Below are 288,358 nucleotides of genomic sequence, written 5' to 3' on the forward strand. Positions count from 1 at the left end.
CATTTCTCTCTCTTTCTCTCTTTGTTTCTGTGAGCCACAGACCATTATTTCAGTTTTGTCTGAGTTTAGCGCTAATAAAATTGTTTTGCATCCACATATTGATCTGTTTGATGCAGTGACAGAGTAATCTACAGGCTCATGTTTAACTACCGTCAGTGACGCGTAGAGGTTAGTGTTATCTGCATAGCTCTGGAAAGACACTTTATAACTGCTTAATGGAAGCATGTAAATATTGAACAATAGTGGTTCCAGGACTGACCCCTGGGGAGCCCAACAGGTCATAGCCATTTGGTCTGAGATACAGTAACCAATTTCAACAAAGGACATCCTGTCCTCAAGATAGTACCAGACCATTTTAGAGCAGCAAAAGAGATCCCCACCCAGTGTTCTAACCTTTGTAATAAGATCACATGGTCAACTGTGTCAAAAGCAATGCTCAGGTCCAGCAGAACTAAAACTGAGACTTTGCCTGCATCTTTGGTCAGGCAGATATCATTTGTCACCTGGATCAGAGCTGTCTCAGTTCTGTGGTGGGACATAAATCCTAAAGTATCAAAAGCATTATTAGATGAGAAAGTCAGTAAGCTATTGGTAAACAACTTTTCTAAGACTATGCCTGAGAATGCTAGGTTACATATGGGGATAGTTGCAGAGGTGTGAACTCGAGTCACATGACTTAGACTCAATAATGGGTATCACTCAGGTGGAATTTTCGTACTAAATAGGTACTAACACTTTCCATCCATCCATCCATTTTCTGAGCCGCTTCTCCTCACTAGGGTCGCGGGCGTGCTGGAGCCTATCCCAGCTGTCATCGGGCAGGAGGCGGGGTACACCCTGAACTGGTTGCCAGCCAATCGCAGGGCACATGCAAACAAACAACCATTCACACTCACAGTCACACCTACGGGCAATTTAGAGTCTCCAATTTATGCATGTTTTTGAGATGTGGGAGGAAACCCTTGCAGGCACGGGGAGAACATGCAAACTCCACACAGGCGGGGCCGGGGATCTTAATGGCAAAATGGTCTGTTACATTTGGAATCATTTTGTTCAAAGTTGCTCTCATCATCGGTCGTAAAATCAGTTTAATTGACACGCCGGGCAACACTGATCAACAGCTGGCCCCTCCCTTTATTGATGGCCTTTCAATTGCAGATTAAATTACATATAGAGTATAGCACAGTATTTATTTAATAGAATAGCTATAGAGAGCGAATACAAAAACACATGTTCTGTCATGAACGGAACAGAGGATAGGACCCAAAAATGCACGACTCCAAAACAAATGGACAGTATCAAAAAAGAGAGGTTTAATATACGGGCATAGGTCGGTACACAGGCAGGCAATCCAAACAAGGCAAAAGTATCCAAAAACATGAGGCAAAAAGGCGAGGTTGATAATCGGAACAGGGTCTAGTCTTACTGTGAGTCTGTGACGTGGAAACAAGGAATGCTGGAACGCGACGACAAGGTACAACGAACTGGCGACGAGAGAGAATGAGACACGAGGTTAAATGCAAGGGGTAATTAGGGTGAACGAGGCACAGGTGGTGAAGATGCTCTCAGGAGCAGGTGTGTGTGAAACAGGGGGAAGACAAAAACCGGAACACACACCCATGACAGTACCCCCACCTTAACGGCTGGCCCCAGACGGCCCCAGGGCCCCTGGATGCGCAACGTGGAAGTCCCGAATGAGCGAGTCATCCATGATAAACGCAGACGGCACCCATGAACATTTCTCAGGCCTGTAGCCCTCCCAGTCCACCAGATATTGAAACCCCCTGCCCCTCTGACGAGACGACAATAGCCACTTCACAGAGAAGACAGTACCCCCATCCAAAAACCGGGGTGGGGGGCTGGAGGGCGGGACCAGAGTGGTCTCCCAGGCTGGCTTGAGTAGGCTGACGTGAAAAGGAGGGTGAACCTGCATCGACCTTGGGAGCCTAGGCTTCATGGTGACAGGGTTGATGATCTTTGTGATGGGGAAGGGCCCAACGAACCTGGGAGCGAGCTTCTTGGACTCCACCCGGAGTGGAATATGTTTGGTCGAGAGCCAAACTCACTGACCCACTTTGTAGTTTGGGGCCGGTGTCCTCCGACGGTCAGCAGCGGCTTTGTAGGACCGTCCCTGCCGCAGCAGCATCTCGCAGGCTCGCTCCCAGGTCCTCCTGCAGCGTCTCACCAAGGAAACAGAGATGGTTGGTAACCTTGCACAACGTGAAAAGGCGATAGACCAGTGGATGCAGAGGGGAGGGAATTGTGAGAGAATTCGACCCAAACCAGTTTCTGAGACCAGGATCGCGGCTCCTGAGAAGCGAGGCATCGGAACCCAGTCTCCAGGTCCTGGTTCAGCCACTCGGTTTGGCCGTTGTTTCAGGGTGAAACCCAGATGACGGACTGACGATAGCACCTATGAGATTGCAAAACTCCTTCCAAAATTGCGAAATGAATTAGGGACCCCTATCAGACACCACATTCTTGGGGAAACCATGGAACTTGAATACCTGATTAATCATCAACTCTGCAGTGTCTTGGCTGAGGGGAGATTCGGAAGTGCAATGAAGTGTGCCATCTTAGAGAACCTGTCAACAACTGTGAGAATGGTGGTATTACCTTTAGAGGCCGGTAATCCTGTCACAAAGTCTACGGAAATGTCTGACCAAGGACGTTGTGGTATTGGCAGGGGTCGCAACTCCCCAGAAGGACGTTGACGAAGAGGGCTTGTTAGGCGCATATACCTGGCAAGCATTGACGTAATCTATAACATCCCTCCTAACATTAGGCCACCAAAAGCGCTGTTCGACCACTGATTGCGTTTTGGCGATGCCTGGGTGACATACGGTTCGTGTGAGCCCAGTGGATGACTCTTCCTCTTAAGGTCGGAACCACATAAAGCCTGTTTTCAGGGCAATCTTCAGGGCTAGGAGTGTTTTTCAGAGTCCCTTTAACCGCAGTTTCAATGTCCCAAACAAAAGCGGAAATGAAACATGACTTGGGCAAAATAGTCTTAGCGTCGGACAAAGAATTCTCTTCGGAGAAAATACGTGACAAACCATCTTGCTTACCATTTTTAGAACCAGGTTGGTAGGATAACGTGAAATTAAATCTAGTAAAGAACTGAGCCCGTCTAGCCTGCCTCGCATTTAATCTTTTAGCAGATTTAATATAGTCAAGATTCTTGTGATCTGTCTAAAAACGGAGTCTGTGCCCCCTCGAGCCAGTGCCTCCACTCCATCAAAGGCCACCTTGACTGCCAGCAGTTCACGGTCACCAATGTCATAATTTCTCTCGGCTGGGGTCAGTTTTTTGGAGAGAAAAGCACAAGGATGTAATATATCATCCTTGAGAGATTTCTGGGAGAGCACTGCTCCTATTCTGGCATCAGACAAATCGACTTCTACCACAAACTGCTGTTTGAGATCTAGCAAAGTAAGGATGGGAGCGGAGGTAAAGCTCGATTTAAGTTTTTGAAAAGCTGCCTGACAAAGCGGGTTCCATACAAAAGGTCTGTGTGGCGAGGTAAGATAATGCAAAGGAGAGGCTATAGAACTGAAATTTCTGATGAATTTTCTGTAGAAGTTTGCGAACCCTAAGAACCTTTGTACATCTTTGCGTGACATGGAAGTAGGCCAATTAATAATGGCATCGACTTTGCAAGGGTTCATTTTGATTTCACCTTGAGCCAGGACGAAACCCAGAAAAGAAACGGACGCCTTGTGGAACTCACATTTCTCAGCCTTGACATATAGTTGATTTTGCAGTAACCGCTGCAATACAGAGCGGACATGAATAATGTGAGTCTCCTCATCCGGGCAGAATATCAAAATGTTGTCCAAATAGACAAAAACATAAACATTCAACATGTCACGCAGGACATCATTGACAAGGTTTTGGAAAACAGCTGGAGCGTTAGTAAGTCCAAAAGGCATTACCAAATACTCATAATGTCCTGTTGGTGTGTTGAATGCTGTTTTCCATTCATCCCCCTCCCTTATCCTGACTAGATGATATGCATTTCTTGGCTCCCTCCAGGAACTCAAAGGCGGTGGAGATGAGAGGAAGAGGGTACCTGTTTTTTACAGTTATCTCGTTGAGACCCCGGTAAGTGATACAGGGTCGCAGGGTCTTGTCCTTTTTGTCCACAAAGAAAAATCCTGCTCCCGCAGGGGATGAAGATGGGCGAATGATCCCGGCCGACAGTGATTCTTCCACGTACTCCTTCATGGCCTTGTGTTCCGGCCCTGAAAGAGAGAACAACCTCCCTCGTGGGGGTCTGGTTCCAGGCAGCAAGTCAACAGCACAGTCATAAGGTCTGTGGGGTGGAAGGGATTTGGCCTTGGACTTGGAAAAAACGTCTTTAATATCCTGGTAAGAGGTGGGCGGATTGTCATTAGAAACATAGCCCTGAACATCACATGGCGGCTTGAAACAGTTCCGGGCGCAATTGCTGCCCCATGACATAACCTGCCCAGAGGACCAGTCAATGTGGGAGTTATGTAATTTCAACCATGCGTTCCCTAAAATAAGGTCATGATTCATGACGTCAAAAACATGAAAACTAATGCATTCCGAGTGAGAATCAGGAAATGTCAATGTGAGTGTTTGGGTGCGGTGAGGGATCTTGCCCATAAAACTGCCGTCTGTAGCATAGGTGTTGCGGTGGCGTTTTATTCGAAAGGGGTAATTAGGGTGAACGAGGCACAGGTGGTGAAGATGTTCTCAGGAGCAGGTGTGTGTGAAACAGGGGGAAGACAAAAACCGGAACACACACCCATGACATGTTCCTTTAAAGTAGCTTGTTCGATGAGCGGTTCCCACACCTCACTGGACGGACGGACTAACTTCCATATATTCGCACGGGGGTAATTTCACAAAGCGTGACATATTTTCCAAATAGATTTCAATGGCGTTCACAAGTCTCAAGAATTTTTTTTAAAAACATTAAGGAAAACATTATTGACATATTATGTCATTATTAAATAATTTTCATGGAGGAAGTGTGACCAGAATTTTCATTTCAAACATGCTCCATAATAGCTTGGGAGTTTGTCCCCAGGGGCTGCTCACAACAACTGCATTCATCTTGAAGGCGCTGGTATGGTTGCTGGACAATGCTGATGAACAGCTGGCTCATTCGCTTTATTATTGATGGCCTTCCAAACGGATGAAATTATACTGCCGTGAAAATGTATTGGCCCGCTTCTCAAACTCTTATATTTTTGCATAGTTTCCCCATTTTAATGTTTAAGATCATCAAATGTAAATATCAGAAAAATATAACCAAAGTGAACTTAAAATTCTGTTTTTAAATGGTAATTTCATTTATGAAGGAAAAAACAATATTCAAAGTTACCTGTCCCTGTGTGAAAAAGCAATTACCCCCTTTTTAAATAATGAATTAATTGTGGCTAATCACAATTTTTGGTTAGGTTTGACTGAACACATCCAAGCCTGATTACCTCCAGACCTGTTCAATCAAGAACTCTCTTAAACAGAATTTGTTTCAACAAAATCAAGTCGGACAAAAGATCTAAAAAAGGTGGAACAAAATGACACGATCCAAAGAAATTCCACAAAAGTCAGTCTAGAAAGGGTTACAAAAGCAACTTCTAAAGCTTTAGGATTCCAGCTAACCATAGGGAGAGCAATTATGCTCACATGGAGAAAACATGGGGGGCACAAGCCAGTGCAAACTGTCGGCCGGTTCCAAGCCCGGATAAATGCAGAGGGTTGCGTCAGGAAGGACATCCGGCTTAAAACTTTGCCAAACAAATAATAGCGTTCATCCAAAGAATTCCATACCAGATCGGTCGTGGCCCGGGTTAACAACGTCCGCCACCGGCGCCGTCAACCTGCAGGGCGCCGGTGGAAATTTAGCTACTGAGGGTCGAAGTCGAAGAAGAAGAAGAGGTGGAAAGCAGGTTCTTTGGCAGAAAGAGAATAAGGATGGAGCTGCCAGGCAAGAGAGCTAGAGGAAGACCAAAGAGAAGGTTATGGATGTCGTGAGGGATGACATGAGGGCAGTTGGTGTTCGAGAGGAGGATGCAGGAGCTTGGCTTACATGGAAAAGGATGATGCGCTGTGGCGACCCCTAAAGGGACAAGCCGAAAGGAAAAGAAGAAGGAGAAAACATGGAACAACTGCAGGCCTCCCTTGCCTCAGTTAAGGTCAGTGTTCATGACGGAACAATAAGGAACAGACTGGGCCAAAATGGGATCCATGGCAGAGTTCCAAGGCAAAAAGCAAATTCTGAATGTCTCAAGAAAACAAAATGATTTGATTCAGATTTAAATGCAATGGCATGACCTTCAAAAGGCTTTCCATGCTTGAAAACCCTCCATTTTTGCTGAATTCAAACAATTCTGCAAGGAAGAGTGGGCCAAAATATCCCCACAGAGATGTGAAAGACTCATTGCCAGTTTTAGAAAACAATTGATTCCAGTTGTTGCTGTTGAGGATGGCCAAAGCAGTTATTAGGTTTCGGGGGTCATTACTTTTTCACACATGGCCAGGTAACTGAATAGATTTGTTTACCTTTACACACACGACCCTGAAACAGCACCACGGGAGCTGCAGATGGAACTCATTGATCTCCAATGTGAGAATGTCTTAAAAGAGGAGTTCAACTCTCAAACTGGATGAGTTTTATGCTTCATTCAGCGCAGACAAATTTCCAAAAATCCCGAAAATGGCACAGAGGATACAGGCGATGTTTGGCTCTACATGTGTGTGAACAGACTTTTAGTGTGATGAACACCAACAAAACATTCTACAGATCCCAGGTGAGTGATGAACACCTCAGATGTGCTCTGAGAATTGCCACAACAAACCAACACCAGACTTTGATGCACTGGCAAAAAAAGGTGATCAACAAAACAACACTTCCCATTAAAAGTAAATCTACGTATTAACACTACAATGCCTTTTTTTTTTTCTTAATATATGTAAGTATCTGGTCCTGGCTTGGCCACCTGTCAAATTTTAAAAGTCAATGTGGCCCCTGAGCCAAAACGTTTGCCCACCCCTGTACTTACCAGTCGCAAAATGGGAAAAAGACTTCTCAGTGTCAACTGACACCGATTACTGGGCACAAATCTGTAGAAACACATATTAATGACAAAAATCTGTGATTTACAGCTAATCCAGTTCAAAGTACTCCATAGACCACACATTACGCAATATAGTATGCATAAAATGGGCTATTCAAAATAAAAAATTGTACTGAAAACACTCAGAGACTTATTTGCATGCTCTTTGGCATTGTACACCCGTACAGCACTTCTGGTCACTAGTTACACAGAAACCTTCCTCAGTTTTGAACAGTAGGATTCCGATTTCTCCTAATCTTTGTCTGATGGGTGATTTAAAAGGTATAGATCTTCCAAATAAACATGCTCAACCGATACTTAGCTATCACTAAAAAAAAAATTTAAAAATGGAAAAATAAACAAGCTATCAACATTAACCAATGGCAAAATCTTGTCATATAGTATATGACACTAGAAAATATCTCTGCTAAATGTAATAAGCAAATGGATAACTTTAAGAAAAGATGGTCACCTTTCATTAAAATGGTGAACCTTGAAGCTTGATACTGTTTGCCAGGGAAAGAATGTGTAATGTAAATGCAATATAATGTGACCAAATAATTTCTTGTCATTTTAGACCTCTCTGCACGCCATAGGGTCACTTGCATGCATTTTAACTCCTATCCTTCTGGATTTGCGAGGTTGGCCCCTGGGGATGCTTGGCCTGTTCCCCCCTCCTCCTCTTGGGTATGGTTGTGTCTGCTGCTCTGCCAGTCCTCCAGTTTTAAAGTATCATAAACTCGTCTGTGGGGGGAGGACAGGGTCGGGCCATGTGTCCCGGCACTCAGGCCTGCTCTCTGGCCCGCCATGCCTTTCTCTCGCGGATCTTTAATGCACTACATACATTCGCACATCCTTTGGGGTGGTGGTTGGCCTGGGTGGGGGTGACGGTTGCTGGTCAGTATTGCCCTGTGACCGTTTCGCCTCACCCCCGACAGTTTCTCCAATTTTAATGCACTACGCCCCACAACACACAATCACGGTACAGGGATAATGGATTGCCAGTCGGGGACCTGATAACCATAGCAATAGGGTGGGTGGTGGGTTTTCACATTTCTCTTGGGTTGAATCCTGAGACCTGTGCCCCCCCTTCGGTTGTCGGGCTGCGGAGGGGTGAGGGTCCGGCCCCCTCCACCCCTTTGGGCCCCGCCTTCCTCTCCCCTCTCTAGGCACCCTCGCCCGTTCTTGCTCACGATGGGCGCTTAACCTGGGCTTGCTTTGGCGGGCTATGACCATTTTTGTGTGGCTTCTAGTTCATGCTTTGGGCCCTGTTGGTGAGTGGGTCCCCATGCCTCTCCGGGGGTAGTGGGTACGGTGGCGGCGGGGTGGAGGGCTCGCTTGGGGGGGAGAGTGGGGCGGTTGGCCGTGGTGGACGGTGGTCTGGTGCCCGTGGCCCTCCCCTTGGGACTGGTCGGTGCGCTTCGGTCGGGCTTGGGACCTCCCTGGGTCCGGGTGTCCCCCTGGTTGGATCCCCTGCTGGACGGACGCGCTGGTTCGGCTCACCCTTCCTTGATGTGCTGGCTCAGCAACTCCGTACACCAGTTGACTAACAATAATGTGATATGGTGTTCATTCACAAGTAAGTTCGATAGACACGCTATTGGCTTTAAATACTTGTGCAGGGATCACTAACAACAACATGGGTTATACTAACATATCAACTCGCAGGTTCTTACAGGTGTTTAGACACGAAAAAAGAATCCCACTTGTCAGTAGCACTGCCTTGCTCATTTTCCCACATCCTGTCCTGCCCTTTTCTGTCCTCTCTTATTCTCTTGGTTAGTTATTGCATGTCCTCATGTCCGCCCTCCCTCCCCTCTCCCAATCTACAAATGACTGTTGTAATGTTACATGTTCAAATATATAGACTGTTTCACTATTGTTCTGCTGTGGTTCTCACCCCGAGTCCCCTTGTCCACTCTATCCCTCTGTCTTTCCCCTAAAACCCTTTTCTGTCCGGCTGCATTTTCAATAAGCATCATAATAATAATAAATTGTATTTTTTTTAAATAAGCAGATGGAGTATTTCAAACTCCCCTGTTGCACAGCAAAACCGTTCCAGCACAAAAGCATACAGATCCACCATTCTGCAAGGCCATGCAGCTGAATAGGACAGGTTTAAAAAAAAAAAAAAAAAAAAACGGGAGTTAATGCCTTTTAAAGCTATGAACTTTGTCATCAAACAATATTGTAAACTCATTGCACTTACATGTAGTAAAGTTGATTCTAAGTGAAGTAAAACTGGATGGGTTGTGATTCTGTTTACTGTGGCAAACAGGACAGAAGAGTTGTGATAACAGTTTGTGATGATTTCAGAAAAATAACTCCCTTGTTCTATGCCAAGTGTGGTTGATTTTCTTTGTAAATTTTATAATTACCCTGGAGCTTTTTGACTTGCGGCATTTCCCTTGCAACTTCCTTTCACCTACTGTAAGTCCCCTCAAACGGCGACTTTAGGGGATGGGAGGAAGGAAAGGCATCCTGAAGATGAAGTGACATAAGAGGATCACATCGCAGCTCCTCTCTCAGCTTGAAGCTCTTGAGCACATAAATCACTGTCTTTCCCGTGCATGAATTTGATTGGTCATCAGCTGGTGTACAATCAAGAACTAGTGGGGTTGACTTCTAATTCCTGTGGTGACACATCAGTAATTGCTGTGTCAGAGTCTGTGAAATAGGCCTGGATTAATGTGCATCATTACAGCTCTGGTGTATATAAAAAAAAAAAATATATATATATATAAAGTCCCATTAAAAAAAAAAAAAAAAGGGAAAAAAAAGAACCCAGCGTTCCTGGTGGCAGTTGAATCCAATTTTATGGCAGAGTGAGTCATGTGAAAAACGTCTTCACTACTACTTTAGTTTAAACATTCATTGGAAAATTGTCCATTAAGATTACCGCTCAACTGCATTGGAACTTGGCACTGCGGGATAGAAATTTTAGTCTTTGAGTAAACAAAACAATCTGCGAAACAAAACACTACAGATCATGTTGTATGGCAAGGAAGTGATTATCCTGGATATGCAAATGTTTTGTACTGATAACTCTTAATAAATCATCCATCCATCCATTTTATGTTATATTCATTAGGGTCGCAGGTGAGCTGGAACCTGTCCCGGAGGCGGAGTGGTCGCCAGGCAATTCCAGGACGCATATAGACACCCACTAACACCAATGAAACATTTTGTGTCTTCATTGAATTTAACATTCAGGTTTTTGGAATGTGGAAGTAAGCCAAAAAATCAGGAGAAAAACCTACGCGCGTTCACACTCCACACAGGAAGGCCACAGCCAAAAGTTCATAACTCTGAGGCAGACGTGGTAACCACTCGTTCACAGATCTGCCCTTGTTAATAATTCAAGATTCGTCATTTACTTTTTAATAATTGAAAACATTCTTCAATTATACAGCATAAAGTTGATGGAAAAACTGATCACCTCTATTTCACCCAGAAGTAAATGCTATTGCATTTACTTCTGGGTGAAATAGAGGTATATCTAATATGAGACAGTTAAACTGTGTTTATTGGCCCTCATTGTTCAGTTAAACTGTATTTATTGGCCCTCACTGTTGTAGCGAACATGCACGCCGCAACTTTGAGGCGTCACAAAGACTCGCGACCACCTGAGAACTCCCACTCCTCCACACTGCCCTGCTGTGAGACAATGCCTCATGTACGTCAAGTGGACCTTAACCTAATTAGCAGCTTCCCATCAAATCTTGATTACTGTCTTCAAAAGACCCCTTCCCAGACCAAATGATTGGGGAAGACAATGTGGTTAATATCCACCGATGTGCGTGAGGCTCTCGTTGAGAGGAACTGCAAGCGCAAGAACTTGTGGACGTGCCTCTGTTTGTTAACAGAAGATAAAATGTCAGTTTTTATATCTTGCAAACTGCAGAAATATTTCAAATGTATGGTGTCTGTGTCCCCCTTCTCACTTTCACAGGTCCTCTGCATGATTTTGAAAGCTGATTTGAAATTAAACAGTACAAAATGTTGTATTGAACAATAAGCAACCCATCTGCCATGGCCAAAGTTTAAATAATGATTCTAAGTGTGAGAGTACAAAGTTGGGAGTGTTTGACATTATTATTTTAAAACCTATTTACTCAAATTTGTAGACAAGATTCAGACTGGTGGGCGTGGTCTTCTCCAAGTTGGCACTCCCTCTTCCTACGCCCCGCCCCTGGGCTATTTATCTCTAAACTCACACCTTTCTCAGAGTTGGGTTGAAGCTTATTTTTCCTTCTGTGCTGGTAGCTCGCCAGCTGGGTGGCCTTAGGCCACCCCTCCCCTTTCTTTTGTTCCCTTTTTGTCCTCGGGCACCTCCGGGTGCCACCGCATGCACAAACGCCCGCCGCAACCAAGCTGGCAGCGTATTCGATTGAAGAAGTCGACCATGGCTCCGATCACTTTCCCTAGCCACGATGGGTCGGCGGGGCCTCAACGAGTAGCTGCCGGCATCCCGGACGGTTCCTGCAAGCCTCTGAGGGCCAGAGCTCGGCCCACCACCAGGTCAATCGGCAGGGAAGTTATGAGCGCATCCCAAACAGGACAACAAATTTCCTTTCCGACTTTTTTTTCTTTTTGTGCATCTGGTTTTTCTTCACCCAAACCTGCTTCGTTTCCACCTGAGGTCCGGACGAAGACCACCCCAAAGACCAGCTGATCTGCCTTCATGAGTCGACACTGCAATCCTTACTATGATGTACAACATCAGTACGTAACAATTGTGGGGAAATTACTAGCTTCATACGAAATCACATCTTTGCCTTCTCTCGCTCTGACTCATTTAGTTGAGCCCAGCGACCAAACACGATGTCCTCTTTTCCATTTTGGTACACCTTATTTTCTTTCTTTCGTTTACCCTTAGTGTTATTTGCTTGTTGTAGTTTTTAGTTGTAGTTGTGTGTTTCATTTAGTATACCATAAAATCCCACTCGTGGTCGTATTCTGAATTTAAGTAAACCTCTGTAACCTAGGACTCGAAATGTCGTAGAGTGTAGCAATCTCCAGATTCTGAGACTGATAAAAAAGGTTTGTAGTCATTTCGCTGAAAGTTAAACTTCTTTTCGAGACATTAGTTTGATTTTTAACAATTAAATCAAAATTACGATAAACCGGAAGTAACGCAAACGTCGCTCCCGGCTTATTACTTTATCCTAAATTAATTCCAATTCTTATTTCATTCATAATTGCTACACTGTTCAGACATATATGAATAATTAAAATATTTAAGGAATATCACAACTACTGTGCTTTGGCATAATTACTCCCTGGTACTTGCATCACTAGACTCCTTTATGGCAGAACTCAAGAAACTTTTCGATCACCCCGTTAAGGGTAGGGAAGCCACTCGGCGCCTCTTAGCTCTCACCCAAGGTTCGAGTTCCGTGGCGTCCTACTGTATCTATTTCCAGATAAGGGGAATTTTTTTTTAAGGGCTTATCAGAACAACTCATGGACAAGCTTGCGACGAGGGACGAACCCACCTCCCTCGACAACCTAATTTTGTTAGCCATTAAACTAGACAACTGCCTCCGAGAGAGAGCTTGTGAGCAGGGATCTAAGACACGTAGTTTCGCTTGACCCACAGGGGCTGCACCTCCAACGACTCCGCTGCACACTGAACCCCCTGTCGCCTCATTTTTGCTCAAACAACACAACCCTGCCATAGATTGGACCCACCTGTCTATCACTGGTTGGAGTGACTTCTGTCATTCCCACTGCCTTCTTTCAGCCGTCCCGTCCTCCAGCACACCTTAGCCACCAGTTACACCTACCGATCTCTCCCGGGTCCCAGAAGGTTATCACGATCCACCCCCTGTGTTCAGCAGGGACCTCGCCATCTCTCTTCCCCCCACCGCCCCTATTATTGCGCCATTGACCTCTTGCCCGGAGCCCCTCTTCCCTCCAGCCGCCTCTTTAATCTCTTCCCGTCCCGAAAAAGAGGCTATGGAAAATTGACTCCCTGGCTTCTGGACTCATCCGGCCCTCTTCTTCCCCTGTAGGGGCTGGCTTCTTCTCTGCGGAAAAGAAAAATACCACTCTCCGCCCCTGCATTGCTTTCTGAGACCTCAATGACATCATGGTAAAAAACAAAGCGCAACTGCCCCTTATTGGCCCCTCTTTTGAACCCCTCTGCGACGCCCAGATTTTCACAAAATTGCATCTACGCAATGCATTTCATCTCATCCGCATTAGAGAGGGGGATGAATGGAAAAAGGCTTTCAATACCCCTCTTGGACACTTTGAATACCTGGTCATGCCATTTGGATTAACCAATGCCTCCGCCCTTTTTCAAACCTTCATCAATGACATCCCCCGTGATATGCTGAACCGGTTCTTTTTTCGTCTATTTAGACGACATACTCATCAAAGTGTGGGAAAGCAGAATATAAGTGGAGAAAAACAAAACTCCAAATTGACTATGACCTCTACACACAAAGTCTTTGTAATTTATTAAAAGAGTTAGTCAGGGCTAGACAGCAGCATTTTTCTGAAGTGATCAGTAAGAACTTCAAGGATACTCGCACTCTGTTTGCTGTGGGTGATAAGAAACCAACCCCCCCCCCCCCAATAATTGGTTTTGAAGGTGCAAAAAGATAGCTGAGATAGGCTCCAGCACGCCCACAACCCGAGTGAGGATAAGTGGTAAAATGGATGGATAAACGAATCAGAATCATCTTTATTTGCCAAGTATGTCCTAAAAACACAAGGAATTTGTCTCCGGTAGTTGGAGCCGTTCTCGTACGCCAACAGACAGTCAATTGACAGTGAATACTTTTGAGACATAAAGACAATGACAAAAAACAGTTACTGAGCAATAAAGGGTTGCTAATTATCTGGTAATGCCGGTACATTATTTATTTATTTTTTTGGACAATTGTGCAAAAAGATTATTATACATTATGTTATTATTATACTCTTATTTATTATATTATTATATAATATTGTAGAAATATTATACATATTAACCTATTTTTATTTTGTTGGTAAAACGACTAGAAAGGACTCGAATCTCAAAGTGTCTCCCCATTCTTAGACTCCGACCCTTCCCGCCAGTTTATTGTGGAAGTTGACGCCTCTGACACAGGGCCTTGTGCCTTCTTTTCCCGTCACCTTTCCCCATCTGAAAGGAATTTTGACGTGGAGAATCATGAGCTGCTGGCCATCGTCTGGGCCCTGGAGGAGTGGAGGCACTGGCTGGAAGGGACCGTTTCTCCTTTTGTCATATGGACTGACCACAAGAATCTCGCTTATCTCCGTTCTGCCAAACGTTGGAACCCTCGACAAGCTCATTGGGCCTTATTTCTCAGTCGGTTCAACTTCAGTCTCTCCTTCCGCCCTGGTTCTCGCAATGACAAGTCTGATGCCCTTCCCGCATTTATACCCCCCTCTACAGCCCAGTCGAACCGGAACCCATTCTTGCTTCCTCTTGCTTCATTGGGGCAGCCACTTGGGAGATCGGAGGCTAAAGACACCCAAGAGTTCGTTCTTGCCTGCTCCGTCTGTGCCTGAGGGAAAACTTCGACATCTGTCCCCAGCTGGTTTGCTGGGCCCCTTGCCCATCCCTAGCCGCCCTTGGTCACACATCGACTTGGACTTTGTTACCGGCCGACCCCCCTGTGAAGGTAAACCATCATTCTTACCATCATTGGCCGTTTTTCTAAGTGTGTCCATTACATACCCTTTCCCAAGGTGCCCTCTGCCCTTGAGACCGCTAACCTTCTAGTTCTGCATGTATAAAGCGCCACGGCATCCTCGTTGATATCGTCTTGCACCGAGGTCCTCAGTTCTCCTCCCTGGTGCGGAATGAGTTCTGTAAGGCGGTGGGCACAGCAGCCAGTCTGTCTTCTGGTTACCATCCGCAATCTAACGGCCAGACGGTGCGGGCAAATCAAAGTCTGGAGTCTGCCCTACACTGCGTGGCTGCATGCAACCCCGGCTTTCTCCCGTGGGTGGAATATGCCCACAACTCCCTCACGAGCTCCGCCACAGGTATGTCTCCCTTTATGGCTTGTTATGGCTACCAACCACCCCTCTTTAAGGAACAATAGCACACTGGGGCAGTTCCTTCGGAGAGGGAGCACCTACAACGGATACAATGCATTTGGAAGGACGTCAGGGCTGCCTTGGGTCGGACAGCCAAAAGAAACAAGTGATTGGCGGATCAGCGTCGCTCCCCCGACGCCTGAATACAAGGTGGGTCAGTCGGCTTGGCTCTCCTCCCGCGACCTTCATGTCCAGACTTAATCACGTAAGCTCACGCCACGTTTTATTGGTCCCTTTCCTATCACAAAAATTATCAATACCACATCTGTTAAGTTGACGCGCCATCAATCCCTCAAAATCCACCCAACATTCAATGTGTCTCTGCTCAAGCCTGTCTCCAGCTACTCCACCTCCCCATGCTTCCACTTCCTACACTTTCCATGTTCCAATGGACCACCATCACCCCTCGGATATCCTACCCACTGAGCGATTATTTAATAAACCATTCTCATCTACTTCCTCCGTCTTCGTCTGCTTTTGGGTCCAGTCCAACATCATACGATTACCAATCAGAATAAATTCCATCTTTAAGCCGTACTGGTTGTAAGTATTGAATTTTATTTAGTAACGCAATCATTATAAGAAATGCTGCCCTATGGGGGGCACAAGCCAGTGCAAACTGTAGGCCGGTCCCAAGCCCGGATAAATGCAGAGGGTTGCATCAGGAATGACATCCGGCTTAAAACTTTGCCAAACAAATATGAGCGTTCATCCAAAGAATTCCATATCGGATCGGTCATGGCCGGGTTAACAATGTCCGCCACAGGCGCCGTCAACCAGCAGGGCACCGGTGGAAATTCAGCTACTGTGGGTCAAAGTCGAAGAAGAAGAAGAGGTGGAAAGCTGGTTCTTCGGCAGCAAGAGAAGAGGAAAGCACAGAGCCTAGAACTGAATGTGGGGACTTTGAATGTTGGGACTATGACAGGAAAATCTCGGGAGTTGGTTGAAATGATGATGAGGAGAAAGGTTGATATATTGAGTGTCCAGGAGACCAGGTGGAAAGGCAGTAAGGCTAGAAGTTTAGGGGCAGGGTATAAATTATTTTACCATGGTGTAGATGGGAAGGGAAGAGAAATGGAGTCGGGTTTATTTTAAAAGAAGAGTTGGCTAAGAATGTCTTGGAGGTGAAAAGAGTATCAGATCGAGTGATGAGGCTGAAACTTGAAATTGAGGGTGTTATGTATAATGTGATTAGTTGCTATGCCCCACATGTAGGATATGACCTAGAGGTGAAAGAGAAATTCTGGAAGGAGCTAAACAAAGTTGTTCTGAGCATCCCAGACAGAGAGAGAGTCGTGGTGCAGATTGTAATGGCCATGTTGGTGAAGGAAATAGGGGTGATGAAGAAGTGATGGGTAAGTACGGCATCCAGGAAAGGAACTTGGAGGGACAGATGGTGGTAGACTTTGCAACAAGGATGCAAATGGCTGTAGTGAACACTTTTTTCCAGAAGAGGCAGGAACATAAGGTGACCTACAAGAGCGGAGGTAGATTACATCTTGTGCAGACGATGTAATCTGAAGGAGGTTACTGAATGTAAGGTAGTGGTAGGGGAGAGTGTGGCTAGACAGCATAGGATGGTGTTGTGTAAGAGGACTCTGGTGGTGGGGAGGAAGATTAAGAAGACAAAGGCAGAGCAGAGAACCATGTGGTGGAAGCTGAGACAGGACGAGTGTTGTGCAGCTTTTTGGGAAGAGGTGAGACAGGCTCTCGGTGTCATGTGTGTGTGTGTGTGTGTGTGTGTGCGTGTGTGCCAGGTTTTGTCTTCCTCTCTCGTTTCTCACACACCTGCTCCTGTGAGCATCTTCACCACCTGTGCCTCGTTCACCCTAATTACCTATTGTATTTAACCTCGTGTCTCATTCCCTCTCGTTGCCAGTTCGTTGTACCTTGTCGTCACGTTCCAGCATTCCTTGTCACAGACTCACAGTAAGACTTTGACCCTGTTCCGATTATCGACCTTGCCTCTTTGCCTCATGTTCTTGGATACTGTTGCCCTTCTTGGATTGCCTGCCCGTGTACCGACCTATGCCCGTCTATTAAACCTCTCTTTTTGGAAACTGTCCATTTGTTTTGGAGTCTTGCATTTTTGGGTCCTAGCCTCTGTTCCGTTCATGACAGAACGAACTGGCCATAACATGGACCCAGCAGACTCAGACCCGGTGCGCAAAGCCCTTCAAGCGCAGGGTCAACGCCTCTCGAAGCAGGATGAGCAGCTTGCTGCCCTCCACCTTCATCTAGAGGGACTGTCAAGGCATCAGGACAATATGATGAGACAGGTGGCCTCACAGTTTGAACTTCTTATGAAAATTATCCAAGACAAGGAACCAGTTGGCACCACACCCAATACCGCCACGGTATTTCCATGTGAAACAGTCAACATGCAGCCACCTGCCACCTCCGCTGCTGTCTGCCCACAGCTCTCTCGACCGGAGAGGTTCTCGGGAAATTCTGGGAACATTAAGCCGTTCATCACGCAGTGCGAACTCCACTTTGAGCTCCAGGCAGCTGCCTTCCCCACCGAGCGGGCAAAGATCGCTTTCGTCATTTCCCACCTGACTGGTCGTGCGGAGGCGTGGGCTACTGCTGAATGGAGCCGCAATTCCGCCACGTGTCATTCATGGGCTTTTTTCGTAAAGACTATGGAGCAAATTTTTCAATTTTCCACTCCTGATCGTGAGGCAGCTCGCTCCCTTGTCACCTTACGACAAGGCATGCGCAGGGTGTCAGATTACGCGATTGAGTTTCGCATTCTAGCAGCTGAGAGTCATTGGAATAATCGGGCGCTACTCGATGCCTTTTTTCAAGGACTATCCCCCGCCGTCAAGGATCATTTAGTGCCGCTAGATCTGCCGACCGACTTGGACACTCTCATCGCTCTCGCCGTAAAAATCGACAGGAGGCTTTTGGATCGCGAGCTGGATGGAGATCGGCGGAAGGCTGCGTCACCGCGCACTTTGAGTACAAGCCTCGGTGACCAGCCAAACCAAGGCAGATCCCCTGGTTCCGGTCTCAGCCCACTGGCTAACGTCCCCACGGAGGAACCCATGCAACTGGGCAGGTTCCGTCTCTCCCCTGAGGAACGTCAACGCCGGCTGAGGGAAGGGCGGTGCTTCTACTGCGGTCAGTTGGGTCATTCCGTGAGCAACTGTCACGTCAAAGTTGCCGGTGCCGGTAGCAAGGGCACGGGAGAGGTGAGTCTGAATTTGATGAAGGAAGACCCTACACGGGTTCTTCCTAAAGTGACACTATGCTCTCCTGATCAAGAAATTCATACACCTGTATTAATTGACTCTGGTTCTGACGCAAACTTATTCAACTCCATCCTCGTTAAACGTATGCACCTTAGAACCTTTGAAATAAAACGCCACCGCAACACCTATGCTGCAGACGGCAGTTTTATGGGCAAAATCACTCACCGCACTCAAACACTCACATTGGCATTTCCCGATTCTCACTCGGAACGCATTAGTTTTCATGTTTTTGACGCCATGAATCAGGACCTTATCTTAGGGAACCCATGGTTGAGATTACATAACCCCCACATTGACTGGTCCTCTGGGCAGGTTATGTCATGGGGCAGCAATTGTGCCCGGAACTGTTTCAAGCCGCCATGTGATGTTCAGGGTCATGTTTCTAAGGACACTCCACAGACCCCATCTGGGGATCCTGATTTATCTCAAGTGCCCACCTGTTACCAGGATATTAAAGACGTTTTTTCCAAGTCCAAGGCCAAATCCCTTCCACCCCACAGACCTTATGACTGTGCTATTGACTTGCTGCCTGGAACCACACCCCCACGAGGCAGGTTGTTCTCTCTTTCAGGGCCGGAACACAAGGCCATGAAGGAGTACGTAGAGGAATCACTGGCAGCCGGCCTCATTCGCCCATCTTCATCCCCTGCGGGAGCAGGATTTTTCTTTGTGGACAAGAAAGACAAGACCCTGCGACCCTGTATCGATTACCGGGGTCTCAACGATATCACTGTAAAAAACAGGTACCCTGTTCCTCTCATCTCTACCGCCTTTGAGTTCCTGGAGGGAGCCAAGGTTTTCACCAAACTGGACTTAAGAAATGCATATCATCTAGTCAGAATAAGGGAGGGAGATGAATGGAAAACAGCATTTAACACACCAACAGGACATTATGAATATTTGGTAATGCCTTTTGGGCTTACTAACGCTCCAGCTGTTTTCCAGAACCTCGTCAATGATGTCCCGCGTGACATGCTGAATGTTTATGTTTTTGTTTATTTGGATGACATTTTGATTTTCTCCCCGGATGAGGAGACTCACATTATTCATGTCCGCTCTTTTTTGCAGCAGTTACTGCAGAACCAACTATATGTTAAGGCTGAGAAATGTGAGTTCCACAGGGCGTCAGTTTCTTTTCTGGGTTTTGTCCTGGCTCAAGGTGAAGTCAAAATGGACCCTTGCAAAGTCGATGCAGTAATCAATTGGCCTACTCCCACGTCACGCAAAGATGTACAAAGGTTCTTAGGGTTTGCAAACTTCTACAGAAAATTCATCAGGAATTTCAGTTCTATAGCCTCTCCTTTGCATGATCTTACCTCGCCACACAAACCTTTTGCATGGAACCCGCTTTGTCAGGCAGCGTTTCAAAAACTTAAGTCGAGCTTTACCTCCGCTCCCATCCTTACTTTGCCAGATCTCCAACAGCAGTTTGTGGTAGAAGTCGATGCGTCTGATGACGGAATAGGAGCAGTGCTCTCCCAGAAATCTCTCAAGGATGATAAATTACATCCTTGTGCTTTTCTCTCCAAAAAACTGACCCCAGCTGAGAAAAATTATGACATTGGTGACCGTGAACTGCTGGCAGTCAAGGTGGCCTTGATGGAGTGGAGGCACTGGCTAGAGGGGGCACAGACTCCGTTTTTAGTATGGACAGATCACAAGAACCTTGAGTATATTAAGACTGCTAAAAGATGAAATGCGAGGCAGGCTAGATGGGCTCTGTTCTTTGCTAGATTTAATTTCACGCTATCCTACCGGCCCGGTTCTAAAAATGGTAAGCCAGATGCTTTGTCACGCATTTTCTCCGAAGAGAATTATTTGTCCGACCCAAAGACTATTTTGCCCAAGTCATGTTTTATTTCCGCTTTTGTTTGGGACATTGAAACGGCGGTTAAAGGGGCTCTGAAAGACACTCCTAGCCCTGACGATTGACCTGAAAACAGGCTTTATGTGGTTCCGACCTTAAGGGGAAGAGTCATCCACTGGGATCACACGAACCGCACTGTATGTCACCCAGGCATTGCCAAGACTCAATCAGTGGTCGAACAGCGCTTTTGGTGGCCTAATATTAGGAGGGATGTTATTGATTATGTCAATGCTTGCCAGGTATGTGCTGCCAACAAGCCCTCTCATCAACGTCCTTCTGGGGAGTTGCGACCCCTGCCAATACCACAACGTCCTTGGTCAGACATTTCCGTAGACTTTGTGACAGGATTACCGGCCTCTAAAGGCAATACCACCATTCTTACAGTTGTTGACAGGTTCTCTAAGATGGCACACTTCATTGCACTTCCAAAACTCCCCTCAGCTAAAGACACTGCCGAGCTGATGATTAATCAGCTTTTTAAGTTCCATGGTTTCCCCAAGAATGTGGTGTCTGATAGGGGTCCCCAATTCATTTCGCAATTTTGGAAGGAGTTTTGCAATCTCATAGGTGCTACCGTCAGTCTGTCATCTGGGTTTCATCCTGAAACCAACGGCCAAACCGAGAGGCTGAACCAGGACCTGGAGACGGGGCTCAGATGTCTCGCTTCACAGGATCCGCGATCCTGGTCTCAGAAATTGGTTTGGGTCGAATTCTCCCACAATTCCCTCCCCTCTGCATCCACTGGTCTATCGCCTTTTCACGTTGTGCATGGTTACCAACCATCTCTGTTTCCTGCCATAGCCCCTGAGTCCACAGTTCCAGCGGCATTAACCTTGGTGAGACGCTGCAGGAGGACCTGGGAGCGAGCCCGACAGATGCTGCTGCGCCAGGGACGGTCCTACAAAGCCGCTGCTGACCGTCGGAGGACACCGGCCCCGAACTACAAAGTGGGTCAGCGAGTTTGGCTCTCGACCAAACATATTCCACTCCGGGTGGAGTCCAAGAAGCTCGCTCCCAGGTTCGTTGGGCCCTTCCCCATCACAAAGATCATCAACCCTGTCACCGTGAAGCTGAGGCTCCCAAGGTCGATGCGGGTCCACCCTGCTTTTCATGTCAGCCTACTCAAACCAGCCCGGGAGTCCCCTCTGGTCCCGCCTTCCAGGCCCCCTCCTCCCCCCCGGTTTGTGGATGGGGGCCCTGTCTTCGCTGTGAAGCGGCTGTTGTCGTCTCGTCGGAGGGGGAGGGGGTTTCAATATCTGGTGGACTGGGAGGGCTATGGGCCTGAGGAACGTTCATGGGTACCGTCTGCGTTTATCATGGATGATTCGCTCATTCGGGACTTCCACGTTGCGCATCCAGGGGCCCCAGGGCCGTCTGGGGCCGGCCGTTAAGGGGGGGATACTCTCATGTGTGTGTGTGTGTGTGTGTGTGTGTGTGTGTGTGTGTGCGTGTGTGCCAGGTTTTGTCTTCCTCTCTCGTTTCTCACACACCTGCTCCTGTGAGCATCTTCACCACCTGTGCCTCGTTCACCCTAATTACCTATTGTATTTAACCTCGTGTCTCATTCCCTCTCGTTGCCAGTTCGTTGTACCTTGTCGTCACGTTCCAGCATTCCTTGTCACAGACTCACAGTAAGACTTTGACCCTGTTCCGATTATCGACCTTGCCTCTTTGCCTCATGTTCTTGGATACTGTTGCCCTTCTTGGATTGCCTGCCCGTGTACCGACCTATGCCCATCTATTAAACCTCTCTTTTTGGAAACTGTCCATTTGTTTTGGAGTCTTGCATTTTTGGGTCCTAGCCTCTGTTCCGTTCATGACACTCGGTGGACAGGAGGAACTTCCAGAAGACTGGACCACTGCAGCCAAGGTGATCAGAGAAGCAGGCAGGAGAGTACTTGGTGTATCTTCTGGCAGGAAAGAAGAGAAGGAGACTTGGTGGTGGAACCTCACAGTACAGGAACTCATACAAGGAAAAAGGTGAAAGCAATACATTGAGATGCAACATCGGGAAAAGGTAGAGGTGACAAAGGCCAAACAAGAGGCATATGATGACATGTATGCCAGGTTGGACACTAAAGAAGGAGAAAAGGATCTATACAGGCTGGCCAGACAGAGGGATAGAGATGGGAAGGATGTGCAGCAGGTTAGGGTGATTAAGGATAGAGAAGGAAATGTGTTGACTGGTACCAGTAGTGTGCTAGATAGATGGAAAGAATACTTCACGGAGTTGATGAATGAGGAAAATGAGAGAGAATGGAGAGTAGAAGAGGCAAGTGTGGTGGACCAGGAAGTGGCAATGATTAGTAAGGGGGAAGTTAGAAAGGCATTAAAGAGGATGAAAAATTTATTTGCGAGCAACAGTATGGTTTCATGCCTCGAAAGAGTACCACAGATGCATTATTTGCCTTGAGGATGTTGATGGAAAAGTATGGAGAAGGTCAGAAGGATCTACATTGTGTCTTTGTAGATCTAGAGAAAGCCTATGACAGAGTACCCAGAGAGGAACTGTGGTACTGCATGCGGTAGTCTGGAATGGCAGAGAAGTATGTTATAATAATACAGGACATGTGCGAGGGCAGCAGAACATCGGTGAGGTGTGCTGTAGGTCTGACAGACGAATTTAAGGTGGAGGTGGGACTGCATGAGGGATCAGCCCTGAGCCCCTTCCTGTTTGCAGTGGTGATGGATAGGATGACAGATGAGGTTAGACTGGAATTCCCGTGGACCATTATGTTTGCAGATGACATTGTGATCTGCAGTGAAAGCAGGGAGCAGGTGGAGGAACAGTTAGAAAGATGGAGGCATGCACTGGAAAGCAGAGGAATGAAGATTAGCCGAAGTAAGATAGAATATATGTGCATGAGTGAGAGGGGTGGTGGGGGAAGAGTGAGGCTAGAGGGAGAAGAGTTAGCAAGGGTGGAGGACTTTAAATACTTGGGGTCAACCGTCCAGAGCAATGGTGAGTGTGGTCAGGAAGTGAAGAAACGGGTCCAAGCAGGTTGGAACGGATGGAGGAAGGTTTCAGGTGTGTTATGTGACAGAAGAGTCTCTGCTAGGATGAAGGGCAAAGTTTATAAAAGAGAGGTGAGGCGAGCCATGTTGTACGGATGAGAGACAGTGGTACTGAAGAGACAACAGGAAGCAGAGCTGGAGGTGGCGGAAATTATGTTGAGGTTTGTTCTTGGAGTGACCAGGTTGGATAAAATTAGAAATGAGCTCATCAGAGGCACAGCCAAGGTTCAATGTTTTGGAGACAAAGTTGGAGAGAGCAGATGTCGATGGTTTGGACACGTCCAGAGGAGAAATAGTGAGTATATTGGTAGAAGGATGATGAGGATGGAGCTGCCAGGCAAGAGAGCTCGAAGAATACCAAAGAGAAGGTTAATGGATGTTGTGAGGGAAGACATGAGGGCAGTTGGTGTTCGAGAGGAGGATGCAGGAGATAGGCTTACATGGAAAAGGATGACGCGCTGTGGCAACCCCTAAAGGGACAAGCCCAAAGGAAGAGAAGAAGAATGTAATCATCATAAGATGATTAAGAAATGTGGCAAGTAACCATATAGCCAACAGTACGGAGGAGTCAGTATTGTAGCTAACGTTAGCAATAAAGCTAATGGTATTTACTGTGGCTGTGCACTTCTCATATATTACTAGCATCATGTTACAACATCACCTCTTCCTAGTACAGCACTGACAAAATCATATTCGGGGGCATTAGCTGTCACTCAAAATAAATTGGCCAATGAGGACGCATTTCTCATTAGGCCCACCCACCTGAGAGGTTTGTGTCAAAAGTCAGGAAAAAAACTGTAAAACTGAAACTGTAAACAAAAGAACCTGAAACATAGGCAAAAAAATTCAAACGCAAAAATCATTGCTAGCAAAAGAAATAATTTGGCACGTCGCGTTTGGCCCCAAGCATCCAACTCATGAGGGGCATCTAAACAGGTTTGGGGACGGTTTAATGTCCACCCCGCCCACGCCCTTGACGAATGTATTTCGATCGGGCAAAAAAGCCGCCCCGCATCGATGAATGTATTTGATGAGGAAATATTTCCGCCCCACCAGTGTTGTGTGCCCAGGGCAGCAATACACCTTTGCACGCCACTGGACTAGTCACCAGTCAATTACAGGGCATAGCCAAACAACCATTCACGACACACATAATCTCTCATATGGGCAATTTAGTTTTCAATTAATGTAATTACTGCGTGGAGAAAACCCAAAGCACAGGGTGGAACATACAGTATAATATAGAATTAATGAATAGAACCTTGTACTTGTTTTCATCAATGAAAATATCATCAACCAGGACTGTTGTTACTCTTCCTCGTTGAATAATTAAAAAAAATGCTTCCTTTCAAACTGTTTAAGTAGCCCATTTGTTAGTAGCGTATACGCAGTATCATTCTTTGGAAGTGACTTGTGGTGCACATTAAAAGCTGAACAAATCAGTGTTCTCAGAATCGAGATAATTACCCTATGAGTGCAATTAATAAACCATGACATCACATCACCTCTTAAATAAATACTTTAATTCGTCCATCCCCCATTTAGGACTTTCATGTATATAGGAGTGACCCCCTGTAGTGGTGCTGTTGTTCACATTGACTTCCTGAGGCTTATTTTGCCCAGCAACTTTTACTGGATGACTCACCCAAGGCGCCTGTTACGCATGACAAAAATTGGGAGGGAGAGAAAAAAAAATCAATGGTGAGGTGGAGCAAGCTGATCGCAGGCATCAAATAAAAAGGTGTTTGGGGCGTCATGTAGTCACTATTTGAGACGTCAGGCTACATGATGACGATGTCGTGCACCGGGAGTCGAACCATGCAGAGCTCCAGGCGACTCGGTGGTGCGCTCGTGTGCACGCTGATGCTTCTCATGCTGCTGCACTCCTGTCCTCTCTCTCAAGCCCAATTCCTTGATACCGAATCTGAGGAGGAGCTGAGCCCCAGAGCCCTGCGTGATTTTTACCCAAAAGGTCCAAACCTGACCAGTGAGAAGCAACTGGTAAGCTTTGACTAATCAGCACCAAAATACCAAATGTAGTTAATATTTTTGTTAAATTAAGTGTTTGTGAAATAATTAAGTGGATGTTAGGTCATGTAGAACAACGTGGATTAAAGCAACACCTACCAATATAATTTCAGATTTTTGTCATTTAAAGTTTCACGCAGAAAATACAATTTAGCTGCACATATGTTTCTCTATGTTGCTGTTTGTGTGGCAGCTTGGAGCTCTCCAGGAAGTTCTTGAAAAGCTGCAGGCTAAACGACTGCCATTGTGGGAGAAGAAATTCGGCCAAGTACCGACGGTACAGATTTATAACTACAGTATATCATTTCATAGATTTACAGTTACTATATACACACACATGTTTTACTTTTTAAGCTGAACCTTGCTGTCTGTCGTGTGTCCCTACAGTGTGACATTGGGGAACAGTGCGCGGTTAGGAAAGGAGCTCGGATCGGGAAGATGTGCGACTGTCCCCGGGGAGCTTTCTGCAACTTTTTCCTGCTTAAGTGCTTATGAAGCTGCTCGGCTCTCAATGTAGAATGTACCATCAAACAATTAGAAACTGTCTCTCAATTCCTTTGCAATGTCATATTTTATGAAAAGCTGAGGAGCGGGGGGGGCGGGGGGGGGGTGACAGTTGAAATATGATGTTTTTTTAATTTATTTATTTTATCACAGGCAAATCTATACCAATATGTGGGCCTACTGTATATATAAAATAGAAAGCACAATGGAGTCACAGAAGAGAGATATTGTTACACATACACCGACCTTTATGACCATGTGCAATTAGAGTCAATACAAATTCTGCTGCGTACAACGATAATAATGCTCAGTTTTGATTGAGACTGTCATTACATTACATTGCATACAAGTGGCCATAGTGATGTGGTAGGTTGGTATGCTTATACACCAGTGTGGTTTAACGATCTCTTACATATACTCATGTAGAATTGTTCTGTAAAAAAGTTGTGCAATCTGGTTTCAGATGTTTGTGTATGTATCATGGTAGAAATAAATGGTGAATTGTATTTTGTAAAGCAGTGCCCTTGTCACATAATCTTTTTAAAATAGATCAATCAGTCAACATTCGCAGCGAAGCTCATGTGATGCACAACTGTAAAGGAAGTGCCACATTAACATAATAAAATGACAACAACATTCTGAGGGCACCACACACCATAAATGATTGTATCAGACTTAAAATGTGTGTTTTAACCACACCACAACCATTATGAATTGGAATGAGAGTGAGAGGTTGTCTTTCTCGATACGTGCCCTGCCCTATGATTGCTTAGTAACCAGTCCCAGACATGAGTCAGCCTTTCACCCAAAGTCAGCTGGGGTGAGCTCCAACTCCAGCTGCTCGCAACCCTGAACAGAATAAGCAGTATAGAAAATGGATGGATGGATACCACACATGGATGGTGGATACCACACATGAGATATCTTGGAGATATGCCCAAGGGAAGTGACAATTTGGTGGCAGAAAGTTGTTTTTAACTTATGCCTGCTCAGACCACATTTAACTGCCAGCACAGGCTAAAATGCTAACCTAATTTTAATGTATCTAACCGGGGCACAAGCAGACAGATACTGAGCCCTGCGGGGATATTTAAGGTGCCAGTTATCGCCAGCTCATTCTGTATTTAAAAAGGGTGCCTCCTCACATAGGGTCATATTCTCCCATTGGTGCGTGTAGAAGTCCATAACGTAATAACAGCCCATAACGTAATAGCGGCCCATAACATTAAAAAGCTTCCCTTTTTAAAATGGAAAAGGCGCATAACGTAATAACTGGCCAATAACATAATAAAAGTCCTGAACTTATAACGTAATAATTTTTGGCCAATAACGTAATAACTTATTACCGGGGCACCGGGGGTAATAACTTATTACGTTATTGGCTGATGATTACGTTATTGGCCTGATAAACAAAAAAATCCTTGCAAAAGTAGTAAGTGAGACTGAATGTATTATTACATTACGTTATGGATCTATTATATTTTTAAAAGGGAATATTTTTACCTTATGGACCTACGTTATGGGCTTCTACAGGGGCTTCTACAGGGGAAACCCATAACGTAATAACAGCCCATAACGTAATAACAGCCCATAATGTAATAACGGCCCATAAGGTAATAAATTTGCCCTTTTTAAAAGGTAATAGGTGTCATGAGCTGTGCCCTGCAGTTCCGTTGTTGGAGCTTGGGTGGCGCTTTGTGCCCCTTTTGCCGTCTCGCTCTCGCTCTCTCTCTTCCCAGTAATCAGCACCACCTCGGTCGCGGACCTGTTGTCAATCAGCCTTCATCACCTGCCAGATCCAAGACTCCACTGCCAGAGTATTAACGTTCACCCGTGGTACTCTCTACCTACACGTAAGCTATGCCAGTCCTCGCAATATTTCTGATCTCCATGTTCTTCATTGTCCTCAGTGCTCCTTCCGTGTTCCCTGCCTTGCTGATCTCTTGCACCATACCGTCAAGCCATCCACTTGCACACGCCACCACCTGCCGCACACTCCCTGTCTCGACGACCCGCCAGTACGCCGCAAGGATCCACCTCCCAATCCCTTCTCAATAAACCATTCTGCACAAAACATCTTCAGCCTCCGCCTGCTTCTGGGTCCAGTTAAAATCGTATCGTGACAATACACCCATAATGTAATAACTGGCCAATAGCGTAATAAAAGTCCTGAACCTATAACGTCCACTACAGGTGAAATGAGACATTTACATACAGGTACATGATTTTGAAAGACACATATGCCTTTTTTCTCACTGTCTGACATGAAATTAGACTAAACTTTTCCTGTTTTAGGTCAACCGGGATTACCAAAATTATTTATATTTTCTGGAATCCAGAAAATTGAGAGATTTATTTATTTACACAATTTCTCATTACTTTCTTCAAAGTCAGAGCTTTACATACAGAATCAGAATCATCTTTATTTGCCAAGTTTGTCAAAAATACACGAGGAATTTATCTCCGGTAGTTGGAGCCGCTCTAGTACGACAACAGACAGTCAATTAACAGAGAACACTTTTGAGACATAAGGACAAAAACAGTCACTGAGCAATAAAAGATTACCAGTAATCTGGTAATGCCGGTATAATTTGAATTTTTTTTTTTTTTTTTTGACAATTGTGCAAAAAGAGGGCGGCACGGTGGGCGACTGGTTAGAGCGTCAGCCTCACAGTTCTGAGGACCTGGGTTCAATCCCCGGCCCCGCCTGCGTGGAGTTTGCATGTTCTCCCTGTGCCTGCGTGGGTTTTCTCCGGGCACTCCGGTTTCCTCCCACATCCCAAAAACATGCATTAATTAGAGACTCTAAATTGCCCGTAGGCATGACTGTGTGTGCGAATGGTTGTTTGTTTCTATGTGCCCTGCGATTGGCTGGCAACCAGTTCAGGGTGTACCCCGCCTCCTGCCCAATGACAGCTGAGATAGGCTCCAGCACGCCCGCGACCCTAGTGAGGAGAAGCGGCTCAGAAAATGGATGGATGGATGTGCAAAAAGATGTCCTCTAGCAATTAGAGCAGGTTGAAATGACTAATAGAACAATAGTCCGGTGCAATGACCAGTGTGCAAAGGGCGCAGAGACTTCAAGAAATGTATGCAGTTTAAATTGACTAGTAGTGCGATAATCTAGGACAATGTCGATTGTGCAAATGTTGAAGATGCTACTCAGGCACATGAGTGGCCAGCATTGGTCAACAACAGATATGCAAATGGTACAGCGTGGCTAGACTACTACAATGAGCGCACGAGTAATGTATAATTGGCCCGACAGAAATGTGACAACAAACGCAAGACAAAAAATGGGCAGCATGTTGCGATGGAATTGTAAGTTAGGTGTTTAAGAAGTTGATCGCAAGAGGGAAGAAGCTGTTGGAATGTCTGCTTGTTTTAGTTTGCATTGTTCGGTAGCGCCTACCTGCGGGAAGGAGCTGGAGGAGGTGGTGACCAGAATGTGGAGGCTGGAAGAGGATTTTGCATACTCTTGTCTTAGTTCTGGCAGCGTGCAATATCTCAAGGGTGGGTAGGTGGGTTCCGACAATCTTTTCAGCAGTTTAGATTGTCCGTTGCAGTCGCCGTTTGTCCTTTTTTGTAGCAGCACCAAACCAGACTGTGGTGGAAGAACACAGGACTGATTCAATGACTGCTGCGTATAACTGCCTCAACAGCTAGTGTGGCAGGCTGTGCTTCCTCAGAAGTTGCAAGAAGTACATCCTCTGCTGGGCTCTTTTTGAGGATGGAGTTTATATTGATCTCCCACTTCAGGTCCTGAGAGACTGTAATTCCCAGGAACTTGAAGGTCTCGACGGTTGACACAAGGCAGCTGGACAGCGTGAGGGGCAGCTGTGGCGAAGGATGCCTCCTGAAGTTCACAATCATCTCTACAGTCTTGAGCGTGTCCAGCTCCAGGTGGTGTTGGCTGCACCACAGCTCCAGCCACTCCACTTCCTGTCTATAGACAGACTCGTCGCCGTCTTTGATGAGGTTAATGACTGTAGTGTCCTCTGCAAACTTGAGGAGTTTGACAGCCGGGTGCGTTGAGGTGCAGTCACTCGTGTAGAGAGAGAAGAGCAGCGGAGAGAGGACACAACCTTTGAGTGCCCCGGTGCTGGTGGTGCATGTAGATGAGGTGATGTTCCCCAGCCTCACCTGCAGTGTCCTGCCCCTCAGGAAGCTATAAATCCACTGTGTCCTTTTCAAATCTGCAGTAGAAGGTGTTCAAGTCGTCGGCTAGTCTACTATTGTTCTCAGCTTGGCGGGGATCGCTGCTTGTAATTGGTTGTAATTGGATTCTAATGCATGCCAGACTGATTTATAGTCGTTAGGGCTAAACTGTTTTTCTAACTTTACTGCACAGTTTCTCTTTGCAATGTTAATTCATTTTGTCAGCTGGTTTCTAGCGCGATTATACAGGGCCCTGTCCCCACTTCGATATGCATCCTCTTTAGCCTGGCGAAGTTGCTTAAGTTTGGTAGTGAACCACGTTTTGTTGTTATCGAATGTGCAAAATGACTTTGTTGGTACAGACACCTCTTCACAGAAACTGGATGTGACAGTGTCCGTATATTCATCCAGGCTGCCAGCTGAATTTTCAAAGACACTCCAGTGTGTGCAGTCTAGACAGTTTTGAAGTTCTACTTTGCTTCATTGGTCCACATTTTCACTGTTTTCACTGTAGGCTTCGCACATTTAATTTCTTGCCTGTATGTTGGTGTTAAGTGAATTAAGCAGTGATCAGACAAGCCCAGAGCTGCACGAGGTATGGCATGGTATGCGTTATTTAGCATAGTATAGCAGTGGTCTAAAATGTTATTTCCCCTGGTCGGACAGTCGATGTGCTGCTTGTATTTAGGGAGTTTGTGGTTGAGTTTAGCTTTGTTAAAGTCCCTGAGAATAATGAGAGGTGAGTCTGGGTGTTTTTTTCCCCCCCATTTCGTTTACTTGTTCAGCGAGCATTAGCAGCGTGGCGTTCGTATTAGCTTGAGGCGGAATGTAAACACCGGCGAAAATGAAAGATGCAAATTCATGCGGCGAGTAGAATGGCTTAGAGTTCAAAAACTCTAAATGCGGGCTGCAGTGTGCGCTGAGCTCCGTGATGTCCGTACACCATTTTTCGTTGATATAGAAGCATATCCCGCCGCCTTTTGTTTTCCCCTGTAACTCCATGACACGGTCTGAAAGTGGTGTATTTCACTGTCACCACCACTGATTTAAAACATGAAATATGCAGAGTTGAGGGGACTTTTATTTTGAAATGCCACATCACATTTGGGTGGGACCTCTTTTGTTGGAGACCTGGGGTGGTCTAGTGTCCCCCAGAACTGGACTGGTGTTGCCCTACAGTATCACAATTATTTGTATTCCATGAGTCAAGGGTCTAGCCTTTTACTGCCTTGACCACAATCATGCACAAAAAGGTATGGGATACGACTAGGTTCGGGAAGAAAAATATATGATTTACACCTACCCCAATGCTTCATCCAGTATCATTTAAGTCCTGGGCAATCTGTACACCATCCAGGTAACTACAAGTATAATACAGTACAACAACATCACAGCAAACCCTGCGATGTGACTATTATGCACACATACATCGCAATGACAACGCTCAAACAAAATCGTGGATCCCTATTATACTGTGTACTGTGTAATAAATTGATTACCATTACCTAAGATAGCTAATACAGATCCAGGACCGTCTGAATTCCGAACTGACGAGATCAAGTGTTGTCTTTGTCAGAAGAAAGAGAGTGAAGAGCTCAAGTCACCACGCTTGCAACAAATGCAAGAAAATGACGGCAACACCTTTATTGCGACTAACATTCACCTGTTCCATGCAATTTATGAAATGTCCATTGTTTTAGATCCAGCCAGACTTGATGAACGTTATGACAATGAAGAAACTCTGAGGAGGAACAAGGTGCAATTTCACCAAAGTTGTTGCCTTATGTTCGACAACTTAAAACGGGATAGAGCCCGAAAAAGAAGATCAGAAAGTGGTCAGCCAGTAGAATGCCAGACCAAGCTGCACAGAGCCAGCCTTGAAGGCTAAGTGTGTTTTATATGCGACAAGAAACCCCATCCTCGGAACGCAGACAAGTTATGATGATGAATCTCAATTACAGACTTAATGAATGTGCCCAAACTTTATATGACAGAAAACTTCTCGTAAGACTGAGTGGTGGAGAGGCTATTGCACAGGAGCTCAAATACTATTTTGCATGCTTGACAGACCTGTGCAATAGAGAGAGGATGTACCTCAGAGCCACCATGACACTGGAACAGGAAACATGCAACTAAAGAAGATGCCCACCCACAGGCATTCTTAAAGCTAGTAACATATTTAGTGGGGACCACCAGCTCTGGTGAGGATCCTGCAGCCTTTCGACTTGTAGACATCGTTCACCTATCACCTGTATGCCCAGCACCTCGAACAGCAAGAGTTGGGTTCCTGCACGACTTGTGTTGCGCTCATGCAGAAAAGACTACACAAATGATTTTCTTCCATGGTTGTGTAGTAGTGTGCAGTCATCCAGGTCATGGTAATCTGCAAAATTTAAATCAAGGCAACTTGACTTTTCTTGTGAAAGACATTTCACCTTTAATCCAAAAGGCTTCTTCAATTCTAAAATTTTAGGTCTGGAATCTCCCTAGGCGGCACGGTGGCCGACTGGTTAGAGCGTCAGCCTCACAGTTCTGTGGACCCGGGTTCAATCCCCGGCCCCGCCTGTGTGGAGTTAGCATGTTCTCCCCGTGCCTGCATGGGTTTTCTCCAGGCACACCGGTTTCCTCCCACATCCCAAAAACATGCATTAATTGGAGACTCTAAATTGCCCGTAGGCATGACTGTGAGTGCAAATGGTTGTTTGTTTCTATGTGCCCTGCGATTGGCTGGCAACCAGTTCAGGGTGTACCCCGCCTCCTGGCGGATGACAGTTGGGATAGGCTCCAGCACGCCCGCGACCCTAGTGAGGAGAAGCGGCTCAGAAAATGGATGGATGGATGGAGTCTCCCTATTTATGCCTTGGTGGCTGTGTTCCTTGGGGTGCTCAACAATAGGTTGCTGCAGAGGTGTTCAATGTAATGGAGCGTCCGTATTTTGTTATGTAAATCACTGAAAGCTGACTTGTTCTGCCCGTAACACTGATTGATCCAGACCGACCAGCACGGCACTGCGTTGGGCCACCATGACGCTTTAGACACTGGCTAGTACAAATTTCATAAATTAATTGATTAAATAAACACTTTAATGAAAGGGAAAAAACAGCACATCCACACTGAACAGTCGCCCAACCTCCCTGATTTCCGTTGGGTACAAAGGGGAATGCTTGGTGTACGCTATTTGATTAAGCCACCAAGCTACTGAGGTTCTCTTTGCATCTGGTATCAACGCATTAGTCAATAATCATCGCCTCCATTATAGCAAATAAGCTACACTTCTTACAAAGCAAAGCAAAGCAAATTTATTTAAATAGCCTATTTCATACACAAGGTAACTCAATGTGCTTTAAAAATTGCTTATAAACATTTAAAACAAAGAGAAAATAAAAGTACAATTAAAACAGTGTACGGTCTAAGAAATATCATTTAAAAGTGGAAATGCTCTAAAAAGCATGAGAGAAAAAAGAAGAGTTTTTAACCTGGTCTTAAAAACATTCACATTTGGGGCTGACATCACTTCTGTAGGCAACTTATTCCATTTGTGTGCAGCATAATAGCTAAATTCTGCTTCTCCATGTTTGCTTTGGACTCTGTGCTCCACTATTTGACCTGAATCTGTAGATCTCAGAGCCCTACTGGTTTTATATTCCATTAGCATTTATTTCATGTATTCAAGGCCTAAACCATTTTGTGATTTATAGACCAGTAGCAGAACTTTAAAATCTATTTTAAAGCTGACTGGGAGCCAGTGTAAAGACTTTAGAATTGGAGTAATATGCTCTGACCTCTTTGTTCTGGTCAGAACCCGAGCTGCAGCATTCTGAATGAGCTGCAGCTGTTTAATGCTCTTTTTAGGGAATCCAGTCAGAAGACCTTTGCAATAGTCAAGTGTACTTGAGATAAAAGCATGGATGAGCTTCTCCTGGTCTGCTTGACCCATGCAAGCCTTCACTCTGGATATGTTCTTCAGATGGTAGAAGGCAGTTTTAGTAAATGATTTGATATGACTGTTGAAAGTCAGGTCGGAATCTATCAGAACACCAAGGTTTCGGACTTGGTCTTTGGTTTTTAAAGAGAGTGATTCCAGGTATTTACTAACAGCAATCCTCTTTTCTTTATTGCCAAAATCAATTCTCAGTTTTGTTGTGGTTTAGTTGAAGAAAGTTTTGGCTCATCCAATTATTTATCTGTTTTAGACAGTGACAAAACACCTCAATTGAACTGTAGTCACCTGTAGACTGCTAGATATAACTGTGTTTAGCTATGATAGTCAAAATTGAATTTCCGAAGAATCCATACATCCATTTTCTTCCGCTTATCCGAGGTCGGGTCACGGGGGCAGTAGCTTTAGCAGGGAAGCCCAGACTTCCCTCTCCCCAGCGATTTCATCCAGCTCCCTTTTTAAAAGGACTTCCCTTTTTAAAACGGGGACCGGAGGGTTGTCCCCCGTTTTAAAAGTCTGCCAATCCAGAGGCACTGTCCCCCATGTCTACGCAATGTTGAAGGGGTGTGTCAACCAGGACTGCCCCACAACATCCAGAGGCTTTAGGAACTCCGGGCGAATCTCATCCACCCCCGGGGCCTTGCCACCGAGGAGCTTTTTAACCACCTCGGTGACCTCAACCCCAGAGATAGGAGAGCCCGCCTCAGAGACCCCAGACTCTGTTTCCTCATGGGAAAGCGTGTCAGTGGAATTGAGGTCTTTGAACTATTCTCCCCACCGCCTCACAGCGTCCCGAGTCGAGGTCAGCAGTGCCCCATCCTCACTATACACAGTGTTGATGGTGCACTGCTTCCCCCTCCTGAGATGGCGGATGGTGGACCAGAATTTCCTTGAAGCCGTTCGGAAATCTTTCTCCATGGCCTCACCACACTCCTCCCACGTCCGAGTTTTTCCCTCAGCGACCACCAAAGCTGCATTAAGCTTGGTCAGCCGGTACCCATCAGCTGCCTGAGGAGTCCCACAGGCCAAAAATGCCCAATAGGACTCTTTCTTCAGCTTGACGGCATCCCTCACCGCTGGTGTCCACCAACGGATTCTGCGATTTCCGCCAAGACAGGCACCTTACAGCCACAGCTCCGATCTGCCGCCTCGGCAATGGAGGCACGGAACATGGTCCACTCGGACTCAATGTCCCCCGCCTCTCCTGAGACACGGGTGATGTTCTGCGGGAGTTGGAGTTGAAACTCCTTCTGACAGGGAATCCTGCCAGACGTTCCTAGCAGACCCTCACAATACGTTTGGGCCTGCCAGGTCGGACCGGCATTTCCCGATCATCGGAGCCAACTCACCACTAGGTGCTGATCGGTTGACAGCGCCGCCCCTCTCTTGACCCGAGTGTCAAAAACATGCGGCCGCAAGTCCGATGACACGACCTCAAAGTTGATCATTGAAGTGTGACCTAGGGTGTCCTGGTGCCAAGTGCACATGTGGACACCCTTATGCTTGAACAGGGTGTTTGTTATGGACAATCAATTGTCCTTTCCTCCAAATCACGCCCTTCCCAGGTCTCACTGTCATTGCCCACGTGAGCATTGAAGTCCCCCAGCAGAACGATGGAGTCCCCAGCGCACCCCCTTCAAGGACTCCAAACAGGGTGGGTACTCTGAACTGCTGTTTGGTGCATAGGCACAAACAACAGGCAGGACCCATCCCCCCACCCGAAGGCGGAGGTAGGCTACCCTTTCGTCCACCGGGGTGAACTCCAACGTGCAGGCGCCGAGCCAGGGAGCAATAAGAATACCCACACCTGCTCGGCGCCTCTCACCGTGGGCAACTCCAGAGTGGAAGAGAGTCCAACCCATCTCGAGAGGACTGGTACCAGAACCCAAGCTGTGCGTGGAGGCGAGTCCGACGATATCTAGTCGGAACTTCTCGACCTCACACACCAGCTCGGGCTCCTTCCCTGCCAGAGAGGTGCCATTCCACTTCCCTAGAGCCAGTTTCTGTAGCTGAGGATTGGATCGCCAAGGTCCCCACCTTCGTCCACGGCACAGCTCACACTGCACCCGACCCCTATGGCCCCTCCCACAGGTGGTGAGCTCACGGGAAGGGGGACCCCACGTTACTCTTTCGGGCTTTGCCCGGTCGGGCCCCATGGGTGCAGGCCCGACCACAAGGCGCTCGCCTTTGAGCCTCACCTCCAGGCCTGACTCCAGAGGGGAGCCCTGGCGACCCCCGTCTGGGCAAGGGAACCCTATGTCCAATTATTTTTTTCGTCATAGGTGTTTTTGGAACCATGCTTTGTCTGGTCCCTCACCTAGGACCTGTGTGCCATGGGTGATCCTACCAGGGGTGTGAAGCCCCAGACAATTTAGCTCTGAGGATCATTGAGTCACACAAACCCCGTCCACCATGATAAGGTGACGGCTCAAGGAGGGGGCATTTGACCAATGGGTAGCATATACAGGCTGAACAGGAGAGGTCCAAGAACTGACCCTTGAGGGACCCCATGACCCCATAGGTCATTGCCATTCGATGAGATTGAACATGTCCAGTGGTTACAAAATAACTCCTAAAATAACTCCCAATTTAGAGTGCATGTTTTGGGGATGTGGGAGGAAACCGGAGTGCCCGGAGAAAACCCACGCAGGCACGGGGAGAACATGCAAACTCCACACAGGCGGGGTCGGGGATTGAACCCGGGTCCTCAGAACTGTGAGGCTGATGCTCTAACCAGTCGTCCACCGTGCCGCCCAGTTGGGTCACCTTTTAAAAAAAAAAAAAAAAAGATATTCAAAAGAACTAAACTCCATCCATCCATCCATTTTCTGAGCCGCTTCTCCTCATTGGGGTCGCGGGTGTACTGGAGCCTATCCCAGCTATCATCGTGCAGGCGGCAGGGTACACCCTGAACTGGTTGCCAGCCAATCTCAGGGCACATACAAACAAACAACTATCTGCATTCACATTCACACCTACGGGCAATTTTAGAGTTGTCAATTAACCTACCATGCATGTTTCTGGGATGTGGGAGGAAATCGGAGTGCCCGGAGAAAACCCACACAGGCACAGGAAGAACATGCAAACGCCACACAGGCGGGACCGGGGATTGAAACCCGGTCCTCAGAACTGTGAGGCAGATGCTCTAACCAGTCGTCCACTGTGCCGCAGAGCTAAAATCACCCAGTATAATTTATTTGCACTGAAATAATGACTTTAAAGTAACAGCAATACCACCGCCTTTTTTTTCTTATTCGACACTTGTGCATACTATTAAAATTTGTTGGTGGTGCCTCATTTAAAATGGTATTACTTTCTGTTAACCACGTTTTATTTAGAAGCAAAAAGTCTAGATCATAGGTTGTAATTATGTCATTAATCAACATTGATTTATTACCCAGTTACCTGAAACTGAAAAGAGCTCATCTCGCAGAGATAACTGGAGACAATGATTTGATAGATTCACATTTCATCCTCTCTTAAGTTTGTAGTTCCATTTTTTATGTGTGCTATATTTCTTTGACCAACTTGCTGTCCCTTGTAATTACAGGGGTGGAAAATGCTTGATCTCCACAGGGTGGCATACTTATTCTGGGAAAAACCCCGCACATATCAGTCAGATTTGGAGATAAGATTCTTCATGGAGTCACTGATGGTGTAGTGGTACACTCGCCTGACTTTGGTGCAGGCAGCGTGGGTTCAGTTCCCACTCAGTGACGCTGTGAATGTGAGTGTGAATGGTTGTCTGTGTCTATATGTGCCCTGCGACTGACTGGCGACCAGTTCAGGGTGTAGTCCGCCTTTCGCCTGAAGTCAGCTGGGATAGGCTCCAGCATCCCGCGACCCTAACCAGGATAAGCGGTGTTGAAAATGGATGTATGGATGGATTCTTCATGGGTGGAGGAGGGGCCCTTGGCATCTTAGTGAATGTTGGTTTCAGGCGAGGGGGGATGGCAGGAAGATATTGGGGTGGTGTGTGTTGGATTCCAATCTTGAAAATAGCCTTCATCCTGGCCGTCACACATAACAGGGCATTTAGGCGAGTGGAGAGTGAGTTTTGTGTTGGACTTTGCACCAGGGAGGGGTGTGGGAGATTCCAAGAGCTGCCTAATCTCATTCCTCATTCGTTCAACCGATTGTTTGGGAACAACTGGAGACTCCTCCTGCACTTTTTGTCCTTCAGTATCGTTACGATGAAGGGAGGACGAGGAGTAACAGGGGAAGACAGAAAAGCCATGCTACGTTGGGAGATATAAATATAAAATAATACACAGCCACACAGGAAGCCGTCTGAACCGGAAATTAATTAGTATGTCACTGCACACATTACTTGAGAACAGGGGCATATTGGGTTTATTAAATAAATATTTGTAATTTAGGATAACCTTAATAAGTCCCAAAATGGGGAAATTTGCACTATTTCAGCAGCAGGAAATATATAATATAAAGAGCACACAAGAGAAGACATCTGTATAAGAAGTAAATTGCACAAAATGGAAACCTAAACTGTTGTCCAATCCAGTCTATCAGCGATGTTATTTGTTTGTTTGCAAAATAGAGTGTAGAGTTTTAATTTTTGAGATCTGATTAATCGGATTTTATTGACTTGTTTTTTTTCTTTTTCTTTTTTAACTACGGTTGAAAACAGAACTGGTAAAGGCTATTGAACCCATAGAGACAGATGTTTTTGATGATGGCATGTTGAAATCTGATATACAGGTATTTTGATCCAGGCTGCAACTGTGTGCGCCATTACAAGGTTGATGCAATAAATACAATAAAATAACAACTACAGTGTTCCCTCGTCACTTTGCGCTTCACGTTTTGCAGCTTCAGTGCTTCGCGGGTTTTTCCAAAATACTCATAAAAAAAAAGAAAAGATTCATCAAAAAATAAAAATGAAAAAATACAGCCATATCAGCAGCCATATTGCGGAAAGATGCGTTGTTTCATGTTGATGCACGAGAGAGAAGGTTTCCCTGCATGCCAAACAAAGAGATGAGTTGACTCAGAGGGTTTGTACTGTACCTGTACTGGACTGTGCATGCCACAGGCTCTCATACAAGGCGCGTGATTGGTTCCCGGCGCGACATCGACCAATGAGAGCACGAGTGGATTTATCCCGTGAGCTGATTGGCTGCGCATCATCGCAGCCTCACCCAGCATCTTCCCTTGTTGTGTCTTGCCAGTCTCGTCCACGCTGTTGACTGTCTCGCATACTGTATCTTAGTGTTGTGTTCGTGATAACTTTTTTTGTTTAAGCGATAACTTTTTTGGATTAGTTAAGCCCTTACAATGCCGCCTAAGCGCTGTGCCCCTGCGAAAGCTTCATGCGCCAAAGAAGAAGAAGATGATGACCATCAGCGAAAAAGTGAAACTTTTAGATATGATCAAGGAGGACAGAAGTTATGCATCTGTGGCACGCTATTATGGTGTGAATGAATCTACAATGCGGTACATCAAGAAAGAGGAAGCAAAGAGCCGCAAAACTGCTTCAATAAGGAAGCGAAACGTGTGGTAACTCCGCAAAATAAGAGACGGGGTTATGTCCTTGTAAAGAGGAATTTTAAAGAAAAAGAAAAAACAAAGACAACTACCCATCACCATGTTTTTCTCCAAGGTAAAACCCCAGCTACACCATTAGAGCCTCCAGCAGAAGAGTCTCCGAGTGAATCTAAAGCCTCTACGAGTCAAGTGAGAGCCTTTCCTCCGCCACCAACGCAAGCCTCTTCGCCTCTCTCAGAAGGCAATGTTGATGAATGTTAATTACTGTATAAGGTTTTATTATTAAAGATTTAAGTAAATATGTGTACTGTTGTAATATTTGTCTCAAATATGTATAAATACTGTTTACATATTTTAAACATTCTGGTACCCACATACACGGAAATTCCTGGGGGGGGGGAATCCTACTTTGCGGTTTTTCACCTGTCGCGGGAGGTTCTCGCAAAAAAACGAGGTATTCACTGTATTGAAGCCATAATTTTTCGGTTGGACATCGTTTGAATATGAGCGATTCCGATCCTGATTCCGGTTCTTCATTTTGAATCCGGTCCAAACGATTCTCGATTCCGATTATTTTAGGGGGTTGGGTCAAAAATGTCCGGCATGGTGGACGACTGGTTAGAGCGTCTGCCTCACCGTTCTGAGGACCAGGGTTCAATCCCTGGCGCCGCCTGTGTGGAGTTTGCATGTTCTCCCCGTGCCTGTGTGGGTTTTTTCTGGGTGGGCTCTCCTATCTCTGGGGTTGAGGTTACCGAGGTGGTTAAAAAGCTCCTCGGTGGCAAGGCCCCGGGGGTGGATGAGATTCGCCCGGTGTTCCTCAAGGCTCTGGATGTTGTGGGGCTGTCCTGGGTGACACGCTTCTGCAACATCGCGTGGACATCGGGGACAGTGCCTCTGGATTGGCAGACTGGGGTGGTGGTCCCCCTTTTTAAGAAGGGGGACTGGAGGGTGTGTTCCAACTACAGGGTTTTGTTTTTTCTTTGACTTGGCATTGATCCAGGATACAAGCGGCCGAAATGAGTTTCCTCCGCAGCGTGTCCGGGCTCTCCCTTAGAGATAGGGTGAGAAGCTCGGTCATCCGGGAGGATCTCAGAGAAGAGCCGCTGCTCCTTCACATTGAGAGGAGCCAGATGAGGTGGCTGGGGCATCTGATTCGGATGCCTCCCCGGTGAGGTGTTCCGGGCACGTCCCACCGGGAGGAGACCCCAGGGACGACCCAGGACACGCTGGAGAGACTACGTCCTTCGGCTGGCCTGGGAACGCCTCGGGATCCCCCCAAAAGAGCTGGATGAAATGGCTGGGGAGAGGGAAGTCTGGTCGTCCCTGCTAAAGCTACTGCCCCCGCGATCCGACCTCGGATAAGCGGTAGAAAATGGATGGATGGAAACTGATAAACTTTATTGTTTTTAGCAAATAATCATTAACATACAATTTTATGGCTGCAACATGTTCCAAAAAAGCTGGGACAGGGTCATGTTTACCACTGTGTTACATCACCTTTTCTTTTAACAACATTCAATAAACGTTTGGGAACTGAGGACACTAATTGTTGAAGCTTTGTAGGTGGAATTCTTTCCCATTCTTGCTTGATGTACAGCTTCAGCTGTTCAACAGTCCGGGGTCTCTGTTGTCGTATTTTACGCTTCATAATGCGCCACACATTTTCAATGGGAGACAGGTCTGGACTGCAGGCAGGCCAGTCTAGTACCCGCACTATTTTACTACGGAGCCACATCATGGTTGTAGCACGTGCAGAATACGGTTTGGCATTGCTGAAATAAGCAGGGGCGTCTATGAAAAAAATGTTTGCTTGGATGGCAGCATTTGTTTCTCCAAAACCTGTATGTACCTTTTAGCATTAATGGTGCCTTCACAAATGTGTAAGTTACCCATTCCATTGGCACTAACACAGCCCCATACCATCACAGATGCTGGCTTTTGAACTTTGCATCCATAACAGTCCGGATGGTTCTTTTCCTCTTTGGCCCGGAAGACACGACGTCCACAATTTCCAAAAACAATTAAAAATGTGGACTCGTCGGACCACAGAACACTTTTCCACTTTGCATGAGTACATCTTAGATGAGCTCGGGCCCAGAGAAGCCGGCGGCGTTTCTGGGTGTTCTTGATAAACGGCTTTTGCTTTGCAGTTTCAAGTTGCACTTACGGATGTAGCGCCGAACTGTATTTACTGACATTGGTTTTCTGTTCCTGAGCCCATGTGGTGATATTTTTTACACATTGATGTCGGTTTTTGATGCAGTGCCGCCTGAGGGATCGGAGGTCACGAGCATTCTATTTTGGTTTTCGGCCTTGCAGCTTACATGCAGTGTTTTCTCCAGATTCTCTGAACCTTTTGATGATATTATGGACCGTAGATGATGAAATCCCTGTTGCAGCCATAAAATTCTAAGTTAATGATTATTTGCTAAAAACAATCCAGTTTTTCAGTTTGAACATTAAATATCTTGTCTTTGTAGTGTATTCAATTAAATACAGGTTGAACATGATTTGCAAATAATTGTATTCTGTTTTTATTTATGTTTAACACAATGTCCCAACTTCATTGGAATTGGGGTTGTACATGACATATTTTTAAGAACAACAAAATAAAAAGACCTCAAATCAATTTAGGTGTATAATCATTAATCAATACCATACTGTATTAAATGGCTGGACTCCTATTTTAATTGGAGGGCTCTGTAATGTCATTAAGTTGACTTTGAAACTTGTTCATTCAGCACATCTCAGAGCATGTCTCTAACCCAACCATCCTCTTTGCAACCTGTCAGCACTCATCAATAATGCAGAGAGACAAGTACAAAATGTTAGTCCTTTTTGCGGGGGTGTTATGTGTCTTACCATTTGGGAAGTCCACATGGAGCGAAAGGAACACTTTCTTTTATGGTGTCAGCTAAACACACATTTTCATTTTACTTTAGGGACTATTTGCATTAATATTTCACAGAAAGCTGGACAAAAAAATAAAATTTGAATGAACTTATTTCCAAGTTCCTGCAAATTGAAAATAATTCATCACAGAACCCGCAATTATCTGTTAGGACCAAAATGTGATATTAAAAGATGTTACACAGAGTCATGTCATGTGGCACTGTACATGTACATTTGTAAAATGTGGCCATTGCCGAGTGAATCAACTCTTAAGCTGTGACTTACAGCCACTGAATGGCAGAAGTCAGTACAAATTAAAAAAAATAAGACTTGAAAAGGTCTTTTAAGATTTTTGTGGAAACTCTACATAATCGATTTAAATAAATCAAATTTCCATCAATCTGATCCTACATTTTCATTCAGACTATATAAACACCAATGTTAATTGGGTTCTGCCTGACCCAAATCCTGTTCGTCTTTGTCCCTGTGCAGCAAGACAGGGAGGATTTGTCACTGATCCCCTGGGGAAATGGCCTCCAATCGTAATGTGACGTTTCGCAATTACAATGGCTTTTTTTCACATGGTTCAAACTGGTGGGCCAGCGGTGCTCATTTGTGTGAAATAATTTGACAGGGACATGCGTAGATGGACTCAAATGAGAAAGAGAGGTAGCGGGTGATTGAGATTGTGATGGACTGAGACACAGGAGACAAATGACAGAGCCTGAAACAAATTTTGCTTACCGACAGGACTGATGTTTGGTGAAAATGTCTCCATCTGTCATTGTCACCAAATTCCTGACGCAGAGATGCTGATTGACATGATGTTAACACTAATATGTGAAGAAAGTCTCCAACTAAACTTTATGTATCTGTAGCAATTTTATCTTTCCTCTCATGAGAAAAATTCAACCATCTTCTACCGATTATCTTGTTCAGGGTCACGGGTAAAATCTATCAAATAGAAGAACACGTTTTTACTTGAAACTTGGGTTGAACTCAACCTAACCTGATTAAAACAACTATCACTTGGTTGAGGTGTGTCATAGACTAATATGATCCACTTGATGTCACTTTTCAGAAATCAAAGCCAGAAATCATTGATATTTTCACTGTTACTCATGGAAATTTGAAAGGCAAGCATATTATGTCATCATATCATGCTACCTAAGGCCTTACTGAACTTCTATCCATCCATTTTCTAACCACCAATTTAAAATTTACCACCGCATGTCCTCATTAGGGTGAGCTAGAGCCCATCCCAGCTGACTTTGGGTGAGAAGTGGGGTACACCCTAGACTGGGTGCCAGCATACACATGCAGGGTACACATAGACAAACAACTCACATTCATACCAATGGACAAATTAGACTCGTCTTCAATGAACTTAATTATAGGATTTTTTTTAAACAAGGGTGTAATCCGGAGTACCCAGAAAAAAACCCACACAAGCATGGGGAGAACATGCAAACTCAACACAGGAAGGCTGGAGCTGAGTTTCAAACACTGAATCTCAGACATGGTCACTGAGCTACCCTGGATGAATCAATCACATTACTATGTGATATCATGCACTTTTCAGTCTTCCATTCACACTCACCTTCACAACTACAAGAGTCTTCAATCTGAATAATCACCAAGGTCTATACCAAACATTGCATTCTATGGTAAAGGTAATAAAATGAATTTAAGGTCATTAAAACTGATTAGTTGCTTCAGAAAAAAATAAACTGTTTCATTCTGATATCAATTTAACATTAACAACAATCAAATAATAAATCAATCAATTTTAACAACTGTAATTCAGTTCCACTACATATACCATCGATTGCCAGATCAACTAGTACAGAGTTGTGTAGTTTTGTACACTTGTTCTAAAAATGTTTAATATTAAAAGCACATTTTCTCCTTGTATCAAACTACATTTCATAACTCAAAGGTGTGCTGCACCCCACAATGATGAGCTGAAGATATAAAAGTCAGTATTTCCTTGCAACAACAAAATATTTAAAAAGAACAACAATAATTTGGAGCAAACCTGTAAAAGTACCAAAACCTTTGAGCTCTGTATTTAAAAACAAACATACACATTATAACTAACTATTGTATTGGTTCTTCAAATAACGAATAGCTTATTTTAGTTTCATTCTACAGTTATTAAATTCTCGTTATATTTGTATGACAGTAAAAATGTTGACTTAAAATACTGATATTGACGTGAGGGTCAAAAAGTACAACTACTTTACTGTACTTTGGACAAGGAAGCAATGCTCTCCTCTAGTGGACATTTTGGGGAATATCTCCAAATCTCTTTCCCCATTTTGAGAATATACTGTATAACCAACAACTTACAACTTCATTTAGGTAACATATAGTGGTTGTTAGTATAGCAAATTCGGTCAGTGATTCCCAAACATTGATTCCCCCCCCCCCCTCCCTGTCATAACACCGGGCCACCCCTAGGGGGCGCGCCCCCCATTTTTAAAACCACTGGGTCAGAACATGTATTATTATTTATTATTACAACTAACAATGTATGTTCATCTATCTATACCAGCGGTGTATAGTGACTAACAGAACAAATATATGCTCTTGTATGAGATGGCAGAAAGTACATAATTTGACTTGTGTGTCCACTTTTTCTGACTGGTTGGGAATCAATGCATTAGGTGTCAACTGTGACCCCTGTGGAGTTTGTTTAAATAAAAAAAATAAAAAATAAAAAAAAATATATATATATTTTTTTGGTCCTGTTCGGCTGTGGGGTCAAGCAGAAAGGAGGATCGTTAAGATGCCAATGTGGTTTCTTTGTATTCTGATGGATATTTATTGAGAATTACAGTCATTCAGTCGAACAGAACAAAGTTTTTAAAGGGGTGTGACAGAAAAAACACAAAGGAGAGAGTGAAAAGGTAACAAAATAATATAGGAAAAGAAGGCAACAAAAGACAAAGCACTAGCTGTAAACAATATGAGGAAAGTAAAGCATTACATACCAAGTACAATGACACGTTAGAGTAGAGTGTTGTACGGGGCAGAAATGCTACACCCTGTGAGGGAAGGACAGGACAATATAGGACAGGACTGGACAGGACAGGAAGCATGCAGGACAAGGGTCGTGGACCCAGCTGTACAACTGAAGTGTGGTGGGAGTGGCTATGTAAATTATAAACCAGGCAGGACCGGAGTGTAAGTGAGGGGATACCCAAGAAATTCACAGTTATGATATTTGTCGCAATGTTTGAGTGGCCTCACACCCAGCGAATACTCTACAAGTCCCAGGGGTGTGTCTGCAGACACATGCAAGTGAATTGACACCGTTTTGCATGCCAATAACGTTAGAAGTGTCCTGTAATTGCTGTGCCTGCACCATGGGGGCTGACCACCCCAACCCACCCAATCGAGAGGCAGGGTCAGGCCCAGGAGTCCACCGAGAGCGGCCCGGTGGACGGGATACCTCCCACACTGAGTGAACCAGTGGCCCCACCGAGGCACCCCAAAAACTGGCCACCCGGAGGAGGCCCCAGGGACCCAACACCACGCCCCTAGCCCCCCCCCCCCACACACACACAGGTGGGCGGTTAAAAAAAAAAAGTAATTATGTGACAGCGTGGGTTATTGTGGATGGTTTACCTCTTGAGAACCCCGTGTCCTTAGTCAAGGTAATAATTTGCTTTCAAAGAGAGAGATGTGCCAATTTATTATTATTAATTAAACATGAATATGGTGAAAAAAATGTGTAGTATGTAAATAAAAACTTCATTCAGATGAGAGTCAAGTCAGAATTATCTTAAACTAAACGTACAGAAACTCTGTGGCTGCTGACTGAGTCGCATCTGCTTACCACTTAAATTGACTCGAAGATTTAAGTTATTTTTGTCATTTATTTCATGAGGGACCGAGAACAGAAGGCTTGGCAGCATTTATGCATGCTTAGACCACAAATCAGCCTTGGTTGAGTTTGCAACTTTAATTCAAAATGAAAACGAGGAATAAAGCTCTGCTGTAAACTTACAGTAACACAGAACTGCTGTGGTTCAATTTCATTCCAGACTGCACAAACACAAACGTCACACAGCAGAGCATTTAACCTTCACATTCTGACTCAACTAACAATCAAATTGAAACAAGTCTTTGCAGAATTACAATAATGATGAGCAAGCAATACGTATGAGGGTACACCATACAAACAGTGTGTGTGGCGTACTTTCAAGAATCTGAGCAAATTCATATGCTTAAAATAAGTTCAAACCCATGAAATAAAACCATGAGTAGTGTGTGATGCAAATTTTGATGTCAGATATCTAACAGTCAAACTTCAATGCAGACCAACAAGTTACAATTACCTTACAGAAAGGAGGAAAAGGTCCAACTATCGTGATTAGTCATAATCCTTTTTTGAGTCATTTTTAAAGCAAACTTGGCCAGGAAGACATTGTGCTTGGTGTGCTATGAGAAGAAGTCGAAACTGACCAGGTCAACACTTGCATTTCACTGCAGCCTGATGGTTTTTTATATATAAATAAAACATAGATTGGGGGGGGGGCTAGGAATACCATGGACCATACAATTAATTTTATAATTTTCAGAACATAAATATTTGTTAGTTGTAAAGCTGCTACTGTGAGAAAGGCTCCTTATCACAAGAAAGCAAGTTGGTAACTTGAGGAGAGGAGGGCTCTCAACGCGTGATCTGCGCCTGGCTCCAAAAAGTGCATAAAATATTTGTAAAACGTGAACTGGGCTGCTCTTGATGATATAAATTCATTGTAATTGTACAATGAGATCCAAGTTTATGTGAGATATGAAGCTGCACGTGGGTGTGGTCCCCAAACCAATGTGTCTTTCTTCAGTGCGCCATTCACTAAATGCTAATGTTCCATTCCAGCAGGTTCGACATCCCAAAATGGTCCGAGCTACAAAGAAGCATCCCCCGCACACTCGTCCTGAAAAGGGTAGCTGAGCGCGGGGGGGAAGCCCTGACTCCGAGGCTGCTCATCCAGCAACATTAAATCCTCCACATCCCTCCCTTTGTACCGCCGTCTGCCGATCTTTACTGTCACTTTCCTCCCTTGAAACACTTTCAAGGCCTCTTTGGAAGCCATGGCTCTGGCAGCAGCTTCATCACGCCCGTAGCCTGTGCCCATGTAGACAGTCTGACAGCGAATTTCACACACGTGGCCTTCCTTCTGTGTGCGACCTGCAGGGAGGCCGGTGATGTCCTTGAGTGGCACGAAGACGCACGTCAGGGTCCGCTTGCATGACTCCACGCAGCTACCAAGTATTTCGAAATGGTCCAGGTTGGGGCCGAACCCCCCCGCCGACACCAACTTCCAGGCCACGGCCTTGTAGAGGCGGTTGAAGAAAGGCTGGTGCTCTGCTGGAGCCTGCAGAGCCGGCCCCGATTTCTGACTCATCGGTCGAGCGGATGTTTTCCCGGCTGGTCGACTGTCGGGCTCATTAGGAGCGTATCGGTTTCTTTTTCCACAGCTGTCATCGGGAGCTCCTTCACAAGATGAGCAAGAAGAGAGAAACAACATTTAATGAGGCAACACACTGCAACTTCCCTTGTGGGCGTGTAAACAAAGAAATGCTGTGTGAATGCAAAAGATGAACTCCTACATTAGTGTATGTCCCTTTTCAGAGAGGCACAGCAACGGACCTTTGCACCATCTTACTTTTACAAAGGATCTTAGTTAATATGACTGTAGATCAAAGTACCCAAAGTCAACATGTTTTTTGTTAGGTTCTTTACAATGCACACCATCTGTTGTCTTCTTGAATGCAAGTCCAATGCATTGCTATTGAATCATTAAGGAAATAGTAAAATTTATAGCTGCCATAGGATAAAAAGACATGATAAAACTTGATAATTTGACTCACTACATTTTATTAGTATTTGTAACTATTAATTTCTGCAAAGTCATTGTCCTGTGAGAAAAGTCACTAGGGTATACACTAGGGCCCGACTGATTAATTGGCTGGCCGACTTAAATCGGCTGATATTAGTTGGCCCTTTTTCAAATCTGCAAAAGTCAGACGATTTTTGCCCCCCCAATTTATTTATTTTTACACATTCCAACATAAGACAAAGATAATGACATTTAAAGAAGCAGCAATACCACATTTTCAACAAGTTTCAGTTGTTTGCGTGACTGAGGAAATGTTTTGACGGGAAACTTTAAAAATGCATCAGAAAGAGATTGGCTTTTCATTTCAGTTTAACTCGATATCATATACAAGAACATAGTTGAAAATCATGAAAAAGTTCAATTTTTTTGGTCAGTCATTTCAGAAAGTGAACTCTTATATAGAATCATTACACACAGATTGAAAAATGTTCGTAATTTTAGTGACGAGGATGGAGCTGCCAGGCAAGAGAGCTAGAGGAAAACCAAAGAGAAGGTTGATGGATGTCGTGAGGGAAGACATCAGTTGATGTTCGAGAAGAGGATGCAGGAGATAGGCTGACATGGAAAAAGATGGATATGCTAGGGCGACCCCTGACGGGAAAAATTGAAAGGGAAAGAAGTAGTAGTTTTTCGTAATTTTAATTATTATGGCTTGCAGATAATGAAAACCCAAAATTCATTGTCTCAGAAAATTTTAATATTTAGAAAAAGTTCAATATTTTTAACTCATGTTGTCACACTATAATCAGTTAATTAACTCAAAACACCTGCGAAGGTCTCCTGAGCCTTAAACAGTCTCTCAGTCTGGGTCAGTAGGCTACACAATCATGGGGAAGACTGCTGATTTGATAGATGTCCAGGAGTCAGTCATCGACACCCTTCACAAGGAGGGTAAGCCACAAAAGGTCATTCCTAAAGAAGCTAATTGTTCACAGAGCGCTGTATCCAAGCATATTAACAGAAAATTGAGTGGAAGGAAAACATGATCGGTAATGGTGCACCAGCAACTGGCATAACCGCAGCCTTGATTTGATTGTCAGGCAAAATCCATTCAAGAATTTGGAGGAGCTTCACAAGGAACAGAGGCTGGAGTCAGCACATCAAGCACCACCGCACACAAAGACGAGACATAGGCTACAAATGTCGCATTCCTCATGTCAAGCCACTCCTGAACGAGAGACAGCGTCGGAACTGTCTCACATGGGCTAAGAACAAAAAGAAGTACATTTTGCATTTAATTTGGAAATCAAGGTCCCAGCAGGAAGAGTGGAGAGGCACAGAATCCACATTACTTGAAGTTCAGTGATAAGTTTCAGCAGTCAGTAATGATTTGGGGTGCCATGTCATCTGCTGGGGTTGGCCCAACTGTGCTTTCTGAACTCTGCAGTCAAATTCAGGAAATTTTAAAGCACTTCATGCGTTCTTCTGCTGACAGTCTTTAAGAAGAGGCTGATTTCATTTCCCCGCAGGACTTGGAACCTGCCCACACTGTCAAAGGAACTCCTCCACTCCACACCCTCCGGTCCCCCTTCTTAAAAAGGGGGACCACCACCCCAGTCTTCCAATCCAGAGGCACTGTCCCCGATGTTCACGCGATGTTGCAGAGGAGTATCAACCAGGACAGCCCCACAAGATCCAGAGCCTTCAGGGACGCCAGCCAGATCTCATCCACCTATTGGGCCTTGCCACCGAGGAGCTTTTTAACCACCTCGGTGACTTCAACCCCAGAGATAGGAGAGTCCGCCTCAGAGACCCCAGACTCTACGGCTTTTATGAGGTTGCTGGCTCAGAGTGATTATTTGAAGCAACTCAATAATGTTTATTTGTCCCTTCCACTGACATTTCCAATTCCATCACATCAAACTTTATTTTACACTAATGGTGCTCTTCCAAATGTTCCATTGTGAAAATCATTAGAGCTACCCAAAGTGTAAAATAGTCTTTTAAATACAGCGGTCTCCACCACTTTTACAAATGATGCCAGCAGCACTCGTAATCTGTTTGTGAGGGAATGTTCATCACCACTACCGAAATAGTGTAGTGATAATATGGGACATTACTCACTAAGATCAAACCATGGCACTTTCAAGCTCACACCACGCTCGAACATCTGCAAAATATGTTTTTAAATGAAGTCTGTTTTACCTAATTCGGCGCTGCACTTTTCTTTGCGTGTTGTTTTATGAACTGGAGCATCTTGAACAATTATTCCTTCACCCATCTCCTTGATCTTGTCCATCACAGCCTCTGGATAGCTGAGAAAGGGAAAGATATTCAGCCTCAAGTCTGCAGTCCTGTTTCTCAATGTGCTCACTCCAGTGTTGTATGTCCTACCTGCAGCCGAGGAAAACATGGTTAGCCCAGACCATGGAGAGGGACAGCAGCCTGTCCAGACTGCTGTTGGAGACTCCTGGTTGCACTGTAGGGTATGCATCCATGTTTTTCAGGATGAACTCTCTGCGAGCCAACCACTGTTTGTTGTTCTCACAGTAGCCCCTTAACGTGTCGACCCACTGGGCAACCTCTCGGTTCTGGGCCAGGTACTCCTCAACTAAGTTGTCCTCTGTCCTCACCTGCGCCATACCTGCAAAATAAAAATGCATAAAGATGTCACCAACATGGTAAGACTCCTTAAAAGAGCTGTGTGGATAACACTATACGCTCTTCTCATCAAAGCCGACTAACTTGTCTTTTAAAAGTTGAATTCGCGGATGTATTTAAGATAACTACCAGACTCATTTCAACTGATAAGGTTACACGATTATGACGAGCTGAGTACAACGAGCTGCGCCTATAAATAAATACACATTAGCTAGAATTGATACAAATTGCAACCCAGCCACGTCTAATAACCATAAGATGTTGGTAACATGTTTTTTTTTACAACTTGTTATATCGAATTACCAAGCTTTCTCTGTTGCGAGATGTTGCTAGTCGCTACTGCATGGCCGACTAATGATGACGGAGGCATGAAACGTTTCCGTTTTCGGTAAAGAACTACAATTCCCAACGACGCTGTAAACGGCAACAGGTTAACGTAAGTACAGTGAACGTTTGAGTTGTCACAAATTTCTTTTAACTCGACGGAGTGCAACGGAAATCAAACGACAAATGAAATACAGATATGGTTTCAAACTAATAAGTTGCTAACACTTCCCATCATGCTTTTGGGCGTCGACGTCATCACCATGCGAAAGCTCAGGCCGGAGTTTGTTGTCGATTTTTTTTTTATACTTTGTTAACTGGAAGTAAGATGATTCACGAATTGTTGTTGGCATTGAGTGGATACCCGGGGACCATTTTCACATGCAACAAGCGAACAGGTTTACAGGTAAAACGGAACACTGATTCTGTTGACGTATGTTTTTTGAGCTTGTACAATCGGTGTTTGATGCGTGTTCTTGAACGGTGGCCTACATTGGAACAATCAAGATAGTAGACATGCCAATTGCACCTAATCATAACTGTGTTATTTCGTTGAGTTCAATATGTCTGCATAAGTTGTAGTTGAGACCAGCATTTTCATGATGTCCTAAAACAAAATGAGCTATTGAAGCTGTTTTTTCTTTCGGACATAAAAATTGTACCTGCAGGTGTCCCAGGACCTACCCTTCCTTCACCCGAGTGAGATCAGTGTCCTCAATCGTCTTTGTAAACTGGGTTCGGATTACATACGATTTACGGAGTTCATAGAGCAACACACCGGCCATGTCCACCAACAAGTAAGTTCAAGAAGTCCAATTCAACATGTTTAGCCTGTATGTTGAGTTTATCCACCTCCCCCAGATAAATAAATAATTGATTTTTGTGGCTTTCTGTATGGTATGCTTGTATTGTCAATCCCCAATATGTGTGGAACATAAAGAGGGTTGACATTTCTTTCTCAAGGGCCCACAGGGCCAAAATCTTCTCCACACATACATAGTCTTTGTGTTTGAAGCGGTTATAAATCAAAGAGGTCTGAAGTCTGGATCATAGATGTTGCGATCAAATTGTGCATGATGTCACCCACGTTTGCTACAAGGCAAGTTTAAAGTAAACAAGCAAGGGTAGCATCTGTTGGCGAGTAACAAATATAAAGAAAGAATGGCTCCATTCTCCAGTCCCATCTAGATCTGCCTCACTCTCAGAATCGGAATCCTCTTTATTGTCAAGTATATCATAATTAAACAAGGAATTTGATTCTGGTAGTTGGAGCCGCTCTAGTATGACAATAGCCATTTTGACAGTAAATACTTTGAGACATAAAAACACAATACGGATAGTCACTTAGCGTCTAGGAATTTAGTGGCAAGAGGAAAGAAGCTGTTGGATTGTCTGCTGCTTTTAGTTTGCATTGTTTGATACCATCGACCTGAGGGAAGGAGCTGGAAGAGGTGATGACCAGGATGTGGAGGGTCCAAGAGGATTTTGCATGTTCTTGTCTTAGTTCTGGCAGCGTGCAAGGGGAAATAGGGGGGTACTGACAATTTTTCCGGCATTCCTAATTGTCCGTTGCTGTCGGAGTTTGTCCTTTTTTGTGGCAGCACCAAACCGACTGTGATGGATGAACACAGGACCGATTCGATGACCGCTGTGTAAAACTGCCTCAACAGCTCCTGTGGCAGGCCATGCTTCCTTAGAAGCCTCAGGAAGTACATCCTCTGCTGGGCCTATTTGAGGATGGAGTTAATGTTGGTCTCCCACTTCAGGTCCTGAGAGACTAATTCCCTGGAACTTGAAGGCCTCAATGGTTGACACGTTGCACTTGGACAGCCTGAAGGGCAGCTGTGGTGAAGGATGTTTCCTGAAGTCCACGATCATCTCTACAGTGTTGAGCGTGTTCAGCTCCAGGTTGTGTCGGCCGCACCAAAGCTCCAGCCGCTTCAGTTCCTGTCGATACGCAGACTCGTCCCGGTCTTTAATGAGGCCGATAACTGTGGTTTTGTCTGCAAACTTCAGGAGTGTAGCGAGAGAAGAGCAGCGGAGAGTGGACACATCCTTTGGGCGCCCCAGTGCTGATGGTGCGTATGAATGAGGTGGTGTCACCCAGCCTCACCTGCTGTGTCCTGCCCTGTCGGGAAGCTGTAAATCCATTGGCAGATGGCAGGCAAGTCCTTAGCTGGAGGAGAGGAGTTCAGGGATGATGGTTTTGAACGCAGAGCTGAAGTCCACAAACAGGATCCTCCCATAGGTTCCCGCTCCGTCGAGGTGTTCTTGAATGAAGTGGGGTCCCATGTTGACTGCGTCATCCACAGACCTGTTTGCTCGGTAGGCAAATTGCAGGGGGTAGAGCAGGGGTCCTGTGATGCTCTTGAGGTGGTCCAGCATGATGCGTTCAAATGACTTCATGACCACAGATGTCAGGGTGACAGGGATGATGGTGGAGCGTTTAAAACAGGATGGAACTGTAAATGCTTCCAGAGATCTATTGAAGATCTGCGTGAAGACTGGAGCGTGCTGGTCAGCGCAGACTTTGAGATGGGATGTGTACTAAAGATCTGGGCCTGCCGCTTTGTTGATCTTTAGTTTTTTGAAGATGTGTCTCACATCCTGTACATGAATGATCAACGCAGAAGTCAGAGGTCGGTGGTGCAGCTGGGTGGGTGTGGGGATTTAAAGTGTCCTTTTCAAATCTGCAGTAGAAGGTGTTCAAGTTGTCAGCTAGTCATCTTTTGTTCTCTGCTTGGGGGGATGGTCGCTTGTAGTTTGTTAGCGATTTTAATTCTCGCCAGACTGACTTAAGAGTCGTTGGCAGTAAACTATTTTCCAGTTTTTCTACATAATTTCTCTTTGCGATGTTGCATTCTATTGTCAGTTGATTTCTAGCGCGATTGTACAGGACTCCGTCCCCATTTCGATAGGCCTCTTTAGCCTGGCGAAGTTGCTTAAGTTTGGCAGTGATCCACAACTTGTTATTGAAGGTGCGAAATGTCTTTGTTGGTACGCGCACATCTTCACAGAAACTGATATAGGATGTGACAGTGTCCGTATATTCATCCAGGCTGCCAGTTGAAGTTTCAAAGACACTTCAGTCTGTGGAGTCTTAAACAGCATTGAAGTTCTATCATTGCTTCATTGGTCCACTTCGTCACTGTTTTCACCATAGGCTTTGCACATTTAAGTTTTTGTCTGTATGTTGGTATTAAGTGAATTAAGCAGTGAGCTCAGGTGTCAGCTCTTCCTCCTGTCCAGATTTCCTTCGGGCTCCACGTTGCTGACGCTCCAGCTCACCGCCCCTCACCATCCATCCAGTCAGCATCGCAGGCAGTCTAACAGTGCAGACATTTCTGCAGTTGTTACAAAACACTGCCTACCAAGATGCAAAAAAACAAGATGCAGCAACAGTCGAACCATGTTGACGTTCCCCTCACCAGAAATGGTGCTGCAGCAAGCATGTTGCCGAAGGGGCGCAAGTTGCCGTGCAACCATCGAGCACCGACTTTCTCCTTCAATGAATGTTACGCTGCTGCTGTATACAGTCCAAAACAGGTCCACACGAGGGACAATAAACACCAAATGACAAAAAAAAACACTGAAGAGCTTCTGAAGACCGTATGTGAACCCTGGGGAATAAATCTCTGCATAAGTTGTGATCTAAATGTGATCTGATCTTCATCTAAGACATAATATTAGACAAACTGCTTAAACTAATACCATACCTACAATATTTGTTCTTGTTCTTATTGGAAACAGCATGTAAACCCCCATGACACTGACACTGGTCTAGTCAATGTAAGATTTGAGGTGTTGGTTGAAGCTGCCTTTCCCTATAAATAACATGAGTTTGCTATTCTCAAGAAGCATTGTCCTATCTGAACCATGCCATGCACAAAATAACTCTCAAAAGACTTGCAATTAAGAACTGTTTTAACTTTCACGAAGCTGCAAAGGGTTACAAAAGGCCTTGATTCTCATCAAGTGTCCACAGTAATCAGAATCAGAATCATCTTTATTTGCCAAGTATGTCCAAAACACACAAGGAATTTGTCTCCGGTAGTTGGAGCCGCTCTAGTACAACAAACAGTCAATTTACAGAACACTTTGGGGACATAAAGACATTGACAAAAAACAATTGTGCAAGAAGATGCAGAGTCCTCTAGCACTTAGAGCAGTTCGAACGACTAATATTGCAATAGTCCGGTGCAATGACCATTGTGCAAAGGGCGCTGAGACTTCAAGGAGTGTATGCGGTTTAAAGTGACGAGTAGTGCGATCATCTGGGACAATGTCGGTTGTGCAAATGTTACAGATACTCCTCAATCAGTGTGCAAATGGAGCAGATGCTACTCTGGCATGAGTGGCCAGTATATGCAAATAGTGCAGCATGGCGAGACAACTACAGTGAGTGCACAAGTAATAAATAATTGGCCCCACAGAAATGTGACAACGAACTCAAGTCAAAAAATTGCCAGCTTGTTGTAATGGAATTATAGGTTAGGTGTTTAAGAAGTTGATCGCAAGAGGGAAGAAGCTGTTGGAATGTCTACTAGTTCTAGTTTGCGTTGATCGGTAGCGCCTACCTGAGGGAAGGAGCTGGAAGAGCTGGTGACCGGGGTGCAGAGGGTCCGAGAGGATTTTGCACGCCCTTGTCTTAGTTCTGGCAGCGTGCAAGTCCTCAATGGTGGGTGGGGGGGTACCGACAATCCTTTCAGCAGTTTTGATTGTCCGTTGCAGTCGGAGTTTGTCCTTTTTTGTAGCAGCACCAAACCAGACTGTGATGGAAGAACACAGGACCGATTCGATGACCGCTGTGTAGAACTGTCTCAGCAACTCCGGTGGCAGGCCGTGCTTTCTCAGAAGCCGTCCTCTGCTGGGCCTTTTTGAGGACGGAGTTGATGTTGTTCGCCCACTTCAGGTCCTGAGAGATTGTAATTCCCAGGAACTTGAAGGTCTCGACGGTTGACACAAGGAGATATAAATGGCACTCTCCCTAAAGTATTGCGCGTCCATGACTGCAAGAATACAGCTTCGAATGCTCACTGAAATGAAGAAGATCCTAGCATGTCATCTTAAAGACTTACAGAAATCTGTGGCACATGCTAACATCTCTGTTGACAAATATAGGCTATGCAGAACATTAATCAAGATTGGATTTTCATGGAAGGACACCACAGAGGAAGCCATTGCTGTCCCAATAAATAATGCTACAAATTCGAAGTTTGCAAAAGAGCACCTGGATATTTGAAGGTGTTATTGACAAACGTTTTTGTAGACAAATTCAACCTAAGTTGAGTTGTTCGGAAGGACACACAATTCTTTCTGTGGAGAAAAAAAATGTATAGCACACCAAAATCAAAACTTGATCCCAGAGGTGGACTCCGTTACAATTACTCAAGTAGCATTTTGGATGAATTGTACTTGTCAGAGTAGTTTGAATTCAACATACTTTTTACTTTTACTTGAGCATTTATGTGAAGAAGAATCGAGACTTTTACTCCGTTGCAATGATCGACATGCCGCTCGCTACTTTTATGTTAATAATTGCGTGCGCGACCTATTTTTAGACTTTATCTTTGACTTCCACATCCGGCGCCTTTGCGCCAATCCAACGTGAGCGTTACTGTCATTTGACTCCAATTCACCAATCAGATGGCACAAGGCAGTCACATGACTGCAGAAAAACCCTTCGTGGGCCAATCAAAGTGGCTCATTATGGGGAGAAAATAACAGCCGCGCAAGTGTTTACAGACTCAGAAAAAAACTGCTTTGTCATGCAGCATAGTCTTAAATTGTGACCGCCCAAACTTCATATTTCATCCCACTTCTAACTTGAGAAAACACCTTGCGTTAACATTAGCACTGTTTTATGGTCACCTTCTTTGGGGATACGTGCCATGCTCGCACGCACGTGTGCACACACACACACACACACAACTATCAATAAGTCTGGTCAGCAAACAGCTTCATTCAGTCATTTCAGTGAATAAATAATGTTTCTGTAAGGCCCTATGCACATGTTACTGGTTTGGGGCACAGGTGTGTGTGGGTGTGTGTGGACTATTATTCTTACATGCAAATCAGTCGCCTTTTGGCGAAATTTGCCGTTTTGAACTCAAAATAGGCCATTTATGTGAATCGTATAGATCCGATGAGTTTTTCCTGAGGGGGTCGTCATTGTTGTCATCATAGGCTGTTTCGTAGTCCTTGAACGCTGGCAGCGAGATCCATTCCACACATCCACCATCCACACACAGATGTAATTTCTGAATATTACTCCGCGGCAGATTAATATGCGTGCACATTGGCCTGAGGTTCCATCTGTGCGCTCGGGACCTGCTTTGGATAAGTCACAGGGGTTGACGAGACCAGAAAAAATACTTACGCCACTTCTGCTTTTAAGAAGTAACAGTACTTTTACTCCGATACAATGATCTAAATGTCGCTCGCTACTTTTATTTATCAATTATTGCTTATTTATCAACTATTTCCTGCGCGGGACTACGACTTCGACTTCCGCATTGGACGCTGTTTGCGGCAATCTAATTTAAGCGCTAATGACGTTTAAGATTAGTTCACCAATCTAACAACATAAGAAATTCACATGACCTCACACGTTTTCTATTGTGTTCCCCGAGCATAGGTATTAACACGAGATAAGCCAGCCCGGCTGATTGTCGTGCCTACATGGTGGCCATGTTGGGAAGGTCGTGGTTACCATGAAGGCAACGGCGCACTACTCTTGTTTACATTTAGACGAACAAAAAAAACTGCTTTAATGAATTGTAGCATTTGTCTGGCACTGTTTGCCCAAACGTGGATATTTAAGGTCACTTATAAATTTAGAAAACATCGTGCAGTAAATTGCAGATGTGTTGTAGTTTTAAGTGTGTGCACACACATACACACACATCAGAATTTGCACATTCACATTTTATTTTGTAATGTTCTTTTATTGATGTTCATACTGCGGTGAAATTTTTTTGTTAAGTTATTCACTATTTAATCAGTACTTGAGTAAATAGTGTTTCACTGTGTACTTTTTACTCTTAAGTAATTCTTTTTGGAGGACTACTTTTACTTGACTCACATTATTGTCAAGTAACAGTACTCTTACTTGGGTACAATGTTTGGCTACTCTACCTACCTCTGGAGCGGACATTCTCTATTGCTAATCTTAAATTTAAGCAACATTTTTGCTCATCAGATCAGCCAATGTCGTATTTGTTGCACTGGTATTTTCGCGTTGAGGTGCTGCAGGTCGTGGCCCTGGTTGCGGTCCCAGCGGAACCGCGACGCACACTGATCCGCTGGTACAGCTTGTATTAGGAAACACGGCTACAATTATCTAGTTTACGGTTGTTAATGTTAAATGTATTAAGCGACGGAGCAATGTTAGGGATTATGTCACAACACAGAATGGACTAACTTCAAATTCAGAAATGGCCAATAAACAAACAAAAAAATATTGTATTTAATATTTTCCTGGAGGATGCATTTGGGATTAGCCTTTGAAGTTGGTAATAGTGAAAAATTAAGTGAAACAGACAACGATTTGAGTCAATTCTTTTCCAGAATGAGAGTGCTTAAGGAGGATGATGCTATTCATGTGGCACAGCTTGAAGCAGGCATCAGGTGCAGTTGGAGAAGGACCTGGCTCAAGTTGGAGGCCAGAACAAAAAAGCAAAGAAATGAGGCAAATTTAATTTTAATCTTAAATTTGTACATCAGCATGTACTTGAGCGTTGTAAAGTTTTTCTGCGTGAAGAGAATTTTTTATTTTTTTTTTCCTTATTTTACTCTTAAAGTCTTCCAGATTGCTTAATTTATGTTAAGATCCCAAAAATTATTTTGTCACCTTTTTCATGCCTTTGGTGTTTTCATGTCTGATTTTTTTAAATTTTATTTTATTTGACATTCATGCTCTGATTCTTTTGTAACAGTACTCTTACTTGAGTACATTATTTGGCTTCTCTACCCACCTTTGCCTGATCCTAACTGTGAAGTAAATTGTCCCAAATTGAATGTGGTAACAGCATTCCAATGATCAATGTCATTTGTGCAGTTTGTTCCATAAAATCAAAGTCATTGAATACTTTCTTTGTAGGAACATCTCACAATTCAGGCTAGCCAGACGGGACTTCATGGGATATACTTGCGTGCATTCTGTACAGGGCTGGACTCTATTCTGCAGCCATACAGACAGACCCTACTGGACCTTGAACAGGAGGTAAAAAAAATAATTTTTAAATTAAACATTGAACGGTCAAGAGGACAGCGGATTAATTTGTCTTTTTCAGTTCCTCACTGATCCCCACCTTACAATATCCCATGTGAATTATAAGCTTGATCAGGTAGGCATGTAACTCCCTGTGAGTAATGTAAAGAAATATTGACAAAGATAACTCTGAACAGCTGTTACATCTGTACTTTTCCTAAATTAAGTTTCAGTTGCTTTTTCCCTCTGTGATGGTGGTGGTGGAGACTATTAAATCACAAAAGGTAAGAACCGTTTACTTGCCAAAAGAAGGTGCAATACTATGTCAAAAACATGGTAGTATAATGTCAATTGAAACAAAAATTCAGACACAGTGAGTTTAATTGAATGACCATGTTGTTAATTAGATCAACTGCAGACTAACTAACACGCCACTGTAACTCAATAGTTACAGTGGGTACGGAAATGTATTCAGACCCCCTTAAATCTTTCACTCTTTGTTATGTTGCAGTCATTTGCTAAAGTCATTTTTCATTTTTTTCCATCATTAATATACACAGAGCACCCCATATTGACAGAAACAATGGAAATGTTGAAAATTTTGCAGATTTATGAAAAAAGAAAAACTGAAATATCACACAGCCATAAGTATTCAGACCCTTTGCTGTGATACTCATATATTTAACTTGGGTGCTGTCCATTTCTTCTGATCATCCTTGAGATGGTTCTACACCTTCATTGGAGTCCAGCTGTGTTTGATTATACTGATTGGACTTGATTAGGAAACCCACACACCTGTCTATGTAATACCTTACACCTCACAGTGCATGTCAGAGCAAATGAGAATCATGAGGTCAAAGGAACTGCCTGAAGAGCTCAGAGACAGAATTTTAGCAAGGCACAGATCTGGCCAAGGTTACGAAAGATTTCTGCTGCACTTAAGGTTCCTAAGAGCACGGTGGCCTCCATAATCCTGAATTGGAAGACGTTTGGGACGACCAGAACCCTTCCGAGAGCTGGCCGTCCGGCCAAACTGAGCAATCGGGGGAGAAGAGCCTTGGGGTGAGAGGTAAAGAAGAAACCCAAAGATCACTGTGGCTGAGCTGCAGAGATGCAGTCGGGAGATGGGCGAAAGTTCTAGAAAGTCAACCATCACTGCAGCCCTCCACCAGTCGGGGCTTTATGGCAGAGAGGCCCGACGGAAGCCTCTTCTCAGTGCAAGAGACATGAAACCCCGCATGGAGTTTGCTAAAAAACACCCGAAGGACTCCAAGATGGTGAGAAATAAGATTCTCTGACCAAGATAGAACGTTTAGGCCTTAATTCTAAGCGGTATGTGTGGAGAAAACCAGCCACTGCTCATCACCTGTACAATACAGTCCCAACAGTGAAGCATGGTGGTAGCAGCATCATGGTGTGAGGGTGTTTTCCAGCTGCAGGGACATGATGACTGGTTGCAATTGAAGGACAGTATAGGGGTATCCTGGACGAAAACCTTCTCCAGAGTGCTCAGGACCTCGGACTGGGCCGAAGGATCACCTTCCAACAAGACAATGACCCTAAGCACACAGCTAAATAACGAAGGAGTGGCTTCAGAACAACTCCGTGACTGTTCTTGAATGGCATAGCCAGAGCCCTGACTTAAACCCAATTGAGCATCTCTGGAGAGACCTGAAAATGGCTGTCCACAAACTTTCACCATCCAACCTGACAGAACTGGAGAGGCTCTGCAAGGATGAATGGCAGAAGATCCCCAAATCCAGGTGTGAAAAACATTATGCATCATTCCCAAAAAGACTCATGGCTGTATTAACTCAAAAGCTTTTACTAAATACTGAGCAAAGTGTCTGAATAATTATGGCTGTGTGATATTTCTGTTTTTTTTTTTTTTTTTAAATAAATCTGCAAATTTTTTTTTTATTTTTTTCTGTCAATATGGGATGCTGTGGGTACATTAATGAGGGGAAAAATGAATTTAAATGATTTTAGCAAATGGCTGCAATATAACAAAGAGTGAAAAAATTAAGGGGTTCTGAATACTTTCCGTACCCACTGTATGTTTGATGAAATGAGTAGGTATTTCTGGAGTATCTGAGCTAAAAAAAAACATCTGGTCAATGCCTCTTCTGCTTTAGATCCATGGCTGTCGAATCCTGGAAATGGTATACAAGCACAGTTGTGGGGGCCTTCCTCCTGTACGTGTGGCCTTAGAAAAGTAAGTAATACAGTTTGCACAATTACATTTGAAATGAGATGTTTACATGGGCTACATAAAAATACACATACGCTTTTTTCCCTCACTTTCTGACATGAAATCAGACTAAACATTTCCTGTTTTAGGTTAATTAACATTATCAAAATGTTCTCTTTTCTAAGTGCTAGAATAATACGTTTTTTTAAACATAATTTTTCTTTCCTTTTTTTTTTTAAAGTCAGAAGTTAACATTCAATAAGAGTGTAAAACCCAGATGATGATGTCATGTTTATGGAAGCTTCTACTAGGTTTATTGACAACATTTGAGTTAGAGGCACACCTGTGGATGCATTTGAAGGCACACCTGAAGCACACTGTTTCTTTGTGTAACATCATGGGAAAGTTAGAATAGATCAGCCAATATATCAGTAAGAGAATTGTGGACTTTCACAAGTCTGCTTCATCCTTGGGTGCAATTCCCAGATGCCAGAAGGTGCCACGTTTGTCTGTTCAAACAATCATACGCAAGTATAAACACCACCGGAATGTCAAGCCATCATACCGCTCAGGAGGGAGACAGGTTCTGTGTCCCAGAGATCGGAATCTGAATCATCTTCATTTGCCAAGTATGTAAAAAAAAAACTAGATATTTGTTTTCGGGAGTTGGAGCCGCTCTAGTAAGACAACAAATACCTATTTGACAATATATCCTTTTGAGACATAAAAACATAAAATGCAGTTCAGAGAGTTACTGAGCAATGAAGGGTTACCGCTAATGTGGTAATGCTGATGAAAAAATATTTTTTTTGGGGTGGGGGGGGACAATTGTGCAAATGATGCAGAGTCCTCCAGCGGAACTCTCAATAAACATGCTTTGGTCCGAAATGTTATTATGCACATTTCGGACCAACAACAATTAGCAACTGATCAACAGTAGCTTGCCATTGCCAGGATTGAACCCTCTGGAGTCAGTTGTCACACATGGGCGTCCAGATCACATGACCACTTTGTGGTGATGTCGCAGCAAGACGCAGCCTCTTGAGTCTCCGTTTCAACTTGTGTTGAAAGTGCGGACTTTAAACTACATGCTAGTTTTTTTTAATTGTGTTAAGCCAAGTAAAGCCAGAATTCTGATAAATACATTATGGCGTATTCCCCCTCGATTATTATCGCCTTAGGTGGGCGATTCCAAGGAAAGTGCTTGCGAGCAGAAAGTGCTTGCAAGCAAAAAAAAGTAAAAACTGCGATAACCCTTTTCAATTTAATGATGGTGTAAATAGTTGTATATACATTTTTTGTTAGCAAAATTTTTACATAAGATTTTGGAATTTACTAATTACATTTTAAATTCTGTGTTAAATGGTTTGTTCAATGTGTGTGGTTGTCACGTTTAAAAATTTCACTTTTTCCTACTCTGACTTTGTTTACTGTCTGATTTGTAGTCCAAAGTGATATTATTGTCAACAGGTGTCAAACTGGTGGCCCGGGGCCAGATCCGGCCCGCCACATCATTTTATGTGGCTCGTGAAAGCAAATCAAAATTGCTCATTTTGTTCTGGTGTAATACCATTGAGATATTTGCAAGCATTTTTTTGTTACCAATCCCCCTTTGAAAAGAAATATAATCGTTGAAAAACATGTTTTTATAGGCTTCTGATTTCAAAACTGGTTATTCAGCAATGTGTTCTGTATACTGTATGTAATTACAGTATATGAGGTAATCTTTAATTTATATGGGTTCACAGTCATAGCGACCCTCCGAGGGAAGTCATAACTACCATGTGGCCTGTGACAAAAATGAGTTTGACACCGCTGCTATTGTCTGTGAAAATAAAAAAATAAAAAAAACTGTACAGTCACATGTGAGGTTGTGCTGGGAAAAAATGACAACAAACATGGCAAGGTAAACCAATTTTGTAGGTGAAATATAATGGTAAACACAAAAGTACTGTAGTAAAAAACAGCCAATTTGACCCTTGACTCGAGAGAGTTTAGAGAGGATTTGGCAACTGTCCTTACTTAGAGATTGCCATCAGATTGCAAGAGGGATACTGTAGTGGACCCCCCCGCAACCTGAGGTGACACAGTGACTCTCCGCGGCTTGATAAACCACATTCTTCAAAGCCACCCTGCTGTGAGACAACCACTAGAAGACACCTACTGGACCCTAAATTAATTAGCAGGTCACTTCGAAATCTTGGTTTACAGTCATCAAGGAGTCCTTTTCTTCGTTTGAACTCAGAGCAGCCAAAAGGGACGAGTTGACAAATTTGCACACAAGGCGACACCCGCTGGCGTTGAGAGGAACTGCAATGCCGATCCGTGAACCCGTGTTTGATGTTTAACCAAAGGAAAATTTGTGTTTTGTTATTTTACGAACTCTGCCGAATTATTCCAAATGTATGCCTTGATGTCTGTGTCAGTATGTCAACGTTACAAGCGCAGCTGAGAGATTTTGAGAACTGTTTTGATTTGACTCCAAGCAGCATGAAATGTGATTTGAACCATAAGGAGTTGATTTGCCAAGACTAAAGTTTAAACAGTCACTATATACTTGACCTGTGAGTAAAGAGTATAAAGTTGGGGGTATCTTATATTAATATATGTTTTTAAACCCATTTTATGGGTCAGAATTGTTGACAAGATTCAAGGTGATGGGTGTGGTCTTGTCTGGTCCTCTGTCGTCTTCGACACGCTCCCGGGGTACTTAACCCCTGACTCCCTCTCTCTTGCACTCTCTTTTGTTTTCCTCTGTTCGTGTTCTGGCCCCTCCCCTGTCTTTGTTCGGGCACGCGGCTCAGTAACTGCGGGGCTTGGGGATGGGGACTCGGCTACCCAGCCTCTCCGTGGGCCACCGCTAGGCGATCACAGCAGCTGCTACCAAAGTACCAGGTACGCTTCCAGCCAAGCGTGATCGCTCTGAAATTGCTAGCGAGTCCCTAAAAAGGCAGGAAGAGAGACGGTCATATTCTCCCAATGAGGCGTGACGAACAAAATTTTTTTTTCTTCCGCCTCTTTTGTTTTTTTCATTTTTGTGCATCCTTTTCTTGAACCAAACCTACCTCTTTGCATCTTGAGACGCGCGCATAGAAACCAGTTTATCTACGTTCGTGAGTAGACACTGCAAGTGCTTGCCGGACTGTACAATATTAGTGCCTAATAATTTCGGGGAAATTACTAGCTTCACACTAAATCCCAACTTTACTCTCTCTCGTTCTGACTCACCGCATTAAACACTCACATTCACATTTTTAGCCCAGCAACACACAATAATCTGTTTCCCTTTTCGTATGCCTACTTTTCTTCTTTTCACCATTATTAGTGTTATTTTCTTTCTTTAGTTAGACCCCTTTGTGTGTTTCCCTCTAGATCCCTTGTAGATGTCATTAACTATAAAATTCCACTCTTGGTTGTGTTTTGTGTGTGTTCTGAGTTTAAGTAAGCCTCTGTCATCGAGAATTTCATTGATGAAAAGGTTTCTCGTCATTTTCCCTAAATTTTATACAACAAAAAGTGATGTGGTGCCCCTTTCCGAGACATATTAGTTTGATTTTATCTTTAAAGCATACATCGGACTAACCCAGAAGTGAACGCAGGGGTTTACGTTCCTTTGTATCTTTTTCCAAATTAATTACCTTTCATTTCAACCAATATACGCTGCAGATTCAGAGAGACACGAAGAGTCAAGGAAAGGCATGGAAGTGGATGTCCTTGGAAATTTTTATGGCTCAAACACCTGTTGTGAGTTTTTTGCCATTTAGCTACAAAAGTGGTACAAAAAGTACTGAAACATTGAACAGCTGGACCTGTGCATTGATAAGTTTAGAGAAGGTCAATTTACAGTAAGCTAAAGGTCATAGTGCGTTTTCTCTTTTTGAGCATTATGTTGTTTTAGGGCATGTTCTCCCCCGTGCCTGTGTGGGTTTTCTCCGAGTACTCCGGTTTCCTCCCACATCCCAAAAACATGCATGGTAGGTTAATTGAGGACTCTAAATTTCCCGTAGGTGTGAATGTGAGTGCGAATGGTTGTTTGTTTATATGTGCCCTGCGATTGGCTGGTGACCAGTTCAGGGTGTACCCTGCTTCTCGCCCAGCCAGAGATAGCTGGGATAGGCTCCAGCACGCCCTAGTGAGGATAAGCGGAACGGAAAATGAATGAATGAATGTTCTTTTAGATTACACTGTATTTTTTTTCCCGTTGATAATGTTCATGTTTACGAATGTTTCTTTTCCCATGTGCTTTAAAGCTACTTTGACTTGAAGCAAAAGAGCAGCTTTACTAAGATATACAGTATCTATGGATATAAAAGGTCACACACTGGGTTTTTTTTGTTTGTATGTGGTTAAATTCTGTATGTCAATATCTCGTCAAAATTGGCAATGAAGCCACAATTTTGAGGTCTACTGTTATAAACTAGTTTCAAATTTAATTGTTCTATTTTCTATTGCAATAAATAAATAAATCCACTCCATATTCAAAATCAGTCTGTGTGTTTTGCAACGTTCTTTAGGATCCTTGCAGTTTGCCACGGTGTAATGTACAAGCAGCTTGCCGCTTGGATGCTACATGGATTACTGCTGGACCAAAGCGAGGAGTTTTTCGTGAAACAGGGTCCAAGTGCAGGTGGTGCCGTTGCCTACCAGGAGGAGGATGAAGACGATCTTGGGCTGGGAGGCTTAAGTGGGAAACAGCTGCGAGAACTTCAAGACCTGGTGAGAAGCACAGCTGACATTCCACTCTGGACTTTCTGTTTCATTTTGTTTTTTAATTATAATAGTTTCTTTTTTGTTTTTCTTTCTTTCTTTCTTTATTGTTGTTGTTGTTGTTGTTAATAATATAAAAAAATCATATCCTCTGCTAACTAATTCTTATTGGTGTCGTTCTGTGTGGCTTGGCAGAGGCTGGTGGAGGAGGAGAACATGTTGGCTCCGTCTCTTCAGCAGTTCTCCCTGCGAGCAGAGATGTTGCCTTCTTACATTCCAATACGTGTGGCAGAGAAGATACTCTTTGTTGGAGAATCTGTCCAGATGTTTGAAAACCATAACCACAGTCCCTCTAGGGCTGGTACTGTTTTTTGCGGCATGGTCGCATTCATTTTAGGTGACTAAAACATGCGAGATTACAGTATTGCTGTCAGTTTCAGGTTCTATACTCAAGCACCAAGAGGACGCATTTGCTGCTGATTTGCACAGACTAAAACAGCAGCCTCTTTTCAGCCTGGCTGATTTTGAAAATTTAATAGATCGCATCAGAAGCTCGGTGGCGGAGGTAAACTGGTTTAGTACTGCAATATAGACTGCTCACAGAAAGTTAGGGATATTCAGCTTTCACTTGAAATTTCAGGATGAACCTAAAATGTGCTGTAACTTTTAGAGTCGAATGTAATTTGACCTTCTCTAAACTTTCAGTATTTTTTGCTAAACTTGCTGCTTTCTAATTGGAGTTGAACAGTAAAATTAATATTTTAGAGAAGGGCAAATTATTCACCTGTAAACGTTAGTGTATTATGTAGTGTATATGAGGGTTAACTACTTCTTCCTTTCCTTTCGGCTTGTCCCTTTAGGGGTCGCCACAACGCGTCATCCTTTTCCATTTAAGCCTATCTCCTGCATCCTCCTCTCGAACACCAACTGCCCTCATGTCTTCCCTCACGACATCCATCAACTTTCTCTTTGGTCTTCCTCTACCTCTCTTGCTTGGCAGCTCCATCCTCATCATCCTTCTAACAATATACTCACTATTTCTTCTCTGGACGTGTCCAAACCATCGAAGTCTGCTCTCTCTAACTTTGTCTCCAAAACATCGAACCTTGGCTGTCCCTCTGATGAGCTCATTTCTAATATTATCCAACCTGGTCACTCCGAGAGCTAACCTCAACATCTTCATTTCTGCCACCTCCAGCTCTGCTTCCTGTTGTCTCTTCAGTGCCACTGTCTCTAATCCCTACATCATGGCTGGCCTCACCACTGTTTTATAAACTTTGCCCTTCATCCTAGCAAATACTCTTCTGTCACATAACACACCTGACACCTTCCTCGACCCGTTCCAACCTGCTTGGACCCGTTTCTTCACTTCCTGACCACACTCACCATTGCTCTGGACGGTTGACCCCAAGTATCTGAAGTCCTCCACCCTTGCTATCTCTTCTCCCTGTAGCCTCACTCTCCCACCACCACCCCTCTCATTTATTCGTCTGCTTTCCAGACTCATCAACTTTATTCCTCTATAGTTCCCACAGCTCTGCACATCACCCTTGTTCCTAAAAATGGGCACAGCACACTTTTCCTCCATTCCTCAGGCATCTTCTCACGCGCTAGAATTATATTGAACAAGCTGGTCAAAAACTCCACAGCCACTTCTCCGAGATGCTTCCATACCTCCACAGGAATGTCATCAGGACCAACAGCCTTTCCATTTTTCATCCTCTTTAATGCCTTTCTAACTTCCCCCTTACTAATCATTGCCACTTCCAGGTCCACCACTTCTCCTCTCCCTTTTCTCTCATTTTCCTCATTCATCAAGTCCTCGATGTATTCTTTCCATCTATCTATCTAGCACCATCTATCTAGCACACTGCTGGCACCAGTCATATATTTCCTTAATCACCCTAACCCTAACCTCGGGTCTCCGCTTTGAAGTCTATATCCTTCCCATCTCTATCCCTCTGTCTGGCCAACCTGTATAGATCCTTTCCTCCTTATATATATGACCGTCTCTCTTCCCGCCTTGGGTCCGGGGTCCGCTAGCACGTTCGGAAAACTCATGTTTGGCTGGAAGCCTATCTGGGTAGCTCAGCAGCCACTGTTCCGGAGGCTTAGCAGCGGCGACCCATGGAAGCTAAGGAGTCAGATCTCCATCCCCAAGGCCCGCGGTTACCAAGCCGTGTGCCCGAATAAAGAAAGGGGAGTGGGGAGGGGTGGCCGAGGCCAGAACACAAAGAGAGGAAAAACAAAAGCAAAAACACCAAGAGTGCAAAGAAGGTTGGAGTCAGGAAATAAATACCTCGGGGCAAGAGGGACGGAGAAACCTGGAGAAGACCACACCCATCATCCTGAATCTAGTCTACCATTTTGGCCCATGAAATGGGTTTAAAAATCATATATTAATATAAAATAACCCCAACTTTGTACTCTTTAAGCAAGTCAAGCATATTGAGTGACAGTTTAAACTTTAGTGGTGCAAATCTACTGCTTATGGTTCAAATCACATTTCATGCTGCTTGGAGTCAAATCAAGCCAAACAGTTCTCAAAATCTCGCAACTGTGCTTGTAAAGTTGACACACTGACACAGACACCAATGCATACATTTGGAATATTTCTGCTCAGTCCGTGAAATATCAAAACAGACATTTTTCCTTGGTTAAACGTCTGGGGTTCACGGGTTGCGGTGCTCTCAAACGCCAGTGGGTGGCGCCTTGCGTGCACGTTTGGATATTAAGCAAATAGTTTTTTGCTGTATTTGCATCCCATCGTCGATTGGTCCCCTCTTGGGCTGCTGCCAGTTCAAACGAAGAAATTGACTCTTTGATGACTGTAAACCAAGATTTTGCGGGGACCTGCTAATTACTTTAGGGTCCACTAGGTGTCTTCTTGGGGGAGTCTCACAGCAGGACAGCCTGGAAGAATGAAGCCCATCACGTGGGGGGGAGGTTCTGGCAACTGGGTCAGAGTCACGAAAATTATTTATCCTGATATTTCCTCCTAAAGCCAAATATCCCTAACCTTTTGTGAGTAGTGTGTATGTCTTACGTCTAATAATGGTACATTTGTATTTTGGATTGCCTTTCAGCATCTTTGGACACTGATGGTGGAGGAGTCAGAGCTCCTTGAGCAGCTCAAGGTATGATCTCCTATTACACTTCTTTTTATACACCAAATGATGGTAATGATTACGTTGGTCAGTATCAGAATCATCTTTATTTGCCAAGTATGTCAAAAACACACAAGGAATTTGTCTTCGGTAGTTGGAGACGCTCTAGTACGACAACAGTCAATTGATAGAGAATACTTTTGAGACATAAAGACAAAAAAAAAAACCAGTCACTGAGCAATAAAAGGTTGCCAGTAATGTGTTAATGCCGGTAAAATGTATTTATTTAGTTTTGACAATTGTGCAAAAAGTTGTTGAGTCCTCTTGCAATTAGAGGAGTTTGAAATGACTAATAGAACTAATAGAAATAGTCAGGTGCAATGACCATTGTGCAAAGGGCGCAGAGACTTCAAGAAATGTATGCAGTTTAAAGTGACTAGTAGTGCGATAATCTGGGACATTGTCGATTGTGCAAATGTCGCAGATGCTACTCAGGACATGAGTGGCCAGTATTGGTCAGCAACAGACATGCAAATAGTGCAGCGTGGCTTGACTACTACAGTGAGTGCACGAGTAATGTATAGTTGGCCCGACAGAAATGTGACAACAAACTCATGACAAAAAATTGGCAGCATGTTGCAATGGAATTGTAAGTTAACTGTTTAAGAAGTTAATGGCTAGAGAGAAGAACCTGTTGGAATGTCTGCTTGTTTTAGTTTGCATTGTTCGGTAGCGCCTACTTGAGGGAAGGAGCTGGAAGAGCTGGTGACCAGGATGTGGAGGCTCCAAGAAGATTTTGCATTCGCTTGTCTTTGTTCTCGCAGCGTGCAATTCCTCAAGGGTGGGTAAGGGGGTACCGACAATTTTTTCAGCAGTTTTTATTGTCCGTTGCAGTCTGAGTTTTTCCTTTTTTGTAGCAGCACCAAACAAGACTGTGATGGAAGAACACAGGACTGATTCGATGACTGCTGTGTAAAACTGCCTCAACAGCTCCTGTGGCAGGCCGTGCCTCCTCAGAAGCCGCAGGAAGTACATCCTCTGCTGGGCCTTTTTGAGGATGGAGTTGATGTTGAACTCCCACATCAGGTCCTGAGAAACTGTAATTCCCAGGAACTTGAAGAAGGTCTCGACGGTTGACACAGGGCAGTTGGACAACATGAGGGGCAGCTGTGGCGAAGGATGCCTCCTGAAGTCCACGATCATCTCTACAGTCTAGAGTGTGTTCAGTTCCAGGTTGTGTCAGCCGCACCACAGCTCCAGCCGCTCCACTTTCTGTTGATACTTAGACTCGTCACAGTCTTTGATGAGACTGTTGTGTCGTCTGCAAACTTAAGGAGTTTGACAACCGGGTGCGTTGAGGTGGAGTCGTTCGCGTAGAGAGAGAGAAGAGCAGTGGAGAGAGGACACATCCTTGGGGCGCCCCGGTCCTGGTGGTACATGTAGATGAGGTGGTGTCCCCCAGCCTCACCTGCTGTGTCCTGCCCGCCAGGAAGCTGTAAATCCACTGGTAGATGGCAGGTGAGACGCTGAGCTGGAGAAGCTTGAAGGATAGGAGTTCGGGGATTATGGTGTTGAATGCAGAGCTGAAGTCCACGAATCTACGTATCCACGTATCTACGAATATTGACAAAGGAAGGGATTTGTGACATGAGATGAGCAGAATGGGCGTTTAGTGAATGCATATAGCTGAGGACTCCTGGTCTCGTTAATATAAACCCAAATATGCACTAATACGTACTTTTGGTAGACCGCAATGTTGGATTTACGTGTCTGGAACACGTTTCAGGCAGGCGAGTCAGGCTCCTGAGTGTTCGGCCGGCCTGGTCGGCATCGTGAGCAGGTGGATTCGACGGAAGGGAGGGAGGAAAAACAGGCCGACGAGTTCTCATGCAGGACGTCTCTCGGGTGATGTTCGGAGCGGGCGCGTTGCGTACGCCTCCGTTCCCTCAGATTGAGTTCGGGCCCAAGCAGGGTAGCTCGGAGCGCTTGTAGGAAGTTGCAGCCGGGGATTGTCCGATGTGTCCTTGCTACCTCGGGTGAGGTGGGCGTCCTGCCTGGTCGTCGGCGAGTTGGTCGGGGTGACCAAAAAGGCTTCTGCACCAAGACTCCCAAAAACTTCTGAACTTCTCCCAGCTCTGGCCCCTTTTATGGCCAGAGTGGGTCAAAAGGGGGGTTTACCCCCCCCCTCCCCTTTTCTACCACCTTCGCGAACACCGAGGGGCTGGACTCCTTTTTTATGTTATTTTTCCATTCTAGGATTATTTTGTGGTTTAAAACCACTGGAATAAAATATTAATTATTGGGTTTAAGATAACAAGACCATGTTCCGACCCTGCATTGAAAAGATGCAAACTCACGAGGCTAGTAGAATTACTTACAGTTCAAACACAGCGACTCTAAATCCGGGCTACAATGTATGCTGAGCTACATGACGTCAGTACACCATTTTTCATTGATATAGAAGCATTACGGCGCCATCAAGGACAAGTTCACAATGCCAAGTCTCCGTAAAGCACAGGGTGGCGGAACGTCCGAAGTCTTTACTGATCTTTGTCAGAAAACGAAGCTCGTCCATTTTGTTGGGTCGGGAACATAGATTCGCAAGGCGGATTGACTGGAACGCCAATCTGTATCCTCTCTTGCCGAGCTTACCCTGGATGCCGACGCGCTTCCCACTTCGTCGCCAACGTCTCCATGTGCCAAAGACTGCAGCCGCCCCCCGTTAAGTATCTCAGGGGGGAAAAAAATTGGTGTAGAATTGGTGGAAAGTTGGTGAAAGAAAGTCTGTGGTCGACTCCCTAATGTTTCCTAAGTCTTCCCTTGTGTGAGTGAGTTACGTAATGTCTCCAAAGACGAACGAAAAAGACAAAAACATAGACCATACTAGAGAGCACGTAACCGAGGTGTCCACACGGATAAGCGCTATCTTGGATGCTGTTCTTGATTGTATGTTGAAAATACACAAGGATTTCATGAAAAACGTACTGGGGAATGTCCACTGCTTTTTATGTGCAGAGGGAAGGAGCGTCAGCTTATTTTACATGTCTGCTGTTCTTCTACTTTCAGATCATCAAGGACTTCTACTTGCTGGGTCGTGGCGAGCTCTACCAGGTTTTTATTGACCTTGCGCAGCACATGCTGAAGACCCCACCAACGGCTGTCACAGAGCATGGTAAATCACATCAAGCTTTATGCTTCTTTATGGGCCTTTCCTTGCTCTTCAAGGTGAAATTAGACCTACAATGCTGTGTAAATGTATTGCCCCCTTCTGAAATTTTTATATTTTTGTATAGTTCCCCCACTTTAATACTTAAGAAAATCAAACAAATGTAAATATCAGACAAATATAACCCAAGTGAACTTGAAATGCTGTTTTTAAATGATGATTTCATTTATTAAGGAAAAACTAAACTATTCAAAGTTACCTGGCCTTGTGTGAAAAAGTAATGGCCCCCTAAACCTAATAACTGGTTGGGCCATCCTCAGCAGCCACAACTGAAATCAAGCATTTGTAACGGGCAATGAGTCTTTCACATCTCTGTGGAGATATTTTGGCCCACTTTTCTTTGCAGAATTGTTTGAACTCAGCAAAAATAGAGGATTTTCAAGCATGAATGACCTTTTTAAGGTCATGCCACGGATTCAAGTCTGGACTTTGACTAGGCCACTCCAAAACCTTAATTTTGCATTCTTAAGCCATTCAGAAGTTGACTTGCAATTGTGTTTTGGATTGTTATCCTAGAAACTGGATTGTTATCCCAGAAAGAAGTGCGCTTCAGCTTGAGGTCACAAACTGATGGCTGAACATTCTCCTTCAGGATTTGCCGTTAAAAAGCAGAATTCATGATTCCATCAATCACCGCAAGTTGTTCAGGTCCTGAAGGAACAAAACAGCCCAAGATAATCACACTACACTACCACCACCATGTTTGACTGTTGGTATGATATTCTTTTTCTGAAATGCCATGCTACATTTTCATCAGATGTAAAGTAGCACACACCTTCCAAAAGCTAAACTTTCATCTCGTCAGTCCATATAATATTCTTCCAAAAGTTTTGGGAATCCTTCGGATGTTTTTTGCAAAAGTAAGACAAGCCTTTATGTTCTTGTTGGTCAGCAGTGGTTTTCCCCTTGGAACTTGAAGGAACCTGTGTTTTAAAATCCCCTAACTTCCGTGGTTCCAAGCGTGTTCGTTTTCGTGAAAGAACGTCGTTCACAACAATGTATAAAAAGCAACCAATTTATTCCTGACAGAGGAGTCTATACATTTTGCAGAGCTCTGGGTTCGTAACTACCCTAACTTATTCTTAGCAGATACAGTAGTAGAACCAAAGTATCTGACTCTCCCCCAGACTTATACAATGTTTCAAACAGGCCGGTGTGGAATCGCTGTCGTCTGATTGGTCCGTAATCTGACGTCATCGTTGTTCGGCCAAATGATGACTATTTGATCTGGGTCCAGACGTCGCCTGCCGATGTCTCCTGCATTCAATGTTTATAGTGGCTCCCCGCAGTTCCTTTCTTCTTTGTCATCTGTCTCCAAATACCCCCTGATGAGGGCCACATACCCCCCGCTGGGGGCCTTCCTGCAGTATACTCCTATACTCCAATACACATTCTCTTCCAAACTAGTTAGAATTACATATTAGAATATAAAGTATTCTATATTCCCTTCAATCCCCCAAGTTGATCTTCTGATAATCAGAAGATCAACAACCCCTATACCTACTAACTATTTCACTACAATACTCATTATTCTATTCTAAGCACATCAAAACTAAACAATTCAGAGGATATACCGGTATCGTTCAATGGAGCGAGCGATTCCATGGCCACCCTGTCCTCGTCCAGGCACAGCAGCTGATATTGGCCGTAGGGGTCCTTACCCACAAAGGTCTTGAGGACAATTCTGAGAACCAGGTTCCTGAGACAAGGGATAATACAACATCCACAAATAGCAAGCACAGCCATGACAATTATGGTTGTTGTTGCCAACGGCAGTATGAGACCTCTCCATTTACCAAACATCCTATTAAGCAGGCTGTAGAAGGGGTTGTCCTCCACTCCAGACATTGATTTAAGTTTAACAGACATGGCTTGCAAACCTTTCATGGCTCTGGTGATCTTTCCGTTCGGCGCAGTGTTATTGGGGATAATTGTACAGCAATGTCCTTTAATTCGAGAGCAGGCACCCCCTTATTCCGCTAACATACTATCCAGGACCCACCTATTTTGGAATGCCATGAGAGATGTAGCTGATAGTTGCTCATGGATGCCCTCCGCTAGTTGGGAGGTGAAATTCACCAATCTTTGAATTTGGTAATGGTGGTAATTTATGAAATCAACATTTTTATTCGGAGTTACCCATATAAAAAAATACACTCAAGTCCTGCGGAAATTTGGCAGCGAGCTTTATACTCATCCGGGACACCTCTGGGAATTCCAATGGCATCCAGGTAGGTGGGGTCTTCACCTTCTTCCCAAGCATTTCCGCCCACATTAAAGCCACTGACCATACGGCGGAAACGGTTCAAGCTGCCCCACACCAGTCACGCTCCCATGTGAAATCCGCCATTTGAGTGAGTTCCTGCTCAGAGAGGGGCTTAATCACTGTGGGAGCTATCATAGAGACCAACGCACAAGTGCCTGTCCATTCCCCGGGTAGGAAGTCCCACAACAAACCACCTCCACACATCCACCACAAATCAGACCTCATCTTACTTAATCGGGCCGCATCATAATATTCAATGAAAGGCGTGAAATTACAAAACTGTGGATCTAGGTGGCCCATTGATCGGGAAAGTTTGTTATTTGGGCCCAAAGTTACCTTACTCTTATTTTGTGTGATACAGGGAAGGGAAGGGACCATATTGACATCATAGAGGGGAGCACCTTTCACCTTCGTCAGAGGATAAACCTGATCCCAGTGCTGGCACTCACCCTCCAGGTTGTCATTAGTCATCAGCTGGTAGGCACAGGTCAATTTGAACTTAGTTGCAGCAGTATAATTCTCCTGACCACAGGGTTTACAATCCAATTGAGGTTATTCATCGTAGCACAAACAAGACAGTCTTTTTGATAGATTTTGACTGCGTCCCTACCTTCCATAGTAATTTCCTTAAACCAATAATTACCTAGATTAATTCATTATTCAGGTCATATCTCGTAACTTTGGAGGTTCGAAAAACCACTGGATCTGCATTTTTTTTTATACTGGTACTTTCGCAAATGTTCTCATTATCGGACAAGATGAACTTTGTGTCGGACGTAGCCAATTAATAATAATCTGTCCTAGGGGATCGGCCCCCGAGACATCTATACCCAAGGTCAACAGTACGGGATGTCTGTCCCCCGGGGTAACCGAGTGCATACTACCCCTTTCCAATTTGATCCTGTCCTTCCACCGCCAATTTCTATTCTTCGTCGGCTCCCAGTATCCCGGTTTCGAGTGGGTAATCACCTGCTTGCAACTGTAACACAAATCCACCTGCTGGTTCGCTTTGAACCTACGGTTCACCGGATACCGGTCAGCTCCTGCATGTCCTGTACTCAAAGCGCACAAGTAAATATCGTATCCCGCCGGGTCGCCCCAGCGTGCACAATTTACCACCTTACACAATTCAAATTGGTATACCGTCTTTTCCCCCAATGTGTAATTCTAGGGCCCCTGTTGGCTTCACGGCCCTCTTTGTTACTCGTTCTCCTTGTATTGAAGGCATTCCAAAATAGATTCCTGTAACTATAATCAGGGAGATCACCAGAGTCATTATTACAACCTTTGACCAGACATACAGGATGTACATATTTCCCCCTATGTTAAATGACTAATTTAACACCAAAACACAGTATCCACACACAACCCCATACACAAATCAGCAGGTCGTCTCCTTCCGTCGGAGAGGCCCCTGACCAGACCTGCAAACATTAAATTAATCACTACTCTGCAAACGATACCCGTGCCAATTGACTACATAATTCCTGTATACATACTCCAGAGAAGGGACAAGTCGGCAATTGTCACCCAACATTGATATTATTCCCCAACCAATTGTTAATTTGTCTCACAAAAGTGTAAATGTCATTAAACCAAGAATCACATAAAATCAGCGTTAAGTCAGCACACCAACATCCTGCAATACAACAATAACACTATCAAGCTCCATCCTCCTGGGCGTCCTGTAAAATAATGTTATTTCAACAAATCAGTCATTCAACAGTCTGTAGACCGTATTCTCTCGTCAGTCACACGGTCCTTGGTAACTAAAGGTCTATAGTCTCTTTCACGTGATCACATCCTTCACTACTCCTGTCAGCCAGCTCAGTAGTGCTCCATTTCTGCTTTTAATTAAGACGACACAAACACAAAACATAAACAATTAACATGACATGACAAGCGAGACTTCACAGACAATAACATTAACCTGGACCCAGGAGTGAATGTCCTCTCACATACACCACACAGACAAAACTGAACACAGCACACTTATTGGTTGAACCATAACACCTAAACCACTACAGACCAGGCTTCTATCCATATCATTAATTAAACGATCCTATTGTAAATCTCCTTGGCCTTTGCAATACCATAAACTCGTAAAACTCACACACGCCTGTCATAAAGCTGCCCCCATCCCCCAGCTGAGGACGCCTGTGTCCTGTCATAAACCATTTGGTGCACCCTCACTTCAAGTGCTCTTTTAAGCACTCATCCATTTTCTGAGCCGCTTCTCCTCACTAGGGTCGCGGGCGTGCTGGAGCCTATCCCAGCTGTCATCGGGCAGGAGGCGGGGTACACCCTGAACTGGTTGCTAGCCAATAGGGCACCTACAAACAAACAACCATTCGCACTCACATTCACACTTACGTGCAATTTAGAGTCTCCAATTAATCTACCATGCATGTTATTGGGATGTGGGAGGAAACCGGAGAAAAGCCACGCAGGCACTGGGAGAACATGCAAACTCCACACAGGCGGGGCCGCTGATTGAACCTCAGTCCTCAGAACTGTGAGGCTGACCCTCTAACCAGTCGTACACCGTGCCGCCACTCTCTAAGCAATATATCAAATCCCATTCACCAGCACAGATAGCAACTTGGACGTCATTTATTCAAACTCCGAAGCGTTTTCTTACACCAAAACCCTCCCGTACTGTTTTCAGGCTTTTATCCCAGGCACGCAGAGCCGCTCTGGTCCGCTCTGCTGACCCGGGAAAAGAAAGTCACGATGCTACTCTGGCTTGATCCCATCCGCCGGGTACACGCCTGAATTTATCTATTATTTAATTTATCTTCCAGAATATCATATGCATACCTATTTATACATACAATATGTATGCCTTATTTATTTAGTTAATAAATATAATGGGTACCCTTTGAAGCACTTTATAACTTTTTACATATATAGTCATATAATTTCATTTCACACAATTTATAAAACGTATCGCACCGAATATTTATACCATTCACACTTAGTCCACGTTTTTTTTTTTTTTACAATAGAGGCCTGCGCAGGACATGTTTGGGACAAGTAGAATCACTTGTCCGATCTGATGACTAGTGGAAACTCATACGTCGAAATATAATGGTTAACCAGCGCTTTGTCGACAGACGGCACGTTTTCTTTTGCACAAGGATAGCCTTTGGGCCATCCGGAAAAAGTGCCGACAATTATTAGTAAGTACCTTATGCTTTGGACTGGGACCACCATTGTCGGTTCGGTCCATTACCACCACATAAATTCGGGCCTTGGCCCATCTCAGTGTGTCAATTCCCTCTTCGTTGTAGGGCAAACACTGAAATCTTGACATATATCACAAAAAAACACAAAAATCTTTTACCTTACACAGAAGATCAGGGTGCCACCAAAAGCGCAGCTTGTTCAGCATTGACACATAACTTTCCTGTAGGTAACATCAGTCTCCTAGGTTCTCCTTGTCATCATACAAACCACAGCTTCTCCTTGTCATCATACTCAGCACCTGTCTCTTGCCACTTACGCTTGTCTTCCTTTGGCGCCTCCTCCTTCATCATCCTTTCGATAGCCTGCTATTTCTTTCGCCGCCGCATCCGCTGCGCCATTCCCCCGGGCTACCAGAGTGCCCGCTTTCGCCTGTCCTGGACACTTGACCACAGCCACCTCCACCGGCCTATCAATAGCCTCACTCAGTCGTTGAATCAGCTCTGCGTGGGCCACTGGGTCACCAGTGGTCGTAACAAAACCCTGTCGCCTCCATGCAGCCAGATCAACAAACAAACATCCTACCACATACGCCGAATCAGAATAAATTGTAACACACTGACCTTCAGATAACTCTAGTGCCCTGCACATGGCCAGCAGTTCCGCAGCTTGAGCGGAGGGTTTCATAACATCATTTATGGACCAAAGCGTTGGGATTTCAGAATTTGGGTTTCAGTGATATCTTCTATGGCCTCTTGCTTACAAAGATACTACGGCACGTTAACAAAAGCAGTTGGGTTTACCTCGAATGTTACCGGAGTCACGGATGTACACAGACCCCTTGGACCACAGTGAGTCCGGCAGCGAGCTCCACAGCTGTGCGGCGTCCTCATGGTCCGAGAGTTCTCTGCCATGGAATCGGGCTAAAGTCACATGCTCCAACACCCCTCCGTCCACCATGGTACCTTGAATGCAAAAACATTCAGTACTAGGAGAGTACAACACATTGGGTATTTGATCTTGTTGCCAATCATTTGCCAAATGGCATTTTCTCACCATGGGTCCCAGTTCTCTGGCTTTATGACCTAATGCTAGTGGCAAGTGATGTGTGGAAAAGATGTCAAGTTTATCATAAACCCATCACTCTGCTCTGGTGCCAAGGTGGACGCAGCCACCACACCTTGTTTCCCTATGTAAATTCCTGTACTATTGAGCCTCCAATTTTCTTCCTGTATCGACTCAAAAGCTTCCCTATAAACAAAATCGTCATTTTTATCATAAAACCGTGTGAGATGGAGTGGGTTCACTTGGAGGACGATAGGGGGCAAGAGAGTCGATTGAGGGCTTCCACCGCAGGAAGGCCGAGTAAACTCCGCCTCCCTCCTTTGTTTCAGGTTTTAGTCGGGCGCAATATATGTCAGCAGTTGCTTTCGGAAGTTCATGTTGTATCATGTTCCATCCGGAGGACAACTTCTGTCCACAGTTCATCATGGTCCCATCGGGGAACCGTATCGTCAGTCCATCCGGGCTACAAAGGATGGTAGCCCTGGTCTTGATAAAGCAGATCTCTGCCCATCAGGTTCACTGGAGCCCTTTTTTCATGAGGACAAACTGATGTTCATGTGTCTGTCCAGCAATTTCAGTCTTTAATGGTGTCGTAATCGGCAGACTCATGGGCACCCCTGCACAGCTCATTCAGGTGGTTGTCTTCCCTTAACGGGTTCAGAGGCTCCGTCTTTCCTCCGTCCCCTGGCTCCAGGCTCATTGGGCATTCAGACCAGTCCTCATCGCAGTAGTACTGGCGAGATGGCTCTTGTTGCTGTGGAGCCTGCTGCGGACGCTGTTACCGGGCCGCGCCCAACTCTCCCTCGTGAAGCTTTGTAGCCTCCTCTTTGAGGTGTGGCCTCTCCGGGTTCCACTCAATTGAAGCACGCTTGGTCCGTTGGAGGTCGGCAAGGGCTTCCCCTGCCCCCTTTGGTGAATCCCCTGTCACGACTTTCGCCTCGTCTCCTCGTGGACCCCTGCGCCATCCACATCTGTTTCTCTGCTTCCATTTTTCTGTCCTTTTTTTCTTCTTGTTTGTTGTCAGTGGCCAATTTACGGGCTTGGGCTAATTGCAACTTCAAAAGTTGTTCCTGCATATCTTTTACCTCGTCTGATGATTTGTGTTGTCTGTCGACAAAAAGTTTCAAATGGTGTGACACATGACGATTAAAATAACTATCTTCCCCTTCCATAAGGTCAGGATCTTTAATAAGTTCAGTCCTAACTTCCACCGGCAAGGTGTCAAGTAAAGCTATTCAATAAATAACATTTGCCTGCCTTAAACGGGAGGGATGTGACCCGGTCTCATCTGTCCAAATAGTTATACAATTTTCGAAGTGAGAACTGGGATCCATGAGAGGTTTGACGTCCAGAAGCTTCGGCACCGTTGGGGAAGAGGACGGGAACATGTCGCGGATGACTGCAAACACTATAGGAGCAAAAGGGGCAAATAAAATTTCAGGTTCGACATTATTCAGACCCGACCGTGTCAAAATATCATCCGATTGGTGAACCGAAATGCAACAGGCGCGTATCAGTCTCACGATGTCACCACACGCCAGGCTCATGCCGTCCGTCAAACTTTTCAGCCCCTGGATCCAAATTACACCAACAGCAGCCAGTCCGGGAAGCCGCTTCTGTAAAAACTCAACATTTTTTTAAAGTCAATTTGTATATTTACCCACCTCTTTGAATGCGGTGACGTTACTGGGGCCGTTTTCGGAAAGGTCCGTAAATTGTATTTAGCGGGGGAATTTGTCGCTCTTTTTTTTTTTTCTGAACAGCTGTAACAGCTGCCATGGCAGGGCACACCAGACAAATCTCATAAGTTTTCTTCTCAATTTTTCACTCTTCTTTTTTCTTATTCAACCTTCAATTCTCTCTCCACCCTGCAGCATCCAACTTTTCCTTCATCTTTTTCCTTTCAGAATAACCTCTCTGTTACGTGAAACAACTTGCATTCCTTTTTCTTTTCCACACACTTCTTAATCCTGTTGGTTTCTTGTTCTGCCTTTCTCTTTCAATCCACAAATCCGACACATATCACATTCATTACCTCGACACTCGACTGTCCAATTCACAACCCCGAGTTTTGGTGGCACACTCATCTTATTCTAAATCGGTTTTTGGGGGTCCCAAAATCCCCAACGTCTACCGAAACGTTACAATTTGAAACCGCGTCCGATTTCAAGTCAGTCTACGACGGGACAAGTAGGTACCTTGTTACCCTACTTCCAGGATTTTCTCTGATCCTGGTCTGTCAGGTCCCTTGTTACCCTGACATCACGTCGTCCGTTACCCTGACTTTAATTATGCAATTTTAACAACACAACGTCTTATTAACTATAGACAACAAAACAACTGTACCACAAGTCTCCCAAATTTCGTAATTTCCAATGCGCAGAATTCGTGATATACTCAAACAGGCTTCCGCTCACCTTTTTTATTTCGGTGCACCGGGGAGATTTGGAGTCCAACTGAATTCCTGTCCGCTCCTCTGTCTTTTTATCTATTGTTCCTTCAGGATCACGTCGCGGTCACCATTTGAAGGAACCTGTGTTTTAAAATCCCCTAACTTCCGTGGTTCCAAGCGTGTTCGTTTTCGTGAAAGAACGTCGTTCACAACAATGTATAAAAAGCAACCAATTTATTCCTGACAGAGGAGTCTATACATTTTGCAGAGCTCTGGGTTCGTAACTACCCTAACTTATTCTTAGCAGATACAGTAGTAGAACCAAACTATCTGACTCTCCCCCAGACTTATACAATGTTTCAAACAGGCCGGGGTGGAATCGCTGTCGTCTGATTGGTCCGTAATCTGACGTCATCGTTGTTCGGCCAAATGATGACTATTTGATCTGGGTCCAGACGTCGCCTGCCGATGTCTCCTGCATTCAATGTTTATAGTGGCTCCCCGCAGTTCCTTTCTTCTTTGCCATCTGTCTCCAAATACCCCCTGATGAGGGCCACATACCCCCCGCTGGGGGCCTTCCTGCAGTATACTCCTATACTCCAATACACATTCTCTTCCAAACTAGTTAGAATTACATATTAGAATATAAAGTATTCTATATTCCCTTCAAACTCTGCCACAGATGCCATTTTTGGCCAGTCTCTTCCTCGATGTTGTGTCATTAAAACTGACCTTAACTGGGGCAAGGGAGGCCTGCAGTTCTTTAGAAATTGTCCTGGGTTCCTTTGTGGCCTCCTGGATGAGTCATTGCTGTTCTCTTGGGCTAATCTTTGTAGGCCTGCCACTCCTGTGAAGGTTCACCACTGTTCCGTGTTTTCCCCATATGAAGATAATGGCTCTCCCTATGGTTCGCTGGAATCCGAAAGGTTTAGAAATGACTTTTGTAACCCTTTCCAGACTGATAAATGTCAATTACTTTATTTCTCGAATGTCCTCGGATCATGTCATTTTGTTGTAGCTGTTTTAGATCATTTGTCTGACTTGATTTTGTCAGGACAGATTCTGTTGAAGTGATTTCTTGATTGAACAGGTCTGGAGGTAATCAGGCTTTGGTGTGATTAGCGAAAATTAACCAAAAATTGTGATATGCCACAATTAATTCCTGATTTGAACAAGGGGGATAATTACTTTTTAACACGGGGCCAGGTAACTTTGAATAGTTTTTTTTCCTTAATAAATTAAATCACCATTTAAAAACAGCATTTTCAGTTCACTTGGGGTATATTTGTCTGATACTTACATTGTTTGATGATCTTAGGCAGGAAAGTGGGGAAACTATGCAAAAATAGAATAATTTGAGAAGGGGCCAATACTTGTTCATGGCACTGTACATAAAACAAGCCATCTGTCTTGTAATTAATTTCTACTTAGCTAAAATTAAAACCTGGCCAGTGAATGAGGTGGTTAGGTAACTGGAGCAACATGAAAAAAATCAAGACAGTGTGCCTCACTGCAATCTGTCAGATATCAACATGACCGTTAATTACTGTATGCTTGCATGCTCCACTGGGAACACTACGTATTTAGACCCCTTTTTTTATTATTGTTAATTATTATTATTATTATTTTTTTTTTTTAAGCAACGAGAAGCTTAATATACGTGGACCACAAATACGTGATTGCACAAACTTGTGAGTGTACTCGCACTTGGCATTTGGGTGCCTTACTCAGGGGCACCTCAATTCAGGCAGTGTGCTAGCGTCTCCCCATCCACCAGTCGTAATTTCCATCCTGTTGATCCATAGCAGGTGTTGAACAGACTGCCCCAAAGTCCTCAAACCTTGTTCTTCCAGACAGAACTTTTACCACCCACATATTTCACATAATGACTTGATTAAATAATTAATAACTCACTTAGTAATCATGTTATGGTAGGATTATTTAAACACCTCAACTGCACAGAATACTGAGTATGCATACCAACTCGATGTAAAATGTCTGTTTTGGGATTGGCTATGTGTTTTAATGCCTCATGTTTTCTTTTTCCCAGATGTAAATGTAGCCTTCCAGCAAGCAGCTCATAAGGTGTTGCTGGATGATGACAATCTGCTGCCTTTGCTGCACCTCACTGTTGACTACCAGGGGAAAGACAACAAAGGTCAGCTGTGGAAAAAACTTTAAAATATACTGTAGATGACTGATATTTAATAAAAGTGAATACAATGACAGTTTACTTGACTTGCCACGTAGATATCATTGAAGTCACATTTACATGTACTTTTTATTTATTTATTATTATTATTTTTACTTTTTTTTACCCCAGTATAAATGAATTAATTAATGAATTAGTGGTCTTCATTGTCATTATACTCACAGTACAGGAAGCCTGTTTTTTGTTGTTGTTTTTTTGTCCTGTTGGGCTGTTAGGTCAAGCAGAATGGAAAATCTGTATCCCTTTTATGCCGGAATAGTTTTACTGTCACAGTGGAGTTTTTAAGCTTCTGCTGTGGTTTCTTAGTATTATAATTGAGGTTTATTGAGAATCAGACTTGATCACTCGAACAGAACAAAGTTTCTAGAAGGGAGAAAGAAACAAAGACAAAGCACTAATTGTAAACAGGATGAGAGAAGTAAATCATTACATTATCTACAACAATGAAACATTAAATATGAGTGTTGCATGGGGCTGTAGTGCTACACCCTGTGAGGGAAGGAAGACCAGTACAAGGACAGAAGAAGAAGCATGCAGGACCAGGGTCGTAAACCCGGCTGTACGACTGAAGTGTGGTGGGATTAATTATGTAAATTATGAAAGTACAGGAGGCGGCACGGTGGACGACTGGTTAGAGCGTCAGCCTCACAGTTCTGAGGACCCGGGTTCAATCCTCGGCCCCGCCTGTGTGGAGTTTGCATGTTATCCCCGTGCCTGCGTGGGTTTTCTCCAGGCACTCCGGTTTCCTCCCACATCCCCAAAACATGCATGAATTGGAGACTCTAAAATTGCCCGTAGGTGTGAATGTGAATGCAGATAGTTGTTTGTTTGTATGTGCCCTGCGATTGGCTGGCAACCAGTTCAGGGTGTACCCCGCCTCCTGCCCGATGACAGCTGGGATAGGCTCCAGCACGCCCGCGACCCCAGTGAGGAGAAGCGGCTCAGAAAATAGATGGATGGATGAAAGTACAGGACGAGAGTATAAGTGAGGGGATACACAAGCTATTTGCATATTCATGAGTTATTTGTCGCAGTAAGTGCGTGATCCCACACCAAGTGAAAGAGTCCTAGGGGTGTGTGCCTGCGGATACATGCAAGTGAATTGACACCGTTTTACATGCACAAAGACTGACAGAACTGTCCTTTAATTGCTGTGGCTGCACTGACGAGGCTGAGGACCCCACCCAATCAATCTCTCTCATTTTTTTTAAGTGGGAGATCTTGCACAATTGGTGGCTGACTAAGAATTTTTTGCCCCACTGTGTGTGTGTGTGTGTGTATGTGGTTACGGAAAGTATTCAGACCCCCTTAAAATTTTCAGTCTTTGTTATATTGCAGCCATTTGCTAAAATCACTGAAGTTCATTTTTTCCTCAATGTACACACAGCACCCCATATTGACAGAAAAAAAACGGAATTTACATTTTTGCCAATTTATTAAAAAAGAAAAACTGAAATATCACATAGCCATAACTATTCAGACCCTTTGCTGTGACACTCATATATTTAACTCGGGTGCTGTCCGTTTCTTCTGATGATCCTTGAGGTGCTTCTACAACCCCAGCTGTGTTTGATAATACTGATTGGACTTGATTAGGTAAGCCACACACCTGTCTATATAAGACCTTACAGCTCACAGTGCATGTCAGAGCAAATGAGAATCATGAGGTCAAAGGAACTGCCTGAAGAGCTCAAGAGACAGAATTGTGGCGAGGCACAGATCTGGTCAAGGTTACAAAAAAAAAATCTGCTGGATTTAAGGTTCCTAAGAGCACAGTGGCCTCCATAATCCTTAAATGAAAGACGTTTGGGACGACCAGAACCCTTCATAGATCTGGCCATCACGCCAAACTGAGCAATAGGTGGAGAAGAGCCTTAGTGAGAGGTAAAGAAGAACCCAAAGATCACTGTAGCTGAGCTCCAGAGATGCAGTCGGGAGATGGGAGAAAGTTCTAGAAAGTCAACCATCACTGCAGTCCTCCACCAGTCGGGGCTTTATGGCAGAGTGGCCCGACTGAAGCCTCTCCTCGGTGTAAAACACATGAAAGCGCGCATGGAGTTTGCTAAAAAAAAAGAAACCACCTGAAGGACTCCAAGATGGTGAGAAATAAGATTCTCTGGTCTGATGAGACCCAGAATTAACTTTTTGGTCTTAATTCTTAGCGGTATGTGTGGAGAAACCCAGCCACTGCTCATCGCCCGTCCAATACAGTCCCAACAGTGAAGCATGGTGGTGGCGGCATCATGCTCTGGGGTTTTGTTCAGCTGCAGGGACAGGATGACTGGTTGCAATGGAAGGAAAGATGAATGCGGCCAAGTACAGGGATGTACTGGACGAAAACCTTCTCCAGAGTTCTCAGCATCTCAGACTGGCCTGAAGGTTCACCTTCCAACAAGATAATGACCCTAAGCATACAGCTAAAATAACGAAGGAGTGGCTTCAGAACAACTCAGTGACTGTTCTTGAATGGCCCAGCCAGACCCCTAACTTAAACCCAATTGAGCATCTCTGGAGAGACCTGAAAATGGCTGTCCACCAACGTTCACCATCCAACCTGACAGAACTGGAGAGGATCTGCGAGGAGGAATGGCAGAGGATCCCCAAATCCAGATGTGAAATACTTGTTGCATCATTCCCAAAAAACTCATGGCTGTATTAGCTCAAAAGGGTGCTTCTACTAAATACTGAGCAAAGGTTCTGAATACTTATGGATGTGTGATATTTCAGTTTTTTAATAAATTAGCAAAAATTTCAACAATTCAGTTTTTTTCTGTCAATATGGGGTGCTGTGTGTATGTGTGTATTTAATGAGGAAAAATATTAACAAATGATTTCAGCAAATGGCTGCAGTATAACGAGTGAAAAATTTAACGGGGTCTGAATACTTTCCCTCCCCACTGTAACTGTGATGTCGGCAGCGGTGTCAATGAGTGCATCATGTTGTAATTCTTTTTCAAGCGTGGCTGCCAAGTAGAACTTCTCCGACCTGCCATTAACGGTAAGATCACCAAGAATGCCTGACAGGTTGCTGGAGTCATTTGGGGAGTCACATGATGTGACTCCCGAGGCCCATTTGTTGATGTGGGTTTTTGGTTGCGAGGTTTGGTTTTAGCTACAGGTGTTCCCTGGTTATGGCAGGGGTTGGTTGTGTGCCTACCCACCTTCTGTTGGAATGGACCACTGTCATTGTCAAGTGGAGCACCAGGCAAATGAGGGAGGAAGTCAGGGTCCACACGGATTGTCAAAACAGAATGACCAGACCTTGGGAGGTGGTCATTGGGCGGGTGCTCAGGCAGATGCGGGTCCTGCATTGCTTCATTTTGCTAAGCTGCGATTTACTTCAAGAACTGCCTATGCAGTGGCACTTAGTTCCATATCCTCGGCCTCAGACCGTCCTGGAGGTTCTTGCGGGGTCAGGGACGAGGATGAGTTCTATTTAGGTTTGTAGCATTCGGCGAATAGACAGGGAGTGAGTTTTTTTCCAAAGAACTTTAAAAGTCCGAGTTATTGTTGCAATGTCGCCACGTCCGCAGTTTGTCACGGGAACCCTGTTGCTGGTGGTGGTAGTTATTAGTTTGGGACTTGTTAAGTTTTATTACTGTTGCGGTTATACGTGTCATTATACAGCCGCATGGTTGGATTAGAAGTGTGGTAAAAGGCACGTTCGAGTTCCATTGACGATACGTGGTTCAAATTGAGAATTTCGGCATCTGATGTCTTCGTGTTGGTCTTTTTCTGCATAGCGAAGCCTTTAGCGGCCAAGTCACACATTTGTGAGTTGGACAGCATACGGTGGCATACTGCCATACCAAAATGCTGTTTAGTATTCGGGTGCAGGTTTTCAACAAAAAGCGTTTTGAAATTTTTGTCTTCTTCCATGTTCGGTTTGTTCAACAGCCGAAGTATGCCTTGCGCAAGCAGCAGTTGTATGCCTGTGGCATTTCGAGTCTCCTGTTTAACTGTAAGAATGGCCGATAAGCAGGCTACAGCTTCCAGGTTGTCAAATTCACAGAACAATGGTGAACACTGTGCCCGGTAGTCTGTTAGCACATGGGCTGGTTGTCGCTCGATTAAGCTACCTACTTCTCGGCTAGACATTACCTTGATCAAGTAGAGTCTATCATCAGTGGTAGTGCATGGGAACCGTTTCAGGTGAAAGGTAATGTCTTTAAGGTAGACTGCCGTATCGTGGGAGCCATTAGACGTTGGCTCTAACCTTGGAATATTGCGCGCAACTTTGTCTAAGTCTGTCAAGGTCCTGTAAAGGCACCAGGACAAGGGAGAGACATAGGGGAGTCAAAGCTGCGGAAGCGAAGACTGAAATTGATATAATTGGTATTGACCGGGGTCACCAGAATTCTCAGAGCTATAAAGGTCCTGATAATAATGTTGGAACGTATCATTAAGTCCTAGCTGGTGAGTGACAGTCTTACCATTCTGAGTTATCACGCCATTAATAAGTTGTTTGGCTCTGGCACCTTTCAGCTGATTTGCAAGTAACTTCCCTGCACGTTCTCCATGTTCATAAAAATGACTTAGATTTTTAAGAAGCAGATATTCAATTGAATGAGAGGTAAGTATATCATGCTATGCACTAAGCTTCAATCGTTCTTTACTTAAATCTGGGGAAGAAGATTGTGCATTCCTATTGTCTTGATTTGCTTTTCCAGTTCCTTTTACCCTGTGAGTCCCTCTTCTTTCCAGCCTTAAAAGATATCACCTGCACTCTCAAATATGTCTTAAGGGCCTCCCATACAGTCGAGACAGAAACATCTGATGTCATATTGATGTCCAAAAACAATATTTGGCCAGATATGAATTTTAAAAAAAATTCATCTTATAGTAAAAGAGAATTAAACCTCCACAGCTGCCTGGAAGCAATGCCGTCAGGTATCTTAAGTTTCAGTAAAAGTGGCGTAATAATCAATTCGGCTGTACATTAGGTGACTGTATGAAAAGAAACAATATTGCTTGTCCTTGGGGTGAAAAAACCCCCACCAGATATCCAAGATTTTTTTTTTTCGCACATGGGTAGCAGATTTTTAGATATTACATATCCAGGTCTAACAGATGACCTGTGCATCCCAGGGTCCAGACACAGGTTAAGATCCTCTTCCAAAATGAGTAAATTTGAATTCAAACAAGGGAGCAAACTAAAGACGCCTGAGGAAAATCCGAGATCATCGCAGTTCGGGGCATAAATATTCGCCAATATAACATTGAAATTATAAAGCTTCCCGTGACTATAATATATCGGCCATATGGGTCAGCTATAGTTGAGTAAGATGTAAAAGAAACAGATTTGCTTGTTACTATTGCAACACCTCTGGCCTTACTCTGAAAAGTATAATGAAAAAGTTGTCCTACCCATCTACATTTCAACCGGACATTGTCTAAATTTTTTAGATATGTTTTTTGAATAAATGCTATTCCAGCACCTGGATTTTTCAAGTGTGTAAGGGCCTTTTCCCTCTTAACAGGATGGTTCATGGCTTTAACATTCCATGTAACTATATTAAGTGAACTGGCCATTATTATCTCACTAAAGATATATTAAAAATAAATTCTATAAACATTTGGTACATACATACACATAACATTAGGTGTATTGTTAAAGGCTCAATTACTCTGGCTGAATATCAGGAGTAAGACAAAAAAAAAAGTATAACACTTTGGTCCATTAATAATGACAGTGAGAGACACAAAGCCACCCCAGAACCCCCAGGTGACTCTAGCTGCGAGAACAAGCAGCACACCTACCCTGCCTAACTGTAATACTTCAATATCTATTCCTTTCAAAGCATATCACTCTATCCTGCTCAATGAAACAGGGGGAGAAGCCCACCAAATAACGGTGTCCTGAGTGGAGACAAAAAAAGTAAAAATTTAACAAACAAAATGGGGTCCCCATAAACCTAACACACAATAGAACTTACGCTATCGCCACTACTATAAGTGTTAAACCTTAGCGATAAGTACAATGCCTCGTGTAAACTACAATGTGGAAACTGTGAACATTCTTTACTAGTTACACAGCTTCCAGAAGTCAGTACCTGTCACTCAAACGTCCCTTGAGTCCTCGATAAACTTCTCTGCTTCACCACTGTGGTCTTCTTAAATCCTGAATGCGTTGTTTTGGTAGGACAAGTCGTGTCTCTCACCAGCTCTTTGTTTTGGTACCGATGGAAACAGATAATGACAGGCCGAGGCTTATCACCAGTACCCGGCTTCGGAGCTAGGCTGCGGTGCGCTCGATCTAATTCTGGAGGTGATGGGAAGGCATCCAAAAAAATCCTGAAAAAGTTGTGAGAAGAACTTGCTGGACTGTGGACCTTCAATCGCTTCTCATAGACCAATAAGATGGACAGTGGTTTTCGTCTTGGAACTCTGCCATGGATGTATTTTTTGCCCAGTCGCTTCCTTATTGTGTTGTCATGAACACTGACCTTAACTGAGGTAAGGGATGACTTCAGTTCTTTAGAAGTTGTCCTGAATTTCTTTGTGGCCTCCTAGGTGAGTCATTCCTGTTCCTCTTGGGCTAATCTTTGTAGGCTTGCCACTTCTAGGAAGGTTCACCACTGTCCCATGCTGTCTCCATGTGAGGATAATGGCTCTCCCTATGGTCAGCTAGAATCCTAAAGCTTTAGAAATGGCTTTTGCCACCCTTTCCAGACTGATGTGTCAATGACTTTATTTCTCGACTGTTCTGGACTTGCTGTGGGTCGTGACCGAAAGAACAAGATCCCGGATACAAGCGGCCGAAATGAGTTTCCTCCGCAGGGTGTCTGGGCTCTCCCTTAGAGATAGCTCGGTCATCCGAGCTATCTCAGAGGAGGATCTCAGAGTAGAGTCGCTGCTCCTCGAGAACGAGAGGAGCCAGATGAGGTGGCTGGGGCATCTGATTCGGATGCCTCCTTGACGCCTCCCTGGTGAGGTGTTCTGGGCACGTCCCACCGTGAGGAGACCCCAGGGACGACCCAGGACACGCTGGAGAGACTACGTCCTTCGGCTGGGCTGGGAACGCCTCGGGATCCCCCCGGAAGAGCTGGACGAAGTGGCTCGGGAGAGGGAAGTCTGGGCGTCCCTGCTAAAGCTACTGCCCCCGTGACCCGACCCAGATAAGCGGTAGAAAATGGATGGATGTTCTGGATTTTTTTTTCTGGATCGTTTTTGTTGCATTTTGTTGCAGCTTTTTTAGATCTTTTGTCCAACTTGATTTTTGCAGGACAGATTCTGTTGAAGTGTTTTCTTGTTTGAACAGGTCTGGAGTCAATCAGGCTTGGGTGTGGATCAGTGAAATTTAACCAAACAGTAAAAAAAAAAAATAATAATAATTAATTGGCTACAATTAATTCATGATTTAACAAGGGTGGTAATTACTTTTTCACACAGGGCCAGGTAACTGAATATTTTTTTTCCCCTTAATAAATTAAATCACCATTTAAAAACCGCATTTTAAGTCCACTTGGGTTATATGTGTCTGATATTTACATTTGTTGGATGTCCTTAAACAAATTGGGGAAAATATGTAAAAAATATAATAATTTGAGAAGAGGGCCCAATTTTTTTTCACGGCACTCTATGTATGTGTGTGTGTGTGTGTGTGTGTGTGTGTGTGTGTGTATGTGTGTGTATATACGCCCACGGCATGATGCTGCCACCACCATGCTTCACTGTTGGGACTGTATTGGACAGGTGATGAGCAATTCCTGGTTTTCTCCACACATACCGTTTAGAATTAAGGCAAAAAAGTTCTGTCTGGGTCTCATCAGACCAGAAAATCTAATTTCTCACCATCTTAGAGTCCTTCAGGTGATTTTTAGCAAACTCCATGCGCGTTCTGGTCATCCCAAACGTCTTCCATTTAAGGATTATGGAGGCCACTGTGTTCTTAGGAACCTTAAGTGCAGCAGAATTGTTTTTTTGTAACCTTGGCAAGATCTGTGCCTTGCCACAATTCTGTCTCTGAGCTCTTCAGGCAGTTCCTTTGACCTCATGATTCTCATCTGCTCTGACATGCGCTGTGAGCTGTAAGGTCATATAGACAGGTGTGTGGCTTTCCTCCTCCTTCTTCTTTTCCTTTCGGCTTGTCCCGTTAGGGGTCGCCACAGCGCGTCATCCTTTTCCATGTAAGCCTATCTCCTGCATCCTCCTCTCGAACACCAACTTCCATCATGTCTTCCCTCACGACATCCATCAACCTTCTCTTTGGTCTTCCTCTAGCTCTCTTGCCTGGCAGCTCCATCCTCATCATCCTTCCACCAATGTACTCACTATTTCTCCTCTGGACGTGTCCAAACCATTGAAGTCTGCTCTCTCTAACTTTGTCTCCAAAACATCGAACCTTGGCTGTCCCTCTGATGAGCTCATTTCTAATATTATCCAACCTGGTCACTCCGAGAGCTAACCTCAACACCTTCCTTTCTGCCACCTCCAGCTCTGCTTCCTGTTGTCTCTTCAGTGCCACTGTCTCTAATCCCTACATCATGGCTGGCCTCACCACTGTTTTATAAACTTTGCCCTTCATCCGAGCAGAGACTCTTTTGTCACATAACACACCTGACACCTTCCTCCACCCGTTCCAACCTGCTTGGACCCGTTTCTTCACTTCCTGACCACACTCACCATTGCTCTGGACGGTTGACCCCAAGTATTTAAAGTCCTCCACCCTTGCTATCTCTTCTCCCTGTAGCCTTACTATTCCCCCACCACCCTTCTCATTCATGCACATATATTCTGTTTTACTTCGGCTAATCTTCATTCCTCTTCTTTCCAGTGCAACTGGTCCTCCAGCTGCTCCCTTCTTTCACTGCATCACAATGCCATCTGCAAACATCATGGTCCATGGGGATTCCAGTCTACCCTCATCTGTCAGCCTATCCATCACCACTGCAAAAAGGAAGGGGCTCAGGGCTGATCCCTGATGCAGTCCCACGTCCACCTTAAATTCTTCTGTCACACCTACAGAACACCTCACCGCTGTTCTGCAGCCCTCGTACATGTCCTGTATTATTCTAACATACTTCTCTGCCACTCCAGACTTCCGCATGCAGTACCACAGTTCCTCTCTGGTTACTCTGTCATAGGCTTTCTCTAGATCTACAAAGACACAATGTAGCTCCTTCTGACCTTCTCTGTACTTTTCCATCAACATCCTCAAGGCAAATAATGCATCTGTGGTACTCTTTCGAGGCATGAAACCATACTGTTGCTCGCAAATATTCACTTCTGTCCTGAGTCTAGCCTCCATTACTCTTTCCCATAACTTCATTATGTGGCTCATCAACTTTATTCCTCGATAGTTGCCACAGCTCTGCACATCACCTTTGTTCTTAAAAATAGGCACCAGTACGCTTTTCCTTCATTCCTCAGGCATCTTCTCACCTGCTAGAATTCTATTGAACAAGCTGGTCAAAAACTCCACAGCCACCTCTCCTAGATGCTTCCATACCTCCACAGGAATGTCATCAGGACCAACTGCCTTTCCATTTTTCATTCTCTTTAATGCCTTTCTAACTTCCCACATTGCCACTTCCTGGTCCGCCACACTTGCCTCTTCTACTCTCCCTTCTCTGTCATTTTCCTCATTCATCAACTCCTCGAAGTATTCTTTCCATCTAGCTAGCACACTGCTGGCACCAGTCAACATATTTCCATCTCTATCCTTAATCACCCTAACCTGCTGCACATCCTTCCCATCTCTATCCCTCTGTCTGGCCAGCCTGTATAGATCCTTTTCTCCTTCTTTAGTGTCCAACCTGCCATACATGTCATCATATGCCTCTTGTTTTGCCTTTGCCACCTCTACCTTTGCCCTGTGTCGAATCTCAATGTATTCCTTTCGCCTCTCCTCGGTCCTCTCAGTGTCCCACTTCTTCTTAGCTAACCTTTTTCCTTGTATGATTTCCTGTACTGTGAGGTTCCACCACCAAGTCTCCTTCTCTCCTTTCCTGCCAGAAGATACACCAAGTACTCTCCTGCCTGCTTCTCTGACCACCTTGGCTGCAGTGGTCCAGTCTTCTGGAAGCTCCTCCTGTCCACCGAGAGCCTGTATCACCTCTTCCCGAAAAGCTGCACAACACTCGTCCTGTCTCAGCTTCCACCACATGGTTCTCTTCTCTGCCTTTGTCTTCCTAATTTTCCTCCCCACCACCAGAGTCATCTTACACACCACCATCCTATGCTGTCCAGCCACACTCTCCCCTACCACTACCTTACAGTTGGTAACCTCCTTCAGATTACATCGTCTGCACAAGATGTAATCCACCTGTGTGCTTCTACCTCCGCTCTTGTAGGTCACCCTATGTTCGTGCCTCTTCTGGAAAAAAGTGTTCACTACAGCCATTTGCATCCTTGTTGCAAAGTCTACCACCATCTGTCCCTCCAAGTTCCTTTCCTGGATGCCGTACTTACCCATCACTTCTTCATCACCCCTATTACCTTCACCAACATGTCCATTACAATCTACACCAATTACGACTCTCTCTGTCTGGGATGCTAAGAACTACATCATCTAGCTCCTTCCAGAATTTCTCTTTCACCTCTAGGTTACATCCTACCTGTGGGGCATAGCCACTAATCACATTACACATAACACCCTTAATTTCAAATTTCAGCCTCATCACTCGATCTGATACTCTTTTCACCTCCAAGACATTCTTAACCAACTCTTCTTTTAAAATAACCCCGACTCCATTTATCTTCCCATCTACACCATGGTAAAATAATTTAAACCCTGCCCCTAAACTTCTAGCCTTACTGCCTTTCCACCTGGTCTCCTGGACACACAATATATCAACCTTTCTCCTTATCATCATGTCAACCAACTCCCGAGATTTTCCTGTCATAGTCACAACATTCAAAGTCCCCACATTCAGTTCTAGGCTCTGTGTTTTCCTCTTCGCTTTCTGGCGAAGAACCCGCTTTCCACCTCTTCTTCTTCTTTGACTTCGACCCACAGTAGCTGAATTTCCAACGGCGCCCCGCAGGTTGACTGTGCCGGTGGCGGACGTTGTTAACCCGGGCCACGACCGATCCGGTATGGAATTCTTTGGATGAACGCTCATATTTGTTTGGCAAGGTTTTAAGCCGGATGCCCTTCCTGACGCAACCCTCTGCATTTATCCGGGCTTGGGACCGGCCTACAGTTTGCACTGACTTGTGCCCCCCATAAGGCTGCATTGTGTGTGGCTTTCCTAATCAAGTCCAATCAGTATAATCAATCACAGCTGGACTCCAATGAAGGTGTAGAACCACCTCAAGGATCATCAGAAGAAATGGACAGCACCCAAGTTAGTGTCACAGCAAAGGGTCTGAATAGTTATGGCTGTGTGATATTTAAGTTTTTCTTTTTTTAATAAATCTGCAAATATTTTCTACAATTCTGTTTTTTTTTCTGTCAATATGGGGTGCTGTGTGTACATTAATGAGGGAAAAATTAACTTAAATGATTTTAGTCAATGGCTGTAACATAACAAAGAGTGAAAAATGTAAGGGCGTCTGAATACTTTCCGTACCCACTGTATATATATGTATAAACTGTGTGTGTATGTTTGTCTATGAGAAATACGGCAAGATCTGAATCATCATCATCAAAAAAAAACTGCTCATATGTGACTGGTTCTGGTCTCGTGGTTATTTTGTTTTTTCAGAGATGGTGGGTCCCAGAGACGGAACCACTCCTCCACAAGACATCTCCCCTCGTGAGGTGCCTCCCACTGGCTGGGCTGCTCTCGGCCTCATCTACAAGGTTCAGTGGCCACTGCACATCCTCTTTACTCCCGCTGTTTTGGAGAAGTCAGTACCAATCTTTTTATCTTTTTCAGTTTAAAATACAAACCCCAATTCCAATTAAGTTGGGACGTTGTGTAAAACAAATAAAAACAGAATACAGTGATTTGCAAATCCTTTTCAACCTACAGTGGTATGAAAGTATCTGATTTCTGATTTCTTTTTTTTCTGATTTCTTATTTTTTGGCATGTTTGTCACACTTATATGTTTCCCATCATCAAACATATTTAAATAAAAGTCAAAGACAACACAACTCAACACAAAATGCAGTTTTTTTTTATTAAGGGAGAAAAAAAATCCAACAATACATAATTGTGGTCTATCATACCAGAGTTCAATTTCTCTTGCCACACCCAGGCCTGATACTGCCATAATTCCGAGATCTAAAGAATTTCAGGAACAAATGAGAGAGAACGTAATTTAGATCTATCAGTGTGGAAAATGGGACTACAGCAAACCACAGTGAGAGCCATTATCTACAAATTGCAAAAGCATAGAACAGCAGTGAACCTTCCCATGAGTGGGCGGCCAACCAAAATTACCCTAAGAGCGCAGCGACGACTCATCCGAGAGGTCACAAAAGACCCCACTACAACATCCAAAGAACTGCAGGCCTCACTTGCCTCAGTTAAGGTCAGTGTTCATGACTCCACCATAAGAAAGAGACTAGGTAGAAATGGGCTGCATGGGAGAGTTCCAAGACGAAAACCACTGCTGAGAAAAACGAGTATTAAGGTAAAATGAAGACTTTGGAGTGACCTAGTCAAAGTCCTGACCCGAATCCTATAGAGATGCTGTGGCATGACCATTAAAAGGCAGTTCATGCTCAAAAAACCCTCCAATGTGGCTGAATTACAGTTTCCCCTTGCTTTATCACGGTTCACTTATTGTGGATTCAGTGCATTGCAGAATTTTTTTTCATATCCATATTGTGCATAATTCACCATATCAAGGGATTGTGTGAGTATGTTGAAATTCTTTTGTGGTAAAATAAACACATCATCGCCTGGAACATAACTGTAAAAATTCAAAAAGAAAAAGGAAAAATCATAGTGTTTAAAAGGTCTTTAGGAGTATAGAAAGTTTTTATAAGAGTATGGTAGAGGTTCATAGGAGTGTGGGGAAGATTAATAAGAGCCTGCGGAGGTTCATAAAGCTTTAAATTCTGTATAAATAATAATTTTGAAAAATCTGGTCGCTACTTTGCGTGGGTTGGCGGGAACCTCTCCCCCGCGATAAACGAGGGATTACTGTACAACAAATTTGCCAATATCCCAAAATTCCTCCACAGCACTATAAGAGACTCATTGCAAGTTATCGCAAAGGCTCGATTGCAGTTGTTGCTGTAAAGGGTGGCCAAGCCAGTTATTAGGTTTAGGAGGCAATCACTTTTTTGCACAGGTCCCTGTAGGTTTAGACTTTTTTTTTAATCCCTTAATAATAAAAACCTTGATTTAAAAACTGCATTTTGTGTTTACTTGTGTTGTCTTTGACTAATATTCAAATTTGTTTGATAATGGGAAATAGTCAATATATATACAGCGGCTGAAATAAGTATTTAAAGCATCATCATAAACCATACATACAAAGAAAGTAGAAAAAATAAGGTCAGAAATTAAGTTGTGTAATAATGTGAAATGACACAGTGAAAAAGTATTGAACACGCCAATGGGTATTTAATACTTTGTACAAAAGTACAGTGTTTGCAGTGACTGCTTCAAGATGCCTCCTGTATGGAGAAACTCGTCGCATGCATTGCTCTGGTGTGATTTTGGCCCATTCCTCCACACAAGCAGTCTTGAAGGTTCCGTGAGCTTCCTTTATGGATCTTGGGTTTCAGTTCTTTCCATAGATTTTCGATTGGCTTCAAGTCAGGAGATTGGCTGGGCCATTCTAGCAGCTTTATTTTTTTTTTGTTTGAAACCAATTGAGTTTCCTTGGCAGTATGTTTTGGATCATTATCCTGTTGAAATGTCCACCCTCGTTTCATTTTCATCACCCTCGTAGATGGCAGCAGATTCTTGTCAAGAATGTCTCGGTACATTTGCCCATTCATCACTCCCAGTATATAACTGGCTTGTCCAAATGTTGTTCAGCAAACTTTAAACAAGCTTTGACATGCTTTTTTTCCCCAGAAATGGTGTCTTGCGTGGTAAGCATGCATATAGGCCATGGCGGCGGAGTACATTACTCACTGGTTTCCTTGTGACAACAGTACCTGCTAATTCCAGGTCTTTTTAAAGCTCTCCACAGGTGGTCCTTGGCTCTTGGACAATTCTTCTGATTATTCTTTGCACTCCTCCTCTCAGAAATCTTGCGAGGAGCACCTGATCAAGGCAAATTTATGGTGGTATGATTGGCTTTCCACTTACGTATTATGGCCCCAACCGTGCTCACTGGAACGTTCAGAAGCTTCGATATGCGCCTGTAACCAATTTGATCGTAATCTTTTTGCAACAATTAATTTGCAATGGTCTTGAGACAGTTCTTTGCTCTTACACATCATGAGATGTCTTGACTCACACCTTGGCAATGAGACCTTTTTGTACGCTATCAATTAGGACTAAACCAGCTGATATTCATTTGCACTGACAAGAGGCTGAATTGCTGTTTGATTATTGATAGATTTTAGGTGTTGTCTTGGCTTTCCATGCCTTTTTGCACCTCCCTTTCTTTGTGTTCAATACTTTTTCCCTGTGTCATTTCACATTTTTACACAAAACTTAATTTCTGATCTTATTTGTTCTAATTTCTTTGTATGTATAGATTACTTGGGATGTTCCCAACATCTGGTGAAATTTTCAGGTCAATAGCACCTTTGTGAGAAAAATGGTGACTTGTTCAGTATTTCAGCCACGCTATAAATATATCTGTTATATAGCGTTAATTTGGTTTGGATAAAAGCTTAAGTAATTTGAAATAAGAAAATGTCAGGAATTTAGACACCGGCGTCTAATTCCGGAGTGATCCAAAAACTTTAGAAGGTTACAATCCAATTATATTTGTCTCGTAGAGGGCACAACATCTCTTTTTATATTTGGAAATTTTAGGAAAAGTGACGAAAACCTCGATCAATCTCTGTCTTCTAGAAGGCTTGCTACATGGATGAAATAATAGTTCTCGATTACAGCGCTTTACTGTTGCACTCAAACACACAAAGTACACAACAGCAAGTGGAATTTTAGAGAAAATGTAGTTGAATCTACAGGGGAACTAAAGGGGAAACAATGCAGAGGGACTTTACTACAAAAAGGTACCGATAAATTCATAGAGAAGGCTGAACTCGTGACGTAAGGATGAAATGAGTGATGGTGTCGTGTGTGATGCTAGAGCTGGGAAGTTCTCTGACTGTTAATTTAATCCCAATTATGCACCAATTTGTACTTGGTAATCAACAAGTTGTACTCACGTTGCGCAGAACAAAAATAGGCAGGCGGGTCAATCCTTCCGATGTCTGGACAAGGACGTTGACAGATTGATTTGAAGAAATGAGTAGAGTGCCCAAAGCGCCTGGGTGACATTGTTCGCCACATGCTCAGAGAGAACACGCCAATTCTTCCTGCCAGATTCCTCTTGCTGGTGACTCACCATCACACAAAAGTGTAGTTGGGGAGTTTGCAGAACGTGTCTGTGGTCAGCGATTGTCGGACTGGCAAGGAAGATTTGGCCGGGGCGAGCCAAAATGGGCTAGCCCATGGTGAGGAGTGGGCTTTGGCTCAGAGCCAGCGTCTTCGGTGGAGCAAAAAAAACAAGAGCAGAGTGAAGGAACCTTGTATTTTATGATCACCTATTATTCTCGAGGTTCCATGCGTTTTCGTGGAAGAACTACATTTATAACGTGTTAAAAGTCAACCAATTTAATCCTGACAGAGGAGTCTATACATTTTACAGAGCTCTGGGTCAGCAGCTACGCTTATCCGAGCCTCAGCAGAGACAGCGCAGACTGAACAAAGCTATCTGTTCTTGCCCCCGACTTATACAATGTTTGAAAGCGGAAGTATGGAATCGCTGTCATCCATGGTCCATGGTCCCATCTGACGTCATCATTGCTCTGCAGAATGATGGCCATTTGCCGCTGGCTCCAGGCGGCGTCTCCAGACGCCATCCCAAAGTCTTGCATCTCATGTTTACAGTGGCTCCCCGCAGCCATTGTCTTCCTCGACATCTGGCCTCTGCTGGATCAGTATCCACCCTGCTGGGAGCTTTCATGCATCACACCCCCACACCCTTATCTGATTTACATGTTATCTTCCCTGCAACAAACTCCCTTGGTCACCCCCAGACTTTTCACACCCTGAAACTTTATATCACCTTCAATAGCAAAAGGATTCTGTCTTTTGTACCAAGAAAAAGAGGAGTTGCCCAAAAGACCGGGAAGAACAGACCACACCTGATATTGAATTTCACTTTAAGGTTTTCTGGTCTAGATCCAGTGGATCTAAAATAAGAAAATGTATTCCCAGCTTTTGCATTGTCTCACACACCATGGTTAACCTATATAATGAGTGTTTCAACTAGACTTTACACCGATCTGATCGGCCTAATCAGTATTGGCCGATATTTATCATTCTATGCTGATCAGCTGTTCGGCTTTAATGTCATAATTTGCCGATCCAATCAATCCGCAAAAGACATTTACTGCGCATCGCCATCGTGCACATTATATTGGAATCCAAAAGCTAGTTTATTTTTAGCCTTGCCGCGTGTCTTCTGACGTAGTTCTGTAAATATCTGACGGCCAATAAAGTTATTTTAAAAAAAAACATGTCGGTGGGGTGGGACAGGCAACACGTAATGCCCGGATCAGACTACAAGACAAATGTTTTTTTTCACGATTGCACTGTCAGACTACTACAATAAAATCTTGTATTCCGATACCACCTCATCCCGTTTTTTTACGATCATTGGGCTTTATCTTGTCAACTCAAATGCTACCAGATACACTCGTTACCATTGCGACGACAACAAGAGTACATCGCGCCGACTGTATTATAAGAACAAAATGGGGAAAACCGTGTGTTGGTCACCGGTGCTCTGGAGAGGACGTTCGTTTAAGGCTTGTTTGAGGTATGTTCCCGTACTTTTAATAGGATACTGCTTGCAAGCAGGCTACAAAATGTTATGTAGCCTAGCAAGCTAGTGCTAGTACTAACGGTTGTGCGTAAACGTGCTGCCGTTCTGTCGAATCATGCTCTTAAGTTTCGGTGTGGGTGAAGTAATATAATTACAATAAAGTAATATAATTACAGTAAGTTAGCACCCATTATTTGTTGTCATGTTGTAATGTTGGTTTGAACTGACTGATTAGAATACATGATCTGAGTAGAGCAGTGATTTCTAACCTTTAAGGAGCCAAGGAACGTATTTTACAATTGAAAAATCTCACGGCACACCAACAAACAAAGGTGTCACAAACAGTGGATACATTAATTACTCTCTGTACTGCCTGCCATCTAATAGAAGACCATTCAGTTGTTCTGTCTGACACTATGCCTCACTGGCATAAATAGATGAACAAAGATACATTATTTATTGTAAATATATATATATTTTTGTATATACAGTAAATGAACAGGTCATTTAAATAGACACATTGCTCCATCTTGTGATCGGTTATCTGTTTTTTCAACTCTCTGATCGTCCCCAAAAATCCTGATCGTGTAAAGCCTAGTTTCAACCTTATTTGGTGGGTAAGAACACTTAATGTACGTGATGTAACGTTTTCGTGTTGTCTGAGGTAAAACACAATCAACGTATTCAGTTCACAAACAGATTTGACAGCAGAAAAAAAAACGGGCATTAGTGACATTGGTATCATGATATACACTTGGAGCATTCATGCAGGGTTCGTAAAATATCAAAACAAACATTTAAAACTGTGGATTGTAATTTCCATTTTGCAGTGGCTCTTAAACGCATACATGCAAATCAGTCGCCTTTTGGCGAAATTCGATGTAAGATGTAATTGTGAATATTACTCGGCGGCGGACTAATATGCGTGCGCATTGGCCTGAGGTTCCGCCTGTGCTCTCTGGACCTGCTTTGGATAAGTCACAAGAGTTGACGAGACCAGAAAAAACACTTGCGCCGCTTCTGCTGTTAAGAAGTAACGGTACTTTTACTCCGTAACAATGATCTAAATGTTGCTCGCTAATTTGATCAATTATTGCTTATCAACTATTTTGTGCGTGAGACTACGACTTCCGCATTGGGCGCTGTTTGCGCCAATCCAGTTAAAGCGCGAGTGACATTTAAGTCTAGTTCACCAATCAAACGATACAAGAAAGTCACATGACCTCACATAATGTCTTCTGTTGGGCTTCACGGGCATAGATATTGACACTAGATAACCCAGCCAGGCTGATCATCGTGCCGAAGTGGCAACCATTTTGGGAAGGTCGTCGTTACCATTGAAGGCAACGGCGCGCGACGCTTGTTTACATTTAGACGAACAAAAACAACAGCTTTCATGTATTGTAGTATTTGTCTGGCACTGTCTCCCCAAACGTGGATATTTCAGCTCACTTATAACTTTAGAAAACACTGAGCAGTAAATTGCAGATGATGTTGTAGTTTTGACTGCATACGCACACACAGCTACATCAGAATTCACTTTTTATTTTGTAATTTTTTTTTATTGATGTTCATGCTGTGGTTTAAAAAAATCTGAAGTTACTCACTATTTACTTAGTAATTTTTAATTATTTTTTTCACTGTGTACTTTGTACTGTGCACTTTTTACTCAAGTAATTTTTTTGGAGGACTACTTTTTACTTTTATTTGAGTCACATTATTGTCAAGTAATAGTACTCTTACTTGAGTACGTTTGGCTACTCTACCCACCTCTGGAGCGGACATTCCTCTATAGCTACTCTTACATTTATGCAACATCAGCCAGTGTCGTATTTGTTGCACTGGTCTTTTGTATTTTTGAGTTGAGATGCTTCAAGCTGTGACCCTGGTTGTGGTCCCAGCGGAACCGCAAAGCACATGTAACATCGGCGACAAGAGTTGATCCGCTCGTACATCTTGTTAATTAGGAAACGGGGCTACAATTATGTAATTAGTTTTCGGATGCTCATGTTAGATGTATTTTGCGACGGAGCGATGTTAGGGATTATGTCACAACACAGAATGAACTAACTTCAAATTCAATTCAAATTTGCGCAGACAAATGTGCTTCATAGGGCGTATTCGCTACATATACAGTGGGTACGGAAATAATTGAGACCCCCTTAAATTTTTCACTCTTTGTAAAATTGTAGCCATTTGCTAAAATAATTTAAGCTAATTTTTTTTTCATCTATGTAAACACATCACCCCATATTGACAGGATCAATACTTAATTGTTGAAATCTTTGCAGATTTATTAAAAAAATAAATAAATAAATAAATAAAAAACTGAAATATCACATAGCCATAAGTATTCAGACCCTTTGCTGTGACACTTATATATTTAACTCTGGTGCTGTCCATTTCTTCTGATGGAGCTACGCCTTCATTGGAGTCCAGCTGTGTTTGATTGGACTTGATTAGGAAAGCCACACACCTGTCTATAGAAGACCTTACAGCACAAAAAAACGATAAACTTGAGTGTTTTTATATATTTTCTTTAGTATTCACTTGTTTTGAATTTGATGCCTCCAACATATTCCAGAAAAGCTGGGACGGGCATGTTTACCACTATGTTATATTACCTTTCCTTTTTTGCAGCGTCCGAAATTAATGGTGGCCACTACGTCACTGTGTCGGGCCACCACTTACGTATCAAGACTGGCCTGCTCGGGCCAGTACAAATTTCTAAGTCACCGAAGGTTTTCTGCCACCGAAAATGGCCCCAAACTGTATTTTCGGTGTCGGTCTGAAATTCTTTTATCACCGAAACATGATGTCCAAGACGCGTTTTTAGGATTCCCACATAGTTTCTTGGCAAGACACGCCTCACTGCAAAAATGATTGGTTCCTGCATTGCGGGAAGGGAAGGCTACGCAGATGTAATGACATGACCGTTACAAACATGTATCACATTTTTACAAAATTTAAAAAATAAGTTGGTTAGGTTTAGGGTTTGGGTTGGGCCTTAAGGCGGTTTAGGATGGGTTAAAGGTTAAGACTAGGGTGCGTTAGACTTAATGGGAAACATACAGTATTTGACGCTGCCACACTTAAGTCACATCCTTATTTTCCCGTCTGGAAGCAGTTCTACAGGGATACAGCAGCCAAACATATTGCAGCGGCTCGTGTCCTGGAGCCAGTAATATTGGAGCAGGGCGTGTCCTGCCTAGAAATTATGTGGGAATCCTAATAACACGTCCAAGATGGGGTGTAGTGATGAGCCAAGGAAAAACTGCGACCAACGCCGCCTGACTACATGACCGGGCATGCATTTGTGTTAGCCTCAAGACGATAGCAGACGCTAACGCCACCAGGCACATACAGCAGCTCGTATTTTGCAGCCTGTAAAATGTTCATCTGCCCCTCCATCAGCGTGCTTTAAGATGTTTTTATTGAACCCCTCAGTTGGAGTTTACTGTAAAAAAAAAAAAAAATACGATTACCTTCATGTTATATTTAAATACAAGACACACATCGTTTTAGAAATCACCAGATTAATTCTAACAGTCAATGGAAAATCCAATTGGCGGGCTAGCTAGTATTAGCATTTGGTCACAGGAGGGATTTAACTTCAAATAACGAATATTCACACATAAAGACCGTAGTAACACATAAGAAGTAATATAACAATACTCATGGCAGGCACAGCAGATACAGTCATTGATTGTGTAAAAAGATACTTTTTTTCCTAACTTTGATATGAAACCAGAGTAAACCTTTCCTGTTTTAGGTCAATTAGATCACCAAAATTATTTCTATTTGTTTGATATGAAACCAGAGTAAACCTTTCCTGTTTTAGGTCAATTAGATCACCAAAATTATTTCTATTTGCTAAATGCTAGAGTAATGAGACCATTTATACAACTATAATAGACAATACAATCATGGCTAAAATATTGGCACATTTTTATTTTTTTTTTTCTTTGTTTTTGTTCAATTTCTATTATTTTAATATATTATTATTATTTTACTTGTTAATTGGTACTTGTTGCTAATTTATTTTCTGGTTGTTCTTTTAAGTTCTAGTTAAAGTTGAGTTTTGGTAGTTGAAGAAATATATTTTTTTCAATGAATAATTGTTTGTTACTCATGATTTCAATATCAATCAAAATGATCGTCATTATTTATTTTGCCATAATTGCACAGCCCTAGTGTTGTGTCCCCTCCCACCGTCACAAGAGCCGCGAAACAAACCCAAACAAACTTCAGAATATATAGCCAATAGCACTCACCATAAATACATTGTGCAACATACTCAAAGTCTGAGACCAAGGCACATAGACATTTGGAAATTAGAAGGCAATGTGGGGAGGTGTGCGCATGCGTATGTGTGTGGGGGTTCAGAGTTCAGGTGGACGGAGGACAACAGAGGTAGAGCGGGCAGAGAGTTCAGCTTCCTGACAGCCTGATGAATAAAACTGTCTTTAAGTCGGCTGGTCCTGGCCCGCAGACTCCGCAGTCTCCTCCCTGATGGCAGAAGACTGAAGAGTGTGCACATCATCAAGACACGAGATAAAGCTTTGTTGGAATATCAATGCAAAGTAAATAGTTAATAGTTTCGTAATTGATTTATTCTTTTAAACATTTTTATTAATTTTCTGTAATTGCCTTGATTTTAGTGAGGTTAATACAGTCATCACCCTGAATGCAATTGTACTGACAATTTCTTAAAGGGACTTAAATAATACAGTATAACGACGCTAAATACGAAATAATCACTAAAACGGAATGCATTGTATCATGCATATACGGGGCCAGTATAGGTTTTGACACTGCCACCACGATGTGGCTCATGGTTGGCCGACAGGACCACCACTAAGCTTTACGTCGGAATTAATTGTTGAAGCTTTGTAGGAGGAATTCTTTCCCATTCTTGCTGGATGTACAACTTCAGTCGCTCAACAGTCCAGGGTCTTCGTCATATTTTGCACTTCATAATGCGCCAAACATTTGGGAGACAGGTACTTGCAATCTTTCACGAAGAAGCCACACTGTTGTAACACGTGCAGAATGTGGCTTGGCATTGTGTTGCTGAAATAAGCAGGGATGGCCCTGAAAAAGACATTGCTTGGATGGCAGCGTATGTTGCTCCAAAACCTGTATGTACCTTTCAGCAATAATTGTGCCTTCACAGATGTGCAGGTTACCCATTCCATGGGCACTAACGCATACCATCTCAGATATGCTGGCTTTTGAACTTTGCACTGATAGCAATCCGGATGGTCCTTTTCCTCTTTGGCCCACGACGTACACAACGTCCATGATTTCCAAAAACAATTTGAAATGTGGACTCGTCAGACCACAGCACACTTTTCCACTTTGCGCCAGTCAATCTCAGCTAAGCTCGGACCCAGAGAAACCGGCGGTCTGTCTGGGTGTTGCTGATCATATGGCTTTCGCTTTGCATTATGGACTTGTAACATTTGTAGATGTAGCGACAAACTGTGTTAACTGACGATGGTTTTCTAAGGTTTTCTGAGCCCACGTGGCAATATCCTTTACACTATGATGCTGGTTTTTAATGCAGTGCTGTCTGTGGGATCGAAGGTCACGGGTATTGTTGGTTATCAGCCTTGCTGCTTATGGGGAGAGATTTCTCCAGATTCTCTCGATGTTTTGATGATAGTATGGACCGTAGATGATAAAATACCGAAATACCTTGCAGTTGCACGTTCAGAAACGTTGTTCTGAAACTGTTGGACTGTTTGCTCATGCACTTGTCCACAAAGTGGGGAAGCCCTACCCGTTCTTCCTTATGGTCAACTGAGCCTTTCGGGGATGTTCCTTTTATACGAAATCATGACTGTCACCTGGTCACCTGTGGAATGTTCCAAACAAGTGTTTTTTTGAGCATTCCTCAACTTTCCCTGTCTTTTGTTGCCCATGTCCCAGCTTTTTTGGAACATGTTTAAGGCATCAAATTCAATGAGAATTCTAACACAAAAAACTAAAATAATGTTTATCAGTTTGAACCTTAAATAGCTTGTCTATGTAGTTTATTAAATTGAATATAGTTTGCAAAGGATTTCCAAATTATTGCATTCTGTTTTTGTTTACATTTGATACAACTCCCAACTTCTTTGGAGTTTGGGTTTGTAGTAAATACAATAGGCTTCTGTTGAGCATCGTGTTCTGCTCTGTCTCTGTGGTTAGATACAACGTCGTGTTCAGGTACCTGCTTAGTGTGCGGCGGGTCCAGTCACAGCTGCAGCACTGCTGGGCTTTGCAGATGCAGAGGAAACATCTCAAGTCCAGCCAGACAGACGCTATCAAGTGGAGGCTACGTAACCACATGGCTTTTCTGATTGATAACTTGCAGTACTACTTGCAGGTAACAGCCTCATCTTCTGTTTTCCCTATCAACTATGGGGAAACCATTTCACCCTGCCAAACATTAAACATTGTTTTTTGAGCGGGGCAACACGGTACATGACTGGTTAGCACATATGCCTCACAGTTCTGACGACCCAGGTTCAAATCCAGCCTCCCTTGTGTGGAGTTTGCATGTTCTCCCCATACCTGTGTGGGTTTTCTCCGGCACTCCGGTTTGTTCCCACATCTCCAAAACATGCATGGTAGGTTGATTGAAGACTAAATTGCCTCTAGGTGTCAATGTGAGTGTGAATGGTTGGTCTATGTGTGCCCTGCGATTGGCTGGCGACCAGTTCAAGGTCTACCCTGCCAGTAGCCCAGAGTTAGCTGAGATAGGCGCCAGCACGCTCACGACCCTAGTGAGGATAAGCGGTATGGAAAATGGATGGATGCATGTTTTTGAGGTTCCTTGATGGTTCATGTTGAGTCACAATGGCATAGGGATTCCCAGTGTAATGTTTTATAAAAGACATTTTAAAGCAGACTCTCTCAGGATCACTCAGACTATCACAAGCTGCTTTGCTATGTCTCCAGGTGGACGTGTTGGAGTCGCAGTTCTCTCAGCTGCTTCAGCAGATCAACTCCACCAGAGATTTTGAGAGCATCAGACTGGCCCATGACCATTTCCTCAGCAACCTGCTCGCCCAGTCCTTCATCCTCCTGAAGCCAGTATGCAATTGAACTGCACTTTGAATAATATTTAACTGATATCGAACCTGTGAGGTTACTCCAAGCCTAATGTTCCCGTTCTCAGGTCTTCCACTGCCTGAATGAGATCCTGGAGCTCTGTCATAATTTCTGTTCTTTGGTTAGTCAAAGTGTGGCATCCTTGGACGAGAGGGGAACCGCTCAGCTCGAAATTCTTGTCACAGTGGGCTGAGTATTGTTTTTACTGTTCCTAAATGTTAAGAATTAAAGTTTGCCTCACATTCTGTGTTTGTTTCAAGGGCTTCAGACGTCAGTCGTCGCTACTGTTCAAAATCCTGTCAAGCGTGAGGAATCATCAGATCAACTCAGATCTCGCTCAGTTGCTTCTGCGACTAGACTATAACAAGTACTACACCCAGGCTGGAGGCACCCTGGGCAGGTGAATCACATGCTTTTGCCAATTTCTGCTTAGTTTAAAAATATGACATCCAAAGTCACTGCCATATCGTTTTATTAAACAATGCAATTTTAAAACTGTAGAAGGCTGGCAGCAAAAAAAGTGCCATTATGTCACTGAATGTAGTAATGTTATTGGGACATTGTCTGACATACAATACTGTGTAGTGTAAAAATTCCCTCATCTAAAAAGATGGTTTTCAGAATTTTTTTTCACCTCTCGAAACAAGTTACCTCCTTGTTATAAGAAGCCAATGTTGCTGTCTAAAATGTCATTTTCTTTCATTTTAGTGTTTGAGAAGAGCACAGAGGATTTCCATTTCGCTGTCCCTAAACTCTCCGATCAAGCTTTTGCCCTTGGTGTTTCTTTTTAAGTGATCCGTGAAACATTGATGCACTAAAATTTCAAATGGCATAATATTCCCTTCATGGGCTTCTGACTGATGATGCTTTGGTTCCCCTTATCCACATGCCCGCCTCTACAGTCTCTAGGACAGCTTCTGCTTTAGAGGTGGCTGGCAGGTCTTAACCAATTTATTTTGGAAACTTTTCATAGTTTGGGCAATAGAACATTCAGACTATAGGTCTTCCTTTTTGTATATATTGAAACCTTCTCACATGTAACATGTCAAAAATAAAACCAACCATTAAAGTGAAACACTGATCACCATTTATTCTTTCATAAAAACAGAATGAAGTTATATACAGTAAAGGCATGCAACACAACAAACGCTTAAGAGTGAACAGGATTGAAGGCAGGTTGCACATTTATATTGTTGACGACGATGTCAAGGAGGAGTAGTTGTGGTGATATTGAGGCTTGCTCTGGAAACCAAGGCGTTCCCCACAGATGACACTCTGGATGAGCCACTCAGGAGATACCAGAGGGACTTCAAGTGACATCACATTTTTCTCTATAAGTGGTGGGCAAGAATGGTCTGAGACCACAACATCATACTTGCCTGCAGGAACGTCTACAAGTGAGAGGGGAAAACTAAATGTTGGCCACGTTTTCAAAGCAGAATAATGATGCAGTCTGTCTCTTTTACCAGAGCCGTCCTTGTCAGCATGGTAATGTCGGACAGAAGAAGCGCCACCCATGGTGACGAGCTGGGCCCAAAGCTCCACTGGCTTCTCAAATACCAGGAAAAAATGCAGGTCCTTGAAGGGACTACAGCGGGGATGCCTTGGGGGGGAAAAAAATATTACTTGAGAATTGATATACATTTTCTTTTACTTGTAATAGGTTTTGTAGTCTTAGCAACAAGTAAAACAATAACAAACAGTTGAAAGAAATGTCTTTTAGACAGTCGAAAAAGTACGTGAACCCCTAGGCCTGTGGTTCTCAATTGTCACCCTGCGACCTGCATTTTCCTATTGTTGTAGTAAGTAGTAGACCCACACAGACATTATCAATAAAGATTTTTTGTTTAAAAATAGCCTCTGAAAACACAGTACATTACAGTGGGTACGGAAAGTATTCAGACCCTTAAATTTTTCACTGATATTTCAGCCATTTGCTAAAATCATTTCTTTCCCCCCCCCCCCCCCCCCCCCTCATTAATGTACACACAGCACTCTGTATTGACAGAAAATACAATTGTATTAGGACCCTTTGCTCAGTATTTAGTAGAAGCACCCTTTTGAGCTAATGCAGCCATGAGTCTTTTTGGGAATAATGCAACAGGTTATTCACATCTGGATTTGGGGATCCTCTGGCATTCTTCCTTGCAGATCCTTCCAGTTTGGTCAGGTTGGATGGTGAACGTTGGTGGGCAGCCATTTTCATGTCTCTCCAGAGATGATCAATTGGGTTTAAGTCAGGGCTCTGGCTAGGCCATTCAAGAACGAACAGTCATGGAGTTGTTCTGAAGCCACTCCGTTATTTTAGCTGAAGGCTTAGGGTCATTGTCTTGTTGGAAGGTGAACCTTCGGTCCTGAGCACTCTGGAGAAGGTTTTCGTCCAGGATATCACTGTATTTGGCCACATTCATCTTTCCTTCGATTGCAACCAGTCGTCCTGTCCCTGCAGCTGAAAAACACCCCAAGAGCATGATGCTACCACCGCCATGCTTCGCTGTTGGGACTGTATTGGACAGGTGATGAGCAGTGCCTTGGTTTTCTCCACATATCCCAATTAGAATCAATGCCAAAAAGGTATATCTTGGTCACATCAGACCAGAGAATCTTATTTCTTACCATCTTGGGAGTCCTTCAGGTGTTTTTTTTTTTTTTGCAAACTCCATGCGGTCTTTCATGTGTCTTGCACTGAGGAGGGGCGTCCGTCAGGCCACTCTGCCATAAAGCCCCGACTGGTGAAGGGCTGCAATGAATGACTTTCTAGAACTTTTCCCCCCATCTCCCGATTGCATCTCTGCAGCTCAGCTACAGTGATCTTTGGGTTCTTCTTTACCTCTTTCGCCAAGGCTCTTCTCCCACGATTGCTCAGTTTGGCCGGACGGCCAGCTCTAGGAAGGGTTCTGGTCGTCCCAAACATCTTCCATTTAAGGATTACGGAGGCCACTGTGCTGTTAGGAACCTTAACTGCGGCATTGTTTTGTAACCTTGGCCAGATCTGTACCTTGCCACAATTCTGTCTCTGAGGCAGTTCCTTTGACCTCATGATTCTCATTTGCTCTAACATGCACTGTGAGCTGTAAGGTCTTATATAGACAGGTGTGTGGCTTTCCTAATCAAGTCCAATCAGTATAATCAAACACAGCTGGACTCCAATGAAGGTGTAGAACCATCTCAAGGATGATCAGAAGAAATGGACAGCAACAGAGTTAAATGTGAGTGTCACAGCAAAGGGTCTGAATACTTATGGCTGTGTGATATTTCAGTTTTTTGTTGTTTTTTTTAAATTGAAAAAATGTCAATATGGGGTGCTGTGTGTACATTAATGGGGGTGGGGATGTGGTGAACAAATGATTTTAGCAAATGGCTGCAATATAACAAGAGTGAAAAATTTAAGGGGGTCCGAATACTTTCCGTACCCACTGTATTTTTAAATGCCATTTCAAATGGGTTTGCTGTATAACCAAAGCATATTGCTAGCCATTACATCTGCCAGCCAGAGGCTGAGCTGCACTGTATTTGATTACAGAGTAAACTAGTGGCTAGAGCACAAGGAAGAAACATTTCTAATCATGGGATGAGAATGGTTAAAGCTGCTGGTTAAAGCTACTAACGTTTTGCCTAATGTAAACAATACTTTGCACAAAAAGACTTGTCAAAATTGGAAAAGGTCACAAAAGTATCACTTAAAGTCTTGATAATCATCAATCCATTGTAAGACACACAAATGGAGAACATTCAGCACTCTTATTTCTCTCCCTGGAATAATCCTGTAAAAATGACACTCCATGAGGTGAAAGAGAATCCTAGCATCTGTACTGACAAATCGACGATAAATAAAACATTAATAAGTATGGATGCTATTGGAAAACATCACAAAGGAAGCCATTACTGTACAATTTTTTTTTTTTTTTTTTTTAAATGCTACATGTTTAAAATTTGCAAAAGAGCACCTGGATGTTCCATAGCACTACTGGCAAACTATTGTGTTGACACATGAAACCAAAGTTGAGTTGTTTGGAAGGAATAAACGACACTGTGGAGGGGAAAAAAGGCACACCACCATCAAAGCTTCATCCAATTGAAGTGTGGTGGAGTTGGCATCATAGTTAGGGAGTGCTCTATTACCTCTTGGCCTGGACACATTGCTATTATCGATGGAGAAAAACAAACATTCATAACACAATTTTTACCATTCCACAATGGCATCATCTGGTCCCAAGCCAGCAGGCAGCAGATAGTTCCTATAGTTGAGCAGTTTGTTGTCTTTGCAGCAGTCTCGCACCCACAGATGTGAGACACATGGCACACCACTGGCCAAGCACAGTAAGTACTTCCTGGTACGGCAGTGCTGGTCTACGATAAGAAGACTCTGGTAGGCTGCTTTGCACTATGGAGAGGACCAAGATGAGGTGAGGATTAATTATAACTGAATTCATTACCATTTTCTAGTTTGTATTATGAGTCCACTTGCCTGTTCTTCATTGAAGTCTGGTAAAACAAAGCCTCCACCTGCCTGGAGCTGAGACTCAGTGTATGCTTTGTTAAATGGGCCAGTCTGCACATAATCTACTTGGAAAATGGAGACAATAAATGACAACCCAACAACTGGGATGCTGAGTATAGTCTGCCTCACCATCGTCGTCCTCATCCTCACTAGTGAGTTTATTGTTTAGTCGGTCCCTCTCAGACGAGGCTGTCAGCATGAAGGCGAAGCCCATGAAGAGAGATGTGTTCTGGGGTATCGGGCCGTGAGTCTCTGGTGGATCACACGGGTGGGCGGCAAGATCTGTGCCACTGCCAGACGTGTTGCACACACCGACCCGCTGAGCTGCAGGACCACACGGTGCATCCATGTTATATAGTATCAATTTGAAAATCGGTTCACCCAAGTTGTGTATTAAAAAAAAAAACATTCAATTGTAGTGGTTGTAGTAAAAAAACTGCTAAGAGAAACACCAGTGATGTTGCATTCTTTACTCCCATCTTCCCTCTACCTGTGGACCACCACCAGGACAGCACCACAAGTGTCACTTTTTTCATTACCAAATAAGCCTCAGCAACAGCCCGCAAACAGCATGGGGAGGAAGGACTTGGGTCGATATGACTGACGTCTCAGTCGTTAACGCTCAGCACAAAACACACAATCACGTCCAACACAGACATGAAATCTGACAAGATTAGAAAGCATCATACCAATCATTTCAAAATCATTTAATTAAAAAAAAAGTGCAGAGCTGTGCAAAGTTAAAAACTGATACATCATCATTAAATGCTCAACTTTTTTAAAACACCAATTAGAACATATTTAAACAGTCACCATTTCCATTGACACAACTGCGATAAAAATTGGTTCATTATAAATATGATTAATCTAATTAAAACACAGGTATTGTTTAAAAAAAAAAAAAAAAAAAAAGGTTAAAGTAAAATCATGACATGCCCCCCCACTCCCCCATTGAGACATTTAGACTTTTGGTGAGAGAGTCGCTGTACCGGCTCTGGCATTAGGACCCCTGCGGCTTCTTTTGGCTGGCGAACTCTCGTTATCAAGTGTCCTCAGCCTTTTCTTAGTGGATGGGCCTGGGTTACGTGGGCTGCTGGAGGAACTGTGGATAGGAGTGTTCGAGCCCCCAGGGGCTCCTCTGCGGCGCCTTTTGCCCTCCACCAAATTATCTGCAGAAAAAGAAAACATGAGGCTTCTGATTAAGCCCAACACATTGTGTTGATGCAAAGAGAAAACAAAGCCCACTCACTGCAGTGCAACATTGTGTGCCAATGGTAATCGCTCAGCATTCACATTCATATTCTTTTGTCATTTTACAGCATGATCACTGCTCAACGTAGTCAAACTCAATCAAAACATGCCGCTTGTTCATTACAGGTGTGCTATTGATATTTATTCAGACCAAACAGTAAGTAATGTAATGATGTGTACTTAAACTTAAGCATCCAATCAAATGCTTTTAAATAGATTTTTACATTATACAGGCAAGTCCAAACGTAGAGTTAACACCTTTAGTGTAGTACCACGTTGTGCCGTAACATCCCAGTCAGCATTGAGGTTTACTGGAAGAGATGCAGCATAATTAAAGCACGAAGAAAAGGCGGACAAGGTCCTCAAATGAGCTACAGTAATAAATGTTCCCACAGAGCAAAGTATATATGCCTGTGAGTATTGTTGTATTCTCTCTTTTGTACGTGTTGCTACTCTGTGTGCATTTAAGTAGCAGTTTTTTAAGGATTCTAATACCCATGACATCTATTGAATGTGATCTGTTAGCATGAAGCTAAAGTACTTTTCGTCAGACGAGATATGGTTTGTTTGAACAGTTAAGTGCTTAAATATAAAATGTTTCATTATATTTTGTCCCATGCATCAATTTTACAGTAAACTTCAACTGGGAGTGACGAATAAACAGCAAACCCGCTTCGCCTCTCATTTGGGAGAAGCGTGCGAGCGAGTGAGATGGAACGTAACCCCCACAATAAACTGCATTGCTCACTTGCACTGTATCTGGGGCCAGCATTGTAGCTCTCAATTCCTCGCTTTGACATTTTGGTTTACTTACAGAACAATGTCTACATTTCCATATTTTCATAATTTTGTCAACATTACCGCAGGACAGTTATCACAGTATATTTTGTAATAGGATAACAATTTAAAAAAAAATCTAAATTCTGCATACTGTTCAATTCCTTAACATAATCATTACTCTATAATTGTCACCATTAATGAATTATGCCTTCAATATTTGTTATTTTAATGTTTTTATTGCATCAACCTTGGCGGACACAGTTGCAGCCTGATTCAAAGTATGTGAGATTTTGACATGCCACTATCTGTGTCTATGGATTAATTCGCCTTTAACAATTTTGTTTTCAACCTTGGTTTAAAAAAAAAGTAATAATAATAAAAAATCAGATTAATCAAATCTGTTTCGCAAACAAACTAATAACATTGCTGATAGAGTGAATTGGATAGTTTATGCATGGACAATAGTGGCATATTAACAGCATGCACCAACCAGCTTTTTTTCCTTTTTTTTTTTTTTTTTTTTCCAACGTTTATTTCATCGAATTCATTCATGAAATTTTCATCACGGTGGACGGACACAGCGCCGAGTCAGCGTTCAGTGATTTCCGTAACATTTGGCAGCTCTGTACTTACCTAGGCTGATGTCAGAGGCCTTGGCCAGGGGAGTGGAGGGCTCATAGGGGCCAAGGCTGTGGTGCTCTCTCAGTCTGTTTCCCTGTTCCAGGGAGAGAATGACTGATGTCCTGTTGTACCACTGCTTTTGGCCCTCACGCTCGACACTATAGAAGAGGTCTCGGCCTTCTGTTTTATAACCCTTCACGATACCTAAAAACACAAAGATGCACGTGATCAGAATGCACTAGTACTGATTTCCCCCTGCACAAACAAGGCTCTACTCGCCTCATTTGGGGCAGTTGGTTTTCCACCTCAGAATTTTTTAGAGGGTGAACGCACCTTGAACAAATGAGTTGTAACAATACATGATAACAAACAATGAAGGGGACAGAAGACTGAGGAGTCCCCTATATTTCTCACCCCTTTACTCTCAGAGCAATCCATTTCCGTTTTACTGTATAATGACGCTCTTGTCAGTAGCAGTAGCGCTGCTGTCACCCAAGTATCAAGATAAAGTGGAGTGACGCTTTTCATCACCAAGAGCATATTAAGGCAGTTCAAATGGTAAACTATATTAATGTAAAGTAAAAATGTAAAAGATGATCGACTTATTTGATAGTCTTCAAGAAGGACCTTAAGGACTACCGTATTTTCACGACCATAAGGTGCACTTAAAAGTCGTAAATTTTCTCCAAAATGGACGGGGCGCCTTATAATGCGGCGCGCCTAATGTGTGCACCCAGTTCCAAAATCTATCAATGTTGTTGTGTGATGAGCGCTCCGCTTGACTGGGAGCATTTCCTGCCGACACGCTGCTTATACAGAGGAAAAGCGGACCTGCCTGAGGACAGCATACGGACGTAAAGGGTGCCCGTGAAGGAGGACGCTAAAGGCACGCCCCCAGTAGGTATACAGCGCCGGTCAAGCCAGCCTCCACTCGTAAAGTAGCAATCAAGCCAGCCGCCCCTAATTTTGTTCATACGAGGCATTACCGTAATAAGTCGGCAACTCGCGGCAAAAGTCACCTTCAAAATAAAAGCTTCCCAATAATACGGACGTCAATGCTCTTCGGTTAAGGAATGGTTAATTTGAATCTTGACATGCATTAAAAAATTGTGTTTATTCGATTTCAGAGACTTTTATTTTGAAATACAATATCAGATCTTCACCAAACCTCTTTTAGTGTAGTCCTTGGGGGTCTGTCACACAGATCTGGACTTGTCTTGCGATACCAATGGGATTATGTTGGGGTGGCTTTGGCTCATTAAGTAGGTTCGAATCCCTGCTACGACTGTCCGCATGTCGAAGTTTCCTTGGGCAAGACACTGAACCCTAATTTGCTCCCAGTGGCCCTGGCAGCGCCTCGCATGGCAGCAGTCGCCCATTGGTATATGAATGTGTGTGTGAATGTGAGGCTTTATAAAGCGCTTTGGGCACTGTGATTATGTGGATAAAGTGCTATATAAGTGCAGTCCATTTACCATTTATTTTTCCTAAGATATCAAATAAACTACATTTTTTTTAATGCATCTCAAGATTCAAATTAACTTTGCTGGTTGCAATCGTTAACCGAAGAGGACTGACGTCTTTTATTTTGAAGGTAGCTTTTACAGCGAATTGGCGACCTATTACCGTAATGCCTAGTATGAACAAAATTAGGGGCGGCTGGCTTGACTGCTACTTTACGAGTGGAGCCTGGCTTGACCGCAGTCGAAAACAGCACCTACGAAGAGACGCTTACGAAGCACAGTTTAAACTGGAAGCTATCAGTTACGCGGAGGAACATGGGAATCGAGCAGCCGCGAGAGAATTCAAAATCAATGAATCCATGGTTTGCAAGTGGAGGAAGCAGGAAAACGAGCTTCGCCAAGTCAAGAAGACGAACGCGGAAACAAGGCGAGGTGGCCCGAGTTGGTCTTCCAACTGGAGAAATGGATTAATGAACTCCAACCGCTGGACATCGGTGTAAACAGGGCATTCAAAGTGAAGTTGCGAGCGGCGTGGGAGCCATGGATGACAGATAGCGAACACAATAATGCGGTGCGCCTTATGTATGTAACTGAGACTGCACCTTTTAATACGGTGCGCCCTATGGTCGTGAAAATGCGGTATATAGAATTTTCTCAAATTAAATTTTTTTAGTTAGTTTAGAAGGTAAACAATATTCGAAAACTTTGGTGGTAAATATTAGCAGTCTAACTTTAGCTGTCAGATAATTGTAACAGATGTCAACAGCAGGACAAAGTCATCTAAATTTCGTTCCCGCCCGAAAGTATGTTTGCCTTGAGCCCCCAAATGACTAGCTAGTTACGCCCTGGTTCGAGACCGCGCCGTCACTTGGCATGACAACCAAAGTGGATTAGCGCAGTTAGCTAGCTGCGAAAAAATAATGTGAATTCCAGGACACACCGGCACTTCAAAAAGGACGTCGCTGTCATAAATATGCATTCTTCAATTCGGCGCCAAGCGGCATCGGGTCTTGTCTTCCCGGATGCGTCACTCCCTTAAACTGGGAAAGCCCGTGAGCCTGACTGCTTAGCCAGCAGCAGCTGGCGGATTTTATGAAGGGGGGAACGAAACCAATAACACCGTTCACACACTGCAGAATGAATGCGCTCACTTTAACTTTCATCAGGAAGGGCTTCTGAGTTTTGATGCGGCCAATTTTGATTCGCCAGCAAAGAAATACACGCAAAGTGTAGTTCTTCAGTTGTTATTTGGGTTCTCCCACTCCGATCACGTGATCGGAAATCAGAGCCAATCACATGATTTTCAGCTGATCGATAACTGAAAAAGATTGGAAAATTAAATTCTTAATTTCTAAAGTCAATAATTAAATATTTTATGTTTACTTGATTGGAACCACTGCTAACTTATGAAGTGCGCAATCTATTTTTAGACTTTGGTTTTTGATTTCCACGTCTGGCGCTGTTGTTCCAATCCATCGTGATTACCAGTGATGTCTGACTCAAGTTCACCAATCAAGCCATACAAGAAATTCACGTCCATACACAAAGTCTTCTATTGTGTTTCGCGGGTAAATCAAAGTGAGTCGTGACAGCTGCACGTGACTCGTGTTTACATTACAGACTATGAAAAACAACAGCGTTAACTTGCAGCGTAGTTTTGTCACTTCCCAAACTAGGATATTTCAGCCCACGTCTAACTTGAGAAAACACCTTGCGGTAAGTTGCAGATGTTTTTGCTGTAGTTTTGGCTGTGGCTATGGCAACGTTAGCACTATTTTATGGTTACAAGTAACTGTAACATGCATCTTTTGGCGTATGTTCTGTTCTCTCTCTCTCTGTCTGTTTCGCTCACAAACACACACTATCAATAAGTCTGTTCAGCAAACAGCTTAATTTAGTCATTATAGTGGATAGAGCAAATAATGTTTCTGTAAAGCCCTATGCATGTGTTGATGTTTTTTTCACATAAAAATTGCAATGGTTGCAGGTGTGTGTGGACTCCCATTGAACATGCGTTTGAATGTGATCTGTTACTTCTGAACACAGCCACATCCCAGTTGGGAATACATCATGTTGCAACCAGATTTTATTATTTATTTTTTATTTATTTATTATTTTTGTCTTCTTAGAACGTTATTTAAACAGGTAAAAGGCCAGTTAAAACATCTATTATGCAACGGTGACCTGGCCAAGAAGGCAGCAAGTTAAACGTCAAGTCCAAGTCAATAACATTGAAGTTTATTTCAAGTATTTTCACCTCCTGTCTCAAAAAGATACAAAAATAAATCCGTTGAGTTGTACAAATTCTAGGTCACTTAAATCGTGGAAAAAGTTTGAAAATTGTTTATCTTGGTCACAAAAACGTGGCATTTGAACAGAGGTGTGGAGACGTTTTAATATCTTGTTCCTGTTTTTGTAGTCTACCTGGTGAGCCTACAGTATTGTGCTGTTCAACAAGTAGAAACAATATAAGACAGTTTCATGGAGCTGAATTTGCCTTAATTTGTTATTTTACAAATATTTTATTTTATAAAATTTTATTTATGTTTGGATTAAGTGATATTGGTCAGCAATGTCTGAATTAGTACATTCATATTTGATTTAGTTATTTTTATTTCATTTGACGTTCATAGTTACTCACGCATTACTCAGTTTTTTTCACTGAGTACTGAAGTAATGATTTGGAGGACTACTTTTTACTTTTAATTGAGTCATTATGCAAAAGTAACAGTACTCTTACTTGAGTACAATAATTAGCTACTCTACCCACCTCTGGCCAAAAGATATTTAACAATTTATTTTTTCAAACACATTTTTAAAAAGCAACAAAATGACATGATCCAAAGAAATTCAAAGAAAGTCAGTAATTGCCATCACTTTTTCATACAGGGCCAGGTAACTGAAAAACATATTTTTCCCTTAATAAATGAAATTAGCGGCACGGTGGACGACTGGTTACAGCGTCTGTCTTACAGTTTTGAGGACCGGGGTTCAATCCCCGGCCCCGCCTGTGTGGAGTTTGCATGTTTTCCCCGTGCCTGCGTAGGTTTCCTCCCACATCCCAAAACATGCATGGTAGTTAATTGGCAACTCTAAATTGGTATGAATGTGAGTGCAAATGGTTGTTTGTTTGTATGTGCCCTGCGATTGGCTGGCAACCAGTTCAGGGTGTACCCCGCCTCCTGCCCGATGACAGCTGGGATAGGCTCCAGCACGCCCGCGACCCTAGTGAGGAGAAGCGGCTCAGAAAATGGATGGAGGGATGGATGAAATTACCATTCAAAAACAGCATTTTAAGTTTGCTTGGTTTATATTTGTCTGATAGTTACATTTGTTTGATGATCTTAAATAAAGTGGAGAAACTATGCAAAAATATAAGAACTTCAAAAGGGGGCCAATACTTTTCACGGCACGATATACGCACGTGGATAAAATTGTTAGTATCCCTCTGTAGATGAAAGAAAAACACACAGTGATCACGGAAATAACTTAAGAGTTATAATAAAACCTTTATGAAAATTAACCAGTGAAAATGAGACATTGCTTTTGAGTTGAGCTGTGTTATTTAAGTCTCGAGCTCTACTATTGTGATATACCAGTAGCATATATGTATTCAGGACCTAAACCATTCAGTGATTTATAGACCGGCAGCAGATATAAAAAGTCTAGCTGACTGGGAGCCAGTGTAAAGACTTTTTTTTAAAACAAATTTTAATGAACTGGTAGTGTAGTGGTACATGCTTCTGCCTTTCACACAGACGGCGCAGGCTTAATCCCCGGTCAGTGCGCCAATTCCTAGCCCCTGCCAATGGTATATACACAGATGGACAAAACTGTTGGTACACCTGTTAATAAATGAAAAAGCAACAGTGTTCACAGAAATAACTTGAATCTGACAAAAGTAATAAAAATAAAAATATAATGAAACTTAACCAATGAAAAGCATGGCTTTTGAATGATGGCAACCTGAACTTAATTTTTGCACAATCTTTTGAGGCAATCACTGCAATCAAATGATTTTTGTAACTTTCAACGAGACTTCTGCACCTCTCAGCAGGTATTTTGGCCCACTCTTTATGAGAAAACAGCTAGTTGTCTCAGGTTTGAAGGGTGCTTTCTCCAGACAGCATGTTTCAGCTCCTTCCAGAGATGTTAAATAGGATTTAGATCAGGGCTCGGAGAAGGCCACTTCAGAATACGCCAATGTTTGCCCTTTGCCATTCTTGGGTGTTTTTAGCTGTTTTGGTTCATTCTCCTTTTGCAAGACCCGTGATTTGTGACTGAGACCAAGCTTTCTGACACTGGGCAGCACATTTCTCTCTAGAATACCTGGATAGTCTTGAGATTTTATTGTACCTTGCAGATGCATGACACCCTGTGCCATATGTAGCAAAGCAGCCTCCGAACATTCCAGTCTCTCCTCCCTGTTTTACAGTAGGGACAGTGTTCTTTTCTTGGTATGGTGTCTTCCTTCCGTCTCCCATTAAGTCCACTTTGGATCAAACAATGATAGATGGTGGGATCTTACACTGATCTACCTTGACCTTGGAGTTCACCTTTAATTTCTCTGGAGGTTGTTTTGGGCTTTTTTTTTTTTAATATATAAACCATTCGCACTATCCGTCTCTTCAATTTGCCATAAATTTTCCTCCTGCTAGGGAGTTTGGCTACAGTCTGGTGGATCTTAGATTTCTCAATAATATGGGTGTAGTGACTTTGACCCAGTTGCCAGAACCTTCCCCCCCCACCTGGATAAACTGCATCCTTCTAAGCCGCCCTCCTGTGAGACTCCCCCAACAGGACTCCTCGTGGACCCTAAACTAATTAACATCTACCCTCGAAGTCTGAACTCCCAAGCATCAAAGGCCAGATGTTTTCACCGGACCACCTGTCTGTGAATAGGAACAATTGCTGGGACAAGGCGACACCCGCTGGCATCGAGAGGAACTGCAAAGTCGAACCAGGGGGGACTCTCATTTGATGTTGAATCAAGGATAAATGTCTGTTTTGATATATTTCACAAACTCTGCAGAAATTTTCCAAATGTATGCCTTGATGTCTGTGTCAGTGTGTCAACTTTACAAGTGCAATTGTGAGATTTTGAAAATTGTGTGTCTTGATTTGACTCCCAGCAGCATGAAATGTGATTTGAACCATAAGCACTTGATTTGCCAAAACTAGACTTTACACAGATTTTATCGGCCTGATCGGTATCGGCTGATAATTAGCATTTTATGATGATCGGCTGATCGGCTTTAATGTCATAATTCGCCGATCCGATCAATGACTCTGCAAACGACATTTACTCCGCGTCGCCATCGTGCACAGTATATTGGAATCCAATAGTTAGTTTATTTTTAGCCTTGTCGCGTGTCTTTTGACACTACTGTACTGCAAATATCTGACGGCCAATAAAGTTATTGAAATTTTTTTTTAAAAACGTCGGCGGTGTGGGACAAACAACACGTAACGTAACGGATCAGACCACAAGACTTTTACGATTGCACTATGTCAGACTACTGCAATAAAATCTTGTATTCCGATACCACCGCATCCTGTCTTTTACGATCATTGGGCTTTATCTTGTCAACTCAAATGCGACCAGATACACTCGTTACCGTGGAGACGACAACAAGAGTGGATCACGTTGACTGTATTATTAGGACAAAATGGGGAAAAACGTGTGTTGGTGGTCACCGGGACTCAGGACAGGCGAGGACGTTCGTTTAAGGCTTGCTTGAGGTATGTTCACGTACTTTTAATACGATATGGCTCGCAAGCAGCCAACAAAAACGTTATGTAGCCTAGCAAGCTAGTGCTAGCACTAACGGTTGTACCGGCGTTCTGTCGAATCATGCTCTAAAGTTTGGGTGAAGGGTGAAGTAATTTATTACAGTAAGTTAGCACTCATTATTTCTGTCATGTTGTAATGTTGGTTTGACCTGACTGATTAGAATACATGCCCTGACTAGAGCAGTGATTTCCAACCTTTATGGAGCCAAGGAACATATTTTACAATTGATAAATCTCACGGCACACCAACAAACAAGAATGCATTTCCTGCTATCTAATAAAAGACCATTCATTTGTTCTGTCTGTCACTACGCCTCACTGGCATAAATTGATGGGTAAAAAAAATACATTTTATTGTAAATATAATTTTTTGAGCAATTAAGTACACAAGTATATACAGTAAATGAACAGATCATTTAAATAGACACATTGCTCCATCTTGTGATCGGATTGGTGATCGGTTATTGTTTTTTTTTTTTGTTTTTTTTTTAAACTCGCTGATCGGCCCCTAAAATCCTGATCGTGTTAAGCCTGGGCCAATATTAAAGTACAGTCAGTCTGATATACATATATACGTACGTATATACGTACATATATACGTACATATGTACATATACATATATACACACACATATATATATATATATATATACACACACATATATATACATATATTTTCTACCGCTTACCGGTCTTTACGTATGCCTATTTTTGTATTACCATTATTATTTTCTTTTCATTATAAAATCCCTCTGCATTGTTTCCCTGTAGTTTTTCCCTTTTAGATTTAATATTATTTTCTATAAAATTCCACTTCCTGTTGTATTTTGTGTGTTTGAGTAGAACAGTAAAACCGCTGTAATCGAGAACTCTTATTGCATAATTGTAGCTGCCTTCTAGATAACAGAGATTAATAGAGGCTTTTCATCGCTTTTCCTAAAGTTTACACATATACAAAGAGACGTGGTGCCCCTTTTCGAGACAAAGATAGGTTGATTGTAACCTTAAACTTACGTCAAACTAATCCGGATGTGAATGCAGGCATTCGCTTTCCGCCGTATTCTTTTCCAAAATTAATTACAATTTTATCCAAAACCAATATACGCTACATCAGCATTTTGAGAGTAATAAATAGCCTGTCAGCAACATATTGCAAAAACAAAACAAAACAAAACTATGAACTAGTTCATTTTTGGAACAGTTAACTGAACTAGTTTACGTAGAAAATGAACTATCCCAACACTGGGGGCAGATATGACGCAATCATGAAGCGTTATCATGACTGGTCGGTAGAGTCCAAATCTATACCTGCTACCAAGTTTACCGTTTATACTGCACACAGCTATTTGGATGGACTCTTTTTTTCTTCTTAATGCATTGCAGAGGTATTGGATGGGGACCCGGTATTGACAGATACTCCATATCAAGTGACTTGGACTTGGAGAAAAAAAAAAAAAAAAAAAAAAAAAAAAAAAAAAAAGTGATTAGGACATCCGCAGTTGTTATCATTAACAAATTAAGCATTTTTTTGTTGTTGTTTTCTCAGAAGTGAGCTTACAGCAAAGTTGTGTCCATTGATTTTTTTCTTCCCAGTACGAGCACTATCCAAGTTGATAATAGAAGGAAGCAATTTTGGGTGCACTTTTTTTCCATGTCAAGTTATCATAATGGGTACTGTATTGTAATGAAATGCATTTCAGAGTCTGTAAATTTTCTTTTAAGTAAAAAAAATAAATAAATAAATAAAAAACTACTTTTACCAGAGTTCTTTATAGAGATATCTGTACTTCTGCTTAAATGATGCGACCATAAAAATCTGCTCAGCCATTGAGCAACAAGTGAATTTCCCCGCTGGTCAATAGTATTCTTTATCCAGCTGGGTTTTGATGTCACTGATACAGTATCGGTTTGTCATGCATCAAGCCCTTGGCTGACCAGGTACTGGAAATAGTACTAGTTTTACCAATAGAAAAGTGACGACAACGATCAGAGTCAAGTAGGTGCAGTGCCGTAGAAGATAGGCGCTTGTGAGATCCTATTTCTTACCTACACTGAAGAACTCATCTTCCACCAAAGCAGTGACCTCAGTCTCCAGTGGAATGGGATCACACAGCAGGATATCTTTTCCTGCCACTTCACACTCATAGCCATCATCAAATCGCAGGCGGAATCTGCCCTCCCCAGGATCTTTGACAATGCAGCCAGAGTAGAAGTAGCCATTGGAAGACCACTTGGCCACTACTCTCATTCCCACGAAGCTACTTCCAGCTGAGCTTGCCTCCTCTGGGGATGAGCGGAGGGAGTTGGAGTGGCATGGGACCTCAGCGTCTGTTGGGCTGACAGGGACGCCTGGGGCCACTATGTGTGTGTAGGGTTCATCCTCTGAGGAGGACAGGGGCTGACCTTGAGTGCCAAGACGCGACAGTGAGCTAGCACCTCCTCCCCTGAAAGATCCAAAAGATTTGATCAAACCAAACCACATGCTGCAAACAAACAGCTAATGTGAAGATTGTTAGCAAGAAGAAGTGTAGTGTTAATTACAGCAGGTAATGCAAGTGCCCCCATTTTACGTAGCTGTATTTGTGAGTTATTAACATGCATGGCGAGCCTCTGGGAGGACTCACCTGGTCGAGGGTCGGCCACGTTTAGCCCGTCCTCTCGGGGTGTGTGAAGCTAAAGCCCCGGACTCAAGGGTACTGTTAACGCTGTCCTTTGTGACCACTGACCCTGCCTTTTGACCCCTATAACCCCTCTGTTTCTGCCCGCCTCCCCTTTTGGGACTGCAGACAAACAGAGGGGACAAATGGAAACAGTTAGGTTCCCCAGTAACTGAGGTTACTCAAATGACGAGTGACCCCAAATTTATGCCTGGAAGCTACCTGCACCTGATACAGGCATGATCAGTGAATCACTGAGATTATGATGTTAGTCAAAGAAGGTGAAGGAGTGACACAGGAAAAATGTTTTCACTGACACTACGTAGGAAGAAAATCCAAGAAATTAATGCGCAGATCAGAGACGAAGCAGTACCTGACGTATTTGGCGCTTCGGCTGGGCGGCATGATGAATTCTGGCCTGGAGAGACCCGTGGTGATGCTGCTCGCTCCCCCAGAACTTCGTTGCAGGCTAGAGGCCTTGGATGACAGGGAGCTGATGTCACCAAGGTCACCAGAGGTTAGGGAGCTGCTGATTGTACGGCACGGGGAACTGTCACTGTCCAACACCTGACAGTCCACCACTGGGTCCTCGCTCTCCTAATAAGAATGACAAAACACTCATTTTGGATTTTAAATAAGATGGCCTGCATATAAATTGCCCACATGAGTGAATGTGAGCATGAATGGCTGGCTCTGTTACCACTTTTCCTTTTCAATAAAATGTGTCTTCTTACTTTGGTCAACAGGCAAACCTCCTGAATACCAGTATTTCAAATGTGTCCTCTGTAGTGGACATTTGTGATGTTGAATATCTCCCACCCACTGTATACTACAGAGTTAACTCCTTTTGCCCTCTATACTTTAGAGGAAATTTAGAGCTTTCCCATGATACCAAACATGAAGGGGTAGGGCTTTGCTACCTCTTTCTCATTAGTGAAAAAAATAATGGCAATTGGATAATGTTTTTTTATAGTAGTCAGTGAAAACGTATTCAGGTCGCTTCACTTATTCCAAATCTTAAACAGCATCTTGGTGAAGTGTAAAAGAAAATATCTACTGGTAAAGCACAGTGGAATGAGTCATTTGTAACCACCAGGACTCATCCTAGAGCTAGTCACCCATCCAAAATACTGTTTTAATTGTACTTTTATTTTTTTTCTCTTTGTTTTAAATGTTTATAAGCTGTTATTTTTCTTTGTTTTTAAATGTTTTTAATCATGTAAAGCACATTGAATTACCTTGTGTGTGAAATGTGCTATATAAATAAATTTGCTTTGCTTTGCGACTGTGTATAGCCGGCCCAAAACTAAATTTTAAACACAAACGGCTAATTATACCGAGAACAAGACCATGACGATATCGAGGCCCTTTCAATTTTGCGATACCGCAGTATTGTGACAATTGTTACATCCCTACTAGACATTGATAAAAGTAAGTACCTGTGAATTGTATGTTACATCCTCATTGTACAAAATGTTGGGCATGAACCTCTGATTATTTGAACCTCTAAAGTGAAAATATCTGTACATGTAAACAGAAATGTGGCCATAGTTCAAAAAGTTGACATGATTGAGCAAAACCAATGCAATATTTGGATTCAGCACATCAAAATTGTTTTAAATCAGCGAAAAAAAACTTTGCCAATAAATGTGACCAGTTGTTAATCAGGGCTAATATTTGACAATTTGGCACATATTGGCATCATCTTTTTATAGCAGATTATCAGCCAAATTAAAACTGGATGAAACAGTTTTTTTTTTCAAGATAAAAAGCAGAATAACTGCACGCTATCTAACTACAGTACAGGAAATTATAAATTGTACCATAAATGGGACAGTTAAATAAGGTACGATATAAATAAAATAAGGTAAGGTTAAATAAGGTAAATAAGGAGCATGACTGTAGTGTCTATTATATATATTTGTCTAAATAGGTCCTCTCACTCTTATGGCATTTATCAAATAGAAATAATTTTGGTAATTCTAATTGTCCTAAAACAGGAAACCTTTAGTTTGATTTCATATCAGCCAGTCAAGAAAAAAAAAGCATACTGTGTCTTTTTATACAGTCATGGCTAAAAATGTTGGCATCCCAGGGGTGCTAATATTTTTGAGCACGACTGTACAGAGACAACCTATCAGAAGATGAGGACTTTGATGGATTTGTGGATGAGGATTGATCAAAAAATAACGTGAGTACATTGTTAAATACTTCAATAAAGTATAACCGAACGTTTTTCTCCCGCTGCCTGTTTAAAAACATTCGCTAGCGTGCATGCATGCTACCGTATGTTTTAAGCTAGCGTATGATTTACCATGCCTGCGCCCAATAATACAGTGAGCCTTATGTATGTGTTAAATAGAGATAGACCCCGTAACTGAGACTGCGCCTTTTAAAACGGTGCACCTTATGGTCGTGAAAATACGGTATATGGAAGTTCCATGAAGCTAAAATATTTGTTGGTATAATCATTTACCTCAGTGACTTTGCGATCCACCTCTTTGCCATCCTCATAATAAACATCTGTAATGATCCGCGTGATGGTGGTCCGTACTTCCTGGATGGTGCGCACATGTCTGCAGTGGGAGGGGCCAGAAGTTCTTCGATAAGATGGGGTCTCCGGTTCACCCTATTAAAGATGAAAATTAGCTATTCAATTAGCTGAAAAGATATCATTTTGTGGAAATATAATTTAACAAACAAAAAACAAAGGTCTGCACCTTGCCAGCTGGTGAGCACAGCAATGGTGTAGCTGAACTGGTTTTCTGGGAAGCTGCCCGCTGACAAGCGTATATTACAAGATACAAGATATTTTTGTGATAAAGGTGCATGATACAAGCGCTATCAATTTATCTATCTCCAGTGCCACCAGAAAGTATTCACACCCCTTCACATTTTCCACATTTTGCTGTTACCCTTTTTCTAAAGCTGATTTGAGTATAGTTTTCTTTTTTTTTTTTTTTTTTTTTTAAATCTACATAAAATATCACATAATGACAACGTAAAAACATTTTTAGACAGTTGTGGAAATGTATTGAAATTTGAAGCACCTTTGGCAGCAATAACAGCCTCAAGTCTTCTTGGGCATGTCTACAAGCTTGGCACACCTGTTTTGGGGCAATTTGCCCCATTCTTCTCTGCAGATTCTCTCAAGGTCAGTCAGGGTGGATGGGCAGCGTCGGTGGACAGCCATTTTTAGGTCTTTCCAGAGATGTTCGATTGGATTCAAGTCCGGGCTCTGGCTGGGCCACTCAAGGACATTCACAGGCTGCTCTTGAAGCCAATCCTTTATCTTGGCTGTGTGCTTTGGGTCATTGTCATGTTGGAAGGTGAATCAACACCCTCGTCGGAGTTCCATAGCACTCTGGAGCAAGTTCTCTTGAAGATTTTCTCTAGTCCGCAAAGAGGGTAAAATGACAGCTGCCAAATATAGTCGCCCAGTTCCTGCAGCAGAAAAACAGCCCCACAGCATGATGCTTCCACCGCCATGCTTCACAGTAGGGATGGTTTTAGCCAGGTGATGACCAGTGCCTCTTCTTGTCCAGATATGAGCCTTGCAATTCAGGCCAAAACCTTTTATTTAGATTGCATCAGACCAGATAATTTTGTTTCTGCAAGTCTGAGAATCTTTAAGGTTCCTTTTGGTAATCTCCAAGCAGGCTGCCATGTGCCTTTTAGTGAGACGTGGCTTCGCCTGGCCACTCTACCATAAAGGATTGGTGGAGTGCGTTAGCAATGGTTGAACTTCTGGATGGTTCGAGCTCCGCAAGAGAACACTGGAGCTCCGCCTTAGTGACCATAGGGTTTTTAAGGCCCTTCTTGCCCGGTTTCTCATCTTGGTCGGACAGCCAGATCTAGGAAGGGTCCTGGTGGTTCAAAACGTCTTCCATTTCCAAATAATCGAGGCCACAGTGCTTTCCAGGACCTTCAATGCTGCTGAAATTATTTTGCATCCTTCCCCAGACTTGTGCCTTGACACGATCCAGTCTCAGAGGTCTGCAGAGGATTCCTTAGACTTCATTGCTTGGCTTCTGCTTTGATATGCACTGCCAACTCTGAGACCTTATATAGACAGGTGTGTGCCATTCCAAATGATGTTCAATCAACTGAATTTACCACATTCAACTTGTAGAAGCATCTTAAGGATCAGTGAAAATCAGATGCATCTGAGCTTGAGTATCAAAGCAAAGGGTGTGTATACTTGTACTATGTACCTATTATGTTTGAATGTTTACATTTATTATAAATATACATAAATGACTGAAAATGTTTTTACTTTGTCATTATGTAGATTTTTTTTAAGGAAAACTATACTCACATCATATTTACAATAAGTCTGTAAACAGCAAAATGTGAAAAACGTGAAGGGGTGTGAATACTTTCTGGTGCCACTGTACCCATCTGCAGAAGCCTTACAGCATTATTTAGGTCGTTCATTTTTAACTAAATATTAAGTCTTATTAATAAGCCACAAACGTGTGTACAATGACTGAAGAACCTGGTCAGCTGTACTAGCAGCAATAGTGTTGTCCAAGGTGTGCTGGGATGTGTCCTTCTGGTTTGGGACGGACAGTTCTGCTCCACGCCTCTCTTCAGATTGCTCAGCTTGTGTTTCCTTTGCAGTCTCCTGTGTCACTGCCAACACTTCCAGTTGTAAAGACTCTGACTGGCTAGTTAGGCAAACTATATTCTTGTGATGGAGTCTGAGAGCTTCTTTGTGGTGAGGTGAAGAGTTCTCCCCTACAGAAGGGAAAAAAATGGTAAAAAGATATGTCCAGGTGAGGGATTTATGAACAGTTCCAAATACAGTGCAGTGAAAAGTATTGCCCCCCTTCTCAAATTCTTATATTTTTGTATAGTTTCACCACTAAAATGTTTAAGATAATCAAAAGAGAAGTATATAAATATAACCAAATTGAACTTAATATGCTGTTTTTAAATGGGGATTTAATTTATTAATGGGAAAAAACAATTCAGTTACCTGGCCCTGTGTAAAAAAGTAATTCCCCCCTTGTTCAATCATGAATTAATTGTGGCTAATAATTATTGGTTAATTTTTACTGATCACACCCAAGCCTTATTACCTCCAGACCTGTTCAATCAAGAAATCACAAACAGAATCTGTCCCAAAAAACACAAGTCAGACAAAAGATCTAAAAAAGCTGCAACAAAATGACACAATCCAAAGAAATTCCAGAACAGTTGAGAAATAAAGTCACTGACATCTATCAGTCGGGAAAGGGTTAAAAAAGCCATTTCTAAAGCTTTAGAAACTTGAACAGTGGTGAAACTTCCTAGAAGTGGCCGGCCTACAAAGAGTACCCCAAGAGAACGACAATGACCCAACTGGCCACAAAGGAACTAAGGACAACTTCAAAAAAAAAACTGCAGGCCTCCCTTGCCTCAGTTAAGGTCAGTGTTCAGGATGGAAGGAAGGAAATAACAGGGCAAAAATGGTTCCAAGGCGAGAACCACTGCTGACCAAAAAGACCATGAAGGCTTGTCTTACTTTTGCAAAAAAAACATCTGAATGATTCCTAATACTTTTGGGAGAATACTATATGGACTGACGAGATGGAAGTTGAGCTTTTAGGAATGTGTCTCTCGTTACAGTTGGCGTAAATCTTGCACAGAACACCACATCAACAGTCAAACATGGTGGTGGTAGTGTGATGGTCTTGGGCTGCTTGGCTCCTTCAGGACCTGGACAACTTGCTGTGATTGATTGAACCATGAATTCTGTTCTTTAACAGAAAATCGTGAAGGAGAATGATCAGCCACCGGTTTGTGACCTCAAGCTGAAGCGCACTTGGGTTCTGCAGCAGGATAACGATCCAAAACACACCAGCAATTCAACTTCTGAGTGGGTTAAAAAAACAAAATGAAGGTTTTGGAGTGGCCTAGTCAAAGTCCAGACTTGAATCCGATTGAAATTCCGTGGCATAACCTTAAAAAGGCCGTTCATGCTCGAAAAACCTAAATTTTTGCTGAGTTCAAACAATTATGCAAGAAAGAGTGGGCCAAAATATCTCCAGAGATGTGAAACACTCATTGCCAGTTGTAGAAAGCGCTCGATTTGAGTTGTTGCTGCTGAGGATGGGCCAACCAGTTATTAGGTTTAAGGGGGCCACTACTTTTTCGCATAGGGCAAGGTAACTTTGAATAATTTTTTCCCTTAATAAATGAAATCACCATTTTTGGCTCACTTGGGTTATATTTGTCTGATATTTACATTTGTTTGATGATCTTAAAGAAAGTTGGTATATGCAAAAATATTAAGAATTTGAGGAAGGGGGCCAATACTTTTTCACGGCACTACATTGTGGTTGTAAATTTTGGCCCAAAAACTTCAGATTTTACCTAGGAAAATGAAACTAAAGATTAACTTTGCCTATCACAGAAGTGTAAGAATGTGAAGCGTACGGCCCGTCAGGGAGTACAATCCGGCCAGGCAAGTTTTAGTTCATTTATACATGTAGACTCTTGTTTGGAAAATAAAGGTTTTATTCTGACGCAAGCACTGTAGAACCGAAATTGCTGTGAGCCACGTGACGTGACATGCATGAAACTGAGAGAGAAAAGATCAGCGCGCCAAGGCATTACCTCCAGTCCATATGCAGCAAGAGAGTGAGACTGTGTGTGAAGGAATTCCTAATATATGTTAAGATATGTATCATATCATATCAGAATCATCTTTATTTGCCAAGTATGTAAAAAAAAAAAAGAAAAAAGGAATTTGACTGATAGTTGGAGCTGCTCCAGTAAGACAACAGGGAACATTTGACAGAAAATACTTTGGTGACATAAAAAAACAGTACAGAGAGTCACTGAGCAATGAAAGGTTACCGGTAGTGTGGTAATCCCAATTTTATTTTTTGACAATTGTGCAAATGATGCAAAGTCCTCCAGCAATTTTGAGCAGTTTGAAATAATTACTACAGCAATAATCTGGTAGTGAATATTGTGCAAATGGCACAGAGACTTCTCGAGCACATGAGTAGCCAGTATTGGTCAACAACAGATATCATATATTGTTTAAGTAATTTCATGTGCAAATGTGCACATTTGCAGTTAAAAAAAAGAGTTTGCCAAGTTAATTTGGGAAAGGGTTCATTAAACTCGGATAAAAATTTGGTAGGGTTCAAAGAATTCATGCGACTGACTCTTTGTGGCAGAGACCCCTGACAGGGAAAAGCTGCAAGTCACTTCTTTGGTTAGATGGAGGCTACAAGCTAATTTGATGCATGCTAATAGTTGTAGATGGCTTGCAAATTGTTTGTACAGACTAATGCTAACCTCATACAGTACAGATTCATCGTTTGTAGACTTACACCAATCAGATCGGCCTGATCGGTATCGGCCGAAATTAGCATTTTATGCTGATCGGTTGATCGGCTTTAATGTCATAATTCACCGATCTGATCAATGACGTCATTGATCGGCTCCGCAAAAGACATTTAGTCCGCGTCGCCATCGTGTATAGTATATTTTAATTCAAAAGCTGGTTTATTTTTAGCCTTGTCACTGTGGCCGTTAAGCAGTGTCTTTTGACGTAGTACTGTAAATCTGACAACCAAATTAAAAAAAAAAACATGTCGGCGGCGTGGGACAGACAACACGTAATGCCCGGATCAGACTACAAGACAAATTTGGTCTTTCATGATTGCACTATTTCAGAAGACTGCAATAAAATATTGTATTCCGATACCACCGCATTCCGTCTTTTACGATCAATGGCCTTTATCTTGTCAACTCAATCACGACCGGATGCACTCGTTACCACAGGCCACAACAACAATCGATCGCGTGATGTGTATTATAATAACAAAATGGGGAAAAAACATGTGCTCGTGGTTACCGGTGCTCGGGAGGACATTAATTCAAGGCTTGCTTGAGGTTCACGTACTTTGAATACGATATGGCTTACAAGCAGGCAACAAAACGTAATGTAGCCTAGCAAGCTAGTGCTAGCACTAACGGTTCTACCGGCGTTCTGTCGAATCATGCTCTAAAGTTTGGTTGTGTGTGTGAAGTAATTTAATTACAAGAGAGTAATTTAATTACAGCAAGTTAGCACCCATTATTTCGGGCATGTTGTAATGTTGGTTTGACCTGACTGATTAGAATACATGACCTGACAAGATATTTTTGAAGATACGCAGAAAATACTACACAAGTATATACAGTAAATGAACAAGTCATTTCAATAGACACATTGCTCATCTTGTGATAGGATCGGTGATCGTTTTTTTGTAACTCGCTGATCGGTCCCAAAAATCCTGATTGTGAAAAGCCTAATTGTTTGTGTTTTTCAGCTTTTTACGGCAAGCTATTGGGTGACCAATTAAATTAGCAGCTAATTAAAGTTTCTATTTTGCACTTACCGTGTATAAGTATGTCCTTAATAGACATAGCTAACACATTTATTTTGTCTTCATTTTTTAGTTACACTCTGTCAATCTGCCTATATACATTTGCAAGGCAGGGGGATAGCTGCACTTTCGTTCTGAAAAGTTCCCACTTCAGTTTCTAAGGAGTGATGAGTCAATTGAGCCTTTCAAGATTTCCAGATGGATGTGGAAATGTATAGAAATTTAAAATAATTACTAAATAAATCGGTTCATAAATTGTACAGTGTGTAGATCTACTGTGATCTGTAAGTTGCAACTGTAAATTAAAACACTGATACATAATATTGTTGAAATTGCACACATTTTTGTTTTAACATTTGAGATTATTGAAACAAGATTTGAAACAAGATTTGCAACAAGATAATAATCATCGAACCAGCCATCCATTTTCTGAGCCGCTTCTCCTCACTAGGGTCGCGGGCGTGCTGGAGCCTATCCCAGCTGTCATTGGGCAGGAGGCGGGGTACACCCTGAACTGGTTGCCAGCCAATCGCAGGGCACATATAAACAAACAACCATTCGCACTCACATTCATACCTACGGGCAATTTAGAGTTGCCAATTAACCTACCATGCATGTTTTTGGGATGTGGGAGGAAACCCACGCAGGTACGGGGAGAACATGCAAACTCCACACAGGTGGGGCCGGGGATTGAACCCCGGTCCTCAGAACTGTGAGGCAGACGCTCTAACCAGTCGTCCACCGTGCCGAGATTATAATCAATAAATGTGAATATTTTCCCAAATGTAGTTATAATTATGTGATCCATAAAAAAAATCTTTATTTTAAAAGTTACAAAAATGTTTTTTTGTTATTTATAACAACAATAATTGGGCCACAGATATACTGGTCCGGCCCCCTTGAGATCAAATTGGGGTGAATGTGGCACATGAACTAAAATGAGTTTGACACCCCTGTTTAAAGAATGGATTCCCCAAGGACAAAATATAAGTTTTATAATGCCTCAGTCAGAGCCCAGATCAAGATCTAATTAAAACTTTGTTGGGAGACTTGAAGAGTAGCATGCACAAGAGATGTCCTTGCTATACGCACTTTAAAACGTGATCCTCTCATTGCATTTATTTTTCAATTAAATTGTAAATGTTATAATTTATACCATTTAAAATGATTTTGAAATGTATGGCAGGATCTTTTTTTAACATCACAAAAAAGTACTGTATTTTAAAGAATGTATCCATGACATAAAGTCCAATTTATTGAACAATGTCAAAATGTAGAAGCAAATGAAAAAAACTTTACCTTACTACAAAGCGTGTTCCCAAGCACAAATGCATGTAGTGCTTAAAATAATCATATGCCCAACGGCCTGACAAGAAAAAGTAGGTCTCACATTCCTAATCCCATACACATACAAAAGGTGACCCATTTACAGTGCCAGCAGAAAGTATTCACACCCGTTCACATTTTCCACATTTCGCTGTTAAAGACTTATTCTAAACCTGATTTGAATAGTTTTTTTTTTTTTTTAATCTACATAAAATATCCCATAATGACAAAGTAAAAAAATATTTTCAGAAATTTCTGTACCTTTATAAAAAAAAAAAATAAACATTCAAACATAATAGGTACATGCTGTATGTATTCACACACTTTGCTATGACACTCAAGCTCAGATGCATCTGATTTCCACTGATCAGCCTTGAGATGCTTCTACAACTTGAATGTGGTAAATTCAGTTGATTGAACATCATTTGGAATGGCACACACCTGTCTATATAAGGTCTAAGAGTTGGCAGTGCATATCAGAGCAGAAACCAAGCAATGAAGTCTAAGGAATTGTCTGCAGACCTCCGAGACTGGATTGTGTCAAAGCACAAATCTGGGGAAGGATGCAAAAGAATTTCAGCAGCATTGAAGATCCTGAAAAGCACTGTGGTCGTGATTATTCTGACATGAAAGAAGTTTAGAACCACCAGGGCCCTTCCTAGATCTGGTCGTCCGACCAAGCTGAGTAACTGGGGAAGAAGAGCCTTGTTCAGAGAGGTGAACAAGAACCCTATGGTCACTCCGCCTTAGTGACCATAGGGTTCCTTTGCGGAGACAGGAGAACCATCCAGAAGGTCAACCATTGCTAACGCACTCCACCAATCAGGCCTTTATGGTAGAGTGGCCAGATGGAAGCCACTTCTCACTCAAAGGCACATGGAAGCCCACTTGGATATTGCCAAAAGACACCTTAAGGATTCTCAGACCTGCAGAAACAAAATTCTCTGGTCTGATGAAACCAAAATAGAATTCTTTGGCCTTAATTGGAAGCGTCATAACTGGAGAAGAAGAGGCACTGCTCATCACCTGGCTCACACCATCCCTACTGTGACGCATGGTGGTGGCAGCATCATGTTGTGAGGCTGTTTTTCTGCTGCAGGAACTGGGCGACTAGTCCGCATGAGGGTAAGATGACAGCTGCCAAATATAGAGAAATTCTTTGAGAGAACTTGTTCCAGAGTGCTCTGGAACTCCGACTAGGGCGTTGATTCACCTTCCAACATGACAATGACCCAAAGCACACAGCCAAGATAACAAATGAGAGGCTTCAGGAGCAGCCTGTGAATGTCCTTGAGTGGCCCAGCCAGAGGCCGGACTTGAATACAATTGAACATCTCTGGAAAGACCTAAAAATGGCTGTCCACCGACGCTGCCCATCCTACCTGACTGACCTTGAGAGGATCTGCAGAGAAGACTGGGCGAAAATGCCCCAAAACAGGTGTGCCAAGCTCGTAGAGACATACCCAAGAAGACCTGAGGCTGTGATTGCTGCCAAAGGTACTTCAAAAAAATATTAAGCCAACGGTATGAATACATATGTACCTATTACGTTTAAATGTTTACATTTTCAACAAATTTGCACAGCTGCCTGAAAATGTTTTTACTTTGTCATTATGGGATATTTTATGTAGATTTTATTTTATATATATTTTTTTTTAAAGAAGACTATACTCAAATCATCTTTAGAATAAGTCTGTAACATAGAAAAATGTGGAAAAAGTGAAGGGGTGTGAGTACTTCCTGGTGGCACTAAGTCTACAAAAATATATTACAACAAGGGAACTCAAACATCTAGTCAATAATCATCCAACTTTGATCTGACATCAAGTAAGGCTTAAAACCAGGGCTGTCCCAATCCAACTTTTTTATTTCAGATCCGATACCACAGCCTTAAATTTTGGCTGATACCGGTCCGATCCAATATCAATATGGAATGTTAGAAAAGGCATGATGAAGTTACTCAGAGAGCAATAATCAGCAACAGTAGGTATGAGGAAAATTTACCCATTTATTCTTTATCAATAGGTTACATAAAGTAACGTTAAAAATGACAATCCACTACAATTGAATAAAATAAATAATTATATTAGGAAATCCTGAAAAATAACTTCAATAACACTAATAAAAAATATATATATTTAAATTGCTACGTAACCACTGCCTAACTTAACCATAAGCATATTCTGTATTTGAATAGATTACATAAAAAATAAATTAGAAAACAATGACATTATCTCAATAAATAATAAATACAAAATATACATTTAAAGTGAAAAATATAAATGAAAGTTTAATTCAGTTATTTATTTATTCATTTATTTTATTGTCAGTATATCGTGGGAACAGCATTCGCTTTCTCCACATGTGCGGCAATACACTTGAACTTCTTGATGCAATTGGGTTTTGATAAATCACTGTTCCTGCTCTGCACATCTTGGCCTCTGAGGGGCAGTGTGATACACAGAATGAGGTACACACTTGCAGTAACAAAGTAGAACTCATGATCAAACATTGGTATTATAACTCGTTTTTCGCAGTTTGAAGAATATATTCCAGAGAGTATTGTTATATTGCCTGTTTGTATGTGGTTATACAGTGTTTGTGTACCAAAATTCCTTATTTTAAGAGCTATAAGTGCCGCGAGTTTTATGCTGATTTTAGTTAGCTCCTCAATGGTGTTTTTCATTCATTGTGTTAGCTTTGAGCTAGCAATTTTTGTGAACAAAAACGAAGAAACAAAGGCTGTGATGTATTTGAAGATTCAATAGGTGTAATTCTTTGGTTATGGGAGTTTAGTTTTCCAGTGAACTGTGGAGTGTCAGTAAACGATTTTAGGCAAGCCAATTCACTTACTCCTTACTACTATGTTAGCACCCTAGCAACTGGTTATTGTGATCACGTGAGATCTGCATGGCGCCTGGGCGCAGCTGGATATAATTGCTGGAGCAGAGCATGAAACCAGTCAAATTAGTAAAGAAATAGATAAGACGCCTACCTAATGGGTATGTTGTTGCCTCCAGGAAGATGGCAGTTGTCATCTTCTGCCTTCTGCTCTCTGTGCATTTGCCTGACACGACTGAACACTGACAGACTGCTTGGACAGAAAACAATTTGTGTTTTGTTTTTTTCACAAAGATATGAACCCATTTGTCTTTTCATAAACTGAAAAAAAAATAAAAATTAATGCCTGAGGTGGTACTAAATGTGAATATAAGGAATGTAACATTGTACCTGGTTTCAGCCTTGGCAACATTGGTAACCTTGGCAACAGATTCATCCTCTTCTGATAGTGCTGGCTCTGCATGGGAAGAGTTGTTACTGAGGAAGTATTGTGTGAGTGCAGCATTTCCATGCTCAGCAGGCCAAACATCTCTTACTCTGCAAACTGAAACGTTCTGAGCTTCCCTCTTCAACAGGGGTCACCAACTTCATTCTCAAACTCAGCCTATTGTCCCCCTTCTCTGCCAAGTCGTCTCCGCATTCTTCTGGAACATTGTCTTTGGCTGCCATCACCACATCAGCACTAACGACCCCGGCAATGTCTGACTTCTCACTAAATGTCTCTAGATAAATAGAAAAACAAAGATGTTTGGCTTAAAAATATTTCTACTTAATATTTTAAATGGTCATGTTGGTTGTCGCTCTGTCTTTCACAGGCACACACCAATGGGGGTGCTGTGTCTAAGCGCCCCCTTCAGCTGGTTGATTAGAGGCGGCGTTGCTCCAACAATTGGACCAATCAGCTCCCCATCTTTTGGCAGTGTGAAATGGAAGGACATCTCTGCATAAAAGCATAAGAATCAGATTATCAGACTATCTAAGCCGGTTTAGCAGGTCTTGACTCTTAAGAACTTGTGGCGTGATGTGGCCATCATACCTCCTGAGCTATCACTGAAGTTCTTGGCTCTGTGCTCATCTGGTTCTTGTTCCATGGGCTCATGGCCATTAGTGGATGTAGATACGTTGCCTGTGCTTGAATGGGGACAAGTACCTTTCAAAAGTTCTGGGGGTGTTTTGGGAGGAGTCTGTGAGTCTCTGTTGCTCTCTGCAACTGTGACAATGCTCTCGTCTCCAGCTCCACCCTCCTTGTCACCAGAAGACATCAGCTCGCTTTGAGAGAGGACTAAAGCTATACTAGCTCTGTCTCCCACAGTGTTCTCGACCTCCATCACCACCTCCTCTTCCTCTGAGGCAGCAGCTTCTTCAACATCTCCAGGTTCATTAATTTCAACTTTGCTTGTCTGACTATTAATGGATCCACAGTTCTGTGACAGTGATGGTGACAGACTCTTTACACTTTCTACTGCATTCATGCCACTCTTTGCCACCTGCATAACAGACATATGGGAGATGATTGACTGCGAGTCCACATTGTAGGGTGTAACGTCTGAGGGAGTCTCAAACATACAGCTGTTGACAATCATATTTGAAGATTCAATCTTTGATTGAGAACAAGACACAACATTTGGAGGGTTTTGGTCCTTAATACCAATCTCGCATCCTTTTGCATTCACGTTAGGTACATTAAAAAAATGCGCCAGCTGACTACAAGGTTTGGAACTAGTGGCACTTTGTGATTCAGCGGGGGCGCCGTTGCACTTGCTCCTCTGATTGGGGCATGGAAACACCGAGTCAGTAGTATCTACTCCAGACTGCTCTTCCAGTTTTTCTATCTGCGTAGCCTGGGTGTCCTCTATGATCTCTTCGGACAGCTTCTGGGCAGAGTTACTAATGTCCATGTTCACAGAGAGCTGTAACGGCATAGTGAAAGCAGGAGCCAATTCCTGGCGAGGAGACTCAAGAGAGAAGTATTCGGTCTTGTTATCTGATGGATTTGGAGCATCCTGACTCAGTGTTGGGACAAACACATCCTGAAAAAAAATCCCCCAAAAACGATTTTAAAAGGCATAAACTCACTAGTACAAAATTTGGGACACTTGCACAATCTAATCAGCCAGAATTAGAGCTACAGTGCTTAAGATAAATTAGTACATACATTTTAAGTTTTGATCCATTTCCCAGTTTAAAAAAAAAACATGTAACTAGTGTCTTTTATCAACACTGCAAAAATATTTTTTTGTGTGTGCATGTCAACACTCATTTACAATTCAATGTTGCACATTTGGTAGAGTATTTAGCAATTTAGTAAGCGATATGCAATGTTAATGCAGAAAGGTTTTTCTGTGTATTCTTACATTGAGCACTATACATAATAAAAACCAGCATTTCTTATACAAATCTTACTAGATAATGTAGGTATACGAAATGAAATCTCTTGTTAACTGTTGCATGCGACAAAGTAGAGACAGAGGCTGAATTTATGCATCAAGAAGGGAACTAATTGATGAAAAGCAGAAAATGTATATACTGAAACATAATGGCTTGTTATCACTCACAAAAAAATGTGGTACATACATGCGAGAACTCTGGCTGAGAGGGTAAAGAGAGAGGCTGCTCTAACACAAAACCAGGAGAACTCTGGGAGACAGGGGTTGAGGTGGGTGGTTGCAGTTTAGAGGAGGCCTCAGTTTCCATTGGCACTTGTCCCTTTAGGCCAGCTCGCTCTTCTGGAGGCTGCCAGGTATCCATGGACTCATCAGCACCTGACAAAGCAAGCGTTGCTCGTCTCAAAATACTTTGGGCTTCCTTTTTTGAAATTCACATTAAAACAGAATGTTTTGCTACCACTTTGGCTGTCTGCTCCAGTTGTTAAGTCGGGGGCGTGGGGAAAGTTGTCTGGGGTTGGGGCGACATAATCAACAGAGTTTCTAGGGGGGAAATGAGAATTTCAGGTAATTTCTCTCCATAGTGGTTGTTTGTACTATGTGTGTATATAATTATAATGTGACTTACTGGGATAAGCTCTGTTGTACCAGTGTTCCCTGTCCAGAAAGATGCAAGAGCCGCAGGGTTTGGGCAGGTGTTGAGGTAGGGTGACTTTGTTGCTCTGGCTCAGACACTGTACTGTCTTTTCCAGCACCTGGGAGAACCACAACAAAACACACATTGGTATGGTAACTAAACCTAGCTGTGTATTTAACTATACAGTAGAACCTGGGGTTACAAAGTACATTTGTATCATTCAATGACCCCGTTTGTATCCCGAAAAGTTCTGAAACTGAGGTAATGTTTCTTGCTCATTAACTTTCTAATAAAAATTTTAATTTTTGCACAATAAACCGATTCAGAGAAACTTGCCTGTTTCTGTTCAGGGGAGAAATAAAAAATAAAAATACAAAAAAATCAAAGTGGGACGTCACATTGTCATTTGAAAGATAAATTGCTCGGTAACCCAATTTGCTGCACATTTCTTTTAATCATATTGATAATTTTTTTGATTGTCATTATTCAAATGTTATGTATTGATATTTTAGAGTTGATAAAACCCTCATGAAATTCGGTTGTGAAATGATCAAGTTACGACTTAATTTCAATATCCATGCATTGCCTTCTATGGGAACATCGCCCCCGACAATATAGCTGCCATGTAGGCACGGTCGGTTAGCCGAGCTGCTACAGCGCACTGGTATCTCTGTTCATATCTACTGTATGTGGACTGTTATTTTGATGTGATTCCGCCGACATTAACCATTTGTCGTCTTAATTAGGGCGGTTGGGTACAGTAGTAGTAGTAGTAGTAGTAGAGCGGTCACTGGTTCAAATCCCGGCTGGGGTTCAAATCCTGGCTGCGACTGTCCGTATGTTGAAGTGTCCTTGGGCAAGACACTAAACCCTAATTTGATCCCAGTGGGCCTGGCAGCGCCTTGCATGGCAGCAGTCGCCCATGGTGTATGAATGTGTCTGTGAGTGGGTGAATGTGAGGCTTTGTACAGTGCTTTGGGTACTATGATGGTGTAGATAAAAGCACGATACAAGTGCAGTCCATTTACCATTTAATTAGAGACACTACAATTCAATAAATAATCTATAATTGATAACATGAAAATTTTTGGGGGACGAAAATAAAATGATTTCGAGACTTATTTTACCACGTCAGTCACAAACGCTATGAGATTTGTGATTGAATGATTGAGGAGGTGGAACTTTGGCCGAGAAGCGATTTCCGCCTCAGGCCGCGGACCAGACAACTAGTTTTCATCTTATATCAAAGCGTTATGCACAGAGTTAGGCCTATCACGATAATTTTTCCAAGACGATATACTTTCCCAAACTATCACAAACGATAATACTGCTGCTTTTTCAATGCCTCAAATCATGAAAAATAAGGCCTGCTCTTATTATTTTTATTTATTTTATTTTTTTGCTTTTAAATCATTGTTGTTGTTATTACTATTATTGTTATTATTATAATTTCCTTTCTTGTTTCTGTATTTAATTGTTTTTCTTTACTCTTTGATATGGATCCCCCTGGGTCTGAAATAAAGAATAAAGAGCTGCAAGACGATCTTGCTTTACATGGAGCCTACTATTCCAATAATAATTGGTTTAGAAGCCCAAACCGAATTAAAATGTTCCATTTAAACACCTCAATCGAAATAAACAAGCCGAATCCGAATGAAATTTGATTCGGTTTCTCAGGGGAGGAATATTCCTTTTGCCAAATCGATCTGAAGTACATTTTCGCCATGTTTACCGTCATTCAGAATAGAGCCGGGAAAAGCTCTGTCTGCGCATGTTTCATCTCAACGCAATTGCGTAGTGGCATTATCATTTAACTCATTCCCTGCCATGCGTGTTCAAAAACGTCATACAGAATCGAGCTATTCCCTGCCAAGCCATTAAAAGACGTCAATGGCCTTTTTTTTCCCCCAACGGGGATGGGTGAGGGAGGGTCTTGTACAGTTTCTGTGTGATCAACTTGTGCTTTAAAGTGAATGTCCCTCCCTCCGATTAAAGAAACCAAAGAAGGTGGAGTGGAGAAGATGATAAAGAAGAGGGTTAAACCTTGGTGGATTTTATGCACGAAGTAATAAAAATAATAAAACGGTAGAGGAGTAGAGGATGAGGAGGAAAAAAGTGCAGGTGTGGGAATTGAGGGACCAAGGGCCCCATTATAATACTGACCCAGAAAGCAGGCTTGATGGAAAACTGGGTAACCACAGACTTGAGAACATAAAGCCCACAAGCAAAAAGAAAAGACTGGTAAGGAGGTGTCGAGTCTGTGCACAGAGAGGCCAGCAATGTGGTGCAAATCCTGCAGCGTCCCCTTGCACGCAGGGGATTGTTTGTGTACCGCCCAAAGTTGCATGTGTAGTTGGCCACACATACACAACACGGACAATTTTTTTCTCTGTAAAATTTTGTAAATACAAAGTCCATACATTTTTTCTAACATAAACTATATTCATAGTTACACGAATTATTTTATTTTTATGGCTGTCTGTGTGTGTTGTGTGTGTGTCTGTATATATATATATATATATATATATATATATATATATACATGCATACATATATATATATACATACATGCATACATATATATATATATATATATATATATATATATACATACATATACATATATGTATATATACATACATATACATATATGTATACATATATATTTATATACACACACACACACACACACACACACACACACACACACACAGCCAGCCACTTTGCTCAACAAAGAGGACTGATGTGGACTGTGGAAACGGTAATGGATTATCCAGCAGTTCTCCCTGGAATTTACTGGGAGCAAATCCCAAAGATATGGGACATTTTAAAGGTAGGACACAACAGCAGATTACTGAAGAATCTGGCTGGCCTTTGTTGCGTGCTTCTTCGACCACGAGAGAGCGGCCGTGGACAGTCACTTTCAGCGAAGGGCAAGAAAGCAAAACGCAAGTCAATGCAAAACATTGACATCAGACTTACAAATAGATTTGAGCCACTTTTACAACACCAAGAATGCTCATCCCCGACCACCGCTGAAAGGTATGAAACAATCATCCATCCATCCATTTCCTGAGCCGCTTCTCCTCACTAGGGTTGCGGGCGTGCTGGAGCTTATCCCAGCTATCATCGGGCAGGAGGCGGGGTACACCCTGAACTGGTTGCCAGCCATTCGCAGGGTACAATAAAAAATTGGCACCCCAAACATAAATCATTGATGTAGCTGTCAAGAATGTGAAACGTTTTTGCAGTGAGAAGAACACGAAAGTACTGAGTTTTACCAATGACATGGTGACTGATATCTCTGGAAAAAAAAAAAAATCCTAGAGCTCACTAATGAACACCCAACTGTGAAATCTGTAATTATAAACACAGGGGCCCTGGATGACGTCAAGCAGCAGTCAGAGGTACTGAAACGAGATTTTATCTCCTCACGTGCAAAATCCTCTCGGACCGTCCGCACCCCGGTCACCAGCTCTTCCAGCTCCTTCCCTCAGGTAGGCGCTACCGATCAACGCAAAATAGAACTAGTAGACATTCCAACAGCTTCTTCCCTCTTGCGATCAACTTCTTCAACACCTAACCTATAATTCCATTACAACAAGTTTTTTGACTTGAGTTCGTTGTCACATTTCTGTGGGGCCAATTATGTATTACTCGTGCACTCACTGTAGTTGTCTCGCCATGCTGCACTATTTGCATATACTGGCCACTCATGCCAGAGTAGCATCTGCTCCATTTGCACACTGATTGAAGAGTATCTGTAACATTTGCACAACCATCATTGTCCAAGATGATCGCACTACTCGTCACTTTAAACCGCATACACTCCTTGAAGTCTCAGCGCCCTTTGCACAATGGTCATTGCACCGGACTATTGCAATATTAGTCATTCGAACTGCTCTAAGTGCTAGAGGACTCTGCATCTTTTTGCACAATTGTTTTTTGTTAATGTCTTTATGTCTCCAAAGTGTTCTGTAAATTGACTGTCTGTTGTACTAGAGCGGCTCCAACTACCGGAGACAAATTCCTTGTGTGTTTTGGACATACTTGGCAAATAAAGATGATTCTGATTCTGAAAGTGCAATGTTTAGATGCTGAGGATTTCATAACTGAACCTCTCCCAATGGTACAATCTGGAGATGAACGTTTCACCAGGCTCAGTCAATTAAATAAGGGCCTCAAAGTATGCACAGCGCTATCCGTGAGTTTCATTGACAATTTCTGCATTTTTTGGGAGCGCAGACATCTTTACAAGACAGACGGTTTCTGTCTAAATAGACAAGGGGTTAAGCTATTGGCTGCCAACATTTTTTACTGTGTGCGTCATTCAGTGACCAGAAAGGAAAACATTGGCCTTGTTGACACGGCTGAAGGATAAAAAGAGCAGAAGGAATCTGCAGTTGTTCCAAAACAATCGGAGGAACAAGAGATAAGGCGACACGAGGCGCAGATGGATTCATCAGCGTCATCCAAACAATCGGAGGAACGAATGACGAATGAGAAGAGGCTGCACTTGGAATCTCCCACACCCCTCCATCCCCAATTGGAGCAAAGCCAAACACAAAACTCACTCTCTACTAGCCTAAAATGCCCGTTAGGTGTGACGGACAGGATGAAGGCTATTGTCAATATCGGAATCCGATGCACACCACGCCAAGATGATCTTCTCATCCCCCCTCGCCTGACACCAACGCCCACTAAGATGCGAAGGGCCCCTCCTCCACCCATTAAGAATCTCATCTGCAAATCTGACTGATATCTGCGGGGTCTTTTCCAGAATAAGTCAGACCCCTCTGGAGAGCAGGCATTTTTCATCCTTGCAATTTCAAGGGACAGAAAGTTGGTCAAAAAAAATATGTCGCAAAAAAAGTAGAACTACAAACTTAGTGAGGATAAAATGTGAATCTATCAAACCATTGTCTCCAGTTATCTCTGCAAAACTAGCTCTGTTCAATATCAGGTAACTGGGTAATAAATCAATGTTGATTAATGACACCATTACAACCTATGATATACTTTTTTTGCTACTTAATGAAACATGGGTAACAGAATGTAGTTAGTTGTAATACCATTTTAAATGGGGCAACACCAGCAAATTTACATTTTACAAGTGTCAAATAGGGAAAAAAGGCGGTGATATTGCTTTTATTTTTAACTCATTATTTCAGTGTAAAGAAATTATACGAGGTGATTTAAGCTCTTTTGAATATTTCTGTTTTTAGTTAAAGGTGACCCAAAGGTTATTGTTTTAATAATTTACAGACCTTCAAGATAAAATAGGAAATATATGGAGGATTTTTGGCGGCATGGTGATCGACTGGTTAGAGCTCACAGTTCTGAGGACCGGGGTTCAATCCCCGGCCCCGCCTGTGTGGAGTTTGCATGTTCTCACCGTGCCTGCGTGGGTTTTCTCCGGGCACTCCGGTTTCCGCCCACATCCCAAAAACATGCATGGTAGGTTAATTGGAGTCTCTAAATTGCCCCTAGGTGTGAATGTGAGTGCAAATGGTTGTTGGTTTATGTGTGCCCTGCGATTGGCTGGCAACCAGTTCAGGGTGTACCCCGCCTCCTGCCCGCAGTTAGCTGGGATAGGCTCCAGCGCGCCCGCGACCCTTGTAGGGATAAGTGGCTTGGAAAATGGATGGATGGAGGATTTTTCAGAACTGCTGTCAGTTATTTGTGCTGACTGCAACTATTTTGTCATAACGGGAGAGTTTAACATACATGTTGACAATTAAATGGAAAAAAATCTAAACAACTCTCTGCTATACTGGACACATTTGACCTCTCTCAACATTAAGAGTCCAACCCACAATCAAGGTCACAGATTAGACCTGGTCATCACTAAGGATGTTGAAATGCTATCAGTGGACATTAACTCATTCCCTGCTTATGCCGTCCAAAGACGTAATTAAGAATCCATCTATTCCTTGCCAATGCCGCCTAAAAACATCAATGCCGTTTTTTTAACAGGGATGGGTGGGGGAGGGTCTTTTGCAGTTAATGTGTGTTTGTCATAACTCGTTTGCAGCTCGTTAGCTACATTTAGCGAGCAAATAAGATCCTTCAATCCTTGTTACATAAAAACATAATTTAGTCCCACTAGTTCACATTACAATGTAACATCTGTTGCCAGTACTGATTACAATTTCCCATTTCGTCCATCTTGCAGGAATTCAACACCCGCGAATCGAACGTCTTTTAGGATTGCAACGAAGTAATGTTTGGGTTTTTTTTTACCATGCAAAACACATCAATAACAAGTATTCTCTAGTAATCGTATGAATTTTTAAAAACTTACAGGTTATGCATCCAGCAGACGTTCGACTTTTTTTTCCTCCACGTCCCACGACAGCAATTTCAACAATGTTTTTTTATAGTAATAGTTATATTTCTAACCTGCACAGGTTGTGCTTCGAGCAGTAGTAGTGACTGGTTTCAAGAATGACAACCACACAAGATCCAATTCACTGCCAACAGAATAAAATCCAGATGTGGATAAAAATTTGCTTGATTTTATGCACAAGGTAATAAAAACCTGCACTATTGAGCAAACGGTAGAATTTGGAGGAAAAATGTGCAAGTCTGGGAGGCCCATTTTTCCATGCATTTTTGTCTAATGTAAATTTTGTACATGGGTATACTTCATCCATCCATCCATCCATCCATCCATTTTCTGAGCCGCTTCTCCTCACTAGGGTCGCGGGCGTGCTGGAGCCTAACCCAGCTGTCATCGGGCAGGAGGCGGGGTACACCCTGACCTGGTTGCCAGCCAATCGCAGGGCACATAGAAACAGACAACCATTCGCACTCACAGTCATGCCTACGGGCAATTTAGAGTCTCCAATTAATGCATGTTTTTGGGATGTGGGAGGAAACCGGAGTGCCCGGAGAAAACCCACGCAGGCACGGGGAGAACATGCAAACTCCACACAGGCGGGGCCGGGGATTGAACCCGGGTCCTCAGAACTGTGAGGCTGACGCTCTAACCAGTCGGCCATTGTGCCGCCATAGGTATACTTGTAAATAAATAATTCAGTTTTATGTTCAGATATTTGAGATCACAAAAGCAAAAAATATTGGTGTCAAAGTCATTGTTCTGCTTGATGAGTCTGGTTTCACAAAATGCCTGTTTTCTCACTTTTTTTCTCCCAGAAACAGAATTGGCTGAATGTAGCCTATATTTGACTGCTGATTACTAAAGAACGGGATAAGCTAGAGACAAACTTTTTCTGATGAAAGAAGAGTCTGATCTTTCTTTTGGTGGTTTTGATGTACATCATATTTCGTAAGTAGAGAAAAACTAAACTCCAAATTGACTAGGACCTCTACAGATAAAGTATTTGTAATTGTAACCAAGAGTTAGTCAGGGCTGGACAGCAACACTTTTCTGAAATCATCTGCAAGAACCTCAACAATACACGCACTCTGTTTGCTGTGGTTGACAAGCTCACAACCCCTCCGAATTAGATAGCTCCAGAACTCCTAACAGCAGATAAATGCAATGAATTTGCTTATTTTAGTGAAAAAAATACAATCCATCAGGTTAAATATCAGCACAAATCATAAAAATGATAAAATGATACTACTTCTGAAGCCATGCAGGAAAAACTCTATTCCCATTTCAGAATTTGATACAGTTGACCAAAAGAAGGAAGAGAAAATGGTTCAGCAGCTGAAACCAAATAATCAATCAGTCAGGTGAGTTCCCTAAACCTCTTAACATAGCTGCCATTAACCTTTCTAAAAAATAGAACGCTGGACGCTTCCATGTTAGCAAGTTGTAGAATGAAATCTCCCTTTCATAGCAAAGAATGTTGAGAAAGTTATTTTAAATCAACTGAGCAATTTCTTGAACTTAAATTGACTTTTTGACAAATTTTAATCAGGTTTCTGAACTCATCACTGTACAGAATCGGCTCTTACCAAAGTCCTACTTGATATAACGTTGAATACTGGACTTGGGAAAGGTGTCAATTCTGGTCTTGTTGAATCTCAGTGTGGCTTTTGATATGGTAGATCATAATATACTGTTGAAAATAATATACAGGTTGAAAATGTGGGTAGGACTAAATGGAAAAGTCCTTAAATAGTTCAGGTCCTCCCAGGAGGAAAGGAGTTCTTTTGTAACCATTGGAAGTGTTCAATCTCATAAAATGGCACTGACCTATGGGGTCCCTCAAGAGTCAGTTCTTGGACTCCTCCTGTTTGGCCTGCATACACTACCCTTGGGTCAAATTCTTCAGAACCTTTTGACTATCATAGCTATGCAGATGACACAATTAAATTGAGGTGTTGTGTCACTTTCTAAAATAGATAACTGGATGAGTCAACATTTTATTCAATTAAACTACAACAAAACTGAGATCATTGTTTTTGGCAATAAAGAGGATTGCTGTTAGTAAATACGTGGAGTCACTCTCTTTAAAAACCAAAGACCAAGTCCTAAATCCTTGGTGTATTGATAGATTCTGAACTGACTTTCAAAAGTCATATCAAATCAATTACTAAAACTGTCTTCTACCATCTTAAGAACATATCCATAGTGAAGGCTTGCATGTGTCAAGCAGACCAGAAGAAGCTCATCAATGCTTTTATCTCAAGAAGACTTGACTATTGTAATGCAGCCCTATGGGGGGCACAAGTCAGTGCAAACTGTAGGCCGGTCCCAAGCCCGGATAAATGCAGAGGGTTGCGTCAGGAAGGGCATCCGGCTTAAAACCTTGCCAAACAAATATGATGACATGTATGGCAGGTTGGACACTAAAGAAGGAGAAAAGGATCTATACAGGCTTGCCAGACAGAGGGATAGAGATGGGAAGGATGTGCAGCAGGTTAGGGTGATTAAGGATAGAGATGGAAATATGCAATGAAGTTATGGGAAAGAGAAGTGGAGGCTAGACTCAGGGACAGAAGTGAGTATTTGCGAGCAACAGTATGGTTTCATGCCTAGAAAGAGTACCACAGATGCATTATTTGCCTTGAGGATGTTGATGGAAAAGTACAGAGAAGGTCAGAAGGAGCTACATTGTGTCTTTGTAGATCTAGAGAAAGCCTATGACAGAGTACCCAGAGAGGAACTGTGGTACTGCATGCGGAAGTCTGGAGTGGCAGAGAAGTATGTTACAATAATACAGGACATGAACGAGGGCGGCAGAACAGCGGTGAGGTGTTCTGTAGGTGTGACAGAAGAATTTAAGGTGGACGTGGGACTGCATCAGGGATCAGCCCTGAGCCCCTTCCTTTTTGCAGTGGTGATGGAATCCCCGTGGACCATGATGTTTGCAGATGACATTGTGATCTGCAGTGAAAGAAGGGAGCAGCTGGAGGAACAGTTACAAAGATGGAGGCATGCACTGGAAAGAAGAGGAATGAAGATTAGCCGAAGTAAAACAGAATATATGTGCATGAATGAGAGGGGTGGTGGGGGAAGAATGAGGCTACAGGGAGAAGAGATAGCAAGGGTGGAGGACTTTAAATACTTGGGGTCAACCGTCCAGAGCAATGGTGAGTGTGGTCAGGAAGTGAAGAAACGGGTCCAAGCACGTTGGAACGGGTGGAGGAAGGTGTCAGGTGTGTTATGTGACAGAAGAGTCTCTGCTCGGATGAAGGGCAAAGTTTATAAAACAGTGGTGAGGCCAGCCATGATGTATGGATTAGAGACAGTGGCACTGAAGAGACAACAGGAAGCAGAGCTGGAGGTGGCGGAATTGAAGATGTTGAGGTTCGCTCTTGGAGTGACCAGGTTGGATAAAATTAGAAATGAGCTCATCAGAGGGACAGCCAAGGTTCGATAGTTTTGGAGACAAAGTTAGAGAGAGCAGACTTCTATGGTTTGGACATGTCCAGAGGAGAAATAGTGAGTATATTGGTAGAAGGATGATGAGGATGGAGCTGCCAGGCAAGAGAGCTCGAGGAAGACCAAAGAGAAGGTTGATGGATGTCGTGGGGGAAGACATGATGGCAGTTGGTGTTCGAGAGGAGGATGCAGGAGATAGGCTTACATGGAAAAGGATGACGCGCTGTGGCAACCCCTAACGGGACAAGCCGAAAGGAAAAGAAGAAGAAGACTTGACCTATTGTAATGGTCTTGAACTAAACTAGCCCAAAAGAACATTAAACAATTGCAGCTCATATAGAATGTTGCAGCTTGGATTCTGACCAGAACAAAGAGGTCAGAGCATATTGCTCCAATTCCAAAGTATTTACACTGGCACCCAGTCAGCTTTAGAATAGATTTTCAAGTTCTGCTACTGGTCTATAAATCACTAAACGGTTTAGGTTCTGAATACATGAAAGAAAAGCTAATGGAATATAAACCCCAGTGGGGCTCTGAGATTGACAGACTCAGGTCAAACAGTGGAGTAGAGTCCAAAGCAAATATGGCGAAGCAGCATTTAGCTATTATGCTGCACAAAAATGGACTAAGTTGCCAGCAGAAGTGACGTCAGCCCCAAGTGTGAATGTTTTTAAGTCCAGGTTAAAAACTCTTCTTTTTTCTCATGCTTTTTAGAGCATTTCCACTTTTAATTGATAGTTCTTGCACTGTACGCTGTTTTAATTGTACTTATATTTTTTTCCTCTTTTAAATATTTATACGCTGTTTTTTTAATTGCTTTTAATCATGTAAAGCACATTGAGTTACCTTGTGTATGAAATGCGCTATATAAATACATTTGCTTCGCTTCTCTCGCATCCTATTTACAGGGTCCGACATTAACGAAGGCCTGGGGCCGCTGTGTCGGCCACCACGTACGCATAGACACTGGACTTCTCGGGCCAGTACAATTTTCTAAGTCACCCAAAATTTGCGCCGGCTGAAAATGGCCCAAAACTGAATTTCAGTGCTGGTCTGAAAGTCTTTAATCACCAAAACATCCCGTCCAAGATAACGCAAGGACAAACTGCAATCACCACCCCCTGACTGGATAAACAGGCACACATTCGGGTTAGATAGCTGAAGCTAATGCCGCTAGCCACATACAGCAATTTGTACTTTGCTGCCTGCATCTGAATCTGCCCACCCTGCATGTGCTTTAAACAGTTTTACAGTAAAATCCAATTAGGGGGGTTAATAAACAAAGTGCATAACAAAAATTATTACCCTCAATTTATATATAAATACAAGAAACATCGTTTTAGAAATCGCCAGATTAATGCTAACATTCAATGGAAAATCCAATTGACGGTCTAGCTAGTATTATTAACATTTGGTAACAGGAGGGATTTACCTTCAAATAATACATTCACACACAAAGGCCAAAGTAACACATACAGACAGGTAATATAACAATACTCAAGGGCATATATTCTTCCTATTCTGTGAAAACCAAGTTTATTAACATATCACAAATTTCTTCCACTCTTTTTTAGCTTCCAGAAAATAAGTAGCTACATGCATGCATCGAACCACATTGCCCCAAAGAGAACAAGACGCACACAGCAGGAACAGCAGATAGTTATTGACTGTATTAAATGACACTTTTTTTTTTACATGAAATCAGACTAAACTTTTTCTTTTTAGGTCAATTAGATTACCAAATTTAATTATATTTGCTAAATGCCAGAATAATGAGATGATTTTATGAGATAACTATAATAGACAATACAGTCATGGCTAAAAGCATTGGCACATTTTTAGCCATGAATGTATTTATTTTTCTGTTTTTTTTTTTTAATTTCTATTTACTATAATATATTATTTCACTTTTTACTAATTTAGTTGTTCTGGTTGTTCTTTTAACTTCTATTTAAAGTTGAGCTTTGGTAGTTGAGTAAATACAAACATAATCGCACAGCCCTAGTATAGCCTTCGCTATACTACTCCGCTCCCCTTCACACTGCGCAGGCATGCAAGAGCTGTGAAGCAAACAAACACGTCAGATTATACAGTGGGTACGGAAAGTATTCAGAGCCCCTGAAATTTTTCACTCTTTGTTGTATTATATTGCAGCCATTTGGTAAAATCATTTAAGTTCATTTTTTCCCTCATTAATGTTCACACAGCACCCCATATTGACAGAAAAAAACTGAATTGTTGAAATTTTTGCAGATTTATTAAAAAAGAAAAAGTGAAATATCACACAGCCATAAGTTTTCAAACCCCTTGCTGTGACACTCGGGTGCTCTCGATTTCTTCTGATCATCCTTGAGATGGTTCTACACCCTCATTGGAGTCCAGCTGTGTTTGATTATCATGATTAGACTTGATGGAAAGTGCATGTCAAGAGGAAATGAGAATCATTAGGTCAGAGGAACTGCCTGAAGAGCTCAGAAACAGAATTGTGGCAAGGCACATATCTGGCCAAGGTTCCCAAAAACCTTCTGCTGCACTTAAGGTTCCTAAGAGCACAGTGGCCTCCATAAACGGAAGACGTTTTGGACGACTAAAACCCTTCCTAGAGCTGGACGTCCGGCCAAACTGAGCAATTGGGGGAGACGAGCCTTGGTGAAAGAGGTCAAGAAGAACCCAAAGATTACTGTGGCTGATCTCCATAGATGCAGTCGGGAGATGGGAGAAACTTCTAGAAAGTCAACCATCACTGCAGCCCTCCACCAGTTGGGAGCTTTATTGGGAGAGTGGCCCGACGGAAGCCTCTCCTCAGTGCAAGACACATGAAAGCCCGCATGGAGTTTGCTAAAAAAACACATGAAGGACTCCAAGATGGTGAGAAATAAGATTCTTTGGTCTGAGTAGACCAATATCTAAATTTCTGGCCTTCATTCTAAGCGCTATGTGTGGAGAAAACCAGGCACTGCTTATCACCTGTCCAATACAGTCCCAACAGTGAAGCATGGTGGTGGCAGTATCTCACTGTGGGGATGTTTTTCAGCTGCAGGGACAGGACAACTGGTTGCAATCAAAGGAAAGATGAACGCGGCCAAGTACAGGGATATTCTGGACGAAAACCTTCTCCAGAGTACCCTGGACCTCAGACTGGGCCGAAGGTTCGCCTTTCAACAAGACAATGACCCTGAGCACACAGTTAAAATAACGAAGGAGTGGCTTCAGAACAACTCCATGACTGTTCTTGAATGGCCCAGCCAGAGCCCTGACTTAAACCCAATTGAGCATCTCTGGAGAGACCTGAAAATGGCTGTCCACCAACGTTCACCATCCAACCTAACAGAAATGGAGAGGATCTGCAAGGCGGAATGGCAGAGGATGCCCAAATCCAGAAAAACTTGTTGCATCATTCCCAAAAAGACTTTTGGCTGTATTAGCTCAAAAGGGTGCTGTGTGTACATTAATTAGGAAAAAAAAAATAACTTCAATTATTTTAGCAAATGGCTGCAATATAACAAAGAGTGAAAAATTTAAGGGGGTCTGAATACTTCCCGTACCCACTCTATGTAGCCAATAGCACTCACCATAAATAAAAGTTACAGCTAATCCATATGATCAGTATCGGCAGTGATCGGCAGATCTCACTCATGGATTAACATTGCTTCAACACCCCGAACTATACATAGTGTGCACAAAATCAAGACACAAGATAAGCATTGTTGGAATGTCAACAGTAAATATTTTAATAATTTTGTAATTGGTTTATTCTTTAAACCATGATTAATTTGTGCAATTGCAATGCCTTTATTTGAGTTATTTTAGTACAGACTCATCGCTATGAATGCAATTGAAATAATAATTTCTTAAAGGGGCTTAAATAATACAGTATAAAGATGCTAACTCAAACTTAACATATCATATCATGAATACACAGGGCCAGTATGAGTTCTGAAAGGGCCACCAGAACTTGGCTCATGGTGGCCAGACATGTATGATATATATACATTTCCTCTATTCACTCTTGCTACTGAAACTACGGAAGTTTCCCAAATGTGAGACTTATAAAGGTCATTTTATCTTATATTACAAATATTTATTAATAATAATTGTATTCTTGTCTTTTAACTTTGCCCCTGTTCTCAAGTGACCTGTGCAGTGAAGTACTAATTCATTTCCAGTTCAGACTAAATCCTGTAATGCCGTGCAGTGTATTTAAATTTTTAACTCCGGAGATGTATTAATTTGCCTTTTATTTTGTTGTTCAAAGTTGGTTACTCCCAACGGATAGACGGTTCCATCCAGATCTATGCGACAGGTCTATTGTATCACAAAATCACTTATTTGTGTTTGGCGACCGTGTCATGATAGTTTAGCGATTAGCATAGCTTTCCCACCTTCCCCTTCATGATAGGTGATTTGATGATGATGTGTCAAGTTTAGCATATTCAGTGCGATGGAGATAATGAGTGACTTATAACACATTGACACCGGACGCAAAGAAAACTTTCACCTTCAAAGCTCATTAGCCATGTAGTCGTCATAAAATAGCATGCACCAAACAGTCACCGGTAGTCTCCAGAAAGCAGCGAAGTTGGTTGACTCTTCAATGTTGATGCGCCATTTTTGCGTGTTTTTATTTATTTATTTTTGAATAGTGTTTATCCATCCATCCATTTTCTGAGCCGCTTCTCCTCACTAGGGTCGCGGGAGTGCTGGAGCCTATCCCAGCTGTCATCGGGCAGGAGGCGGGGTACACCCTGAACTGGTTGCCAGCCAATCGCAGGGCACACAGAAACAAACAACCATTCGCACTCACAGTCATGCCTACGGGCAATTTAGAGTCTCCAATTAATGCATGTTTTTGGGATGTGGGAGGAAACCGGAGTGCCCGGAGAAAACCCACGCAGGCACGGGGAGAACATGCAAATTCCACACAGGCGGGGACGGGGTTGAACCCCGCACCTCAGAACTGTGAGGCTGACGCTCTAACCAGTCGGTCACCGTGCCGCCTAATAGTGTTTATTTCATGGAATTAATTTAAGAAATTTGTACTCAGTGTTACGGCCAGAACGTGTCAGAGTTAGCGTTCAGTGATTTCCATCACAAAATACGAACGTTCCCGAACATTTGACAGCTCTGCTTTTGACCAATCAGGGATTGCCTTTCTGTTTACCTCTGCCTCCACGCAGTTTTCATTTGTTATCAAACCATGCTCTTTTCATCAAGTTATGAGCAATAAACGGTTCGATCTTTGAGAGCTGCTGACTTCTCAGAAAAAGTTTTATTTACTACAAACTTTAAAAACATGCATCACATATTTTAGCAATGGAAATTGATGAATGCGCCCTGCGATTGGCTGGCGACCAGCGCATGGTGTACCACGCCTCTCGCCCGAAGATAGCTGGGATAGGCTCCGATCCTAGTGAGGCTAAGCTGTACAGAATACGAATGAATTGAGGAATGCATCGCAAAATATCTCATTTTACATCGCATTTTGCAACACAATACCAGATATTTCAGACCCTGGTTCGTAACTAGAGGTATGTTTTCTACAAAGATTTTGGACATAACCCGAATAAACTGGGTCGTTCCTAACCCGACCACATGAACATACCCGTCTTTTCAGCATCAAACATGTCCTGCTGAGATGATATTATTTCATGGTCCTGCTGTTCCAGCTCACCAGATTCCTGGAGGCACTGCGAGTGCAGTAGCACCTGAACATTCAGCGTTTGACCGGAATGGCTGCTGGAGCTCACCTCAGAGCTTGAGAAGATATGAAAACTTTGAATCGGCAAATCCATCTCCAATGATTGCAGAAATTCCGAAACAAAATTAGAAGGAATTCGAAGACTTTACCTGACTACTTTGCATACCGGATCCTGTGAAGTCATGGTGCTGATGTTACGCTCTGAAAGAAAATTCAAAGAAGGCAGAACTCTTTAGTTTAGACATACTTCAATTTAATTTAGATTTATTGATTAGATTGATTTATGTTGATGTGATACATCTCTACTAGTGCTATGAAAGAATGAGTGGCAACTCGGATTCACTCGCGAGTTTGCTTGGTTCAAGTAAGTCATTTTGAACTAAAAAGAAGCGTTTTCTGGAGGGGAAAAGCGGTTGATAGAACACACCAGCCTAAATGCGTCAGCTGTCTTCTCTGGTGTTGTGACAAAATTTGCAACCCAAAAAAAGACCAGGACTACAGATATATTTCAAATATTTAAAATTGATTTTTCATTCATTGGACAATGGTTTGTCTTTATTTCAGAGTAGTACAAGGACTAACGATTTGTGATTCGCTAGTAATTCGCTACTGTCAAATCGAATAGCGACTGGGGATTTAAAAGGCGAGTCCAAGCTCTATTGAGCAAGTCTTTGCCACATGCGCCTTTGCATGCATACTTCAGTTGCATGTGCATGCATTAGATTTGGTTTTCCAAATCCAATAATCTGTAACCCATTTTTTAGGGTTATATTTTAAAATGAGATTTAAATGATTTTAAACCGTTTGGGGAATCATAGTTTGTGGTACAGTATATTTATGCTTTAAACCATTTTTTCTGACCTTTAATAAGGACAATGCACATATTTTATGTTAGAAAAAAGTCACAAAACAGCTTACACAAGTTTATTGCCATCTACTTGAAGAGCATTTAATTGTTCAGCCTGTCACTATGTCACTCTGCCATTTGCAGCAGTACTCATGTCTCTATTCCTTGCAAATAGCTAAATATTGCTGTAGTTCAACATTAAGGAACAACTAATGCAAAGACACTTAACATTTTGAAGAAAATATGATGAAAACCTTTAACCTCCTTTGTAAGTAATCAAACTCTTCAAACCTAATCTGGAGTGTATCTCACTGACTGCTGGAGGCTTGTCACACACATCTCCCCTCTGGCTGTTAACTTCACCAACAAGATCCTGACTCTGAGAAAGCGCAAGGAAACCAAACTGCGAGTTTCCATCTAAAAGACAAAAAATCCCATCACACAATTGTTTCAGTACTGGGTCTTCCTAGGTAAATAGTATAAAAGCGCCAACCTTCAGACTGGTCACAGGGTGTGGTGAAAGCAGAATCCATTGCCAAGCTACTCCTGAAATATTAAAACAGGAATTAAAAACACTTGTCTGAATGAGCAATCTGCTAAAACACTAGCCATTGGGTACTTTCGTTTGCTGGGAAGAGGGTTAATGTTGAGAACGTGACTCTCTTCTTGGCATTCTGAACTGTGGCTGGGCTGAGCAAGAATGCCTAGAGATAAACAAATACAACAACAGACATGTTTCTGTTAGTCTGTTAAATACAAGGTGGGTGAATGCTTACATTGTCAAAAAAAATTGATCAGGACCAGCCTGGCTGTTATTACGGCAGCTCTCTGCTTGGCTATCAGTCTGAGAGCCTCCACTTCCTAATGGTGAGGATATCAGCTCCTGGTAAGAGAAATTATTTATGTTAGCCAAAGACAAAAATGCATGAAAAATTCTAGAGTTATGATTGGGTAGTCTACAATAAAGTGACAAAATTGCACCGATATGCATCTTTTTCATGCATGTTTTTAAAGAGGTGTGAGCATTGTGAAGTATGAATGGAACCAGGGTGCCATAAGGAAGCAAAACATGATGAAAATCCTAATGGTGACCAACTGGCAGGGTGCTTCCATAATTGTATGTTCGATTACGACACTGAAGCAATGGCGTCCAAAGTGATATTTAATGATTTTAATGGGCCCCAAATCCCTAGCTGCACCCTTAAAGGGAACATATGACCCGGATTATTCAAAGCATACTCTGTAAAATGTAAACACCACCATAAAATGACCAATCTACTTGCAACTTGCGTGAACACCTTTGTTAACATTAAATGTCAGTAATTGTACAGTACACAGATACAGTACAACACATCCAACACAAGTGCTGTCTTACAATTCTGCTTTTACATACAACAATGCTCTGTTGTGACCGACACAGATGTTGTACAACTACAACGTATCATCATACTCAGCTATGTCAATGAAACAGTACCTTTTTAAACATGTTTTTTCTTTAGAAAGGCAACATGTTTACTCTTGCGGTCTGAATAGGTTGTGAAGATGCACGTACAGTTACGGCTGTATGGATGTTAGAATCCTGTCAGTTAAACCAAACCAAGACGTCTTGCGGCCTAACAGCAAGCCAACTGTGACTTCCTTTACTCGTTTCGCGTCACTGTATATAAAAGAGCAAGGCTTCCATGTAGCTGTCTGTTTAATGGCTGTGACGAGAAAGGCGTAATGTTTCGACAATGTTTCGCGATACACCGCTTACCAGGACCGGGCTACACGCGCTGGGCTGCAGGCTTGATAGACGCCGGGTCAGCACAGCTCGGTAGCTGCTCTCGGGGTCGTCTTCCAAGGCGACGCTGTCCGGCTGGGAGTCCTCCACGATGAGACACGGGTTCTCCGGCTGGGGTAGGCTGGAGTCCGATTCAATTCCGCCGGGATCCATGAGGTCGGGCCGTGAGCAGGAGACTGACTGACGACGACACACAAAGAAACATGTGTGAACGAGTCGTCGGTTGTTACTTCGCTTTGGAGAGAGTCGGCGCACTTCCGCGAAACTACCCAACCGTGAAGGTAAGTATACAAGATACAGTATGTATTTATTTTTGACGAGTATCGTCTATTGTGTCTTGTACAGCCACACACACACCTCTTTAGCGCGGCCAAAATGAGCTGGGAGGAAGACTATTGGTTTGACCCAAAATGTGACGTCACTTTAGCCTTTTGCTTGGTTTTATGGTTACTGAACATTTGTTAAAACTTGTTGTTTTTAGTTTGATATGTTAATGACAATGTTCGTTCAATTTTCCTCCTGTTGTTTACAGGAATAGACTAATACAATGTATCGAGAGGTAATTGAAGACTCTAAATTGCCAGTCGGTGTGAATGTGAGTGAATGATTGTTTGTCTATATGTGCGCCGCCATTGGCTGACTGCGGGCGAACTGGCTGGGATAGGCTCGAGCATACCCGAGTGAGGATAAGCAGTGGAGAAAATGAATGAATGGATAGATGTATCTCGAGGTGGCAAAAAGTAGAAGTACAGATACTTGTTTTAAAAAAGACTGGGAAATGTAGAAGTACTGATTCAACTCCTGTATTTAAGTAAAAGTAAAAAAAAAAAAAAAAAAAGTACACTCTGAAATTGACATATAAAGACGCATTCCCAAAAATTTGAATATCATGGAAAGTTTTATTTATTTCCGTAATTCCATTCAAAAAGTTAAACTTTCATAGATTATACATTCAGGCCCCACAATTTAAACAATTTCAAGTATTTATTTGTTTACTTTTACATAATTTAAGGCTTCCAGCTCATAAAACCCACAAAATCAGGAATTCAAAAAAAAATTCATACTTTGAAGAAATCACCATTTACTTCTCAGTTTTTGCTGAAAAAAAGATGAAAGAAATTAGGGTCGCATTAAATCAATCAAAATATGGTACTTTCAAAACGATATGTTAAACTTCAACACTTGGTGGGGAGTCCCTTTGCTTTAATCACTGCCCCGATGGGCCGTGGTATTGCCTGGGAGTTATGGAAGCTCAGATTTCCTTGATTCTTGCAGTCAGTTCTTCTTTGTTTTTGGGTCTGGTGCCCCTCATTTTCCTCTTGATAATACCGTTGAGATCCGAGGAGTTGGCTGGCCAGTCAAGCACTGTAATGGCATGGGCATCAAACCAGGTTTTGGTGCTTCTGGCAATACGGGCAGGGGCCAGGTCCTGGAAGATGAAATCTGCATCTCCATACAAATCCTCAGCAGAAGGAATCATAAAGTCCTCTAGAACATTCCGGTAGACTGTTGCGGTGACCTTGGATTGAAGAAAGCAAGAGTTTACCAACACCTGCACTGGACAATGCACCCAAAATCATGACTGACTGTGGATATTTCACACTGGACCTCAAGCAGCTTGGGTTGTGTTCTTCACCTGTCTTCCTCAAAACCCTTGGACCTTGGTTCCTGAATGAAAGGCACACTTTACTTTCATTGGAAAAGAGGAGCTTCGACCACTAGCCCAACAGTCCAGTCCTTCTTCTCCTTGGCCCAGTTGAGACACTTCCTACATTGGCTCAGGCTCAGAACCGGCTTGACCCGAGGAACCCGACAGTTGTAACCCATCTCCCGGATGCGTCTAAATGTGGTGGTTTTTGAAGCTGTGACTCTCGCTTCATTACACTCTTTCTGGATCTCTCCTAGATTATTTTATCTTCTCTGTTTGATAATCCCCTGGAGCCCATGGTCATCTCTTTTTCTGGTACGTGTTCTCCTACCACATTTTGTCCTCCCACTAGACTTTCCATTGATATGCTTGGACACAGCACCCTGTGAACAACCAGCCTCCTTAGCTATGAACATTTGTGCCTTACCCATCCTATAGAGCGGTGGTTCTTAACCTGGGTTCGATCGAACGTCAAACAGCGCATCCAATAATAATAATTAGAGCCCAAAGAAAATGTACTCTTACCTATGAAAAATGTTTGAGGATTGTAGAAATAACAAAGGAAAGGAACAGATTTTAATAACAAATTCTGTTCCTCTGACATGAGAGTGGCACTTACCAAGGAGAATGGCAACCGCAAAATTCACATTCACTTACAGTAAATTTTCATTGAATTGAATTTTCTGTTTGTTTTTTTGTGGGCAAATTAAAGTTTTGTTGGTTTTGTTCTTTTAACACAATGATTTTGTGTGCAACTGATGTGTGGTCAGTTTGTGCAGGACCTGAGAATCTACACAGACAATAAATTATGTACCTGTTTTGAGTTTCAAATAAACAATATTTTAATTTTCAAATTAGGAAGGGTTCCGTGAACGCCAGATGAAACTGGTGGGGTTCCGTACCGCCAACAAGGTTAAAAACCACCGCTATAGAGGGTATCAATGATGGTCTTCTGGCCAGTTGTTAATTCTGCAGTCTTCCCCATATTGAACGCAACTGAGACAATTTAACCAAACGGAACCAATTTAATGACACCTGGGGAAACCTGTGCAGGTGCTTTGAGTTTAAGAGGTGATTAGTGTGTGACACACAGTTTAAAACTTTAAACTAAAAATTTATGGCCTGCAAAATTTGGGCTGGTTTCTTCACAGTATTATTATTTTTTTTTAATTCCTGATTTTGTGGGTTTTATGAGCTGGAAGCCCAAATTATGTAAAAAAAATAAAAATAAACAAATAAATACTGTAAATTGTTTAAATTGTGGGCCGTGAATCTGTAATTTATGAAAATTTAACTTTTTGAATGCAATTATGGAAATAAATATTCCATGATATTAAAATTTTCTGGAAAAGGCTATACAAGTAAAAAGTCAAAATGATTTTAGTTTTTTACTAGTGGATCTCAGGGGGCATGGTGGACGACTGGTTAGCACATCTGTCTCACAGTTCTTAGGACCGGGGTTCAAATCCCGGCCCCGCCTGAGTGGAGTTTGCATGTTCTCCCCGTGCCTGAGTGGGTTTTCTCCGGGCACCCCGGTTTCCTCCCACATCCCAAAAACATACGTGGTAGGTTGATTGAAGTCTCTAAATTGCCCGTAGGTGTGAATGTGAGTGTGAATGGTTGTTTGTTTCTATGTGTCCTGCGATTGGCTGGGGACCGGTTCAGGGTGTACCCTTCCTCCCCCCAAAGATAGCTGGGATAGGCTCCAGCAACCCGCGACCCTAGTGAGGATAAGCAGTACAGAAAATGGATGGATGGGTGGCTGTTCAATTTAATTTAATATGCTAAAAAAAATTGCCAATTTATTACGGTGTCATTGATGAAAACGGTACGAACCCGGCGCCAGCCAGTTGTGGCCATCAAAGTCCGCTGAAGTTACACAATGCCACCACCATTCAAAAAGCCTTTATAGCAAAACGCCTGTGTCACGTCATCTACCCAAACTCCGAAGTCTCAGAGCCATTAGTGAGTCCTTCCATCCATCCATTTTCTGAGCCGCTTCTCCTCACTCGGGTCGCGGGCGGGCTGGAGCCTATCCCAGCTATCATCGGGCAGGAGGCGAGGTACACCCTGAACTGGTTGCCAGCCAATTGCAGGGCACATACAAACAAACAACCATTTGCACTCACTTTCACACCTACGGGCAATTTCGTCTCCAATTCATGCATGTTTTGGGGATGTGGGAGGAAACCGGAGTTCCCGGAGAAAACCCACGCAGGCACGGGGAGAAAATGCAAACTCCACACAGGCGGGGCCGGGGATTGAACCCGGGTCCTGAGAACTGTGAGGCTGATGCTCTAGCCAGTCGCCCACCGTGCCGCCCATTGATTTATTGACTCACTAATGAGTCAATAAATAAAAAACTTAACTAACAATATTTTTATATAGGTGGAAATAAGCAGCACTTTCACCTCATGCAGGCTTCCTTTCTTTTGCAACAAAGCATTCCAGTGACTGATTTTAACAAAACAAGCTGACTCAAATGTAGCAAACCTCACTATTTTTTACTCGTTATTGTCACGAAAAAAACTTCCAGGCTTTCAGTATTGGCAACAATAATTCTGCAGAACACGTACTAGTGCAATAAGGAAATTTCGCCCATGATGTCAGACCTAAATGTGGCTGAAAACAAGCCTAAAATTAATACAGAGTATTTTAGGGGGATTTTTATGTACGGAACTACAGAATAAAGGCCAATTTTCACTGCATTGATGTTATTCTGTTAGAAATGCATATTGATCAAGTTCCCATATATACAGTATATCAGAGATGGGGGGGACTCGAGTCTAATAACTGAAGTTGACTCGAGTTGCCAGTTTAATGACTTGCGACTTGATTGCCAAATACTTCAGAAAGACTTGACTTTACTTTGACTTGAACTACATGTCTTGACAAGTATTCTCGTTTAGAGTTGGAAATGTGCATTTTGAGATAGATTAAATTTTTTGAGTATGGGACATTTTGGGGGTTCATTCGCACCAACATGGCAACACAGTCTGCGTTGTTGCGCACTTGCCAGTGTGACGTAGTCAACTACATGAACAACGATAGAAGGAGCTCCAAAGATAATACAATTTGGATTTAAGGATTTTATGTTGTCGATGGGGTGATCCGGGTCATCCGGGAGGATCTCAGAGTAGAGCCGCTGCTCCTCCTCATCTAGAGGAGCCAGATGAGGTGGCTGGGACATCTGATTCGGATGCCTCCCGGACGCCTCCCTGGTGAGGTGTTCCGGGGATGTCCCACCGGGAGGAGACCCCGGGGATGACCCAGGACACGCTGGAGAGACTACGTCCTTCGGCTGGCCTGGTTACGCCTCGGGATCCCCCCGGAAGAGCTGGATGAAGTGGCTGGGGAGAGGGAAGTCTGGGCATCCCCGCTAAAGCTACTGCCCCCGCGACCCGACCCGGATAAGCGGTAGAAAATGGATGGATGTTGTCGATGAAGTCTGCAAAAAGAGGATGGCAAACTGCATGGCTTGCAACTCGCACATTAAAGACACAACAACAACAATGTCGAACTTCATCCGTCACTACAAAACTCACAAAGACAGGAAAGGTAATTTAACAGTTTAGCTAGCTGTTCAATAATGCAGCCCTCTGGAGGGCACAAGCCAGTGCAAACTGGAGGCCGGTCCCAAGCTCGGATAAATGCACAGGGTTGTGTCAGGAGGGGCATCCGGCTTAAATCTTTGCCAAACAAGTTCACCCAAATAATTCCATACAGGATTGGTCGTGGCCCGGGTTAACAACGGCACCGTTAGCTATTACTTATAGGGCGCCGGTGGAAATTCAGCTAATGTGGGTCAAAGACGAAGGAGAGGTGGAATGCGGGTTATTCGGCAGAAAGAAAAGAAAAACAGCCTACAAACTGAATGTGGGGACTTCGAATGTTGGGACGAAAAGCTCGAGAGTTGGTTGACATGATGATCAAAAGACACAACAACGACGTCGAACTGACAGCTGAGAAGATGGCGCCTCTGACTAGGAAGGGCAGCCGCGGCGTTTCAGTGCTTTTGTTTGTCTATTGTCTCGCTTATTCTGTATTATGCATTTTAGCCACGATTGAGATATGCTTATGAACATGAGGGGAACAATGCCTGACAGCTTGATCCCCAAAATCTTAAGATTCTGCTGAAGTTATCGCAAAATCAGCGGCAAGTGTCAACCAACGTAGCCGACGCAGGGTGAAGAGAGCCAGGGCTCTCTACAGGTAGAGTAAGCGAGGACACAGAGCTCCTCTTCCTGCAGTCTGTTTTTCCAACATGCGCTCTCTCTGCAACAAAATCTACAAGCTCAATCTTCTGCTACGGACTAAGAATGATTTCAACAGGAATGCGGCTTTTGTATTCACAGAGTCCCAAGTCCAGCACACATTGAAAGGGTGGACGACTGAGGTAATTTGGATGTTACTGGACTGTCTAACCACTACAGATTGGTAATTCATGCGTGCCACTTGTGACTCCATTGGCTCATACACTTTGCATCTATTTCCTTTTGTGAGCAAACCTGTATTCCCACCAAAACAGGTGAAATATAACAACAGCAAGCTCTGGTTCACAAAATAACTAAGGATGCTTAGGAAAGCCAAGAAGCAAGCCCACAGAGAGTGGAATAGAAATTAATATAGGCAATCATGCTCCCTTTACTATTGAAGAGAAGGAAGTACACCGGCTATTCAGCTCGCAGTATGCAGGGAAAGTAGGGGGCCCGGATGGGATGCCTAGAGAGGCTGGTTTTGTTCCATCTCAAATCTATCACAGCTCCCCAACTTGATCCACTGCATTTTGCATAAAGAGCAAACTGTTCGGTGGATGATGCAGTTAACCGAGCCTGCATTTTGATCCGGACCACCTCAATTCTCCTGGCTCAAATTTCAGGATGCGGTTTGTGGATTTCAGCGCAGCTTTTTATACGATCATACCTAAGCAGCTGCAAGGGAAGATGTCATTAATTGGGGTGGAACCCTCTATCTGCCGCTTGATTTCGGTTTTCTTTACCAACAGCCAACAGCTTGGCGGCTTGGCCGTTACATGTCTGATCTACGGTCCACCAACATCGGAGCACCTAAGGGGTGCGTGCTGTCATTACATGTCTGATTTCCTGTCCACCAACATCAGAGCACCTAAGGGTTGCGTGCTGTCACCATTTCTCTACTCACTATACACCAATGACTGCACTCCTACCAATAAGTCCATCAAGTTGATTTAATTTGCAGACGACACCACCGTGGTCGGCCTAATCAAGGGCAATGACAAGTCTGCTTATAGGCAGGAAGTGTCCCATCTGGCTGTGTGGTGTGCCGAAAATAATATGGAACTCAACTCCAAAAAGACAGTGGAAATGCTGATAGACTTCCGCCGAGCCCCCTCCCCTCTAATTCCCCGAACCATCAATAGCTCTGTTGTCAAGGTTGTGGAGTCATTAAAATTCCTAGGCACCACAATAGCATGCAACCTCAAATGGGAGGTAAATACCTCCTCCATCATCAAGAGGGCACACAGTGGAATGTTTTTTCCTGAGGTAGCTACGGAAACTGAACAGCTCCAGCTCTCTTCAGACCAGGTTCTACTGAGCCACTGTGGAAAGCCTTCCTTCCTCCATGGTGCGGTTTGCCTCAGCATCCGCCCTTGCAAAGACAGGCTGCCTTGCAAAGAACACACAGGAGAGGCTGACTGAACGGGGCAGCTGTCAATCAGCGATCTGTATGAAGAGGGTCAGGAAGAGGGCAGGTAAGATCGTTTCTGATAAATCTCTTCCTCCAGGCGAGATCTTTCAGCTGCTCCCCTTGGGTAGACGGTACCGTGCCATCAGGCCAGGGACCACATGGTATCAGAATAGCTTTTTCCCTAAGGCTATTCCCTCCTGAATCAATGACTGCCCCCCCCCCCCCCCCCCTCCCTCCTACAGGAGTCTGAACTGGACCTTTAACTTTTATTATCCTCTTATTGTATAACTAGAGCTATGCAGATTTTACTGTCTGTCTGTCTAGTTTTGTGTTAAGCGCTGGATGCCAAGTCAAATTCCCGTGTGTGCATTGATGCATTTGGCGAATAAATGTGATTCTCATTCTGATTAGGAGAAAGGTTGATATATTGTGTGTCCAGGAAAGCAGGTAGAAAGGCAGTAAGGCTCGAAGTTTAGGGGAAGGGTTCAAATTATTTTACTATGGTGTAGATGGGGGAAAAAACTGGAGGAGGGGTTATTTTCAAGTAAGTGTTAGCTAAGAATGTCTTGGAGGTGAAAAGAGTAGAAGCACGCAGGTGGATTACATGTTGTGTAGACGATGTCATCTGAAAGAGGTTACTGACGATAAGGTAGTGGCAGTGGTGGGACCAAGTCATTGCTTTGCAAGTCACAAGTAAGTCTTTGCACTTCAAGTCCCAAGGCAAGTCCCAAGTCGAGACAGGCAAGTTCCGAGTCAAGTATCAAGGCGAAACAAGTCCCGAATAGAGGACAAGTCCTACACCTTGAGTTTCAAGTCCTTTCAAGTCATTTTAACATCCATCCAACTTATCCTCACTCGGGTCGCAGGGGTTATGGAGCCCATCTCAGCTGACTCTGGGCGAGAGGCGGGGTACACTCTGAACTGGTCGCCAGCCAGTTAGAGTCTTCAATTAACCTGGGATGTGAGAGGAAACACAGGTACGTGGAGAACATGCAAACTCCACACAGGCGAGGCGGGATTTGAACCTGAGTCGTCAGACCTATGAGGCAGATGTGCTAACCAGTCTTCCACTATGGCATGTCATTTTAACAACAAAATAAAAATATATTTTGTGCAACCCCAATTCCATTGAAGTTGGGACGTTGTCTTAAACATAAATAAAAACAGTACGACCGCGGACTGTTGAACAGCGGGAGCTGTACATCAAGCAAGAATGCAAAGGGATTCCACCTACGTCCTCAGTTCCCAAACGTTTATTGAATGTTGTTAAAAGAAAAGGTGATGTAACAGTGGTAAAGATTGCCCTTTTTGGAATGTGTTGCAGCCATAACATTCTAAGTTAATGATTATTTGCTAAAAACAACAAACCTTATCAGTTTGAACATTAAATATTTTGTCGTAGTGTATTCAATTAAATATTGGTTGGACATGATTTGCAAATCATTGTATTCTGTTTTTAATTTATGTTTAACACAACGTCCAACGCGGCACGGTGGCCGACTGGTTAGCGCGTCAGCCTCACAGTTCTGTGGACAACGTCCAACTTCATTGGAATTGGGGATGTATATATTATATGCTGCATTTATATCCATCCATCCATACATTTTCTGAGCCGCTTATCCTCACTAGGGTCGCGGGCGTGCTGGAGCCTATCCCAGCTGTCATCGGGCAGGAGGCGGGGTACACCCTGAACTGGTTGCCAGCCAATCGCAGGGCACATACAAACAGACAACCATTCGCACTCACAGTCATGCCTACGGGCAATTTAGAGTCTCCAATTAATGCATGTTTTTTGGGATGTGGGAGGAAATGTAAATGTATTCAATTAAATATTGGTTGGACATGATTTGCAAATCATTGTATTCTGTTTTTAATTTATGTTTAACACAACGTCCAACGCGGCACGGTGGCCGACTGGTTAGCGCGTCAGCCTCACAGTTCTGTGGACAACGTCCAACTTCATTGGAATTGGGGATGTATATATTATATGCTGCATTTATATCCATCCATCCATCCATTTTCTGAGCCGCTTATCCTCACTAGGGTCGCGGGCGTGCTGGAGCCTATCCCAGCTGTCATCGGGCAGGAGGCGGGGTACACCCTGAACTGGTTGCCAGCCAATCGCAGGGCACATACAAACAGACAACCATTCGCACTCACAGTCATGCCTACGGGCAATTTAGAGTCTCCAATTAATGCATGTTTTTTGGGATGTGGGAGGAAATCGGAGTGCCCGGAGAAAACCCACGCAGGCACGGGGAGAACATGCAAACTCCACACAGTCGGGGCCGAGGATTGAACCCGGGTCCTCAGAACTGTGAGGCTGACGCTCTAACCAGTCGTCCACCGTGCCACCCTGCATTTATATATTTAATATATTTTAAAATCTATATTTATTTATCAAAACAAATGTAATAAACAAGTGCATTGAATCTTTATAAGAAAAGTAGGGGCTGATCAAAATCTTTGCACCTTCAGAGTCAATCGTCAAGGGGGGCTTAGCTTATTGCATAAAAATATTACGTTAAAAACAGGCGAAGAAGAAAAAAAACACGAAGAAGAATCAAGAATGTAGTTTGTCAAATAGATGCTAGCTGTGTGCTGATTGATCTGTAAATAAAGTGAATAAAAAAAGAAATACAAGACTGATTCTTGAGAACACTACACTGATTAAACCAGACTGTAATGAAAAGGAAGCCCAGACAGCGCACGGCCAGCCTGCCGTGTAACTATTTGCGTGATTGCTCACAAAGCTAGCTGCCAATGCTAACGCAAGAAAGCATACAGACGTTAAGCCGCGCAATTCTCACAATGTAATGGGTATTTATGTTTTTATTTTATTTCAATATTTAACATCTTCATTGATACGTTAAATGCCGTTGCCGTTTCTGTGTGAACAGTAGTTCTTGGAACATATACTTTATTTAACTCACATTTGCTGGTTTATGTTGTACTGTTTTTTGTTGTTGTTTTTTTCGTTTTTTTATGAAACCATTACTTTAGTATTGTGTGAAAGAATGACCTCTTGGTCAATTCCTTTATAATAGTGTGCCCATCAGGCCATTAACAGTTTAAAGATAATAACTAACTAGCAATAACAGCGTAGTACACTTTTACCTAAAAAATAATGAGTAAGATTGGCAGAATTATGTTTTCACTTTTCATATCTTCCTGTAGTATAACAATGAGTGACACATGTATGTAGAAATTGAAGCTACAAATGTTGGTTTCTCAGTGCTTTAGTCAAAGTAGCAAGGGAGAAGGAAAGAAAAGACTGTATATTCGCAAGCCTAAGTAATTTGTCTGGGCTTATTTCTGAAGGTTTAACATCTGTTGTTTGCCTTATAAGGAGTGGAATTTTCTGGCGCCTTCCATCCGACCAGGGACCTCTGGGACAGAACCGCCCCCACACCTGAATCAGATGCGTCCACCTTGACAACAAAAGGAAGGTCAGGATTAGGATGATGTAACACAGGAGCCGTCACAAAAAATTGTTTAATATAATCAAAAGTCACATCTGCCTTAGGGGTCCATACAAATGGTATTTTATTGGAAGTAAGTCGAGTCAGGGTCCCACTTTAAGGCTGTAATCACGTATAAATCAACTATAAAAATTTGCAAAACCCAAAAACCTCTGCAACTGCTTCCTAGACGTCTGAGTTGGCCAATCAACCACAGCCTGGATCTTGGCTGGATCGGCCGTTCCGCATGGAACTCATAATTCTCAGCCGTGACGTAAAGACGGTTTTCCATCAAGCGCTGCAACACCATGCGGACATGTTGGCGATGTTCACGTAGATCACGGGAAAAGATTAAGATGTCGTCCAAGTACACAAAACAGAATAAATGTATCATGTCCTGGAGCACATCATTAATAAGACACTGAAACACAGCGGGTGCATTCGTGAGTCCAAAAGGCATGACTAAGTACTGAAAATGACCTAATGGAGTATTGAACGCAGTCTTCCACTCATCTCCCTCCTTCATCCTCACCAGGTGATAGGCATTTCGCAGATCTAATTTTGTGAACACCTTTGCAAAGGGGCAAACGCCGAGTCCAACAGCGGGAGAGGATACTTATTCTTTATCGTGATGTCGTTAAGACCCCGGAAATCGACACAGGGTCGCAGGGTCCCGTCCTTTTTATCGAGAAAGAAAAATCCGGCGTCCACTGGTGACGATGAGGGACGAATCAACCCGGCAGCTAGCGAAGTGGAAATATAATTCTTTAATGCCTCTTGCTCAGGCTTGGAAATCTGATACAGCCTCACACATGGTAGTGGAGCCTCGGGAATCAACTCTACGGAACAGTCGTATGGACGATGCGGAGGCAAAGACTGGGCACGATCCTTACTGAACACTAGTTGCAAATCATGGTACTCAGCCAGTACTTTAGCCAAATCAATGTGCTCGTCTTGAACACGGGGGGTGGTAGTCAACATGGCAGACTGCAGACAATGAGAATGACAAAATAGGCTCCAATTCAAAATCTGTAGTTGATCCCAATTAATATCTGGATTATGAAGTTTTAACCACATTAATCCCAGCACAACTGGAGCAGTTTGACAGGGCATTACAAAAGATCGCCGCGATTCGATGTGGTTACCCGAGAGCTTTAAAGCCGTAATATGTGTTGTAACCGCCAGGAGACGCCCATCCAAATCAAGAATTTTTCTCGGTTTGCTAAGTCTGTACAGTGAACAATTTAGAGTCTCTATCACACAGGAGTCCACAAAACACTCATCAGCTCCGGAGTCAATTAACGCGGAAACCTTCACACTGCTGCCAAATCCTGATACTTCGCCCGGCAATTGAAGTCTCTTGTTGTTCAATGCAGTTCTCAATTCACCGGGTACCAAGTCTTCATCAAAATACTCACATAATGAGGCGTTCTTTCCGGAGGCAGAAGGCGCTGTCACCACCACCTGGCCGCTCTGCTTGGAACGCGTAGCGTCACTTCCCTGTGAAGGTCTCGCCATGCAGGTTAGGATACCTTGTGTCCTGGTTGGCCGCAGTACAGACACGCCCCCGCTCTCATGCGTCTCCGACATTCCGTCTCCGTCAGTCCCCCCCCGCCGAGTTGCATCGGCTCCTCCAGGGCCATGGCTGGCTCCCTCGTCGACGGCGAGGTGGATGGAGGTGTCTTCCATGGCGGACGAAGAATGTCCCGGGGAAGCGGACTCAAAAAAAATGTGCCGTTCAGCCGCCCGCTTGCGCTGCCGTTCCCTCAGTCGATTGTCCAGTCTAATGGCTAGTCCGATCAACTCCTCCAAATTAGTGGTCTCGTCCCGGGCCGCCAACTCATCTTTGACGGCAGGACAGAGTCCCCGACGGAAAATGCCGCTCAACGCAACATCGCCGAATCCACTCTCTGCTGCCAGGATGCGGAACGAAATGGAGTATTCGGCTACTGACAAGTCCCCCTGGGAATGGTCCAACAACCGGCTACCGGCTTCCTTGCCCTTGACGGGGTGATCAAAAACTCTCCTCAGTTCAGATTCAAATGCCGGGAAGGAGGAACGTAACGCTGGGTTGGCGCTGCTGAAAACCATCACCCATGATGCCGCCTGACCTGTAAGTAGACTTATTATAAAAGCCACCTTCGTCTTATCCTAGGCATACGTGACCGGTTGTTGGTCAAATACTAGGGTACATTGATAAATAAATTGACCGCAGCCGCCGAGCTCCCCAGCATAACGAGGTGGATTTGGGAGACAAGCTTCCCTGGCGGGTGGCATCGCGGCCACCGTGCTGGTGGCGGGTGCCTCTGCCAGAACCGGAGGTAATCCAAGTGCACACACCTGATCAACCCGAGAACTCAGCGTACTGAGATGGGTCGTTAACGCCGTAATTGCCTCCCTGAGCTCGTGTAACGATGTCTCGTGTCTTCCTACCAAATGTCCCTGACTTGCCAACGCGTGGCGAAAAGAGTCTGAGTTTGTGGGATCCATTTCTGGTCGGAATATTCTGTCATGAGTGGCAATGCCGTAAGTGCAGATCCCAAAAAATAGACTCCAGGTAAGAGGTCCGAACAATTTTAATTAAATGGCAGAGCATGTGATGGCGAGACATATGAAACTAAAGGAACTCACAACCAGAGAGAATCAAAAACAGATAACGCAGGGAGACACGACAAACGGTCTGTGTGGTATAATCGTATTGAGCCTAAATTTGGACAGCGGTCAGAACGGCGGAAAACATGGGGCAAAAACGAGTGAATATTCCGACGCCCACACACTGTCACGGTGCCCCCTAAAAAGGCTGATGATTACAATGCATGACAGATGCGTCACCGATGTCAACGCCCACCTTCGCTCACCCAGATACTGCAACACAAAGAAAAACAACTTGAAACACAGGGCCATGACAGCTGGAGCCCCCGTGCCTCCGTGGGTTTTCTTCGGATACTCAGGTTTCCTTCCACATACCAAAAAACATGCATGGTAAATTAATTGAAGACTCTAAATTGCCCGGAGGTACTAATCTGAGTGTGAATGGTTCATCCATCCATCCATCCATTTTCTGAGCCGCTTCTCCTCACTATGGTCGCGGGCGTGCTGGAGCCTATCCCAGCTGTCATCGGGCAGGAGGCGGGGTACACCCTGAACTGGTTGCCAGCCAATCGCAGGGCACATACAAACAAACAACCAGTCGCACTCACATTCATACCGACGGACAATTTAAAGTTGTCAATTAACCCACCATGCATGTTTTTGGGATGCGGGAGGAAACAGGAGTGCCCGGAGAAAACTCACGCAGGCACGGGGAGAACATGCAAACTTCACACAGGCGGGGCCTGGATTTGAACCCCGGTCCTAAGAACTGTGAGACAGATGTGCTAACCAGTCATCCACCGTGCCCCCTGAGATCCACCAGTAAAAAACTAAAGAGGATGAAAAATTGAAAGGCAGTTGTTCCTGATAACATACTGTACCTGTGGAGGTATTACTTTGTAATTTGGGCCTGTGGCCCTAGATAATAGGAAACAGCGCCACACTCTCCAACAATTGGTGACCCCAACGTGATTTCCTTCAGAAAGGGTGTTTCTGAAAAATCTGTGGTCCACTTTTTCACCCTCAATATCTGGCTGGCCAACAATAGGGTAAGGGGTAGACCTGTTTATTCAAATTCTCCTAGATAATAGGAAACAGCGCCACACTCTCCAACAATTGGTGACCCCGACGTGATTTCCTTCGGAAAGGGTGTTTCTGAAAAATCTGTGGTCCACTTTTTCACCCTCAATATCTGGCTGGCCAACAATAGGGTAAGGGGTAGACCTGTTTATTCAAATTCTTCTAATCTTCTGATAATCTAAATTGTGATATTGTGGAATGAAGAGTGGACTGAATTTTTGTGGAGAATAATCCGGGGTTCAGCAAATTTAGTATTCTTAAAAGCACATGTTGGATCGCTTCGGATTTGGAATCCGTAGACTTTGAACGTCTCGGCGAACACGTGGAGGTTTTAATGTCGGCCAACAATAACCTCAATGAGGTCCGGGACCTCGTGCCAGGGGCACAATGTTGTACTGGGACAGCTGACTCGACTGTCGAGGAGGCGAAGAGCTGTGGTAGGACAAGAAATAGGAGTTCCAGGGTGCTTTCTTGGTGAGTTCTGCCGCCCCACACAGACTAATGTAAGCTCCATTCTCAATTTCTGACCGTTCATGTTTGAGTGAGAAACTTCCTCCCCTTAATGGGGGAGTTCAATTTATATGCAACATTTCATTGACACACAGGGTCTGGTACTCGCCATGGGTGACTTGAGGGCAATCGTGGGAACTAAACTCACCTATCAGGAGTTGCAAACGCTGGAAGGAACCACTGACACTGCAGAATATTGGGATGCCCATGCATTGGATGGACATAATTTGGGTGAGATCGGAGTCGCCATGCCTGAAATGTTTCCACTACCGCCGCCCCACCTGCTCCTGTTCAGGCTCCCAGTGACGTGCAGTATCACCAATCGGAACTGCCACGACAGACCCAGCCAGTGGGCGTGTGGATGTGGAGTGAGAGGTAGGGCTGGAGTGAGACTAGGGGTCGCCAGATAAGTTGTGTTTTCATTGTGCGGGATGGGGGCACTGGGCGAAGAGTTGTCAATACAGGGGAATGGCCTAGCCTGAGTGTTCCTGTGATAACGTGCCGCCACAACTATAGTGACCAGGCACATAACTTCCACTTCCACTTTATCAACAACAACCGCCGCACATGCCACTCCACGCCAATAGGCGTGCCTGGGGAACCTCGACATGCAGGGCTTGGCAGACCCTTGCATTCCCGTGACTGTGGACGGACATCACCTTTCCATGATGGTCGACACTGGCGCTTGCTACTCCACTCTCCGCGAACTGCCTCCACAGCTTTCAGTGAGCAACAGAAAAGTCAGCTTGGTTCAGGGGTACCAGAGGCTCTGCCGTTGACTCTTCTGACTCCCGTGCAGGTGGTAAAACAAACATTGATTCATTCCTTAACCCCCCCCCCCCCCCCCCCCAATTGCCCAGTGAACCTTATGGGCCGTGACATGCTTATCAAATGTGGGGCCAGCGTCTTTTGTATTTTATATTTAATCTTCCCGGATGGGACTGGGATAGACTGACCAAACACCAGGGCACCACACGTCATGCTCTCAACTGCCCCCACGGCAGATCAAGATCAATATGCTGACATTTATTGGGCAGCTCTGAACCCTGAGTCTCCCTCCTCCCACACTGTGGACTCCCTCTATCAACTCTGGTCTCCATGGCTTCCTAGCCTGCACCCTTACACTCCGCCAATTGACCCGTTACATTCTACATTGTATTATGATAAGTCACATGATCTAATCCATCAAGACCACTTTTTAGCTCAAATTGAAGGTCACCAGTGGTCACTATATTAGGACTATTTGTATGTCACTTCAACTGGCATTGCCTCACATGTTTGTCTTATACAGGAGCAGGCGGACTGGTACGAGATGAGGGACACGGCTGTGTTGCACATCATATTGGCTATTGGAGCTCAGCATCAGGCGAAAGATTTGGGTCATATGATTCAGCAATGCCTAAAAGCCACTGACTGGGCCCAGACTGCTATTCCCAATGTTCAATTCTCATCAGCTGTGTCAGGATATCGCATTTCAGCCCATGTTACAAATTCTTTGATTTTAGAACACCAAATTTCACAAGAGAACGGATCACCCAGAGGCTGAGGGGTCTGGTGCAGTTGCCTGAGGCACTGTGGACCCAGGGTCCAACGGATGTTGGCTTCTGCTCCACTGTGCCTCCCATTACTTTCTCAGTCTCTTCCCCAAAACCCATCTGGCAGAACCAGTATTGACGCTGTCCGGAGGCCGAGGAGTGCATCCGGGACACCCTCGCAGGTCTAAGGAATCAGGTCTTGAGCCCTCGTCGTCTTCCCGGAACACTCCAGTCTTGCCCGTGGAGAAGGTCGCGGGGAAGTATAGCATGGGACACGATCTCAGACATAAATTCAATTGTTACTACACTTACCATTCCGGTCCCAAATCTGTTGACTGCTTTGAGTGCAGTTGATCACAGACACAAACCTTTCACTGCTATCGACTTAGCTAACACTTTCTTTTGTTTGCCATTGGCTGAGGAACTTCGTGACATTTTTCCATTCACTTAGGATAGCGAACAGCTTCGTTACACACGCTTACCTCAGGGGTTTCGTCTATCCCCTGGCATTTTTAATAAAAAACTCAAAACGCTTTTGTCGTCTCTCGCATTGCCAGAAGGTGTCCTCATCCAGTATGTAGATGATTTGTTATTAGCGGCACACACGGCTGTGGACTGCTTAAAAGCTGCATACTTGTTGTGACACCTTCTTGGCTGTGGTTTCAAGGTCTCTCGGGCCAAGGTTCAATGTTGTCTTCCACGGTAACTTTCCTGAACCGTGTGATCTCGGTGAGCTGGAGAGTCCATTTTGTCCCATACAAAACCCCGTACTGTTTAAAGACATGCTTTTTGGGTCTGGCTACAGCCGTAATTATCTCGCTGACTGGGGAATTGACTGCCCGCTTGAGGGCCATGATTGCCGCTCATGGGCTGCGCAACCAGTTGGCCATTTTGGGTTGGACTACCAATGGTGAGAAAGCGTTGATTGTGTTATAACAATCACTCGCCTCGGAAGCAAATTTATGCTGACCCGACTACTCCAAAACGTATTTAGATATGTCTGAAAATTCTACCACTATGAGTGGTGTACTTTTTTAGAAGGGATGGTGCGAGACATGTCCATATGTACAACCCCAATTCCAATGAAGTTGGGAAATTGTGTTAAACAAATAAAAGCAAAATACAAGGATTTGCAAATCATGTTCAACCTATACTGAATACACTACAAAGACAAGATATTTAATGTTCAAACTGATAAACTTGATTGTGTTTAGCAAATAATCATTAACTTCGAATTTTATAGCTGCAACGCGTTCCAAAAAAAGCTGGGACAGGGTCATGTTTACCACTGTTACATCACCTTTTCTTTTAACATTCAATAAACGTTTGGGAACTGAGGAAACTAATTGTTGAAGCTTTGTAGGTGGAATTCTTTCCCATTCTTGCTTGATGTACAGCTTCAGCTGTTCAACAGTCCGGGGTCTCTTGTCGTATTTTACGCTTCATAATGCGCCACACATTTTCAATGGGAGACAGGTCTGGACTGCAGGCAGAAAAAAAAGTGTCATATGGACTCAAACTCTGGACAACACACGTCCATATAGCCGGGACAGTGAGAAAGTAGAGTAAGCATGTCATTAACAGTATTAATGTAATTGAATGGCAATAAAATAATTTAATTACAGTCAGCACCCATTATTTCTGTCAGTTGTAATCTTGATTTGACCTAAACCTATGTCAGTGGCCAATCCTTGAATGACCCCTAGAGTTCATTGGTGTTTTAATTTTTGTCTAAAATGCTAGAGAATAATTTGAGCTGGGATGGGCTCCGGCACGCCCGCAACCCTTGTGAGGATAAACTGTACAGAAAATGGATGGCTAGAAGCAGACAGTATAGAGTACACAAGTATATAAGTCATGTTTACACATTGCTCCATCTTTGTGATAATTTTTTAAAAACTTGCTGATTGGTGATCGGTGAATTTGTTATCGTGCAAAGCCTTGTTCTTAAGCCCCCTTAAATTATTTGGTTGTGTTTTTTTTTTTTTTTTTTTTTACAAAAATACCAATACATTCGAAATAAAGTAGAGAATGGTAAGGTAGAGAAGGTCATTACCCAGGCGGCATGGTGGTTGACTGGTTAGCACATCTGACTCACAGTTCTGAGGACCGGGGTTCAAATCCTGGCCCGCCTGTGGAGTTTGCATGTTCTCTCTGTGCCTCCGTGGGTTTCCTCCCACATCCCAAAAACATGTAGGTTCATTGAACACTCTAAATTGCACGTAGGTGTGAATGAGAGTGAATGGTTGTTTATATGTGCCCTACAATTGGCTGGCAACCTGTTCAGGGTGTACCCCGCCTCCTGCCCGCAGATAGCTGGGATAGGCTCCAGCATGCCCGTGACCCTTGTGAGGATAAGCGGTACAGAAAATGGATGGATGTTAACTCTTCAAAGGGAAAATATTCTATATTTTGTTAATTGAAAATCATGGGCTTGGCTGACTAAACACAGTGACCTTTTTTTGCATACAGTTTTGCATAGACTGAAACAATGTACATATATTTTCTTTTTGGGTCGTTAATGCTGTCTACATACTTCCTGTGTTTGCGTACTGTATAAAAAAGACTGAAATAACAACTTTGAACTTTTACCCAGTATTGTATTGTTTTAAAATCTGTCCAAAAACGTTAAAAAGCAATTTCTCAGTCTTCGTTAGCTTTTTTGTGCACTACATTCTCACATTCTCGCAAATACAGCTGTATTCAAACCACCAGTATGCTTTTCACCACCAGCATTTTCCAAGTAAGGTATATCAATTAAATTGCCAGAAAATAACAAATGTCGCCACTTGCCACAGACAACAAAGTTGTGTGTTACTGTCGGAACATTCCAAGAGCCTGCATTTCTCAGAGCGCCAGCTTTACACACATATTAAAGGTAACTGGACCAGCTAATTGTGATTGTCACGGAACGTCAATGTGTATCTGATTTACGAGCCAGAAATGTTTTGTGATAAATCTTTAATTATGTAAGTGGCTCGCCTTAAGTTCTACTGGTTTTTTTTTCACACTTTGTTCTGTTTAACCTTAATTATTGTTTTTTTAACTTTACACAATGATATACTCTAGTTTTTCCACATATGTGAATCTGGTGCTGTTTTTGCTGTTATCTGTATCTGGAGCTATAAATAAAGTCTTAACCTGAATTCTTTGTCTTCGTTCCAAACAAGAAAGTAGGTGTTATTTTCAAAAGTATTGCTATTCACATTGGACAGTAAATGTCCTGAAACAACCTGTGTTGCTCTTTGGGGTGATGAAATAGTAGAATTTCCACCACACCTTGGGCAAGTGATTGCAGCACTGATCCGATCAGAGGAGTGAATGGAGCAGAACGACGCTGCTGGTGATCCAACTGTACAGGTAATCGTTCAGGCGTCGTGTGGTAATTTTCCTTTACATGCTGACATCTCAGTGACAAAATGTCCGTGAAGAAACACTGCAACATCAGGTCAACATCTTTAATCTTTGCTAAGTATGTTGATGGATAAATGTTTACGTTAAAGTTTAGAACGATTAAATTGGACTCAATGCATGTCTCCATGTTCCATCCATCCATTTTTTACACCGCTTATCCTCAGTAGGGTTGCTGGTATGCTGGAGCTTATCCCAGTTAACTGCGGGCAGGAGGCGGGGTACACCCTGAACTGGTTGCCAGCCAGTTGCAGGGCACAGATAATCAACCATTCGCGCTCGTCAAACCAGCCCACCGAAGATTGGTACAGAATCGCCCAAATCATCAACATGACTACATTCATTTGAACTTGTCCTGTAATATCAAGTGGTTCCACCAGGTGGCGCAGTAGGCACAGTGATACAGTGACTTGACTTTGGCTGTTCTGTTTTTACTCCGCTACTGCTCTGAACCCATCTTCTTGAGTGGGTCAAAGAAAAGAAAAGTCGACAGTGAGTGCCGAGTGTTTAATAGAGAACCTGTACTACCCTCAATAAATTTGCTTCCAACTGCTTCCTCCATCTCAGTCTGCTTTTGGGTCCCAGTCTAATACCATTTGGTTGCAAACCGTCACAGACTGGACTACTAAATACTTTTTCACTTAAGTCCGGTCAAACGCTGTATTTCTTTTTTTGCCAGGAAACCATGGCGGTTTTAAAGGAATGCAACATCAGCTGTCACTTTTCTATCAAGCATGCTAATTATGCGAACAACCAATCAACACAGGAACGTACAGCTATGGCTCAGCGGTTAAAATCCAGCTTGCAGGCTCAGCAAAACATCTTTATCCGACAAGCTACCATCCAAGATTCAGTCAGTCACAAAGGTTAGTTTTTTGCTGGCATTCAAACTAGCAAAGACCAGCAAGCCTCTTTCCCAAGGGGAGTTTATGAAAGAATGCAGGGTAAAGACAGCATGTGTCCTGAGAGCAAGAACAAATTTGAAAACATTAGCTTATCACGCAGGACAGTGATTAATGGCAGGGCAGGGGTGGCACGGCTCGTTAGCACTTCTGCCTCACAGTTCTGAGGACCAGGGTTCAAATCCCGGCCCCGTCTGTGTGGAGTTTTCATGTTCTCCCCGTGCCTGGGTGGGTTTTCTCCCGGCACTCCAGTTTCCTCCCACATCCAAAAAACATGCGTGGTAGGTTGATTGAGGACTCTAAATTGCCCAAAGGTGTGAATGTGAGTGGAAATGGTTGTTTGTTTCTATGTGCCCTGCGATTGGCCGCCTCCCGCCCGAAGATAGCTGGGTTAGGCTCCAGCACGCCCGCGACCCTAGTAAGGATAAGCGGTACAAATAATGGATGGAAGAATGGATCGCCAAAACTGACTGGAAAAAAAATCGGGCTGCTAAAAAAAATCCAAGAAAGGGCAAAAGAGGAAAAGCCTGATCAGGAGGAAATTTTTCTACACTGCATAATCCACCAGGAAGCGCTGTGTAAATTTGTACTGTAGCTTGACCATGTAGTAAAGCCGGTTGTAAAACTTGTTAACTATATTGGTGCGAGGGGACTTCGGCATCGTCAATTTGTTTCTGTAAGAAACTGATGCTGATCACCAGGGGCCTCATGTACAAAGACTTGCGTGGATTTCCTCCTAAAACATGGCGTACGCTCAAATCCAGAAAATGTCGTACGCACAAAACTATTCAGATGTATGAAACTCTACGTACTCATGAATCCAAGCACATTTCCTTCGTACGTTCCAATCAACGTGGAAATGAGCGCACATGTTGGAGTAGCCGACTCCTCCCTGTCCACACCCACATTTGAGTATGCAAATTATATTTAAATGAACCTTTCACCTGAGATGCCGATTTCTGCATGATCTGAAAAAAAGGAAAATAAGCAAGGTAATGAAGATAAATAATGAATCTAAATGTGAAGTTGCTCAATGAAGTGGAGGCACGCAAGAAAATCCTCTTTGGCATGTTGTTCTACGGCTTTAACAACACGCGAAAGAAGGACAGCACGTGTGCGGCTATAGAGACAGAATAGCGCGCACAGGCTGAACTAAAAAAGAAGTGGTCAGACATGGTGGATGTGAAGCGGAGGAAAGCTGCCCACCGCCAAAGTGTGGCCAAAAAAAGGTGGAAGAACCGGCGCAGGGGGCGTCGCCCCGTTCGAGGAGACAATCGCTGTGATCATGGGTGACGCTGCTCTCTCAGGGGTGATGGGAGGACATGTGACTCACTATGATCACCCCATAAGGTTAATACCATGTATTTTTATAACTCATAACAAATGTGTTCATAAAGTAACCTACACTCAGCCCTGTGGGATAAAGGTTCATGCGTAAATGTTGTATGTGTGGTATTTGTAATAAATCTTTTGAATTCAAATAGAAGCACATCAGCATATCAAAGAAGATATCAAAAACTTTGACTCCTTTTTGATTACTCAATTTATTATTTTAATACACATGCACACTGACCAAAAAAAAAATCATGTTTTTTTTAGGGGTACATTGTGTCAATTTAAACATATTTTAATCATGTACTACCGATGTACATGTTCAAATGAAGTAAATTCCAAGGACTCTTTTTTTCAGTGCATGTGCTGGAGTCACGAAGCGATTGTGAGGGTAATAGGCGGCATAAATGATCGCCTCGATCAATTAATAGGTGTCCTCACAAATATCAGTTGTTCATTAAATACACTGGTTAACAAATGAATTCTCAGTCCTTGCCTCAATTGCATTGTTGAAATCAAATGTTGCCGGGCATGAATTGTTCAACAGTGCTAATTATTCATGCTTCTCTGGTGTGCAGATTTATGAGAACAGTTTCCCAGCATCACCTCTGAGTGTCGCCAAAGCACAAAAAGCTGCAGAAACGTGCGTACGCCAGCCATGCTCGCTGAACAAGTCAACGAAATTGAAAACAAAAAGCACCCGGAATCACCCCTCATTATTCTCGGGGACTGGGCTCGTCTGATCACTGCTTAATTCACTTAATACCAACATACAGACACGAACTTAAATGCGTGAAGCCTACAGTGAAAACAATGGAAAAGTGGACCAATGAAGCAAAGATAGAACTTCAAAGCTATTTAGACTGCACAGACTGGAGTGTCTATGAAAATTCAGCTGGCAGCCTGGATGAATATACGGACACTGTCACATCCTATATTAGTTTCTGTGAAGATGCGTGTGTACCAACAAAGTAATTTCACACATTCAATAACAACAAGCTGTGGTTCACTGCCAAACTTAAGCAACTTCGCCAAGCTAAGGAGGATGCATATCAGAGCGGGGACAGGGCCGTGTATAATCGCACAAGAAACCAGCTGACTGAAGAAATTAACATTGCAAAGAGAAACTATGCAGAAAAGTTGGAAAAACAGTTTAGCGCTAACGACTCAAAATCAGTCTGGCATGCAATCCAATCGCTGACCAATTACAAGCGACGATCACCCCAAGCTGAGAACAATAGCACAGTAGCCAACAACTTGAATACCTTCTACTGCAGATTTGAAAAGTACACTTTCACACCTCACACCCACCCAGCCGCACCACCGACCACTATCACACCACCGACTTCTGCGTTAACCATCCACAAACAGGATGTGAGACGCATCTTCAAACAACTTAAGATTAACAAAGCAGCAGGCCCAGACAATGTGTCCCCATCCTGCCTCAAAGTCTGCGCGGACCAGCTCGCTCCCGTCTTCACTCAGATCTTCAATAGATCTCTGGAACTGTGCAAAGTACCACCCTGTTTCAAACGCTCCACCATCATCCCAGTCACCAAGAAACCTACAATCACGGGTCTAAATGACTACAGGGCTGTCGCCTTGACATCTGTGGTCATGAAGTCCTTTGAATGTCTCGTGCTGGACTACCTCAAGAGCGTCACAGGTCCCCTGCTGGTCCCCCTGCAGTTTGCCTACCAAGCAAATATGTCTGCGGATGATCCAGTCAACATGGGACTGCACTTCATCCGAGAACACCTCAACAGTGCGGGGACCTACGCAAGGGTCCTGTTCGTGGACTTCAACCCCAAGGTTGTGTCCTCTCTCCGCTGTTCTTCTTTCGCTACACGAACGACTGCACCTCAACGCACCCAGCTGTCAAACTCCTGAAGTTTGCTGATGACACCACTGTCATCGGTCTCATCAAGGACGGTGACTAGTCTGCATATCGACAGGAAGTGGAGCGGCTGTAGCTGTGGTGCGGCCGACACAACCTGGAGCTGAACACGCTCAAGACTGTAGAGATGATCGTGGACTTCAGGAGGCATCCTTTGCCACAGCTGCCCCTCACGCTGCCCAGCTGCCTTGTGTCAAGCGTCGAGACCTTCAAGTTCCTTGGAATTACAGTCTCTCAGGACCTGAAGTGGGCGATCAACATCAACTCCGTCCTCAAAACGGCCCAGCAAAGGATATACTTTCTGCGGCTTCTGAGGAAGCACAGCCTGCCACAGGAGCTGTTGAGGCAGTTCTACACAGCGGTCATCGAATCAGTCCTGTGTTTTTCCATCGCAGTCTGATTTGGTGCTGCTATAAAAAAGGACAAACTCCGACTGCACCCGACAATCAAAACTGCGGAAAAGATTGTCGGTACCCCCGTACCCACCCTCTGTGGGGCCAATTATACATTACTCGTGCACTCACTGTAGTCGTCTCACCACGCTGCACTATTTGCATATCTGTTGTTGACCAATACTGGCCACTCATGCCAGAGCAGAATCTGCACCACTTACACACTGACTGGAGTATCTACAACATTTGCACAATCGACATTGTCCCAGATTAAAGCGCTACTAGTCACTTTAAACTGCATACATTCCTTTAAGTCTCGGCGCCCTTTGCACAATGGTCATTGCATTGCTATTGCTACTTTAGTCAGTCAAACTGCTCTGTGCTAGAGTGCTAGAGGACTTGCATCTTTTGCACAATTGTCCCAAAAAAAAATGTACCGGTGACTGTTTTTCTCATTGTCTTTATGTCTCAATAGTGTTCTCTGCCAATTGACTGTCTGTTGTTGTACAACAGCGGCTCCCCCATGCCAAGCAGCCATCCAGCCTAACTAGCACTTTATATTGCATAAACTGTAAATTTGTGTTTTTTGTAATTCTAAACGTATTCTTACATATCTGTATCTAATAATTACAGTAAGCGGACATAGAAAGGTCTTCTTCCCATTTAGTGATTGGTAAGTGCATTGATTTAGTGCATGAGATTCTAAACTTTTGAGTGAATTTTTTTTCCTTTGCAGGAGCAGCTTCACTATTTGCTTAAAAAACTCGGGCAGTTCGAGGGTGCTCTGGAGTGTTGGTATTCTTTTTTTTAATTTTTTTTTTTATTATTGCTGCTTTTAATTTATAGCTTTGAAGAGTTTCCGCCTGTTATTTGAAATTTGTGCAACAGTTCATCACGTGTCCTCAAAATATTATTGTTAAATAGTTGTTGTGGGTGGTAAATTCCACATTGTTCCCATGTGGTGAAATAAAGGGGTATATTGTTAATTGTTAATTTCGAAATCTGGATTGTACCAGATTGGGGAGAGCATACTGGGAGCTAATTGAGATCGTGTAGCTTCTAAACTTTTCCAGCAAGCCGTTAAGGTGGAGGCAATTATTTGGAATTTGCGAAGTACTGCAAACAGGAAAGCCCAGTTAACTTTATCAAAAACTTTCTCTGCGTCAAGTGACATGATGATTGCTTTTAGGTTTTCACGCCATGACATGCTTATTAAATGTAATAGATATCTGACATTATTTGTGGAACTGCTACCTTTAATGAAACCTGTCTGGTCATAGTGGATTATCAATTGGAGTACCCTTTCAAGTCTCGCTGCAAGGGCTTTTGAGATAATCTTGATATCTACATTAATCAGTGATAAGGGCCGATAATTAGCCGGGAGAGTGGGGATTTTGCTTGACTTAAGTAGTAATTTAATTGAAGCTGTGCTCATATGGCTACTTATTTGACCTTTATGATTTGTCTCCTTGACTGTTCTGAAAAATAGAGACGCTAGTATTGGCCAGAAATGTTTAATGAAGACGAGGAGGTAGGCTATGCACTGTGTAATAATGACATGATATGGACACGTGTACGCACACACAAATATTTTTTGAAACTGTAAATCACAGGTAAAAGCAAATTTTGTCAACTACCATGATTCTTGCTAGAAATTGTTGTACCAAAACTAACAAATTGTCATATGTAAAACATTTTGAGCTCTTGCAAATGCATTTTGTTTGTTTGTTACCAAAGCCATTTTTACAGTAACTTGAAAAATAGCTGAAATATTATCCTTGATTTCTGCTTTCTAAATTAGTTATCCATCAATTAGTTATGTATAACATAAGCCAATTAAACATTTATTTCCAGTCATAACGGCCATCTGAGGGAACTCGTAACTACAATGTGGCCAGTGACAAAAAATATTTTAACAACCCTGTGAGTAAATGAAATGAAAGAATGAAAATGGCTTTTATATGTTGATGTTAGAAAGAATAGATGCAATATTTATAACAATGGATAGGCAATTTCACAAGCACAAAATCTACAAAATGTACAGGAGAGAGATGACAGACTGAGTTTAGAGAAATCACATAGTGTGATAAAAGAGATTTCTGTGATGTGATCCCAGCTCCATGTTTTGACGTCTGCCACGAGACATCTGGGGAAGCTCCTCTGACTCTTCAGCCCCTTATCAACGGATTGGTGTCTGCCATAACTGCAGACACATGACAAACCTCATGCACACCTTGATCTTGGACGAGAGAGTTTTATGCCAAGTCAGACGAATGTGGAATGACATCCGGATAGCGGATGACCTTTGCGACCCGGGAGAGAACAACAGACAATTCCTCCAAGGCCACCTATCGCCAATATGTAATGTGGAAAATCACCAAGGACATTATATAGGATTCAGACAAAGTAGACGAGGAACCACTTTCATATTTTCAAAGCATTGCTCCATTAGAAATGTGCATGTTATATTACTTTATAAATATTTGTAGATCCATTTGCACCTTATTTTTCGAATTTACTTCCAGGAATGGAATATAGCGCTATCATTTTGAAATTGTTCACCTGTTTTAAATAAATAACTGAAACTGAATGGTTCCTTTTTCACAATTGCCACTCAAAAATCAAAGCGTTACATTTCGTATCTCCTTCCAGTCCATAAACATCAATGCCCTATATTATGCTTTTTCATAGACTGTATATTTAAAACAATAATGAAACTAATTGTAATTATTTAAACAGATTTTATTTACAAGATATACTGTATGCATGGTTCAGTTACATAATTCTCAGAGGTTTGTCCAGTAGTCCAGCACTGGCTCGTGTCACTCTAATCTTGATCGGGTTATGTCCTGCTATTAAATGCATTTCACAAACAACCCTAAATACGAATAACATTTTCTTTTACAGATTTTGACAACCGTGTACAAGAAAGGAAAATTACTACAAATATATGGAATCAGATTCGTGCCCAAAAGATCTCACAAAATGTTTTTAAATCGCAAACAAAAAACAAGACGATCAAAACAAAAAACTTCTTTAATTGCAAGCAACAACAAAAAAGACATTGAGAGATATAATCTAGCTCAAGCAAAAAAATAAAAATAAAAAAGTTACTTGCAATGAAAATATTTGTCGCTTGCGATGACGATTTCGCGTGTGCGCTCCCAGACTTTTTGCTCACGTTCCAATCTCTGCGCGTGCACTTCCCTACGTTTTGCATTTTCTTTTTGGCACAAACCTCTCGGGTGGCCGGGCATTATGAGGAATGCATCCTCATTGGCTAATTCACTTTGAGTGACAGCTAATGCCCGGGATGTGATTTCGATTTTGTTTCCATGTCACACTGAGCAGAGCTAGCAACAAGAATGAAAGATTCAATTTTCGATCATCTTAAGGAAGTGTATCTATCATATATGTTGTCAATGCTGTACTAGGAAGTAGTGATGTCGTAACATTGTGCTAGTAACATGTTAGAAAAGCACAGCCACAGTTTATCAACAATTTAGCAGCTAATAACCCGTAGCTACCATACTGACTCGTCCGTACTGTTTACTATATGGCCATTGGCCACATTTCTTTATCATCTTATGATGACTTGAGGGTTACATTACTGAATAGAATTGGGCACTTATAACCAGTATGGGTTAAAGATGGAATTAGCAAAAAAGGGAAGCACAAATCCTAAATTAGAGCTTGATTAGGTACAAGTACAATATCCACTTTGATTATATACAATATCTACTTTTAAAGTTAGCCAGGTGTTGACAAAAAGAAAATAATTACAGATAAAGACAGTTTTCCTTTCAATAATCTTCAGGTTTATGTCAATATTAAGTTTGTATTTATTTTAAACGTTTTCCCGTCTGAAATAATTTAGTGTTTGCCGCAAACAACACTAATGCATGGACAAATCTTGGTCAACTAAGACCTCCATCAACCTATTGTCACGTAATATCACGTCTTTCTTTTTGTGTCCCACAGTCTTGATTTCGAATTTCTCCAGATGGAACAGCTGAGGATGAAGATGCATTCAATGTCCCTGGAGTGATAAAGTGGTTGACTGGACCTGAACACCAGCATGCATCTTCTAAATGCAGACAGACAAACTTTGAGGATAACTGTCTACTTTGACAGCGGCCGACTGGTTAGAGCGTCAGCCTCACAGTTCTGAGGACCCGGGTTCAATCCCCGGCCCCGACTGTGTGGAGTTTGCATGTTCTCCCCGTGCCTGCGTGGGTTTTCTCCGGGCACTCCGGTTTCCTCCCACATCCCCAAAACATGCATAAATTGGAGACTCTAAATTGCCTGTAGGTGTGACTGTGACTGTGAGTGCGAATGGTTGTCTGTTTGTATGTGCCCTGCGATTGGCTGGCAACCAGTTCAGGGTGTACCCCGCCTCCTGCCCGATGACAGCTGGGATAGGCCCCAGCATGCCCACGACCCTAGTGAGGAGAAGCGGCTCAGAAAATGGATGGATGGATGGATGGATAGTTTTTTCGTGGGAACTGGACTATTGTTAAGAATATCATTGAATTATTTGCTCAGTGTGATGATGCTAGAGTGGCAAGATGAAGATTACAGAACAGTTGTTAATAGAGGGATGCCCCAGACGATTATCTCCGAAGTTTACCTGAAACAACCCCCCCCAACCCCTGCCTCCTTTAGTTGTATATTGCCCTGTCTTCATTTGTGTGCCATTGTAAATGTATCTTTTCTTATGCTGCGAGCTCATTGTGCATTTTTTGTCTTTAGTGGAAATTGAAAATTATATATAAAAAAATGCATGTGATTGATTATGATCCCATTTTGCAAGGGAGAAGTTGTAGCCTCCTATCACGTTACATTTTGATGCAAACCTCGAGCACGTTCCACTCTTAGCCAGCAGATGCCAGTATAGTCTGAGTCCTGCGCGTTGAGTTTTGCTTACTCACCCCTAGAAAATTAAGAGGCAGCTGCAGTGCACGCCCCAAAATAAAAGTACACGCACTATACAAGTATACAGTAACACAAAAGTGGTTGTTTGTAGAAAGAAGGAAAAAAAAAATCACACATTTTCAAAATAAACAATGACCAAAAGGCCGAGAAGTACGTCTGCCTCACAGTCAATAGGTTGTGAGTTTGAATCTCGGCTCAGGCCCTGTTTGGAGTTTGCATGTTTTCCCTGTGCTTGTCCAAAAACATGCATGTGAATAGGTTCATTGAAGACTAAATTCTTCAACGATGTGAATGGAAGTGTGTTTGGTTGTTTGTTTATATTTGCCCTGCAATTCGCTGGCGACCAGTCCATGTTGTTCCCTGCCTCTCGACAATTGTTATCTCAGATGGGCTCCAGTTCACCCACAGCAATAATAAGAACAAGCCTTATTCAAAATATATAGATGGATGGATCCAAAAGGCCAAAGCAAAATTCACACATTTTGTACATTTTATTGCTACTGATAAGCATACATTTTTACATGTCATCTAAACAAAGGCAAAGTTGTTACAGAATATCATTTGCAGTTGTTGATGTAGTTTTTTCACTCTGGGTTCACACTAAAGACATTACTTTGGTTTAAGTTTGACCAAAGCATGAACAGACATTTGATTAAGACACAAATTGGGTGGGACGGTGAGAACTGGTTAGCACTATCTGCCAGGCCAGGATTCAAATCCCGGCCTCGCCTGTGTGGTGTTTCCATGTTCTTCCCGTGCCTGTGTGGGTTTTCTCCAGCCACTCCGGTTTCCTCCCACATCCCAAAAGCATGTGTGGTAGGTTAATTGTAGACTCTAAATTGCCTGTAGGTGTGAATGTGCGTGCGAATGGTTGTTTTCTTATATGTGACCTGCGATTGGCTTGGCGACCAGTTCAGGGTGTACGCCCTCTCTCGCCCGAAGATAGCTCGGATAGGCTGCAGCATGCCCGTGACCCTTGTGAGGATAAGCAGTACAGAAAATGGATGTTTTAAATTGTGGAAAAATATAATAAAATGTCAGGTCAATACCCAGTGGGTAAACGAGCAATGCCAATGTAACGCATATAAAGGTAATCCCTAATAAAATCAGTATTATTTTATTATAAAGTCTGGGAATGATTTGGCAAGTGTTTAATTAACAAACACTACACACAAGTATCCTAAACACGAATCAGTATCGTTAACTCATGATTAATCATAAAATATTATCTCATTAATCATTTATTAACTCAGATTAATTGTACAATTTATTTTGACTGCTACAATCTGTAAAATGTGGAAATCTGAAATGCGGTGAGGGTCAGAGTTTACGGCAGTACAACGATGAGTGAGGAGACTCCAACAGGTGTGCTTGACGGCAAATTTTGCTTCAAAAGTCACCTCGATGGGACCTTCGATTAAAAAAAAGGTAATTTGCATATAATGAGTGCAGTGCTGAACTATCCATCCATCCATTTTCTACCACTTATCCGGGTCGGGTCGCGGGGGCACTAGCTTTAGCAGGGACGCCCAGACTTCCCTCTCCCCAGCCACTTCACCAGCTCTTCCGGGAGGATCCCGAGGCGTTCCCAGGCCACCCGAAAGACGTAGTCTCTCCAGCGTGTCCTGGGTCGTCCCCGGGGTCTCCTCCCGGTGGGACGTGCCCGGAAGACCTCACCAGGGAGGTGTCCAGGAGGCATCTGGCTCAGATGCCCCAGCCACCTAATCTGTCTCCTCTCGATGTGGAGGAGCAGCGACTCTACTCTGAGATCCTCCCGGATGACCGAGCTTCTCACCCTATCTCTAAGAGAGAGCCCGGACACCCTGCGGAGGAAACTCATTTCGGCCGCCTTGTATCCGGGATCTCGTTTTTTCGGTCACGACCCACAGCTCGTGAGCATAGGTGAGTGTAGGAAAGTAGATCGACCGGTAAATTGAGAGCTTCGCCTTTCGGCTTAGTTCCTTCTTTACCACAACGGACCGATACAAAGTCCGCATCACTGCAGACGCTGCACCGATCCGCCTGTCGATCTCCCGTTCCATTCTTCCTTCACTCGTGAACAAGACCCCAAGATACTTGAACTCCTCTACTTGGGGCAGGATCTCATCCCCGACCTGGAGAGGGCATGCCACCCTTTTCCGACTGAGGACTATGGCGTCAGATTTGGAGGTGCTGATTCTCATCCCAGCCACTTCACACTCGGCTGCGAACTGCTCCAGTGAGAGTTGGAGGTCACGGCTTCATGAAGCCAACAGAACCACATTATCTGCAAAAAGCAGAGATGCAATACTGAGGCCACCAAACCGGACCCCCTCTACGCCTTGGCTGCGCCTAGAAATTCTGTCCATAAAAGTTATGAACAGAATCGGTGACAAAGGGCAGCCTTGGCGGAGTCCAACCCTCACCGGGAACGAGTCCGACTTACTGCCGGATATGCGGACCAAACTCTGACTCCGGTCGTACAGGGACCGAAAAGCCCGTATCAGGGGTTTCGATACTAAAATACTCCCGAAGCACCCTCCACAGGAATCCCCGAGGGACACGGTCGAACGCCTTCTCCAAGTCCACAAAACACATGTAGACTGGTTGGGCGAACTCCCATGCACCCTCGAGGACCCTGCCGAGGGTGTAGAGCTGGTCCACTGTTCCACGGCCAGGACGAAAACCACACTGCTCCTCCTGAATCTGAGATTCGACTTCCCGACGGACCTTCCTACCTTCCTCTCCAGCACCCCTGAATAGACCTTACCAGGGAGGCTGAGGAGTGTGATCCCCCTGAAGTTGGAACACACCCTACGGTCCCCCTTCTTAAAAAGGGGGACCACCACCCCAGTCTGCCAATCCAGAGGCACTGTCCCCGATGTCCACGCGATGTTGCAGAGGCGTGTCAACCAGGACAGCCCCACAACATCCAGAGCCTTTAGGAACTCCGGGCGAATCTCATCCACCCCCGGGGCCCTGCCACCGAGGAGCCTTTTAACTACCTCGGTGACCTCAAACCCAGAGATAGGAGAGCCCCCCTGAGAGAACCCACACTCTGCTTCCTCATGGGAAGGTGTGTCGGTGGAATTGAGGAGGTCTTCGAAGTATTCTCCCCACCGACTCACAACGTCCCGAGTCGAGGTCAGCAGCGCCCCATCCCCACTATACACAGTGTTGGTGGTGCACTGCTTTCCTCTCCTGAGACGCCGGATGGTGGACCAGAATTTCCTCGAAGCCGTCCAGAAGTCTTTCTCCATGGCCTCACCGAACTCCTCCCATACCCGCGTTTTTGCTTTAGCGACCACCAGAGCTGCATTCCGCTTGGCCAGCTGGTACCCATCAGTTGCCTCAGGAGTCCCACAGGCCAAAAAGGCCCGATAGGAATCCTTCTTTAGCTTGACAGCATCCATCACCGTTGGTGTCCACCAATGGTGCTCGGGGATTGCCGCCACGACAGGCACTGACCACCTTACGGCCACAGCTCCGGTCGGCCGCCTCAGCAATGGAGGCGCGGAACATGGTCCACTCGGACTCGATGTCCCCCGCCTCCCCCGGAACATGAGCAAAGTTCTGTCGGAGGTGGGAGTTGAAACTCCTTCTGACAGAGGATTCTGCCAGACGTTCCCAGCAGACCCTCACAATACGTTTGGAGGTGGAGTCCCCAGCGGGAGCGCTCTCCAGCACCCCCTCCAAGGACTCCAAAAAGGGTGGGTACTCTGAACTGCTGTTTGGTGCATAGGCACAAACAACAGTCAGGACCCGTCCCCCCACCCGAAGGCGGAGGGAGGCTACCCTCTCGTCCACCGGGGTGAACCCCAATGTACAGGCGCCAAGCCGGGGGGCAATAAGTACACCCACACCTGCTCGGCGCCTCTCACCGTGGGCAACTCCAGAGTGGAAGAGAGTCCAACCCCTCTTGAGAGGACTGGTACCAGAGCCCAAGCTGTGTGTGGAGGCGAGTCCGACTATATCTAGTCGGAACTTCTCGACCTCACACACCAGCTCGGGCTCCTTCCCTGCCAGAGAGGTGCCATTCCACGTCCTTAGAGCCAGCTTCTGTAGCTGGGGATCGGATCGCCAAGGTCCCCTAAACTAAAAGATTTAAAATACCATTTCAAAGAAAAATGTGATATTATGCGTGGTATATTTGGCGCCTTTGATTAGTTGCTATTTATCAAAATTCAAGTGATTAGTCTGATTGAAACATTTTATCGATTGACAGCATTAATATATTTACAGTACACGCAATACAAATAGCAAAATGTGTCATGAAAAAACAGACCTTTTGTTTAAACCCGCCCTTTATTACAAGTAAATATCAATCTTGTGTCCGCCATCAAATAATTGAAAGTGATTATCAATATGTTCGTGCATCAGAATAAATACAACATTTTTGTTACAGTACACAATACATCCTTGATCCTTGTGAGCCCTGTATTGTTGAAGATCAGCCTTTCTCAAACGCAGTCCTGTGCCTCTCAGACGCCAGTTTTTATTTGCTGATCATCACAGTAAAATGCAAGAGATGTTCTGTCTCATTAATGTGTATGTACTGCGTATGTCACTCTTATGGCAATGCGATATTTTGTAAATTTGGGTTCTGTGGAGGAACCAAATTTCTAGTTTGGGTCCTGAGCTGATTAAGTAGATAAATGTAGTGTGCATTTATGTACATGTATGTAACATTTCAGTTCAACATGATGTACACTGTAATGCTGTGTCTGTCTTTCTGCAGTCCTCGCTTATGTTTTTTCCCCCTTTTTACTATAACTAAACCGATTTAGTTATGATTATAAGAGCAACCCTTTTTAAGTTACAGAATGAACTTATTCACATGACCCATAAGCCTAAAATAACTGTGTGGCTATGCTGACTGAAGGCTCTTTCATATGTCATCTTTGTGCATAGATAAAACATTGTTTTGATCACAATGGGAACAAAGAAGAGTCACATAAACTCAAGTCACAATGCCTGGTACTTTTAGGGCCACTGATATAAATAGACCCCGTTTTGTGTTATTTTCAACTCCTTTTGTCTGGTACAGTTCAGATATGATCAATGTTAGGGAGGTGATACTGATTACACTCATACCCCCAAAAAATAGTTTGCCTAGTTTACAATTATATTTAAAAGTAATGATAATAAACCCCCATATATTTGTACGTGTTTTCCTTTTGGGAGCTTTACAAACACTATCAATGCTCACATGCTGGCAATAGAGAGGAAAAATAAAAATCCTCCCATTCACCATCATTCTCCTTCTCAGCAGAGTGTCTGTTTTGAAGCTGTATATGATGATGTGTAGTGACATCACATAGTCACATAACACGTTATCCAATCAAAAATGCAACTGGGATTAGGGCCACACCCACGAGTCCTCCCAATTCATCCTACACCCAACATCCTCTGTCTCGACACAGTTGTCATGGAGATGGAAAAGAGTTCAGCGTCCACTAGTGGCACTGTTACCATGGAAATTTATTTTGTCGTAGCTAGCCATTAAGCCTGTTGAGCGCCAGGATCAGTAACATACTGGAGATGCTTTAGAGCACAGAAAATATTGTATGCTTATTGTGATTGGAGAGACTTCCACCAGCAATCACCTGACCTCTGCCCGAAAACAGATAACACAAGATAATAATGCAAAGGAGCTGTAGACGACCTACTGCTCAAAGAATTAACTTGTTAAAATAAGTGTATATTGAAACACTGGGATAAAACAACATTAAATTATGAAATATTAGTTAAATAAACAATAATGTAAATTCCATGCTGTTCATTTATCTTAATCCTATGGACACTAGAGGCTGTCATGCTGTGAATGGCTGTTTGGTTAGACATTTGTAAACTTATTTTCGGCAAGAGAATCACAAGAAACTGACAATATTAGTATCAGTAAAATAACATAATGTGAATAATGTATAATTACTGGACAAGTCATCACTTATCCATGCACTTTTTGAAGTCAAAGGGGAAATGCGGGTCTTGTGGACTTGGGTTGTGCATAATAATCGATTAATCAATCCGAAACAATTCTGCCGATTGTGTGGAATTGTTAATAAATCACATCTTGATAGCCCTGAGGTACAGTTGTCAAACTCAAGGCCCGGGGGCCACATCCAGCCCTCCACATCATTTTATGTGGCCTGCAAAAGGAAATCATGCATTTGTCAGCTTGAGTCAAGTCAACTTTATTTGTACAATCCCCTCCAAAAGTATTGGAATGGCAAGGTCAATTCCTTTGTTTTTGTTGTATACTGAAGACATTTGGGTTTCAGATCAAAAGATTAATATGAGACAAAAGTTTAGACTTCCAGCTTTTATTTCATGGTATTTACCTCTAGATGTGTTTAACAACTCAGGACAGAGCAATTTTAGTTTGAAGCCACCCACTTTTCAAGAGAGCAAAAGTATTACAACAGACATTATGTAATTAACTGTGAATAACATTTAATATTTGGTGGCATAATCCTTATTTGGAATAACTGCATTAAGCCTGCGACCCATTGGCATTATTCATTTGAAATGCTTTCCCAGGGCTTTACTGCGGCCTCATTCCGTTCTTGTTTGTTGGAGATAAAATGCATGCTCTATTGGGTTAAGGTCCAGTGATTGACTTGACCAGTCCAAGACCTTCCACTTTTTCCCCCTGATTAAGTCCTTTGTTGTGTTGTGTTGTCTTTTTTAGGACATTTCAAATTGTTGTATTGGCTATGCCCAATGTTTGTGCAATAGCTCTGATCGATTTTCACCGGTATCCTTCCCCCAAACCCTCCCCCCAATCTACAAATAACTGTTGTAATGTTACTTGTGTCTAAATATCTAGACTGTCTCACTATTGTTCTGCTGTGGTTCTCACCCCTAGTCCCCTTCTCCACTCTGTCCCCCTGTCTGTCCCCTAAAACCATTGTCTGTCCGGCTGCATTTTCAATAAACATCAGATACATTTTTTAAAACATTTAAAAATTAAGCAGAATGAGTATTTCAAACTCCCCTGTTGCACAGCAAAACTGTTCCAGCACCAAGGCATACAGATCCAATATTCTGCAAGGTCGTGCAGCTGAACAGGACAGGTTTAAAAAAAAAAAAAAAAAAAGGAATTGACCTTGCCGTTCCCATACTTTTGGAAGGAACTAATCCCCTAATCTAAACCCCCCAATTGGGCAAGGAAAGAGGAAAGAGTCGATTTAAAGAGACGAGGTGCTGCAGGTAGATGCCTTCAAGAAAGTGGTTGTACCTCGGGACCTGTCAGTCAGAGTAGAAACTTCTATGATTCTTGCTAAAATCTGTCCCAAAATTTCAAATTGCTATGTGTAATAAATACTAATGTTGAGTTATTGCAAAAATAATTTGTTACTAAACTCCTATTTTACAGAAACTTGAACATTAATTGAACAAATTATTATCCTTGACTTCTGATTTCAAAACTAGTGATCCATCCATTTGTTGTGTATATGTAATAATATGAGTCGATAAAACATTTATATGGTTTCACAGTCATAACGGCACTCAGAGGGAAACCGTAACTAATATAACCCGCGACCAAAAAAGAGTTTGACACCCCTGCCAAAGCCCAAATGTATTGCAGTTCTTGGCTGCAACCAACACTGGCATGTAAGCAGACATTCAGAACATTCAGGAATACACTATATTGCCAAATGTATTGGCTAAACCATCCAAATAATGGGAATCAGGTGTTCTAATCACTTCCATGGCCACAGGTGTATAAAATCAAGCACCTAGGCATGCAGACTGTTTTTACAAACATTTGTGACAGAATGGGTCGCTCTCAGGAGCTCAGTGAATTCCAGCGTGCAACTGTGATAGGATGCCACCTCCAGTCGTGAAATTTCCTCGCTCCTAAATATTCCACAGTCGACTGTCAGCTGTATTATAAGAGCATTGAAGCATTTGGGAACGACAGCATCTCACCCACGAAGTGGTAGGACACACAAACTGACGGAGTGAGGTCAGCGGATGGTGAGGCTCATAGTGCGAAGAGGTCACCAACTTTCTGCCGAGTCAATCGCTAGAGACCTCCAAGCCTCATGTGGCCTTCAGATTAGCTCAAGAACAGTGCGCAAAGAGCTTCATGGAATGGGTTTCCATGTCAGAGCAACTGCATCCAAGCCATACATCACCAAGTGCAATGCACAGCATTGGATGTAGTGGTGTAAAGCACCCGCCACTGGATTTAAAAGCAGTGGAAACGCTTTCTCCGGAGTGATGAATCACACATCTTATACCAAGATGGCGCCTACCAGTGTGGTCGCCTCAGTAACGCGCTAGTATTGTCTTTGTTTTTGTGTTTTTCGTCCGTCTTTGGAGACCTTACACGACTCACTTACACAAGGGGAGACCTGCTAACCATCAAGGAGGCTACTCCGGAATTTCTGTCACCAACTTTCGAAAATCCGCTCAGTTTTTTCCCCGCGTTACTCACCGGAGCGGCGTCCGCGGTTTTCGGACCGGTTTCGGCGGTTGCGGCGCCACAGAGGAAAACGGGCCGGCATTCAGGTGAAACTCCGCAAGAGAGGACACAGATTGGCGTTCCCGTCGATCCACCTCGCGAATGTACGCTCCCTACCCAACAAAATGGACGAGCTTCATCTTCTGTTAAAGACCAGTAAAGACTTCGGACGTTCCGCGGCCATGTGCTTCACGGAGACCTGGCTTTGCGACGCTGTACCCGATGGCGCCGTCATGCTTCCCGGCTTCAACATTCATCGAGCGGACCGCGACATGGAATCATCGGGGAAAACGAAGGGCGGCGGGATATGCCTCCATATCAACGAAAAATGGTGTACGGACGTCACGGTGCTCAGCACACACTGCAGCCCGCATTTGGAGTGGCTGTTTAAACCATTCTACTCCCCACGTGAGTTTGCATCGTTTATACTTGCTGGAGTCAATATTACGCCGCAAGCTAACACGAACGCCGCATTGCTAACGCTCGTCGAACAAGTCAATGAAATTGAAAAAAAACACCCGGACTCACCCCTCATTATTCTCGGGGACTTTAACAAAGCTAAACTCAACCACAAACTCCCTAAATACAAGCAGCACATCGACTGTCCTACCAGGGAAAATAATACTTTAGACCACTGCTACACTACGGTAAAAAACGCATACCGTGCTATACCTATATCACTGCTTAATTCACTTAATACCGACGTACAAGCAAGAACTTAAATGTGCGAAGCCTACAGTGAAAACAGTCAAAAAGTGGACCAATGAAGCCAAGATGGAACTTCAAAGCTGTTTAGACTGCACAGACTGGAGTGTCTTTGAAAATTCAGCTGGCAGCCTGGATGAATATACGGACACTGTCACATCCTATATCAGTTTCTGTGAAGAGGTTTGTGTACCAACAAAATCATTTCGGACATTCAACAACCACAAGCTGTGGTTCACTGCTAAACTTAAGCAGCTTCGCCAAGCTAAGGAAGATGCATATCAGAGCGGGGACAGGTCTGTTTATAATCGACCTAGAAACCAGCTGACGAAAGAAATTAACATTGCAAAGATGGATCTCTGCAGCAAAGTTGGAAAAACAGTTTAGCGCGAACGACTCAAAATCAGTCTGGCGGCGTGCATTCCAATCGCTGACTAATTACAAGCGACGATCCCCCCAAGCTGAGAACAATAGCACACTAGCCAACGACTTGAATACCTTCTATTGCAGATTTGAAAAGGACAGTTTCACTCCACACAACCACCCGGCCGCACCCGCGACCACAACCACACCTCTGACTTCTGCGTTAACCATCCATGAACAGGATGTGAGACGCATCTTCAAACAACAGAAGATTAACAAAGCGGCAGGACCGGACCATGTATCCCCATCCTGCCTCAAAGTCTGCGCGGACCAGCTCGCTCCAGTCTTCACTCAGATCTTCAACAGATCTTTGGAAATGTGTGAAGTTCCATCCTGTTTCAAACGCTCCACCATCATTCCAGTCCCAAGAAACCTGCAATCTCTGGTCTGAATGACTACAGGCCTGTCGCTTTGACATCTGTGGTCATGAAGTCCTTTGAACGTCTCATGCTGTCACAGGTCCCCTGCTGGACCCCCTGCAGTTTGCCTACCAAGCGAACAGGTCTGCGGATGATGCAGTCAACATGGGACTGCACTTCATCCTAGAACACCTCGACAGTGCAGGGACCTACGCGAGGATCCTGTTCGTGGACTTCAGCTCAGCGTTCAAAACCATCATCCCTGAACTCCTTTCAACCAAGCTTCTCCAGCTCAGCGTCTCACCTGCCATCTGCCAGTGGATTTACAGCTTTCTGACAGGCAGGACACAGCAGGTCAGGCTGGGGGAGGCCACCTCATCCACATACAGCGTCAGCACTGGGGCGCCCCAAGGTTGTGTCCTCTCTCCGCTGCTCTTCTCTCTCTACACGAACGACTGCACCTCAGCGAACCCGACTGTCAAGCTCCTGAAGTTTGCAGATGACACCACTGTCATCGGCCTCATCAAGGACGGTGACGAGTCTGCATATCGACAGGAAGCGGAGCGGCTGGAGCTGTGGTGCGGCCGACACAACCTTGAGCTGAACACTGCTCAAGACGCTAGAGATGATCGTGGACTTCAGGAGGCATCCTTCCCCACAGCTGCCCCTCACGTTGTCCAGCTGCCTTGTGTCAACCGTCAAGACCTTCAAGTTCCTGGGAATTACAATCTCTCAGGACCTGAAGTGGGCGACCAACATCAACTCCGTCCTCAAAAAGGCCCAGCAGAGGATGTACTTCCTGCGGCTTCTGAGAAAGCACGGCCTGCCACCGGAGCTGCTGAGTCAGTTCTACACAGCGGTCATCGAATCAGTCCTGTGTTCTTCCATCACAGTCTGGTTTGGTGCTGCTACAAAAAAGGACAAACTCCGACTGCAACGGACAATCAAAACTGCTGAAAGGATTGTCGGTATCCCCCTACCCACTATTGAGGACTTGCACGCTGCCAGAACTAAGACAAGGGCGTGCAAAATCCTCTCGGACCATCTGCACCCCGGTCACCAGCTCTTCCAGCTCCTTCCCTCAGGTAAGGCGCTACCGATCAACGCAAACTAGAACTAGTAGACATTCCAACAGCTTCTTCCCTCTTGCGATCAACTTCTTAAACACCTAACCTATAATTCCATTACAATAAGCTGGCAGTTTTGGACTTGAGTTCGTTGTCACATTTCTGTGGGGCCAATTATGTATTACTCGTGCACTCACTGTAGTTGTCTCGCCATGCTGCACTATTTGCATATACTGGCCACTCATGCCAGAGTAGCATCTGCTCCATTTGCACACTGATTGAGGAGTATCTGTAACATTTGCACAACCGACATTGTCCCAGATGATCGCACTACTCGTCACTTTAAACCGCATACACTCCTTGAAGTCTCAGCGGCCTTTGCACAATGGTCATTGCACCGGACTATCGCAATATTAGTCATTCGAACTGCTCTAAATGCTAGAAGACTCTGCATCTTTTTGCACAATTGTTTTTTTGTCAATGTCTTTATGTCTCCAAAGTGTTCTGTAAATTGACTGTCTGTTGTACTAGAGCGGCTCCAACTACCGGAGACAAATTCCTTGTGTGTTTTGGACATACATGGCAAATAAAGATGATTCTGATTCTGATCTACACGAGTCTTGGTTTGGCGGTTGCCAGGAGAACGGTGCTTGTCTGACTGCATTGCGTCAAGCGTAAAGTTTGAACTCCGAATGGTTTAGCATACCAAGAGATTTTCGACAATTCCATGCTCCTTATTTTGTGGGAAAAACATGACTACGCACCAGTGCACAAGTGTCTGGTGTAGATTCACTGGACTGGCCTGCACAGAGTCCTGACCTCAACCCGACAGAACGCCTTTGGGATGAATTAGAGCAGAGAGTGAGAGCCAGGCCTCCTCGTACAAAATCAGTGTGACCCTGCAAATGCGCTTCTGGAAGAATGGTCAAAACTTCCCATAAACACACTCTTAAACCTTGTGGACAGCCTTCCCAGAAGAGTTGAAGCTGTTATAGCTGCAAACGGTGTACCAACGTCATATTGAACCCTACGGATTAGGAATGGGATGTCACTTAAATTCATATGTGAGTCAAGGCAGGTGCGTGAATACCTTTGACAATATAGTCTAGATTGCCACTTTACTTTAAAATAATATTTAAGATAAAAATGTAATGAAAATATAATTAATTTTACCCTTAGTTGATCACTTTATCAAAATCTCCATACCTCAAAATAAAAGTAAGACACATGATTTAAAGACAGAAAAATCTATCATCACAAAAGTCATATCACACAAACATATTAAGTACACAACATTCAGATGCTGAGCATGTTGTATGTTTTAAATGATTCATGCTTTGTTTTATTATTTTTTTAATCCACAAAGTCTGCTCTCTTGGAATGTTGATTTGAGTATCTGCAACTTGAGCAAAGAGCTACAGCTGTTTAAGACCAAACACACCGCTCAGTTTTCTTCACAGGTCAAAGATCGCTTTCATTTACTGTATTTCATGATGCAGTTGTTGTGCTCAGGACTAATTGTTCTTTGCCAACTCTGCATTTAAGTAAGCCTATATTAGATTTCTGCTGCTTAAAATGAGCTGGGAGGGAATATAGCAGCTTGTATAGATTAGACTCATACATAACGAATTGAGGAGCTGGAATCAATGATATCAAGAGGAGTAGAGGATTAGGGCATGCAGTAAGACAGTGAAGGGAGCCAATCTTAACATGAATCTGTTTCTTCAGTAGCACATATTGTATTGCTGATATGCACCATTTTGCTATAGTCAGAAAACACATGTATCAGTACCTTTATTGTTATATTTCCATTGGTGTGGATACCTTTCAGTCAACCGACAGAGAAGAGATGAATGGCTGGACCTATCCACTGTTTCATCCTCCATTGAAGAAAGACAAAATGCATGTCGTAATGTCACTCAAAACATCTGAAATCCACCCTCGCCTGTGTGGAGTTTGCATGTTGTCCCCGTGCCTCCGTGGGTTTTCTTCGGATACTCAGGTTTCCTTCCACATCCCAAAAACCATGCATGGTAAGTTAATTGAAGACTCTAAATTGCCCGTAGGTATTAATCTGAGTGTGAATGGTTCATCTATCCATCCATTTTCTGAGCCGCTTCTCCTCACTCGGGTCGCGGGCGTGCTGGAGCCTATCCCAGCTGACTGGGCGAGAGTAGGGGTACACCCTGAACTGGTTGCCAGCCAATCGTAGAGTTTGAATGGTTATTTGTCTATATGTGCCCTGCCATTGGCTGGCAACCAGTTCAGGGTGTACCCCTACTCTCGCCCAGTCAGCTGGGATAGGGTCCTGCACACTTCGATAAGCAGTAAGGAAAATGGTTGGATGGATATTAAACCATCCTTGTTGCTTCAATTTCTTATTTTAATGCCTGGCACCACTCAAGCTATATTACCTCAGGAATACAAAGAACATGACAAAATATAGCCATTTCCATATTAAGTTGTCATATTTGAAATGCATAACCTTAATTGTATTCCAAGTGATTTATTATCAAGAAAACCATGGAGCATGGCTAGAAATCATCTCTTAAATTAAACTCTTATTAGCTAATTTTTGCTGCCATCATCCTATTTGCCCCAACTAATGTACCTTTTGGTGTACCAGACATTAAAAATAAACAAGATCTCATGAACGGAACAGAGGATAGGATCCAAAAATGCACGACTCCACTACAAATGGACAGTTTAAAAAAAAAGAGAGGTTTAATATACGGGTAGAGGTTGGTACACAGGCAGGCCATCCAAAAAAGGCAACACTATCCAAAAACGTGAGGCAAAAAGGCGAGGTCGATAATCGGAACAAGGTCTAGTCTTACTCTGAGTCTTTGACGTGGAAACAAGGAATGCTGGAACGCGACGACAAGGTACAACGAACTGGCGACGAGAAACAATGAGACACGAGGTTAAATGCAAGGTGTAATTAGGGTGAACGAGGCACAGGTGGTGAAGATACGCTCAGCAGCAGGTGTGTATGAGACAGGGAGAAGACAACAACCGGAACACACACCCATGACACAAGAAACTAAAAGAAACGAGTGTGGGCTATATTTTTTCGATTTATGTGCAAAGCATTGAGCACAAATTGTAAGCACAAATTGAGCAAGTTTTTTTTTGTTTCTTCTTTATTAAAATAGCTATAGCAACTCAGGTACAGTATGTAGGCTAGGTAATAATATCAATGCGAGTTTAGGACTTTTTTTGGTCTTTATTACACATAATGTATCAAAATGCTGTAAATGTTTTATCTGAAAGCGCTGGACCACTTAGTCAGACGCCTCCCCGCCGGTGGACTTTTCACCCTAATGACCGACTCACTCCACAATCCACATGATCCCTTAATGTTTTCGTTACCAATTTATTTGTCATACATTCTCTACCTTATCAACATGTAGCAGTTTGACTCAATTGTTGCAACATCAAAGATGTGTTTTTGCTATATGTAAGCTATAAATTCAACAAGCCATCTATGTATCCAACTTTGAGTAACGGTGGTTGTCACACACGGTGCAACCTCATATGGACTTGATCCTCACAGTTTGAGAACTCGGTGCCCTACCGCTTGGCTAAAAACTCCAGATTGCAACAACATCTCACTATGCGGGTATCACAATTAAACAAAACATTATTGTAAATTAAATATTTTTCTCCCTCCCTGGCTTGTTGAAAATGATAGTGATGTACTGTATCAATAACGCTTTAAAAGTTGTTTTTTTTTAAAAAAGCCTCCATTTGTCGAGAGATTTTTACACATTTGAAGGGGTTTTGAATGAGCTATAGACACGTCCACCCAGTTCGACACTGCTGTGACATTCGAGGCCTCGTTCGCAGTGCACATGATTTTTGACATGTTTGAACCAAGTGTCGAAACACTGCTTTCGCCACTACTCCGCTTCATTTGGTTGAATCAGATTCACTCAGACAAGCTCGAGCCATTGCACGTGCGCGAAGCGACACGCCCCGCTACTCCGGTCGCACATTTGAGCCATTGGATATGTGGACGCGCGTTTGATGCTGCACAAACAGTATGTTGTATTTGATCACATTTATCAAACTATATAAAGATAGATTAATAGTTTAAAGAAGAGGGTTGCTACAAATCAAATCAGGACGCGGGAGCGATACAGTATTTTAAAAGATACTCGCTTATTTGAACGGCCAGTGAGAGTTACAAACGTTCTTACGTTTATTGTCCGCGTACATTTTGGCAACAGGCTTCATTTTTTTATCCACAGGTAAATTGTAAATATAGTTAAGTGTTGTTGTAAAGCACAATAATATGTTTACTTTATAATGTCCATTATTTGAATGGTTTGGGGGAAACCTGGAAATGTGTGTTTCTGTTCCACACTGCACGCATGACTTACAGGAATTAGTGTTTCTATTGATTGCTGCAAATCTGCGTGTCTAGTATACAGTATGGAAAGATTTTGCTCTGAAACGACGCCAATCAGTGAAGAATAAACTGCATAAATTTGGTTTAGAATTGACGACAAGCAAGTTGAAGAGGTCAAATTAGACTGCGGTCAAGCCAGCCTCCACTCATAAAGAAGTCAAGCCATCCGCCCCTAATTGTGTTCATACTAGGAATTACGGTAATAAGTCGCCAACTAGCGGCGAAAGCCACCTTCAAAATAATAGCCTACCAATAATAGGGACGTCAATGCTACGGTTGTAACGCAACCAGGAATGCAATCAGCAAGTTTAATTCAAATCTTGAGATGCATTAAAAAATAAAGTTTATTTGATATCTGCAAACATGACTCCAAGTATATCTTTTTTCAAAAAATTGTAAAAAGATAAATGGACTGCATAGCGCTTTATCTACACCATCACAGTGCACAAAGCACTTTACAAAGCCTCTTATTCACACACACATTCATACACCAATGGGCGACTGCTGCCATGCAAGGCGCTGCCAGGGCCACTGGGAGCAAATTAGGGTTCAGTGTCTTCTCCAAGGACATTTCGACATGTGGACATTCGTAGCCAGGATCCGAACCAGTTACCCTTTGGTCATTGGATGACCTGCTCGACCTACCGAGCCACAGCCGCCCCAATATAATCCCATTGGTATCGCAAGACCAGTCCATATCTGTTTGATAAAGCTCTGATATTGTATTTCAAAATAAAAGTCTTTGAAATCTGGATATTTTGCTGTCATTACGCCTGATTGAAAAAATCTATGCGGTATCGTTCTGGGGGATACTAGACCACCCCAGGTCTCCAACAAAAGAGGTGCCATCCAAATCTGATGTGGCAATTGAAAATAAAAGTCCCCTCAACTCTGCGTAATTCACTGACATTAACACTGATTTCAAAAATTCATTTAAAAAAATCAATTAGGTATCGCAACACCAGTTTGGGTCTGGGGGACACTAGACCACCCCAGGTCTCCAACAAAAGAGGTCCCATCCAAATCTGATGTGGCATTTCAAAGTAAAGGTCCCCTCAACTCTGCATATTTCACTGTCATTACCACTGATTTAAAAAATGTATTAAAGAAAATCCTTCAGGTATCGCAACACCAGTCCAGTTCTGGGGGAACACTAGCCCACCCCAGGTCTCCAACAAAAGAGGTCCCATTCAAATTTGATGTGGCAATTCAAAATAAAAGTCCCCTCAACTCTGCATATTTCACTGACATGACCACTGATTTCAAAAATTCATTTAAAAAAATCAATTAGGTATTGCAACACCAGTCCGGTTCTAGGGGACACTAGACCACCCCAGGTCTCCAACAAAAGAGGTCCCATCCAAATCTGATGTGTCATTTCAAAGTAAAAGTCCCCTCAACTCTGCATATTTCACTGTCATTATCACTGATTTAAAAAATTTATTTCAAAAAATCAATTAGGTATCGCAACACCAGTCCAGTTCTAGGGGACACTAGACTACCCCAGGTCTCCAACAAAAGAGGTCCCATCCAAATCTGATGTGGCATTTCAAAGTAAAAGTCCCCTCAACTCTGCATATTTCACTGTCATTATCACTGATTTAAAAAATTAATTTCAAAAAATCAATTAGGTATTGCAACACCAGTCCGGTTCTGGGGGACCCAGTTTGTCATGGGAGGACCTGTTCCTGGGGGTTAGTTTGCAAGACTGCCTGAAGAAACGTATTATTACAAAAATAAAAAGACCAAATCAGAATCGAAAAGGCAATGCTCCCTTTAACCTCAGTATGGCCGAGGTGAAGGGATGGTGTCCATTCAGGACCACCCTCCAGCATTTCGTAGGGTGGTTTGCCTGTAACAAACAAACAAGGTATCAACGTACAATCTTATATATCTGATATTGTCTCTGCAAACCACAACAATAATGCTCTGTCAAACTAATTACTGTAACACAACGTTCCGCTTGAACGGCATAACGCCGGGGTTACATACTGTAACACATAATATATAAAATTGACTTAGCTTTGTGGAAATGCTTTCAACACACTACCACATGAGTAGAAGTGTTGTACACCAGATATACCTCTGGAAGCTCGCCGGCTCCATTCATTTGAATGTACATTCTGGTCACAAACTTCGCTTTTTCATCCACAGGCACATTATACATTATACAATATAGGTTAGTATTGATGGAAAACAACATTTGATGCTTTATGTACTATTTATATGGCTTGAGCCGAGGCAAAGCGGCGGCATGGCTTGAAAACCTGGAAATGTATTTTCACCATAGGGGAAAGCTTCTATGCATTTTGATTGAATGTAAACTGCGATGCTAAGACAACGTGCAGCCTTAACCACCATAATCCTAACTTTAACCCACCCTAAACTGCCTTAAACCAACTCTAGTTCTAATCCTAACCATAACAAACTTTTGTTTTTTTATTTTTATTTTTTACAAATGTGATACAAACAGTGGCTGAAATAAGAATTTAACATGTCACCATTTATCTCACTTAATATATTTCCAAAGGTGCTATTGACCTGAAAGTTTCATGAGATGTTGGGAACAACCCAAGTAATCCATACATACAAAGAAAGTACAACAAATAAACTCAAAACTTAAGTTGTGTGTAATAATGTGAAATGACACAGGGAAAAGGTATTGAACACGCCAAGTGGTATTTATTTAATACTTAGTACAAAAGCCTTTGTTTGCAATGACAGATTCAAGATGCCTCCTGTATGGAGAAACTAGTCGCATGCATTGCTCTGGTGTGATTTTGGCCCATTCCTCCACACAAGCAGTCTTGAAGGTTCCGTGAGCTTCTTTAGACCTTGGGTTTCAGTTCGTTCCATAGATTTTTTATTGGTTTCAAGTCAGGAGATTGGCTGGGCCATTCTAGCAGCTTTATTTTTGTTTGTTTGAAACCAATTGAGTTTCCTTGGCAGTATGTTTTGGATCATTATCCTGTTGAAATGTCCACCCTCGTTTCATTTTCATCACCCTCGTAGATGGCAGCAGATTGTTGTCAAGAATGTCTCGGTACATTTGCCCATTCATCATTCACTTCAATAATGTGAAGTTTACCAGTACCATTTGCTGAAAAGCAGCCCCACACCATCATGTTCCCACCTCCGAACTTCACTGTTGGTATTGTGTTTTTTGGGTGATGTGCAGTGCCATTTCTCCTTCAAACGTGGTGTGCATTATGGCATCCAAACAGTTAAATTTTGCTCTCATCAGACCAGACTATATTCTCCCAGTATTTAACTGGCTTGCCAAATGTTGCTCAGCAAACTTTAAACGAGCTTTGACATGTTTTTTTTCCCCCAGCAATGGGGTGTTGCGTGGTGAGCGTGCGTACAGGTCATGGCAGAGGATTGCATTACTCACTGTTTTTCTTGTGACAACTGTACCTGCTAATTCCAGGTATTTTTTAAGATCTCCACAGGTGGTCCTTGGCTGTTGAACAACTCCTCTGATTATTCTTTGCACTCCTCTGTCAGAAATCTTGCGAGGAGCACCTGATCGAGGCAAATTCATGGTGGTATGGCTTTCCACTTACGTATTTTGGCCCCAACCGTGCTCACTGGAACGTTCAGAAGCTTAGATATGCACCTGTAACCAATGCCATTGTTATGTTTTGCAATAAGTACTTTGCGATGGTCTTGAGACAACTCTTTGCTCTTACCCATCATTGGATATCTTGACTCACACCTTGGCAATGAGACCTTTTTGTAGGCTATCAATTAGGATTAAACCAGCTGATATTCATTTGCACTGACATGGGGCTGGATTGCTGTTTGATTATTGATAGATTTGAGGTGTTGTCTTGGCTTTCCATGGCTTTTTGCACCTTCCTTTCTTCATGTGTTCAATACTTTTTCCCTGTGTCATTTCACATTTTTACACATTACTTAATTTCTGAGCTTATTTGTTATACTTTATTTGTATGTATGGCATTCTTGGGTTGTTCCCAACATCTGGTGAAAAATTAATGTCAATAGCATCTTTGGAAATATATTTAGTGAGAAAAATGGTGATGTGTTAAAAATCTATTTCAGCCAATGTATTTGGGATGGACATCTCTTTACATCCGCAAAGCCTACCCTCCCCGCGACGCAGGAGCCAATCATGTTGAAACGGGGCATGTCTTGCCAAGAAAGTTGCATGGGATTCCTAATAACACATCTGGGAATTTTCCGCCCCCTCCTGGAAGCCGTCACCTTATCATGGTGGAGGGGTTTGTGTGTCCCAATGATACTAGGAGCTAAGCTGTCTGGGGCTTCGCGCCCCTGTTTGGGTCACCCGTGGCAAACAGGTCCTAGGTGAGGGACCAAACAAAGCATGGCAAAAAGACCCCTATGATGAAAGATGTTAATGGATTGAGGTTTCGCAGGTCACCAGGGCCCCCCTCTGGAGCCAGTCCTGGAGGGTGGGCTCAAAGGGGAGCGCCTGGTGGCCGGGTCTGCACCCATGGGGGCCGGCTGGGCACAGCTTGAAAGAGTAACGTGGGTCCCCCTTCCCCTGGGCTCACCACCTGTGGGAGGGGCATTGGGGTCGGGTGCAGTGTGAGCTGGGCGGTGGCCGAAGGCAGGGACCTTGACGATCCAATACCCGGCTACAGAAGCTTGCTCTAGGGATGTGGAATGTCACCTCTCTGGCAGGGAAGGAGCCCGAGCTGGTGTGTGAGGTCGAGAAGTTCCGACTAGATATAGTTGGTCTCGCTTCCACACACGGTTTGGGCTCTGGTACCAGTCCTCTCGAGAGGGGTTGGACTCTGTTCCACTCTAGAGTTGCCCACAATAAGAGGCGCCGAGCAGGTGTGGTCATACTTATTGCCCACCGGCTCGGCGCCTGTACATTGGGTTTCACCCCGGTGGATGAGAGGGTAGCCTCCCTCCGCCTTGGGGGGATGGGTCCTGACTGTTGTTTGTGCCTATGCATCAAACAGCAGATGCCGGTCCGACGTGACAGGCCCAAACGTATTGTGAGGGTCTGCTGGGAACGTCTGGCAGAATCCCCTGTCAGAAGGAGTTTTAACTCGCACCTCCGACAGAACTTTGCTCATGTTCCGGGGGAAGCGGGGGACATCGAGTCCGAGTGGACCATGTTCCGCGCCTCCATTGCTGAGGCGGCCGACCAGAGCTGTGGTCGGTGCCTGTCGTGGCGGCAATCCCCGAACCCGGTCCCCAGAACTGTGAGGCAGATGTGCTAACCAGTCGGCTTTTGTTAATTTGTTTTCTCAAGAATGTTTCGTATTATGTTAATTTGTTTTCTGAAATGCAAAAGTGTTTGGGCAGCACGGTGGAAAACGGGTTTAGCACATCTGCCTCACACTTTTCTATGGGTACTCCGGTTTCTGCCGACATCTCAAAAAAATGCTTGGTAGGTTGATTGAAGACTATAAATTGCCCGTAGGTGTCGATGTGAGTGCGAATGGTTGTTTGTTTCTATGTACCCTGTGATTGACTGGCGACAAGTTCAGGGTTTACCCCGCCTCTCGCCCGAAGACCCATGGTAACAATCGTGTTGAGTTTGTTCGTTATAGAGTAGGGGTGTCAAATTTTAGTTCACAGGCCACATTTAGACCAATTTGTTCTCAACTGGGCCGGACCAGTATATTTGTGGCCTTATAAGCTATTGTAAATAGTAAATGGACTGATCTTATACAGCGCTTAAGCTACACCATCACAGAGCCCAAAGCGCTTTACAAAGCCTCACATTCACCCATTCACACATACATTCATACACCAATGGGCGGCTGCTGCCGTACAAGGGGCTACCAGGCTCACTGGGAGCAAATTAGGGTTCAGTGTCTTGTCCAAGGAGACTTCGACATGCGGACAGTTGGAGCCGGGATTCGAACTAGCGACCCTTTGGTCACTGGACGACCCGCTCTACCTATGAAGTCACAGCCACACCAAGCTATAAAATGATTATATTTTTAAAATGATTATTATTATTTATTTATTTTGCGTGCACATAATTACAACTACATTTTGGGAAAATGTTCACATGTATTGATTATTATCTTGGTGCAAATCTTGTTTCAATTCATATGAGCTATCTCAAATGTCATCACAAAAATTAGTGCAATTTCAATAATATTATGCAGTATGGACACAGACAATCACTCACACTCATATTCACACCATCACTGAGTGGGAACTGTACCTATGCCAAAGTCAGGCAAATCCACCACTACACCATCAGAGACTAAATTTCCACATCCATCTGGAAATCTTGAAAGGCTCAACTGACTCATCCCACCTTACAAACTAAAGTGGGCAGTTCAAACTGTTAAAGAAAAAAAAAATACCTGCCCTTGCCGCTAATGCCTCTCATGGTGATGAAGTAACACTTCACAGCTGCTTAATTACATTTAAACATAAACATGATATGCTTGTGCTGAAAGAGCTATTCAGGGTTGGACAGAAGGGTGTGGTAGGCCATTGGCAACCCAGCTGTTTTGAGTTATCTGACATGATGCTGCATCAGCGCTGCCTCTACACCAACAGTGACGTAGTTACATTTCAATGTCTTCTCTTACAGTTCCTGCCATGCTAGCAAACATCAGCACAGTGGTGAAAAGCCCTGCATCTAAACCTAAAGTAACTATATTCATTAATTAGTTATACTGAATGTTGCATTTCACCTGTGGTCCCCCAACCCATATTTGGTTCTTTAGGTTATTATTTAATTTCCTCTAAAATCTGTTAAATAATTAATGGACAATAAATCAGAATTAAAATAAATAAAATAGTCTCACATCTCGTAAGTGCTTTTGATGCCATTTCGTATAATTTACTATATGATTAGAGTAATTTGTGGAATAATGGTTAGGGCATCTGCCTCACAGTCAAGTGGTTCTGGGTTCGAACCTTGGTTAAGGCCTTATTGTGTGGAGTTACGTATCATGTTCTCTCATTTCCAGCATGGTTTCATTACGGGCACTCTGGCTTTCTCCCACATTCCAAAATCATGCATGTTAGCTGAATTATAGACTCATATTTTTGTGAGAATGTGAGTGTAAATGGTTGTTCGTCTTTATGCGCCCTGCAATTGGCTGGCGACCAGTCCAGGGTACGTCACTACCACCCCTCGCCCTCCACGTAGAAACCTAATGAAGACAAACGGTATAGCGAATGGACGGATGGATAATTATTTAAATTCACATACACATTTTAAACTGAAGTCTGTCGAGCTGGGTTCAGTTTATTTCTGTCCCTCAACCACCATCAGCTGTTTCACTCACAGCTGCTTGAAAAGTTCCCTTCATAGAACAGACAAACTGCGTGCATCACACTGATGAATAATGTGGAAATTTACACACAATACTATTTTGGTGAGTCCAATTTTACCACCCAATTTTATTGCTTATTGTTATAGTTTATAGTTTTAAATCACAGTACTAAACCCTTCAATATCGTTCAGGTCAAATTTGACCCATTTTGACATTCATCAAATTTGATGGGTTTTTCCGAAGTGATCCAAAATATGAAAAAATGTAAATATTTTAAAATGTAATTCTTTTTTGTACAGGTGCTACAAAGTTAGTTTACACTAACATTGCGTCTACTAAATGGATTTTAGATTTACCAGTGTACAACCCCAATTCCAGTGAAGTTGTGACGTTGTGTTAAACATAAATAAAAACAGAATACAATGATTTGCAAATCATGTTCAACCTACATTTAATTGAATACACAAAGACAAGATCGTTCATGTTCAAACTGATAAACTTGATTGTTTTTAGCAAATAATCATTAACTTAGAATTTTATGGCTGCAACACGTTCCAAAAAAACTGGGACAGGGTCATGTTTACCACTGTATGTTTACCACATGCCATCACCTTTTCTTTTAACAACATTCAATAAACGTTTGGGAACTGAGGACACTAATTGTTGAAGCTTTGTAGGTGGAATTCTTTCCCATTCTTGCTTGATGTACAGCTTCAGCTGTTCAACAGTCCTGGGTCTCCGTTGTCGTATTTTATGCTTCACAATGCGCCACACATTTTCAATGAGAGACATGTCTGGACTGCAGGCAGGCCAGTCTAGTACACCCACTCTTTTACTACGAAGCCACGCTGTTGTAACACGTGCAGAATGTGGTTTGGCAATGTCTTGCTGAAATAAGCAGGGGCGTCCATAAAAAAGATGTTGCTTGGATGGCAGCATATGTTTCTCCAAAACCTGTATGTACCTTTCAGCATTAATGGTGCCTTCACACAGCCCCATACCATCACAGATGCTGGCTTTTGAACTTTGCATCCATAACAGTCTGGATGGTTCTTTTCCTCTTTGGCCCGGAGGACACGACGTCCACAATTTCCAAAAACAATTAGAAATGTGGACTCGTCGGACCACAGAACACTTTTCCACTTTGCATCAGTCCATCTTAGATGAGCTCGGGCCCAGAGAAGCCGACGGCATTTCTGGGTGTTATTGATAAATGGCTTTTGCTTTGCATAGTAGAGTTTCAAGTTGCTCTTACGGATGTAGCGTCAAACTGTATTTACTGACATTGGTTTACTGAAGTGTTCCTGAGCCCATGTGGTGATATCCTTTACCCATTGATGTTGGTTTTTGATGCGGTGCCGCCTGAGGGATCAAAGGTCACGGGCATTCAATGTTGGTTTTCAGCATATGCCACTTACATGCAGTGATTTCTCCAGATTCTCTGAACCTTTTGATGATATTATACACCGTAGATGATGAAATCCCTAAATTCCTTGCAATTGTACGTTGAGGGACATTGTCCTTAAACTGTTCGACTATTTTCTCACGCACTTGTTCACAAAGAGGTGAACCTCACCCCATCTTTGCTTGTAAATGACTGAGCAATTCAGGGAAGCTCCTTTTATACCAAATCATGGCACCCACCTGTTCCCAATTAGCCTGTTCACCTGTGGGATGTTCCAAACAGGTGTTTGATGAGCATTCCTCAACTTTCTCAGTCTTTTTTGCCACCTGTCCCAGCTTTTTTGGAACATGTTGCAGCCATTAAATTCTAAGTTAATGATTATTTGCTAAAACCAATAAAGTTGTATCAGTTTGAACAGTAAATATCTTCTCTTTGTAGTGCATTCAATTAACTATAGGTTGAACATGATTTGTAAATCATTGTATTCTTTTTTCATTTATGTTTAACACAACGTCCCGACTTCATTGGAATTGGGGTTGTATATTAAATCAAGCAAAATGCATGTATGGCCATGTTGAAACTCTGCATTCCATAAGTACGTATGTTTTTATGGGACAGTGGTAACAGTGTTCAAAAAGGAGTTTGAAAGAGTCCCGAGAACTGTCTGTGTTTCCCCCACAAACATGCTCTTGGTCTTTGAAGGGTCATGGGCTATTTTCTGTGCCTTGACACAGGTGCCAGATCTGCACTTACAAAAACAAGTGCAGTGGTACCTTGACCTACGAGTGCCCCAACTTATGAGTTCTTCGAGCGATGAGCTGTCGGTTGGTCAATATTTTTGCTTTGTGTTGCAAGCCAAAATTGTGGTGAGCACGGGTTTCAGATGCACTCCTGAAGTGAAAAAGCACATCCAGCTGTTTGTTGAACACACAGTCAAACACACGAATACAAGATGAAGACTCTCGCAAGGAGTATGCTAACCCACCTGCGTGGTAAATGGCCAATCGGCGGCACTTAGCCTGGAAGTTAGTGTCAGCATTCACGTTCTGAATGAATGCCCACCTCCCTCATTTGGATTCATCACCCAAGTTGGAGGCCCGGGGACCACTTCCCCCGCCCTGCCCCATGCATGCCACTGGGTGCTGGAACAGATGCATGGCATTTTAATTCATTTCATTGTAGAAAATTCAGGCGGCACGGTGGACGACTGGTTAGAGCGTCTAGCTCACAGTTCTGAGGACCGGGGTTCAAGTCTCGGCCCCGCCTGTGTGGAGTTTGCATGTTCTCCCCGTGCCTGCGTGGATTTTCTCCGGGTACTCCGGTTTCCTCCCACATCCCGAAAACATGCTTGGTAGGATAATTGAAGACTCTAAATTGCCCGTAGGTGAGAATGTGAACGCGAATGGTTGTTTGTTTGTATGTGCCCTACAATTGGCTGGCAACCAGTTCAGGGTGTACCCCGCCGATGATAGCTGGGATAGGCTCCAGCACGCCCGCGGCCCTCGTGAGGAGAAGCGGCTCAGAAAATGGATGGATGGATGGAGAAAATTCATTGTATAAGTAAATTGAGTTACGAGTATGGTCGCAGAACGAATTAAACATGGTAGCGCTGTACCTGCAATGTTGCAAATAATTACCTATGCACTGTCCCTTTTCTCTTAAACAGATTTCGTTTTAATCATCCATTTATTACCCAGACAGGTAATTTGTTTATTCTTTGACCGGCTCCGAATTGCTCATGAATGTACTCAGGAAAATGAATAACCTCTTCCAAAAGCCGCGTCAAACCACGGAAGCTGGGTTTTACGAACGGTCCCTGAACGTGTCATGTGCAGCGTTTAGCTGAAGCACGGCGATCCTGCTCTCACCCTCCCCGCAGCCGAGCAGCATCACTTGCCGCCCCTCCCTCTGGTTCATCCACACCAACAGCGCACAACTAAGGACGGTAAGCCGTTTCTTCTCGGTTCTGACGACGTCAACCTTGGATGTTTGGCCAAATAGGCGACGGAGCGCTCGTTTGAATAGTCCATTTTTAAAAAGCACGCCTGTCATTTGGAGTGTATGCAAAATGGTGTCACTCCGGAGGAATCTGATTGCCGCGGTGTGAGTAAGTAATATAATGGATGATGACATAGCCGGCCATTTCACTGGCTGCAGGATAAACGATCACACGCCATTTCAATAATAATTGCTACTGTATGTTTTGAAAACAGACACACAGACGCTGCCTTCTCATATCTTTTTATTTCGTAGAATTATGATTCAATTGATTCAGGCGTTTCATCAGATTATATTGTATATACTGTATAGTGAAAAACATCCGGCCATGGGCTCGCACAAGCGACTATCATTTCTGTTCAGTGAATATGGGTGACCTAATTTATAGTGAAAACAACTTTTTTTTCTGACCTGAATGCAACATCTAAGATCGTGCGTCTGATGAGTCTTTGGTTTGGGCAAGCCGCACCATTAGACATCAGTGTCAATCGTGCTGCGATGTGGCTTAAGCGTCACTCTCCAAATGACCCTGAAATTATGCAAGAGGCTAGACAAAAAAAATAAAAATAAATAAATAATCCCCTCAAATAGAAAGCTGAACTGATGATGTTTTAATACAGAAACATGCGAGTTGAGTGGGGTGGACTGTATTTTACTTTGGAATATCGTGTTTCTGACACCAATTTTTTTAGATATCCACAGTTGTGACATCGTGTGACCATAATATCAATGAGTAAAATGTTCTTTCAATCAATAAATGTGTCAGTTGAATTGGTTTGGACCACGGAACGGATGACATCGTTGTTAGATATCCTGGTATTTATGACAAATTACTGAAGAGATACTTTGTTGACAGGGTTTTGCGGGAAACATGATAATTGTTTAAAAAGAATAAAAATAAAAATAACACAGTAATAACTTGTTGGTCATTACTAATTTTAAGGAAAACTCAGAGGTCAGTTCTCACGTTAGCTCCATTCTCAGATCCCCGCGAGTATCTACTTTCAGGATAATAGCAATACTGCCTGATGAATGGACAACTAGGCCCATAATGCAAATACATAAATGAATAATAATTATGACGGGGGTCATAAAAGGAGACAAGGAATCGAGTATCTTCCGTAAGGCAGGCGGGCCGTGGTACTGATCAGGCAGGCTTATATGCAGGTGGTGACGAGGGTTGATTGGTAACAGGTGCGCGGCTCGAGGAAGGTGCTGGAAAGAGAGAGGGGAGGGGCGAAGCGCCACCCAGGCTCCAACAATAGTACTGCAGGGCAGTTCATGACAAATTAAGTCATAAAATGACAAGAAAAAACTGAATGAATGTCTGATAGGGACGGCAATCACAAACCAGTTCTTTTTGCAAACCGGTTCCCAGTAATTAATAATCATCTGTTTGCTTGCCTGACGATTCCGCTTATCAATTCCTCTTACTTCGCAAATGAATGATGTCACATGCAAGAATATAAAAACGTCTACCCTTTCTATGTGACCCTCTATCTTTATGTAATTCTTTTGATGTGTGGGTATTGGGTTAGCACCATTGCTACATTAATGTAGCGTTCGAGACTGCAACACATTGCAGTCGCCTCTGTATTATTTTATGCGTTCACTCTCCAGGCATGACGGATCAACCTACACTTAATACAACTGTTACGTTAGTGTAACAGTTGGGTTGATCGAAACGCAATTAGTCATGCAAGAAGAGTGGGGTGCGGGGAGGATGTGTTAAAGAGGCGACTGTTACTGTTGCACTGGTCACTCGTGAGATAAGTTCAATAAAAGGAGTCTGTGCAGTCTGCATGTGTAACGGATGCCATCTTGCGCTGTGCAAAAGTGCATTAAGGCTGCTGCACACAGAGCGATATGTCCGAACCAGACTAAACTGTTGCGCAGTTTGCAGGGTTTGGCAGCTGTTTTTATGAGTGGCCAATCAGTCGACCACTGGTCTTGGCGCGATTCAAAATTTGTATCGCAGTTGCACGATGTCGCAACTAGCCAATCAAAATGCACATAAGCTTTCACTCACTTTAAAAATACAATTCAGGATTTTAAGTGAGTGAGAGACAGGACGGCCAAGCCATATAAATACAGTTAATAAAGTATCAAATGTTGGGTTTTACAACAATACTAACCTATATTCATAATTTATAATGCGCCTGTGGATGAAATAGCATAGCCTGTGGCCAAAATGTACATGCGCAGTCTGTACCACCATGTTCAAATGAATGGAAGGCAGCGAGCTTCTTTTAAAATATCCACACTCTCGCTTTTATTCTCGCCCACGTCCTATTTATGTCGCAACCCTCTTCTTCCTTAACTATTAATATATATTTTATGGTTTAATAAATTAGATAAAATGCAATATTGCCCTGCAGTTGGCAGACGACCAGTTCAGGGTGTACCCTGCCTCTCGCCTAGTCATCTGAGATAGGCGCCAGCATGCCCACGACACTAGTGAGGATAAAATGTAAGGAAAATGGATGGTCGGATGGAAAATACAATATACTGTGTGTTCAGCATCAATCGCCTATACAAGCATGCTGTTCTGGGCGTCCATATATCCAATCACTCAATGAGCGGGGTGAGATCCCAGCTGTAATTTTTTTTCTGCTGTGTTCCGGCCCAATTGGTTATGAGTGCATTGCGCTGTGGGCGGCGGGCCTTGGTCAAAACCTCACTCATCGAGCGCCTTAAGAGTCGTACTAACCCGTAGCAGCGTAATAACGTGAGCTGGAACGTTGGGCGGGACCGTGCTGGATGACCACTGTCACACATCTGCTCCTAGATAGAATTCCTTAGTTTATCAATGACTTTAGCACAACACCCCTCAGGGATCAATATTAGGCCCCCTTTTATTTAGTCTTTATATCAACGATTTGCCCACTGTTTGTTCTGAAAGATAGTGCGTAATGTATGCAGACGACATGGTTTTCTTTGTTCATGGTCGCTCCAAAGATACTGTTGCTGCTAAACCCACTAATACAATGTCCTGTGTCACAACTTGGTTGCAGGAGTGCTGTCTACAGTTAAACGTTTCTAAAACTGTAGGCATGTATTTCACTAAAACAAATAGAGTATCACCTGACCCCGACATACTTGTTAATGGAGAAAAAATGCAAATTGTCAGCCAATACAAATATCTTGGGTTAATAATAGATTCACAGCTTTACTTTAAAGCCCATATTGACAAATTGTGTAAAAACATCAAATTAAACCTCGCAAATATTTGTGCAATTCGAAATTAAATGTCAACTGAAGCCGCAAAAATGTACTTACATGAAATGATTCTTAGTCACTTTAACTATTGCATAACCAGTTGGTCCCAGGCTGGTCGGAATGCAAAAAAAACATTGGAAATATTGCACAAATTAAAGTGATGAATAAAAAACCAAGGCACTATCATCACTGTGCAATTTAAAAAAAAAATACAGTCTTTTAAACTGGGACAGTCTTCACATATTTGCAGATTTAAATTTGATTTATAAAGTACTGCATGATTTGGCTCCAGCTCCTCTGGCTGAGTTCATCAGCCAAAGAAACAGCTCTGAGCGTGTCACTCGAGGCTCTGTCAGAGGTGACTGTCTCATTCCTCTGCGCAGGAGCACTTTCAGTAAGTCAGCCTGGTCAGTGAGGAGCGCTGGTGAGTGGAACTCAATACTGCTTCCAACATACAAGGCCTTCATAAAAAAACTGAAAATGTGGCTAGTAAACACCTCTAGCTGCCAACACTAAAAGACAAGTATGTTATGATGTTTTTTTTTTTTTTTGTTATAATCAAATGATTTGTGGTTTTATTCTCTCTTAATAGTATAGTAAGTCTTTGATTATGTATCCTGTATTATATTGTCTTGTAGATGTATTTTACTGCTTTTTTACATCATGGCCAGGGGACTACAGATGAAAACTAGCCTTCTGGCTAATTCTGGCTTTTTTAACCATGTGTATTTCATGTGTTTTATGAAATTGCATTGTCCCCTTTCAAATAAACGGATTAATAATAATAATAATAATAATAATAATAATAATAACACAAACATTGAATGATGGTAACTGTAACTGCAGCAACGCGACTACATCACCTGCAAATACTAGTTTACTAGGCACATGCACACATAGACATCAGAGGGGCTTGAGGCCCTGCCCTTTTTCCATCCATCCATTTTCTAAGCCACTTCTCCTCACTAGGGTCGCGGGCGTGCTGGAGCCTATCCCAGCTGTCATCGGGCAGGAGGCGGGGTACACCCTGAACTGGTTGCCAGCCAATCGCAGGGCACATACAAACAAACAACCATTCACACTCACAGTCACACCTACGGGCAATTTAGAGTCTCCAATTTATGCATGTTTTTGGGATGTGGGAGGAAACCGGAGTGCCCGGAGAAAACCCACGCAGGCACGGGGAGTCAATGCAAACTCCACACAAGCGGGGCCGGGGATTGAACCCGGGTCCTCAGAATTGTGAGGCTGACGCTCTAACCAGTCGTCCACCGTGCCGCCGCCCTGCCCTTTTTCTTCCGGAAAAATAAGTGCCCCTTTTTTTAAATTATTTGTTTATTTTTTAATGCTCCCCCCTCTCACAGCTATATACATATACATTCCTGCTTTGGCACAGGTTCCCTGTCAAATCAATATAAATTTAAAAAAGAAACCATACGCACGACAGCCGTTTCTCCATTTAGTCAGTATCCATCCATCTATTTTCTTCTGCTTATCCGAGGTCGTGTCGCGGGGGCAGTAGCTTTAGCAGGGACACCCAGACTTCCCTCTCCCCAGCCACTTCATCCAGCTCTTCCGGGGGGATCCCGCGACGTTCAGAGGCCAGCTAGGAGACATAGTCTCTCCAGTGTGTCCTGGGTTGTCCCCGAGGTCTCCTTCCGGTGGGGGATCCTAATCAGATGCCCCAGCCGCCTCACCTGGCTCCTCTCAATGTGGAGGAGCAGCGGCTCTATTTTGAGCCCCTTCTGGATGACCGAGCTTCTCACCCTATCTTTAAGGGAGAGCCCGGCGGACACCCTACGGAGGAAACTGATTTTGGCCGCTTGTATCCGGGATCTTGTTCTTTCGGTCATGACCCACAGCTTGTAACTATAGGTGAGGGTAGGAACGATGATCGACCGGTAAATTGAGAGCTTCGCCTCTTAGCTCCTTCTTCGCCACAGCGGACCGATACAAAGACTCTGCTTCCTCGTGGAAAGGCGTGTCGGTGGAATTGAAGAGGTCTTCAAAGTATTCTCCCCACCGACTCACAACATCACGAGTCGAGGTCAGCAGCGGCCCATCCCCCTATACACAGTGTTGATGGTGCAATGCTTCCCCCTCCTGAGACCCCGGATGGTGGACCAGAATTTCCTCGAAGCCATTCGGAAGTCTTTCTCCATGGCCTCACCGAACTCCTCACACACCTGGGTTTTTGCTTTAGCAACCACCAAAGCTGCATTCCGCTTGGCCAGCTGGTACCCATCAGCTGCCTCAGGAGTCCCACAGGCCAAAAAGGAACGATAGGACTCCTTCTTCAGCTCGACGGCATCCCTCACCATAGGTGTCCATGGGGCGCTGGCAGAGTGCTTCTGTCCTCCGTATCCGTTGACGCGGCGAGGAAGGTTGGCTGTGTCTCCGCCGCCTCTTGGTGAGGGGGTCCCTGGCTGTGCGCCATTTTTCTTCTGCAGGTTGGAGAAAACAAGAGGCTGGAGGAAAAAAAGAGCCCAGAACAAAGGGGCATAAGCCTTTTGTGCATAGGAGAGAGAGGGGCTGGCCCAGGGACCAAAAGGAAGGCAGAATGCCTATTTTTGGTTTTTTAACCATCCATCCATCCATTTTCTACTGCTTATCCGAGGTCACGGGGGCAGTAGCTTTAGCAGGGATGCCCAGACTTCCCTCTCCCTAGCCACTTCATCCAGCTCTTGCGGGGGGATCCTGAGGCGTTCCCAGGCCAGCCGAAGTACGTAGTCTCTCCAGCGTGTCCTGGGTCGTCCCCGGGGTCTCCTCCCGGTGAGACATGCCCGGAACACCTCACCAGGGAGGCGTCCGGGAGGCATCTGAATCAGATGCCCCAGCCACCTCATCTGCCTCCTCTTGATGTGGAGGAGCAGCGACTTGACTCTGAGATCCTCCCGGATGACCCTATCTCTAAGGGAGAGCCCGGACACCCTGCGGAGGAAACTCATTTCGGCTGCTTGTATCCGGGATCTTGTTCTTTCGGTCACGACCCACAGGTTTTAAACGACTGGAAACAAAAAAATAATTAATTCATTCCCAGTTCCTGCATTGTCACGCACACCCTGGTTAATCTATGCAATGAGTGTGTGAATTTTATGTGGTGGCTGAGAGCATTTAATATTTGTGATGTGACATTGTATTGTGCGAGGTGAAACATCTCATCTGATTCGGTTGACAAACAGATTTGACATCAGACCTGTGGCAAACAATCATTAGTGACATTGCGGTCATGATTTATACTGGGAGCATTCATGCAAAGTTCGTGAAATATCAAACAGGCATTTAAATTCGTTGAAGTCTGTGGCCCAGCTCGCGGCTTGCATTAACTCTCCACCGCTAACGGGTGTCGCTTGTGTTCCATCAATTGTCCCAGATCGAGCGCTTTTGGTCGGTATCTTGGTTCTGTGCACCAAGGGGTCTTTCATGACTGGAAGCCCAGGTTTCTAGGGGAGCTGTTAATTAGTTTAAGGTCCGGGTGACATAAACCAGGCTTCTTGTGACTGTCTGGCTCAACGGGGCAGCAGGCAGGAATGCAGAACTATCTGAGTTTGGGGGTTGCTGGTGCCATCTTGCTGATTGCGTGACCGCTTCAATGTCATAACTTAAACACTGAATTGATGTGTAATTTGTGGGCTAATTAATTAAAATGTGCTAATTTGAACAGATTTGCAATCGCTAAAGCAATGCAGGACATACAGAATGAAGGAAAACAAATCACCACAGAACTTCCTCAGTTATTATAGAGAATATCTTCCCCTGAAGTTTAAATATACAGAGGACTTTGTTTAGTGAATTAAGGAGAAATATACACAGTACACACAGACAGAGCGCCATTTTAAATGCCATCTATTATATGTATTTTTTGAAGATTTCTTCTTTTAGAGTGAAAGAGAACATGGATCCCAAAATGTTTATCTCAAAATGACTAGAACATGACATTTTTTTTTACCTATAGAGTCATCCCCTCAACAGCTATGGAATCATTTTGATCGTAGGCTCCTCATCTGAAAGCTATTTATTATTCTAGTCTGAAACAGCCAGACAGCCCTCCTTCAAATGTGAAAGGTGCACTGAATAGAAGTTCATGTCACCGTCGATGTCCAGGTGTGGAGAGAGAATTCTAGTGGGAATAATGAGAACAATAAAATAATGCTAATTTTGATAATAGATCAGTCATAGCCTATATTATGAAATTAACAGTGTGCAGTATAATGCAAAAAAAAAGAACATATCCAGAAAAGGAGGGAGGAGCATCAGGACACAGCAGAGAGTAGCAAATCTCTCAATGCGTGGGTACAGCAAAATACCAGCAGCATTGCACAAGAACAAAAAGAAACTGAGAGCGCAACAAGTGAGGGACAAGAGAAGTTTGCAATGATTTTCAGTGTCTCTGCAGTTTTTTGTTTCTTCAGCAAAATGTACAAAATGAGCAGGCGAGGATTGTGGAATGCACAACGAACTATACACACGGAGAACAGTCTTTTAAATGTTTGTGTGAAGATTAGATTTTAAGGAAGGTTAGGTTTCATTTAAAGTACCATTTATTGAAGTAACACCAAAATTATTTATTATCTTCATAATAAAATAAACACATTTTGATGCTATACTTGAAAATTCTGACCATCAGCTTCTTTTGTTCTTGCTCACTTTTGTGATAAACCCTGTGAAAATATCTTTGTGTGGCCAGATTATTTTGTAGAAATCTCAGTGCTGAGTATTCAACAATTATGAGTGGAAGGGTATTGTAATAAATAGATAAGTCAGAGATGTCCTGTTATTTATTTTGGAATAAATTAAAAGAAGTGCCCTTTTTTCTCGTTTGAGCCCCTGAACCCCAAAATGTCTGTGCATTTCCCAGTCGTTTACAGGACTGTTGGAGGAGCATGGATGTAAACAACAGTGTACATTACAGTACATTACAATGTACACAGCAGTGTGCATTCCTTGCAAAATGGTTGTACTACCAGATAGTTTGAATGGTGTTTTTCCACTGGATGCCTTGTTTTATCGTATTTTTTTGAGTCTTTTATCCTTAAAATTGTTATTCTATCTAAAATATGTTTCTTAACTAAATGGAGAACAAATCAACGAAAAAAACGCCATTCATTTCATGTAATTTTAAGGAAAAAATACTATATCACAATATATACCATTGTCGGGATATTTTGTCCATATTGTACAGCACGATGCAGGAACGGATGCTTTTGGATTAAATCAAAAAGTGTATTATATCATATAGTGATGTACTGTGTGTTTGTGTGTGTGTGTGTGTGTGTGTATACAGTGGGTACGGAAAGTATTCAGAACCCCTTAAAATGTTCACTCTTTCTTATATTGCAGCCATTTGCTAAAATCATTTAAGTAATTTATTTTCCTCATTAATGTACACACAGCACCCCATATTGGCAGAAAAAAATGGAATTGTTGAGATTTTTGCAGATTTATTAAAAAGAAAAACTGAAATATCACACAGCTATAAGTATTCAGACCCTTTGCTCAGTATTTAGTAAAAGCACCCTTTTGAGCTAATACAGCCATGAGTCATGGCTGGCACGGTGGACCACTGGTTAAGCACGTCTGCCTCATAGTTCTGAGTTTCAGTTGGTGACCTCAAGCTGAAGTGCACTTGGGTTGTGCAGCAGGATAACCATCCAAAACACACAAACAAGTTAACTTCTGAATGGCTTAAAAAACTAAATGAAGGTTTTGGAGTGGCCTGACCAAAGTCCAGACTTGAAAATGATTAAAATGTAGTGACCTTAAAAATGCCGTTCATGCTCAAAAAACCCTCCATTTTTGCTAAATTCAAAAAAATCTGCAAGGAAGAGTGGGCCAAAATATCTCCACAGATATGTGAAAGACTCTTTGCAAGTTACAGAAAACACTTGATTTCAGTTGTTGCTGCTGAGGCTCGCCCAACCAGTTATTAGATTTAGGGGGCCATTACTTTTCCACACAGGGTCAGGTAACTTTGATGGATGAAGTAATCTCTTTTTTTCCTTAATCATTGAAATCACGATTTAAAAACAGCATTTTAATTTCACTTGGGTTATGTTTGTCTAATATTTACATTTGTTTGATAAGCTTAAACATTGAAGTGGGGAAGCTACGCAAAAATGTAAGAATTTCAGAAAGGGGCCAATACTTTTTCACTGTATGTGTGTGTGTTGCAAGCGGCACGGTGGCCGACTGGTTAGAGCGTCAGCCTCACAGTTCTGAGGACCCGGGTTCAATCCCTGGCCCCGCCTGTGTGGAGTTTGCATGTTCTCCCCGTGCCTGCGTGGGTTTTCTCCGGGCACTCCGGTTTCCTCCCACATCCCCAAAACATGCATGAATTGGAGACTCTAAATTGCCCGTCGGTGTGACTGTGAGTGTGAATGGTTGTTTGTTTGTATGTGCCCTGCGATTGGCTGGCAACCAGTTCAGGGTGTACCCCGCCTCCTGCCCGATGATAGCTGGGATAGGCTCCAGCACGCCCGCGACCCCAGTGAGGAGAAGCGGCTCAGAAAATGGATGGATGGGTGTGTTGCAGTGCTTCAGCGAATCATCCACTAAAAGTACAAGTCTTGTCTTGGTGCTAGCCAGTAGCCAATTCAAGGCACAGTAGGGCGGATTGTCATTCTATAAATATAATAGAGACTTTTTTCGGGACTCAATAAATTGTGATTGTTTTGGTAAAGCCTGGCGCGCTGCTCACGAAAGCAACAAGCCGGTGCCGAAGCGGTGTTGGCTCCGTAGATGCTGTAGCGTACATGGGGGTTAAATAAAAACGTAATTAATTTAGGAGAAAAGAATAAGATGGAAGTGACGCCTGCGTTACTTCCGGTTTAGCGTAATTTTAAGTTATAAATATAACTTATAAATCAAGCTATTTTGTCTTGTAAAGGGGACCCACGTCACTTTTTAGATGTATAAAACTTCAGGACAAAGTGACGACAAACCTTTTTTTTCAGTCTCGTAATTTGAAGGTTGCTACATGAATTAGATAAGAGTTCTCGAACCAGAGGTCTGTTGTCGAACCCAAACACACACAAAGGATACAGGTCGTGAATTTTTATAGAAAATTTAATGAGACTATGCACTAATCTGTATTTATAGTAGACCGCAAGTTGGACTAACGTGCGTGGAACACAATTTAGGCAGAATGTTTGGCCGTGCCAGTCCGCACGGGGGAACAGGTGGATTTGGCGGAAAAAGGAGGAAGGAAAAAGAAGAGCAGGAAAAACTAAAAGTTCCCAGGCAGTGCGGCTGCTGTTCGCAAGACGTTTGGAGCGGAGGGGTGCTGCCCGCTTCCTTCCCCACGGAGTTTGCCCAGGCACCCAAAAAGGGTAGCTCAGAGCGCTGGCAGACTGCCCTGTGGCGGGGAAGGGTCCGATGTGTCCTCGTCACCTCGTGGCGCGAGGTGGGGTGTCCTGTCTGAGGCAGTCTTCGGCAGCTGGCCATAAAGGCTATGGCCAGCTGCCAAGGGGGTGGTCCCCTCCACCCCTTCCCTCCGCCTCCAGGACCAAAAGAGAAGCTGGACTGCCTCTGAATGTTACTTTTCCATTTTAGGATTATTTTGTGGTTTTACCCAGTGGAATACAATATACATTTTTGGATTTAAGACAATGAGACCATTTTCCAGCCTTGCAATTGTCACGAACAAATCCTCTTTAATCCCTGTAACGAATGTTTCAATTGTATGTGGTTGTTGAGAAGACTGTAATATTTGCAATGTGGCATTTGTGTTGTGTGGGGTAAAACATTTAATCTGGTTCAGTTGGCAAACTGATTTTAAATCAGACATTCAAATTTGCAGAAATACAATCACTAGTGACGCTATTCCGATGGTAACACTGGTGGCGTTCATGTAAGGTTCTTAAAATACAACCCCAATTCCAATGATGTTGGGGTGTTGTGTTGAACATAAATGAAAACAGAAAACAATTATTTGGGAACTGAGGACACTAATTGTTGAAGCTTTGTAAGTGGAATTATTTCCATTCTTGCTTGATGGACAGCTTCAGCTGTTCAACAGTCTGGGGTCTCCGTTGTCGTATTTTACGCTTCCTAATGCGCCACACGTTTTCAATGGGAGACAGGTCTGGACTGCAGGCAGGCCAGTCTAGTACCCGCACTCTTTTACTACGAAGCCACGCTGTTGTAACACGTGCAGAATGTGGTTTGGCATTGTCATGTTGAAATAAGCAGGGGCGTCCATGAAAAAGACATTGCTTGGATGGCAGCATATGTTTCTCCAAATCCTGTATGTACCTTTCAGCATTAATGGTGCCTTCACAGATGTGTAAGTTACCCATGCCATTGGCATGAACACAGCCACATACCATCACAGATGCTGGCTTTTGAACTTGCGTCGGATGGTTATTTTCCTCTTTGGCCCGGAGGACACGACGTGCACAATTTCCAAAAACAATTTGAAATGTGGACTCGTTGAACCACAGAACAATTTTCCACTTTGCATCAGTCCATCTTAAATGAGTTCAGGCCCAGAGAAGCCGGCAGCGTTTCTGGGTGTTGTTGATAAATGGCTTTTGCTTTGCATAGTAGAGTTTCAAGTTGCACTTACGGATGTAGCGCCGAACTGTATTTACTGACATTGGTTTCTGAAGTGTTCCTGAGCCCATGTGGTGATATCCCTTACACATTGATGTTGGTTTTTGATGCAGTGCCGCCTGAGGGATCGAAGATCATGGATATTCAATGTTGGTTTTCGGCCTTGCCGCTTACATGCAGTGATTTCTCCAGATTCTCTGAACCTTTTGATGATATCATGGACCGTAGATGATGAAATCCCTAAATTCCTTGCAATTGTACGTTGAGGAACATTGTCCTTAAACTGTTCGACTAGTTTCTCATGCACTTGTTTAGGAAGAGGTTAACCTCGCCCCATCATTGCTTGTGAATGGAACAATCATGGAACCCACCTGTTCCCAATTAGCCTGTTCACCTGTGGGATGTTCCAAACAGGTGTTTAATCAGCATCAGCATCAGAATCATCTTCCAAAAAACACACAAGGAATTTGTCTCCGGTTATAGGTGCCGCTCTTGTACGACAACAGACAGTCAATTGACAGAGAACACTTTTGAGACATTAAGACATTGAGAAAAACAGCCACTGAGCAATAAAGGGTTGCTAGTTATCTGGTAATGCCGGTAGATTATTATTATTATTTTTTTTTTGTGCAATTGTGCAAAAAGATGCAGAGTCCTCTCGCACTTAGAGCAGTTTGAATGACTAATATTGCAATAGTCCGGTGCAATGATCATTGTGCAAAGGGCGTCGAGACTTCAAGCGAGTAGTATGATAGTCTGGGACAATGTTGATTGTGCAAATGTTGCAGATACTCCTCAATCAGTGTGCAAATGGAGCAGATGCTACTCTGGCATGAGTGGTCAGTATTGTTCAACAACAGATATGCAAATAGTGCAGCGTGGCGAGACTACTACAGTGAGTGCACGAGTCATATATAATTGGCCCCACAGAAATGTGACAACAAACTCAAGACCAAAAGACAAAAAATTGCCAGCATGTTGCAATGGAATTGTAGGTTAGGTGTTTAAGAAGTTGATTGCAAGAGGGAAGAAGCTGTTGGAATGTCTGCTAGTTCCAGTTTGCATTGATCGGTAGCGCCTACCTGAGGGAAGGAGCTGGAAGAGCCGGTGACCGGGATGTGGAGCGTCCGAGAGGATTTTGCACGCTCTTGTCTTAGTTCTGGCAGCGTGCAAGTCCTCAAGGATGGGTAGGGGGGTACCGACAATCCTTTCAGCAGTTTTGATTGTCCGTTGCAGTCGGAGTTTGTCCTTTTTTGTAGCAGCACCAAACCAGACTGTGATGGAAGAACACATGACTGATTCGATGACCGCTGTGTAGAACTGCCTCAGCAGCTCCTGTAGCAGGCCGTGCTTTCTCAGAAGCTGCAGGAAGTACATCCTCTGCTGGGGCTTTTAGAGTGCAGAGTTGATGTTGAGCGCCCACTTTAGGTCCTGAGAGACTGTAATTCCCAGGAACTTGAAGGTCTCGACAGTTGACACAAGGCAGCTGGACAGCGTGAGGGGCAGCTGTGGCGAAGGATGCCTCCTGAAGTCCACGATCATCTCTCCAATCTTGAGCGTGTTCAGCTCCAGGTTGTGTCGGCCGCACCACAGCTCCAGCCGCTCCACTTCCTGTCGATATGCAGACTCGTCACCGTCCTTGATGAGGCCGATGACAGTAGTGTCATCCGCAAACTTCAGGAGTTTGACAGCCGGGTGCGTTGAGGTGCAGTCGTTCATGTAGAGAGAGAAGAGCAGCGGAGAGAGGACACAACCTTGGGTGCCACAGTGCTGATGCTGCGTGTGGATGAGATGGTCTCCCCCAGCCTCACCTTCTGTGTCCTGCCCGTCAGAAAGCTGTAAATCCACTGGCAGATGGCAGGCGAGACGCTGAGTTGGAGAAGCTAGGAGGAAAGGAGTTCAGGGATGATGATGTTGAACGCTGAGCTGAAGTCCACGAACAGGATCCTCGCGTAGGTCCCTGCACTGTCGAAGTGTTCTAGGATGAAGGGCAGTCCCATGTTGACTGCATCAACCGCAGACCTGTTTGCTCGGTAGCCAAACAGCAGGGGTCCAGCAGGGGACCTGTGACGCTCTTGAGGTGGTGCAGCATGAGACGTTCAAAAGACTTCATGACCACGGATGTCAAGGCGACAGACCTGTAGTCATTTAGACCCGAGATTGCAGGTTTCTTGGGGACTGGAATGATGGTGGAGCGTTTGAAACAGGATGGAACTGCGCACAGTTCCAGAGATCTGTTGAAGATATGAGTGAAGACTGGAGCGAGCTGGTCCGCGCAGACTTTGAGGCAGGATGGGGATACATGGTCCGGTCCTGCCGCTTTGTTAATCTTCTGTTGTTTGAAGATGCGTCTCACATCCTGTTCGCAGATGGTTAACGCAGAAGTCGGTGGAGTGATAGTGGTCGGTGGTGCGGCTGGATGGGCGTGGGGTGTTAAAGTGTCCTTTTCAAATCTGCAGTAGAAGGTATTCAAGTCGTTGGCTAGTGTGCTATTGTTCTCAGCTTGGGGGGATCGTCGCTTGTAATTAGTCAGCGATTGGAATGCATGCCAGACTGATTTAGAGTCGTTAGCGCTAAACTGTTTTTCCAGCTTTGCTGCATAGTACCTCTTTGCAATGTTAATTTCTTTAGTTTCTAGCTCGATTATACAGGGACCTGTCCCCGCTTTGATATGCATCCTCCTTAGCTTGCCGAAGCTGCTTAAGTTTGGCAGTGAACCACGGCTTGTTGTTGTTGTTGTCGGCGGGGGAGCGGAGACGGCGATGCAGCTCAGTCTGTCGTTTGGGGGTCACAGGGCCATCGGGTGAGAACATATCCGTTGCAATGCACACAAGTCGGGCACTTTAGGGAAAGTCAAATATTTATTCATGGCTTAAAGTACTCCGGTGTAGTGCCGTAAATCCATCGTATAATTTCTTTTGACAAGACTTGCCCTATGTATGTGTGTGTGTTTACAAAAAAAAAACCAAAGAAAAAAAAAAACAACACTCACGTGTCATGCGAGCGAGTGCGGCAGATACAGGTGTACGTGGGCTGTAATAATGTCTTCCATATGGTTTGTAATTGTACGGTTATCTTATATTTCCCCTCTCACCACTACTGAGGGGGAGTTAGTTCACTTGAGTTTTTCCTCCGAGGGTGGAGGCGGCGCCACTCGTTGTGGGCTGGCCGGACAGGGTCAGCGGCTTTCACATGCCGGGAGCAGAGCAGCCACAAGCCTCGCAATTGATGGGTAAAGAGAAGCCCGAAGGCTGGGGAAGATTGTCTATGGCTGGGCCGCCCACAGTGCCCAGTCAGGTCCCCACTCAGCACCAAAATGAAGCATATAACCGTGAGGAACGTTTGAAGTGTAGTGCAGCTAGTGGGCTAGCTAGCTGGTTAGCTGCCTTCTTAATCAAAGCACAAGCAAGTAATCCACCATGCTATCACAGTTCGTGGGCTAGGCGTTGCTGACTAAGCACAGTGGCGTGGTCCCAGGAAAACCCAGTCGAACCGGGCCTTTCACATCCACATGAAATCAAGTATTGTACTGCAGTTCAGTTTTGAAAAAGGGGTAGTAGTGTATGTCATTTAGACCAAATTTGTCTTGATTTTTTAATCTGTTGCAATTATCTCACAGCTTTATTTACTGTACATTACCGTTTTTAAATAAATATTTACCACCCAAAATTTTCAATATTAATTTTGATTACCAAGTAAACAGCATGAATTTGAGAGAAGACGGGGTACACCTTGAACTGGTTGCCAGCCAATCGCAGGACACATACAAACAAACAATCATCCGCACTCACGTTCACACCTACGGGCAATTTAGAGTCCTCAATCAACCTACCAAGCATGTTTATGGGATGTGGGAGGAAACCGGAGTGCCCGGAGAAAACCCTTGCAGGCACGGGGAGAACATGCAAACTCCACACAGGCGGGGCCGGGGATTGAACCCCAGTCCTCAGAACTGTGAGGCAGACGCTCTAACCAGTCGTCCACCATGCCGCCTATTCATATAGTATTTACAGTAATTATATGATAATAAATTGGTTATCCATTCTTAAACTGATTATCTGTCTGCAGTAATCTCCCCTCCATCGGGGGGTTAAATTCCAGTCCACCTCCGAAATAAGTGAAATACATGAAATAGACATACCCTATTGAAATACACCCTAGGCATGTTTTTGTTGCATTTATGACACTTGAATTTTTTTATACACACCTAAAACCATGCAAACACATTTAAACGTAATGAGAGAGAACAAGAGCAATGCATAAAACAAAAATATTGTACAAACAGTATAAAAGAGCAACAACTGCACTAAAAAATCTGCAATATAGCGGGACCGCAAAGCAAGAAACCATGATATAGCGGAGGATTACTGTATCTGTATTCCGTGATAAGTGTCAGGGACTCATTGTTCCAGGGCTGGGACTCATTGTTTCTAGACATGTGCATCCCAGGACTCACATAGTCTCAAGTGTAAAATGATCTATGCTTTAGGCATTTTAGGGACTGTATTTTCAGTATCGTATCAGAAAGCAAATCGGTGGTATGTATCATTAGCAGATACACAAAAGGAGCACATTGAGGCAAAAAGATACAGCTGATTGTCCAAATTTTACAGTAATACAATTTTCGAAAGAAGATATTACTTGTTGAAAAAGTTTAGTAGAAGCCCACATAATCATTATTTTGTGTCAGTCGTGTAACACTGATGGACTTCAGTTGGCAATAGATACGTCTGTCTGATAGTCTGGCGACCCAGCTAAAATCGGGCTCGAACCGCCGCTGTTTATTAAAGCCAGGATAAAAATGGTTGGGTTACCTCAGACAAACAAGTGAGTGACTGGCTGTGACAGGAAAAAGCTGAAAGTCACTTCTCTAGTGAGATGTAGGCTGCAAGCTACAAGCTATTCATTGTTTGTGTTTTCAGCTTTTTATGACAATCTACTGGGTGACTATTAAAAATGCAGCTAATTTAAGTTTCTAATTTGCGCTTACTGTGGATATGTATGTCTTTTATAGTCATAGCTAATACATAAACTTTGTGTTCTTTTTATTTTCACTCTTTCAATGTCTGTTAATTCTGAAATTTCCCACCCTAGTTTATAAGGTGGGATGAGTCAGTTGAGCCTTTTAAGATTTTCAGATGGATCTGTAAATTTATGTGAATTTAAAATTATTTCTAAATAAGTTGTTTTATAAAAGATACATATACACTTTATAGATCTACTGTGATCTGCAAGTTGCACATGTAAATGAAAACACACATTCATAATACAGGTATTGTTGAAATTGCACTCATTTTTGTTTTGACATTTGAGTTTGCTCATTGATTTGCAACAAGATAATTATCAATAAATGTGAATATTTTCCCAATTGTAGTTGTAATTATGTCCACCCCAAAAAAATTATATTTTCTATTTATAGTGTATTAAGGCCACGGTCTGGCCCACTTGAGATCAAATTGGGATGAGTGTGGCCCGCAAACTAAAATAAGTTTGACACCCCTGGAATGGCTGTTAAAAGACACTCCCAAGCCCCAATTACATGAGTTTTAAATTAAGATTTATCTTTCTCTGTGAACCCAAACCTTCCATGTGTTTTTCAATTACACACTAGTTGTGACTTTCTTTTTTTGTATTAAATATAGTCGTATGAGTTAGTGCTTCTTATCTGATGTGTTTTCAGAGGAATGCTGAACCAGCATTTGTTATGCATATCTCATCATGATGTGGAGTCTTTTCAGTAAAAAAAAGTATAGGATACTTAGTCTTGGAGGTTCACAAATAAATAGCCAACAGGTGACATTTCAGCATGTGAGGCCGTGGTTTGGGATTATGTGGGCCGTAGATGAGTTGCCGCCAGCTCAGATGATGGAGGCTGCAAACCACTTCGTTGTTACAGAAGCATAAATGTGTAGGCTTCTTTAGCTTTTGATTGATTCCGTTAAACACCCCCACAATGTTAGACATCTCGCTTACATTTTTCAGGTAGAGGAAAGCGTTTCTTCTGCCCCCCTTCCTTTGAGAGATTCACTGAAACAAAAACACTGATACTTCATAATTCATAAACATATTCTCTTGATTCTTGATTTTAAAAAGTAATTTGGTTTAAAAGTTGCATTAAATTTGTTGACAATTTGTTGAGATTATTTCCCCCCAATTATAATCTCTTTAAGAAAAGGTGTTACCCCAAAAACATACAGTACATTTAAAGGGTTCTAATAAAGAAAATGCAGAAAAGTGCCAAAGAACAGAGGATTGAATCTGTGAATGTTTGATATTTTTCATTTCAATGTATTTTATCTCATTGGGTCTTCTAATGACTACCTGTGTAGAATCGTAAGCCATTGGCATGGCAAGGCATGTTTATATCTGTAGCGCTCTTCATACACAAGGTAACTGAAAGTTCTTTACAAGATTAAAAAGCATTTTAAAACAGAGCTAAAGACATTTAAAAACAAAGTGCAGAAAAATAAAAGTTTACTAAAATGTCTAAAAATGTACAGCGCAAGAAATACTAAAAAAAAAAAAAAATAGGCAAATGCTCTAAATGCACAATCATTGGCATGAGAGAAAAGAAAAGTTTTTAACCTGCACTTAAAAAAATTCACACTTTTGTTGGTAACTTATTCCATTTTTTTGCAGCATAGCAGCGAAATGCTGCCTCACCATCCATGTTTGCTTTGGATGGTGATGGCTCTGTAGATCTCAGAGCCCTACTGGATTTATATACTGTATTCAGCATTTGTTCATAGCATTTCTTTGATGTATTCATGACCTAAACCAGTTAGTGCTTTATAGACCAGTAGCAGAACTTGAAAGTCTATTCTATAGCTGACTGGGAGCGAGTGTACAGACTTTAGAATTGGATATGATATATATAATATGCTTTGATCTAGTGGTCAGAAACCCGAGCTGCAGCAAACTGAATGAATTGCATCTGATTAATGCTCTTTTAGGGGAGTCCACTCAGAATATCATTACAATAGTTGAGTCTATCCATCCATCCATTTTCTACCGCTTATCCGAGGTCGGGTCGTGGGGCCAGTAGCTTTACCCCAGCCACTTCATCCAGCTTTTCCGGGGGCATCCCGAGGCGTTCCCAGGCCAGCCGAGGGATGTAGTCTCTCCAGCGTGTCCTGGGTCGTCCCCGTGGTCTCCTCCCGGTGGGACGTGCCCGGAACACCTCACCAGGGAGGCGTCCGGGAGGCATCCGAATCAGATGATGTAGTCTCTCCAGCGTGTCCTGGGTCGTCCCCGGGGTCTCCTCCCGGTGCCCGGAACACCTCACCAGGGAGGCGTCCGGGAGGCGTCCGAATCAGATGCCCCAGCCACCTCATCTGGCTCCTCTCGATGTGAAGGAGCAGTGGCTCAACTCTGAGATCCTCCCGGATGACTGAGCTTCTCACCCTATCTCTAAGGGAGAGCCCAGACACCCTGCAGAGGAAACTAATTTTGGCCGCATGTATCCGGGATCTTGTTCTTTCGACCCACAGTTCTTTCGACCCACAGCTCGTGACCATAGGTGAGGGTACGAATGTAGATCGACTGGTAAATCGAGAGCTTCGCCTTTCGGCTTAGCTCCTTCTTTACCACAACAGATCGATACAAAATCTGCATCATTGCAGACGCTGCACCGATCCGCCTGTCGATCCCCCGTTCCATTCTTCCCTCACTCGTGAAGAAGACCCCAAGATACTTGAGCTCCTCCACTTGGGGCAGGATCTCATCCCGACCCGGAGAGGGCACGCCATCCTTTTCCGACTGAGGACCATGGTCTCAGATTTGGAGGTGCTTATTCTCATCCCAGCCGCTTCACACTCCTGCGAACTGCTCCAGTGAGGGTTGGAGGTCACGGCTTGATGAAGCCAACAGAACCACATCATCTGCAAAAAGAAAAGCTGCAATACTGAGGCCACTAAACCGGACCCCCTCTACGCCTCGGCTGCGCCTAGAAATTCTGTCCATAAAAGTTATCAACAGAATCAGTGACAAAGGGCAGCCTTGGCGGAGTCCAACCCTCACCAGAAACAAGTCCAACTTACTGCCGGATATGCGGACCAAACTCTGACTCCGGTCGTACAGGGACCGAACAGCCCGTACCAGGGCGTTCGGTACCCCCATACTCCCGAAGCACCCCCCACAGGACCCCCGAGGGATTTATTGTATATATTGTTGTATATATTATTTATTGTTGCATATAGAGAGCGTGCATGGCAATGGTGCTTAAGAGGAATATGACACACAAGTCTCTGGAGTCTGGAACATGCTATTTTTGGTACAGTAACAGTTTTTTTGTCAAGTCGTTCTTCTGTGACATCTAATCTTAACCAATTTTGGAAGTAAGAAGCACACTAATTCCTCGCGGCTCATGAATGCCACCTGCCTTGACTTGCCACTAGTCACTACGAGAACAAGCACACCAGCGTGGTAAGTTTGGCTAAATATTTGAAATTTTTCCAATGTTTTAAAACTTTTTTAAATATTTAGTGACAATAACCTTGTACTGTACTGGCCGTTTTAGGCCAAAAAAAACCTATTTCGTACTATACATGAATATGGGTGCATATGACCACAAAAAAAGTGCTTCACTGTAACGGACAAATCCCTGTCCCTATTAGTCCGTTAAATCAAAGGTTCCCCTATACCTGTAATGTAAAAAAAAAAAAAAAAGAAATGTGGCTATAGTTCAAAAAGTTGACTTGATTGAGCAAAATCAATGTGATATTTGGATTCAGCACATCAAAATTGTCCTAAATCAGCTAGATAATTCTTGACAATAAATTTGTTGTTGACCAGTTTTATTTGCTGCAAATCAGCTAGCACAAACTTCCCAACAGTTTTGAAAAAGTCCAATGGTATTGAGTCAAAACAGCTAGTTGATGGTTTCAGCTGCTGAACCTTTTCTGGACAGACATTGGGGTAGAGTTTGTAGCTGCAAATATGTCTCTATACTGTATCACAGTAACAGTTGTTTCTGAGCAAGCTGAGAAACAAACTTTGGGATGTAACAGCAAAGATACGAATGTACCCATCCATCCATCTATCCATTCCCAACACCGCTTATCCTGTTCAAGGCCGTGGGTTGCTAGAGCCTATCTCAGCTGACTTTGGGCGAAAGGCAGACTACACCCTGAACTGGTCGCCAGTCAGTCTCAGGGCACATAGACACAGACAACCATTCACGCTCACATTCACACCATCATTGACTCATTGCCAAGATGGCGCCTACCCGTGTGGACGACTCGGTTACGCGCTCTCTAGTATTGTTTTTGTTTTTGTGTTTTTCGTTCGTCTTTGGAGACATTACACGACTCACTTACACAAGGGGAGACTTGCTAACCATCAAGGAGGCTACTCCGGACTTTCTTTCACCAACTTTTGCAAATCCGCTCAGTTTTTCCCCCCGAGTTACTCACCGGAGCAGCGACCGCGGTCTTTAGGGCATGGAGACGCATGCGGTGCCACAGAAGGAAGCGAGCCGGCATCCTAGTGAAGCTCCGCAAGAGCGGATACAGATTGGCGTTTCCGTCGATCCACCTTGCGAATTTACGGTCCCTACCCAACAAAATGGATGAGCTTCATCTTCTGATAAAGACCAGTTAATACTTCGGATGTTCCGCCGCCATGTGCTTTACGGAGACTTGGCGTTGTGAGGCTGTACCCGATGGCGCCGTCATGCTTCCCGGCGTCCATCTTCACCGGGCATGGAATCATCGGGGAAAACAAAAGGTGGTGGGATATGCTTTTATATCAACGTAAAATGGTGTACGGACGTCACGGAGCTCAGCACACATTGCAGCCCGGATTTAGAGACGCTGTTTTTGAACTGTAAGCCATTCTACTCGCCTCATGAGTTCGCATCATTCATTCTCGCCATTCCGCCTCAAGCTAACATGAACGCTGCACTTCTAACGTTGGTTGAACAAGTCAACGAAATTGAAAAAAAACACCCGGACTCACCCCTCATTATTCCCGGGGACTTTAATCTCAGTTAAGTTAAACTCAACCACGAAATCCCTAAATACAAGCAGCACATCGACTGTCCTACCAGGGAAAATAACATTTTAGACCACTGCTATATTACGCTAAATAGCACATACCATGACAAACCTCGTGCAGCCTTGGGCTCGTCTGATCACTGCTTAATTCATTTAATACCGACATACAGGCAAGAACTTAAATGCGCGAAGCCTACAGAGAAAACAGTGAAAAAGTGGACCAATGAAGCAAAGATAGAACTTCAAAGCTGTTTAGACTGCACAGAGTGTGTTTGAAAATTCAGCTGGAAGCCTGGATGAATATACGGACACTGTCACATCCTATGTCAGTTTCTGTGAAGAGGTGTGTGTACTAACAAAGTCATTTCGCACATTCAGTAACAACAAGCCGTGGTTCACTGCCTATCAGAGCGGGGACATGGCCCTGTATAATCGAGCTAGAAACCAGTTGACGAAAGAAATTAATATTGCAAAGAGAAACTATATAACAAAGTTGGAAAAACAGTTTAGCGCAAATGACTCTAAATCAGTCTGGCATGCTTTCCAATCGCTGACCAATTACAAGCGACGATCCCCCCAAGCTGAGAACAATAGCACACTAGCCAATGCAGTTGAGGCTGGGGGAGACCACCTAATCCACACGCAGCATCAGCACTGGGGCACCCCAAGGTTTTCTCCTCTCTACGCTGCTCTTCTCCCTCTACACGAACGACTGCACCTCAACGCACCAGGCTGTCAAACTCCTGAAGTTTGCAGATGACCACTGTCATAAGCCTCATCAAAGACGGTGACTAGTCTGCATATCGACAGGAAGTGGAGAGGGTGGAGCTGTGGTGCGGCCGACACAACCTGGAGCTGAACACGCTCAAGACTGTAGAGATGATCGTGGACTTCAGGAGGTATCCTTTGCCACAGCCGTTATCCAGCTGCCTTGTGTCAACAGTCGAGACCTTCAAGTTCCTGGGAATTACAGTCTCTCAGGACCTTAAGTGGGCGATCAACATCAATTCCGTCCTCAAAAAGGCCCAGCAGAGGCTGTACTTCCTGCGGCTTCTGAGAAAGCACGGCCTGCCACCGGAGCTGCTGAGGCAGTTCTACACAGCAGTCATCGAATCAGTCCTGTCTTCTTCCATCACAGTCTGGTTTGGTGCTGCTACAAAAAAGGACAAACTCTGACTGCAACGGACAATCAAAACTGCTGAAAGGATTGTCGGTACCCCCCTACCCACCCTTGAGGACTTGCACGCTGCCAGAACTAAGACAAGAGCATGCAAAATCCTCTCGGACCCCCCACATCCCGGTCACCAGCTCTACCAGCTCCTTCCCTCAGGTAGGCGCTACCGATCAATGCAAACTAGAACTAGCAGACATTCCAACAGCTTCTTCCCTCTTGCAATCAACTTCTTAAACATCCATCCATTTTCTGAGCCGCTTCTCCTCACTAGGGTCGCGGGCGTGCTAGAGCCTATGCCAGCTATAATCGCGCAGGAGGCGGGGTACACCCTGAACTGGTTGCCAGCCAATCGCAGGGCACATACAAACAAACAACCATTCGCACTCACATTCACACCTACAGGCAATTTAGAGTCGTCAATTAACCTACCATGCATGTTTTTGGGATGTGGGAGGAAACCGGAGTGCCCGGAGAAAACCCACACAGTCACGAGGAGAACATGCAAACTCCACACAGGCTGGCCGGGGATTGAACCCCGGTCCTCAGAACTGTGAGGCAGACGCTCTAACCAGTCGTCCACCGCAATTCTTAAACACCTAACCTACAATTCCATTGCAACATGCTGCCAATTTTTTTGTCTTAAGATTGTTGTCACATTTTTGTCAGGCCAATTATACATACTCGTGCACTCACTGTAGTAGTCTCACCACGCTGCACTATTTGCATATCTGTTGTTGACCAATGCTGGCCACTCATGCCACAGTAGCATCTGCCCCACTAGCACACTGACTGAGGAGTATCTTCAACATTAGCACAATCAACATTGTCCCAGATTATCGCGCTACATGTCACTTTAAACTGCATATACTCCTTGAAGTCTCGGCGCCCTTTGCACAATGATCATTGCACCGGACTATTATTATTATTATTACTATTATATTAGTCATTCAAACTGCTCTAAGTGCTAGAGGACTCTGCATCTTTTTGCACAATTGTCAAAAAAAATTAAAATTAAAAAAAATAATTGGACCGGCATTACCAGATAATTAGCAACCCTTTATTGCTCAGCGACTGTTTTTCTCAATGTCTTTATGTCTCAAAAGTGTTCTCTGTCAATTGGCTGTCTGTTGTCGTACTAGAGCGGCTTCAACTACCGGAGACAAATTCCTTGTGTGATTTTTGGCAAATAAAGATGATTCTGATTCTGATACTGATTCTGAACTGAACCTACGCTGCCTGCACCCAAGTCAGGCGACTGTACCAGTACACTATCACTATCGCTATACTACCCAAGTAACGCAATGTACTCTTCACTTTCCAAATTGTATTTTCTGCTTTTATGGTATTTTTGGTGCCTTTAACATTCAAACCAAGTCCACAGTGCCTCTATTTGTATTTTTTGGGTAAAATTCCACCCTGGTATTAAAGCCAACACCATCACAAGCAGTAATCAGCAAAGCCATTCTTTTGAGCGACATTTCACCAATCTCATGCTGTACTCTCCCACCTTTTGTTCCCAGCTGATATTATTTGGGACAGCTTGCAGGTTATGGAATAAAATGCACAACTGGCCTAATAAAAACTAAAATACAAAAATTTTATCTTCATGAAACCTTTATACTGTACTTGTTTGTGTTTCTTATTTTCAGGGATTCTCAGTGGTAAGAGGTTCATTATTGGATTGGATCCCAGTTTGCAAACTAATGGCTCACACTATTCAATGTAATTACAAAGATGCGCTACTACATTTTAGTTGCTGTTGGCCGTTGATGTAGCAATACTGGAAGCTTCTTTCAGCTTGGAATAAATATATATTTGTGAGTTATATCATCTAAAGATCAATTTGCAGCATCAATCACTGACTCACTGTTTAAACGTGTTTCACAATGTTCTCTTCATCTCTCGACCATCCTCATCAGGTCCATGTGTAGGCGTTGGAGGGGAGTGTAGGCCATACAGCAGAATGTGGCAGTGACCCCGGGCATCCACCTTGAGGGTGGGGGTTTGGTGGCATCAAAATGCTCCCCACCCCGCCAACCCCATGTAGACGAATGAATTTTATTGGCGAAGAATAGAATTGAAGGACAGGAAATTTCTATCATCCCCCGTTGACGATTGGTCTTCAGGGGGGATTACGGAAGCCTTGCGTGCCCGGGCAGCAACATACTTTGGCACGCCAAAGAAGAATTCACAGACCACTGAGCTTAAATCTATTCTTTGTAATCTTTGTTTTAGTTCAATATATTGAATCAGGAACGAGAAAAGAATGTAGTCAAACTTTAGTGACCAGTGATGGGTTTTGTCCTCGTCATCAACTTTGGTTGGAATGAAAATGTTTTTAGCAGTTACTGTAAATTGTTCCCAATGATAGTTAGGTTGACATCATTTATTACTATTTTTTTATACATCTTTTCAAAGCTCAATTTGATTAGGATTCTTCAAAGCAACAGGTGCAGGGGAGGTACCGGCAATCTGCTGACTTTAACTTGCTCTCTCACAGATAACGCTTTTGATACCTGCTCATTTCAAAGTAGACTGCTTAACAATTGGCTTCCGTCTAACATGAAGTAGTTCAGTTTGATACTGTTTCCGGCATTTTCATTTTCAAAGGTTGTGACGTTTATGAAAACAGATACCGGTACAGAGATAATACCACTGCTTCTGGTTCCCTGAGCAAAGAATGCCAACCATGAAGGAAGAGGATTGTTGGGATTATGCCACCTTTTTTTTCTGCATGACATTCATTTGCCTGGGCATGATTACCTATTGACGCTTTTCCCTTGCCCCAAAAAGCAGTACAATTTGGTACTACTAAACACTATTGCTGGTTACTTCTATCATCACTGCCATTGTAATATTTGAGAATACACAGCTAGAAATGACAAAAATAAACACCCACGATAGCCCACTTTCTTGCATCCCTCAGCTTCCCTTGAATAAAAAGTGTCTCCTTACCATGGCCATCAGCCACATAGTGAAGAGTAAATACAAGAGGGTTCATTATCCACCATTATTGTTGTTCCATAGCATGTCTCGTTCTGACTGATGCATTGAATGCGGCATATGGTTTCACACTTTCTCGCTGTACTATTTTGAAGTGGAAATCTGACTGCACCTTGCAACGGAAACATCAGCCAGATCAGGATCATGAGCTGAACTGAACTGGATCTCTTGGTGCCGATGTGGCTTTTAATGACAATCACAAATATTGCAGTTATATTGACATTAGTATTGTAAACCTACAGCCTCAATTTGGGGGGGTTGTGTCAAATTGTGTACTAAGTTTAGCTGATAGCACTGTTGTAGCTTCACGTGAAGATTTCTGTACAATACATGACTGGAATAAAGAGTAATGTCGCATAATGTTTGACATTTATCCATATATCATCACGTCCTTGAACCCTATTAACAGGATGGATGTTATTGTTGACTTGCTGTTAGTATGTACCTGTGCTTTCTCATGTTGGTTAAACCAATAAACTATTACTCTCTCGCCATTTCATGAGCAGTTGCTACAGAGAACCAGCTACAAATTGGACCACAGTTTGTTTACTCACCAAACATTGTGTTGAACAATGGCTGGTCATTGTTTTACACAGATTAGTACTGTAAAATATTTCCCTTTCTGACCAGTATAATGAAGGTTTCTTCAAAACACCTGTAAATAGTGGTGTCATTCTTTTTAGTGGAAAGAAGCAGAAAAATGACTGCATTCATGTGATACTGCTGCTGGTGTTCACTTCCTATACTGTTGGATGCTGCATGCACGGTCATGCAGCATATGCGATCCCTCCCTCTTGCAGAAATGCTGCAATGCGTCTCCCTCAGCCAAGACTGGGTCAGTGTAACTAAGCTGACAGAGACAGCCACATCAGTGTCCCCATGGCAACAGCCAATGAGCCTTGTGAAGCCTGTGATTGCTTAAGTATTTTTTGTGAGAGTAAAGCGTATTTTTAATGGCCGTTAGGATAACACAAAGGGAGGAATAAGAGAAGGAGTCGTGGTATGGTAGGAGTTTGCTCATAGGCTCTGTAGGGTAATTGTGATTACTAATGCTGAGGGACATATTCCTGTACAGCAGTATTTGTAATTTCTCCTTTGTGTCTATTTTGGTTGTGGTTTGGTGGCCATATCATGTTATTTTACATACAGTAGGTACGGAAAGTTTTCAGACCCCCTTAAAATTGTCACTCTTTGTTATATTGCAGCCATTTGTTAAAATAATGTAAGTTTTTTTGGACATACTTGGCAAATAAAGACGATTCTGATTCTTATATATATATATATATATATAATATATATATGGTGGGCGACTGGTTAGAGCATCTGCCTCACAGTTCTAAGGACCGGGGTTCAATCCCCGGCCCCGCCTGTGGGGAGTTTGCATGTTCTCCCCGTGCCTGCGTGGGTTTTCTCCGGGCACTCCGGTTTCCTCCCACATCCCAAAAACATGCATTAACTGAAGACTCTAAATTGCCCGTAGGTGTGACTGTGAGTGCGAATGGCTGTTTGTTTGTATGTGCCCTGCGATTGGCTGGCAACCAGTTCAGGGTGTACCCGCCTCCTGCCCGATGATAGCTGGGATGGGCTCCAGCACGTCCGCGACCCTGGTGAGGAGAAGCGGCTCAGAAAATGGATGGATGGATGGATGGATATATATATACATATATATATATATACATATATACACACACACACACACACACAGGGTACAGAAAGTATTCAGACCCCTTTAAATTTTTCACTCTTTGTTATATTGCAGCCATTTGCTGAAATAATTTCTTCATTTCTTTCCTCATTAATGACCACACAGCACTCCATATTGACAGAAAAAAAATGTAATTGTTGAAATTCTTGCTGATTTATTAAAAAAGAAAGAAAAACTGAAATGTTACACAGCCATAAGTATTCAGACCCTTTGCTGTGACACTCACATTTAACTCGGGTGCTGTCCATTTCTTCTGATCATCCTTAGGATGGTTCTACACCTTCATTGTAGTCCAGCTGTGTTTGATTATACTGATTGGACTTGATTAGGAAAGCCACACACCTGTCTATATAAGACCTTTACAGCTCACAGTGCATGTCAGAGCAAATAAGAATCATGTGATCAAAGGAACTGCCTGAAGAGCTCAGAAACAGAATTGTGGCAAAGGACAGATCTGGCCAAGGTTACAAAAAAAAGTTCTGCACTTAAGGTTCCTAAGAGCACAGTGGCCTCCATAATCCTGAAATGGAAGACGTTTGGGACGATCAGAACCCTTCCTTGAGCTGGCCGTCGGGCCAAACTGAGCAGTAGGGGGCGAATAGCCTTGGTGAGAGAGGTAAAGAAGAACCCAAAGATCACTGTGGCTGAGCTCCAGAAATGCAGTCGGGAGATTGGAGAAAGTTCTAGAAAGTCAACCATTACCATTAGAGTAGCTCGACAGAAACCTCTTCTCAGTGCAAGACACATGAAAGCCCAGATGGAGTTTGCTAAAAAAAACAAACACCTGAAGGACTCCAAGATGGTGAGAAATAAGATGCCCGCAGGTGGTGGTAGAGTGTGAGGTCATTCCAGGCAGCATCTACAGCTTTCTCGCAGGTCAGCCACCACCTTGCGTAGAGTAATGTCACATAATGTTTGATAAATGGGTGATAAAGTTGGCAAATGCTCGATTCTTCGGCACCTGCTGCCGTGTAGTGATTGTGCCCTAGGGAAGCAATGCGCTGTGCTGCTTCATCAAGGCCAGCTTGAGATTGTAGAGGAGCTTGGCCATCCATCGTGCCTTGTGGAGCGCTCCTGGTCGTTGGAAGGTCACTGCAGTCTGCTCTTCACCATTTGCATCCAGAAACTCAAGACACAGCTGCACAAACTCACGGTAGTTACGTCGCTTGTAGTCAATCACTTCTTTTGGGCAGCTGACAAGTTTAGTGCGGAACTTTCCCATGAATGATTGCTCCGTGTTGCCAGGAATGTAGCGGGACCATTGGCTTCTGGGTTCTTGTGGTAACGGGTTCCAGTTGTCTCTCAAACGTGTGAACAAGCAAACCTCTGGCGAGCGTAATGACTCGACCTTCAGTTCTGTGAAAACCTGGTTCAGGAGGACCTCTCCAATGTGGTGACGGCACCCAGACCAAAGCAGTGGTCTGCCCAGTGAGACCAGTATGGAAATGCAAGTTGCCGTGAGATGGCCGGTGTTTGACGCGGTGGTGTCAAAAGCCATGTTGACAACTTGGTCAGCGCAGCACCATTCCTGTAGCAACTTGCATGTCAATCGGCCAATGATCACTCCACTTCCCTCATTCGCCTGCTTCTTATACGCTGGGACACTAAGCAGTTTAAGCCACTCTGCATCTCCGACCACCACTGTAAGACGCTCCTCCAACTGGCGCACATTGCTGAACATCGGTGTTAACTTGCTGTCCTAGTGTAGGGTGCACAATGGTGGTGTCCACTGCTTGTACTGCTCCTCACTGATTGTCTCCAGTACTTGGCGTCTTGCTTGGTCAGCTGTTGCGTAGGATGCAGAGAGATGTGTACAATCACCGCCTGACTCTTCTATCAGGCCACGCGTAAAGGTGGCCTGTTGCATTGGTGACATATTCAACCTTGTAGCCAGTGACACAACACTTAGTTGGCTAAGAATGTCATGTGGAATGAAAACGTTTTTTCCAGTCTTCTTACACTTGACACTTATTTCAGTTTTTTTACACTTGAGGGGTTGTTTGCCCTCAAATCATGGACAGACTGTTAGTATCCTCTTCTGGCTCGTCGCTTTCCGATACCAAGTGAACATTGCCGTCATCTCCTCCAGCTCCATTCACATTGGGACCGCCTGGCTGCTGCTGCAGCTTTTTGTCCAGTACACCAAATGTTGTCACTCTCACACTTGTCATCGGTCTTCATGCTGGCCAAGAAAGCTATGTCTTTTGGGTTATCAATCAGCTGTTCAACATTTTAAGGCCACAGCGGAAAAGTGGCATCAGGTCTGCGCTCCATTTTCTCCTATTGTTTCGCTGTACCCTCACTGGAGCACACAAAGCCTGGGAAATTTTCCGCAGCTTGTTATTGGCATTGGATAAGTGTACCATCTTGTGCCACGCACGCTTGTCGCTCACAATTGGGATGTTGGCGCTCTTGCAAAATGGCTGCACCTTCTGCAGGCTGCCTCGAACTGCGACAATGCTCCCTTTGCACCAGGTCGCTGAGCAAGCATGCAGCGTAAGAATCGACGACCAGTTGGCAGCTTGGCGCCGGTGATTCACTGGTGATGCTGGGGCACAGATCAAAGACCAGTCTGCGACTGCTAGGGGGGGGGAGGGACCAGTTGGTGAGGGCAGCATCTAAGGAGAGCTGGATCCTGAGGTGGATTGTGTTGTACAGTGCCAGAGAATGAAAAGGACAAGGATAGTGTTTAAAATCATAGATTAGCATACTTAATATCACTCAATTATGATAAACCAAGGTTCATCATCATTCAAATCATTCATCAATATTTAATCATTACAATGATAACTTACCGTTACATAACTACCAGAGTAGCTAGCTGTGCTCGCAAATATACCTAAATATAAAATGTTAATTTAACAACTGCAATGCTGCTCTCAATAAACATGAAACATCGATACTCTGAATATGATATTGTGTACTCAAGAATACTGTTAATGTTAAGCTTAATAGCTTAGCTAACATAGCTAGTTAACTGTGGTTAGCAAACTGTTGCTAGCTAACATTAGTTAGATGTAAAGAGCACCAAATATCTATAAATATGACTACATTTCATTCAAAGTATGTAAATATACAAAGACACACCTACATATATGGTAGTATTATGTAATAAGAGTATACATACATACATACAAGACTGGAGCGAGCTGGTCCATGCAGACTTTGAGGCAGGATGGGGACACAAGCTCTGATTGTAATGCATGCCAGACTGATTTAAAGTCGTTAGCGTTAAACTGTTTTTCTAACTTTACTGCATAATTTCTCCTTGCAATGTAAATTTCTTTAGTCAGCTGGTTTCTATCACGATTATACAGGGCCCTATTCCAACTTCAATATGCGTCCTCTTTAGCCTGGTGCAGTTGCTTAGGTTTGGCAGTTGTTCTTGAACATGCAAAATGACTTTGTTGGTACACACACCTCTTCACAGAAACTGATATAGGATGTGACAGTGTCCGTATATTCATCCAGGCTGCCAGCTGAATTTTTAAAGACGCTCCGGTCTGTGCAGTCGAAACAGCTTTGAAGTTACATCATTGCTTCGTTGGTGCACTTTTTCACTGTTTTTCAGCGTAGGCTTCACGCATTTAAGTTCTTGCCTATGTTGGTATTAAGTGAATTAAGCAGTGATCAGACGAGACCAGAGCTGCACAAAGTATGGCACGGTATGTTATTTAGTTTAGTATAGCAGTGGTCTAAAATTTTATTTTCCCTGGTAGGACAGTCGATGTGCTACTTGTATTTAGGGATTTTGTGGTTGAGTTTAACTTAACTGAGTTTAAAGTCCCCAAGAATAATGAGGGGTGAGTCTGGGTGGGTTTTTTTTCATTCTGTTTACTTGTTCAGCGAGCGTTACCAGTGCAGCATTTGTGTTAGCTTGAGGAGGAATGTAAACACAGGCAAAAATGAAAGATGCAAACTCACGAGGCGAGTAGAATGGCTTACAGTTAAAAAACAGCGTCTCTAAATCCGGGCTGCAGTGTGGGCTGAGCTTCATGACGTCAATACACCATTTGTCGTTGATATAGAAGCATATCCCGCCGCCTTTTTTTTTTCCCGATAACGCCATGATGCGGTCTGCCCAGTGTAGATGTAAGCTCGGAAGCATTATGGCGCCATCGGGGATGTGTTCACAAGGCCATGGGTGGCGGAACTTCCGAAGCCTTTACTGTTCTTTGTCAGAAGATGAAGATCGTCTATTTTGTTGTGTAGGGAGCGTAGTGAGGTGGATTGACGGGAATGGCAATCTGTATCCTCTCTTGCAGAGCGCTTCCCCCTGCATCCCCTTTGCCTCCATGCCCCATAGACCACAGCCGAATGAATGTGGGGACTTTGAATGTTGGGACTATGACAGGAAAATCTCGGGTGTTGGTTGACATGATGATTAGGAAAAAGGTTGACATATTGTGTGTCCAGGAGAGCAGGTGGAAATGCCACCCCAGGCTAGAAGTTTAGAAGCAGGGTTTAAATAATTTTATCATGGTGTAGATGGGAAGAGAAACGGAGTAGGGGTTATTTTAAAGGAAGCGTTAGCTAAGAATGTCTTGGAGGTGAAAAGAGTATCAGACCGAGTGATGAGGCTGAAACTTGAAATTTAGGGTGTTATGTATAATGTGATTAGCGGCTATGCCCCACAGGTAGGATGTGACCTTGAGGTGAAAGAGAAATTCTGGAAGGAGCTAGATGAAATAGTTCTGAGCATCCCAGACAGAGAGATAGAGAGTTGTGATAGCTGCAGATTTTACAGGACATGTTGGGGAAGGAAACAGGGGTGATGAAGAAGTAATGGGTAAGTACGGCATCCAGGAAAGGAACTTGGAGGGACAGATGGTGGTAGACTTTGCAGAAAGGATGGAAATGGCGGTAGTGAACAGTTTTTTCCCCAGAAGAGGCAGGAACATAGGGTGACCTCCAAGAGCGGAGGTAGAAGCACGCAGGTGGATTACAGTTTGTGCAGACGATGTAATCTGAAGGAGGTTACTGACTGCAAGGTAGTGGTAGCGGGAGAGTGTGGCTAGACAGCAGAGGATGGTGGTGTGTAAGATGACTTTGGTGGTGGGGAGGAAGACAAAAGCAGAGCAGCGAACCATGTGGTGGAAGCTGAGAAAGTAAAAGTGTTGTGCGGCTTTTCGGGAAGAGGTGGGACAGGCTCTTGGTGGACAGGAGGAGCGTCCAGAATACTGGACCACTACAGCAAGGTGATCAGAGAAACAGGCAGGAGATTACTTGGTGTATCTTCTGGCAGGAACGGAGAGAAGGAGACTTGTTGGTGGAACCTCAAAGTACAGGAAATCATACAAGGAAGGAGATTAGCTAAGAAGTGGGACACTGAGAAGAAGACAGAGGAGAGGAGAAAGGAATACATTGAGCTGCAACGTATGGCAAAGGTAGAGGTGGCAAAGGCCAAACGAGGCATATGATGACATGTGTGCCAGGTTGTACATTAAAAGAGGAAAAAAGGATCTGTATAGGTTGGCCAGACAGAGGGATAGAAATAGGAAGGATGTGCAGGAGGTTAGAGTGATTAAGGATATAGATGGAAATGTATTGACTGGTGCCAGTAGTGTGCTGGATAGATGGAAAGAATATTTTGAGGAGTTGATGAATGAGGAAAATGAGAGAGAAGGAAAACTAGAAGAGGCAAGTGTGGTGGACCAGGAAGTGGCTTAGCATGATTAGCAAGGGGGAAGTTAGAAAGGCATTAAAGAGGATGACAAATGGAAAGGCAGTTGGTCCTGATGACATACCTGTGGAAGTATGGAAGCATCTAGGAGAGGTGGCTGTGGAGTTTTTGACCAGCTTGGTCAAAGGAGGCTCCTTTGTGGAGGCTAGACTCAGGACAGAAGTAAGTATTTACGAACAACAGTATGGTGTCATGCCTAGAAAGAGTACCACAGATGCATTATTTGCCTTGAATATGTTGATAATTTAAAAAAAAAGTACAGAGAAGGTCAGAAGGAGTTACATTGTGTCTTTGGAGATCAAGAGAAAGCCTATGACAGAGTACTCAGAGAGGAACTGTGCTACTGCATGCGGACGTCCGGAGTGGCAGAGAAGTATGTATGTTAGTACAGGACATGTATGAGGGCAGCAGAACAGTGGTGAGGTTTGCTGTAGGTGTGCCAGAGGAGTTTAAGGTGGTGGTGGGACTGCATCAGGGATCAGCCCTGAGCCCCTTCCTGTTTGCAGTAGTGATGGATAGGCTGACAGATGAGGTTAGACTGGAATCCCCATGGACCATGATGTTTCCAGATGACATTGTGATCTGCAGTGAAAGCAGGGATCAGGTGGAGGAACAGTTAGAAATGTGGAGGCATGCACTGGAAAGGAGAGGAATTAAGATTAGCTGAAGTAAGACAGAATATATGTGCATGACTGAATGAGGGGGGAAGAGTGAGACGACAGGGAGGAGGATGGAGGACTTCAACTAGCCTCAACAGTCAACAGGTCATATGTATATATATATATATATATATATATATATATATATATATATGATCATAACATTCAATTCCCTTTCAGCATACAAAATAGTTTCCATATTTTTTAAAACTGGGTCTCACAATATGTTTGGGTCTGTCATCTTCCATTGTCATCAGATCCAACATACCACCAGGAGGTGATCGGTTGACAGCGCCGCCCAAGACATGACCAAGACATGTGGCTGCAAGTCCGATGACATGACCAAAAGTTAATGACCTGTGTAGGGCGTCCTGGCGCCAAGTGCACATATGGAAACAGTTACCTTTATGTTTGAACATGGGGTTCGTTATGGACAAGCCTTGACTAGCACAGACGTCCAATAACAGAACACCATTCAGCTTCTGGTTGGGGGGGACCTCACTGTCATTGCCCACGTGAGCACTAAAGTCCTCCAACAGATTGAGGGAGTCCCCAGCGGGAGTGCTCACCAGCACACCGTTCAAGGACTCTGAATAGGGTGTATACTCTGAGCTGCTGTTTGGTGCACAGTCACAAATAGCAGTCAGGAGCCATCCTCCCACACAAATGCAGAGGAAGGTTACCCTCTTCGTCAACTAGGGTGAAGCCCAACGTACATCATCACCACCTCTCACCATTCCCAACTCCAGAGTAGAAGAGAGTCCAATCCCTCTCAAAGGGTCTGGTACTAGAGCCCAAGTTGTGTATTGAGATGAGCCCAACTATATCCAGTCACAACTTCTCAGCCTCGCACACCCGCTCAGACTCCTTCCCTGTCAGAGAGGTGATATTCCATGTCACTAGAGCCATCTTCTGTAGTTGGAGATCATCTTTGGCCTTTTCCACAGGTGGTGAACCCATGAGAAAGGGGACCCAAGTTACCTATTCGTGCTGTGCCCCATGGATGCAGGCCCGGCCACCAGGAGTTCGCCATTGAGCCCTAATTCCAGGCTTGGCTCCAGAGGGAGGCGCCCATGACCTGCATCTAGAGGGAGGGAAAACTGGGTCAATTTATGGTCATCTTCATAGGGGATTCTGAGCTGTGCTTCGTCTGGTCCCTCACCTGGACCTGTTTACCCTGGGTGATCCTGCCAGCGGTATAAAGCCTCAGCCACCCTACCACATAGGGACACACAAACCCCCTCCACCACAATAAGGTGATAGCTCAGTGAAGGGTCACTAAATCACACAATATCTATTTCTTTTTGCAGCCGCGGATCAAATTAAGAAATCACACAGAAGATATATTTTGGAAAAATTATACTGGTTTCAATTTAATAATTGGCCTGCAAAAAATTATCTTATAGTTCTTATATTCATATAATATTTATTATATTTTAATGTCTTGTGAATAACAAAATAATCGACAAATATAATTGCTAATATTTGCTCCGAACATAAACAGACCAAACAAAAGTAAGGAAATGTGTTTTGTAGTTTATTTCTTAGTTTTAACCATGCTTCGTGGCAATCTTATACCCCTCAAAAGCCTGTTTATTACCTTTTATAATGGTGCCACATTTGTAATGAATATGTATTCGTAGGATGAGCAGCATAGGTGAGTATGTGAGTTGCGCTCATGAAAATTTTTCAATATCTTCTCTGCCAATGCCATACTGCTTTTTCAATGTGGAATAGAAGCAAGCACCCGCAGAGACAATACAAGTATTTACACTCATCGAGGCAGCACTTCATATACTATAACACAGTGTGTGTATGTGGTGACTCTTCTCCATCCAGCACAGCTTTGGTACATTCCGCATAATGATCCCTGTCAGGAAATGGTTCAAATCTCTGGTCCCATTCAGTCGTCGCTCTCACTGTATTTTCACTTTAACCCCGACTCTCGTCCCCCTCCATATCTCTTCTGGGAGACATTCTTAGCCAAGGGAATACCGACCGGCTCCATGTTAGAGGCAAGGCAGTCGCTCTTCGTGGTTGTAGGTGAAACATCGTAAAGATGAGGGGGGGAGAGTTTCCAATAGCATTAAAATTATTCGACTATAGATGATTGACTAATAAAATAATATCAAATGGGAGAAAAAAAATACTTACAATAGAGAAACAAAAAAGAAAGAAATGAGAAAGGGAGTTGGAGCTACTGTAACAGGCTACTGACTCTCAGTGCCTGGACTGGAAGAGACTCTTAGTCCAATAAACTTTCAGAGAGATTTTTTTCAGGGAATTGAATGTTATGATCAACTGTCAAATCTTGCACTTAATCACTGCCAGCCTTCCCAGTTAACATGGATATTTGACTTCTAAAGCCGTCAATGGCAGTGTATGTGTTAAATTACAGAAGCAGCAATGTATTAAGGCTGTTGACAGTGTTTTCAAGTTTCAACTATTCACATAACCAGTGAAAGACTTTTACTACACTGTGTTGCACTTTTTTTCTGTATGTTCACTTTAGGCCAGAGGATTTTCTAATATCAGAGTGATATCCTTGAGACAGTGGTGTTGGTGAACCCATCAGAAGAGGCTGTTTCTTCAGAGGTGAGTAACATCTGTACAAGGCATGGATGAGTGCACTGCTTACGTGGACGTAACAGTTTGTTCAAATGCTGTATTTTTTATTTGATTCAAAATGAATGGTCCCTTGCTTGTGATAATCAACCCTTTAATTAAACAGAAATACAAATCCCAGTTCCAGTTAAGTTGGGATGTTGTGTAAAATGTAAATAAATACAGAAAAGAATGATTTGTAAATCCTTCCAAGGGAATACCGACTGGCTCCATGTTAGAGGCAAGCCAGTCGCTCTTCGTAGTTGTAGGTGAAAGGCAAAGTTGGGATTTCATATGAAGGTAGTAATTTCCCCACAATTATTACGCACCGATGTACATCATAGAAAGGATTGCAGTGTTGACTCACGAATGCAGATCAGCTGGTCTTTGGGGGTGGACCTCAGACGGAAACGAAGCAGGTTCAGTTGAAGATAGAACAGATGCACAAAAATAAAAAAAAAATAGGAAAGGAAAGTTGTTGTCCCGTTTGGGGTGCGCTCATAACTTCCCTGCCGTTTGACCTGGTGGTGGGCCGAGCTACGGCCCTCAGAGGCACGAGGGACCGCCGGTACGGCATCCCGGCAGTTGCTCGCTGAGGCCCCGCCGACCGATCGTGGCTAAGGAAAGCGATCAGAGCCGCATGGTTGACTTCTTCGATCGTAAACGCCGCCGGCTTGGTTGCGTTTGTGCATGTGGTGGCTCCCGGAGGCGCCGAGGACAAAAAGAACAAAGGAAGGGGGAGGGGGTTGGCCGGAGGCCACCCAGCTGGCGAGCTCTCAGCAAAGGTACGAGGAGAATGAAAAATCAAACTAGCCTCAACTCAACTCTCTGAGAAAGGTGTGAGTTTAGAGTTAAATAACCCCAGGGGCGGGGCATAGGAAGAGGGAGTGCCGACTTGGAGAAGACCACACCCATCAGCTTGAATCTTATCTACAAATTTGAGTAAATGGATTAAAATAATATTAATCTCAAACACTCCCAACTTTGTACTCTCACGCCTAGAATCATTGTTTAAACTTTGGTTGTGGCAGATCGGTTGCTTATTGTTCAATACAACATTTCGTACTGTCCATCGATCCATTTTCTGAGCCGCTTCTCCTCACTAGGGTCGCGGGCGTGCTGGAGCCTATCTCAGCTATCATCGGGCAGGAGGCGTGGTACACCCTGAACTGGTTGCCAGCCAATCGCAGGGCACACACGAACAAACAACCATTTGCACTAACATTCACACCTACGGCCAATTTAGAGTTGTCAATTAACCTACCATTCATTTTTTTTGGGATGTGGGAGGAAACCGGAGTGCCCGGAGAAAACCCACGCAGGCACGGGGAGAACATGCAAACTCCACACAGGCAGGGCATTTGAACACCGGTCCTCAGAACTGTGAGGCAGACGCTCTAACCAGTCGTCCATCGTGCCACCTCATTTCGTACTGTTTGTTTTCAAATCATGAACAGCTTTCAAAATCTTGCAGAGGAGCTGTCCAAGTGAGAATGGGGACACAGGCATAGATTTGGAATATTTTTACAGAGTTTGCAAGATATAAAAACAGACATTTTATCTTCCGTTAACAAACATCAAAGGCCCGTCCACAAGTTCTGGCGCTTGCAGTTCCTCTCAACGCCAGTGGGTGGGGCCTCACGCGCATGGGTGAATATTAACCATGAATAATAATAATAATAATAATAATAATAAGAAGAAGAAGTATTTCTACAAAAAAAATAGGGACCTCAAAGCTGCAGCGAATAATTCATTCTGTTTTGGGCGCCTTCCATGTCACGCAAGGTCACCTTAGAAGGTTAAAAGAACAGTATGAGAATAAGAAATAAAAAATTAGCAATAAAATACAGCAGTCTATAACACACAAAAGCAGTTCTATCCAAATCAATAATCAAGAAAGTAATTTTAACGAGGTCTGTTTTGAGTAGCGATGTGAAGACTGGGAAGTGGAAAACGACTTTTTAGTCAGGAAGAAAGAACGCACAGAGCCTAGAACTGAAGGCGGGGACTTTGAATGTTAGGACTATGACAGGAAAATCTCGGGAGTTGGTTGACATGATGTTAGGAGAAAGGTTGATATATTGTGTGTCCAGGAGAGCAGTTGGAAAGTTTAGGGGCTGGGTTCAAATTATTTTACCATGGTGTAGATGGGAAGGGAAGAGAAATGGAGTCGCAGTTATTTTAAAGGAACAGTTAACTAAGAATGTCTTGGAGGTGAAGAGTATCAGATTGAGTGATGAGGCTGAAACTTGAAATTGAGGGTGTTATGTATAATGTAATTAGTGGCTATGCCCCACAGGTAGGATGTGACATAGAGGTGAAAGACAAATTCTGGAAGGAGATAGACAAAGTAGTTCTGAACATCCAAGATGGAGAGAAAGTTGTGGTTGGTGGAGATTGTAATGGACGTTGGTGAAGGAAACAGGGTTGATGAAGAAGTGATGGGAAGGTTTGGCAACCAGGAAAGGAACTTATAGTGACAGATGGTGGTAGACTTTGCAAAAAGGATAGAAATAGCAGTAGTGAACACTTTCTTTCAGAAGAGGCAGGAACATAGGTTGACCTACAAGAGTGGAGGTAGAAGCACATAGGTGGATAAAATCTTGTACAGACGATGTAATCTGAAGGAGGTTACTGACTGCAAGGTAGTGGTCGGGGAGAGTGTGGTTCGACAGCATAGGATGGTGGTGTGTAAGATGACTCTGGTGGTGGGGAGGAAGATTAAGAAGAAAAGGCAGAGAAGATAACCATGTGGTGGAGGCTGAGAAAGGAAGAGTGTTGTGCGGCTTTTCGGGAAGAGGTGAGACAGGCTCTCGGTGGAAAGGAGGAGCTACCAGAAGACTGGACCAGAGAAACAGGCAGGAGAGTACTTGGTGTGTCTTCTGGTAGGAAAATGGAGAAGGAGACTTGGTGGTGAAACCTCAAAGTACAGGAAATCATACATGGAAAGAGGTTAGCTAAGAAGTGGGACTCTGAGAGGACCGAGGAGAGGAGAAAGGAATACACTGAGATGCGACGTAAGGCAAAGGTAGAGGGGGCAAATGCCAAACAAGAGGCATATGTTGACATGTATGCCAGGTTGGACACTAAAGAAGGAGAAAATGATCTATACAGGTTGGGCTGACAGAGGGATAGAGATGGGAAGGATGTGCAGCAGGTTAGGGTGGTCAAGGACAGAGAAGGAAATGTGTTGACTGGCAGCAGTGTGCTGGATAGATAGAATACTATCTATAGAAAGAATACTTTGAGGAGTTGATGAATGAGGAAAATCAGAGGGAAGGAAGAGTAGAAGAGGCAAGTGTGGTGGACGCGGAAGTAGCAATGATTGGTAATGGGGAAGTTAGAAAGGCACTAAAGAGGATGAAAAATGGAAAGGGAGTTGGTCCTGATGACATACCTGTGGAAGTATGGAAGCATCTAGGAGAGGTGGCTTTGGAGTTTTTGACCAGGTCTTTTAACATAATTCTAGCACGTGGTAAGATGCCTGAGGAATGGCGGAAAAGTGTGCTGGTGCCCATTTTTAAGAACAAGGGTGATGTGCAGAGCTGTGGTAACTATAGAGGAATAAAGTTGATGAGCCACACAATTAAGTTATGGGAAAGAGTAGTGGAGGTTAGACTCAGGACAGAAGTGAGTATTTGCGAGCAACAGTATGGTTCCATGTCTAGAAAGAGTACCAGAGATGCATTACTTGCCTTGAGGGTGTTGATGGAGAAGTACAGAGAAGGTCAGAAGGAGCTAAATCGTGCATTTGGAGATCTAGAGAAAGCTTATGACAGAGTACCCAGAGAGGAACTGTGGTACTGCATGCAGAAGTCTGGAGTGGCAGAGAAGTACGTGTATTTTCGACTAGTGCAGGGCATGTATGAGGGCAGCAGAACAGTGGTGAGGTGTGCTGTAGGTGTGACAGAAGAATTTATGCTGGAGGTGGGACTGCATCAGAGCCCCTTCCTGTTTGTAGTGGTGATGGATAGGCTGACTGATGATGATGTTTGCAGATGACATTGTGATCTGCAGTGAAAGCAGGGAGCATGTGGAGGAACAGTTAGAAAGGTGGAGGCATGCACTGGAAAAGAGAGGAATGAAGATTGGCCGAAGTAATACAGAATATTGTATATGTCCAGTCCAGAGCAATGGTGAGTGTGGTAAGGGAGTGACGAAATGGGTCCAAGCAGGTTGGAACGGGTGGAGGAAGGTGTCAGGTGTGTTTTGTGACAGAAGTCTCTGCTTGAATGAAGGGCAAAATTTATAAGACAGTGGTGAGGCCAGCCATGATGTACGGATTAGAAACAGTGGCACTGAAGAGACAACTGGAAGCAGAGTTGGAGGTGGTAGAAATGTTGATGTTCTCTCTAAGAGTGACCAGGTTGGATAGGATTAGAAATTAGCTCATCAGAGGGACGGCCAAGGTTAGGTGTTTTGGAGATGCTAGAGGGAGCAGACTTCGATGGTTTTGACAAGTCCAGAGGAGAGAGAGTGAGTATATTGGTAGTAGGGTGATGAGGATTGATCTACCAGACAATAGAGCTAGAAGAAGACCAAAGAGAAGGTGGATAGATGTAGTGAGGAAAGACATGAAGGCAGTTGGTGTTAGAGGAGAGAATGGAGGAGATAGGCTTACATGGTAAAGAATGACACGCTGTGGCAATCCCTAACGTGACAAGTCGAAAGGAAAAGAAGTTCAATTTAAATTTGATGAGAGAGTCCCAAGTTTCTACTATTAGGTGGCAGAGTGTTCCAAAGGTGAGGGGCTGAGTGACTGAAGGCTCTTGACCGCATGGTGATTAGCCGTGCAGAAGGTAGAAACATTTTAACAGAGGTTGACCGAAGAGAACGGGTAGGGCTGTTAATATGGAGGAGGTTGGTGAGATACCAAGGTTATTGATGGCTTTGAATGTGAGTAGAAGGGGAAAAAATAAGCCTCGGCCCTGTTAACAAAGTAGTCCTTGGCTAAATTCTATGTTTTGTCCCTTTCACTTTTGAGTGGGAGCCTGGTACTTTGGGATGAAATCCCATTGCCTGGCTCTTTCTCAGGGCACTGAATTGTTCACAACCACATCAATTGTATGGATACGTAATGTCCGTGGTTAAATTTAGACAGATTATTGTGAAATGTTTGTGGACTCTACCCAGGTCCATTCTCTGATCACTGACTTGCCTGGAAATAAACTGTTGACACTGAGTGGGCAGAGCTCTAAGGAGGGAGGTGACATCCTTCTACAAGGTGGGCATTCACTTGGCAACACTTCTCCGATAGCATCTTCAGCACTCAAGTAGGTGCAATATAATTTTTGTTCTTTTTTTTTCTTGAGTTCATTCTGATTATAGACTTTCGACTTTTCTTTTGCCTCTATACATGTGTTTCTAGGTGGTAGCAGTCTTTCCAGGGCCTCTCCACAGCAGGCCTCTCCACAGCAGCCAACAAGTCTTACTGTTTCCTGTCAAGTAGACGGAGGCTGTAGCTGCCAAAGACAAGAGCAGCATCTGTTTCAAAATATTCTGCAATACCGCTTGAACCCTGAGCCTCACCTGGCTAACATGGAAGGAGTGACAGAATTTACAGAGTACGTCTCAGAGACAGTAGATGTACCCACACCGTTTGACCTTCTAGAGCCCCCGACTTCTGGAGGATTTCTGAAACTGTCCAAACCTTGCTGCTACATCTTTCCTGGAGGAAGAGGAGACTCTGCTTTGTTTGCTGTCAATGGGTTTAACATCCTGGTGGATGGCGGATCGGACAGAAAGTCTTGTTTCTGGAAACTGGTTCGCCACCTTGACAGGATTGACTCTCTTCTGCTTACCCATATTGGGGCAGACAACCTTCCTGGTATCAATGGCTTGTTCCAGAGAAAGATTGCAGAGCTGGAGGAGGAAGGCAACCATGGATCTGGTTCGAGCAGCAGTGGTGAGTCAATGAAGAACCTAATATCCCCTGAGCTTGGGATTGTATTTTTGAACGTCCCTGAGAAGCTTCGGATTCCAGAGTCCACTCTAAAAGTGAAACGAAGCATTGAGGAAGTATCTCTTACACTGCAGTACCTCAACAAGCTAGGGATCACACCTGAACCACTTCACAGGACAGTAAGTAACACCATTGAACCCATCACACTCTTTCATAAACTTGGAGTGGGAAAGTTAGACATGTATGTGCTAAACCCTGTCAAGGAGAGCAAAGAGATGCAGTTTCTTATGCAAAAATGGTCTGGGAACAGCAAAGCCAAGACTGGTATTCTGATGTCTAATGGCAAAGAAGGAGAAATATCTGTTCCCTATTTGACATCAGTTACTGCTCTTATTGTTTGGATTCCTCACCGTCCTACAGAAAAGATCATTAGGGTTCTCTTTCCTGGAAACGCACCACAGAGTAAAATCTTTGAGGGCCTTGAGAAGCTGAAACACCTTGACTTTCTGCGATACCCAGTAGCTACTCAAAAAGACATAGCAACTAGTGCACCGCTGCCCATTATTAAACAGACTAAAATGAAATCAAGAACTGACAGCAAAGAGAGCCTCAAAACATCACCAAAACCAAACTCAAAAACAGCCAAGAAAGAAACTGTTGGGGAGGAAGAAGAGTCCAAGAGTGAAACTACTAAAGAGAATAAAGTGGAAAAGAAAGAGGAGAAAAAACTGAAAAGTCAAAGTCTAAAGGCCACCAAACAACAGAAAAATAGTGAGGTTGCTCCTGTGACAGGAAAATCAGAGAAGAAGAAAATATCTCATGAGAAAAGTAGCAAAATGGACAAAGTGTCCCGAATGGATGAAAAGAAGGACAAGGAGAAGAAGGAAATTAATAAAGACAAAGTAAAAAAAGATGAAAATATTAGAAAAGAAGAAAAGAAGGAAAACAAGGAGCTCAAAAAGAAGGATACAAATAAGACAGAACTGAGAAAGATGACAAAACCTGATCTAAAGCCACTCACCCCTGAAGTCAGAAAAACTTTACACAAAGTCAAGACTCAGACCAAAACCAAGACAGAAAAAAATACAGTCAGTAAGGAGCATGCAACTGGTAAGAAGCAAGTCCCTGAGAACCTCCATGTAGAGGTCACAGCAGCAGCTCTTGCAGACAGGTCCATTGCGTCTTCCCCCGAGGACCTTACTGACGACTTTGAGGCTCTGAAAAGAGAAGAGCTGTCCAAACCCAAGACTGATGCTACCCAGATATCTGAGGTGTCAGTTCACAAAGACACTAAAGTTTCTATGTCATTTTCTCCTGATGATAAAATTACACCATTGGGCACTAATACAGCGAATGTTTCATCCACATTCAAAACAGACAACACAGACAGGAAAACTTCAGAACAAATTAAATCTAAAAAAAAAGATTCAAACAGGAAACATGAGGACACGACTTTTGAAGATTATGGCAAATATTCTGCGAAGGGTCACCTAAAAGACATATCAAAGAAGAGTGATAGCTCAGAGGATGATGATGACGTAATTGAAAAAGCTGAGCTTGAAGGAACTGAAGATGATGCATTTATCAAGTATAAAACACAGGAGATAAAAAAAGAAAGCACTGCAAAAGAATTGGAAAACAAAATAACTCCACAACTGACCTCATCCACTGCAGCAATGCCTGGACAAGGAGTAGTAACATCAGCCTCAGAACAGTTCTCCTTTATCCAAGATGAAACCATCCCTGGTTACTCTGAGACCGAACAGACCATTTCTGATGAGGAGAGCCATGATGATACAGAAGAAAGAATGCCACAGTTACGATTAAGTGGAGGATGTCATGACATCTCAGTCCCTGATGCCCCTCAAACCTTTGATTCTATGCACAGTATGAAAGAGATAAAAAGCTTTGCTGTGTCTGATGTTGTGGATGTCAAAACCAAAGCCCTAATGGGAGGTCAGGAGTCAGAGATAGCAATTTACCCTGCTGTCATTGCGGCTCCTCTTGCAGAGGAGGAACACATATCGTCGGCCACATCCATAACAGAATATGACAAGATGTCTTCATTTGCCACATCTGTAGCTGAAGACCAGTCCATAGCATCTGTTACAGCCCCTCAGACTGAAGAAGTTGGAAGGAACTCTCTCCTTGATACCATCAACAATGTACCCTCACATACAGAAGGCACCCAAGGAAAGGAATATCTCCATTCTGCAGGTACCATTTCACCCACCTCCTCTCTGGAAGACGACAAATGTTTTAAGTCTCCGTCCTCTGATGAATACCAACCCAATATACATGAGTTGGAGAGTGATTGCAAGGGCAATGCAGCTCATGATGAAGATGATGATGAAGAAGACGAAGATGAGGATCAGACTCCAAATGTTGATATACCACTGGGTAAACTCCAAGAGGGCTATGAACATGCAGCAACCATGCTGCTCAGGAAGAAAGAGGACTCTCCTCCTCCCACTATTTCTCCTGTCTTCTCTGCCAAGCAGCACTCTCCCACACAGGTTGTCAGCGAAAAACTGTCTCCATTTAGTACAGGTGGATTCGTGATCAGCACTGGAATACGACCTGTATCGCCAACTCTAACTCTCACCACTGGAATGGAGTCCCACTCCACAGAAGACAGTGAAGACAGATGTCCAAGTCCAGATGACAGCACTATGAAACTGGCTTCACCCACACAGTCAGTGCCTACAAGCAGTGGCTACTCTCCAGCAGAGGAAAAACTCTTAACGAGAGGAGAGAAAAATGAAGCAGTGTCAAACTTGAAATGCGACACTCACAATGTCGAGAAGTCAGTCACTATTTCCGATAATTCATCCTTCATTGGAATGCCAGGTGACAAAACAATGTTAGAGGCATCAGAAGAATCTGAAGAGAGTTTGGATGAAGATGACTATTACACAAAAAAGGATCTTCAGCCAGCTATTAAGGCTAAACTTATGGAGGCAAAAGAAGGGTGCTTCCTGGATGATGATGTAACAAATGAGGCAAAGATCTCCAAGATAAACGTAGACCTTGAAATCTTAGAAAAGTCTCCAAAGGCAGATGAGAAACATAAGCCTCAAGTCATATACTCGGATGAGGATGAAACAGATAATTTCCCAACTGGATTAGAATCAAGCAAAATGTGTCAAGAAAGTGCTGAAAAACCAAATATGTCTCTCACAGGGCCTGAGAAAAGTGTTCAATTTAGTATCTGTGATTTCCCAGAGAAGGAGACCAAAGAGAAAGCCATCTATATAAGACAAGACACACCTTATGTGCATGGCAAAACATTCTCTTACAGCGACATTTATGATAGCAATCCAAGTTCTGTGGAATCAGATTCATTTCATCAGGAGTCCGTAGATGAGGTGGAGAAAGAAATTTCAAGGGATGAAATGGGTTTGCCACGATACCCTGTAACAGCGAGAGATAAGATGTCAGAAAACGTTGCATCTTCTACTTCTTTATCGTCGGAAATGGATCCCTTGTCCTTTCCAATGCAACCTGACCAGCTAAACGCCTCAACTTATTCCTCAATGACAGCGTTCAATGTTGCCAAAGCTGCTGGCACTGACAGTAAGGATCAGGGTGCATGTTTGGAGATTGATATGCGGCAAATTACAGCTAGAGATGAGGAAGACAACGATGATGATGATGATAATGATGAGGAGGATGACGATGAAGATGAAGAATTTGAGGATGAAGATGAAGAAGTTGAGGATGATAAAGGTGGTGTTGATTCTGATATGGAGAAAGGTGCCAAAGAGAAGTTTGAAAAGGAAGTAAAATGTCCTGAAAGTGAATTGTTTAGCACAATTAAGCCTGAATTTATGGTTTCCATGGCTGGATATGGCTTTAACAGTCAGGGCAAGTCGGATGTGAAAGAAAACCTTTCCAGCTCACGCACAAACGTAGCAGATGACGATATGGCAGACATCTTATTCTTGAATGGAAAGTCAAATGGGGGGTCGACAGGTTTCTGTGGCTACTCCACAGAGTTACAGCCTTATGGAGGAGAACGTAAGAAATCACTTCTGCTGAGTCAGACCACGGACAAAGGAAAAGAGGAAATTACCTTGAAGTCGTCAGAGAGAAGTTTTGACCAAAATGATGGAGGTGATCCTGATTTTGAGAAACCTCAGTCCCCAGACCACCTAAGCAAAATACCACCAGACACAAGCTTTCAGTACACGACCACTGCTGCCCCTGGATATTCCTCTTCCTCTGCCTATAGTTACTCCTCCTCTACGTCAGGCTCCTTCTCAACCAGCCGTCAGCTTGGAGAAGAGCTGGAGACACCTGCCTCAGCCGAGCCACTGTTTGAGTATTCCTCCTTTAAAGAAGAACACTCTCCAGTCATAGACTCTCCCTTCTCCACTTTAACTGGCACCAAAGATGATTGTCTTGAAGTATCTGAGAAACAGGTCACTGGTACAACCACAGCTGAGTCTACCTCTAGCTTTGCCCACTTTTCACCCATGAGCCCATTTGAGGAGGTCAAACCCTTCCCTTTACATTCCATTGCTTCTCCTGAAGACAAAAAGGAACACACATCTTTATGTAGCTTCATGGATAAACACCCTCAATCAGACTGCTTCTATAAGCCTGAGTGGTCTGAGGTATCAACTTTGAAATCTGCAAAGGACTTTGGGTACTCACTAACCATGCACGCTCAAGAAACAGCACTCTCAGTTGATAAAGAGGCAGCCAGCGCTGCTCTGTTCTGTGTCACTTCTTCACCACGGCCGGACACTGAAGGGAAACATTACTTTGAGGAGAGTGACAGTAGCGAAGAAGAGGATGAGGTAGATTATATGCAGGAAATGACTCGAATATCACCCTCAAGTGGTCTCACTGGTACATTGACATTTTCTGACAAGACAGTTTCTTCAGCTGAAGGTGAAAAGACAAGCAGTGCTGATGTTCTTGGGTCATACATGTCCTCACCACTTCAAGCCAGCAAGCCAGACTCAACCAATGGAACCACAGAAGTCAGTGCAAGCTCAACCCTCCCTGCTGGAGCTTCAGCTAGTGGCGCAGTTCCAGGTACAGCTAGGGTAGAGTCTAAAGAGGGTGCCGGAGGCTACAGGAGCTCCTATGAATGGGAAATGTCCAAGTCTCAGAGAGGCAGGATGCCTGGTGACTCCCCTCCTCATTATCGTCATGATGACGAGTTTGAAGAGGAGTGTGAAATGGAGCCAGAGCACCCAGCACGCCCACTTTCTCTCTCATCGACTAATCAGCCATTTCACTCTCCGTTCTATGCTGATGAGTGCAGCCGACAAGGGCAGGATGACTTTGATGATGAGGATGAAGATGACAGTGATCAGGATATTGCTGGCAAAGCACCCATAGGAGCAGCCTCTCCATATGCAGGCCACGCCTCTCCAGGATATTCATCCTGTGAGTACAAACAGCGTAAAACTGACCTTTCACCTTCCTTTATCAACCCATGCATGCAGCAGCTATGTAGTGATGAAGATGATGAAGAGCAAGGACATCAAAGTGAGCAGTCGCAGGAGGGAGATGAAAATGACATGTCAGTTAAGAAAAGCGCTCACAAGCACCCCCACATTCCTCAGTCCCACAGCAGTTCTTTCCATCAAGTCAGTGACATGTCAGCAGCGTTGGGTCTAGCAACAGAAGACACACCACCCACTTCTATAACCGAGTCCCTCCCCTCTCAGTCAGACTCTGAAGTGCCTCCAGGCACAGAAGAGTACCCGTCATTCACTGGTGAAGGCAACATTGATTCAGATGAGGATGCAGACTGTATGCCTATTGACAAAATATCTTCCACAGGAGAAGGCAGCCATCACCCTGCCTCCTGGAAGAGCCATGACCCACTTCCCACACCTCAAAAGGACCCCTACCCCCACCCTCCTCACCCTGACGTGTGCATGGTGGATCCTTACTCTTTGGGTAATGCTTCAGTTAAGAAAGAGCCTAAAGCTAAAGGCTTGAAGAAAACTTCTGGGAAAACCAAATCTGCGTCCCCAGCCAGGCGCAAGAAGTCCCCCTTGCCTGTCAAACAGACATCATCTCCTCGCAGTGTGTCACTGAAAAGGAAGGAAGCAGACAAGAGTTCACGCATGTCTCGCCTGTCTGATGGGCAAGGCTCAAAGGATGATGATCTCTCAAGGTCAAGTTACAACCCTGGCAAGGGGCTGACCAACGGTAGCAAGAGCAGTTTGGGTAAGATAATCATTATGAATGCTGTAGAAAAATGACAATTTTTTGATGATTTAAGATTATTTTATAGAGATTTTTTTCCCTTTTACTTTCTTGTGACCTACCAGGCTCGCAAAAGGCTGGTTGTACAGCTCCTATTTATGTTGACATGGCCTACATTCCCAATCACTGCAGTGCCAAGAATATTGATCAAGAATTTTTCAAACGCATACGCTCTGCATACTATGTGGTGAGCGGGAATGATGCTGCAAGTGGTGAACCAAGCCGAGCCGTTCTCGATGCACTGCTGGATGGCAAAGCTCAATGGGGGACAAGTCTTCAGGTAAACTTTCAGCTGTCCGTTATTTCCCCCCCCATGTGTAACATATCACGACTCACACTTATCACCCCCTTCACCTGTGGCCCACAGTTACATTTAGATATAATATTTTTAGTTCACAAAAAAATAGTATGAAGTATGAATAGTTGTTTGAAGGCAGCCTTGCCCCAAATGAGATATTTCTCATGTACTTCTTTTATTCAATATTGGGACATCGATACAATTCTCATCTTTTTAGCTCTAAAAAGCACCACAGTGGATTTGAAGTGGAACAAACAAGAAATGCTTTAATTTAATTTAATTTGAGGGTGGCGGCACGGTGGACGACTGGTTAGAGCGTCAGCCTCACAGTTCTGAGGACCGGGCTCTCCTGGTTTCCTCCCACATCCCAAAAAACATGCATTAATTGGAGACTCTAAATTGCCCGTAGGTGTGAATGTGAGTGCGAATGGTTGTTTGTTTGTTTGTGCCCTGCGATTGGCTGGCAACCAGTTCAGGGTGTACCCCGCCTCCTGCCCGATGATAGCTGGGATAGGCTCCAGCACGCCCGCGACCCTAGTGAGGAGAAGCGGCTCAGAAAATGGATGGATGGATAATTTGAGGGTATTTATATCCAAATCAGGTGAACGGTATAGGAATTAAAACAGTTGGTATATATGCCTTCAACTTTTTAAAACTAATGTGAAAAATTAACACTCAGAAATCAAACTTTCACTTTTTAATACTTGGTTGGAAATCCTTTGCAGCAGTGGTGGGCGGTGCATTTCGGACGTGGGCCTTCGCTCAGCATCCTAATCCCCCCCCCCCCTTGCCTTGACAATGAATTTTTACCCATAATTCCTGTCGTGTTGTCATCTTTCTCAGCCGCTGGCTTCACGTAATGAAGAAACAGAACACGTACAGAAAAGTAGTTCTAAACCAATCAGAGGATGGAAAAATTCTAACGTCCCTTGAGACCAGCTTGCTACCGCTGTTTATGGAATCTAACGTCTGATTGGTTCAGATTGTTAAAAAAAGAACCAGACATTTCTATTGTGTGTAGTTAGCACTGGCCAGCAATCTTCAGTCTGAAGGCCCTGGGAAGCTTACATTCATATGGCAACACACATAGAAGCTGAAATCTGATTAGACCCCCCCCCCAAAAAAATTAACCCTTAAACGAGGAGGCTGCTCAGACATGACACACGCTATGAAATGAATACAAAAGCTTGTTGGAAATAAATTAATACAATTTTATAGAAGTTGTAAATCCATGTCAGTGCTTTTAATAAGGCTTAGACCAGCAGAGAAGGCTTTGAAGGCGCCCACTGCACACCTCTGCTTTGCAGTCTATTACATCCTCAAGTCTGGAATGCAGAGAAATCACCAGATTCTGGATTTCATCCCTGGTGATGCTCTAACAGGCCTTTACCGCAACTATCTTCAGTTCTTGCTTGTGCTTGGGGCATTTTCACCTTCAGTTGTGTCTTCAGCAAGTGAAATGCATGCTTAGTCGGATTCAGGTTAGGGGATTGACTTGGCCATTGCCTAGCATTCCACATATTTGCCTTAAAAAAAACTCTTCGCAGTATGCTTCGGGTCATTGTCCATCCGTCCAATGAGATCTGAAGCAATTTGCTGAATACGAGCACATAATATTGCCTGAAACACTTCAGAATGAATCCTCCTGCTGTTGTCAGCAGTCATACCATGTAATAAATAGGCTTACCAGTTTCATTGGCAGCCAAACACGCCATGGCACTACCACCACGCTTCACTCATGGTCATACTGTATATCTGGTTTGATTTTATAAAGCGTGAATAGCAAAAATCACATGAAATTGAATTTGGCCTAGACAAATCCCAAACCACTTGGGGAGGGGGTTTGAAATCAGATACAGATCAAATTTCTGCAGATTTATCTTTAGTGCGGACGCTCTCTTAGATTGGATATCAAATCAGCATTTGCGTCGAGTCATGAAGATGCAGACGGAGCTGCAGAACCAAGTGCGCTTCAGCTAGAGGTCACAAACTGATGCCTGAACATTCTCCTTGAATCCTCATGAACACTGACATTAACTGACGCAAGGGAGGCCTGCAGTTATTTAGAAGTTGTCCTGAGTTCCTCTGTGGCCTCCCGGGTGAGTCATTGCTGTTCTCTTGGGGTCATCTTTGTAGAACCTGGGAAGGTTCACCACTGCTCCATGTTTTCTTCATGTGAGGATCTCTCCCTATGGTTCGTTGGAGTCCTAGAGCTTCACATGGCTTTTGTAACCCTTTCCAGACTGATAGATGTCAATTATTTTTTTAAAATTTAGTTTCTCCTTTTATTTCTATTGAGTCCAACTTTAGAATTGGAGGTTATGTATCTGATTGCTTTTGTTTGTTTTCGACACGGTTGATTGATTCAATATCTCAACCCTGCGCCCTGTGTTTCAGTTTCAATGGCATCAGATCTGAAATCTCCAGATGTTTTTCTGTTCAGGTGACGCTGATCCCGACTCACGACACAGAAGTCACTCGTGAGTGGTACCAGCAGACACACGAGCGACAGCAGGAGCTTAACATCATGGTCCTGGCCTCCAGCAGCACTGTGGTCATGCAGGATGAATCTTTCCCCGCCTGCAAGATTGAGTTTTAGGAATGCTGTCACATGCCTGGCCTCCATACTCTTAGAATAACTCTTTTCTCAAGCCTGATTAATGTGTTTTTGCCCATTTTGCGGTGATTTTACAGAAATACTAAACAGAATTTAATTTCATTTAATTCAGTTTTAAAAAAATGTTTACTATTCATGAAGCTTGTTGTGACTGTCACTGTTTACAACAATTACAGTATGTCCTCCTGACATTATCATTCCAGTGTTCTATTTAAGACAAAGTGGATGTCAGTGTCCTTACACAAATTTTTAAACAATAGGAGAAAATGCAAATAGGCAGTTTCTGTCAAGAATTTTTAGTTGCTATTCCTTCATTTGGCTTAAATCTATATACATCCTTGCGCACCAAATGCCAATTTGAATTGCTGTCCTCCCCAGTATCTCAGTTTTAGTTCTTTTGCTGTATAGCTAATCAGAATGAAATATTGTGCTGGTAGAAAATTGCTATCGTGATCAGTTTCCTTACTTTGATGACAGTTTCAGTGTTTGAACTTTGTGCCTCCGATTGAAATATAGAATAATATTGGAGAGGCCGCAGTGTCCCTTCAATGTCTTTCAAATATATTTGCTGTAGCATAGGAAAGATCTTAATCAAACGTCCATATTGTTGTGAACTATTTCTTTGATGAAAATCACCTGTTACGGTTAGTACTGATGTGGATTTGAACAATAATTTCTAAGTATATTTCTGCTGTAGTCTTTGAGGTTTCCCCCTCGTTTATATGTTGTTGATATGCGTTTGCAGAAAACTGAAGAGAAGGGTAGGCAGATGTGATGTCTGCAGAAATGGTCGTCCAATCCGAGACGTTCTGTCTTTATAAAGAGCAGCACGTTGTGCATCTGAAGGAAGAAGTTAAACCTCATATCAGCTGCTGCGTCTTAATCAGCTTTTTCCAAAGCTGCATCCAAGAACGAAGAATGTACGACAATAGAGCAGTGATTTCCAACCTTTATGGAGCCAAGGCACACATTTTGCAATTGAAAAATCTCACGGCACACCAACAAACAAAAATATCACAAAAAGTGAAAACATTAATTACTGTATGTATTTCCTCCCATCTAATAGAAGAGCATTTATTTGTTCTGTCTCTTCTCTCACTATTCCTCACTGGCATAAATAGATGAACAAAGGTACATTATTTCTTGTAACTAAATAATTTTTCGAGCAATTATGTGAAATGTTATAATTTCCCATGGCACACTGGTTGAGAATCACTGCAATAGGGGAGAGGTTGTGTTTGCACATTGGACAAGATGTGGGCTGGTGTGATTGGTGGCAAAGGTAAGACCCACGTGCCTTTTAGTTCTGATGTGCTAGAGGGTGGAAGGGTAGAAATGCGTATTTGTTATTGAGACTGAATAGTTGCTTAGTGAAAGAGATTTTGATGAGCTGGTCTCAATAGTTTTTGTGAGTTTTGTCCGTGACGTGAATGCACAAAAAGCGAAGATTCATGTTTTGCAAGTAGAGCACTTTCGAAAGCATCAAATCAGAGTTTCAGTGATTGATTTCCACAAACTGCCAGTTTTAAAAAATAAGCACAAATAACAACCAGTATCGTAAAGTGAAAGCAGTTTTTCCTATTTACTTTAACAAGAATGAAATGCAATGATTTGAAAATCCTTTTCAATTGGTTGAAATGATTTGTTTTTTAACAGAAACATTTCGACATGATTTTATTCTATTTTTAAAAGTATATGGGTCATTTTCATTTAATTTGATCATTCACGGTAAAGACACACACAAAATTTTAGTTATCGATTTTTTTTTATGCTGCCTTGATTTTATATGGGAAAATGTCTCTGAAACAGCCACGCTTAAAGCCCGAATTTCAAAAGGTTATTGATTTAAAATTTTCGGCATTCATAGTAAAGGTAATCCTTATTGACAGAGCAAATGGTGGTGGCCCATTGAAATACACTACTTTTTATAACGGTAAAGGAAAACGTGCATAACGATAAAGCCATGAACAGCTTCATAAAAATCGTGTGAATTGCACAATTTAGGTGTTGACCTTCAAACTCTTCAGATACAAGTGCATGAATTATCCTAGCTACTCATTACACTCTTTAAAGGTAAAGACATGCAATAGTTCCAAAACTTTCACAAATTCATGCCTGTGTATATTCTCATGCATCCAGGTCATTTCATTCTCAGGGCATTGAACTGATCACAACTGCACTGTTCTGTTTGTCTTAGAAAACGTCTCGCCTCTCATCCGAGCAGGCTTCATCAATTCATGCAACAAGGCTTAGTTAGGACGCACTAGCACTAATGGGCTAGTAAAGCAAAGCAAAGCAAAGCAAAGCAAATTTATTTATATAGCGCATTTCATACACAAGGTAACTCAATGTGCTTTGCATGATAAAAAGCATTTAAAAACAAAGAAAAAAACAGCTTATAAACATTTAAAACAAAGAGAAAATAAAATAAATTACAATAAAAATACAAGTAAAACAGCATACAGTGCAAGAAATATCATTTAAAAGTGGAAATGCTCTAAAAAGCATGAGAAAAAAGGAGTTTTTTAACCTGGACTTAAAAACATTCACACTTGGGGCTGATGTCACTTCTGCTGGCAACTTAGTCCATTTGTGTGTGCTGCTTCACCATGTTTGGACTCTGTGCTCCACTATTTGACCTGAGTCTGTCGATCTCAGAGCCCTACTGGGTTTATATCCCATTAGCATTTCATTCATGTATTCAGGACTTAAACCGTTTAGTGATTTATAGACCAGTAGCAGAACTTTAAAATCTATTCTAAACCTGACTGGAAGCCAGTGTAAAGACTTTAGAATTGGAGTAATATGTGCTGGTCAGAACCCGAGCCGCAGCATTCTGAATGAGCTGCAGATGTTTAATGCTTTTTAGGGAGTTCAGTCAGAAGACCATCACAATAGTCAAGTCTACTTGAGATAAAAGCATGGATGAGCTTCTCCTGGTCTGCTTGACACGTGCAAGGTTTCACTCTGTAGTAGTGTAAATTATCCTAACAATGCCAGAACTACCGGGCTAGCGCGTCCTAATTGAGCCTTGTTGCTTGAATTGATGAAGCCTGCTCGGACGAGAGGAGTAATGTTTTCTAAGACAGTCAAGTTGCGATCGGTTCACAAATTCATATATATTATTTCATATCACCATTTACTCTGCTGGCTGCTATTGTGTGAATGCAAAATGACTGCCTTATCTTGGTGCTTCAGCTCACAGATCCCTCTGGTGTATTGTAACAACATAATGAGGCTCTCTCCAGTGGTATTATTGGTAAAGACAGCTTGAGTAAAAGAGGACCATTTGTAAAAGACCCCCCCCCCCCCCCCAAAAAAAAGAAGAAAAAAACTAAACAAAAAGGAACACTAAAGACACTAAGATGCATTTGTGTTAGTTTTCATGGAAATTGCATATTTAGCTATTTAGCAATAGGAGAAATATCTTGTATATCCGAAAATGTATTTAGCTCAGAAAACTTTGCAAATCATGAAAGTTTGTTTCGGACACCTAACGGTAAAGACGTTTTGGAAAAGTTATAATATATATTTTTTCCCAATTATGACCTTTTAATGGTTAACAACTTCACATAATTCAAATAGAATATTTTTGGGATTTTCAAAAAGGAAATTCAGTTGGGCCATGTTTTTATTGTTATTGATCAAATGATATGAGAATGACCCACACACTCATTCTTCATCTAACAGTCCAGTGGCGTGGGACAGAAACAACATAAAATTGTGATGTTTTGGAATTCTAAAAGTTGCGCTTTTTGCATCCATCAGGCTAGCCCTCAGAATGAAGGGTTAGGGTTATGCTGTATTGCAGACTGCAGGGAAGTAGGATATATCCCACTTGGAATTTCTGAGGTCTAACGTCAAACGGTTCCAGTTGAAAGTCAACGAAACATAAATATAGTTCATGTAATATTCTATTGACGTTCTACATGTGCCGCTGTTATGTGCCATCAGAATGGCGTGTGTAGCTTTTGTAGTTCGAGGTCAAATTCCCAGTTTCCTAGAATTCAGCATAAAGTACCTGTTGGGCAACTTACATATCTGCAATATTGAATAATATTGAATTAGCAGTTCAGCATCAGATACAGATTTCAGTGGATAATCCATAAAATAAATTGATGTTGCGGCACATTAAAAGGGATAGTTTGCTGGGAGATTATGACCACTGGACTTTCTAGGAAAAGATTGGTCAAACATGACTATAGAGAGGACAGACCGAGAGGATTCTCACTTTGAAAACTTCAATACAAATGCATTCCTGGGTTCTTAATCATGAAGTGTGTTCGCAAAGGTTGGGAAGCACATTGATTTGACAAGCTTTGCTCCTGTCTCAACGGTTGCTGCAGAAAGAGTAAATATTGACCAAAATATATTTTACGGGATGAAACAAAGTATGACCCGAACCGCATTTTCTGTTTGTATTTTCCACTCATGCAGTGTTAAAATGATATGCACTAAAAGTGCAAAATTGTTAATAGATAAATCAGTTCGTGAATTTCTTTTCAAACAGAATTTTTGAATTGGTTTATTTAGCTGGATATTTGGTTTTATCAGTAGATGGCTTTCATTGACATTTTAGTGATTTTGATAATGACGCCGTTTTTAAATTTGATATTGTGGAATTTGGATTTATGTATTTTGAATATTTTCAATACCAACCAGGAATCAAATGAATCATCCGACAAATTACAGGACCAATACTTATCACGAGGGTCAACATTTTAGATCCACAAGTCTCTCGTCGTTGCTGGAGATGAATCTATTTCGTATGTGATTCATGTACAACACATGCATGTACATGAAGACAATGGCTTTTCTCTTTCCGCACGAAAGGGGCTGCAGGCAATAGCTCCAGTTGAATGTGATGATGCAGATTACCTTTATGTTCTCTGTGGAGGACTTAGAAATCTAATGGTTGCCTTGTTTACTGCCCATCTAACGGCTTACTGTGGCCAGCAGCACATTTCAGTTACGCAGGGCAATTTTCAACAAAGTACACATATTAAAAGATCATTTGTTCCTTTGGGTGACAGGAAACATCGCCAAAATGAGTTAAGTTTAAAATAAGATCAAGTCAATTATATGACAAGGGGGTTTGTCTGTTAACCCCCTTCAGCCCAATGGGCAATACAGTATGTCGTCTGGATCTTTAATTAATACTTTATTATACAGACTGGTGATAACAATATCTACACTACTTGCATATGAGACTGAGAGATGTTACTACCTATCATTCAGACATATTAACACATCCACATTTGACTGCTGCATTTTCACTGAATGTGATTTGAGTCCTGTTGTCCTCCACTGCTTGTAAATGCATGTATACCTTTTGAGTTCTCACATATTGTCATAGCAGATGAGACAATAATTTGAGAAGTGCTGTTTTATGATTGAGATTGACACGCTGTCCAGTACTCTGATCGAAGCTCACATGAAATGCTGCTGTGTTGTGCTGCTAAGAAAGCCTTGTGAATTATTTGTCCTTTTCTGTTTTTTTTTTTTTTTACATCTCCTGTTTTGAGTGCAATATTCTGTTTTACTCATCAAATGCATCAAAGTAAACATTTCAACGCTAGCTACTGTTTAAAGGGGAAAAGTGCCATGACGAGAAATAAAACATTTATTGAAGAAAAATGTCTCCCATCATCTGTTCTTACCGATAGTGGGAAACCAACCCCTCAGGTGCAATACATTCAAGGTACAGCCGTAAGCCTATATTCTTTGTCACCGAAACTGTACTGCAGATATTTATTCGATTTTTCCTGGTCATGTCACATTTTCCTGGCCTCTTACAGTATTTACATGTTGCTAGATGAAGTTAATAGAACCATAAGTGGCCCAATTGGTCGATGGACAAAATACTGCAGTATACTGTATACCAGCTATGGCCACGAGGCAATGGACAAACAAGTGATATGCCTAATTATCATCATCTGGGGTTTCCCAAATTTTATAATAATATTACTGTATGTAAACCTCTGATAAAGTAAGAAAAAATTGCCTAAAAAAAAAAAAGGTGGGATGGATTATCTCGACTAAGGAGAAATGCTCACTAACACAGATTGAGACAGATTTGTGAACAATATTTGAGGGAAATGGCCTTTTGTGTATGTTGAAAAAGTTTTAGATCTTTGAGTCCAGCTCACGAAAAATGGGAGCAAAAACAAAAGTGTTGCATCTATATTTTTGTTCAGTGTAAGATAATGTGCACAATACACACCGATTGATCAAGAGGTGTTTCTAATATTTTGGTTTCCTCCTCTATGTCTAAATATTAGAAACTCATTCTCATCCTGTGAGTCGCTAAAATGTGTCTGTGAGCAAGCCATTCTAAATTTTGCTCGATTTTGACATGCAGCTAGTTTACATAAGGCAATTTCTCTAGCCGTAATATGTCAACTAGCCTGGGCGAACATCCGACACAACCAGGATAGGCCATCGGACTCCATGGAAGCACAATCATGTTAAAGCCAAACACGTGCAAAAAATTAAAAATAAATGAAATAAAAAAACAAAACAACATTTAAGTAAATCAAATAATTTACTTTAAAGAACCAGTTTATTGGTGTTTATTACGAGATCAGATCACTTAAAACAATGAAAGGATTTTCTCTCCTGAAAATACTTTTTTAAATGTAATTTTTAATCATTTATGTCTTTATCCATATACATGGGAGGTGGCAGAATGTATACACAGAACAATTTCAACAATATTGATAAAGGAAAAAAAAAGCAACCTACTGCACTAAAGCAAAAAGCAGCACACAAACACAATCAATGGTGCCATTATTTTCCCAGTGCACAAAGACAAGATGATTGTACAGTTTCAACTCAATGCTATTTCGCAGCATAGCATCCCAAATAAAAGTGACACATCAGTTTCCTTGTCTACCTGAAGAGCTTCCTAGCGCGTGTGCAGCCCTTCTCATACATGCGTGCTACATAACTGCTTGCCACAATAGAAGCACCTTCACAGTAAAATGGGAGTACTCATTACAGTAGTTATATGAGTATTAGTTTTGATGAGTTACCCTAATAAGAGGATTTACAACAAACTGCACGTTCTCACCAAAATGCTTTGTCAAAATAAATCTTTTCTAACAGGAAATCTTGAACGGTATTAAGGACTTTGGCAGTTTGCAGTACTGTACACCCATCTCCACTTGCACAAACTTTGTTGAAGGAGCTCTGGACAAGCGACAACATTGTCAGGTAAGGTGGGAGTTTGGAGTTAAGCGCCAACAACAGTTTTGCTAGATAGTGACCTGATATGCAACATGAACAGTAACAGAGTAGACTTATTCTTAGCCATCTTTATGATACCTTTGGGGATAAATTGTAGAGTAATAAATGTATCGAAAATAAAATAGTGGTACCCTGACTTAGGAATTTCATTTATGTGACTGAGCTCATAAGTGAGACATGGGATGCTGGTTGGATGCGGTGAGGTCCGCTGCTGTCATCTAGCAGTGGCATTTGTGTAGCTTGTTCAAAAAGCACATCAAATTTTGGCTCCTGACATAAAGCAAAAATCGTAACTCGGAACACTAAGTTGGTGCATACGTAAATCAAGGTACCACTGTTAAAGCTTGACCTCTTTTCAGAGGTTGTACTGTCAAGTGCTTGCCCTGTATACCTGTACAATACACTACCTACAACCACCATTTCAACATGAGTGACTGACTGAAAAGCATAGTAGAACATTGTGATATCTGTCCATAGGTAGGTGGTGTTGGTAAAAACATTTCTATCAGGTTACCTGCAGGATGACTCTCTCTGGCCATAACAAGGTGTCTTATCATTAAGACAGATAAATCAGGTAAGCAACCAAAGAGTTTAACTTGGGAGTTGAAAGTCCAGACGACTGGAACAGTAGTTTGATAGATTATGCTCACGTCAGCATGTCTTTATGGGTAATGTAACACTGAGTCTCAGAAGAGAGCAGAGAGCTATTCTGCTCAGTACCCAGTGGTACATGCGTAATAATTGAATTTTTGTATGTGGTAGTTTCTTGTTCATCTTTGTGGCATCACGGTTCTGCTGGGGGATCGGCTCTGAGCTCAAGAGGTGTCTCCGATTCCGGAAGGCTCTCAGGGCTGTCCATCCACAAGTCCACCGACTCCTGAGTGTCGAAAAACTCGTCGTGTCCTTCAGGAGACATGGGCGTCTGGGAGCTGGAACCCGCCTCGCTGCTGCTCTCCCGGAGCTCCAGCAGCACAGGCAGCGAGCTCGGGAGACAGAAGCCTTCCATCCGACCTAGAGAGAGCTCAGCTAGTGGGGAGCAGGGTGGCCTCAAACCAGCGTCTACAACTTCACAACTGGAAAGGTCCACAGTTGAACAAGTCACATCTTGGCTTTCCTGTGTGTGTTCGGGAGAATCAAATTGGCCATCGGTAATATTGCATTGCTCACTAGCCTCCTCTGGTGAGTTATTTGGCATCTGTGGTGCTTCATAGGGGTTTGAAACGGCTGAGAAATTTGGGTCAAGTACTTGCGAAGCCAGTGGAGGTGCTGGCTGGGAAGGGAGGTTTTGAGAGGAATGGGTTTCCTCACTACTCTGAGGAGTAAGGGAGATCTTATCGCTGAAACTGAAACGTGGGGAGGTGTCAGCTGTCGTGGGAGAAGATGGCCCAGCGCTGGATACGGTACTGGATGGACCACTGCTGTCTGTAGGGATAGAAGAGAAGCTAAGCATGAATTAGACTAAACTGATTTGCAACCCACCAAAAGTGTCAAGTTATTGTGGTTGGTGGGAGGCAATGCATTGCCCCAATCAACAAAATGCTTTTGATTTATAGCAAAGCGCTGGTAGCTAAGATGACAAATTTTGTGAAAATAGAAGAAAATAAAAAGGAAGAAGAGTAACCTGCTTGTGAATTCAATGATGAAGAACTGTGACCTGTACAGACAGTGCTGTGTGCTGACGACACGACAAAGACTGACAAAGGAACGGGTATGAATCCTCTCTTGGTTGTTATCCGTGGTACATTTGTGGAGCATTTTGTACTCCTTCCAATTTGATTCTCATTAAACCAGTCAAGTGACAATTCACTGTCGACCAATGCAGTGGCATAGCGTGGGTTACCAGTGCCCTGTACAGTGATTTACATTTTATTTTGTAATTACCGCTATTCGTGCGGTAGAGGGACTAAACCTTGCAGCAAATGCAAAAATCCACAAATTATTTACACCCCCTCCAAGAAGGGGTTTGTCATTACATATAGATGCCACAAGATGGCGGCAACACACCTAAAAACAGAGAGGACCATAAAGCACCAACACCGTGCACGTACAATGTACACAGTATTGAACCCATGGTACATAAACGACTGTATTTAGTAGTTAAATTAGTCAACACAAACCACCTTTACATGAGCCTCACCAATAGAATTATCTAGCATTCAAGCCTGAATAATGCGCTCGCACAAACTAACGTGATCACACATGGGCAAGAAAATATGCGTAGTAGCACTTTAAACATACAGTCCCCTCCAAAGGTATTGGAACGGTAAGGTCCATTCCTTTGTTTTTGTTGTATAGTGAAGACATTTGGGTTGAAGATGAATATGAGACAGAAGTTCAGAATTACAGCTTTTATTTCATGGTATTTACATTTAGATGTGTTAAACAACTCAGCACAGCGAACCTTTTCTTTGAAGCTAACCCACTTTTCAAGTGAGCAAAGGTATTGGAACATGCATTATTAAAAAGTTATAAATTAACTTAAAGTGCATAACATTTAATATTTGGTGGCATAACCCTTACTTGCAATAACTGCATCAAGCTTGTGACCCACTGACTTCACCAGACTGTTGCATTTTTAATTTGAAATGCTTTTCCAGGCGTTTGTTTCTGGGGGTTTCTCCCTTCAGTCTCCTCTTCAGGAGGTAAAGTGCATGTTCTATTGGGTTAAGGTCCAGTGATTGACTTGACCAGTCAAAGACCTTCCACTTTTCTCCCTGTTGATGTCCTTTGTTGTGTTGGCAGGGTGTTTTGGGTCATTGTCTTGTTGCATGATGAAGCTTCTCCCGTAAATTTCCAGAAAAAATGGTTTTGTAGACTTCATAATTCATTCTGCTGCTACCAACATGAGTTACATCATCAATAAAGACTAGTGAGCCCATTCCAGAAGCAGCCATGCAAGACTAAGCCAAGACATTACCTCCGCCATGCTTCACAGTTAAGTTTGTATGTTTTGGATCCGAGGGAGATTCTTTCTTTCTCCATACTTTGGCCTTTCCATCACCTTGGTCGAGGTTAATCTTGGTCTCATCAGTCCATACAACTTTATTCAGCCACCTGGTCTTCATGTTTGCTGAATAGCAAATGAAGTTTTCATAGGGGAAACCCAAAGCCAAAAACAATAACTAATGTTTAAGCAATCAATCTAAAAGGCAACACCTGAATTACTAGAAACACCCATCAGTCACGTTCCAATACTTCTGCTCGCTTGAAAAGTCGGTGGCTTCAAACAAAATGTGCTCTGTCCTGAGTTGTTTAACACATCTAGATGTAAATACAATGAAATAAATGCTGGAATTCTGAACTTCTGTCACATATTCCTCTTTTGATCCAAAACCCAAATGTCTTGTAGTATACAACAAAAACAAAGGAATTGACCTTGCCGTTCCAATACTTTTGGAGGGGACTGTATTGAATGCATTTAGAAACAAAAAATGAGTTTGTTTGCACTTTAAGAGTACGTGTGGCAGTGCCCCAAAAGATGGTGCTGTTTTTATGTGTTTTATATTTAATGCAGTCATTAAAGTCACCTTTTGGCATTTACACACAATAATAAATGTTAGAGAATAGAGTCAAATTGTCCCGGTAAAGTAGATTACACGGTCTATTAGTAGAGGCATCGGGAGAGGTTTCATTTTTGGCAGAGCACCAAGGTGCATTCAAGGACTTCCATTCAAGGACTTCCAGGGTATTACAAACGCAGATGAAAAAATACCAATGAATTAAACGTAATAACATCAAGATTCAACAAGACTGCGCCAATGAAATACATTTGTTGCTTTGGACTAAGCACAAAAACACTGAGTAATCGATGATGTCATAATCTCAATCTCTGCGCCGTCCTCGGTTGCAGGCCCCAACCCATCCAATCACATTCAGACACTGTATGTGACCCTCCAGCACAAAACCTATTGTAAGATGCACGACTGTTTTGAGCTATATACATTTTCTGAAAAGGCATTAAAAATACTTTCCAATATTGTATAGATTGTGCTAATTGGATAAATTTGGTGAAGATATGTTCGTTTAAAGATCAGAAGCGGCATTTCAGCATTAGCCTAGCAACAAGAATGTTTGTTTTACACCACGAGGGACTGCATGGCCTTTTGCTGGTTCATACGTGAAATGACACATTTGAGTTACATGTGCGGCTGTAGAGAAACCCAAGCTTTCTGTTGATACCAGACATGATGTGGTTGTCCTTGTTCTGAGTGCGGCAGAGCAGCCAATTAGTGTTGTTGACTTCTCGTTGTTGTCTTGATTTTTCTTATGAAGATTTCTCTGTACCCTCTCAATAAAAGCGTTTTTTCCAGGGCATTAAGGTAATAAATTCACATCAATTCCAACTGGGAAGTGATCTTTACTTATTTTGTTGTGGTGTTTGAATCACATCTGAAAATCAATCTTTTTGGGCTCCAGTTCAAAATACGGCTGTGCAACTTCCGATCGGTTTCCTGCTAGAGGGTCCATATACTCATGGCCTCGCAGATGGTTGGAACTTGTGAAACCCTTAACACCAATTCACATAACACAACTGCAGAGTCACTACTCGCTACATATAGTACACATTGCTATGGGAGCGTTCGCAGTGTTGTCACCTAATGGTCACGGGGTGTCTCGGTTGGCTAAAAGCCAATCGCTGACCACGGGTTATTGGGTTATTCACGCTTATTTCCATTAATTAATAAATGGAAGTGTCATGTTACGTTATAGACTGTACATACAGATTGTCAACAAAGAATTCTTAGAGCTTTTATGGCATCCCAAAGACATGTGAAGCTCAATGAAAGCTTACGTGAAGCCATTACATGACAAGTGGAACCATAGTGATCAACCTTAATTATAAGACTCTTAACTTGATAATAACTTGTTTTTCAATGTAATAATATATTACATGTCATATTGTTCATATTTAATGATATTTGGCACAAACAAACAAAAGATAAATCTCACATTAGCTAATAACTTCCATCTCACACTTAAACACTTGACACTTCTGTTACTTTTGGTGATAGTTTACCTCTTAAGTAGGCCTACTATCGTATACAAATTACAAATGGATATGAGCCTTATAAAATGTAAATATACGTCACGTATCAAGACGTTTTGCTGTTTGAACATTTTCCAATCAACAATTGAATGATTAACACTTACTGTACTTCTATGTGTCAAGAGATTTGCAGACTTTCATTACATTTTTTGTGTAGGCCGAAATTAAAAGTTGCCGATCAAAAACTTCCCCTGCCAGTGGATGGATTTGGGAAACTTTTGTCCGTAACTGGTTGCCACTGTTGTACAGAAGCTTTGCTGGCCCAAACTTGCATACTGCGATAAAAAGCATTTTCTGAGCCAATATTATATGGAAGACCAACCAACATAAATGCGCATCTGCCAGAATTACGTCAGGATGACGTTTTGCCAACGCTCCCAAAAAAATTAAATAACTAAAGGAGGAGTGAATACTTTGCACTAATGTATTTTAGTAAACCTGCAGTTGTGTCATATGGATTTTTATGTCTTCAGTTCCCAAACGTTCATTGAATGTTGTTGCAGCCATAAAATTCCAAGTTAATGATTATTTGCTGAAAACAATAAAGTTTATCAGTTCGAACATTAAATATCTTGTCTTTGTAGTGTATTCAATTAAATATAGATTGAACATGATTTGCAAATCATTGTATTCTGTTTTTATGTTTAACACAACGTCCCAACTTCATTGGAATTGGGGTTGTAATTTAAGCAGAATCTGTATTTTCCTGTGATCAAGATGACCATTTTTTGAGCAGTTTATGCAGAATTTCAAGAAGATCCAACGGGTTCAGATACTTTTTCCTCCCACTATACATTTGAGACCAACTGGAGTCGATTCACATGTACATCAAAGTAATTGTGCCAAAGGGAACACCTCCTTATAACAAGAGATACAGTACAGCAGAATTATGAAAACGTCAAGTGATGTTGCAATACTCACACCATGGAGGTTTGTCCGAACGAGACCTGAGAGACATGGAGGAGGAGAGGACTCTGTGGGGGATATATGAACCGTCCCCTGATGGATGGTTTTGTACACCAAACATGGCTGACAAAGCTGCGGAGACAAAAGACCCAAGATAAAGAGGTGACAATTATTCCAAATATTTACTGTAGCTGAGATTTATATTTAAATCTGTAACCTCTAGTCGTCCTTGTATGAGGATCTCCGGCACTCTCACACACACTTGTGAGGAACTCATTGACCTGTTTGAGTGACAATGAGTTGTGTAGTGTTTCCAGAGGATAGATGGATGGTACCATGGAGCATCCTTCAAAGCCTGTGATACAGGAGGGAGATGACACAGACATCATCTTTTAGTTGGACAGGGCAGCCAGAAGAGCAGCTAGACTGAACCAAATCAGCTGACACAAAGACAGCGGCCCAATACTTTGCATTTTATAATACTCAAGGATCCAGCTTTCTTCAGACCGATTAACATACTGTAAACTCCTACAAAATTCAACAGTTCAACTCCACACAGCCAAGTTTCAAAACCCATGCTGGATGTCAACAACATTGCACCATATCAAGCAACAAAGATATAAATCAGTGGCCCAAGCAGATTCAAAAAATTTTACAGCCTTATTAGTCAGCCCTTACACACACACACACACACACGCACACACACACGCACACACGCACACACACACACACACACACACACACACACACACGCTTGACTCTAGCGGCACACAGCTACTGAAACATCAGATTCAACACACATTATTAAAGTCAGTTTAACTGCCGTTAGTGGACAACCAAGCCACACATCAACAAGAGCTGCTGAGTTACAAAGCATCGAGCTACAACTCGTTTTCATGGTCTACAATCTCATAGGATGACCTTGATAGTTCACTAATGTAGAGTAACCAAGAAAGGAATCGAATCATATGCTTATTAAAGTATGGCATAGGGACATATCAGTTTAATTTACTTAAAAAAAGCCTTGAAATCAAGATGAAGGCAAATGATGAGAGGATGTGGTCTTGATGACATGAACTGCAATAGGATGACATTGAGATGTTTTCTGCTAGGGATGCAAGATAACAATTGGGCCGATATATTGGGGAAAAATTACGGTAGCCTACGACGCAGCGGAGTCGAATAGCAGCTCAAGCCGACACAGGAGTGAGCGGGGGCGGTTTGGCTGCATGCAGAAACGCGGTTGTCCTGGTAAGCTAACAGCTAAGGTAAAAGCTAACCCTTGAAGAAGAACGCTCCTCCACATCTTCCTTTGCAATGTTTGCTCACTGGATAATTAGATAATCTAAAATTGCAATGAACATCAATACACACAACGGCCGTCCTCCATTCGACGGGGCCAGCGTGAGTCCGTATCCACAAATGACGCACATCTGCTGGCTTGCTCAGGAGAAACACCCCACACCCCGGCACTCTTTGCTCAGAAACAAATTCAATTGTTTTAAAATAAACATTAACATGAATGATCGGCCGTTCTTATATTGTTTAAATATATATATATATATTTGAACCTGTGTATTATTCAAGTTTGAGAAGAAAAAAGAGAGTTCATTGAGTTATCAATGCTATAGTTGTGGTGCAATGCTATATCAATGCTATAGTTGTGGTGCCCTCACGACACGTATGTGAAGCTAGACAGCCAGCAAACTAATAAATAATTATTTAATTTCTTGCTTTTATGGCGGTATCTTGTGTTAATATAAATAAGATAGACATAGTAAAAAATAGTAAAAAAGTAAAAAGATTCCCCAAGGGTGAAACGTTTAGAGAACAATTCAACGTGTTATGAGCCGTTTTCAGAGTTCTCTTTTACTGTAGCTTGACTTCTACCGAGAGAGTCCCCTCCAAAAGTATTGGAACGGCGAGATCAATTCCTTTGTTTTTGTTGTAAACTGAAGACATTTGGGTTTCAGATCAGAAGGTGAATAGGAGACAAAAGTTCAGAATTTCATGGTATTTACATCTAGATGTGTTAAACAACTCAGGACAAAGGCACCTTTTGTTTGAAGCCACCGACCAGACATGTAAACACCAAAGGCATGAAAAAGGTGACAAAAAAACAAAAACATACAACAACAACAAAAAAAAACATTGTAGGAGTCTGGGGGGATGCAATACAATATTTTTTTTTTTTATTGGCCATTTCTGAATTTGAAGTTAGTTCATTCTGTGTTGAATAATCCCAAACATCGCTCCGTCACTTAATACATTTAACGTTAACATCCGTAAACTAATTAGAAAATTGTAGGCGCATTTCCTAATTAATACAAGATGTACTAGTGGATCAACTCTTTTCGACGATGTTACGTGTGCTTCGTGGTTCCGCCGGGACCACGACCCGCAGCACCTCAACGTGAAAATACAAAAGACACTGGCTGATCTGATGAGCAGAAATTTTGCTTAAACGTAAGAGCAGCAATAGAGGATGTCTGCTCCAGAGGTGGGTAGAGTAGCCAAATATTGTACTCAAGTAAGAGTACTGTTACTTGACAATAATGTGACTCAACTAAAAGTAAAAGAGAGTCCTCCAAAAAATTACTGGAGTAAGAGTAAAAAGTACAGTGAAATAATTACTCAAATACTGAGTAAATAGTGAGCAACTTGCACAGTCAAAACTACAAAAAAACATCTGTAATTTACTGCACGGTGTTTTCTAAAGTTATAAGTGAGTTGAGTTTGGGCAGACAGTGCCATACAAATACTACAATACATGAAAACTGTTGTTTTTGTTCATCTAAATGTAAACAAGAGTAGCGCGCCGTTGCCTTCATGGTAACGATGACCTTAAATTGGATTGGAGCAAACAGCGGCCAATGCGGAAGTCGAAGTCGTAGTCTCGTGCACGAAATAGTTGATAAATAAGCAATAATTGATAAATAAAAGTAGCGAGCAACATTTAGATCATTGTCCATCCATTTTCTGAGCCGCTTCTCCTCACTAGGGTCGCGGGCGTGCTGGAGCCTATCCCAGCTATCATCGGCACGAGGCGGGGTACACCCTGAACTGGTTGCCAGCCAATCGCAGGGCACATACAAACAAACAACCATTCGCACTCACATTCACATCGACGGGCAATTTAGAGTTGTCAATTAACCTACCATGCATGTTTTTGGGATGTGGGAAGAAACCGGAGTGCCCAGAGAACACCCACACAGGCACGGGGAGAACATGCAAACTCCACACAGGCGGGGCCGGGGATGGAACCCTGGACCTCAGAACTGTGAGGCAGATGCTCTAACCAGTCGTGCACCGTGCCGCCTTTAGACAATTGTAGCAGAGTAAAAGTCGTGTTACTTCTTAACAGCAGAAGCGGTGGAAGTGTTTTTTCTGATTTTGTCAACTTATCAAAAGCAGGTCCCGAGAGCACAGGCGGAACACCTCAGGCCAAGGCATATTAGTCCGCCGCGGAGTAATATTTACAATTACATCTGTGTGTGGATGGTGGATGTGTGGAATGGATCACTCTGCCATTGTTCATGGAGTACGAAAGAGTCTATGACGACAGCGACGGCGACCCGCCTCCAGGAAAAACTCATCAGATCTACACGATTCACGTAAAGGGCCTATTTTGAGTTCAAAACGGTGAATTTTGCCGAAAGGCGACTGATTTGCATGTATGTAAAGTGAGTAACATTTAATATTTGGTGGCATAACCCTTACATTGACTTCATTAGACTGGTGCATTCTTCATTTGAAATGCTTTTCCAGGCCTTGAGTGCAGCCTCTTTCAGTTCTTGTTTGTTTCTGGGGGTTTCTCCCTTCAGTCTCCTCTTCAGGAGGTAAAATGCATACGCTATTGGGTTAAGGTTTGATGATTGACTTGGCCAGTCTAAGACAATTCCACTTTTCCCCCCTGATGAAGTCCTTTGTTGTGTTTTGGGTCATTGTCTTGTTGCATGATGAAGCTTCTCCCTGTTAGTTTGGATGCATTTTTCTGTAAATTGCCAGACAAAATGGTTTTGTAGACTTCAGAATTAATTCTGCTGCTACCATCATGAGTTACATCATCAATAAAGACTAGTGAGCCGGTTCAGGACCAGCCATGCAAGCCCACGCCATGACATTTACATGTTTTGGATTATAAGCAGATCCTTTCTTTCTCCATACTTTGGCCTTTCCATCACTTTGGTAGAGGTTAATCTTGGTTACATCAGTCCACAAAACTTTGTTCCACAACTTTTATGGCTCATATCTGTACCTGCCCTGTGGAGGTTGGCAGTGATGTCACGGACTGTTGTCTTGGGTGTTTCTTCACAGCTCTCACAATGTTCCTGTCATCAACTCCTGTTGATAACCTGTTCGAGTTGTAGTAGTAGTAGTTTATTTATTTTTAAGGACATTCCAAATTGTTGTATTGGCTATGCCCAAAATTTGTTCCATAACTGATTTTCCCTCTTCTCTCAGCTTCAAAAGGGTTTACTTTTCTCCCATAGGCAGTTCTCTGGTCTTCATGTTTGCTTAACAGCAAATTCAGTTTTCACAGGTGAAACCCAAAGCCAAAAACAATCACTAATATTTAAGCAATCAATCGAAAAGGCAACATCTGAGCAACTCGAAACACCCATCAGTCACATGTTCCAATACTTTTGCTCACTTGAAAAGTGGGTGCCTTTAAACAAAAGGTGCTCCATCTTGAGTTGTTTAACACATCTAGATGCCATGAATTAAATGCCGGACAGTCAACTGAAAGTGTTCTCTGTCAATTGACTGCCTGTTGTTGTACTAGAGCGGCTCCAATTACCGGAGACAAATTCCTTGTGTGTTTTTTGGACATACTTGGCAAATAAAGATAAAGATGATTCTGATTCTGAATTCTGGACTTTTGCTTCATATTCAGCTTTTGATCTGAAATCCAAATGTCTTCAGTATAATAAAAACAAAGGAAATGACCTTAGCGTTCCAATAATTTTGGAGGGGACTGTACATCAAAGATTGTTCATGAACGGGAAGATGCTCTTACATTGCTGGCAAAACAAACGATCCTTAAAGAGAAGAAGTCTTATTCAGTTTTACCCCAAAGGTTTCAACAGTTTGTACTATCAAATATGTACTATGAAGGCAACATTTTTATCATCAAACATAACATATTAACCTTATGAAATATGGACGTACAGGAAGTCCTCGATATACGAACGAGTCCCGTTCCTATGCTGGCGACGTAACACGATTTTCCACATAAGTAGAATTTCACCCTTAAAGTTGAAATTTACGGCGAAATACTTCTGTTACGGGTATTGTCCCACGTGATTGTGACAGCAAGCTCAGTGTGTATGGGCGTGTGCGTCGATGTGTGAGTGAGACGGGACTGAGAAGGAGGAAGGAGTGCGCGCCGGTGCGAGTGTGTACAGTGGCAAGTGTAGTGACGGCGACCGGGGAAGAGTAGCGATTAGCGGACGACCCGTTGACGTCGAATGTGCAGAGGAGCTAATAAAGCCATTAAAGCAGCAAATTGGTGCTTCGCGCCTTTATTGTTGCCGCTACCCAGCTCAGCTGTGCAACGAGAAAAGGGAGTTAACCCCTGCGTCTCCCGACCACGGTCAGGTGACCGTAGAAGTAAAGGTTAACACTTCATATAAAGAAACTAAAATACATTAAAATAAAAAAATTAAGATGCTGTACTTACCATTACTGCTGAGAGTGTGAAAAAAGGAGGGCGAAAAAGGCAAAGAAAATCCCGCCGCACAAACACAGAGAAGCACTATGCACTAGCTAAGCAGAAACACTATGGTGCTGGGACAAAAACGGCGGACGAGGCACGGGCGTCGTAAAGTCAAAACGTCGAAGGTCCAGTGCGTCGTAACTCGTGGACTTCCTGTATTATAACCTAAAGACATGACGATAGGATTGATTGCAAAGTAACAAAATTCATTTTTACATCGTATCTCATCTCAATCATATTGTACTTGTGTTTTTTTGTGACAATAAAAAGGCATTCTTTTATTCTTATTATTTTACATTAAATATTTTGAATATATATGATACATGATAATATGAGAATTTTAATTATAATTTATATGAACAAAAGGGCATTATTATTCATATCCATTTTGATGTAAAACAATTATTTACAATCTATATAAGTAGGTGGTCCCTGCTCCAGTTTTCCATCAGTTTGGGGGTCCTTGGCCTTGAAATCGTGAAAGATATAAACCATTGAAAAACGATATTGGTTATCAGTATCGGTATGGAGAGGCAGCAAGCTATCGGCATCGGTTGGCAAGAATCTGTTTTTGTGCATCCCTATTTTGTGGGATTACTTGTGACACAGCATGAAAACAGTTTATAATAATACAGACCCTTTCCCAAAAATTTGAATATCATGGAAAAGTTTATTTATTTCCATAATTCCATTCAAAAAATTAAACTTTCATAGATTATAGATTTATGGCCCACAATTAAAAAAAATTCAAGTATTTATTTGTTTATTTTTACATAATTTGGGCTTCCAGCTCATAAAACCCACGAAATCAGGAATTCAAAAAATTTGAATACTGTGAAGAAATCAGCCCAAATTTTGCAGGCCATAAATGTTTTCAACTGAGTGTCACACATTAATGTTCTACTAAACTCAAAGAACCGCCACAGGTTTCCCCAGGTATCATTAAATTGCTTCAGTTTGGTTCCATTGTCTCAGTTGGGTTCAATATGGGGAAGACTGCATACTTGACAACTGGCCAGGAGACCATCATTGATACCCTCCATAGGGATGGGTAAGCCACAAAAGTTCATAGCTTAGAAGGCTGGCTGTGCACAGAGTGCTGTGTTCAAGCATTTCAATGGCAGGTCTAGTGGAAGGACAAAATGTGGCAGGAGAAAATTCACCAGCAAAAGAGAAAACCGTGAACTTCAGCGGATTATCAGATCAGAGAAGATCCAAGAATCTAGATCCAGAAAGAGTGGAATGAGGTGGGAGTCACAGCTTCAAAAACCACCATATTCAGGCGCATCCGGGAGATGGGCTACAAATGTCAGGTTCCTCGGGTAAAGCCACTTCTGAGCCTGAGCCAACGTAGGAAGGGTCTCAACTGGGCCTAGGAGAAGAAGGACTGGACTGTTGGCCAGTGGTCCAAGGTCCTCTTTTTTGATGAAGGTAAGGTGTGCCTTTCATTCAAAATCTAAGGACACCGCAATAGTCTATCAGAATGTTTTAGAGGACTTCATGATTCCTTCTGCTGAGGATCTGTATGGAGATGCAGATTTCATCTTCCAGCAGGACATGGACCATGCCCATACCGCCAGAAGCACCAAAACTTGGTTTGATGCCCATGCCATCACAGTGCTTGACTGGTCAGCCAACTTGCCAGATCTAAACCCTATTGAGAATCTATGAGGTATTATCAAGGGGGAAATGAGGGCCACCAGACCCACAAACAAAAAAGACCTGACAGCAAGCATCAAGGAAATCTGGGCTTCCATAACTACCAGGCAATGCCACAGGGTGATTGCCTCAATGCCACAGTGCATCGAGGCAGTGATTAAAGCAAAAGGATTCCCAACCAAGTATTGAAGATTAACGTATCGTTTTGAAAGTACCATATTTAGATTTATTTACTGTGACCCTAATTTCTTTCTTTCTTTTTTAGTCTATAAAAATTGAGAAGTAAATGATTTCACAGTATTCTAATATTTTGAATTCCTGATTTTGTGGGTTTTATGAGCTGGAAGCCCAAATTATGTAAAAATAAACACATAAATACTTTGTTTAAATTGTTTAAATTGTGGGCCCTGAATCTATAATTTATGAAACATTTACTTTTTCAATGGAATTATTTAAATAAATAAACTTTTCCAGGATATTCAAATTTTTTGGAAAGGGTCTTTATATGGTTACACTTTCATGTTACTTTTTACCGCACAGTATCAATAATTGACAATATATATAGTTTCACTGTGGGTATTCGGGGGAGAGAATTGCTTTCAGTAAAAGCAACAATGCAACTTTCCTCATATTGACAATGGTGAATGATTTAGAAAAGCTCTATACATACACAGAAAATACAAAAATATGTGTATATATGCATACAAATATTCACGACACACAAAAAGTTATGGATATTCGGCAATCGGATTAAATTTCAGGATGAACTTCAAATGCACCGTAACATTTACAGGTGTTCTGAATTTAACCTTCTTTAAACTTTTGAAATGACATGTCTAACAATATTTATCAACATGTCAATATTTATTTACTTTTTGCGCAACTTCATGTTCTATAACAAGGAACTGAACAGCAAAATTCACAACAGGTGTTTAATCCTTGAATCAACCAATACGTTTCGTGCGTCAATTAAAATTTGCATTTAAACATTCCTTTTTAGCAATGCTACCTACATTTTGACATCATGAGACCAAGACGGCACTTAACAACTGATCAACAGTACCTCCCCACAGCAAGGCTTCAATCAAGAGGTTCTCAGCGGGAGGAGGCAATCGAGCTTCGAGTGTCACAAAGTGCCATTCGTTGGTTGCAACAGAGATAGAGAGAATGGAAGAGTCACAGAAAGGCAAAAAGAGGTCCTTGGAAATTACAAAAAACACCTGTTGTGAATTATGCCGTTCAAATCTTCACCTATCCATCAGTTTTCTTCCGCTTATGCGGGGTCGGGTCGCGGGGGAAGCAGCTTTAGCAGGGAGGCGCAGACTTTCCTCTCCCCAGCCACCTTGTCCAGCTCCCCCGGGGGGATCCCGAGGCGCTTCAAGGTCAGCCAGGAGACATAGTCCCGCCAGCGTGTCCTGGGTCGTCCTTGGGGTCTCCTCCCGTTGGGACGTGCCCGGACCACCTCAACAGGGAGGAGGCATCCTAATCAGATGCCCGAGCCAACTCAACTGGCGCCTCTCAATTCAGACCAGCAGCCGCTCTACTCTGAGCCCCTCCCGGATGACCGAGCTTTTCACCATCTCTCTAAGGGAGAGCCCGGACACACTACGGAGGCAACTAATTTCGGCCGCTTGTATTCGGGATCTTGGGTCAAGACCCAGAGCTCGTGTCTATAGGCAAGGGTAGGAACGTAGATCGACCAGTAAATTGAGAGCTTTGCCTTTCAGCTTAGCTCCTTCTTCACCACAACAGACCGATACAAAGTCCGCATCAGACGTTGCACCGATCCGCCTGTCTATCTCCCGTTCCATTCTTCACTCACTTGTGAACAAGACCCCAGATTTATAGGTGCTGATTTTCATCCCAACCGCTTCACACTCAGCTGTGAACCGCTCTAGTGAGACTTGGAGATCACGGCTTGATGAAGCCAACAGAACCACATCATCTGCAAAAAGCAGAGATGCAATACTGAGGCCACCAAACCGGACCCCCTCTATGCCTCGGCTGTGCCTAGAAATCCTGTCCATAAAAGTTTTGAACAGAATTGGTGACAAAGGGCAGCCTTGGCGGAGTCCAAATCTCACCGGGAACAAATCCGACTTACTACGGATCAAACTCTGACACTGATCATACAGGGACCGAACTGCCCATATCAGGGGATTTGATACCTCATACTTCCGAAGCACCACCCACAGGATTCCCCAAGAGACACGGTGGAACGCCTTCTCCAAGTCCACAAAACACATGTAGACTGGTTGGGCGAA

General features: G+C 43.1%; 6 protein-coding genes across 12 annotated transcripts in view; 3 read left to right on the top strand and 3 right to left on the bottom strand.

Moving 5' to 3' along the window:
- Nucleotides 1–25,073: 25,073 nt before the first annotated feature.
- On the top strand, nt 25,074–25,934 carry cart3 (cocaine- and amphetamine-regulated transcript 3). The gene is made up of 3 exons (XM_061700659.1): nt 25,074–25,289; nt 25,510–25,593; nt 25,704–25,934. Exons 1-3 carry the CDS (start codon nt 25,074–25,076, stop codon nt 25,809–25,811), a joined length of 408 nt encoding a protein of 135 aa, XP_061556643.1. The 3' UTR covers nt 25,812–25,934.
- Nucleotides 25,935–46,270: 20,336 nt separating this feature from the next.
- On the bottom strand, nt 46,271–51,363 carry cdkn2aip (CDKN2A interacting protein). Its single transcript, XM_061664457.1, has 4 exons — nt 51,132–51,363; nt 50,562–50,811; nt 50,373–50,482; nt 46,271–47,821 (listed from the first exon to the last, which is right to left on the bottom strand). Exons 1-4 carry the CDS (start codon nt 51,196–51,198, stop codon nt 47,232–47,234), a joined length of 1,017 nt encoding a protein of 338 aa, XP_061520441.1. The 5' UTR covers nt 51,199–51,363; the 3' UTR covers nt 46,271–47,231.
- On the top strand, nt 51,255–108,756 carry tubgcp4 (tubulin gamma complex component 4). Of its 3 annotated transcripts, none has more exons than XM_061664426.1 (18): nt 51,256–51,558; nt 51,821–51,949; nt 59,254–59,376; nt 59,447–59,500; nt 59,592–59,648; nt 61,500–61,579; nt 66,070–66,271; nt 66,458–66,623; nt 66,697–66,827; nt 69,349–69,399; nt 72,436–72,541; nt 83,555–83,662; nt 95,368–95,512; nt 106,776–106,953; nt 107,529–107,663; nt 107,749–107,865; nt 107,942–108,081; nt 108,390–108,756. In XM_061664426.1, exons 1-18 carry the CDS (start codon nt 51,481–51,483, stop codon nt 108,394–108,396), a joined length of 2,007 nt encoding a protein of 668 aa, XP_061520410.1. In that variant the 5' UTR covers nt 51,256–51,480; the 3' UTR covers nt 108,397–108,756. The 3 variants fall into 3 exon arrangements, with proteins under 3 accessions (XP_061520429.1, XP_061520410.1, XP_061520419.1); XM_061664435.1 differs by having other exon boundaries at nt 66,703–66,827; XM_061664445.1 differs by lacking the exon at nt 59,447–59,500 and having other exon boundaries at nt 51,255–51,558.
- tp53bp1 (tumor protein p53 binding protein, 1) lies at nt 108,732–158,813 on the bottom strand. The gene is given in 30 exon segments (XM_061664412.1): nt 108,732–109,072; nt 109,148–109,284; nt 111,869–112,065; nt 112,150–112,244; nt 112,312–112,506; nt 113,172–113,351; nt 114,847–115,038; nt 124,137–124,534; nt 124,715–124,870; nt 125,121–125,344; nt 127,224–127,376; nt 127,468–127,527; nt 129,246–129,419; nt 129,421–129,487; nt 137,441–137,536; nt 137,677–137,743; nt 137,823–138,008; nt 138,110–138,226; nt 138,323–139,316; nt 139,861–140,048; nt 140,131–140,213; nt 140,299–140,425; nt 155,712–155,863; nt 155,957–156,008; nt 156,946–157,071; nt 157,148–157,200; nt 157,274–157,358; nt 157,456–157,537; nt 158,411–158,617; nt 158,795–158,813. Coding segments are annotated over 29 exon segments (5,022 nt in total). The 5' UTR covers nt 158,591–158,617; nt 158,795–158,813; the 3' UTR covers nt 108,732–108,866.
- Nucleotides 158,814–255,603: 96,790 nt separating this feature from the next.
- On the top strand, nt 255,604–268,826 carry map1aa (microtubule-associated protein 1Aa). Of its 2 annotated transcripts, XM_061664467.1 has the most exons (4): nt 255,604–255,688; nt 255,833–262,561; nt 262,666–262,880; nt 265,342–268,826. In XM_061664467.1, the coding sequence occupies exons 2-4, from the start codon at nt 256,003–256,005 to the stop codon at nt 265,495–265,497; spliced, it is 6,930 nt and encodes a 2,309-aa protein (XP_061520451.1). In that variant the 5' UTR covers nt 255,604–255,688; nt 255,833–256,002; the 3' UTR covers nt 265,498–268,826. The 2 variants fall into 2 exon arrangements, with proteins under 2 accessions (XP_061520451.1, XP_061520459.1); XM_061664475.1 differs by lacking the exon at nt 265,342–268,826 and having other exon boundaries at nt 262,733–262,874.
- A 3,314-nt stretch (nt 268,827–272,140) lies between these two features.
- ppip5k1a (diphosphoinositol pentakisphosphate kinase 1a) overlaps nt 272,141–288,358 on the bottom strand; it is a 150,246-nt gene continuing 134,028 nt past the window's right edge. For all 4 annotated transcript variants that reach the window (XM_061664607.1, XM_061664597.1, XM_061664589.1 and 1 more), the window contains 3 exons: nt 278,934–279,071; nt 278,732–278,848; nt 272,141–274,185 (listed from right to left, as the gene is read on the bottom strand). In XM_061664607.1, coding sequence (XP_061520591.1) covers nt 273,548–274,185; nt 278,732–278,848; nt 278,934–279,071 — 893 coding nt within the window. In that variant the 3' untranslated portion in view covers nt 272,141–273,547. The remainder of the gene's footprint in view (nt 274,186–278,731; nt 278,849–278,933; nt 279,072–288,358) is intronic.

The sequence above is a fragment of the Phycodurus eques genome, chromosome 2 (assembly GCF_024500275.1).
Source record: "Phycodurus eques isolate BA_2022a chromosome 2, UOR_Pequ_1.1, whole genome shotgun sequence".
NCBI lineage: Eukaryota > Metazoa > Chordata > Actinopteri > Syngnathiformes > Syngnathidae > Phycodurus > Phycodurus eques.

Bases quoted from the DNA above. Each gene is read 5' to 3' on its own strand.
- map1aa (XM_061664467.1), top strand. From the start codon at position 256,003: ATGGAAGGAGTGACAGAATTTACAGAGTACGTCTCAGAGACAGTAGAT. The intron at 262,562-262,665 runs GTAAGATAATCA...GTGACCTACCAG, and splicing joins CGGTAGCAAGAGCAGTTTGG to GCTCGCAAAAGGCTGGTTGT. The intron at 262,881-265,341 runs GTAAACTTTCAG...TTTTCTGTTCAG, and splicing joins AATGGGGGACAAGTCTTCAG to GTGACGCTGATCCCGACTCA.
- cdkn2aip (XM_061664457.1), bottom strand. From the start codon at position 51,198: ATGCCTCCGTCATCATTAGTCGGCCATGCAGTAGCGACTAGCAACATC. The intron at 50,483-50,561 runs GTAGGACATACA...TCCCTTTCTCAG, and splicing joins CATGTTTTCCTCGGCTGCAG to CTATCCAGAGGCTGTGATGG. The intron at 47,822-50,372 runs GTAAAACAGACT...CATCTTGTGAAG, and splicing joins AAAGTGCAGCGCCGAATTAG to GAGCTCCCGATGACAGCTGT.
- tubgcp4 (XM_061664426.1), top strand. From the start codon at position 51,481: ATGATTCACGAATTGTTGTTGGCATTGAGTGGATACCCGGGGACCATT. The intron at 51,559-51,820 runs GTAAAACGGAAC...TTGTACCTGCAG, and splicing joins ACAAGCGAACAGGTTTACAG to GTGTCCCAGGACCTACCCTT. The intron at 59,649-61,499 runs GTAAGAACCGTT...CTTCTGCTTTAG, and splicing joins AGACTATTAAATCACAAAAG to ATCCATGGCTGTCGAATCCT.
- cart3 (XM_061700659.1), top strand. From the start codon at position 25,074: ATGATGACGATGTCGTGCACCGGGAGTCGAACCATGCAGAGCTCCAGG. The intron at 25,290-25,509 runs GTAAGCTTTGAC...TTTGTGTGGCAG, and splicing joins TGACCAGTGAGAAGCAACTG to CTTGGAGCTCTCCAGGAAGT. The intron at 25,594-25,703 runs GTACAGATTTAT...GTGTCCCTACAG, and splicing joins AATTCGGCCAAGTACCGACG to TGTGACATTGGGGAACAGTG.